Source organism: Anabrus simplex, chromosome 1 (genome assembly GCF_040414725.1).
Source record: "Anabrus simplex isolate iqAnaSimp1 chromosome 1, ASM4041472v1, whole genome shotgun sequence".
In the NCBI taxonomy this organism is placed as follows: Eukaryota; Metazoa; Arthropoda; class Insecta; order Orthoptera; family Tettigoniidae; genus Anabrus; species Anabrus simplex.
This window is the reverse complement of record NC_090265.1, coordinates 1,775,002,323-1,775,266,948: the sequence shown is the minus strand read 5'-3', so window position 1 is coordinate 1,775,266,948 and position 264,626 is coordinate 1,775,002,323. Positions and strand designations below refer to the sequence as shown.

Below are 264,626 nucleotides of genomic sequence, written 5' to 3'. Positions count from 1 at the left end.
ATTTTTACTCTTTGATTAGTGGTATATAGAAGATGGTTGCTTAGCTGTACTTCCTCTTAAAACAATAATCACCACCACCACCACCACCACCACCACCACCACCACCACCACCACCACCTCTCTACTTGAGGTATTTTCCAGGTAATCACAACTTGCAAGTATGGGGTGGCAACCATGGCCTCATAGTTAAGTCTAGCATTGCTTCCACTATCGTAGGTCGATCAAATATAAAAAGGATTTTTGTTTCTGAACATCAACAGTTGGTAGAACTGGCCCCGTGCTTCTGCTATGCTTAGGCGGGATCGTTAGGAGTGGGGAGAATGTGCTGCTAGATATTTCCCGTCGTTTTGTCAGTAACAGTCATGATGTCAGAGCAACAGGTGCACCCCTCCACTGCGCAACGCATAATTATAAATTTTCTTGCTCATGAAGGAGTTACAGCAGCGGAAATTTGCCAGAGACTGACTGCACAGTTCAGTGATCATACATTGTCAAGGACGCATGTGTTTGCCTGACATAAAATGTTCAAGAAAGGATGAGAATGTGTGGAAAATCAGCAACACGATCACCATCCTCGGACCAGCATTACAGATGAAAACATTTGTGCGGTTAAAGATGTTATTGATGACAATCAACAGGCAAGAGTATCAGAAATTGCAGAACAAGTCGGAATCAGTTATGGGAGTTGACAAGCAATCATCACAAATGACCTACAGTACTGTAAAGTGTGTTCCAGATGGGTCTCTCACCTTTTGACCGAAAATCTGAAGTTGAGACATTTGGAGGTCTGTCAGAGGCTTACAGCAAGGTTTGATCATCCTCCTTACAGCCCGGACTTATCGCCCTGCGATTTCCATTTGATCGGACGACTTAAAGAAGCTATATGAGGGCAACGATTTGAAGATGACGAGAGTGTGGAAGACTTCGTGTGCAACTGGCTGGTGTCACGACCTTGTTCTTTTTATGATGAGGGCATCAAAAAGCAGTCCATACACTGGGAAAAATGCATTTCCAAAGCATGAAACTATGTGGAAAAATAAATTGTAATTGCCTTGTTTTTTTCAATAAATTAATTTAAATAAAAAATAAAATCCCGTTTATGTTTGATCCCCCCTTGTACCTGTGCCAGGTTTAATTTCATATCCTCTTTAATTACTCTCATTTCTAGGGAGTCTGTCATTTTTCTCCTATGGATGGGGGTGGTAGAATAACATCCATGGTATCCCAATCAATCAATCAATCAATCAATCAATCAATCAATCAATCAATCAATCAACCAATCAATCCTGATCTGCATTTAGGGCAGTCGCCCAGGTGGTAGATTTCCTATCTGTTGTTTTGGAAATTTATTCAACATCTCCCTTGGTAAGTTATTCCGATCCCTAACTCCCCTTCCTATAAATGAATATTTGCCCCAGTTTGTCCTCTTGGTTTCAGAAACGGGATAGCCACAAGATAACAAGATACAGTTGGGACGGTCAGTATAGATCAGTGATAGACCTTATCATCACAGATAGGTCAAGTGGAGAAAAGGTGCATGATGTAAAAGTGATACCTAGTGAGAGCCTTGATAGTGACCATAGACTCCTCATTGCAGACCTAAAAGTCACCAAACCTATCATTAAAGTAGACAAGCAGAAAAAACCACGAATTAAAGACTGGAAATTGAAAGATGTGGAAGTCAAACAGCAGTTTCAAGAGGAAATCAGAGCTAAAATACCAATAACAGACACAAAGAAAGGTAATGAAGAATGGAATGATTTTAAGGAAAGTCTGGTTGGTAGTGCAGATAAAATATGTGGAAGAACAAGCAGAAGAGTGAGAGAGAAAAGAACATCTTGGTGGAATGATAAAGTGAAAGAAGCCATAAGGAAAAGGAATAAAGCCAAAAACTTCTTGATGTGGCTAAGTCTGACAGAAGAATCAACAGTGACCAAATAGACAATAATAAATTGGAAGAGATAGCAAAGGAATACAGATACAGAAAGCTGGAAGTCAAGAGAATTGTACGGGAAGAAAAAGAGAAAAGTTGGAAAGAATTTACAACTAAACTGGAAGAAGACAGTAAAGGGAATATGAAAATGATATATGAATAGTTAAAAGTAAAAGATCAGATAAAGAAGCAATTACAGCTCTGGAGACAGCAGATGGGAATATAGTTCGCAATATGAAAGATATCACGGATACAATGGGGCAGTATTTTGACAAGCTCCTAAATGGCCCTAAAGAGATCTCTGTTGAGGATGTAGGACAGAAAACAATTGAGGAAGATATCCCAATTACATGGACAGAAGTAGAACAAGCTCTCCACAGGATGAGAAGTGGTAAGTCAGCAGGAGCTGATGAAATTACAGCTGACATGATTAAAGCTGCTGGTCCACCAGGAATACAGTGGCTGTATAGAGTTCTCAGAACAATATGGAAGGATAATGAAATACCTGAAGATTGGACAAAAGGGGTGATAGTTCCTATCTTTAAGAAAGGGAGTAGAAGGAAAAGTGAAAATTACAGAGGCATTACCCTCCTATCACACGGCCTTAAAATGATGGAGAAGATCATTGAAGCCAGAGTAAGGGATATACTAGAGCCTATCTTAGAAGAGGAACAACATGGTTTTAGGACTGGAAGAAGCACAACAGATCTGATATTTGCTTTGAGGATGTTGGCAGAGAAACAATGGGAAAGAGGAAAAGACCTAATTATTGTGTTTATGGACCTTGAAAAGGCGTATGATAATGTTCCTAGATCAACTATTTGGAAAAGTCTTAGAAAACTTGGTGTACCTTATTAGGAAGATCCAAATGCTATATAGTAATTGTAAAAGCTGTGTCAGAATTGGAGATGGTCACTCTGAATGGTTCAATACAACCAAAGGAGTACAACAGGGAAGTGCCTTGTCACCACTTCTATTCATAGCAGTTATGGATGCCATTTTAAAGGAACTAAAAGGAAAAGGTAATAAAGATCTTCAGGCTCTGGTGTTTGCAGACGATGTGGCAATATCGGATGAAACAGAGGAGGGAGTGCAAAATAATCTGAATGCATGGTGTAAGAAGTTTGATGATTATGGAATGAAATTGAACCCATCAAAAACAGTAGCATTAAAAATCAGCAGACATTATACAGAATGCAACATAAAAATACAGGACCACCAAGTTGAAGTAGTACACCAATTCAGTTATTTAGGAAGCGTAATCGCTAGTAATAACAGAGCTGAGATAGAAATAACAAACAAAGTAACCAAAGGCTCTAACTTTTACAGCATCGTTAGACACCTACTATGGGATCAGAAAGTCCCACAAAGAACAAAAATGACCCTGTACAAGTCATATTTCATTCCTATCCTTACATATTCTCTGGAAACCTGCACACTAACATCAAAGGATCATAGTAGGATTCAAGCCTGTGAAATGAAATTTCTTAGAACTGCCCTCCAAAAGACCCGACTTGATCATGTGAAAAATGATGAGATCCGATCTAACCTAGGTCTAAATGAATCGATGGAGGAAAGACTTAGGTCATCTAGACTTAAATGGTTTGGGCATGTTAAACGAATGAATAGCACAAGGTTACCATGTGCTTATTTGGAAAAGAGAATAACAGGTAGAAGACCAGCTGGAAGACCAAGAAGAAGATGGATGGACCAACTGAGGGAAGACGTGGAGAGAAGAGGATGGAATTGGGAATCTGTCTTGGACAACGAAATGTTTTTGAATAGGCAACTTTGGAAGACGCTCGTTTTCAAACACCCTACCCGGCTCGCTGGAAGGGCAAACCGATGATGATGATGATGTCCTCTTGAATTCCAGCTTTATCTTCATATTGTGATCTTTCCTAATTTTATAAATGCCACTCAAACTTATTCGTCTACTAATGTCATTCCACGCAAGCTCTCCGCTGACAGCTCGGAACATACCACTTACAGAGAGTTACAATAATTGAAAATCTTCCACCTTTATGATACTTAGTCGAGCAGCTCTTCTTCTTTCTCTCCGTCGCCATAAGACCTATCTGAGTCGGTGTGACGTAAAGCAACTAGCAAAAAAAAAAAAAAAAAAAAATCTTTCTCTCAATTCTTTCCAACCCAAACTTAACAAATTGAGCTGCTTTTCTTTGAATTTTTTCCAGTTCCTGAATCAGGTAATCCTGGTGAGGGTCCCATACACTGGAACCATACTTGAGTTGGGGTCTTACCAGAGACTTATATGCCCTCTCCTTTACATCCTTACTTCAACCCCTAAACACCCCCATGACCATGTGCAGAGATCTGTACCCTTTATTTACAATACCATTTATGTGATTACCCCAATGAAGATCTTTCCTTATATTAACACCTAGATACTTACAATGATCCCCAAAAGGAACTTTCACCCCATCAACGGAGTAATTAAAACTAAGAGGACTTTTCCTATTTGTGAAACTCACAACCTGACTTTTAACCCCGTTTATCAACATAGCATTGCCTGCTGTCCATCTCACAACATTTTCGAGGTCACGTTGCAGTTGCTCACAGTCTTGTAACTTATTTATTACTCTATGGAGAATAAAATCATCCACAAAAAGCCTTACCTCTGATTCCACTCCTTTACTCATATCATTTATATATATAAGAAAACTAATACTGCCTTGAGGAATTTCCCTCTTAATTATTACAGGGTCAGATAAAAGCTTCACCTACTCTAATTCTCTGAAATCTATTTTCTAGAAATATAGCAACCCATTCAGTCACTCTTTTGTCTAGTCCAATTGCACTCATTTTTGCCAGTAGTCTCGCATGATCCACCCTATCAAATGCTTTGGACAGGTCAATCGCGATACAGTCCATTTGACCTCCTGAATCCAAGATATCTGCTATATCTTGACGGAATCCTACAAGTTGAGCTTCAGTGGAATAACCTTTCCTAAAACCGAACTGCCTTCTATTGAACCAGTTATTAATTTCACAAACGTGTCTAATATAATCAGATAGCATGCCTTCCCAAAGCTTACATGCAATGAATGTCAAACTTACTGGCCTGTAATTTTCAGCTATATGTCTATCACCCTTTCCTTTATACACAGCTCCTCCGACCAAACAATAATCAAATTACTTCAGATATGGTACTATATCCCATCCCCTGCCCGTGGTAAGAGGTGACTAAAAGGGGCCCCAGGGGCTCTTAATTTGGGAGCGCAGGTTGACTGGCACAAGTAAGTGGCATTGTGGCAATGCTTCCACTTATCAATCAATCAATCAATCAATCAATCAATCAATCAATCAATCAATCAATCAATCAATCAATCAATCAATCAATCAATCAATCAATCAATCAATCAATCCTGATCTGCATTTAGGGCAGTCGCCCAGGTGGCAGATTCCCTATCTGTTGTTGTCCTAGCCTTTTCCTAAATGATTTCAAAGAAATTGGAAATTTATTGAACGTCTCCCTTGGTAAGTTATTCCAATCCCTAACTCCCTTTCCTATAAATGAATATTTGCCCCAATTTGTCCTCTTGAATTCCAACTTTATCTTCATATTGTGATCTTTCCTACTTTTATAAACACCACTCAAACTTATTCGTATTGAACAGGTGGACTTATAATATTGTAATAATACTTGAGACATACCACTTAGTCGAGCAGCTCTTCTTCTTTCTCTCAATTCCTCCCAACCCAAACTTTGCAACATTTTCGTAACGCTACTCTTTTGTCGGAAATCACCCAGAACAAATCGAGCTGCTTTTCTTTGGATTTTTTCCAGTTCTTGAATCAGGTAATCCTGGTGAGGGTCCCATACACTGGAACCATACTCTAGTTGGGGTCTTACCAGAGACTTATATGCCCTCTCCTTTACATTTTACTAGAACCCCTAAACACCCTCATAACCATGTGCAGAGATCTGTACCCTGTATTTACAATCCCATTTATGTGATTACCCCAATGAAGATCTTTCCTTATATTAACACCTAGATACTTACAATGATCCCCAAAAGGAACTTTCACCCCATCAATGCAGTAATTAAAACTGAGAGGACTTTTCCTATTTGTGAAACTCACAACCTGACTTTTAACCCCGTTTATCAACATACCATTGCCTGCTGTCCATCTCACAACATTTTCGAGGTCACGCTGCAGTTGCTCACAATCTTGTAACTTATTTATTACTATATAGAGAATAACATCATCCGCAAAAAGCCTTACCTCCGATTCCACTCTTTTACTCATATCATTTATATATATAAGAAAACATAAAGGTCCAATAATACTGCCTTGAGGAATTCCCCTCTTAATTATTACAGGGTCAGATAAAGCTTCACCTACTCTAATTCTCTGAGATCTATTTTCTAGAAATATAGCAACCCATTCAGTCACTCTTTTGTCTAGTCCAATTGCACTCATTTTTGCCAGTAGTCTCCCATGATCCACCCTATCAAATGCTTTAGACAGATCAATCGCGATACAGTCCATTTGGCCTCCTGAATCCAGGATATCTGCTATATCTTGCTGGAATCCTACAAGTTGAGCTTCAGTGGAATAACCTTTCCTAAAACCGAACTGCCTTCTATCGAACCAGTTATTAATTTCATAAACATGTCTAATATAATCAGAAAGAATGCCTTACCAAAGCTTACATACAATGCATGTCAAACTTACTGGCCTGTAATTTTCAGCTTTATGTCTATCACCCTTTCCTTTATACATAGGGGCTACTATAGCAACTCTCCATTCATCGGGTAATAGCTCCTCTGACCAAACAATAATCAAATAAGTACTTCAGATATGGTACTATATCCCAACCCATTGTCTTTAGTACATCCCCAGAAATCTTGTGCCAGGATACTCTATCAATTCTATCCGACTTTCCTTGGTCAACTCTTGTTTATTTTTAGACCCTGATGGTATTAGGTTCCCGAGGCTTAGGGAGTCTTGCATATACACACTCTTCATGGCCCTTATCTTTCTTTTGCCGAAACTATTTCCCTTTTTCTTGTGATCCGTGTTAATAGAGGATGGTTGTCCAGTTAGACTTCCTCTTAAAACCGTTATCACCACCACCTCACCATAGTTATAGCACAATTATGCCTTCTATCTGTCTCACATTTCCTGATGTCCTACTACTTAATTTTTCTGCACTGCTGTTAAAAACTCTCTTAAAATTCCTTGATTCCACTTCAACATTCCCTATCTCCATTCTTGGTATTAACTGTGTTAGTTAGTTTACCCTCCTGTCTTTAATTTTCCACTTGTGCTTTCATGTCTCCCAATATCAATATTTTCTCATCTTGTATTCATTCCTCCACTGCTTCAGCTCCCCTTCTGTATTACCAGTTTGTTGAATATAATACTTGAAGTAAATCCCTTATTCCCTATCTCCAAACGTATTGACAGAATGATGATCCTTCTTCACCTCTTTTATATGTTCTTGTCTGTCTTCATCAAGGTCTTACCTACCCAAGGATGTATTTAAGGGGAGGTTCCAGGGCTTCTAGAACCCTCCCCCATAAAAATATTGGTGTTTGGCTTTTTAATAAATAACATACATACATCATCATAATAGACCATTATGCCTTTCAGCGTTCAGTCTGCAAACCTCTGTGAATTTACTAAACATCGCCACAATCCTCTAATAGAAACTAGTGCTGTAGCCTCATTTAGTTCTATACCGCTTATCTTTATATTGTTAGAAACTGAGTCTAACCATCGTTGTCTTGGTCTCCCTCTACTTTTCTTACCCTCCATAACAGAGTTCATTATACTCCTAGGTAACTTATCCTCCTCCATTCACCACACATGACCTCACCACTAAAGCCAGTTTATGCACACAGCTTCACCTATCGAGTTCATTTCTAATTTAGCCTTTATCTCCTCATTCCAGGTATCCTCCTGCCATTGTTCCCACCTGTTTGTACCAGCAATCATTCTCGCTACTTTCATGTCTGTTACTTCTAACTTATGAATAAGATATCCTGAGTCCACCCAGCTTTCACTCCCGTAAAGCAAAGTTGGTCTGAAAACAGACCGATGTAAAGATAGGTTTGTCCAGGAGCTGACTTTCTTCTTAGAGAATATTGTTGATAACAACTGCGAGGTCACCACATTAGCTTTATTGCACCTTGATTCAATCTCACTTACTATATTACCAACCTGGCAGAATTCACATCCCAAATACTTTAAATTATCTACCTGTTCCAGCTTTGCATCACCAATCTGACATTCAGTTCTCTTGGATTTCTTACCTACTGACATCAATTTAGTCTTTGAAAGGTTAATTTTCATACCATACTCATTGAACCTATTTTTTAAGCAAGCTTTCGGCACAATCTGCCATTAAGATCAAATCGTTAGCATAGGCCAGATTGCTTACTACATTTCCACTTAACTGAATCCCTCCCTGCCACTTAATACCTTTCAGGAGATGATCCATGTAAACTACGAACAACAAAGGTGAAAGATTACAGCCTTGTCTAACCGCTGTAAGTGCCCTGAACAAACAATTCATTCTAATTAAATAAATAAATAAATAAATAAATAAATAAATAAATAAATAAATAAATAAATAATCATCATCATAATCATTTTACAGTTCCAGTTTCCCGGGTACTGCTGGCGAGCCTCTTTGATTCTATCTTATTGAGCACGTTCTGTTGTTAATGACGTCCTCCAGTGTCCTTCCCTGATCTGCAATGTCCATTTTTACGATGTCCATCCAGTGGGTTCTTGGTCTTTCCACCATCCATTTCTCTGCCACATGTCTCTCCAAGTGATCATATGCTGTCCTTGTTGGCTCCATCCTCATTACATGCCCAAACCACCTCAGTCTGGACATGCTGACCCGATCTAACAATGATGTAACAACTCCAGCTTCCTTCCTAACCACACATTTCCTTAACTTGTCCAGTTTGGTTTTTTGAATTGTGGACCTAAGGAACTTCATCTCGGATGCCTGCAACCTTGATTAGTCTTAGTGAGGGTGCTGGTTTCAATACCATAGATTAAGATTGGTATGAAGTCGTGACTGAACATCAACAGCTTAGATTTTGTTGGTACTTTCGAGTGTTTGTACTTGCTGGTAAAACTGAGAGCTCTTTTGCGACCGACCAACCGACCGACCGACCAACCGACTACTACTGATCTGCATTTAGGGCAGTCGCCCAGCTGGCAGATTCCCTATCTGTTGTTTTCCTAGACTTTTCTTCTATTTGCCATCTCCTTTGTGACTAGTGTATCTTGAGATATTACACTGTCAAGTTATGTAAAGCTTTCCACACTTTCTAGTGGATTATTTCCTAGCATAATGTTCGCTGGTCGTCCCTCTCTGTTTATTGCCATCAGTACTATTCTGAGTTTGCTTATCTTGTGATTGAACTCCTGGAACTTAACCTTCCATTCACTGAGTCTCGAGTGTACTTGTTCCTTAGTTTCTCCCCAGATCATAACATCATCAGCAAAGGCTGAAGTTCACCAGAGGTTTACTTGATGTTCTTAATTATGTCATCCATGATGGTGATAAACAATAATGGAGATGTGCACTGCCTTGCTGGACTCCACTTTCGGTCTTGAACCAGGATGAATGTCTGTCACCCAATCGCACACAGCTGGTACAGTTCTCATACAGCATCTGAATTTTCCTCATCAGTCCCTCTTGCACATTTCTTTTTCTCAGGCATTCCCCCATCTTCTTTCTAGCAATGCTGTCATATGCCTTCTCAACGTCAATGTTAAATTAATGTAGTAATGGTCCACCTTTCAATACTATAATATGTAATATTCTAAATTACATTAATTAGGAACTAGTTTCGGCCTGGGCTGGCCATCTTCAGCCTTAATGTAAAACACCTAATAACTAAACAAATGTACATGCACACAATTGACATAAAAACAAATGAAAACAAATATATACAAAGTGACATTAAAAACTGGGATGGAATATGAATAAATTTGAAAATGAACTAGGTTCTAACACCTTGAGTATGTTCATCATTGAGAATAATTTCAAGTATTAAGTATTAATTTATATACACAGAACTGTTAGTTCTAATACTGCTGATCATTTCAATAGGAACTGGTAAATGTTGATCCTGTAGTTTGTCATCAAATCTATATGTGTGGTGTTAGCTATATGTAATCCATTGGACACTGCTGTAAATAACCACTAGCTGACAGGGAACTGTTAGATGTTGTTTCATCTTCAATCAAAATAATAAATGAAATGCTCTCATGGTGCTTGTTAAATCTTGCTGAAATGTTGTTGGACATTGTCAGGACAGCACATGAAGATGTGGTTAACACAGATATTGAGTATATCAGCACAGGAATTGAAACCAGCTCAATTTCAATAAAAAGAAAGAACCCCAAAGACATTCCCCTGAAACCTTGGGTTACCCAAGAATTACTAACACTGATTCACATCAAAGACTCACTGTTTTCAAAAACTAAAGTAAAAAACCCCTCTGCAGAAGTAATTGAAGAATACAAAAGAATCAGTAATAAAATAACCAAATTGAAGAGAGAGTTACAAAAAAGTTATTATGAACACAGATTACAGAATTGCAAAAACCAAAAAGAAACATGGTATGTAGTCAATGAAGTGTTAAATAGGAAGCTTGGACATAAACATGAAATCAGCCATCTGGTGGTAAATGATGTCAGCATTACAAACACAGAGGACATATGCAATAACCTAAATGAACTATACGTTAATGTAGCTGAAAATATAAGAAAAGGTCTTCCTGAAGACGAGCAAGTTCATGGCAGCACAACAGCTGAAAGTCAAACTAACAGTATTTTCATGTCTCCTACTGATGAATGTGAAGTGCTCAAAATTATCACTTCTCTAAAAAATAAAAATAATTTAACTGAAGATAAAATAACCAATGTCATATTAAAAACCTGTGTTGAAAGTTTAGTACCATATATTGTGGAAATTATTAACCGTTCAATTCTCAGTGGAGAAATACCCCAATTACTCAAATGTGCCAGAATTGTACCTATCTTTAAATCAGGAGATAACACAGATCCATCCAATTACAGACCAATTAGTATATTATCTGCAATTGGAAAACTCATAGAAATGGTAGTAAAAATTAGATTGGTAAATTTTCTGTGTAAAACTAATTACTTCTCCAATAATCAATATGGGTTTCTCCCAAATAGAGGAACTGATAATGCTGTATTTGATACAGTAATAGATGTTCAAAAGACCTTAGATGAAAATAAATTAGCAGCAGGGCTACTCATAGATCTTCAAAAAGCATTTGACCTGGTTGACCACAAAATACTTCTGAACAAGTTAAAATTAGCAGGAATTAGAGGTTTAGCACACAAATGGTTCCAAAATTATTTATCAAATCGAACACAATATGTGATGATTAACGATACTAAAAGTTTTAAGCAGCAGACAAAAACGGGAATACCGCAGGGCTCAGTACTAGGTCCAATTCTATTTCTGATTTATATTAATGACATACAATCTCTAACACTAAAGGGGAAATGTAAAGTATTTGCTGATGATATCTTAATAACTTACAAAGGACTATGTGAAACGCGAATTATGGAAGACATAAATTGTGACTTGGACAAGTTATCGGAATGGGCTTTATCTAAAAAAATGATCATAAATGTGACTAAAACAAAATACCTAATCTTTCATAAAACAGCCCATAAGATAACAGCGGCTAACACTGTTATCCTAAAGGACCAAGTAATAGAGCGAGTCAACTCAGCTAAGTATCTTGGTATAATATTAGACTCAACACTTTCCTGGAAAAGCCATATTGATTATGTAATCAGCAAAATTACCCCTTTGATAGGAATAATGCACAGATTAAGATACAGTAATTTTTCTCATCAACAATTGAAGTGTATATATTATGCAATGATCCACCCACATCTAACATACGCAAGCTTTATTTGGGGAAGATGTAGGAAAGATTACATTAATAATTTGGAAATCCTACAAAAAAGAGCCATCAAAATCATGTATGGATTCCCCTTCCTCAAACCATCACATGAAGTTTTTTCAGAGTCAAATATTCTGCCATTCCATAAACAAATTGCATTTTCATCAGCAGTCTTTATGTATAAGCTAGACAGGAAATTAACCCATTCTACTGTTAACTTCTCCCACTTTAGTGAAATTCATGGATATGAAACTAGAGGATCATTAAGGATATATCCCTCTCATTCTAATTCAGTAAAGTACGGAGTGAAAGGCATAGAATCATCAATGTTTAGGGAATATAATGTGTTGCCTCCTGTTATAAAGAACTCTAAATCGGTTATATGTTTTAAGAAAAAACTGAAGGAATATTACTCTTTTACAGATATCTTAATATAATCTCTATATAACTTGCTTTAATTAATACAATAATATATATATTGTCCATTTTTAGTATATTACAGCCATGCAATATCTGAATATACTTCTGAAAAATTATGATCCTAACATGTAAAAAGAAAAAAAAAAAAAAGTACTTGTCACTTTACAGAAAAGCCATTGTATATGAAATGTAATTATTGTGTTGCCTTAAAAAAGTATGTACTGTATTGTCCCTATCACGAGCCAGAGGCTCATGGGACCTTTTGTCACCAATAAATAAATAAAATACATTGTGTCTGGTATAAAATTTTTGCGATTCATTGCGGTGCCCATGAAGTTAACCTCTCAATACAGCATGAGGTGTGTGGTCCAGCCCAGACACAATGTATCTGTGCTGTCCTGACAATGTCCAACAACATTTCAGCAAGATTTAACAAGCACCATGAGAGCACCTCATTTATTATTTTGATTGAAGATGAAACAACATCTAACAGTTCCCTGTCAGCTAGTGGTTATTTACAGCAGTGTCCAATGGATTACATATAGCTAACACCACACATATAGATTTGATGACAAACTACAGGATCAACATTTACCAGTTCCTATTGAAATGATCAGCAGTATTAGAACTAATAGTTCTGTGTATATAAATTAATACTTAATACTTGAAATTATTCTCAATGACGAACATACTCAAGATGTTAGAACCTAGTTCATTTTCAAATTTATTCATATTCCATCCCAGTTTTTAATGTCACTTTGTATATATTTGTTTTCATTTGTTTTTATGTCAATTGTGTGCATGTACATTTGTTTAGTTATTAGGTGTTTTACATTAAGGCTGAAGATGGCCAGCCCAGGCCGAAACTAGTTCCTAATTAATGTAATTTAGAATATTACATATTATAGTATTGAAAGGTGGACCATTACTACATTAATTTAATAATTACATTGTACTTGCAATTAAATACGGATCAGAACCATGAAGTTTATAACCTATGATTCTCAACGTCAAGGAAAACCATACACAGATCTTTGCCTTTTTCCCAATACTTTTCCATTAACATATGGACACTTAAGATTAGGTCTGTTGTGGACCTGTCAGGCCTGAAGCCATACTGTTCCTCTTCAAACTGTAGCTCTAAGACAACTTGCAATCTGCTCTCTAAGATTTTCTCAAGTGTCTTAAGCCCATGAGAAAGGAGTGTTATTCCCCGGTGGTTGGAGCATTTTCAGCAATCTCCTTTCTTAAACAGGGGGATAATGACACCCTTGCTCCAATCAGTAGGTATCTTGCCATCTTTCCAAACTGCATTGAACACTCTGTGTAGCCATTATAAACCCTGGATTCCTGCTGCTTTAATCATGTCCGCGCTGACTTCATCAATTCCTAGGGATTTCCCTTGCGGCATCTTCTTAAGGGCTCCTTCTGTTTCTGCCCATGTTATGGGAGGTTCCTCTGTGCAGGTTTCAACATCTGGTTCCTTTCTTCTCTGATCTGCTTCTGTCCTGTTCAACAGGTGATCAAAATGATTCCTCAGAACCTCTCTGATGTCCTCTTCTTTCCTGGCCAGGTTTCCATTAGGATCCTCAATTGTTTGATGGTTTCAACTGAATTCCTTTTGTTTTTGATCACTCTGAACAATAGTTTCATATTTTCTCTGCTGTCTTACTTCATTTTTTGAGTAAATTTCTCTCAGATTTTTATGTTCTCTTCTACTACTCTTTTAACCCTCAGTTTTTTGTCCCGGTAAACTTGCTCAAGGTCTCTGATCTTCCCCTTGTCCCTTACCTGTTCTGACTTGAATTTCTCTCTGTCTCATTCTTTTTGTGCAATGTTCCTTTCCTTTATTGAGGATCTGTCTGGCTCCATGGCTAAATGGTTAGCGTGCTGGCCTTTGGTCACAAGGGTCCCAGGTTCGATTCCCGGCAAGGTCGGGAATTTTAACCATAATTTGTTAATTCCGCTGGCTCAGGGGTTGGGTGTATGTGTCATCTTTTTCATCATTTCATCCTCATCACGATGCGCGGGTCATCTACGGGAGTCAAATCAAAAGACCGGCATCTGATGAGCCGAACTTGTCCTCGGACACTCCTGGCACTAAAAACCATACGCTATTTCCTTTCATCTTTTTCATTGAGGATCTTACTCTTTCATTCCACCAGGGTGTCTCTTTTCCCCTTAATCTCGCACTTGTCTTCCTGAAAAAGTCTATAACCAAATAAATAGATAGATAGATAGATAGATAGATAGATAGATAGATAGATAGATAGATAGATAGATAGATAGATAGATACCTTATGATAAACGTTCTAACTTCCCAAATAGCATGTGCACTGTAGATACTTTAATGGAGTCCACTTATTGTGTCTGCTTCAAAACTGGATGTCAGTTACTTTTGAAATTGATTCATACTTTTATTTTGTCAGTTTTACTAGATACCAATTTCAGGCCTATAAATTAATTATTCCTGTATTTTCAATCACTATATTTCCAATAATTATCCTTTGTTAATATTTTATCTTTTCATGTAGCCAGCACATGTTTTGATTATTTGGCTACAAATTATCTCTGTATTTAATATACTGGTACTTGCAGTCAGCAATAATAGGAGATATTTTAAAAGTTATCTTCTCTTAGACAAAATACATCCTCACATCGGTCAGTCATGCAATTTCAAAGGCTGCACGCAGAATAAAACAACAATAAAAGAGCAAGTTAGCAGGTTCATCAGTTTTAAGATTTTGCATCAATAATAACACCTCTACACAACGTACAGAGTTTTTTCTTCAGTTACCTGCCATTCTAATAGAGTGAACTGTCGGTAAGCAAATATTTCTCGTAGTGTGTAGTTCTTGAGTTGCTTTAGTTAATAATGGTCATTTCAAAGGTGGTTTGAAAATATCAAAAGGAATGTGAAAATGTGTCATTACTACCAAATGGGGGTGAATTTGACCACCGGGGTGACATTGGTTAAAAACTGAAAACTGCTTTTGCATAATTTAAGTATATTTTTGTATTTTATCCAACCAATCAATTATTAAGTAATGGTAATTAATACATTCCATAAATGTTGATATTGTGTTTAAATAATAAGCTTATTTTGCAAACGTGATTTGCTAGATTTTTAAAATGTTGTTTGCTTTTTATATGGATCAGTGATATAAGAGAGTACACAAACTTCGGAATTGTGTATGTTATTCCTTGCTTGCTCAAGATTGTGTCTCATCTGAGTCAGAGAGAAATCATTCATGTTTATTATGTATATTTATAAACAGTAATGATGATTAGGGGGGAGGGGCCGAGGGGGGCAAGGGGGGCAGTCGCCCCCAAATTTGTGGAGAAAAATAAAAATGTTTATTCCATTTTAACTGCCTGAAACGGGGTATTATTAAAAAAAGCAATTTGTACAAACCCTGTTGTTTTTTCAGCTAATTATTTCCATTAATGTCTTTAATTCTTAAGAAAAATACTTGGCGGAAATATGCACAAAATGTTGTTCGTCGCGGCTAACCGAATCGCACAGTGCCATATCAAGTGGTGAAGACCCATGGAGCATCTGTAGCATATTTCTGCGATGAAGGGTAGCAGTGGTGTATTTTTGCCAAGGTCACTCGTTTGACGCGCACATTTGTCAGTCTGGCCTAGTCAATGTGTCTGTGTAGTTCTATCTAGTGTCTATTACTTTGTTACTGTCTAGCCGAATACTAAATGACTTTTCAATTGTATAATCATGCCGTACTTCTGTATAGTTGTAATACATGTGAAATTATTGTTCCTTTGGTGAAACTTTTATTGTACAGTACTATTATTACTGCACTTAAGTTGGTACACTGTCAGCCTCTATTGAATTTCACTCAAAGAACATAAAAAAACATTTCATAGCAATTTCTTTCAATATTGACGTCTATCCAACCCCTCGCAATATCCCTTGGACCCGGGGACATTTTGTTGTCTATAAATTATTCTGCCCCCCCCCCCACACACACACACTTCTACATTAACTCCCAGTCACTGCTAGTATATATAAAAATACACAAAATATAAATTAAATTGGGGTGAAGTTGACTCTACCAGTAATTAAATCCCTTCCTTGGGCTACTTGTTTTTAGACAATGCTTCAACATGGTAATTTCATTGCTGTTGCAAACATAGTCTGACAAATTTTTAGTGAGAAATACTGATGCGAATCACAATTAAGAGTTTGGTTCCAGTGTATGTAACCGTCATCAAGAATATTTGATTTGAGAACTGGAAAACCATCCAAATAAAAACACCTCGATTTGTTCTGGGTGATTTTGGGCTGGGTAAACTTGGGAGAAAGGAGACAAGCTACACTACTAAGCAGTATGTTCTGAGCTGTCAGTGGAGAGATGGCACAGGATGATACTAGTAGAAAAATAAGTTTGAGTGGTGTTTTTGAAAGTAGGAAAGATCACAATATGAAGATAAAGTTAGAATTCAAGAGGAAAAATTGGGGCAAATATTTGTTTATAGGAAGAGGAGTTAAGGAGGTGTTCGATAAATTTCCAAATTCTTTGAAATTATGTAAGGAAAGACTAGGTAAACTACTAACAGGTAATCTGCTACCTGGGGGACTGCCCTAAATGCAGATCAGTGGTGATTTATTGAACCAAAGGTTGTGGAGGCAGCAATTGCACAATTTCTTCAATGGATCACAGTTACAGTATATAGCAAATGGATCCGGGAGCTCTTAATTTGGAAGTGTGGGTTGGAGACCATGGGGCCTTTATCAGAGTCCTGGCATTGCTTCCACTTACTTGTGCTAGGCTGCTCACTTTCATCTCTCCTATCGGACCTCCCTTAGTCAACTCTTGTTTTTTCCCAGTGATCGTTATTGTATTAGGTTCACAAGGCTTTCATTTTCTCCCTGTGGGCAGGGGCGGTAGAATAACATCCACAGTATCCCCTGCCTGTCGTAAAAGGCGACTAAAAGGGGCACAGGAGCTCCTAACTTGGAAGCATGGGTTGGAACCAAAGGGCTCTTAGCAGAATCCTGGCATTGCTTCCACTTATACCAGTTTCCTCACTTACATCTATCCTCTCCAACCTCCCTTGACCAACTGTGTTCTTTTCCGACCCTGAGGGTATTACCTTTAGGTGTTGAGTCCTAGGGAGTCTTTTTCATTCTCTTCATGGCTCTTGCCTTCCTTTGGCTGATACCTTCATTTTTCCAAGTGTCAGATCCCTTCCAATTCTTTCTGCTGATTCATGTTAATAATGGATGGTTGCCCAGTTGTACTTCCTCTTAAAACTGTAATCACCAAACACCACCATGTATTGCAAAAATATTTCTTGACAGAAAATATGTTCAATCAAAATTTAAGAATAATTTTCTGGGTCCCCATTAGGGATTTATTTTTTAAAATCAATTTGTCCAAATTCAGTGTGCAGTAAATACAGTATATGATATGAGAGTTTGATTTCTTGTAGGCCTATTTAAGAAAGGTTGTGATCATAAGTGTGAGTTCTTTAATTTTTCAAGATACTGTTGGATAGCTGGATATAAAACTTGTTTTTCTTTCAATTTATATGTCTTCCATCCAATAGAAGTAGTTTAGGACTAGTCACATTCACCCCAAACTTGATAACGTAAAACCAACAACTGGTCAAATTCACTCCTTTGTCCTCAAGTGTTACGCATGACACTTTCAAAGACATTCATTTAGACACACGTTATAAAATAAAAATCAAGTTCATATCTTTTTCATTTCAGAAACATTTACATTTGAAATATAAAATTGATCGGTCAACTTCACCCTACTCGACGGTATTGAGTTCTCTTCTGTAAGCAAGGCACAGTCGTCTGAACTTAGGATGTTTGTTAACACCACCACTCCACAAGCAGTAAGATGGTGTAGAAGTATTTAATAATTGCCAGGCAGCTACTCATTCCAAAAAGTGCATATTGTCTGCTGAGCGGTTTATGCTAATTGCAAATCGCCAAGAGAAGAATGTGATGTCAAGTCAAAAGTAAAAGGCAACAGGAAATTGAAGAAAACAGAGAAGAACTTCTTTAATTAGAACAATATTTTGTGGACAACAACAAGATATTTTCTTTTTAAAAGGATTTATTATCCACCTAAGTTAATAGTCATTAATTCATTTAGGACTAGTTTTGACTGCTGAACCGGTCATCTTCAGCTACGTTTTTACAAGATAGAATCTAAGAAGGACATAGCAATCTTGATGTCAAAATAAAATGTCATATTAAAAGGTCAACTTCAAAAGTTATAAACACACTTAGGCAAAAGGGACATGTATGCAGTGGAATCATTCAGTACTATGTGTAGTCTATGTATGGATCCAAAATCTTGATACACAATTATTAAAATGAAAGTCAACACTATTACTTCACTGGTCTGTATATAAGAAATAGAATAAAATCTGTACATGCACATGAAATTGATGATATTTATAGATACAGTCCTTCAAGAAAAAACACTATGCTGCTATGTTAAAATGATCTCTTCCTTAGTCCAGTAAACAAATATAAAGTATGAAGTGGAACACGTGAAGTTCGACTTGGAAACAGATAACCAAGCCTTAAGTTGGGTCTTAGCTAGGCCGCGTCGTACTGCTCGTATAGCCCGATGGGCCATCAGAATTTCTGCCTTCCAGTTTGATGTTAGGCATATAAGAGGGTCTGAAAATGTTGTGGCAGACGGACTAAGCCGTATGTTTTCTAATGACGTAGAGACCTCTGAACAGGAAGATAGTTCTTCACTTCCTGAGTCCATACCTCCTGGGGTCAATGCCATTCTAACTGATGCTCCCATGTTGTTTAGGGATATTGAAAAATATCAACGTGAAGATCCGACGCTGGCCCCTACCATGGAAACCCTTTCTTCTGGGGAACATGTCGTCCCTTATGTGTTGAGGAATGGGGTTTTATGTTGCCCGTCGAGGCATGATCAGAAGATGAAAGTTGTGGTTCCAGCTGTTCTTGTACCTATGATCTTCAAGTACTACCACGAGACCCCATTAGGGGGGCATTTAGGCATCTTCAAAACCCAAGAAAAGATCCAAGAGATGTTCAATTGGAAAGGTATGGACGGTGAAATTCGTGAATTGGTAAAGGCTTGTCAATCTTGTTGGCTTAGTAAACCCACCATGTCCACTAAGCTAGGTCTTCTATCTTCTCATCAAGCGTCGCGCCCCATGGAACGTCTCTACATCGACTACGTAGGACTCTTCCCCCAATCAAAGGGGAATGTCAACAAATTCATCCTTGTGTGTGTAGATGGATTCACAAGATTTTCCTGGTTATTTCCGACTAAGCTGGCTACCGCTCAGTCCACCATTTCTTGTTTAAATACCATCTTTGCTTCCTTTGGTCCATGTCAATATATAGTTTCTGATAATGCTAAAGCCTTTACCTCCAATCTCTTCCGTAAATTTTGTTTTGATCTGTCTATCTCTCATGTAACTACCTCAGCATATTATCCTCAACAATCTCTGGCTGAACGGGTCAATCGTAATCTGAGGTCGGCTCTAATTGCCTATCACCATGATGATCATTCTAGGTGGGATACGTCCCTGAATTGGTTAGCCTTCGCTTTGAATTCGGCGGTTCATGAATCTCATAAGTTCACTCCAGCTTCGTTGATGTTTAAGTTTGTACCCAACACGCTGCTCTCTAACCTTTGGTCTCTTAGTGATATTCTACCTGAGACAATAGATCCCAATAATATTAGAGATCTTTGGAAGAAGGCTAAGGCCAATCTTAAAGTTTCTCATGAAACGGTTAGGGAAAGATATGATCATGGACGGAGGCCCACCAGTCTAAAGGTAGGAGATCAAGTCATGGTTAAGAACTTTGTTCCCGCGGGCAAGCTTGCCCCCAGATTTCATGGGCCGTGCATCATTTTAGATTTCCTAACTCTGGTTACGTTGTTGGTGAGCAATCCAGCCACAGAGAGGATATTTATAGTTCACCTATCGCAGGTGAAACCTGTGTAATATCCTTGTTAACTTAGTCATTAATATCTTTGTAAGAACTTAGAGGGTTATATATATATATATATATATATATTTTTAAGGCCTTCTGCCCTTGGATTACTTTCACTGTGACTATGTGTTAATTGTACGATCTTTCCCTCCGGTTTTTCTGCTGTCCCATTACCTTGCGGCCATTACCAAGCCCCCGCCTCCTGCCAAACAACTCCTGTGGCAAAAATTTTCCACGCCGCTGGCCCCTCTGCCTCTCCAACAAAGATTGTACCCTAAAATAAAAAGGCACCAACAAATTCTGCCGCCGAGACCTGACTGTTTCAGTGCCCCACAGCCGTTCGTCGCAGTACAGCCACCGAAGTGGGGTAAGGGCCCACTCCACTCCCGTGATGTCTTCCTGTATACGACGCACCGGAGTCCATCTCCCGGCAAAGGCTGAAGTGCGGCGCACCTACCGCCAACTCATCTGAGGACTGTACATATCTCCTTGATCTGCGGCGTCCTTCACCATGACTACCCCTCTCATAGTAGCGGGAGAGGTGTATCTCAGGGTAGTTGAGGGGTCCGGGCGACCTCGACTGGATACCGACAGCGGCGGCAGGACTTGCCGTCAAAATGAACAGCATGTATACAGCAACTAAGACACTCTCAAGCCAGAGTTCAACTAACAACCACCTATCTACTTCTAAAACAATAAATGAAACTTTTTTTTCCGTTCTTCAAAATTCTTCTACCAATCAACGTTAAAAGACTTGGGCAATTCTTAATGTCTCTTCCATGTTCTTCCACAAATCTATTTGCAAGGAAGCAGGAATTTTCTTCAATTGATGATTAATTTTTGTTAAAAAACTTCTTCTGTGTCCCCCTGGGAAGGACATTTGGGGTGGGGGGGGGGAGGAGGTCTGTACCGGCCGGTAGACCTCTACGCCGCACATTTGAATTTTCCGCCTTAAAGTACTCCTCTACTGGAGAAACACTGAACTTAAAACTGGACCTACTTAAACCTTTCCTCTGAAGATGTCACTGTGTGTATTTCGACGTGTTTTTGTTTACTATTTATCAAGAAGTTTGGACATTCTCTCATAGATGTCTCTACTAAAAAACTATGATCATGCACCCTGGTGCAAAGTGAGGGAACCTTCTTGAAGATATTTGGTACTCATAAGTTTTCTTATTACTAAATTTCGTTCTTTCATTTGTGGGTTGGCAATATTAATCTTTTCTTTCCGCCAGTTTTGAAGTTAGTCAATCAATTATTTCTGTAATTAATTTTCAGCCAATCCCGTATGTCTTCTTTGATTTTGTGTGTAACTGTGTACTGTAATCAATAAAAGCCTGTGGGTGTGTCTTAATTATTCATGAAAGGTCTCGAATCTTCCCCGAGGGTATAAAAACTCCTGATTTTCTTGTCTCTCGGCCACTTCATCAACATCTAACTTAGTGTATGGACGTGTAGCAGGAAGCGGGAAGCGCATCTTTCTTCAGGCAGCAGTTCTTCAGTAAGGTAATGGCCGCTTAACATCTTTATTTCTTGCTAGCTCAGCAGTTTAACCCGTGGGGAAGGTCCGAAAACCTTTACCATGTAACCTATCTCTATAAACATGTAAATTTCTTCCAGTTTATGTAAAAACATAAATCTTTAACTGTAAATCGGGGATAGAGAGTGCTTTTCCCTCTCGAGCTCCCCTTCATTTTGATTTGAGGTGACTACGTTTTCGTAACCGATTTTCTACTCTTCCTTCATGTGTTAAATTTATTCAGTATACGAGTCACCTCCATAGTTTGGGTATAGCCCCTGTTTCATCGGCCTAGTGCCTCTTAGGTTTTAAGAAGTTTCATGTAGGAGTGCAAATTCACGCCTCCATTCATTTTTGCATTTTGGGCCATTTACTTAACCTATTATTTTTCTTACTAAGGCCCAGTAGGCTGGGTACAAGATACTCCCGTTTCATTTTGTGTAAGTTGTGCCTTGATGGCAATTTAGGGTAAAGCCTGATATTGCCTTTAATAGGCTTGGAAAACTGAGAGCGGGTCAGCTCTTTTAAGTATTGGAAATGTGCCTCTAGGAGGCTTGACATTGCTAGGTGAGAGCAAGTGCTCCATATTATTAGGGGATTTCTGCCCTGTGGTAAATATTTGTTTGTGAGCTGAGAGCTCAGAAATTATAAAACTTGGGGCTTGAAGCCCAGATTGTTAAATTGTCTCTAAATCTTGACTTTTCCTGGTCTTGTACCTGATTGTCTGTTATTTGTTGACTTCTTGTTATTTGTTAAACTTTGAAATTCTATGTGAAAATTGTTGTTTTGCTATTTTCAAAAATATAACCTTTAATGCAATTTTAATTCATATCTCGGCCTTGTAGTTAGACTCATTCACCCCAGCACCTTCTTTCACCTCTGCTGTTCCACACATACCTTGGAACAATAATAATAATAATAATAATAATAATAATAATAATAATAATAATAATAATAATAATAATAATAATTTGTGTTTGTATATGAGATTACTTAATTTTTTTTTTTTTTGTCTTGCAGGATTTCTTCATTATTATGCTTTTGCTGTGCTTCTTTTTGCATTCCTCCGTCCATCCTGTAGCTTGTCTTTTATGTTGATCAGCAAATTTGTGTTTGTATATGAGATTACTGAATTTTGTTTTTTTGTCTTGCAGGATTTCTTCATTTATAGGTAGGAACCAATTTCCTGAAGATCTTTGTTTATTTCTGTAAGCCAGTTGTGATTTTTTTAGAGATACAGCGAGATAAAGTTTTTTTTTTTTGTTAGGCTACTGTTATCCATCCTGATCAGGTGATCATAGAATTTTAATCTTCTTTTTGTAATGGTGTCTGTGATTTTTTCTGTTACTTGATAGATTTCCTGTGATTTCCTTTTCATCCAAATACCATTTTTGCATTTAGGTCCTAGAATTTTCCTCTCTTGCTTTTTGATGATTTTTATTTGTGATCTGCCACCAATTATCAGTTTCTGATGCATAAAGGGCTTCTGGTTTGACAACTGTGTTGAAGTGTCATAATTTTGCATTTTGGGATATAGATTTTTTGTTGTATCTGCTCCAGACAATTTTGTATGCTTTTTGTAATTTTGTAATTCTTTCTTTGTTTGCTTGCTGATTTATTCTGTTTGGTTGTATAATTTTGCCTAGGTATCTGAATTTATCTACTTGGAAGATTTTCCAATATCTAGTGATTAGAGGATGGTTGTTAAATCCTGACTTTGTACCTTCCATATACTTTCTTTGTCTTTTCATATGAAATTTGTTCATGAAGTTTTTCTACGGAATGAAGTGCTTCTTATTTGTTGTTGGAGAGGATTGCCAAATCATTTGCAAACGTGGGGCAATCAAGGTGAATTTTGTTTTTGAAAAGTCTAGCAATATTGATCCCTTTAGTTTCATTTTTACATTCTTGAACCACTTTTTCCAGAACTAGATTGAATAGTAGTTGTGATAATCCATCGCCTTGTCTGACCCCTGCTGTAATTTTCAATGGCTCTGAAATTTCTTCTAAAAATTTAACTTTGGCTGTTGTGTTGTTGTTATTATTATTATTATTATTATTATTATTATTATTATTATTATTATTATTAATAATAATAATAATAATACTGAAACAAGAGATGGAAACAGAAAATTGGAAACATTTGTTGCAAAGCAGGCCAAATTATTAAATTTTCTGAAACTTTGAGGGTAGTTGAGTTTCACCATTACAGACATAGGGCAACTGTACAGAGGTACAGTATCTTTCCCAAGAACTGATTGCGTAAATGTGCAAGATGTACAATGTCTATTGATCTTGAATTTAGAGTAAAGTAGTGTTACTTTTGAGAAGTTATCAGGAGAACTTTGATTTTGGTTTTGGATTTCCTAAAAGTGGCCCTTACTCAGCTTGTTTGCATCTAGAACAGCTTATAAAAGAAGATAAAGATGCCAATGAAAGGAATGAATTGGAAACTCAGAAATGAGTGCACAAAGTATAGGCTCTAGCATTTTACTCTCTTCCGAAACCTGACTAGCTGTCAAACAAATTTACTTTTGCCAAGATTGCCTGATCAGTCTGCTTACTTCAGCAGGCTGATCTCCTTTCATAATTTCACAATAGTTACAGGAAATTCATCAAGAAAACTGAGGAAGGTAAATGTTGTCTGCTACATACAGTGTGAAAGTGACTTTCCTAAAAATGAAAACAAATTTCATCTTGGATCTATCATCACTTAACACCTTCGCTCCTGTAGAGGAGCAAAGTCGTTTAACACTCGTTCAGTGTAGTGTGCTCAGATACGCTTGTGTTTCCAGAAACCAGAAGGGTTCTACCTAGAAGTTTCTTTTTCTTCCTTTGTGTTCTTTTACTCATTAATTACAAGCCAATTTTGGCCAATACAGGTTAATTAAAAAAAACCTGAAAAAGTAAAGAAAGGTACCACCATATTCTTCAGATGGAAAAATACGAAGAAATTATTGGAAGATATGAAACAGTACTCAAAGTAGGAACAACTACCGTACCTGTTAATCAGTGGAAATCTGCAGCTGAAAAAATGTGAAAGAAACCTGACCAATGGCATTTTAAGTTTAACCCAGCAAAAAGAAACAGTTTTAAAAAAGAACACCAACCACAACAATGTTTTGGTCCAAGGTGAAATGTTTTATCAAAATGAAGCTTGTAGGGCTAAGCTTGTAACTAAGCCCAATCCAAACATGATGCACTCTAGACCACACACTTTAAATAGAGGTGTTCTGAAACTTGTCAAAGTACAAGATATGACAAAATTACTATACATTTTGGTGAGGGTAATAATATTATTGGTTTTACATCCCAGTAACTACATTGTTATAGTTTTTGGGGATCCCAAAGTGCCTAATTTTTTTTGCCAATAAATCCTTCAAATACCACAGAACTGAGCCAGGATTGAACCTGCCAAGTTAGGCTCAGAAGACTAGCACTCTACCACCTGAGATATTCTATTTGGCTTTTGGAGAAGAATGGAGAAATAATGAACTACTTCAGTTTTATTCTGCTTTAGAAAAACACGAAGATTGAAGAGTTCAGGTTGAAGAAAATGAAGAATACATAGTAATTTAATTTATAAAGAAGAAATACAGATGTAGTTTAAATTCAAGAAAAATGTAAAAGAATTATTTTGATAATGCTTCATGGACTATTTTGTAATCCTTTATAAGGATGTAATGAAACTCACTTTTTGCACAGCTGAATTAATAGAAACTAGTAACCACTAATTATGAAAAATGAAATGTCGTATGGCTTTTAGTGCCGGGATATCGCAGGACGGGTTTGGCTCGCCAGGTGCAGGTCTTTCTATTTGTCACCCGTAGGCGACCTGCGCGTTGTGATGAGGATGAAATGAGGATGAAGACAACACATACACCCAGCCCCCGTGTCATTGGAATTAACCAATTAAGGTTAAAATCCCTGACCCGGCCAGGAATCGAACCCGGGACCCTCTGAACCGAAGGCCAGTAGGCTAACCGTTCAGCCAACGAGTCGGACACCACTAATTATTAAAAGCGACTATTGTAATAGCACATCTTACAGTATTACTCGTATTTTCAAATCTTTCACTCCATTTCAGAACCCATTAAATCCCAATTTATGTTATGAACCCCATCACATCCAAATTTAAAATTTTAGTGTTAAAACTATATTACTCATTTAAAAAAATCTCTGATCAGTGTTAACAGAGGATGGTTGCTGAGTTGTACTTCCTCTTAAAACAGTCAACACCACTGGATAATGGTTTATTCCGGATGGTTACGTGGTGGCTTTTGATACTAGGTGCCTCATGTACAGTACAGTACAGTATATTGAAGATTTGAGACCAAAAGTGTTTTCTACAGGCTTCAGTTGTGGTTCTTGAAGATGCTACACGAGCTTGTTATTGGCAACAGAACAACGTCGGATATTAGATCCTTCACCCCAAAAAAATAGACTAAGAAGTAAGGAACTGTTCCTTTTGCTCCGATCGGAAGACTGATGATGTTAATGGTCCTGAATGAGCCTTCGTACATCCATTTCTTTTCCTTGTTCCCCTTTTCAGGTCAACTTGAATCGGACGGTTGGGTGTCTTACACATTACACATCCCTCCAAAGAGCCAGGCTTGAAAGCTAGCATGTTGTCCACAGATTACTTTCAGTTGCTACACCAAACACTTCCCCATAGACTGTGTGTCATTGGCTGTATGGCAATCTGAATTTCTCAGAAATTTGCCATGTGTGTGCAGGTTACCAAGACATTGGCACTAGTTTCAAACACACTGCGGAAGTGCCTACGGAGGTTACTTCTTGTGGTCTACCAGGTACACTAAATACAGCTAATACGTTAGTTGTCATCAATCAATATCAATACTGATCTGCATTTAGGGCAGTCGCCCAAGTGCCTCATGCCATTTGTTACAAGAAAAGTCTTTGTGCACTCTAATGCAAGTACATATTTGCAGCAGGGTATTGCTGAAATAAGATGACGCCTTTCCCTTTCTAAGGCCTCCCACTCCATTTGTTGAAAGATTTGCACCTCAAACCTAGTCACCTTCTGTAAAGCTGCATATCCATAGAGTTTATTATGAACTGCTGTGGTATCAGACACCTCCAAAGGTGATAAACTGGTGGAAACTTTCTCCAGGAAGTTTCCAATGGTATTTGAGTAAGAGTTGTCAGATGACTTCAGTAACCTAGAAACACTGATTTGCTGTAAGTGCAAAACTTTATCTCTGTAAATGATACCATTAGGAACGCCTATGGGTAATTATAGAAGTTCTTTGTAAACAACGCCTCTTATGGTATCCATGTCTTGAAGGAAGGTTTATGGAATTTAATTAGATGGAAGTGTTTGCAAGGGAACACCAAAGTTGGACAGATAGACATATTTGAAATAGTATTAGAAAATAAAAGGCACCATATCTGTTTTATCTATATAGGCTATTGTTACGATGCACTCGCCACACCCAAAGGCATTTTATACCTACTGCCAGGTTCAAAATTAGGCCACCACTAACATGAAGACAGACACCTTTCATAGCCGCCCCTCTGGAGTACAGAGGCTATGGGTGTCCACCTTCTCTGCTGTAGATGACGTTGAGGTCTTCACTCGTAACCCTGAGCTGGGACCCATACCAGATGTTATACACCGGGTCAGAGTGCTCTGGGACTCACATAGGCAGGGGCACCACTCCCTGGGTAGGGCTATCTCCGAAGAGGGCCCCTACCTCCTACCTATGAGACAACTAATGGAAAAGCAATGGGAGTATGGGAATAATTTGGTGATGCCAATCATTGACATTGAAAAGGCATATGACAGTGTCCCCAGGACTAAAGTTTGGGACAGTATGGTGCAAAAATGAAGTGGACAGGGATTAATAAAAATGGTCATGGCAATGTACAAGGAATGTTGTAGTTGCGTGCAAACACAAGTTAGCAGAACAAGTCGGTTCAAAATAACTAGTGGACTGAGACAGGGAAGTGTTTTATTGCCAATCCTGTTACAATAGTAATGAATGGCATGAGAACAGCAAAAGCAACATATAGAGGAAGAGAAATGAACATCATGTTATTTGCAGATGATATTGTGATTTGGGGAGAAGAGGACATGAAGGTTCAAGAACAGTTGGATGTGGTGAGTGGAGAGATCAAAGAATGTGGATTAAAAATAAGTGTAGAAAAGAGTAAAACTCTTGTTATGGCTAGAGGGGAGAAAGAAGGGAAAAGGTCAGATTAGACTTGCAGACAAGTCCCTGGAAGTAGTGGAAACGTTTAAATACCTGGGGAGTGAATTAATGGAGAATGCTTGACTGGATGCTGAGATTAGTAAGAGGATTCAAGCTGGAAGCTGTTTCTATCATAGTGTAAGAAACATGTTATGGGACAAAGATGTGCCAATGGAAGCAAAGGTAACAATGTACAAGGTGTATTACGTACCCATAACAACTTACGGAGCAGAAGCTTGGACAAGGACAAAGAAGGATGAGAGTCGAATACAGGCAGCCGAAATGAAGGTCTTGAGGAGTATGACACAGAAGAGTAGAAGAGACAAAATAAGGACTGAGAAAATCCGGGAAGAAATTGGAGTGGAAAAATGAATGATAGAATAGAGAAGAGCCGACTAAGATGGTTTGGGCACATAAAGCAAATGAATGATGAAAAAAAAAAAAAAGTGATGGAAATGCAAATGCAAGGAAGGAGAGGCTGTGGACGACCACGATTGAGATGGAACGACACATTCCAATGCAGCATTATAGAAAAAAACCTGGACTGGGCACAGTGTTGGAGGAGGACTGGTGGAAAGACCAAAGAAAGTGGAGAGGAACCGTATTTGCCCCTACCTGGCTACAGCTGGATAAAGGGAAATGATGATGATGAAGAAAATAAAAGGTCCACCATAGTCAATACACAATATGTCTGGAGGAAACTTTTAATAACTTGTCTTGAAAAAACTTTTAATAACTAAGACCCTTAGGAAAACAAATAATGAAGTTAAAAGCAAGCATATGGCATTAAAACTAAAAAAATTTACATGAAAAGGATTTTTTATGAAGAGTTATTCTTGAAGTTCCTATCATCAAAACATAACCAAAAAGAAAGACTAATACTCTCATTCTTGAAGCCTCCACGTACAGATTTTCTCGACTAGTATGTGGCCATATGACACTGGTTATATATGTTATATCTATGGTGTGTTACATCAGAAAAATAATTGTTGTGTAGAACTACAATTTTTTAAAATGGATAATTAGAAAAATGTTGGTTGAAATATACTGTACTGTCTATACGGAAACAAAATCTTGATCAATCGGTCACCACTGATCTGCATTTATGGCAGTCGCCCAGGTGACAGATTCCCTATCTGTTGTTTATGTAGTCATTTCTTAAATAATTGTGAAGAATTTGGAAATTTATTGAACAACTCCCTTGGTAAATTATTCTAATCCGTAACTCCTCTTCCTATAAACTAATATTTACCCCAATTTGTCCTCTTGAATTCCAACTATCTTCATATTGTGATCTTTCCTACTTTTAAAGACACCACTCAAACTTATTCGTCTACTAATGTCATTCCACACCAACTCTCCAATGACAGCTCGGAACATACTACTTATTACAAGTAATAAGGAGGAAAGCAGAGCCAAGTGCAGTGGGAGGCCCAGTGTGAGTCAGACTTGAAGGGTGTCAGGTGATTTGGATGCAACCAAACAAGAAGAGCTACTTTCTATCTTGAACACAATTAGGCCCAGTCCATTTCATCTGGCAAAAATCTTCCCCTTTCCATCACATCAAGGCTGAATGTTACAAGAACTTGCATAACTACACCCTACTGTTTTAACTATTTATCAAGAAAAAAATAAATTTAAGATCCCTTTACTTCAGGATAGTTTGGGTTAAGCGGCTTTTCATGAATATGTTTTTTTACATCAAGCTAAACAGTGACAAGAGCCGGCCTTTCACTGCTGGGTTCTGTAGTTCAAATCCCGGTCATTTCATGTGAGATTTGTGCTGGACAAAGCGGAGGCAGGACAGGTCTCTTTCCAGATACTCTGGTTTTCCCTGTCAATTCATTCCAGCAACTCTCTCCAATATCATTTCATTTCATCTGTCATTCATTAATCATTGCCCCAGAGGAGCACGACATGCTTCGGCAGCTGGCACAGTTCCTATCCTCGCTGCTAGAAGGGGGCCAAATTGTAGGATTCCAGCAAGATATAGCAGATATCCTGGATTAAATCAATCAATCAATCAATCAATCAATCAATCAATCAATCAATACTGATCTGCATTTAGGGCAGTCGCCCAGGTGGCAGATTCCCTATCTGTTGCTTTCCTAGCCTTTTCCTAAATGATTTCAAAGAAATTGGAAATTTATTGAACGTCTCCCTTGGTAAGTTATTCCAATCCCTAACTCCCCTTCCTATAAATGAATATTTGCCCCAGTTTGTCCTCTTGAAATCCAACTTTATCTTCATATTGTGATCTTTCCTACTTTTATAAACGCCATTCAAACTTATTCGTCTACTAATGTCATTCCATGCCATCTCTCCGCTGACAGCTCGGAACATACCACTTACATGTAACTAATCTCATTATTAGACCTGTATTGAACTATGCTATGATATACTAACAATTTGTAGGTTGTTTTGATCCACCTTTTCAATACAAATTACAGTTTGTGTTGCTAAGTTGTAATGTTACAACACTAATTTACCGGGACATGTTTCGCTTTTATTCACAAGCATCATCAGCCTATACAATTGCCTCAAGGTTTTTTTTTTTTTTCTAGGGGCTTTACGTCGCACCGACACAGATAGGTCTTATGGCGACGATGGGATAGGAAAAGACGGAGTTGGAAGGAAGTGGCCGTGGCCTTAATTAAGGTACAGCCCCAGCATTTGCCTGGTGTGAAAATGGGAAACCACGGAAAACCATTTTCAGGGCTACCGATAGTGGGATTCGAACCTACTATCTCCCGGATGCAAGCTCACAGCCGCGCACCTCTACGCGCACGGCCAACTCGCCCGGTGCCTCAAGGTTTGTTGTTACAAATTTCATTACATTGAATGTAAATCTAATTTCAGTGATAACAATATTTAAAACATAAGAATAATATACACATTAAAAATTATGACAATATAATTTGCAATGTTAAAATGGAGTTAATCTTAATTCTAAAACACATTGACATCCAAAACACAGTTTTTACAATTTGAAAAAATTTGGCTAAAAATTGTTTGCAATGTTAAAATAAAATTGATTCAACTATAATTTGGCATTAAAATTTGAGTCATAAATATAAATATTGGATGTTAATATATAGGAGGCATAGTTTCTGAAGTGCGTTAGTTTCTAGAATACAGTAACATTTCAGTATTGAGAATTTTAGTTAAGAATTGTGCTCTCTAAATAATGTTATTTAAAAAGACTGTAATTTTGCATCATGTGTGATTAGAGTCATGATGATAATCTAGAAATGAAGTCTTGGGTTCGTTGGAAAATGGCTTCTAGATTTGATGAGGCTTGCTGCTGCAGTTTGGCAATTTGATCAGAGGGAGTATTGACATATTTAATTCTTGTTTGTAGCTACAAACGAACCCAAGACTTCAATTCTAGATTATCATCATGACTCTAATCACGCATGATGCAAAATTACAGTCTTTTTAAATAACATTATTTAGAGAACACAATTCTTAACTAAAATTCTCAATACTGAAATGTTACTGTATTCTAGAAACCAACGCACTTCAGAAACTATGGCTCCTGTATATTAACATCCAATATTTATATTTATGACTCAAATTTTAATGCCAAATTATTGTTGAATCAATTTTATTTTAACATTGCAAACAATTTTTAGCCAAATTGTCAAATTGTAAAAACTGTGTTTTGGACGTCAATGCGTTTTAGAATTAAGATTAACTCCATTTTAACATTGCAAATGATATTGTCATAATTTTTAATGTGTATATTATTCTTATGTTTTAAATATTGTTATCACTGAAATTAGATTTACATTCAATGTAATGAAATTTGTAACAACAATCCAAATATGACAAACCTTGAGGCAATTGTATAGGCTGATGATGCTTGTGAATAAAAGTGAAACATGTCCCGGTAAATTAGTGTTGTAACATTACAACTTAGCAATACAAACTGTAATTTGTATTGAAAAGGTGGATCAAAACAACCAACAAATTGTTAGTATATCACATACCACTTAGTCGAGCAGCTCTTCTTTCTCTCAATTCTTCCCAACCCAAACTTGGGAACATTTTGTAACGCTACTCTTTTGTCGGAAATCACCCAGAACAAATCGAGCTGCTTTTCTTTGTATTTTTTGCAGTTCTTGAATCAGGTAATCCTGGTGAGGGTCCCATACCCTGGAACCATGCTCTAAGTTAGGGTCTTACCAGAGACTTATATGCCCTCTCCTTTACATCCTTACTACAACCCCTAAACACCTTCATAACCATGTGCAGAGAACTGTACCCTTTATTTACAATCACATTTATGTGATTACACCAATGAAGATCTTTCCTTATATTAACACCTAGATACTTACAATGATCCCCAAAAGGAACTTTCACCCCATCAACGCAGTAATTAAAACTGAGAGGACTTTTCCTATTTGTGAAACTCACAACCTGACTTTTAACCCTGTTTATCAACATACCATTGCCTGCTGTCCATCTCACAACATTTTCGATGTCACGTTGCAGTTGCTCACAATCTTGTAACTTATTTATCACTCTATAGAGAATAACATCATCCGCAAAAAGACTTACCTCCAATTCCACTCCTTCAGGAGGTCAATGGGACTGTATCGCGATGGGGGCAGGTTGGAAAGAAATATAGTTAGAAATGGCTGTGGAAGTAAGGAGAAATTGAAGGAACTTACTAGGAATTTGAATCTAGCAAAGAAGTCAGCTAAGGATAACATGATGGCAAGCATAATTGGCAGCCATATGGAAGAGTATGTATAGGTACTTTAAGGCAGAAACAGGTTCCAAGAAGGACATTCCAGGAATCATTAATGAACAAGGGGAGTGTGTATGCGAGGATCTTCAAAAGACAGAAGTATTCAGTCAGCAGTATGTAAAGATTGTTGGTTACAAGGATAATGTCCAGATAGAGGAGGTGACTAATACTAAAGAAGTATTAAAATTTACCTATGACAGCAATGACATTTACAGTAAGATACAAAAGTTGAAAACTAGAAAAGCAGCTGGAATTGATAAGGTTTTGTGGGATATACTAAAGACAATGGGTTAGGATAGAGTACCATATCTGAAGTACTTGTTTGATTATTGTTTGCATGAAGGAAATTTACCAAATGAATGGAGAGTTGCTATAGTAGCCCCTGTATATAAAGGAAAGGGTGACAGACATAAAACTGAAAGTTACAGGCCAATCAGTTTGACATGCATTGCATGTAAGCTTTGGGAAGGCATTCTTTCTGATTATATTAGACATGTTTGCCAAATTAATAACTGGTCTGATAGAAGGCAGTTTGGGAAAAGTTATTCCACTGAAGCCCAACTTGTAGGATTCTAGCAAGATATAGTAGATATCCTGGATTCAGGAGGTCAAATGGACTGTATCGCGATTGATCTGTCTAAGGCATTTGATAGGGTAGATCATGGGAGACTACTGGCAAAACTGAGTGCAATTGGACTTAACAAAAGAGTGACTGAATGGGTGGCTCTGTTTCTAGAAAACAAAACTCAGAAAATTAGAATAGGTGAAGCTTTATCTGTCCTTGTAATAATTAAGAGGGGAATTCGTCAATGCAGTATATTGGACCTTTATGTTTCCTTATATATATCAATGATACGTGTAAAGAAGTGGACTCAGAGGTAAGGCTTTTTGCAGATGATGTTATTCTGTACAGAGTAATAAATAAGTTACAAGATTGTGAGCATCTGCAAAATGACCTTGATAATGTTGGACAGCAGGCAATGGTATGATGATAAACAGGGTTAAAAATCAGGTTGCGAGTTTCACTAATAAGGAAAGTCCTCTCAGTTTTAATTACTGCATTGATGGAGTGGAAGTTCCTTATGGGGATCTCTGCAAGTACCTAAAAGGTTTAAATATCTAAGGAGTCAATATTGTTTTCTTTGTTACTGTTTGGCACCTTTTGATGTCAGAGATTTGTTCATGAAAAGCCATTTAAAAACTATCCTAAAATAAGAGATCTTAAAATTTCTAAATAAATAATTAACCAAGCTCGATAGCTGCAGTCGCTTAAGTGCGGCCAGTATCCAGTAATCAGGAAATAGTGGGTTTGAGCCCCACTGTCGGCAGCCCCCTGGTTTTCCGTGGTTTCCCATTTTCACACCAGGCAATGCCGGGGCTGTACCTTAATTAAGGCCATGGGCGCTTCCTTCCACTTCCTAGGCCTTTCCTATCCCATCATCTCCATAACGCCTATCTGTGTCAGTGCGACGTAAAGCAAATAACAAAAAAGGAAAAAAACATTAAAACAGTAGTGTGTAGTTATGCAAGTTCTTGTAGCATTCTACCTTGATGTGATGGAAAGGGAAATTTTCTTGCAAGATGAATTGATCCAGGCCTTATTGTGTTCAAGATAGAAAGCAACTCTGTATGTTGTGGTTGCGTCCAAACCTTTTATTTAATCAAGGACACATTTTTCATCCTGTGTTTTACCTATGTTACTGTCCAACTCTTTGGCTGAATGGTCAGTGTACTGGCTTTCGGTCCAGAGGGTCCCGGGTTCGATTTCCGGCCAGGTCGGGGATTTTAACCTTCATTGGTTGATTCCAATGGCTCGGGGCCTGCAACTCTCACACCTCACATAACACTATCCTCCACCACAATAATACCCAGTTACCTATACATGGCAGATGCCGCCCACCCTCATCAGATGGTCTGCCTTACAAGGGCTGCACCTGGCTAGAATTAGCCATACAAAATTATAAATTATTATACCTATGTTACTTGTGTTTTTGTGTTTATTTTAACTATCATTCAAGATCACGGCTGAAGATGTTTTCCATGGAAAACAAAACATATACCGACAAAAAAATTAATGTTATTGTAATCAAAGAAAATCGTAAGATTTTAAAGTGTTGGAAAGGTGGAACTTCTCAAACTTTCAAGTTGAAATTTGTTATATATAATAACTCCACCACAGATCAAGATGGAATGTATTACTTTTAATAAGTGGTATGTTCCAAGCTGTCAGTGGAGAGATGGCAAGGAATGACATTAGTAGACGAATAAGTTTGAGTGCTGTTTTTAAAAGTAGGAAAGATCACAATTCTGCTGCAGACTATTTTGGGAAATCCTGACTCTACTTCACACAGAGTCCACTACATTTAGGTTGTAATAATAATAATTCTATTTTGCTTTACGTCCCACTAACTACTTTTTAAGGTCTTCAGAGACGCCGAGGTACCGGAATTTAGTCCCGCAGGAGTTCTTTTACGTGCCAGTAAATCTACCGACACGGGGCTGTCGTATTTGAGCACCTTCAAATACCACCGGACTGAGCCAGGATCGAACCTGCCAAGTTGGGGTTAGAAGGCCAGCGCCTTAACCGTCTGAGCCATTCAGCCCGGCACATTTAGGTTGTTTTCTTCTAAGGCCAATTTCTCTGAATTGTTCAATTGCGGTATTTACATGCACTAATCCAGAGTTTAAGTCTCTGCTAATAATAACCATGTCCATCTATTCAAGTTTCCTGTAACACCCACTGGTGAAACAGAACCTTCTAGCCAGGTTTTGCAATGCTGACACCAGAATCACCTTTGCATGGCTTCCAAGTCATGTGGGGATTGCAGGCAAAGTACTTATAGATCAGGCTGCAAAGAAGCCATATTTTTAACACAGACCTATGAACGTACCTGCTAAAGATATTTCTCAGCTACGCCGAACAATCTTGCCATCCTGGAAGGCGCAGATATCCCAGAAACAGAGTCAAGTCAATTTGCCTATGCTGATCTCATCATAACCACACAACACAAAATTTAACAACACTGAGGTCAAATGATCTCTGTTTACTGAAGAATTTCTTTCAAAAGTAGCATCCAACACCAACAGAACCAAAACAGAAATGTCTGACTTTCACCTGAGTAAAAGAGACTCTCCACAGCATTTTACTATATAACATAACTCAAAATATCTTTGTGTAACATTGGACCAGACACAGTCATACAGTAAACATCTCTCCATATTTGTGCCGAAACTAAATACAGAAACAACATCCTATCTAAGCTCTCTGGCACCATATGGGGATCCAGAGAGACAAATTAATAAATTTCTGTACTAAGTCTGGTGAATATAAGAGTTGAATACTGCTCTTCTATGTGGCTGAACAGCACCCACACCATCCTGATCCAGACACTGTGGATAATCAGCAATTTCATAAAAAACAACCCCCCCTGCACTGGATTTCAGTCCTTAGCGACATCCTTCCACCGGGTCTACGCCACATGAACAATCTTGTTCGAGAAACACACAAAATATGGCCCAATGAATCACTTCTGACTCACCAAGACATCCACAGAATTGCATCAATCTGAAAAAATCCAGATACCCTCACATGCTCCTGGCTAGAAAACCGAAGCTTCAACTGCGGAGAAGAATTCCAGACAGTGCGACTCATCACCTTCAGGTGCCCGCACAGAGATTTTTCTGGGACTATTGAACTTCCGACAGCAATGCTGATGGCTATTCAATAGCTGCAAGAACTAGACATTCTAATTTAGTTCAAGTTTTCCCAACTGCTCATATATTTCTGATTCATTTCTGTTTTTGTATTTTTCTCTTTTCTGTATTGTACATCTCTCTCCAATTCTATGTTTTGTTCACATTTTAGTTTGTTTTGTAAATTATTCATTGTTTTCATAGTGTTCTTCCTCAGTTTGTGCTTGGCTTAACTAATAAATAAATAAAATAAACATACTGATGCAGGCTAGCATATCTGAGCAAATTCAAATCAGGGTTGTAGTGGAAACAAAGGTTTCAGACTCACTCGTAAAATGACAACTATGTAATTTTGTTTTCTTGTAATTGGCTTTACGTTGCACCAACACAGATAGGTCTTATGGCGACGAAGAGATAGGAAAGGTCTAGGATTGGGAAGGAAGCGGCCGTGGCCTTAATTAAGGTACAGCTCCAGCATTTGCCTAGTGTGAAAATGGGAAACCACGGAAAACAATCTTCACGGCTGCCGACAGTGGGGTTCAAACCCACTATCTCCCGGATGCAAGCTCACAGCCACGGACTCCTAACCGCACGGCCAACTCGCCCGGTACAATTAAATATGAACATCCGTTTTAACTGCTTGCTTAGAAGAGCTTTGGACCAATTAAGACAGGAAGATAATTGTATTAAATTAGTTTTAGGTATTTGTATGTCTCAATACTTCTGTTTATTTGAAGAAAATGCAAAATCAGAAGGACAAGAAAACTGCACACTACAGCTACAGTAAAACATTAATGAAGATGATGTGCTTTGTTAGCTCTCAATGGTTTTTGTAAGTTGTAACTAGTTTCTATACAAGGTGAACCGAAATTCATGCACTCGGGCGTCACAGCTATAAAAAAAAAAAGTCACTCACAAAAGTTCGTCCTGCGAGTATATCCAGCAGAAAAAGGACATTGAAGAGTGGCAATCTACCAACACTGTAACCACATGTAGGGTAACTACCTCTGTCAACACATGTTAGTCATGCTGTACAGTTGGTGCAGTGGATAGTGTTTTGGGTTAGCATGTAGGAGGTCGAGGGGTCGATTCTGGGTTGAGGCGTATGTTCTTTATTTCGCAAATGTAGTCCAGGTGGTATGGTATCTGCAGATACATTTACAAAATATAAAACATACGCCTAAACCCAGGATCGACCCCTCGACCTCCTGCATGCTAACCCAAAACTCTATCCACTGCACCAACTGTACAGCACGACTAATGTGTGCTGACAGAGGTAGTTACCCTACATGTGGTTACAGCATTGCCAGATTTCCACTCTTCAACGTCCTTTTTCTGCAGGGTATACTCGCAGGACGAACTTTTGTGAGAGACATTTTTTTTATTGCTGGCATGTGAGGAGTCTTGCTGCGACGCCCGAGTGCGCGAATTTCGGTTCACCCTGTATAGTGACATTTACTACTAGCACTATCAATTAGTTATTATACGTCTTAATAATTTTCTAAGAGTATCTGGTAAATAACAAATTAATGAAGGCGTTTTAAAATTTTTCCATTAATTTAAAAATAAAAGTTTTGTCACACTTGGAAATTTGAAGTAATAATTAGTATCATACATTCCAGAAATTTATGAAGCAGTGTAAGTAAAAATACAATTGGCAGTACTGATCAGATATGGAAGTTGTTCTCTATAGGCCTTTAAAATAATGTGGGAGGTTTAAAACATTAACATATTATAAAACAAAGAAACTTCAGCCAAGTAAAAGGGAAACTGGTTTCAGACTTGAGCTTCCCCTTTCCAGATAAGTTTTGGACTCCGTTTCGGTGCGTTCCGGCACCACTGCATCCCTGATTCAAGTACAGAGAACCTCCTTACCGCGTTCCTTGCTAACAATTTTTCCCGTTTAGCTCATCGTAAATTCAAAGTCCCGATTCTCATTGTATTGAATCTTTATAAAAAAAATGCCTCACTTATCACATCATGAAGTTTCGTTATTACCAGTAAGTACAATTACATTTTACATGGCCCTGGAAATGTTCATTGTCATCCCTAGTGAAAAGCATGTGATATTCAACTCAGGTAAGAGCCCTCACTGCAGGTGGCAGATCTGGGAAAGTTTCAAGATAACTGGGAAAGATCCTGAATTCCTGACCTTCATAGAGTAAGTTGCACCTTCGGGGAGCAAGCCGTTAGCCTGAGGAATGTTCAGTTTTGCTCTCCGGTTAGCAGCAAAATTGCTTAATAACCCAACGAGACCTTTTGCTTTCCATTCAGAAGTTAGAAATTTATAAAGTTTTTGGCTTTATGTCTCACTTTTTTATGGTTTTCGGAGAGTTACAGATGCCAGAATTTAGTCCTGCAGGAGTTTTTACATGCCAGTAAATCTACAGACATGAGGCCAACGTATTTGAGCAGCTTCAAATGCAACCAGACTGAACCAGGATCAAACCTGCCAATTTGCGGTCAGAAGACCAGCACCTGAACAGTCTGAAATTTATTTTGTGTTGTACAGTGAAGCTTTACTGATACAGGAAAAGAAGTCTTGAAATTCCTCACTAATGAAAACAGAATGTGGACTGGCATTCACATCTCAAAGCGCACCAAAGTGGCGCAAATGTTGAAACTCACACCTTCGAGTTTTGAATCTCGTCACTTGAGTTGGTCGAAGTTTTTTTGGATTCAAAATGGTGGCCAAAGTCTCTCACTGGTAGTTGCACATGGCTGAGTGTGCCTTCCAATTCAATATCAAAAAGTGTGACCAGAAAATAATATTTAATAACCCTCTGGTCCAAATAATAAGGCTTCTATTAAATGCTGGAGCTGTACCTTAAGGCCACGGCCGCTTCCTTCCCACTCCTAGCCCCTTCCTGTCCCATCGTCGCCATAAGACCTACCTGTGTTGGTGCGACGTAAAGCAACTTGCAAAAAAGTTATTTTAGAAAGAGAAAAGATAGAAAGATCTATAATAACAAGTTTAAATTTTTATGGGCCCTAGTGAATATTTTTTCATATTTGTGTGATGGTACATATATCACACCCTCGCATTGAATTCAGAAGCAAGAGATATTAGTGTCATTCGTATTACTGGTATTAATATTATCATTATTTAATTTGTATATTTATTAATATTTTAAACTGGAAGGTCTTCATGAGTGATTAGTAATTTGTTTTGTACAAGTAGATGGAAAAACTGCTATTTACATCTCTGAAACATTCTGCGAGTCATGTGGAACAGCCCAGAGTCTGATGAGGTGGCCTTGTTACTGTCTTGGGACCCGGAAGAAGTTTGGGGCATGGTCTTGGTATGGCAAGAGGATCTTCCACTCGTGATTGGTCCTGGCCATCCAATCTAGATGTATGTGATAGTAGGGGGAAGCTGAGACCTACTTAAGCATGTGAGAAAACTGTAGACAGGACTTCACCTCAAATTTTGGCAAAACTTGACTTGCCTTAAAACTTTTGTGGAACGTGGTTGATGTGAAATTTTGTGGAATGAGATGTGTGGTACTGACCTACAAACTGTGGAGTGCTTAGGCACTTGATATTTTATCACTTGTGGCAGCTTTGTGTCTTATATGTTGGCGAGAGCTATAAGATGCTGTATCTCAGACTTTCCATAATTTATGTTCTGGAACAACAAGCATGTGTTGCTTGAGTGAATGTATCTTTAAACCAATATATATATATAAAACTTGTCCCGACTGTGATTCATCGCCGAGCCAAAACTACTGGACATAACGGAAAGAAATTTTGGGGATATATACATATTAAGATGTAGGTGCTTGCCAAGAGGATTTTTGGATATTCCATCACTAAGGGGGTGAAAATGGGGGTGAAATTTTAAAATGAGTATCTCAAAACTTTTAAAAGTTTACAGGTGTAAAAATTGGTATTTAGAATCTTCATTAAAAGTAAAGAAACATATTTTTTTTGTTTTAGGAAAATCCCAATAGGAGGGGTGAATAGTGGTGAAAAATGGGTTGAATGCCTTTAATGAGGGTACTTATATCTCAAACTGAAGATATTACAGACCTGAAAATTGGTGTTTGGGATCTCCTTTAAAAATAAAGAAATGCATATTTTTTGTTTTTGGAAAATCCAATTAATGGCGGTTAAACAGGAGTGGCAAATTGGGGTGAATTTTTCGAAAGACTACATCTACAGAATATCTGAGAAACTTAAAATGTTACAGACGTAAAAAGTGGGTATTTGGAATTTCCTGTAAATGTAAAGAAACATAGGTGATTTGTTTTTTTGGGAACTCCACTTAAGGGGAAATAAAAAGGGGTGAAATTTTAAAATGAGAATTTCTACAGTATATCTCAAAAACTTAACATGTTACAGAAGTGAAAAATGGTATTTTTATCTCTATTAAAAATAAAGAAACGTGTATTTTTAGTTTTCAGAAATACCACTTGGGCAGAGGAGGGGGGGTAAAAGTGACTGAAAATGGTGTTTATTTCTTTTAATTAGGCTACTGATATCTCAAAAATGAAGATTTTACAGACGTGAAATTTGATATTTGGAATCTGTTTTAAAAGTAGAGAAACGCTTATTCTCGGAAAATCCTATGGGGGGGAGAAAGAATTGAAAATATATTGACTTAATTGTATGAGAATACATACATCTAATAAAAACTAAAGTTGTTACAGACGTGAAAATTGGTATTTGGATCTCCTTTAAAACACTATGCACAACCCTTCACCTACTAGCTGACTGTCTATACTGGCTGTGTGCCGCCCTGTGCTGGAGTGTTCTGTGTTCCATCACATGGTCACATCCTCTTTGTTCTGAGAGTTCCGTTGCACCGGTAACTGTCCTTCAGTACGTGTGAATAACGTAATGTGTCCTGTTTCGTTTTCATCTGTTTTGTGTTTTCATTTAAGCCTAGCAATATAAATATACACATGTCGCATCAGAGTCCTGTTCAGGACTTTTACTAGATAAAACCAGACAGAGTGAAATGCAATTTATGTTCTATTTTGTCTGCAAAGGGGTCTTCAACTGGCACAATGACAAGACATTTCAAACTTAACCATCCCACAGGTTTTATTTTAGTGTTCTACTAGTATATTGTGTACGTAAATAGAGTACTGACGAATGTTTTTTCAACTGAGCGAGTACATTTTTAGTTGGTGAAAATAACATTGTGTCATTTCTGAACACCTGTACTGCCATTTTAACCGTGTTGTGTATTTCATATTGACTGAAAAAATCTTAACCCAAAAGCAGTCCTTAAACATGATTATCGGGCGCAAATTTCAATGTTCTGACTGTTCCTTCACGTTCCGACAAAAGAGTAGCGTTACAAAAATGTTGCAAAGTTTGGGTTGGGAAGAAATGAGAGAAAAAAGAGCTGCTCGACTAAGTGATATGTTACATGTTATAAACCTCATTTTAGGTCCGTATTGAAAATTTACAGTACAACAACAATAACTAAACTTTTAGCTTCCACTTTTAATATTAGTTTTATTCTTGATGATTGTTTTTAGGCTGAAGATGCCCTTAATTGAGGGCGAAACATGTCCCATATAACTAAGAGTCTATTTATGTAACCACTAAAAGTGAAAATAAAAGTACTGATTAGGTGGAACAAATTAAAACACCTTTATTGTTGTTGTAAGTGGTATTTCAGAGCTGTCAGTGGAGAGATGGCGTGGAATGACATTAGTAGATGAATAAGTTTGAATGGCGTTTATAAAAGTAGGAAAGATCACAATATGAAGATAAAGTTAGAATTCAAGAGGACAAACTGGGGCAAATATTCATTTATAGGAAGGGGAGTTAGGGATTGGAATAACTTACCAAGGGAGATGTTCAATAAAATTCTAATTTCTTTGAAATCATTTAGGAAAAGGCTAGGAAACCAACAGATAGGGAATCTGCTACCTGGGCGACTGCCCTAAATGCAGATCAGTATTGATTCAGTGCAGCTTTATGCGGGCTGTAACTACACGCAGCACGTCCGGTACAGGAACACTTTCCCAATGACGCGGAGCATGTCGTGTTGCCTCACGGAGTTCCCTCTACTGCACAGTTACAGTCCCGTGTGCTGGCACACTGCTACCAAAACACTCGACCTCAAGCTCCTAATGTTCTGGAACAACTGACTGTTCTGGTCTGCCCAACCTATTTAGTCGTTTTCAGAAGGTTAGGTAAGGCCTGAAGCAGATGTGCCAGTTTTCAGCTTTATGTACACACCCTGGTAGAGAGAATTATCATGCTTTATTAAAATATGAGGGGTCAGTTCTGGTGAACTCTGGTGCCCATACTACGGACATTTCGATAAATTATTTTCATTTATTTCAGTTAATTTATCCAAATATAAAATCATTAAATTTCATTTCTTGTCTGATGTTTTTCACACCTTTCTATGCACTTAATGTATAACCCCCAGCAGAAAAGGTTTTCTTATTTTCTCTCCCATTTTTCTCACCTTTGAATACTCTCACCTTTAGAAACTGTACATATAGCTTTAATTATACTCTGATACAAAATGTAGAAAGCCATCATATCTAAAAAAATAAAATTGTATCTAGTGTTTGCATATCCCTTTTTTTAAATTTGTGTATTCAGCTGCATGTTTTCTTGCTTAATTTTTTTTCTTGTCCTCTGCAGGAACATCTTAAGGTTTTATTGTGTAACCAGACTGAGCTGGGATCGAACCCACCAACTTGAGCTCAGATGGCCAGCCTGAGATAAGCAGGCAACAGATTGGTATTCACTTCGTATTGCTCAATTTCTCTCCATTGTTTCACGGGGCTACTTCGTCTTTACCCTCTCGCCTGGAGTTCAAGTATTTACTTTGGGATCCTCATTTTTCCCATTCTTTTCACATGCTTACACTATGTTCAGTCTACTCTCGGGAATTTCATGCCACTTGCACGGAGTTTACATTGTTCTGCTTTGGTCATCACCTAAGAGCTCTCTTTTCTTTCAAAATTAGTTCTTGTATCAGAATCCCTTATATTGTTACTGGCACCTCGTTACTCCCCAAAACAGTCCTCTCACACACTGATAAAACCCCTCCAGCAATAGGAAAAATGTGACAAATGATTCAGTTGAAATGCTCTCACTGTCTAACAAACATTCAAAGACATTTTGAACAGTATTTAACATCATCTCACTCCTTTCTCTTTTATCAAGGTCATTACACTTATTAGATTTTTCATTTCTCCTGCACACATGCTATATCAAAGATCTGAATTGGTAGGAAGATTTAGACTACAGAATGTAGTTAATCAACATTTATTCTGAATATTTAGAACAATAATTACAATAAAAATGCACAATTAGATACACATCACTTGTAAGTTTCATATTAGTCAGGAATAATAGTCTGGCAGCAGATAGCTATTCACTTCCTTGGTATTGCTCAATTTGTTCTCTCCATTATTTTCCGGGTCCATTAGTAACACCAAACATTAAGCTTTTTCAGCATCAGATGTAGGAGGCCCAATCCTTAAAAGTACTTTTCCAATATTCTTGCGTTCTGACAGGTGTTTTGATGCATCGACAATCTGAAACAGACAACGTGAAAAAATAAAACTATCTTATAGAGATGAAAAAATTAGGTAACTATCTGAGTACACCTGAAAAGAAATAAGCAAAATGTATAACATCATTCCAAGACAGTTATGTCAACAGAAAATGCAGGGTTATTCAAAATGATTGCCAGGATTTCACGATTTTGTTTTGGAAACAATGGAAAACATAATATTATTCTTGCAGCAATGGTTAGACAACCTCAAAGTTTTATTCTGCAACAGCTATCGTGACATCAGTTACCATCAGATGGCAGTCAAAAGTACTTTACAAAATGGCAGTCAGCAGTAAGAAGAAAGTTTTATGCTCTTGAATATCATCAATATTCGTCTGTTACCATAGTCCAGTGCAATTTTCGAAAGAAATATGGGAAGGACCCTCCCTCTGACAACTCTATTCACAGATGGTATGCTCTATTTGTGGTCACAGGTTGTTTGTGTAAAGGGAAAAGCAGTGGGTGTCCCATAGTGTCGGAAGCAGGAGTGAATTGGATCAGGAGTGCTCATCTCCGTAGCCCTAAGAAATAGACTATAAGAGGCAGCAGAGAACTGAATGTACCTCAAACCACATTATGAGGCGTGTTGGGAAGACACGCGAAGATAAGTCATATCACAGAAGCATCAAGCTTTAATAGGTAATGACGAAGTCCTACTTTTGAATTTTTGTATCATACTGCAAGAATGTTGTGAAAATGATTGTTTTTGTAACAGACTAGTTTTCAGCAATGAAACAACTTTTTATGTGAGTGGAAAGGTGAAAAAACAAAATGCTCAAATTTGGGGAGCAACAAATCCGCGCTATTATGTGGAATGTGCGCGACTCCCCAAGGGGAATGTGTTCTGTGCCGTTTTGAAGACCAAGGTCTACGGTCCGTTTTTCTTCAATGAACAGACAATGTCAGGGCTGACTAGCTGGACACGCTTACAGAATGGCTGTTACCCCAGTTGAATGCCTGGGACGATTACATGCAGCAACAGGATGGTGCACCACCTCATTTCCAAAAGGAGGTTAGAGTGTTTTTAAACCAGGAACTACCACAACGATGGATATGGTACAGAATGGATTGTGATTGGATGCTAAGGTCTGGCCACCACGTTCACCAGATTTACCACAATTTGATTTCTTCCTGTGGGGATACGTTGAAGTGTTTGTTCCTCTCCTATCGGTGAATATTCTGGAAATGGAGCAGTGCATCTGAGCCACCTTCTTAAACATCACTGCTGACATGTTGGGGTGTATGTGGGAAGAGATGGACTGGATGGAGTAGATGTGTGTAGACTGACAAAAGGCACACATCGAGCATTTGTAATGTATGTAAAAAAAAACTTTACAAGTTACAGTACAAGGCATTCATACAGCACCAACTCAAGGCCTTATGGTGTGGGGTGCTATTGGGTACAACCACAAATCACAGGTGGTGCATGTCCAGGGCACTGTGACCAGTTTGACCTACGTGAATGACATCTTGCAACCCCAGACGCCAAATTTCAGCAGGACAATGAGCAACCGCATGTTGGTGCATGAACACGTGCCTTCTTGTTGTCACAGGATGTCAGACTGTTGCCCTGGCCCTCCCGATCACCGGACTTGTCGCCAATTGAAAACGTGTGGGATAGGGTGAAACTACGGGTGTGGCACTGTGACCCAATGCCAACCACCAAAGATGAACTATGGAATTCAGTGAATGCAGCATGGAGGACCCAGTGTCTATTGAGCAACAGGACACTTGCTGAACCTAGGTGACAAATTCTAATTGTTTCTGATGCCGTGGCGACAAGTATACAGTTTAGTTAAATTACATAAACTTCAGAACAAATTTAAATTTCTGTTCTGAGCTGACAAATTCCATTCAGAGTGCCCGCTGGTAACCTAAATCTGTTTTCCCTGCATTTTCCCTGTTTTCCCTAGGATATTCCAGTTTCCCCTGCATTAAATTTAGTGGCACTTGACGCATAATGTTTATCATACTCCGGAATAATCACTTTGAAATATATTTTGCACTAACACTTATAATGGCATAAAAAACTTTAAATAAATTTATTGTAAGTCAAACAAGGTACATTTTATCATGGAGTGCCAATCTGTGAAGTGGATTATCAGTACAGCCTGGACTTCCATGCACTATCAAATCTCAAAATATGCATGCATTCATACACTATCACATGGCAAAACATGCACAATAAACTAGAAAATATGCACAATGAAAATTCAGTTCGTTTTGAAACTTTGTACAAAAACTGATTTCTCCAAATTGTCTTGATTTAATCTCATCCGTTTATCTGACAGCACATTCTTAAGCACAAAATACGACCTTTCTACACAAGTGGCAGGTGCTTGCTTAAGAAGACATTTGGGACAAAGCGAGGTCAAATTGTATGTATTTTGCATTTTCACCACAATACAACTTTTATAAGCTTGAATTCAAAATGAGGTTTTGAACACATTTTGTTACGCTTATCTGTAGCTGCCGCAGCTACTTCTCCATGCGATGATTGCAGATGGTCTTCAATAACTGCTAAAGATTGAAGCTGCAATAAAGACGCGTGAGAGTTTCGGGTAGGAAATTCTAGGATAACAACTTAAGGTTCAGTGCAAAACCAAGGATTGTAACCTGCTATCTCAGTAATACAGGGTGTGGATCCATGGCTAAATGGTTAGCGTGCTGGCCTTTGGTCACAGGGGTCTCGGGTTCGATTCCCGTCAGGGTCGGGAATTTTAACCATCATCGGTTAATTTCCCTGGCACGGGGGCTGGGTGTATGTGTTGTCTTCATTTCATCCTCGTCACAACATGCAGGTTGCCGACGGCGTCAAATCAAAAGACCTGCACCTGGCGAGCCGAACCCATCCTGGGATCTCCCGGCACTAAAAGCCATACGCCATTTCATTTCAGTAAGGCAGTGTCACAGAAGTGTAATACAAGTTTTGTTTGGTTTTGTTTGTCTGACATAGAAAAAATGAGCCATCATTTAGTAATGCAATTTATAACTGGGACACCTTATTCCTAAGAATTAGAGATCTATGTGGGGCTTTCCGGCTTACATCAATGTTTACTCAAGCAACATATATGAAGTGCTTGGTTAATTGGTTTATAGAATCTCTACCGTATGTACTAACTTTGGTTGTCAGATAGGATGCCAGGAGTACATTCTATCCATCTCAATAACAGACATACTGTATAATGCAGAAAAAAGTCCCAAATTCTGCAAACCAACATTCATAAAAGGCACTGTCATGCAAGTTAATACAGTAGAGTCTTGCTCATCCGACCTTCGCTTATCCGACATTCCGTGTTATCCGACACTGGTAGACTTAATTTGAACTTTTGGAGGAGACTAAATTCAGGCACACCCGCTGTGGAGGGTGCGACCGTGGGACAAGCACTGGCCTGACCGCTGGCGGTAGGACAGTTTTTTTTCTCAAGGACAGGTGCAGTGAGTCTTGTCATTGTTCACTGTAGTATTGGTTGGGTGCGGATGTTATAGTTTTCATATCCTCTGTGAGTATAGCGAGTAAATGGAAGAAAGTGATTGTTTCTATAGAAGACAACTTGAGTGCATTAAAGAGACTGGACAAAGGGGAAATTCTTCAAACTGTGGCTTCAGATTATGGATGTTGGATGTGTTACAGTGGGAGACTGGAAAAAAACAGAGGGAAGAAATTTAAACGTGGTGCTCTACCAGAGCAGAGAAAAAATGAAAAATGTGAGTACGAAAAAGTAAGTGAAGCACTATTTCTTTGGTTATCTCAACACCGGGAGAAGGACCTGCCAATATCTGGCCCCATTCTACAGGAAAAGGCTGCGTATTTCCAGAAGGAGTTTAATGAAGGGGACCCTAAATTTCCTGCCAGTGCTGGGTGGCTTGATCGGTGGAAAAAACGGTAGGGCATTAGGCAGCTTAATATCTGTAGAGAAAAGTTTCCTTTCGTAAGACATCTGGAATGTTTTCGTTCAATACTGCATGTACTGTACAATTGAATTGATAATTCAATAAACAGAGTACCGGAAAACATGTCATTGTTTTAGTACTAGAGTATAGCCTTCCTGTTTGTTTCAGTTCATTTTCAAAGTTATTCTGTATTATCCGACATATTCGGTGATCCGACCTACTCCAGGTCCCGTTTAGGTCGGATAATCGAGACTCTACTGTAATATATATGTGTCAAAGTCAAAAGTAAAGTCATATTATGCAATATGAACGTCCAAATATTCGCTATTAAATGCAAAATATTCAAAATATGGTTTAAGCATAGGGTTGCCACCTGTCCCGTACTGTACACAACATCCTGTATTTGAAGTGAACATTTTTTGTCCTATATTATGAACTGTTATATTATGAAACGCGACTTCGGATTTTAAAATATTTAGAGACGAAGAAAAGACAAAGGGCCATTCAAGTTCAAAGTAGCTCCATTATTATTTTTTCTTCGGAGCATCAGAAGAAGGAAATCTCGTGATATTTCACCATTTGCCGTTAAAACTGAGCAGGCTGGGTAATTTACCTCGTCTTCCACCGTGTACTTCCGTAGGTCTACCATTCCAATTTTGAACATGATTGTTTGTACTGAACATGTCTCGTATAGAGTTCCATGGCATGATACAGTTAGAAAGTGGAATTTTAAAGTCAGCTAAGTCAAATGTGAAGTACAGATGGAGAAAATAATTTAGTTCTGGTGTTTTTTCTGCATGTTTTGTCATATGTAATGTATTGTACTGTATGTATTAAGAGTGTGCAAGTTTCTTTTATGAATTTCAATAATTATCTGATTCTGTTAATGAAACTAATTTTAATCTAATTGAAATTCCTACCTAAAGTTTGATTTTTAAATATTTTTTGAACTGTCTCTTATTTTTGTGAAAAATTTGGCATAGATAAATGTCCTTTATTTCTTATATCAAAAAGTGGCAACCCTAATTAAGCATGTATTTTCCCCTAAAAAGGCCAAAACATGCAAACATGCAGGAAAAAAGAATGGTTATTAGTAATCATTAAGTCATAAAACTAATATCTGCAAAGTAACTAGCTTATTTAAAATAAAAAAAACATGCACTTCCATGGAAATCTGGGCTCTAGTTATCAGTAATCAGCCATTATATGAAACACTACAACCAATGAAAATGAAATATCATCATCATCATCATCATCATCAATGTCCCACTCCAATCAGCCAGGTGTGGTTAACAAGCCGCCTCCACTTCTTTCTGTCCTTCCACTTTTCCTGCTCCATTACTTCCGCCACATTCAATTCAGCTTCTCTACCGGCACATTCAATTCAGCTTCTCTAATGTCCTTCCAAATCTGATCCATCCACCTTCTTCTCGGTCTTCCAACTGGTCTCTTTCTCTTAACTTCCCTTTCTAATTCCCTTCTTGCTACCCATTCCTTTCCCATTCTTTTTACATGTCCGAACCATTTCAGTATTGCTTTCTGTATGTTCTGTACTAACAGTTGTATATTTAGCTCTTCTCTGATTTTAATATTTTGAATTCTATCTCTTGTCTACTTTGCTCATAGTAAGCCATCAGTCAATCCCTCTTCAAACTAATGCCTTGGCGTGACTGAGTGTGCCAGTTTCTAAACAGAACAAACGTATCGGTTAGTGTTCAGAAACTCTGAAATAAGATGCAAGGTTCCGGTAGCAAATGGAATTGTCATTTGAATACATATGCTGGTCAACTATTGTGCAAAGAAACAAGCACCAGTGATACAATCTTTCTTTGTAGAATTGTTTTGTGATAATTTTGCTTTTCTGCAATAATTTCACGTTAATAGTGAGGAGAAATCCTTAATTATGGGGGATCCATAATAGTTAACCCATCTACATTATGTAAATTACATAGTTAGCCTTAGAAATGCTGTACATTTTAAGAAGAACATTAAGATAAGAGTTACTGTATTTTTGATTTATAATATTATAATTCAAGTATTGGGTTTAATCAGAACAAGGCAATTACAAATTAATGGGGGAAAAGTTATCTACAAACATTTAATTTTACTATCGAAGAGAAGACCTGGAATTACAATTCACTCTTAATGATAATGTAAGCTACCCCATACAAACTAATGCAATACTAGATACATTGCACGCTTTTATACTGCCATCTTTTAACAGTTAGCATATCTATCTCCCTCTCTCTCTCTCTCTCTCTCTCAAAAAGTACTACTCGCTGCATATGAACGAGTCTGTTCTACATATTATTGTGTGTCTGCCAATTACTTCACCTGGTCAAGAGGCCACACCGAGTCAATGCGTGGAGCGATCTTGCCATCCTTGTAGAAGCGAAATAACTCTTCCATAGCTTGACGAATACGTTCTGGTTCCTCATCCATCAACTTTCCAAGATGTAGACCAGCAACTACACGATTCCCGTTCACGAGGTCCAAGGTAGACACATTCTTCATGCTCCAAGCAATCTTCAGCATTTCTATCATACCCACTTTATGATGTCCTGACAGCATACTGTTAATACCTGCAAGAATGTAAAAAATCATCAAGATCAACAATTCTGTTCAGGATAATCAGCAACACTAAAAAAACTCATACTGTACATGCCAAAAACCACAAATATATTTTAAAAATTGCACAAATAGGGAAACCAAAACTTACTGTAAAAATAACATACTTTTGCAAACAGTTGCATGAATCTGTTTGTTTAGCTAGAATTGTTGTCATATGTACCGTTATAAAGAAGTGGAATCTGAGATAAGGCTTTTTGCAGATGGTATTCTGTTTAGAGTAGTAAGTTACAAGATTGTGAGCAACTGCAAAATGACCTCTAATGTTGCGAGATGGACAGTACACAATGGCACAATTATAAATGGGGTTAAAAGTCAGGTTGTGAGTTTCACAAATACAAAAAGTCCTCTCAATTTTAATTACTGCGTTGAAGAGGTGCAAGTTCCTTTTGGGAATCATTGCAAGTTCCTTTTGGGAATCATTGCAAGTTCCTAGGTGTTAATGTAAGGAAAGACCTTCATTGGTCGTAATCACATAAATGTGACAGTAAATAAAGAGTACAGATCTCTGCACATGATTATGGTATTTATCAATCAATCAATCAATCAATCAAGATCTGCATTTAGGGCAGTCACCCAGGTGGCAGATTCCCTATCTGTTGTTTTCCTAGCCTTTTCTTAAATGATTTCAAAGAAATTTGAAATTTATTGAACATCTCCCTTGGTAAGTTATTGCAATCCCTCCCTTCCTATATAGGAATATTTGCCCCAATTTGTGCTCTTGAATTCCAACTTTATCTTCATATTGTGATCTTTCCTACTTTTAAAGATGCCACTCAAACTTATTCGTCTACTAATGTCATTCCAGGCCATCTCTCCGCTAAAAGCTTGGAACATACCACTTATTACATGTGATAAAATTAATTTTTGGGTCCGTATTGAAAGTATTTGTATTAAATAACTAGTATGTTTTTACTGTTCACCCACCTATTCAATACAATACAATCTTAAAAATTCAGACTTTATACTTATCAAAATTGTTAACATAAAATTAATACATTGGATGGTACATGTTTCGCCTATCAATAGTACGCAGCCATATTTTTTACCTTAGGAATAGATCAGGTACCCAACTGGAAATGACTTATGAATACTGTTAAGAACTATGTCTTGTAAAATGGATCAGAGATTGTTAAACAACTATTACAATATAAAATGTAGTATACTATTACTTAACAACATAACCATGTGCAGAGATCTGGGTTGCAATAACAATGTAAAGGGGAGGGCAATTCAGTCCCTGGTAAGACCCCAACTAGAATATGGTTCCAGTGTATGGGACCCTCACCAGGGTTACTTGATTTAAGAACTGGAAAAAATCCACAGAAAAGCAGCTCGATTTGTTCTGGGTAATTTCCGAAAAGAAGAGTAGCGTTACAAAATTGTTGCAAAGTTTGGACTGGGAAGACTTGGGCGAAAGGAGACGAGCTGCTTGACTTAGTGGTATGTTACAAGTGATAATTCTCATGTTTGGTCCGTACTGAATTTGATGTTTTTCAATAGTATTACAAAAATGTTTATTAGGACCACAGCTGTGTTCCGAGCGGTCAGTGGAGAGATGGCATGGAATGATATCAGTAGACTAATAAGTTTGAGTAGTGTTTTAAAAAGTAGGAGAGATGACAATATGAAGATAAAGTTGGAATTTTAAGAGTACAGATTGGGGTAAATATTAGTTTATAGGAAGGGGGTTAGAGATTGGAACCAAGGGAGATGTTCAATAAATTTCCAGTTTCTTTGCAATCATTTCAAAGGCTAGGAAAACAAGATAGGGAATCTGCCAACTGGTCGACTGCTCTAAATGCAGATGGATTTTTTTCCAGTTCTTGAATGAAGAAATTCTAGTGAGGGTCCCATACACTGGAACCATACTCTAGTTGGGGTCTTACCAGAGACATATGCCCTCTCCTTTACATTCTTACTACAACCCCTAAACACAAGAAGCGAGGTTGGATAAGGAGATCAGCAGAAGGGTACAAGCGGGAAATATGTTCTACCAGAATGTAACAGAGAAGTTCCTATGAAATGTGAAGAAATAATGCACAAGATGTACTATACTGGTATATTAACATATGCATCAGACTGACAGCAAGAAATTAGTAAAAGTCAGGGGAGACAAGGAGAGAGAGTTATAAATATTGAGGTCAGAAAAGAGATAGGGGGAGACAAACTGAATGATAGGATGGAGAAGAATAAATTGAGATGGTTTGGACATGTTTTGAGGATGGAGGAGGGAAGGATACCAAAACAAATGTTGGAGGCTAAGATGGAAAGGGGAAGGGCAAGAGGGAGGCCCAGAGCAAGATGAATGAACTGTCAAGAATAGTATATGAAAAAGAACACTGGACTGGAAAACAATTACTGAAGAGGAGTGGTGGAAAGAGAGGCAGCAGAGGAGAAGCCATCAACACTCCGACCTGGCAAGAACTGGGTAAGGGGAAATGAAAATGGTGAATAGGATAAATTTAATGACAGGTCAGAGAGGAAAAGGAAACCTTGTAGGTTTGTCAGGCATTGCTTAGACTTGCTGCTACCAATCTTCGAAAGATGAACCGTACAAAGTTTGTAACTAAATTACTACTTTCTACATTCATAAAATTCTTAATATTCCTCTGTGCAAAAATTACTATTTATCTGAACAAGTTGAAGATGTTAGTGCTAGAAAAATTGAACTGTATCTAGTATGAACTCAAAGCCTGGCTGCAATATAGACTTACAGTTAGGTGGTAACATCACAAATTCCATCTGGCTTGGAAAACTATGTGAAGAGCAATTGTCTATCAGAAGTAGAATTTTTCATTTGAGGCGGCTTTCATTTTACTTTCCAGCCACGAGTGAAAAATTTCATGAGTCATCCACACTCTGGTTATGGCTGTACTCAAATGGTAGGAAATTTACTCCTTTAAAACACCTTGGCCGGGCTGAGTGGCTCAGACGGTTAAGGCACTGGCCTTCTAACCCCAACTTGGTAGGTTCGATCCTGGCTCAGTCCGGTGGTATTTGAAGGGGCTCAAATATGACAGCCTCATGTCGGTAGATTTACTGGCACGTAAAAGAACTCCTGCAGGACTAAATTCCGGCATCTCTGCGTCTCTGAAGACCGTAAAAATAGTTAGTGGGACGTAAAGCAAGTAACATTATTAAAACACCTTGGACATCCGTATTTTCCAATAATCAAGGGGCTGGGGTGAGGTGGGGTGGGGGAGTGGGGGGCAATTTTTCTGTGCCTGCGGAGATAATGCAGAGCACTGCTGTTCTCTCTTTCAACTTCAGGACGATCCACTGTTTGCCTTTCAATGCCAATGTATCATTAAGAGTCATTTTATAAAATAAGGCTGTTTCATCAGCATTAAATATAAGGGGTGATCAAAAAGTTTCTGTATGATTGCCGTGCAGTCCTGAAAATGGATGCCAATCAGGCAAAATTGCCATGGGCATTTAGGCACTCATCTCACCGACACACCAGGTTGAAGGTCCCTGCATGGTAAAAGACAATGTAAGAAATTATTATGTTAATAAAAACCACCTTTCCAATACTCTATGTCCTTTATATTTAGGATAAAACCATTTAATTACATGTTTAGCTCAATCATAGTGAGCATCATCAGCTATAGATAACAAACCATGGTGGGTCAGGGCCCTGATCCTGGTATATATAACGAAAAAATGTCTAATATACATTGATAAAATATGAATTTTAACAATTTAAAAATAATCAATGAGATTATATTATGTCTATTAAAACAAATTGATCATTAAAATTGCTTAAAATGTAAACTGTAATGAATGACTTAAAATATTATAGTATGTAGTGATTAGATGTTGGTATGAATTGTTGACCATTATATCTTCGCTCAATTGCATTAGACTGTTTATGGTAAAAATAGTTATTCACGTAAGGGTGAGCTCTTGTAATAAACTATGATGTTGGTTTTTTTAAATAAACATGATGAAGAATACTAAAATCAATATCAATCAATACTGATACTGATCTGCATTTAGGGCAGTCGCCCAGGTGGCAGATTCCCTATCTGTTGCTTTCCTAGCCTTTTCCGAAATGATTTCAAAGAAATTGGAAATTTATTGAACATCTCCCTTGGTAAGTTATTCCAATCCCTAACTCCCCTTCCTATAAATGAATATTTGCCCCAGTTTGTCCTCTTGAATTCCAACTTTATCTTCATATTGTGATCTTTCCTACTTTTATAGACGCCATTCAAACCTATTCGTCTACTAATGTCATTCCACGCCATCTCTCCGCTGACAGCTCGGAACATACCACTTAGTCGAGCAGCTCTTCTTCTTTCTCTCAATTCTTCCCAACCCAAACATTGCAACATTTTTGTAACGCTACTCTTTTGTCGGAAATCACCCAGAACAAATCGAGCTGCTTTTCTTTGGATTTTTTCCAGTTCTTGAATCAGGTAATCCTGGTGAGGGTCCCATACACTGGAACCATACTCTAGTTGGGGTCTTACCAGAGACTTATATGCACTCTCCTTTACATCCTTACTACAACCCCTAAACACCCTCATAACCATGTGCAGAGATCGGTACCCTTTATTTACAATCCCATTTATGTGATTACCCCAGTGAAGATCTTTCCTTATATTAACACCTAGATACTTACAATGATCCCCAAAAGGAACTTTCACCCCATCAACGCAGTAATTAAAACTGAGAGGACTTTTCCTATTTGTAAAACTCACAACCTGACTTAGCCCCATTTATCAACATACCATTGCCTGCTGTCCATCTCACAATATTTTCGAGGTCACGTTGCAGTTGCTCACAATCTTGTAACTTATTTATCACTCTATAGAGAATAACATCATCCGCAAAAAGCCTTAGCTCCGATTCCACTCCTTTACTCATATCATTTATATATATAAGAAAACAAAGGTCCGATAACACTGCCCTGAGGAACTCCCCTCTCAACTATTACAGGGTCAGACAAAGCTTCACCTACTCTAACTCTGAGATCTATTTTCTAGAAATATAGCAACCCATTCAGTCACTCTTTTGTCTAGTCCAATTGCACTCATTTTTGCCAGTAGTCTCCCATGATCCACCCTATCAAATGCTTTAGACATGTCAATCGCGATACAGTCCATTTGACCTCCAGAATCCAAGATATCTGCTATATCTTGCTGGAATCCTACTAGTTGAGCTTCAGTGGAATAACCTTTCCTAAAACCGAATTGCCTTCTATCGAACCAGTTATTAATTTCACAAACATGTCTAATATAATCAGAAAGAATGCCTTCCCAAAGCTTACATACAATGCATGTCAAACTTACTGGCCTGTAATTTTCAGCTTTATGTCTATCACCCTTTCCTTTATACACAGGGGCTACTATAGCAACTCTCCATTCATCTGGTATAGCTCCTTCGGCCAAACAATAATCAAATAAGTACTTCAGATATGGTATTATATCCCAACCCATTGTCTTTAGTATATCCCCAGAAATCTGATCAATTCCAGCCGCTTTTTTAGTTTTAAACTTTTGTATCTTATTGTAAATGACATTGTTATCATACGTAAATTTTATTACTTCTTTGGCCTTAGTCTCTTCCTCTATCTCGACATTATCCTTGTAACCAACAATCTTTACATACTGCTGACTGAATACTTCTGCCTTTTGAAGATCATCACATACACACTCCCCTTGTTCATTAATTATTCCTGGAATGTCCTTCTTGGAACCTGTTTCTGCCTTAAAATACCTATACATACCCTTCCATTTTTCACTAAAATTTGTATGACTGCCAATTATGCTTGCCATCATGTTATCCTTAGCTGCCTTCTTTGCTAGATTCAATTTTCTAGTAAGTTCCTTCAATTTCTCCTTACTTCCACAGCCATTTCTAACTCTATTTCTTTCCAGTCTGCACCTCCTTCTTAGTCTCTTTATTTCTCTATTATAATAAGGTGGGTCTTTACCATTCCTTACCACCCTTAAAGGTACAAACCTGTTTTCGCATTCCTCAACAATTTCTTTAAACCCATCCCAGAGTCTGTTTACATTTTTATTTACCGTTTTCCACCGATCATAGTTACTTTTTAGAAACTGCCTCATACCTGCTTTATCAGCCATATGGTACTGCCTAATAGTCCTACTTTTAAGACCTTCCTTTCTATCACATTTATTTTTAACTACCACAAAAACAGCTTCATGATCACTAATACCATCTATTACTTCAGTTTCCCTATAGAGCTCATCTGGTTTTATCAGAACCACATCCAAAATATTTTTCCCTCTGGTTGGTTCCATCACTTTCTGAATCAGCTGTCCTTCCCATATTAACTTATTTGCCATTTGTTGGTCATGCTTCCTGTCGTTCGCATTTCCTTCCCAATTGACATCTGGCAAATTCAGATCTCCCGCTACAATCACATTTCTTTCCATGTCGTTTCCCACATAGCTGACTATCCTATCAAATAATTCCGAATCCGCATCAGTGCTACCCTTTCCCGATCTGTACACTCCAAATATATCAAGTTGCCTATTATCTTTAGAAATGAGCCTTACACCTAGAATTTCATGTGTCTCATCTTTAACTTTTTCGTAGCTTACAAATTCTTCTTTCACCAGAATGAAAACTCCCCCTCCCACCTTTCCTATCCTATCTCTACGATACACACTCCAGTGCCGTGAGAAAATTTCTGCATCCATTATATCATTTCTCAGCCATGATTCAACTCCTATTACAATATCTGGTAAATATATATCTATTAAATTACTTAATTCTATTCCTTTCTTTACAATACTTCTACAGTTCAACACTAACAATTTTATGTCATCCCTACTTGATTTCCAGTTCCCTGTTCCCTTATCACCGCTCCCTAGGCCATCCCGTTTCCCTGAATGTACCTCCCTATTACCCTTCCAAACAAATTTCCTAACTTATACGTACCACTGCGGTTTAAATGAAGGCCATCCGAGCGCAGATCCCTTTCTCCTACCCACCCATTAGGATCTAGAAATTTCACTCCCAGTTTCCCACATACCCACTCCATAGTCTCATTTAAATCCCCAATCCCCAATCAATCGCATATAATGGTTGAAAAACAAACTTCACTGATGATAAAACGTTGTCTGGATCAGCGTAAATTAACCTTTATGGGACTTCCTCGCGTTGTGTTTCAAACATTATTTTGTGTAGTAATGTGTTAATATTGGTCATACCAATATAATGGTCCGTTATTGGACATTATAAATTTTCCAGCTAACTCATTCTTGGTTGCCTGCGTTTCGCCCTCGTGTGCTAAGTTAGGCTTGTCAGTTGGGACTTGGTATTATAAATTTACTCATTCAGGACAAATATTTTAGGTTCCCTATGGGAATCAACATCTATATCAATTAATATTGGTCTCCTAATGGAGAACTACTGATCTCGTAGGTGAAATTTAAATCAGGTGTATCCTGTAAAAGAAGAAAAAGGGAGAATAGTATGTGTGTCAGCTGTTTGAATTTAAAGGCTGTACCACTGTAAGGAAATAACAGAAAGCGCTTACCCATGTGTGATTGATGGGAGATTAGTCCCTTGGTTGTTTACTGAGGTTTGATGGTCACCGACTTGCTGCTACGTGTGTTGTACGAATGCGGTCGTGGAGGCGGGGAAGGTAGCGGGAAGGGGAAGGGAGGCGGGGCGTAACGCGAGTTGTCGGCCAATGGAGGGGATGCAGTGTTAGGAGGCATTGTAGGAGTGGCTACTGTTGCTGTTACTACAGGAGGATTGAAAGCATGTTTATAATGAAAAATCTTCATGAACATCTAATCACTACATACTATAATAACATTTTGTCATTTTAATGATCAATTTGTTTTAATAGACATAATATAATCTTATTGATTATTTTTAAATTGTTAAAAATTCATATTTTATCAATGTATATTAGACATTTTTTCGTTATATATAGCTGATGATGCTCACTACGATTGAGCGAAACATGTCCTTTTAATTAAATTGTTTTATCCCAAATATAAAGGACATTGAGTATTGGAAAGGTGGTTTTTATTAACATAATTTCTTATTCTGAAATCAAATACGGTTGTAAAATGAGATTTATAACTTGTAATAAAAGACAATGTTCCGCTGTGTGAAGAGTTTGTAACCGCCCGCTGCACATCCTCATCTGACAGGAACCGTCGATCCTTCAAGGCCTCTTTGAGGGGATCGAAGGTTATGGCCGGTCCGCCTTAATCGCCTCATCCACCGCCTGCTTGTTGCTGTTGTCCGTACTAGATGAGGCTGGCCTCCCAGATAGACTGGCGTTGACGTGCACCATTCCACAATGGTGGTTTTCGACAAATGTGTTTCCCAATACATTCTTCATTCTCTGATGGATGTCCACCAGTGTTTGTCCTTTGGCAGCCAAAAACAGAATAACAGCACGTTGGTCCTGTTTGAAAGCATTTGGTAATAACGTCACCATAGTTTTCATGGCCGCATTTAACGCACCTCGGCACAACATAACTGCCATACTAATCTCTTTGCCTACATGTCCATTCTTATATACCTGCATCGGAGTCATGCTAGGTTGCATGTCCGCTGCAGCAGCAATGCCCTCGAAAGGAAACTTTCTGATCACACCTTGTACATCATCTGCAGTATAATCTTTCATAACTTCCCTCAACTGCTGCTCCTTCCAAGTCTCGACCAACTTCATAGGTGCATTGTTTGCTTCCCCTCTTGCAGTGTACTGGATGATTCTATCTATTTACACTGATGTAAACATCCAGTGCCAACTTTGAAGTTTGTGACATTTCAAGATTATGTCAGAGATATAGCTTGGGCACACAGCATTGGTCCATCAACTTGCACACTTTTTACATGTAGCCACAAACCATGAATAAACAGCTTTGTCCATTTCCTCAGTCTGTTGCTCTCATTCTCTTGTTGGAGACCGAGTGCACCAGATTAAACATTCTCCTGTATTTTATTTCGTTCCTTAAGGAATTTTTAAAATGTTTATCTGCTGACATTTCTTTGCAACATTGATTTCTTGTGACCATCTATTCTAAAATTCTTAATGTCTCCTTTTTCTTTCCTGTTGAATTAGTTAACATACTTCACCCGAGTTTTACATCCGAGGCTCATATTATTCTTGAAAGCAACTTCTTCAGTAATCCATCTGTTGACCTGCTGAGCCCAACAGAGACAGATTTTCTTTCAGGGTTTTCTCCCTTAGCCTTTAGTGTCCATTCACCTCAACCTACAAGGCAGCAGGTTGTACTCAATCCCTGAATACAGGGCTGCCTCTTTCGCCATCTCCACCGTACCGAAGTCTACCTTCTTCGCTGTAGAAGTCCTTGAGGTCTTCACTCGTAACCTTGAGCTAGGACCCTTACCAGGCATTACACACTGGGTCAGTGTGCTCTGGGACTCACATGGGCAGGGGCGCCACTCCCTAGCTAGGACTGCCTTCAAAAAGGGTCCCTACCTGCTACCTAATTGGAGAATTGGAGATGAGGAGATACTTATAGACAACTTCCAGTATTTAGGTAGTGTTCTGTCATCAGACAATACCATACATCAAGAGATTAGCAACAGAATAAAGAAAGCTTCCAAATTCTATCACGCTGTATGCCAAATACTTTGGGATGAAACGTATCAGTTAGTTTCCAAGATCAGCTTGTATTAAATATATCTAGTACCTATACTGACGTACAGCCTGGAAGCAGCAACACTTACTGGGCAAACAAAGAGTTGTCTGCAAGCAACAGAAATGAAGTTCCTCCGTTCTTGTCTACAAAAAATGGAAATGGATAAAATAAGGAATGTGGTTATCTGGCAACAGCTTGGATTCAAAAGAAGCTTGCTGGAGACTCTAGAAGTGAAGAGACTGCAATGGTATGGTCCCATGAAAAGAACGGACCTTCACAGGACTCCTTGTACATACTTTGACCACAATGTTCCTGGGAAGAGACCAAGAGGAAGACCTTGTGATGTTTGGGAAAAACAGATATTGAAGGACCTTGAAATTAGAAATGTGAACTGGCGTCGCATATATGAGCAGCATCTGTGGATGGAAAGGACAAACTGGAGGAGGCTTGTATACCACCGCACCCGTCTTGCTGGAGCGAAGAAATAATGACGACAACGACTTCACGTGACAATATAAATTGTACTGCATGCACAGAACATACACTCTGCACACTGAAATTAGCAATGAAGGACCTGCAATTCATGGTACACTGATACTAATCCTTGTTTACTGTACATAAGGCGACAACATTCCAGTTTTTCATTAAAGGATCAACCAAATTAGTCCCTACAAATGTTAACTACAAAACTGTTTTGCTAATTGTGCAGAACAAGAAACTCCTAACTAGAAATACAGTATTGTACACATTCACTTTAAGGTAATTCCATGGTGCAACTCTCGCTTGTCACATTTGGTACCCTGGAGGAGATCTTCACCTACAGCAAGATTATTCACTCTTATTGCACTGGATATTGTGGTCAACTGCTTTGATTAACACTCCACTGACGAGGATGCTTGCCTAGCACCCCACAAGGTCATCTGAACTCTATCCTATTGAGCACATCTGGCATGCTGTCAAGACCACCCTGGATATTCTTCAAATAAATGTCCATGTATTAGGGGAAGCTGTGATGCTGTCAAGGATCAGGACGGCTTCCCAATGCTTCCAGCAACAAGACAAACACTATCAAGTCAGTGAGGGAGAGGAAGATGATTAAAAACAAAGCAGTGACATGAACTCCACACCTTCATACTCCTCTATCCTGCTTCATTAATATCTCTCTTCTTGCTCAATTTCTTAATCTTTTGACACATAAGAAGAATGGGGACTGACATGGCAAATCTTTCTACAAAGATATTTATCCTTGAGATAGCTCCTACATTTTCTACATGTATTTGCCAACACTGTTCTAATCTTATTTTTTTTACGCATCCATCTCCTTAGATTAAAAGGAACCCTATAACTCTCGCCTTTACTGCATTATTTTAATACAAGCCTAACTGGATGGGAGTACCTTGCATTTCAGTCCAAGATGTGCAAACATGCCAGTAAGGTGCTAACAGTAGAAGAGGGAAAATCTAGCACCTATGTCTAACCCAGTATCAGTAAGGTGTTCGATCACCATCTGTTCCAGTAACGTCTGGAGTAATACAATGTTCTCACTGTCTGTTCTCAAACTCGCAGATTGTCTCTCATCCTCAATGGCCCAATATACCACTGACACTGCTGTACAGGTGTATAAGGAAGGTGTATAGGAAGATGTCCTTGCTCAACAATCTGATGTAGAGAATTTGTCAATATGGTGGGGAGTAAATATATGAGGATGAGTAGGTCCAGAAATCCCGTCATGAATAGTTATAAACTAGGGGAACATATTTTGCAATGCACTAGAGTCAAACTACTTGGCATAACTATCTGATAATTTGAAGTGTGTGAAGAGGCAAGGTGCAAGGCAACAAAAATCCTGGGGTTTCTATATAGGAATTTAAGAGGGCTCAGTCACGAGCAATAAGGTCAGCTTACCATTGCATGGTTTGGCCTGTACTGATGTACGGTCTACCTGCTTGGCATTCCACAACAGCGGAAAACACTAGTAATCTGCAGCGAGTACAACGCTGCGCCGAAAGGCTAATTAACAGTCACTCCCCCTCCCATCCAATAAGGTTACCTTCCATTGAGATCATAGCCAAACTGACCTGATCTTTCTCCAGAAATCCCTCTTTGGCAGATTTCTTATCACTAGTTGTTGTAAAATCTTGTTTTCTGGTAATCTTAAGATGTGAAAGAAATATTCTTTTCTTCATTCTGCTGGTAACAGTCAATCTCTTGATAGACAGTTTTATTGGGAAGGATTCTCAAGACTCCTTCAACCTGTTACTTTTTATTTATGCAAGTTCTGATAATTCTTCCAGTTTTGAGTTTTCATTTTTAATTTGGAACAAGGTTTTGTTTTGGGCACAGAGTGAACCATATAATGCAAGTTACACAACAAGTGTTAAGTAGCAAGTAGTGCCATATCAGAGAAAAGAAACCCCTTATTCTCATTCCTAATGACATAATGAAGAAACCATGAGAAAATGATGAAACATTGAAAACAAGTAGATGAATTACCGATGGCATTAAATATTTACTTACCTATTAGAATAACTCGTCCTAAAGGCTTGAGCAGTTTCTGGCTAACTGCAAAGTTTGGTCCAGACAGACTGTCTATAACAACATCTACACCTTTTGGACTTAATTTCAATAGTTCGGCTTCATACGTGTCTGGATTAAGAACGTGCGTGACTCCATTTTCACGAGCAGCATCATGCTTGCAAGGAGAAGCAGTACCAAAAATGGTGACTGAGCCAACTGAGCGTGCAAGCTGTGTAGCAGCCCAACCAACACCACCTAGAAGTAGAAAGGTAATTACAAATTTAACAACAACTTTATCTTAATATGTAGACTTTCATGACCACTAAATGAATTACTGTATTTGGGGATATTAGGTCGTGTAATATTAATTATCATTTGACTCATTTCGATCCTGCGACCAGGATACAGTAGTCTTCAGAGTAGTAACGAAGCATAATGGCAACCGTCATTCCATAGTAACCAGACTCTAGATAGAGAGACCCTGCTAGAAAGTTCATTCCAGGGCCTCCAGAGTTACGGAGAAAGGAGAAAGATGTTGAGTTAACTATGGAGGGTAGCCATGATCTACTCAGTAGATAACAAAGGTGACGGCTATATACTAAGTAGATCATGGCTACCCTCCATAGTTAACTCAACATATTTTTCCATGACTCTGGAGGCCCTGGAATGAACTATATTTCTAACAGGGTCTCTACCTTGAGTCTGGTTACTATGGAGTGAGTTGCCATTAAGCTTTGTTACTGCTCTGAAGACTATCCTGGTCATAGGATCGAAACGAATCAGCTGATATTACATGGCCTAATATTCTCAAATTATTATAACTATATTTCATGAAGATATACCTTACTTCCTCAGAAGCTAACCAGTACTGTTTTAATGGTTGGAACATGTTAACTCAAAAGACATAGATAATTCTGAGTCATTAAAAATAGAAATGATATTGGCAACCTAGGCAGTGCCTCCAACTAGGCCAATATCCACTGACCAGGCGTACTGATCCTGACTTTACTTGCAGTAGGGTGGCTAGTTCCCTTCCACTCCCCCTGTAGCCAACAGCACATTCAAACAATCAATACTGATTTGCATTTAGGCCAGTCACCCAGGTGGCCGATTCCCTATCTGTTGTTTTCCAACCCTTTTCTTAAACGATTTCAAAGAAATTGGTAAATTATTCCAATCCATAACTCACCTTCCTATAAACCAATATTTGCCCCAATTTGTCTTCGAATTCCAACTTTATCTTCATATTGTGATCTTTCCTACTTTTAAAGACACCACTCAAACCTTGATACCCATTGAAGTGCAGACCAAGCCCAATGTTTCATAACTTTAGAGATATCATGGAATCCGGTGTTTTAATGTGGCTGTCTTGCCACAGTCACCACCCCTCAAGATCATGCAAGTCTTTGATGACGATTGTTTTAAGGGGCCTAACATCGAAGGTCATCGGCCCCTAATGCAAGTCTTGAATGTCGCCTTTATCCAGTATTAAAAGGAATTTTTTCAGATACCTTCTCTCTTACACTTGCTTGTAGTTCTACCGTATGCGTATTTTTTTCAAGATGGGAAGTACACATTGTCTCAGTGCATGCATTTAGTGAAAAAAATTAATGGATAATGAAGTCCATCGTAGCCAAGCAAAGGGCATTCTTGCTTGTTTTAAGGGGCCTAACATCGAAGGTCATCGGCCCAGAAGGGACATTCAGGAGCGAGTATGATGTGCTCAGTTCTGAGAGAGACAATACTATATATAGTGAAAAAGTTTGAGGCAACTGGACCTTTACTGAGAGTGTCTAGCAAACCTCGCCCATCTGATTTGGCAGCCATGCTAGATCACTCATTTTGCTTCAGTCTCCTAAGAAATAGTTATGTCATTTGTCTCAGGAGACTGGTTATTCATAGTTTGCATATTAGAGTGACTAAGGTAAATAAGTTCTGGCCATACAAGGAGACTACCATTCATAAGTTACAGAGCAGGATAAGGAAAAAGTAAGTTTGTTGCTGTGCTTGGGTCCTGGATTTTATCATATTGCTACTGTGAATTCTAAAAATCACATGGTTTACAAATTAGGCCTGGTTCCATCTGACTGGCTCCATGAATCTGGGCCACACACAACCCATACCATATTCATGAAAGACTCCGACACCTATAGAAGGTTGGAGTTTGGTGTGCAGTGTCTGCAAACTGAACAGTACATCCATTCTTCTCAGATATGAACACAGACATACAAGGATATTTTTGTGTAATTTGTCAGGCAACTGGACAACACTGAGCTAACCCAGAGTTATTTTCAGCAAGAGTTGCCACAAGTCAGCTGACTCTTGCTCTGATCAGCAGCTTCTTTGAAGATAGAGTAACCTCTAAGAATTTGTGGTTGCCAAGATCACCAGCCTTTTAAAAAAAAAAAAAAAAAAAAGCAGATTATTTCCTGTGGGGTTATCTGAAGAATAAGGTGTATTGAAATAGACCATGAACAATTAAAGATTTGAAGACCAACTTCACAACTGGAATCAACTGAATAGACTAGGAAATGTTACAGCAAACTGCCACAAACATGGAGAAATAGGTACAGCAGTGTCTGCTCTGATGGTAAGTGTATCTCCCACAGTTTCTTCATATTTAGAATGTAGCTATATCTTCCTATCTGCAAGCAGACAAATGTGAGTTTTCAAAACCACCTGATTTTTATAAGTTGATAAATTTAAAAAATAAGTCTCCTAGAAAAGAAAACTTCATTCCCCAGTCCTGTACTGTTTACTTTTTGCTGTCAGCTGGTACACTTATTTCACCTTAACTTCATATAAACATACACATAACCTAATCAATTGTTGTCACAAACAAAATACACACGTCAACAAACCGCTATATTTGACAATGCCTACCACCAAGCACATGCCACAGAGATCACAACCGTAAAACAATTGACTGCTGACTAGCATTTCTGCCTAAACACACCACAAGGTCACAAGTATACTCCTGTTAAACCACAACTCTTACTAAACAACAACATCTCATCTCTACCATCAAGACCACCTCTTTATATATGTGCCTAGCCAGGCTTCTAGAAAGATATATTTCTTGTAAATTCTAGAGTGCTTAAGGCCTAGATATAATTTAAAGAATATTCTACAGAGTTCTCGTTACCGAGTGCCATTCTGGATGTTACAATGTGTTTCACAATTCTGTAGTGGATTACAAATCATATATACAGGTAATAACATATACAGCAGGGGTGTATTTTCCTTGCATGCAAGGCATTCATTGCATGCATTATAACAAAGAACTGTCTTAAGTATGATTTTAGGCAGTTTCAAGTCGAGTGTTATTGATTTCATCCCTCAGAAGTTAAAAATTTCCACGCAACTGTACTAGTTCCGTCTCTTGACTAAGTGTGATGCTTGTGTAGTCTAGCTATCTGTTCCACTCTAGAAAGAAAGACACCAAATGGAGAAATTAAAGATGTAAGGCATCCAATCTTAGAATTGCATTTGGTGGCAGACATAGTTCTGAAACCCTCCGAATGATGATGATGCTGCTGCAATTGAAACTTGGTCAGACTTTGCCACCCCATATACGTGCTATCCTCTGCCATTGTTAGCAACTTTGAGAAAGTCGGCTTGTCCAAGTTTACAGCGAATGGGACCCATGGATTACCCCCTAGCGAGAACCCAACATGATGAACGTGACCAATGCCACTGGGGTGACTTACCTGCAGTGCTTGAGTTGTGGCTAACTAGTGAGTTCATTCATTGTGCATTTTGCTGATTAGAGAGTTCATTCTTTGTGTGTTGTTCCCGTGCTATTCGTCATTTTCAGCGTTTTATTATGTTGTGTACATGTGGTATTAACGATGGAAGAGTCTAAAATGGATGCAATTGTAAATCTGTTTGAAAAACTATTCACTGCCCATTCATTTGATAAAGATTCAAATAGTTAAAGCCGGGAGACTTCTCCCTTCCCTTGCAAATTTAAAAACAGAAAACAAGAATTGTGTTTGCATGTTCAATCCAGAAACTTACAGTAAAACTGCTTGTCTCTGCGGCTCTGAGTCACTAAAATTGTTCTGTTGGCCTTGCTTATTGTTTGTTTTTGAAAATTCCCCTTGGAACAGCAAGAAACTTTGATACGCAGTCTAAATCTGTACACTGCTATTGGAGGCACGAGAAATCAGATTGTCATATTCACGCATGTATATCCTTAGGTAGTTTTGGTAAAACTAGGATAGATTTGCAATTTGATAAGTAGAAGCAGGAAAATGTTTGAAGGCACAATGAAGCCATTAAGAAAAATTGGGAAATTCTGAAACGGCTAACCGCAGTGACATGCCTTTTGGGAAACCAAGAGTTACCATTCTGTGGGCACAATGAGGCTAGTGAATCCGACAACAGAGGGAATTACAAAGAACTAATTAAATTGTAAGCCAAGTTTGATGAAAAATTAGACAGTCACTTCATAACAGCGAGTGTATTTACAGGACGCTCTCCACTCATTCAGAACAATTTAATTCAAAGCACCTGCACTGTAATGACTGCTGAAATAAGGTTGGGGAAACTAAATTCATAGGAATTAAGATCGATGAAACTGCCAATGTTTTGAACTTTTAAGTTATCTATTGTCAGATACGTTCATAATGGTGATGTTGAAAGATTTGTTGGTTTGTATAATTTGTGTTCTGATAAGACAGCGAATGCATTGGTGAGACTTTCGACTGAGTGTTTGGATAACTGACTACTGCGAAAAATTAATTGCACAGATTTTTGATGGAGTGGTACTGCTTGCAGGTCAGCTGAATGGTGTGCAAGCTAAATTAAAAGAAGTAGTTCCTGAGGTAGAAGTAAGTTACTAGTCCTCTCTCATGCCATATCATGCAGAAAAGAATGCCTTGCATTCTTCACAACGATGAGTGGTTTTGCAAAATTTTTTAGCAATTCTTCTATGAGAAGTGTTATTTTAACTGTGCTAGAATTCTCAAGAAAAGGTTTCCCAAACTTGCTCCAAAAAGGTGGAACTATTCCAGCCGTTTACTACAGACCATCGCAGAATTTCGTGCTCCTCTCCAAGAGCTTTTCGAAAGTATTTTGGAGGAACCTGGGAACTGGGATAACAATACAATTAATGAGGCAAGCGGGTTTCTCGCGAAGTTAATGGAATTTTAGTTCAATTTTCTTCTGCATGTTTTTAATGAAATATTTTCATTGACTGATGTTACATATAACATCCTTCAATCTAAGGCCATAGACATGGCATATTGCACCAGAGAAGTGAATTCTTTTGAAACTTAAGTATCTATAATGCGAAACAGTGGATTTGCTAACATCTGGGACAAAAGACGATATTTGATACACCAAGGAAGAGAAGAATGGAAGAAACATTTTTGGTTAAAGGCTAGTATAGGACGGTTTACCGGAAATACATGATATTCTAGCACAGTTAAAATAACACTTCTGTTTGTTAGGAGATCTGTCCTTCATCGAAATGCTCGATTGTAAGAAGTTTTCATATTTTCTGGCGAAGTTTATGGAAAATATTTTGGTATAGTATGACAAATCCAAATTGAGGGCAATGTTCACTTCTGAACACTTCAAAGATAAGACTGAGGCTCAAATCCAGAAATTCCTACCAACCAGTGATCTCGACAGCGCTCTTCCTGAGCTGTATAAGTTGTGCACATTGATTACAAAACGCTCTCTCTCGGCCCTAAAGCGAATAAAATCTTTCATTCGCAATTCTCAAAGTCGTCTCTCTGCATTAGGAATGATGTCTATAGAAAAGGATCTTGTCGAGATGAAAACACCTGAGAATTTCAGCGGTGTCGTTGCCAAGGAATTCTGTAAAAAGAATCACAAAGTCTAGTTCCCCTACATGTAATTAGGGTGAGTAAAATTGAAATTTACTTAATACATTGTGTTACTGCATGGTTACTAGTCTCATGCCTCAGTGGAGATTCCAAGGTACGTCACTGATACAGTAAAAAATATATACAACAAATATTTCACGACCTCACAAATAATGTGATTGTAAATTAATGATACTTATAAGTGGATGTACATCACAAGTAATAATAATAATAATAATAATAATAATAATAATAATAATAATAATAATAATAATAATAATAATAATTCAAGCTTGATACTTGCATTATTTACCCTTGGGTGAGAGAATATTGTTTTCAAGTTATCAGTTTATCACACTTGCGTCAACCAAGAACAAGAACTCTGAATATGAAGAACTACTATATTTCAATTACTGTACCTTAAAATTAATCTTACAATATCACAAAATCAAAATCACAAAAACACAAGTCCTAAACCATTATTTATCTTCCCTTTTCCTACATTATTTTTCCTAATTGGTTAATGTAAAAGTGTTGTGTTTGAGTCATCAGTCCATAGACTTGTTTGATGCAGTCCTCCATGCCACCCTATCCTGTGCTAAACTTTTCATTTCTACGTAACTACTGCATCCTACATCTGCTCTAATCTGCTGGTTATATTCATACCTTGGTCAACCCCTACCGTTCTTACCACCTAAACTTCCTTCAAAAACCAACTGAACAAGTCCTGGGTGTCTTAAGATGTGTCCTATCATTCTATCTCTTCTCAAATTTAGCCAAATCGATCTCACACCAATTCGATTCAGTATCTCTTCATTCGTGATTCGATCTATCCATCTCACCTTCAGCATTCTTCTTCTTCTTCTTCTTCTTCTTCTTTTATGACCACATAGGATCACTTTAGTCAGTCCGTCGTTCAGGTCTCTTTGAAGGGATTGTTCGGGCTTTGCGGTCCTCCCAGTACTTCTTCAGACGCTCCGATCTTCGTGCCCTTTCCTCAGTTGAAAATGTGCGTGTTGTTGGTTTGTTTTGTGTAAGGGTAAAGCGGAGGTTTTATTCTTGAGTTTTGTATTCAATTTTATCTTATTTTTGGTGTCTTCTGTTGTAAGGCCTATTTCCTTCAGATCCTCTCTTACTTCTCTGATCCATTTACATCCTGTTGTGGTATTTTTTGAGACGAGATTGTGTTGTACTAGTTGTTTCAGAAGTCTTGAGTCCTGCATCCTCATGATATGTCCAAAGAATCCCAGTCTCCTCTTACGCATAGTATCTGTAATGGGTTCTAGCTCTTTGTACACGACTTTGTTAGGTATTAACCGCCACTGTCCATCTTTCTGATATTTTTTGTTGATACAGGTTCTTCCAATCCTCCTTTCAATTTTCTGAAGTCTGTCAGTCTTTGATTGTTTATTCAGGTAAAAGAGTGTTTCTGCTGCATATGTAGCTTCCGGTTTTATAACTGTGTTGTAGTGTTTTATTTTTGAATTTATTGATAGACATTTCTTTTTGTAGATATCCCATGTTAATTTTTTTTTTCTATAACACCACATTTCAAAAGCTTCTATTCTCTTTCTTTCTGAGCTAGTTATCATCCATGTTTCACTTCCATACAATGCCACACTCCACAAAAGTCTTCAAACATTGATATAGGAATTAGAAAGATGTTTTTGAAGTGAGCAAGTTTCTTTTCTTAAGAAAGCTCTTCCTTGCTTGTGCTAGTCTGCATTTTATATCCTCCTTACTTCTGCCATCGTTAGTTATTTTACTACCCAAGTAACAATATTCATCTACTTCCTTTAAGACTGTTTCCTAATCTTATATTTCCTACATCACCTGCCTTCGTTTGACTGCACTCCATTACTTTTGTTTTGGACTTATTTATTTTCATCTTGTACTCCTTACCCAAGACTTCATCCATACGATTCAGCAACTTCGAGATCTTCTGCAGTCTCAGATAAAATATCATCGGCAAATCTCAAGGTTTTGATTTCCTCTCCTTGGAGTGGGATTCCCTTTCCAAATTTCTCTTTGATTTCCTTTACTGCCTGATCTATGTAAACATTGAAAAGGAGAGGGGAAAAACTGCAGCCTTGCCTCACTCCTTTCTGGATTGCTGCTTCTTTTTCAAAGCCCTCGATTCTTATCACTGCAGACTGAATCTATACAGATTGTAGATAATTCTTCGTTCTCGGTATCTGATCCCTATCATCTTCAGAATCATAAATAGCTTGGTCCAATCAACATTATCGAATGCCTTATGTAGATATACGAATGCCACGTACGTGGGCTTGTCATCCTTGATTCAATCCTCTAAGATCAGACGTAAAGTCAGGATTGCTTCACGTGTACCTACATTTCTTCTGAAGCCAAATTGATCTTCTCCCAACTCAGCTTCAACTTGTTTTTCCATTCTTCTGTAAATAATACGTGTTAAAATTTTGCAGGCATGAGATACTAATCTAATGGTGTGGTAGTTTTCACACCTGTCAGCACCGGCTTTCTGGGAAATAGGTATAACAACATTCTGCCAAAAATCAGATGGAACTTCTGTCTCATACATCTTGCACACTAAATGAAATAACCTTGCCATGCTGGTTTCTCCTAAGGCAGTCAGTAATTCAGAGGGAATATCATCAATTCCAGGTGCCTTGTTCCTATTTAGGTCACTCACAGCTCTGTCAAACTGACCTCAAAATTGGGTCTCCCATTTTATCAGCATCAACAGCCTCTTTATGTTCCAGAACCAAATTATCTACATCTTTACCTTGATACAACCATTAGATATGCTCCTGCCGTCTTTCTGCTTTGTCTTCTTTCCCTAGAAGTGGCTTTCCATCTGAGCTCTTAATATTCATACACCTAGATTTCCTTTCTCCGAAGATTTCCTTGATTTTCCTGTATGCAGCATCTACCTTTCCCAGGACCATACAGCCTTCGACATCCTTGCACTTCTCCTTCAGCCATTCTTCCTTAGCTACCTAGCAATTTCTATCCACTTCATTCTTTAATCGCCTATATTCTTTTCTGCCCTCTATTTCTAGCATTCTTGTATTTTCATCGTTCATCAATCAGGTTTAGTATCTCCTGAGTTCTCCACTGATTCTTAGTTGATCTTTTCTTCCTTCCTTCCTTCCTAACATTTCTTCAGCAGCCCTACTGCATTTTTCTCCACTCTTCCTCTGCAGTGTTCCCTTCAGCCTTTTCATTTAGTCCTTGTGCAACATGTTCCTTGAAACAATCCCTCAAACTCTTTTCTTTCAACTTGCTAGATCCCATCTTTTTGCATTCTTTCCTTTCTTCCATTTCTTCTACTTCAGATGGCATTTCATGACCAACAAGTTGTGGTCAGAGACCACGTCTGCTCCTGGGAAAGTTTTGCAATCCAACACCTGGTTTCTGAATCTCTGCCTAATCATAATGAAGTCTATTTGATACCTTGTAGTGTCTCCAGGTCTCGTCCACGTATACAGCCGTCGTTTGTGGTGTTTGAACCAAGTATTGGCAAGGACTAAATTATGATCAGTGCAGAATTCAACCAGCCGACTTCCTCTTTCGTTCCTTTGTCCCAATCCAAATTTGCTACTGTACTACCTTCTCTTCCTTGGCTTACCACTGCATTCCTGTCTCCCATCACAATTAGATTCTCGTCACCTTTTACATATTTTATTAAATCTTCTGTCTCCTCATATATTCTTTCAATTTCTTAATCATCTGCTGAACTAGTAGGCATATAGACCTGCACTATTGTGGTGGGCATTGGTTTGGTGTCTATGTTGACGACAATTCTTTCACTATGCTGGTTGTAGTAGCTTACCCGCTGCCTTATTTTCTTATTCATTATTAAACCAATTCCTGCATTTCCTCCGTTTGATTTTGTGTTGATAATTCGGTAGTCACCTGACCAAAAATCTTGTTCTTCCTGCCAACGTACTTCACTTATACCAACTACATCTAACTTTAGCCTATCCATCTCCCTTTTCAGATTCTCTAACCTACCACAATGATTCAAACTAACATTCCACGCTCCGACTCGCAGAATGTCGGAATCCATCTTCCTGATGATCGCCCCCTCTGGTGTAGTCCCCACCTGGAGATCCGAATGGGGGACTAGTTTACCTCCGGAGTATTTTACCCGGGATGAAGCCATCAGTACATCATTCATACAGAGAGAGCTGCATGTCCTCGGGAGGTAGTTACGGGTGTAGTTTCTCGTTGCTTTCAGCCGTGTAGCAGTATCAACACAGCTAAGCCATGTTGAGTATTATTACAAGGCCGTATCAGTCAATCATCTAGACTGCCACCCTTACAACTACCGAAAGGCTGCTACCCCCCCTTTCGATATGCTGAGATTGTAATATAATTACAAGTAAAGAAAGACTTTCTGCTGTGTCAAAATTGTAACTGTAGAAGGTAGTCATATTTCGAGACAAGGTAAACTGGTTGAAGTACACAAATTGAAATGTGCAAGTTGTACCACATATCAGGGCAGACTGGAAGCAACTTAATTACAAGATAACAGGAACATGCCAGGGCTAGGAAATATAGATACTCTGCCATGAGTGATCATATGACAGACTTAAACCATGTGTTCACGAATTTAGACAATGACCTTAATCTTTAAAACTTACGAAGGCCATTCATTGAACATGTACAAAGAATTTTACATTTATCTGGACCACAGGAACAATCCAACGGGTAATATAAACAAAACAAAAGTTAAAAAGGAAGTTCGAACTTTAACATGTCACATGCTTGTGACTCTCAGGTCATTCCTCTGCCCAGAACGCTCCCACTTCCCCTGCACACTCCCCACTCAATGTAGCTATGACTTTTATGAATTCATACACCTCAACAGAGGTGAGTCCTCTTCTGCGCATCAGGGCCAATAAGTAAGTAACTCAATTTAAATCGTATATTACTATATCTTCCATCTGTTCACTTATACTTAGTTTTCTTTTAATTTCAGACAACATTATTCAGTTCTAAAAATAATTCAGAATTTAAGGATCATTGATCAAGAAATACTATATGTCAGAGGTATTTATTCACATCAATGTTCATCTTACAATTTTATGAACAGAACTGTTAGTTTCCACGAATTTTGTCATCAAGAATTTTAATGAAAAATTCACCTCAATTTTAAAATTGAGAGTTTCCTCCAGTCATCAAAGCCCTTGAAAGGACCACCAGATAAGACAAGACTTTCCTTGTGGAAATCTAAGCAGCAAGAATGGATGGAGCCGCATGAACATCTTCCAGCTGGCTACAATGAAGACTGGAGTGTTTCGAGGTCCCTTAAACGATTAAGAACTGGTGTCAGCAGGGCCAAGTCCTCACTTAAGTTATGGGGCTTCACATCAGAGGACAGCAAGTTTGACTTCAGTAAAGAACAGTGAATGTTTGTATTTATGTTCTCTCTGCCCATTTTCATGCTCCGAGCAAGATTTAATGCTTGCTGATGACAATGCCCTAGGTGTGGCTCAGTTTTGTTAAAACACCATCTAGATGTACAGTAAATTTGGTCAATTTCCTTTGTTAATTTTTGTAATTTTGTAAATAGTTTATTTTATTTTAACTGTATGATTAAGTACACTTCTTACACGAGTAAATAAACAAACTTGAAACTTTAATGAAGTCCTTAATTTGTCTTACCAATCTAGTAATGTCATTTTTGTATCTGATTTATTGAAGTCAAATAAATAATAAAGTTTAATTATTCCACCTATTCAATACATAAAAAGAGATGTTAATAAAGAATTAAATTGTGCAATTTATTCCAGCTGATTATGTCCCTTAGAAGAAAGATGTACTAGATTTAATGAATTATATATGTACTGAATAGGCTTTTGCTAGACGGACTGCTTTAATACAATATGCAAGGTACATACATTATCATTATAGACCGTTATGCCTTTCAGTGTTCAGTCTGCAAGCCTTTGTGAATGTACCAAACATCGCCACAAACCTCTATTTGCAACTAGTGCTGTGGCCTCATTTAGTTCTATACCTCTTATCCTTAAATTGTTAGAAACTGAGTAACCATCATCGTCTTTGTCTACCTCTACTCTTAACCATCATAACAGAGTCCATTATTCTCCTAGGTAACCTATCCTCCTCCATTCGCCACACATGACCCCACCACCAAAGCCGGTTTATGCGTACAGCTTCATCGAATTCATTCCTAAATTAAACTATCTCCTCATTCCGAATACCCTCCTGCTATGTTTCCCACTTGTTTGTACCAGCAATCATTCTTGCTACTTTCATGTCTGTTACTCCTAACTTATAAATAAGATATCCCAATTCCACCCAGCTTTCACTCCCGTAAAGCAAAGTCGGTCAAAAAACAGACCGATGTACAGATAGTTTCGTCTGGGAGCCGACTTCCTTCTTACAGAATAATGTTGATCACAACTGCGAGCTCACGGCTCACTATATTACCATCCTGGGAGAACGCACAACCTAAATCCTTTAAATTATCAACCTGTCCTAGTTCTGTATCATCAATCTGACATTCAATTCTGTTAAATTTCTTACCCACTGACATCAATTTAGTGTTCGAAAGGCTAATTTTCATACCATACTCATTGCACCTATTTCCTATTTCCAGGATATTAGATTGCAGGATTTCAGCACAATCTGCCATTACGATCAGGTCGTCGGCATAGGCCGGACTACTTACTACATTTCCACCTAACTGAATCCCTCCCTGCCACTTTATCCATGTAAACTACGAACAGCAAAGGTGAAAGATTACAGCCTTGTATAACCCCTGTAAGTACCCTGAACCAAAAACTCATTCTACCATCAATTCTCACTGAAGCCCAATTGTCAACATAAATGCCTTTGATTGATTTGAATAATCTACCCTTCATACCATAATTCCATAGTCCCCCAATATGGCGAACATCTTTTCCCTCAGTACCCTGCCATGTGCTTTCTCTAGATCTATGAAACAAACTATGGTCTATTCCTCTCATAACATTTTTCAATTACCTGGAGCATATTGAAAATCTGATCCTGACAGCCCCTCTGTGGTCTGAAACCACACTGGTTTTCATTCAACTTCATCTCAACGACTGATTGCACCCTCCTTTCCAAAATGCCAGTGAATACTTTGCCTGGTACACTAATCAATGAGATACCTGGATAGTTGTTGCAATCCTTCCTGTTCCTTGCTTATAGGTAGGTGCAATTACTGCTTTTGTCCAATCTGAAGGTATCTTACGAACACTCCATGCTTATCTTACTACTCTATGAAGCCATTTCATCCCTGCCTTCCCACCATACTTCACTATTTCAGGTCTAATTTCATCTATTCCTGCTGCTTTATGACAGTGGAGTTTATTTACCATCCTTTCCACTTCCTCAAGCGTAATTTCACTAACATCATTTTCCTCCTCCCCATGAGCTTGGCTGTTCACAACACCACCAGGATGATTTCCTTTTACATTGAGAAGATGTAAAAAATATTCCCTCCACCTGTCCAGTGATTCCCTGGGATCTATTATGAGTTCACCTGAATTACTCAAAACACTGTTCATTTCCTTTTTTCCTTCCTTCCTTCCTAGGATTCTTTAATACTGTCCAGAAAGGTTTCCCTGCTGCTTGATCTAGCCTTTCCAGGTTATTACCAGAGTCTTCCCAAGACTTCCTTTCGGATTCAACAACTATTTGTTTCGCTCTGTTTCATCTACCTACAAATTCCTGTCTGCCTCGGCCCTGGTTTGAAGCCATTTCTGGTAACCCTTCTTTTTACGTTTACAAGCTGCTCTCGCTTCAATCATTCCACCAACATGTTCACCTTTTCCCATCTTTACACACAGTTGTTCCTAGGCATTCACTTTCTGTTTCTACTACAGCATCCCTGTTAGCTACCCATTCTCTTTCTGTATCCTGAACCTGCTTACCGTCTACTGCTCGAAACTTCTCACTAATCATATCCATGTACTTCAGTCTAATTTCCTCGCCCTGGAGATTTTCTCCCCTTATTCGTTTGCAGACAGATTTCACTTTCTCTACCCTAGGCCTAGAGATACTTAGTTCACTACAGATCAGTCTGTATCATCGAAAAATCCCCGAAAATTCGTATATTCCTAACAGATTTCCTGAATTCGATGTTGGTTAAGATATAGTCTATTATGGATCTGGTACCCCTAGCTTCCCATGTGTAGCAGTGAATAGCCTTATGCTTGAAGAATGTATTCGTAACTGTTAAACCCATACTTGCACAGAAGTCCAGTAAATGCTTCCTATTCCCATTAGCTTCCATATCTTCCCCATATTTACCAATCACCCTTTCGTAACTTTCAGTTCTATTTCCAACCCTCACATTGAAATCGCCCATTAGCACTATTCTATCCTTGCTGTTGTCCCTGACCACGATGTCACTCAATGCTTCATAAAATATGTCAACTTCATCCTCATTTGCACCCTCACATGGTGAATACACGGAGACAATTCTAGTCCTAATTCCTCCAACTGACAAATCTACCCACATCATTCGCTCATTTAAGTGCCTAACAGAAACTATGTTGCATGCAATGGTTTTCCTGATAAACAGCCCTACTCCGGACTGCCGTTTTTTTTTACACCCGTCAAGGATACTTTATAATCTCTCTTCCTCGTTATCTCCCCTTACCCGAATATCACTTACTCCTAGCACATCGAGATGCATCCTCTTAGCTGACTCAGCCAGTTCTACTTTCTGCCATAAGCCCCATTAATATTGATAGTTCCTCACCGAATTCCATTTAGTTTGCTAAGTTGTTTCCAAGGAGTCCCTCACCTGTCAAATGTGAGCGGGACTTCGTTACTCCCATAGGTCCGAGGCTTGCTTAAAATGTTGTGAGCTCAGTAAATTCGTGAAGCAGGATGCTACCCACTTGCACATAGTCTAAGTGAGGATCTCTCCTCTAACAGGTTATGGTCCACCGGTGGATTTTATAGTCCTAGCCGCCTGAGCACAAGGAGAGCCATGGTGATGGTGGTGGTGGTGGTGTTGGCGGCGATTGTTTTAAGAGGAAGTACAACTAGGGCCATGGCTCACAATATGTCCGAGATGCCCATTCCCATTCCATAGCAACTGGTATCCCGAATCTCAAGACCACTTACTGAGCCACTTGCCCATGATTCACGGAGTAGGACGTGACTACAGTAACCCACACCATGAACCATATGCAAGTTATTCTTAAATATTCGCTACTTAATTTTACTCCCGGCTTGTCATTAAAATATCGAAACTGTTCGAAAGATGCAGGGGTGAAGGTCTGTATTTTTAATCATTCATTTTGTTTTTGAGACGTCTTATAACAGACGTCACGAAAAGCATAGAACACAGCTCGAGCACTAATGATTTATCCCTGGTGTGTTCATTGTGGATTGAGACAGCAGCATTTGCATGCAATCTTGGAAAGAGCTGGACATAGAAGTGCAGCCACCCTATAGAGAAATTATGTAACTACAGCACTGAAAGCAAGGTAATCAGCGACATACTTTTGTCCTTTGTATGCTCAGTAATGAACAATGATTTCTAGTACAAGGAGATGGCTGACATAATTCCACTCTCCACCATCCTATGTGGCTGTCTTAAACCTTGCATGATTGGAGAAAGAAAAAAAACCCAGAGTATTTTGACGATTCCTTTTAGCTCAGACCAATTTAATTATAAAAACTGCTTTGACTACATGCTTACCTGCACATGAATGTATGAGAATACTCTGTCCAGGCCTCAGGTGACCGATATCCAAAACACTGAAGTAAGCTGTTAGATAATTAGCTGCCAATGCTGCCCCATGTTCAAAGGGAATATTAGCAGGAAGAAGAAAACAATTTGCAGCTGGAAGTATTACAGTCTCCCTGTAAAGGTCTCCTGTATACTGGTAACAAATAACTCTGTCACCAACCTGCAACATTCAGTAAATTAGGTTTTATAAAAGCTGGGGTCTGAAACAAACCACAACTTTCCACTATGAATACTTCAACTCATAAAAAAATGAAGGATTTATAGAAGCTTCTTAAATTGAACAAAATTATTTACAAATATGCTAGCATTTAACAGAGGCATATGCCGACTCCAATGTTTGGGGAAACTGCTTATGTTTGTGAAGCAACAAGCTGAAAATGAAAATACACAGTCTGTTTCCAGTCATTTGACCGGGTCAGGAATGGAATGAAGACCCCATCTAGCGACGAGGATAGCCAGCTGCAGAAGACTTTTGCACTCTTCTGGGGCAATGATAAATGACCAACAGATGAAATGTTAATGGAGTGTGTTGCTGGATGAAAGACAGGGGAAACCGGACTACCCGGAAAAAACCCATCCCACCTCCGCTTTGTCCAACACATCTCACATGGAGTGACCGAGACTTCAACCACGGTATGCAGCGGTGAGAGGCCGTGCTAGTACCTCAGCCACGGAGAAGCAACCACCTACAAAATAGAAAAACACGTTTCCCTTTGTGAAAATCGAGCAATTCTCTTTCCTGGTCATGGCCATCCATCAATGGCTGATGATTTGAGTTGGCAATCAGCCATAAAAGACAGCCTGCACATTTTGTCACGTCATGTTACAAATTTTTGGATGATTCCCAGCTCTAAGACATGGTTATATCAAAACCTCTATATAGTCAGATCGGCAACCAGTAACTATTACTGGCAATAGTCAAGATGAGGAGAGGGCAGTCTAAACTGAAGTTTTTCTTTTCCCCATAGAAATTTTCTATAAAACTTTAATACATTTACATTAAATTTTACAGAATGAGATGTAAAAAAACATGGCACTTCTCAGGATATTTTAAAATCCAGATACTTCAGCCCGCAACACAAACTTAAATCCATGTTTTCTACAGAAAGAACAGGGGAAAACTTGAGATGCATTTGTTTCAATTTTATTACCAAATAATACCAGTAATCCCTTTATCTATACACTTACTGAATAGCCAATGCGAGGATTGTTGTGAAGGACTAGTTTTATTTGTCTTTTACTGAAAATTCTTACACACATCAATTGCCATGGTTTCTTGTCAGAGTTGGGAATAAATTAAGTAGAAGCAATCAAATTACAGTACTTGTAACATATACTTTTGTGGGTTGCTCTTCAGTGCACAATGTCTATCAATGACAAAATTTTCATGTTCATCTCTTCCTTCGTTTTGGTATTGCAGTTTCATATCACATTTAAAATATTTGTTTAGATGTTTTATATGATTCTCTGTCAATAGTAAATAACAGAGGATATTTCAAAATTTTTAAAAAACTATGCAAGTTCCTTTTATCCTAAAATAGTGTGAAAACTGGAATGGCATTAAATAACATTACTATCAGTTTTATTCTGTTACTGAACATCACTCCTTGTTCTAGGGCAGCTAACCCTTGTGATTTTCACTCTTTACAAAATGTTATTCTTAATTTACATGTCTTGAGATAAAATTGTAATTGCTACACTGTAGTAATCTGTGTATGTACATTGTATGGAAGCAGAAATGGGAAAAGAAGTGATGAAGATAGCTACATCAGTTCTACTATTGCAGCACGATATGAAGTCCCGGGTTCGATTCCTGGCAGGGTCTGGAATTTTAACCTTAATTGGTTAATTTCGCTGGCACAGGGGCTGGTTGTATGTGTCGTCTTCATCATCATTTCATCCTCATGACGCACAGGTCACCTACGGACGTCAATTCAAAAGACCTGCACCTGGCGAGCCGAACTTGTCCTTGGACACTCCCGGCACTAAAAGCTGTACGCCATTTCATTAGAACGTCAAATGAAAGAGTGAATATTGCTTGAAAACGGCTATCTTCACGTGGTTAGTATTTCATGTGTACCTGTAGGAATGTATCGGATCACCAGTAGCAGCGATTTCAGCCAGATAAAACTAGAAATTATTTTTAAAAAAGCAATATGTACAACCCCTGTTGTCTTATCAGCTAATTCTTTCCTTTATTTCAACATTAAAAACTTATCTGGTCTGTATTGATTTTTTTTTTGCTAGGGGCTTTACGTCGCACCGTCACAGATAGGTCTTATGGCGACGATGGGATAGGAAAGGCCTAGGAGTTGGAAGGAAGCGGCCGTGGCCTTAATTAAGGTACAGCCCCAGCGGTCTGTATTGAAAGGAGATAATATACAATAGAAGGAAATTTGATTAATCTACCTTTTTTCAATACATAATATGTTGTTAATATTATAACTGTTTATTCAGTACCGGTTATGGTGCCTATGGACACCATCAGCTTAAACAGGTCATACGAAAAAATATATACAAGTATGTAGTACACATAACAGACCCTTAATAATAAGTGACATTAATAGGATTGATTAAAAATACGATGCTTAAAAAAAAATACAAACAAGTTTTGTGCTCCATCACCCCTCCTCTCCCCCTTCCTGACCCACCCCTTTGCCCCCCCTTGATGTTCTACGCTTCCAGCAAACTCTAGCACTAGCTATTTGCCACTCTCCATGCATACATCAGGCCATTCAAGACGAGTCTCCTACTTAACTTTAGTGTTTTGCCTTATTTCCAATATTTCATTTTAACTCTTGACTTTCTTTTCATACTTCAGGTTCCGAAATGCATCGAGTACTTTCTGGCTACGTATCTACTTTCTTTTTGCCTGCAATATGATCCACTTCTTTGAGTACCTCATAATTGATGGCTTCTTTTTATGAGTTGATATTACAAGCCACCATCCAACTTATGTTACATTATTATCAATACTCTGTGGAAGGACTGCATATGTCAGTTTTTGGATGTCCACATTTTACTTTCACCCAGTGTTTAGCAGTGCTATGCTTGAGAGTTTTTAACCTTTCCAAAGTGATCAAGTCTTTGAACATTGTTAATATCTTCACTTTCATTTTATACTTTGACCATCAAACACATAACTTGTTTATATTCTTTTAAGCATTGTATTTTTACTTCATCCTATTAATGTCACTTATTACTAAGGGTCTGTTATATGTACTACATATTTTTATATCTTTGTTTATACGACCTGTTTCAGCTGATGATTGTGTCCATAGACATCAAAACCGGTACTGAATAAAAAAAAGGTTGCGATCGTATATTGAAAAAAGGTGGATCAATCAAATTTTCCTCTATTGTTTATTTAGCGGAAATATGCACAAAACGTCGCTCGTCACAGCTAACTGATTTGTATAGCACCACAGCAAGTAGTGCCGAGACTTGCTATGTGCTGTGAAAAAGGGTAGCGGGGGGCGGGGGGATATATTTTTTTACCAAGGTCATGGACACGATAAGATTCACCCACTTGCCATGCGCATTCGTTAGTGTGGCAGTCTCTTTAGCGTCTTAGTTTCTTACTGTGTGGTCAAATACTGAATGATTTTTAATAGTATAATTATGCTGTCTTATTTAATTGTAATACATGTGTAATTACTATTCATTTGGTGCAAGTTTTGTTGTATAGTATCTAATCTAAATCTCAAAAACTATTATTACCCTACTTCAGTTTGTAAACTGTGAACCTTAACCCCTCTGTCAAAATTTGCACATATCACATCAAAAACATTTGGAACTTTTAAAAAGATGTATATACCTCCTCCCATACCTGCTATATCCCACAAACCCAGGTACTTAATTGTCTGCACATTTTTTTGCCACCCCCAACTTCTAATTCTCAATCGCCGCTATTCTCCATCATAGCTGCCTTTTCAATAAACTCAAAGATGCAGCTTTCTCTAAAGAGGTTGAGGCTTAGTGATTAGATTTTTAAGAACTACCATTTTGTGAAGTAAACGGCAAATTATATTAAACTAATAAAAGTCACTAACTGAAGTAAAAATTATGGGAAAATTTCAAAAGTTCCAAGGTACCATGTTCAGTCTCCCTGGAGGCCTAATGTATCTACTTTAAAATAAAACTACACAAAATAAAGTATTTTTGTTTGCAAACTTTTGTATCATTCCACCTTCATACATAAAAACTGTCAGCAAGTTCTGTGAAATTATTTTAATTTCACTTATTACTTGCAGAAAAAGTAATGATGTTATTGGCTTTACATCCCACCAACTACTTTTATGATTTTCGGAGATGCCGATGTGCCGGAATTTTGTCCTGCAGGAGTTCTTTTATGTACCAGTAAATCTACCAACACGAGGCTGTCTTATCTGAGCACCTTCAAATACCACTGGAGTGAGCCAGGATCGAACCTGCCAAGTTGGGGTCAGAAGGCTAGTGCCTTAACCGTCTGTCAGTCAGACCTGTTATTGAAAAAGTAATTTAGTAAAGAAACCATTTCTCAGGTCACCGTAATCACCTTTTCCTTGTACTTTCAGAACGTGGCTCTATTGAAGGTAATTATTTCTGCCCTTTTCAACAATATCTTCATAAATTCAGATTCCTTGGCTTTGTTCAGAGAGACCAAGTTCAATTCCTGGCTGGGCTGAGGATTTTAACAGCATGTTATTTCTCTAGCTGGGAGATTGGGTATTTGTGTTTGTCCAATATAATACTTCATCTCCATACAATACACTTCACTACCAACCAGTACAAAATCACACAATAGTGAATACTTTTCCCCACGTAGGGTTGGCATCAGGAATAGTATCTGGCCGTAAAACTTAGCCAAACCCCATCAAGTGCTGACCCCAATAAATTGGGGAAAAGACCTGGGAGATTACGGGTCATGAATATTTAAGTCCTTATCCTACACCCAGAGAGGGCAAACTTTGAAGTGGGTGATCCCACACCCACCTCAAAACTTTTAGCCAAAATCCAAAGCACTCTCCTTCCTTCTTGTTAACAACGCCCCTTTGCCCTTCCCAACAGCAATCAATTTTTTTTTTAATATACACAGTTTATGCGACCATTGGAGCACTTTAATCAGTCTTACACATTAAAGTCTAATAGTATTAAATTAAGTCAGCTTTTCAGCTTCATCCTGTTGGACCTGGCTGCCCTTTGGTTGTCGGTAATAGTGTACTTCCTTTGCTCAAATGTTAAGAGATTGAACCACAAGTGTTAATTCCTTAGAATCATCTTCTCTGCCTTCAATTTGGAACATTGAGAAATTTAATTCTTCTGAATCATTCATGATCTCTGTGAACTAAGTGCGTTTTATTTTTCCAGAAGTAACTAAATAATTGCTTCATTAGTCTGGTTTCTGGCAGTCTGAATACATGACAAAAAAAAAAAAAGAAAAAGGCAATTCTACTTTTCCGCACTGTGTTATTATTGATTCGCTTTCACAATATACCACTTCATTAGTGAATCTCCATTGGCCATTAACTTGGCCTTTCTTATTGACGATTGTTATGATTCTTTCAGCTTTCTGCAATTTATCAGTTGTTTATTTAGTGTTGAAATCAATTCTTTATATCCTATTACACAATAAAATTTGTACATTACCTGTTACTTCTGTGATAAAAAAAGAAATCCTTGCACCCAGCAACTGTTTTACAGTGTAGGTTTCCTTGAAGCATCCTTCCCCCTCTGGTGACATTTTCATCTTCTGAACCACAAATGATTCCAGTGTAGCTGTGTTTAACATAAGCCTGAATTCTGCCTGATTTTTCTTATCAACACTGAAAAACTTTCTGCATGAGAATTACTGTTAGGTAATTTTGTATTTGCATTATTAGGTGTACCTAAGGTTATATAGAGGTGATCAACAGCAAATTAGAGCTCCTTCATTCACAATGAATTTCTCAATGCTCATGGGTAGCAAAAGGAAGTGACTTATCAATACTGGAGTTTCAGTGTTACTAGGACAAACAGAAATGACACCACTGATTAACTCAAAACTTCTATGGCAGATTGTTTAGTCAACAGCATTTAGGACTTTCACTATTCCTCAGTATAAAATATATTTGATACACGTTTAATTTAGTCTGATTTCTTATAATGTACAGAATTAGAAATGTTAGTTCAACAGAAGCCCTGAAATCTATACTTTGCGTTAGTTCAATTGCAACTGCAATATGAAATTAACAGTTGGGATGGAATACTCTATTCACACTTGGTTGAAGTAAATAAATGCAAGAACTACATACTGAAAGTCATGTTCAAAGAGACAGCGACGTTTAATATGAACTGCTCCTGCAAAGCATGGTACTAACATACGGCAGCTATTTGTGCAGTCACTGACCCTATACATTCATAAAAATTTGAAGCTCTTCTGCAAAGAATACAAGTCACAAATTTACACTAGGCTTCAAGACAGAACCGGAATAAGTATTCCACGTTAAAACATTACTTGGGGGATTTCCAACGAAAGAGTAGCCTTATGAAAATGTTGCAAAGTTTGGGCTGAGAAGACTTGGGAGAAAGGAGAAGAGCTACTCAAGTAAGTTGTTCCGAGCTGTCAGTGGAGAGATGGTGTGGAATGACATTAGTAGACGAGTGAGTGAGTGGTGTCTTTAAAAGTAGGTAGGATCACAATATGATGATAAAGTTTCAATTCAAGAGGAAACAATGGGGCAAATATTCGTTTATAGGAAGGGGAGTGAGGGACTGGAATAATTTACCAAGGGAGATGTTCAATTAATTTCCAATTTCTTTGCTATCATTTTAGAAAAGGCTAGGAAACCAACAGATAGGAAATCTACCACCTGGTCAAATGCCCTAAATGCAAATCAGTAGATACTGATTGATTGATTGATTGATTGATTGATAGAGATCTAATTTGTCTAGGCCCATGGATATACAATGCAGATCTGATCAGTGGCAATCAGCATACCCTGTAGAAAGGACTATTCACATGGCTCCTAAGAACTATTACAAACTTGTAAATTTCCACCATGATATTTAAATCAACTCACACCATTCCTTTTTACTACGAAACCCACCTTCTTTAATCTATGCCTCTCGCTTCAGGCTTCCTCATTCCATATGCAGGAAAACAGATCGTAAAATTATTATAGTATCACTAAAATACTATAGGAGTAATTGCTATTCACTATACGCCATGCTGTATATAATCTAGCTACTGCATTCATGTTGCCCACATGCAAGTTCGTCTTGTGTGGAATTCACATTGTATCCCTTACCACTTTTGTAAGTGTATGTATGATATCCTGAATAAAAATGTTTTAAAAGAGTCTCTAAGTCAGGAAAAAAGACAACTGTTGCAGGGTGCAAACCTCCTCAATTACAGCCTTGGCCTAACACAGATAGGAACTTCAATTGTTTACAAGTACAAGTCAGAAGTAGAGGAAAGTAGACAGACTAGGAGCTCGAATAACTTAATCAAAATATAAAAGCAAGTCCTGTATGAAATGAAAGTCAACAAATTTCATTCTGAAAGTTGGGAGGATAAATATTTCACTTATCTGACATAGTTTACCTTAATAGATGTGACTTCCTCTCCAATGGCAGATACTGTTCCGGCACATTCTAAGCCAAGGACGAAAGGGGGATGGCGATCTTTGATAAGTCCTCTGCGTACACAAATATCAGCAAAATTTACACCACAAGTGTCGACTGCAACTTCTACTTGGCCTGCTCCAGGACTGGAAGGAATAGGCCACGCCTGTACCTGAAATGGAAGGAGAATGTATAGGCATGAAGATAAATATTATCAGCTGAAAAATCTTTGCAGAAATTGCTTCTAATAGTGAGTACCTACGTAATACCCTTCAGCTCTAGTTACAACTGTACAATCACACTAAATTACATTTGTGCCTCTTAGTTATCACTATTCTATAGGCTACAATTACATAAAAACCGTAAAACGCTGAGAAAATCTGTGAAAGAACAAAATTTTGATCTCACTATCTCCTTACAGTGACAAAAGTAACAATGAAATAATATCCGTCCATCCACCACCTTCCAAAACATGACTTCTAAACCACCGGGCAGAACTTCCTGAAATTTTGTACTGGGTTGGGAAAATAAAACTGGCCCGTAAAATATTCGACCGACTCTGAATTGATCCTTGTTAATGAATAGAAGGACTGCCTATCTCAAGAAATGCTGAAAATGGCGATTTTGATGCGCCAATCGGTTGCTGTCACATGTCAGAGTTCAAACACCAGCAAACATTGTTCCAGTGAAAAAGGCTGGAACGAAGTCCAAGGAAACCTCAAGGCCATTTATCTGAGCAAGTGGGAATTAAGGGGTACAAGTCCAACATCAAAAAAGACTTCCATATTGTGCCATTTCATTGTTATAAGAAGTTCCGTCAGTAAGAAGAACAAAGATGGAACCCAGGTATCTTAGAATAATCAACGTCAAAAGGACTGATCATACCGCAAGCGAAGGCGAAAGTATTCACCTCAGGCGGGAGAGAAAAAGAATTTAGATCCAGAAGGCAGTGAAAAGGATCGAACGGGAAGATTGTTACTAACAATTATTTTTAAAAAAATATTAGAAAACGAGATTGGATTGCTACTTGAAAAATACGAGTCGAAGACGGAAGTAACTACATCAGAATTTTAAGGACGGTACAACAAGAAATCAGCTCAGCGGGAACAAAGACGGAATTTTAGAAGCTACGTTGCGAATTAAGTGGAAGACGAATAATTTCATTCCGCGAACTCCAAGATACGTGGAAAGTTGAAAATAAACGGCAACAAGCTTACGTCACCGCAGTCTCTGCTGACGTATTACACGATATTACCAAGTTAAAGAGTTACAGAAAGGGAATCCTACAATAACCCGGAATAGATTGAAGAAAGAAGTTGTTCATTTCAAATCAGAAAATTACATTACCCCAAGAAGAATATTTGACAAGTAGATCAACTCTTTCAAAGGGAAACAATCTTCGCTTTAGACAGTTTCTCACAGCTGTTCACAATGGAAATGCTAATTAATCTTATTTGCTATTCCATTCCAACTAGTCCAGAGATGAGCAAGATGTTCTAAGAAGATAAGCCAGACTGCCCAAATGGGTGCCGCCGGATGACGTTGCCTACCGAGAGATGACTAAGCCCAGAGGAGAATTATGCCAATATTATTTCCCGTTCACCTAGGGAAATAAGAGGCGATGTTTCAAAATGTCCTGTCAGCTGGACATATGCCGACGACTGGAGCTGCTGAATTCAGATAAGTCTTACTTTTAAATTAGTGTAATAATGTTTATATTCAAATGTAAATGTAATATGACTTGTTAATTTGTTCCGTGCGAAATAATTAAGCGACAAGAGTGGTGTGATGAGTTAGAGCAAAGGTGGATAGGTTATCTTCAGATACGTATGACAAATCCTTAGATAGGTAGTCAATCAGTGATGAAAGCCTACGTTCGAGACGTGATCCATGTAGTGTGAAATACTGAGTTCGTTAAGGTGACAGTGAGTTGTATGATATGTCAAAGAGCGATGTAGGTACGCGTGTACATTGGTTATGACCAATGAATGTCAAGTTAGGAACCAGCAGTAGGATATGCTTGCTAAATAGACAAATGTGTTTATGATAATTGGAGGTTATGACGGAATGAAGGTCATAGTATCTTGAAATATGTCCATGAACCGTGATTAAAATAATAAGGGCCACAATTGAAGGAAGTGAACCCGCATTTAGTAAAGAAGACTGAATATATGTTTGAAAGTATAATAATGATATTTTAAGAGAAGTTAATACGTGATTGATAATTTAGAATAGTGGTAGTTATTGATTCTTCGCGAGGATGAGCACGGTGATGTAGTAGTGGACTTAATGGTTTTTCATGTTGAGTTTTGCTAATAAGGAAATGAGTATGTAGCAGTTTCATGTACTGTTTATCTTACGAGCAAGCATAAAGAAATTCAAATAAGATCAGAGTGACATCTGTTGGTTAACGTGCACACTTGGTAGTGTCAACGAAATCTCAGGAGGATGCACTAAACACATGTACTGTCACAAATGTTTTCTAATTCTAATCTATTCTCAGATGAGAGGAAATGTAACTTCTTAGGCAACATCCTATCACTGATGACTGAATGATAATGTAGGAATTATATTCGACGGTCAAGTCTTCACACCATGCACCACTTTAGATAGTATATTTCAGATGAGACTAGTAGAGTAGTCGTTAGCAGGTATAATATCGCACGTATGTTCAACTTAAAATAAGAGGATTCGGATCTTAAAATGGTATGTGTATCTTATTGGTACTTATTGAACCTTTTATGAAAATTACATTGATTTAAAAAGAGGACTTATCAATCTTCATGCAGAAAAACAACATAAAGAAGAAGCATGAATATTCAACATTGTAACTCGTTATGTGTAAATGTGTCAGGGAACTATCCTCCCAGGTTAATATCCATAGGTATTTATTAGTATGTTGAGAAAGATAGGAATGATTATATGTCAGTAAATGAATATGAGCTCCGAGGGAGAGCTAATAATTAATTCAAAACCTGATATGCAATAGAGGAGAATTCCAATTCATGAGTTATGTTTCTAAACCTCAAAACGCGTCCTGGATACCATGAAAAAGACACCCTCAGTCTATATTTTAACTTTTTAGGACTCGTGTTGTAAATATTTTCTTTTTCTTTTCTAGGGTGCACCCAGATAAGTTTCTTGTTATCAGTTAAGCTTTTCTTTAGTTACCCAAGTAAGTTTTTAGTTACTTATACGAATTTTAATTAATAACCTATGTTATAAACTATTTCACTAGTTTAAGTATCCAAACATATTTGACTTCGTCGTTTCAATCCATTAATTTTACACGTTGTTCCGACTTGATCATTTTTTTAAGGGCCTAAGAGGATGAATTTGATATTTTTTTGGACTCATGATTTTTAATTTGATAATTATGAGCTGGATCATAATAATATTCAGCTGAATAATGGCTTATGCGGAATTCAGTAATTTGCCGCATGTTATATTCTGTCCCTGATTTGGGCAACCAAGATCTGAGCACTTAGTGCAATAGATTTCAGTAGATTTATTGTAAAGAAGACAAAATCAAGCAACATTTCCTTTAGAATGCATAGTGGGTGCCGGACGTATCAAATACCGGCAGATTGTCGATAAACTTTGCTTGCAGATATTTTTGCCCGATACCGTCATTTCTTCGTTTCTTTCTTTTACTCAGAAATGTGGAAGTGCTGAATGAAAGAGTGATATGGAGCAGTTAGAAGAAGAAAGGAAATGATTAATTATATAATCGAATGAAGAAATAGGTAGACTTATGAGGTTAACTCCATGTTCACTAGAAATAGGCCAAGTAATCAGATGATTATGCAGTTTCCTCTACCAGATTTTCTTGAGGGAGGATAGCTTAACATTCGAATTCTGGATTGAAACATTTATATAATAAACAAATATGTAAAATTTTAAACAATTCTTTCAATGTGTTTCGTAGCGTAGAGACTTAGACTTAAGTGGATGAATGCGGTAACAACTTGATAGCATAAGAAATAGAATAAGCAACATATGAGAGTGGTTTCTATATGTGATTTAAGTTTTTCTTTGGCTCCGTATGGTATGTCTTTCTCTTATTCGGAACTCATAGCCCAAATGATAGAATTATATTAGTCGGAAAGGTCATAATTAAGCTAGCCTGGATATTATGCGTCCTCTCAGGGAGCCGGGAACGGCGCAATATGTATCCTTACGAATTTACTGTTGTGTGTGCAGACGAACCTTCGCGAGTTCTGCCAGTGGTTTCCGAGTGAAGTGGAGTCAGGACTTTTGTATCCTCAGTGTTTCATTTCTTCAGATGAGGCCTGGTACAGCCTGACAGGGTATGTGAATTCTCAGAACACACATCATTAGGCATCAGAAATCCCGATCAGTACATTGAAAAGCCGTTGCATAATCTCAAGACAAGTGTGTGGTGCGCAATGTCTGGAGTCCACATCATAATAAAATTCTTTCACCTAACTATTAATGCTGACTGGTATGTCCAGACACTGTTTAAATCCATATGTGGATCAACTCACCAAAGATGAACGACTGTTTGGATATTTTCAACAAGACTGAGCAACAGCACAGACTACATTGACAACCTTGTAACCAACCCATGAGGTGTTCAGTGAGGAGAGGACAATCAGCAGAGGGCCAGAGGCAGCGCAATCAACTGGCCACCTCAATCACCTGAACTCTGTCCCTGTGAAATTTACCTGTGGGGTCAAATTGGAGGGTCAGGTGAACTCCAATAATTCTCACACACTGGAAGAGCTATATCAGAACACTGAAAACACTAGTGCTGGTATCCTTCAGGCAGAGCTGCTACAAGTGTCTCGCAGTTTGATAAATCAAGCTATTTCCAGCATCATCTGCTATGTTCATTAACAGGAATCAATCTTGTGTCAGTCCTATTGTGAATATTTTCTGGGCCAGTATTATCTTTCCCTCCCTGTATAAACGAACATTCTCGAAGGGAACTATTGTATGACTATAATATTGATCTAAAAATATATTTGTGCAATTATTTGCAAAACAGGATGAAGCAAGTTTAAGTTTGGTGTGGGTATATATCAAATATTCAATTCAAACAAAGGACTTTTCTAATTTTGCAGTAATTAACAGTTTGAAAATGGCGTCTTAGTATGTAGGCATTTACTTAACGTGCTTAGGTCTTATCTACAAAAGACAAAAATAATGTGCCGATTAGAAGTCCTATTACAAAATAAAGCCCAGTATGTTAACTTTCAAATTCAGTTTTTTTTTTTACACAAACTACCATACAGTATGCATTTTTTCAGTACAGTAAGTCTAACGGTTCTATGTTTTTACGTGTTAAAGCACTAGCAAAAAAAAAAAAAAAAAAAAAATTATCAATCTCTATTTGCAAATGAGGTGTCAGTGGCAAATGGTACACAAAAATACACTGACTGACAGAGCAAATGCAACACCAAGAAGGAGTGGTCAGAACTTTATGCCAATTGCAGGGTAGACTGACGTCACTGAGGTATGCTCATGATGTGAAATGCGCCGCTGTGCTGCGCACGTAGCGAACGATAAATGGGACACGGCGTTGGCGAATGGCCCACTTCGTACCGTGATTTTTCAGCCGACAGTCATTGTAGAACGTGTTGTCGTGTGCCACAGGACACGTGTATAGCTAAGAATGCCAGGCCGCCGTAAACGGAGGCATTTCCAGCAGACATACGACTTTACGAGGGGTATGGTGATCGGGCTGAGAAGGGCAGGTTGGTCGCTTCGTCAAATCGTAGCCGATACCCATAGGGATGTGTCCACGGTGCAGCGCCTGTGGCGAAGATGGTTGGCGCAGGGACATGTGGCACGTGCGAGGGGTCCAGGCGCAGCCCGAGTGACGTCAGCACGCGAGGATCGGCGCATCCGCCGCCAAGCGGTGGCAGCCCCGCACGCCACGTCAACCGCCATTCTTCAGCATGTGCAAGACACCCTGGCTGTTCCAATATCGACCAGAACAATTTCCCGTCGATTGGTTGAAGGAGGCCTGCACTCCCGGCGTCCGCTCAGAAGACTACCATTGACTCCACAGCATAGACGTGCACGCCTGGCATGGTGTCGGGCTAGAGCGACTTGGATGAGGGAATGGCGGAACGTCGTGTTCTCCGATGAGTCACGCTTCTGTTCTGTCAGTGATAGTCACCGCAGACGAGTGTGGCGTCGGCGTGGAGAAAGGTCAAATCCGGCAGTAACTGTGGAGCGCCCTACCGCTAGACAACGCGGCATCATGGTTTGGGGCGCTATTGCGTATGATTCCACGTCACCTCTAGTGCGTATTCAAGGCACGTTAAATGCCCACCGCTACGTGCAGCATGTGCTGCGGCCGGTGGCACTCCCGTACCTTCAGGGGCTGCCCAATGCTCTGTTTCAGCAGGATAATGCCCGCCCACACACTGCTCGCATCTACCAACAGGCTCTACGAGGTGTACAGATGCTTCCGTGGCCAGCGTACTCTCCGGATCTCTCACCAATCGAACACGTGCGGGATCTCATTGGACGCCGTTTGCAAACTCTGCCCCAACCTCGTACGGACGACCAACTGTGGCAAATGGTTGACAGAATGGAGAACCATCTTTCAGGACACCATCCGCACTCTTATTGACTCTGTACCTCGACGTGTTTCTGCGTGCATCGCCGCTCGCGGTGGTCCTACATCCTACCGAGTCGATGCCGTGCGCATTGTGTAACCTGCATATCGGTTTGAAATAAACATCAATTATTCGTCCGTGCCGTCTGTTTTTCCCCAACTTTCATCCCTTTCGAACCACTCCTCCTTGGTGTTGCATTTGCTCTGTCAGTCAGTGTACACTATCAAGCACTAGGTTTGAAATTAAAAACGGAAGACATTTTCCTAAAACACAGTATTATACAATTTACACAAACAATTGCTTTATTAAACACACAGCTCATCCTTAATAAGTTTATATTATTTACAAAATTTTACTCAAAATATCTCTCATTCTTACAATCAGCTCATATACAGTATGTGGAATTACTTCAAATAATACTACGTAACTGCTATAAGACTTAAATTTACATTTTAAAAAAACCCTTTTTGGTACCTAACATGCATAACGACCTGCTGTCTTAACCAAAGACCCTTTTGCCACTGCTTTTCAGAGTTCACGAAGGGCCTTCACAGCTACTGTAGCGATTTCAGGGCCTTCGAAGTTCCCACTGTACTTCACCCTACAGCCAGTCCCCTACTTCGGCTGTCCAATCCCCATAGACCAGGGGATGGAATTAATTTATTCACAAAAGTTCTTTATTTACAATAACCTGCGTAGGTCGAATGCCCTCTAACATTTTTCTCTGTTTATTCTTTCCTTGAATATCTAAATATCCTTCACACTCTTCCCAATTAATGAAAATTTACCCTAATCGCTTCTGCTAAAATCCCTTCTAATTTTATACTTGTGGTCAGCCCTGCTGGTGTAATTATTTTCCAACTGAATCCTTTCAGTTATTGTTAACTGAGGTGTAGGCCCTACTTTGTATCTTCTGATATTTATCTTCACTAGATTGAATTTCTGCTGCAGTTATACAAAAAACCCTCAACGACAGCAAAACAGCTAGTTATATATAATTTTATACTGGAAGGTGGAAGAACATTCAATCCTTTATGTACCAGTACGTTACTTTTCCAGCAAAAATTTGCGGCAATTGGATATAGTCCTAGATGTCTATACTCTGGACCACCTTTTGAGCAGACTGAAGTGAAAGAGGGAATTGGTTAGAAGACACGGATGAGAGGGGCTGCGGGTACGGTGTTGTCACATGGGAGAGGGGCAAAGGGGTGGGCGTTTCAAGCCTACCGCCAGCACGAGTTATGGCAATAGTGTCGCCAATGCGGAGCTGCCATCCCTACTCAGTAGATATCTTGACCATGTAGGTGCAGTCTGTTATGTTATCCTAGTCCATATAAAACACTAGTGAGGAAATTTTACCAGAGTCCTTCACTATCAAAAAGCAGTGTGGTGTGCTAATATTAATTCTTCAAGCCTCTTGTACATTTGTTGGTATATTCTTCCTCCTACTATTTCTCCTTATTGAATATTATTGTGTGAACACAGACCTTTGTGCAACTTATTCAAGCAAAAACTCTAGACTTATCAGCAGGAACCCCCCCTCACAAGATTTCTACGTCTGCGCGAGAGAAGTATCTTTATAAACATTTCCAAGCAAATACTGTTGCCTGGGGGATTACTACTGGGGGTTCTCCAGCCGGCACAATTCAAATATTTGAAGTATCCTTCCATTCCTGGCCCGGTCTTTGACTGGAATCAGGGCATATATTCAGGTAATATTAGAGATTGATAAATAGTAAAATAATGTGGGCCTAATATATTACGATAATTCAATTAATGTAATGTGTATTGTGCATGAAAAAAGAATTCGTCCACAATGCTTTAAGCATGATATTGTGGTTAATTGATTTTAAGATGTAGCCGGTAAGTGGAAGTATATCACTCCAGCAATACGTTAATGCATCAATTATTTTAAATGTGTTCAAAGTACGATCTGTGAGCTGTGCTGTGTTATAGTACTGTTTTCAATTGTGTGCTAGTTTACTTGGAAACCAAGGCGAGTATACTAAGGCAATGATATTACTTCCGCTGTAGTATGTTCAAAAGGTAGTCCGGAGAACAGTAATGACTTAAAAAAGAACATTATAAACCACAAGAAATAGTTTTCTGAATACTATTTTAGTACTTAATCTTTAAAGGCCGTTGTACAGATTTACATATACTAAAAAATTATATATATATATATATATGCTATAAGACATAGGCTTGCTAATCTAAAATCCAATGTTTCATCCTCAGTGTGTCAATGGACTCTGCAGTCTCTGTATGGTGCACCTTAAACATGATGGCTATATACAGTACGGTTTATCAAATGCAGAACAGTGGCAGAGAGAGAGAGAGAGAGAGAGAATATCGTCACTTACTAAAGACTTTGGCACTTGAAATAAAAAATGAAGCCCCCCATTTACACAGTTGAAAAAATTAGGGGAACATGGTTTTGAATCTATGCCACGCTCCACAAAACAATACCTCACACCCAAGTATATTACCAACTAAACCATTATTCTTTACCATTTAAGTATACAAAGGACATCGATGGGTTAGAGTTCATTTTCAGAACACAAATGGGAATGTCCAAATAGGGGCAAAAACAAAGTGATAACAGTCCTCCAGGGTGGATTTTTATCACAGTCGGAGAGCTTCAGTATGGTTTATGTCCTTCACGAGCATTTATCGCAGCTTGGCACCTACGTGGCATGCTTCGTATAAGTCGCCGGAGGTCACGTTGCGGTATGAGGTCCCATTCTTCAATGAGTCTGTTCGAGGTCTTTGAGAGTCTGGGGTGGAACAGGATGCCCAGGATGCCTATCCCACATATGCTCGATGGGATTATGGTCGGGACTCACTGCTGGCCATTCCATCTGTTGAATGCCCAGTTCTCCTAAGACAGCTGTGGCGATGCACGCTACATGAGCCCTGGCATTGTCGTGCACGAGTACGAATTCAGAGCCTACACCGTATGCAGCAACCAACACCTGCTGTAGCAGTATCTGCTCGATGTACCTCGGAGCGGTAAGATTACCACGGACGATGACAAGATGCGTATGACCATCAATACTGATGCCAAACACAGCATCACTGAACCTTGTCCGAATTGGTCGCCTTCCTGAACATTTGGCATGCACTGCTCACCACGGCGTCTCCATACACGTTGACTTCCAACACGCTGTCTCAGGAGAAATTTAGACTCTTCTGTGAACAACCCAGGTCTTCGTTGGCGAAGTTGCCAGTTGAGGTGGGTACGGGGAAACAGAAGGCGAGCTGTGCGATGTTGCTGCGTTAAACGGGGCACTAACAGGACGTCTGGGTCGTAAGGATACTTCTCTTAACCTGTCCCTTACTGTCTGGTCAGACACCGTGATTCCACTGACCCCCCTGAGGTCTTGTTGCAGTTCTCTGGCAGTTGCTGATCGACGCCGCAACGCACAGATGGTCAGATATCAGTCATCCCGTAGGGTTATCATGCGTCCACGACCTTTTCCAACCCTCCATGGGATCTCTCCTGCCTCACTGTAGCGATTCCACAAGGATTGAATAACTGTCGGAGACTAATGAGATCCACAGCAACACTAAGAAAAGTCCATCCTTCCTGGACCAAAGTGACGGCCCTTGCGACTTGAACCTTGTTAAGATGTCGCATGGGATGTGTTGGTTTACGTACAACATGCTCAAATGACCGCAATAGTCTGTACTTCACAATGACACACGGAGGCACAGCTATTCACTTTGTTTTGAAGGGTTACCTGACAGTTTAATGCAAGGATACGCCTACAAATGGAGTATAACTTCAAAGTATGCTGTAGAACCATTGGAACCCCATGTACCAAATTAACGTTCACATACCAGACGTTACAAAACAAGTTCCCCTAAATTTTTGAACTGTGTAGAATAGAGGTTATCTTTGATGTCTGCATTCTCAAATAGTGAAAAAAAAAAAAAAAAAATGTTCGTTTCACCGTCCCGTCCTGACTCTCGTGGAAGAAACAAATTCGTAAGGCACTTCGTACGAATAAGACTAATTTTTTTAATGTTCTACAATTTGGAGGCATCTTCCCCTCCGTCAAGGAAGAGCATTCAATTTTATTTTCTTATCCTGTCTTATTGTGGAAACACCACCATCTTATCCTTACCAGGCTTGTGAAAAACTTCATTTAATGCACTTAACACGCAACGCGTTTTTGTTTCTTTGTTTTGTTTTGTTGTCTCCTTTGTAATGTATTACAGTAATTGATTAAAAATAAAAAGAACACATTTTAAAGTAAGACAGGCACAAATGCGACTACTTAAGTTTCCAGCAAACAATCAGCCGCCAGCTACCTGTTGTAATAAGCGACACACAAACAGCGGAGACTCAGACTACAGCGTTTCCGTAACACAGCAACAGCAAGAACACTTTCCGGTAAGTTGGATGTTAAGAATTTCATCAGTACCTCAATGGGATGCGACCGAAATGATCATGAATTCCAAATAATTTGAAACAGCCTTTATAGTACAGCGGTGATAAACAATAAACCGACCATAAGAAGAAAATCTAGGAAACTGACTCAACATTAAACAAGCCAGGTGAATTATCTGATAAAATTACAAAAGTAAAATCTGAAGAAAATCACGAAAAGTACAAGTCATTAGATTATGCAGGATTCTTAGACTCCTTTATTACACCGATTTTGGTGCCTTACGCATTCCTTCTAGAAGTTCCAAGTATATTTAATCATATCACCTCTACCACCTAACAACAATATTCTCTGATCGTATCGTATGTCGCGTCCTAGTTGAGGTAGATGCACTGTTCTTATACAGGATCTCCCAAGCGGCGTTTTAACTCTCCGATACGTAAGCGGCAGTATTGGAGGCGCGCTCATAATTGTTGACCTTCCAAGCAGCGTGCACTTGTTCGATCTCCCAAGCGTCAGTCTAGTCAATCTCTGCTGTTAACATGGTGAGATGGCTATCATTGCAACACCGTATTTTCGTATGTAAAAGTTTTTGCAAGTACGAGTCTGCTCGACGGGTACGCGATGCATTTGTTCAGCAATTTCCTGGTGAAGTGGCACCTTCACGAGCACAGATCCATAGAGTTAGTATACTATACACTAGAGGTAGCATTGGCGCTGCAGTCGCGTGCGAAATTGAACGAGCGCGCTGTTTGGCAAAAGCTGTATTGTTTGGCACTGTCATTACTGGAGCTTCCCGATAAATTGAAGTATATACGTCTGTGAAGGAAAATGCCAGTCTCCTGTGCAACTTATGACTGCATAGAGAGGTTCAAAAAGGGCAGTGGTGTATCATTTCACAGGTATGTTTCCTTGAAATTCATTTCCGCGCGTATACAATAATACTTTAGCCTACTTGGGCTGACTTCGCGACTGATTCCCCCTGTCGGCGTGAATGAGTTTCTTTGGATCTTTCCTTGAAGACTGAAATTAAAGTTATAAGAAATAAAAGGGATGGCATTTTCCTTTCACTGAATGGCCATGCTTTTGAAAGCAAATATGCAGAAAAATCATGTGCATGATACCGAGCGAGTGGTTGCAGGCTTTAGGTCACGTAGCTGTCAGCTTGATCCCTACTGTCGGCAGCAATGAAGATGGTTTCCAATTGTTACACCTTAATTAAGCCTACAGTCGTTTCCTTCCCACTCCTAGCCCTTTCCTGTCCCATAATCTCCGTAAGACCTATGTGTGTCGGTGCAACGTAAAGGAAATTGGTACAAAAAAGAAAATAAGAAAAGTTGTGCATGATAGCCTGGAACTGTGCTCCGTTTTTAAGTTTCTGTGTGTATTTATAGTATTAAAACCTAATGAATATATTTTCTGCATATACAGTTTGTTGCTTTCCCTTCGTATAGTACGTGTACTGTAGCAGTCCCCATTCATACCTTACCAAACTTTAAAATTTAGAGCCTAAATGTGCAACACCGTGTGAACATCTGAGACCTTTACTTTCGTGAATATTATTCACTTAAATGGTATATAGGCCTGTAGTCCTATACAAGCATAATACGTAAATTAATGACCGAGCGAGTTGGCAATGCGGTTAGAGCCACGCAGCTGTAAGTTTGCTTTCGAGAAATAGTGGGTTAAAACCCCACTGTAGGCAGCACTGAAGATGGTTTTCCGTGGTTTCCCATTTTCACACCAGGTAAATGCTGAGGATGAACCTCATTTAAGCCCACGTGCGCTTCCTTCCCACTCCTAGTCCTTTCCTATCCCATCGTCGCTATAAGACCCATCTGTGTCGGTGCGATGTAAAGCAAATTGTAAAAATTACTGTATTTTTCAGTTCTCTTCAATCATATGATTTACCACTTTCCCTTTCCGTTAACAGAAATCATTTTACAAGTTAAAATGTTAAAGCAAATCATACGGTACATTTCACGAAAAGCTGAATAAAAAACTTCATAATAGGCTAAAACCATAAGCGAGTGTCATATTTCCACTTGTAATCGCATTTAGAAAACATCGATGATAATAATAATGGATTTACGTCCCACTAACTACTTATGCGGTTTTCAGAGACGCTGAGGTGTCGGAATTTTTTCCTACGGGAGTTTTTTCATGTGCCGGTAAATTTATCTACAAGAGGTTGATATATTTGAGCATCTTCAAGTATAACCGTACTGAGTTAGGCTCGAACCTGCCAACTTGGGCTCAGAAAGCCAGCGTCTAAACCGGCGATGACAATATTTTGTCTAATTTACCCCAGAATCTCGCCAACGTTTTTAGGCCTAAAAACTCTCTCATCCGCTTCGTACGAGAGAGAACATTTTCGGTCACTGGGCAGAATTATAGCAAATTCCTGGCCATTTACACAAAAGGTAGCAAAATATACGTACCCTCCTTCTAAACGTATTTTGTTAGAAGCCTTAATATGAACAGCAAATTGATTTTGTGTTACTTAACTGCACCTAAACACCGTCCTCTTTTATCACGCATTTCTCCTGCATTTTTGCTTTTAGGGCTCTCGTTTTTACTGGAGAGAAGCATCGCAAGTATACTGTAGTATCTGAGAATGTTTACATGTATGAAATTTAAATCGTATCTACATCCACACAGTTTTGAAAGTCCCCAATTTACATTGATGAGTACGGCGGAGTGAGCTTTTTGCCAAACAGCTGCGATTTCAACATGCTCCGCTCGCTACAGTGATTCTCTCGTAGACGGTGGCGCCAATGCTACCTCTAGTGTGTTATTTACTAACTCTATGCACAGATCCACGTAACTGTAAATAAATTTGAAACTACTGGCTCAATGCTCAAAAAGCATGCGCGTGCACGAATAGTTGTAACAGGGGAAAAACTTGAACGGTTACCGAATGAATAACTGACAAAATTATCGTAACAAGTAGGGGTTTCGGTTTCTTCTGCACACAGAGCTACAAAGCTGTTACACATCAAACCGTACAGGTTTACATTGTTCAAAACCTGCTGATCCAGCCACAAGAGTGAGATCACATCAATTAATCACTACTGATCTGCATTTAGGGCAGTCGCCCAGATGGCAGATTCCCCGTGTTTTCCTAGCCTTTTCTTAAACGATTGCTAATAAATTGGAAATTTATTTAACATCTCCCTTGGAAAGTTATTCCAATCCTAACTCCCCTTCCTATAAACGAATATTTGCTCCAATGTGTCCTCCTTTGAGTGGTATCTTGCATCGTTGAATGATCGTTTATTCGACCCACAGCTTGTGTTCTTTGCAGATGAGGCTTGGTTTTGAACCATCCTGTTCATTGGGACAATTTTATTAATTTTAGTATTGGATATCAGTATCACACAAGGCCACCCACGAAGCCATTGTCTTACAGTATATGTCATAAAGGAGTCCAGAAGTAGCGTTCTTGTGTGAAGTGAGCGCGAGCGTCATTATGAGAAATCTCCAGAAACTCATTAAAAGGAGTTATGTCCCAAGCCAAGCCTCTTGATGAAGATTGGGGACGCTTCCCAGATCCCGGCAAAACTTATATTAGGAGGGAAGAAAGAATTAAATTAATATCTTTGGTTACGGAAGAGTTGCATTGGATTTGAGACAAGAATTGCAACCTGTATAAGTTCTGCTTTATTTTGATATGCATTAGGGCTGCATTCATAAATACATTCGTTAATTAGAGCTCATGATATACTTAATGCGGGAAAAACTTCGCGGGCGCGCGCAGATTGCACGCGATCAAGCGGCGTGATGACGCTATACGGGATTATAAAATAAGGCCGCCTGGCATATCAGGCTCATTCTTGGACCAGAAGGCCGCTTGAACGAGTCGTCATACTGCGTGTTGGTACTGAGAACAACGCTTTGTCTTCGAGGTGCACAGACGACTGGTACTGCTATATCTGCGAGGAAGTAAGTAATCTACTTGAATATTCAGCTGAATTTAAGATTTTACCTGTGAGAATATGCTATGGGGAGATGAGGTACTGCTTATAAGAGACTAATGAACTAGTAGCTTCATATTTCTGTGAGGTCAAGTTATGACTGACGAACTGCTAGAATTAGGATTGGCTCAGGATAGGAATTCTGAAACGACATGTCCGAGTGAAGGGATGAAGTAACAATGACCTAAAGTAGTGAAGAAACTGTGTACCAGGTTTAAAACTCTGAACGAGACTTGGTCAATGTGACGTGTGAGACACGATAGTAGTGGAAACAGGCATCGAGTTTGGACAGTCTGTAATATATGAATTTATTTTCAGTAACCCCAGCATCAAGTCAGAACGAGTGGTTGACATCATCATTGCAAGGAAGCCACAACCAGGAGCAGAAGCCAACACGACAACGGGCATCGATCCAGGAACGTTGGGAGCACCTGATCAGCGCGACGTCGAAGGGGACACCTTCCAACTACAGAGGGAGCAGTACGAAGACGCCACACAAGAAAGAATGTCTCCAAGTGGTCAACAGTATCTGATGCCAGCGCCGCAGTCTATCATGATGTGGTAGATTCAGTGGTCCACAGGGAGGGCCGCTCCGTAATGTCATCGATAACATAAGGTCAGAGCTTTCCAATTCTGTTTCAAGCATGTCATTTAAATTTAGATAGGAATATGGGGGCCGTCAGTCAACAGATTAGTTATGGTAGGAAAATTTTCCTTGTAATTTAGAGCTAGGCCTCAAGCTCGAACCCCGTACGTTAAGGTAGATGATATTTGTAGATTCTTTGTTGGCGTGTGTATTTTATTTCGATGGTATTATTTTACGTATGTGTGATGTTATGGGTCTGATCGAACTCCTTTTGGTCATAGGTTAGTCTTACAGACAGGTACTTTTTATATCGCATTTAGGCATTTGTTTCTGCAGACGTAGATACGTATCGTTGAGACCAGCATGAACCCGTAAATTCACCCAGATTCACTAATAGAGCGAGAGAGTCCGAATATTTGAGAGATATGAGCCCAGGAGAGGCAGAAGTAAGATTTGCAATTGATATGAGAGAGCCCAGCACAGCTGAGAGTATGTATTGGAGATGCCTAGTATGGCCATGTGACTATCGCTTAATGATTAGTGTTTTTGTAGCACCAAGGTTGAGCCCATGAGAGGCGAAAGTAAGATTTGCGATACTGCTGGTGATATTGAGACGAGGGCAGAGAGCCCAGGTGTATTTAAAAGAGGGCTTTTAGCAGCAGATTACGTGAGGTGTTTCTTTTGAAAGGCGAGATTTTTTAGCCTGCCGCCCCAGATGAGCTCATAAATTAGGGGGACTGCCGCGAGTGAAGTGGTGAGGGTGAAGGTCGTTGAACTTGACGTCACAGGCTTGAGAATTGGTTTTTGTCGTCTGCAGCTTGTCAAGAGTGCGAAGGGGAGGAGGACCGTGATGTTTGAAAGCAGGAAGAGATCTCTTTTATGTCCTATTTGTTTTACGTAAATTTTTAACACTGGCCCGTTTGATACTGACACCCATGTATATGTTGATTGTGTCCTATTTATATTGTTTGCATAGGTATCTTTGACGCCTTACTCGTCATGGGACTAGGGTTCGTGACCGAGTCAGGTCATTGTACATTTTGTGGTGATTTTTGTTTGCACCGGGGTTCGACGGTACGAGGCATAGTAAATTTTAATGGGTGTCATTCAGTTATGTGTATTTCAGCAGATATCCATTCTCCTAGAGTTCGTTACTTACACTATTGTAACATGCTTGTTACAGAACAGCGGTTTTCGTGAAGGCAGCGAACTGGTTGTCATCGGCTCAGCGTTATGTTACCCTATCATATTGAAAGCTCTTTCATTTGTAAATAATTCAATTTTATGTAATAAATCCCTATTTGTTAAACTTTGAATGCAGCGATGTTTTCTGTTAGATATTTTATTTTATTTTGACTTAGCGAATTCTTACCTGAGTAGGCACATGTCCTAGTGCTTTATCTTTATGTTGCCCCGTTATCCCCATGTTATCCCTGAGAAGAGCGCTTATCCGGCTGAGTGAAGAGGACTGTGTTCAGGTAAGACTATGTGCACCAGCTCACGTCTGTGAGAGTTCTTTCACTACTGTACTCTGGGTTCGAGACCGGCTTTCGCCTGACCGGAACTTTAGAGTCCAGTAGGGCACAGTTTCACCTGAATAGTCGTGGTAACAGTCCTAACTCTCGCTATGGGCGTGCAGAAAATCCTAATTGTGTTTATGAAGTCCCTCATTATGACAGGAAGATTGGTGTTTGGTGTGCTGTTAGTGCAAGACGAATAACCGGGCCTATCGGAATCGGAGGTAAGGCTTTTTGCGGATGATATTTATCACTCTATAGAGAATAACAAGTTACAAGATTGTGAGCAACTGCAACGTGACCTCGAAAATGTTGTGAGATGGACAGCAGGCAATGGTATATTGATAAACGGGGTTAAAAGTCAGGTTGTGAGTTTTACAAGTAGGAAAAGTCCTCAGTTTTAATTACTGCGTTGATGGGGTGAAAGTTCCTTTTGGGGATCATTGTAAGTATCTAGGTGTTAATATAAGGAAAGATCTTCATTGGGGTAATCACATAAATGGGATTGTAAATAAAGGGTACAGATCTCTGCACATGGTTATAAGGGTGTTTAGGGGTTGTAGTAAGGATGTAAAGGAGAGGGCATATAAGTCTCTGGTAAGACCCCAACTAGAGTATGGTTCCAGTGTATGGGACCCTCACCAGGATTACCTGATTCAAGAACTGGAAAAAATCCAAAGAAAAGCAGCTCGATTTGTTCTGGGCGATTTCCGACAAAAGAGTAGCGTTACAAAAATGTTGCAATGTTTGGGTTGGGAAGAATTGAGAGAAAGAAGAAGAGCTGCTCGACTAAGTGGTATGTTCCGGGCTGTCAGCGGAGAGATGGCGTGGAATGACATTAGTAGACGAGTAAGTTTGAATGGCGTTTATAAAAGTAGGAAAGATCACAATATGAAGATAAAGTTGGAATTCAAGAGGACAAACTGGGGCAAATATTCATTTATAGGAAGGGGAGTTAGGGATTGGAATAACTTACCAAGGGAGATATTCAAGAAATTTCCAATTTCTTTGAAATCATTTAGGAAAAGGCTAGGAAAACAACAAATAGGGAATCTGCCACCTGGGCGACTGCTCTAAATGCAGATCAGTATTGATTGATTGATGATTGATATTTTATTCGAGACTACAGTTAATACAGAGGGGTACCAAGATGACATTTTGACACCGTTCTCCCGTCAATTAACTGAAAAAGAAAAATCGCGTGCGTCATTTCCACAAGATTCAATCCCTGCTCATACAGCAGAAGATTCCCTTCTCACAATCTCGAAGTGTTTGCAGATAGTGTGATCAGTACTGCGGTATTTCCCCCTCGTTCTCCAGATCTAACAGCGTGTGATTTTCACTTGTGGGGTAAACAGAGAGAAAGTGTATCTAACAAATCCTCACATTGAAGGAACTGAAAGAAGACATTCAATGAAATCGGAAACATTACAGTGGCATGACTCGCGTCAGCCAGAATGTGGTTACCAGATGCAATCCTTTATAACCCAGAAAGGACGACACTTCCAGCATCTTTTAAAAGGTAAGATATAAGATTGTATACACGCTTAAAAGCAGGGCGGTCGCGCGCGACGTAACTTCGGCTAAGGCAACTGCCGTAGTACAGAGTACTAAAACCGTTCTGTGATCGTTTATATGGGAGACCCCTGTATGTATCTTTTTTTTCGGTCTCACTTTCTGCACCCTGATCTATCCTCCTCGGAAGGTGTACCGTAGCGGCTAGCACCGTAACTGTGACTGTGCAGCCCTCGGACCGATATCCAGCTCGTGAGGACGAGTTTCGGTCTCTCTACGGGCAGGATGACTGCAGCAGGTTGTGCTTTACCACCTGTCGGAGACTGCACGAACTGCTGAGATGTTGGTCGACATTTTGACGAGGAAAGGCCTCTGTGATCGTTGAGTATTCCACCGAAAGGCTGGCCCACGACGACTAGGCTATGAACGTGGACATTCTCATGGTTTTAAACAAACAAACAAACAAACAAACACACAAATAAATGCTCCATCAACTGCCACAGATGGTCTAGGAGTCACTGAAGAGGCACAGGCTACTAGGAAAATGAGCAGAGACTGCGATTACTTATACATCAGGGTGACTAGGCGTCCCGTTTTTCGCAAATTGTTCCGAGAAAGTTTTTCGGGACGCTTTTAAGTGTCCTAGTATATGGTCACTATCTTGAAAATAATTCTTGTGAAGCTTTAAGGTTTCATCGTCCAACAGGGACACTATCATGAGCAACTCGCGAGTCAATAATATTGTTAATCTGCGACACTAGATCGTAGCCTTCGAGACCCTTAAATGTCAATCTCGACACCCAGGAACGTCTCTTGGCGTTCTGCAACTTTCGCTTCTTCGTTCCTCGTCGCCAGATTCCGATCGCATTTCTGATTTCAGCTTCGTACCTAATTAATATTGTAGTTACTTTTTGAATCACAGGAGTACATTCCTAAAGGGAAAATGTAGAATATCTCACATGAACGTTGCTAATATTTCCAAAATCTTAAGAGTTCGTGTTCCAGGGACAACTGCATCTATTCACTGCATCTTCAGTCTAATGAAAATAATAAAGTAATTTAATGTAGATATTTGAAATCTTAACTTAAAAAACTCACTTCAGTCGGTTGTCCCGAGATTGTTTTTCCGTGATTTTCTATTCTCCTGCACTAAGGTGAATAATGGGACAGTTCCTAGTACAGACTCCGGCCGCCAACCCTCTCACCTCGGAACATCAAAAACCATATTAAAATTCGCTGGCCTAAGAGACTGCGTTAGCGTCTGGGAGGCCCGCAGTTCTCTTAAGGGACGGAATGAAAGGTTGTGGTAATTAGAACAGGTGGGTGTGGGAGAGTAATGTTTGAGTAGTGAGTGGCGAGAGTGGGTCTCGTGGCGGGATGTTGGAGCAGCTGGTAGTTTGTGGTTTGTGTTTAGCTGTATTGTGTAACTGTTTTGCCGAGTGATATGTTTAGTTCAGTGTGTTTAGGAGTCTTGTAAGTTGATTGTGCGACCTATCGGCCTTGTCTGGAGTCTAGCCAAGGGTACATTCTTCGTGAGAGCCAACGCTCGTGTGTTCGAACTCAATTACATGGAAGCTAATGTGTGAAGTAACTGCTTCGTACAAAGGCAAGCGAAAATGAGAGATCTGTCAAGATTACGGAGGAATCGCCCGTTCCAGGTAAAAATCAGCAAGCCGGAAACCTGCTGTGAGGACAAGAGGGATTTGTAAATAGTCACTAGTTAGTTAAATGTCGTTCACTGTCAAGTAAAATTGTGTGCGATAATCATCCAAGATTAAATTCGTCCAATAAAACTGTTTTCATTTGTAACAGTAAGAATATTGTTATCCACTGACGTTAATCATAAGCTGTACCTTAACCTGCAAAAATTCAATAAAATTCTTCGTTCTTTCGAACTAAAATGTTCTTTATATAAAAACAAAGCAGGCTTGTCTTAGGCTGGTCTGAACTCAGATTTCGAAGGTAACAGGTTCGGTCTCTGCTAAGATCGGTAACATATGATGCTGTCTAAATGGTGCAACTCTGGTTGTATCGTTGGATTTAAACACACTGAATAACTCCCATAGGCACTAGCCGGGATTTTTATTCATAAGAGTTCTTCAGTGTGCTGGGATTCGAACCACGGTCGCCTTAATGAGACGGCAGTGGCTATGCCACTCTGCTAACACGCTCCATGAACATTAATATCAGAAAAAATAGAGTTCTTTCTTATTGCTAGTCTCATTCAAAAGGATGGAACTTACCTTTAGTTTGTCGAAAGCCCCGTAGCCTGTAAGGACAACTGACTTAACTGTGCGAGGTGGTGCTGGTTTTGGTGGCGCCTGCGGTTCGGGTGGTGGCTCTACAGCTTCTGTCACTTCAGCAGCCACCTCACTCACTACTTGGCTCTCCGGCTGTGGGGACGCCATGATGAACACCTGTTGGAAGCACAGTATGTGTTAATCCACCATTCAACATCTGAGCACACAATCCACATACAATGCCACTCTCACTATCTGAATTAACACACTACCGTGACTGCATGGCTTGCATTCTGGCCTCGAAACGAGCAGTCCTGTCCATTTTTGCTTTGACGTCTGTGCGCTGGACACAGACCATTCTCATACACCTGTACGCCTAAATAGACTACGTCGAACAGTCAATGATACGCATTCAGGGTCATCACCCAGGTGGCAGATCCCCTATCAGTTATATTTTGAAAGCACTTAGTAATTTATCGAACATTTCTCGTAATTATTCCAATTTCTTGCTCCTCGTCCTGGAAATGAATATTTGCCTCAATTTGTCTTCTTAATTCAGATTAGGATCTTTTCTACTTTTAAAAGGCTCGCTGAAGCATATTCGTCTACTACGTCATTCCACGCCATCTCTCCACTGAAATGAAATGCCGAATAGCTTGTCCGAGGACATGTTCGGCTCGTCAGGTGAAGGTCTTTCCGACTTGACTCCCGTAGGCGACCTGCGCGTCGTGACGAGGATGAAATGATCATGAAGACAACACATACACCCATCCCCATTCCAGCGATTTAACCAATGATGGTTAAAATTCCCGACCCTGTCGGGAATCGAACCCGGGACCCCTGTCCCAAAGGGAACATAGCCCACCGCTTATTCGCGCATTAACCCCACACTAGTTTTCGATATATTAAGTCATGTGTACCAACTTTGGTTGACCGGGCGAGTTGGCCGTGCGGTTAGGGAGGCGCAGCTGTGTGCTTGCATACGGGAGATAGTGGGTTCGATCCCTACTGTCTGTAGCCCTGAAGATTGTTTTCCGTGGTTTCCCATTTTCAAACCAGGCAAATGCTGAGGCTGTACTAAATAAGGCCACCGTCGCCCTTCCCACTCCTAGGCCTTCCCTATCGCATCGTCGTTGTAAGACTTATCTAACGGTTCGACGTAAAGCAAACTGAACAAGAAAACTTTGAGAGCTGTACTGTAAAGTACACACATTCATCCATAATGTGGGTCTTTTAGGACATTTTCTTTTTACACCGCTTCTCACCCCAATGCTGCTGGGGACAAACTGGACTGTCATTGGAGTGTCAGTATTCATCTTAACGACTCCAAAAACTGAGGTTTTTACGTTAATACTGTAATTTTTTGCAGATATTAAGTCCTGTGTACATAGTTTGGTTTAGAGCTATGCTAGAACACACACACACACACACACACACACACACACACACACACACACATCCATAATCTCTATTTCAGAACATTCTTTTTCATCCCTTCTAATCCCTATTCCGATCGAGGCTCATCTTTGACTTAACGGCATCCGGAGAACAACAGTTCATCTCAGCGATCCCGAAAACTATGGATTCGACACAAATAGCTATAGTTTTCGATTTCTTTACATTGCACCCCTACCCTGAAGGTGTTAGGGGTCTCTTATCCCCCCCCCCCAGTACTTTTCCAGATAGTAATTGAAACTAATCAGTTTTGGTTGAGAAATGTGAACACACACGGACGTCCATTATATCTGTCAGTCTGGACATTTTCTTTTTCACTCTTTCTCACCCATTACGCCAAACGAGTTAACAAAGATCCGGAGTGAGATTATTCATCTTAGTGCCTTCGAAAAACTATGCATTCGACACTCCTTTCCATCTCATCCCCTCTCACCCCCAACCCTAAGGGTGCTAGGGGTGTCTTACTCCAACGCCGTTAGTCTCCTGATAGCCATTAAGTGTACAAAGTTGGGTTGCAATCGCTCCAGTAGTCCCGATAACTATGGATTCTTCAACACTAATATCGGTCGTTTTTATTTATATTTCCCCCCCCCCATTCCTAGGTGTTTTGGCGTGTCTTGCTCCCCACAGTATTTTTTTTTCAGATAGTAATATTTGTACTGTGTTTAGTTTGCAGCTATGCTGAAACACACACACACGCCCATCATCTTACTCTGTAAGAAATTAAGATTATAAGTAGTCGAAATGAGGTGAAGGTGGCCCTCGGAATGAAACTTGTAGCTTTTACACAAACTGCACACTGGAATATTTGAACAATGCTGAAGTAGAAGAGTGACAAAAGCAATAATGGAGTCCAAAGGAGGTAAAATCCGAGCAGCAAGGAAAAATCCGGAAAGAGGCCAAAGTACTGGTACAGAACAGAGTTCTTGAGGCAAGCTTTCATGAAGGCTCTATGCTACCCAGGAGTGTAAGTACTACTAATATGAAACAGTAGCTTTAGAAACAACGCAAAATCAGATAAAAGCATATTTGCGAAGAATATATTCATTAACCTGTTCAGAGAGCTTTCCTTAAATCGAGCTATTACTTCATCCTCTTTCGCAGATGTGCAGTGATTTGAAAAGAGAACATTCTTTACATTTAATATCCCTCCTCCAATATAGAGCTCCTGTAAAAATAAAAAAGCTTACATTTTACGTAGTTCATTGTTTTGCAGCCACAGTCCATGGCATCGCATCTCATTATGAAATAAATATTATACAGCAATATTCAAAGCCTGTGTTACGGAGAGGGAGAGAGAAGACCGTGACAGCGGTGTTGAATTTTAGATAAGGTTTTGTGTAGTTAATGGTATATAAAACACTGCATTTCAAGCTCATAAAACAGAATAACAAATTATACAGCACTTACTGCGACTGAAACTGAAGAACAGGTTGGGTTCTACGTTTATTAATTCATAAACACACATGAGCGTGCTGTTGTGATTGACGAGTTTATCAAAACTTTAAGGGAATGGACTAGGATAGTTGTTTCTAACCTTGTCCCACTTATTTACCCTTTTAAAATCCAGTTCTATGAATAATATCACATCTTGTGATACTGACACTTCAGTGCCCATTTCTGCGTAACACAGATAAATAAGGTCATTATTTACCGGGCGAGTTGGCCGTGTGGTTAGAGGCGCACGGCTGTGAGCTTGCGTCCGGGAGAAAGTGGGTTCGAATCCCACTGTCGGCAGTCCTGAAGATGGTTTTCCGTGGTTTCTCATTTTCACACCAGGCAAATGTACCTTAAGGCCACGGCCGCCTCCTTTTAACTCCTAGGCCTTTCCTACCCCATCGTCGCCATAAGACCTATCTGTGTCGGTGCGACGTAAAGCCACTAGAAAGTCATTATTTTGGAAAGAAAAATTAGGTCTACTGCACTAAAGTACAAACCAATAAAGGCGGCAACTCGCCAACAGAAGGGGCGGACTGCAAAGTGACTAAGATACATGTTGGGAAGGAGGTTATATAAACGCGGAGTAGTGTAGCAGTGTCAACATCTGCATACAGCACTCTTTAGCTCCTTTTTCGGTACTGAAATGGTCTTCAATACTACCCCTTTAATCCCTTTCTCCTTTTCAGTACTGGAGTTGGGCAGTGTTTATTATGTCGGGATACCATTTCTGTGCATGCGATGAACTCTAGGCGATATTTACTGTGTCAGGAAAAAAAAAAAAATCCACCTTGTGACAGGCAGCGACGTAGGCCCAATGAGCGTTCAGAGCCAATGTGAATTGTAAATGCATTGATAGTTAAATGAAGTATTCCTGGAAATCGGTGGATTCTAGAGAATTAAATGTTCAATAATTACGTATCAAGGTCCACCGGCTACAACGAAACTGAACTGCAAATGTTTCTGCAGTCTTTTTGTAGAAATACAAAAGAAGTTTCATATTTTGGAAATAAATTAAAGCAAAGGTAGAGCTAACCTAATAGGGAGAAGAGAACTGTTTTATTTTACGTTGACTGAACAGTTATCTGTCGTCAGATATACTAAAAGTCGCAGTGAATATATGACGAAGGTTTTAAAGGCTGAAGAATTCTTATTTGCTAATCGACTGCGTCGGAATTTGTACTTTACTTCGAACATGCGAGGGGTATGCTGAAGATAATCCTGTGTAATCTGTTCTGGGCGATTTCCGACAAAAGAGTAGCGTTACAGAAATGTTGCAATGTTTGGGATGGGAAGAATTGAGAGAAAGGAAAGCTGCTCGTCTAAGTGGTATGTTCCGAGCTGTCAGCGGAGAGATGGCGTGGAATGACATTAGTAGACGAATAAGTTTGAATGGCATTTATAAAAGTAGGAAAGATCACAATATGAAGATAAAGTTGGAATTCAAGAGGACAAACTGGGGCAAATATTCATTTATAGGAAGGGGGGTTAGGGATTGGAATAACTTACCAAAGGAGATGTTCAATAAATTTCGAATTTCTTTGAAATCATTTAGGAAAAGGCTAGGAAAGCAACAGATAGGGAATCTGCCACCTGCGCGACTGCCCTAAATGCAGATCAGTATCGACTGACTAAGTAAATGATTCAAGAGTAACATTCTTAATAACATTCTGTTAGTAACCGAGTTTCTTTTCAATTAAATTGAATTTAAGGCCACGATTTCTTCCTTCCCACTCCTAGCCTTTTCATATCCCATCGTTACCGTTAGACCTATCTGTGTCAGTGCGACGTAAAAATAATTGTAAATATATATAGGTACATTTTCTTATTTTTACAGCCTTCCTACAGCTGCGCAACACACCAAATGAAATCACATGAAATTTAAATTTCACCGTTAGGTATATTAGTAAGTTCCGAAAACAGTGGAGAACTTCCAGAAGCAGCCACAAATGTTTTATTTTAATTTTTCCTTCTGTTTTTCAAATGTTGTCATGTCCAAATCTAGATGCTCCCAAATGGAGATAGAGTTCGCTTCCTATTTCATAGCTTGTGGCTTCATCTTTCAAGCCTGTACAAGAGAGTCTTCTTTGGAACGAGCAATAACTCACGGTATTACCTGGTCACCACAGAAGATGACAGCGGGACAACAGCACTATCAATCCGCAGAGTAAAATATCACTTTGAAGAAAACACTGACGGGAAGGTATAGGAATGAGAAGGCAGATTTCGATGATACGTTATTTTTATCCTGGTCTCTTATTGCAAACTTAAAACATATGTAGCTTTTGTGAATACGATGGCAATTTTAATTGATAACTTGCATACTTAACCTCAGAGGAGTTAACGAGATGAAATTGATGTGATATATATCAGGAAGGGAGAGGGTGAAAACCCGGTGCCGGCACATAGCCTACTCCTGTTGAATAGCACGAAGGGGTCTGAATAAGGCTTAACGTCACATCAGATGGACGAATCACTAACAGCGTCATATGCCCTCACTCCATATAAGCACAGCGGACAGGTTTCAAATTTAACTCAGGCTTTTGGCACGCAATCTAGTGATTACAAATTGTATAACACCATCGCCGCTACCCTGCCGGCCAACATTCTGATGGTGATCTGTCATCCTCAGTAATGCGATTGTATGCAGCCATGTTTTGATTACTACTTGTCAAGCCTTCCTCTGATCATGGAATACAGTTTCCTCCTTGATACTCCCATTTTCTGACCTTCCCCAGCTTCTAATGATGTTTAAAGGGGCCTACCATCTAGGTCATCGCCCCTTAATGGTACGAAATGAGACGAAATGTAATGAAAAATTATAAGTCCAAAATCCTCCACTGAGCAGAATTCAAAACGTGAGGAAGAATGAATGGATGGATATGAATTTAAAACAATCAGTGGATCCGACCCGCAATGCTTCACAGTTACAGAAACTGACCGTAATAGTATTACTGACCAAGGAACTGCTTCTATAGCAGAATATTGAGTCGATGATGCTTGTCTAAAGGAGTCCAAAATCCAAGTCATCGGCCCCTCGTAATGGTACCTATCGCTAGGAAAGTAGAACCATGCATTTGTCATGTTGCAGTACTATTCAAAAGTAGCGTAGACTCGCGGTATTCCACACATGGTACTACTCACAGGTAATGAAATTCGCACACGTAATACAGACCTACTTGTTTCACACATTGCGGCGCCATTTACAGGCAACGCAAACCTATGGTGTTCATCACATACGTGTACTACCCACAGGGACTATCCCGTGATGTTCCTCATACAGTGGATACTAATCATAGGCAAGCCAGAACCATGGTGTCACTCTTGAAGTGGTACTAATCACAGGTACTGTAAAAGCCGGCAACGCACTCTGTAGCTACTAATCACAAGCCTATTTTAAGCGACCCATGGTGTTCCCCGCGTGGTGGTACTAATCACAAGTAGTTTCATAGTTAGTCGCCTCTCACGACAGGCAGGGGATATCGTGGGTTTATTCGTCTGCGTCCCCCACCGACAGGGGGTCCGCAGCTTCTAAATTAGATCAACAGATGCCAGAACGTTTCGTCTAACACGCTGGTAAGAGAAAACAGTCGACATACGCACAGTGTTTGAAAATGTTAAGAACCAGATACGCCCAAATGGTCGAGGCACAGTAAATACTGCATGGAAGGAAGTGTTTTAAACTACATTACGAATGAATTAATTATTATGTACCTGTATTATTACTGCGTTAGATGGGGTATGGGGATCACTAAGCACCTAGGCATTAATATAAGGAAAGATCATTGTGGTAATCCCGCGAACGGTATTGTAAATAAAGGTACAGACCTCTGCACATGGTTATGAGGGTACTGCATTTATGCCGGAAGTGATTTTCCAAAATCCAGGTCACCTGCCCCTCCTAATGGTATTAATCACTGGTAATGCAGAACCATGGTGTTCCTCGTGTACTGTATGTTGGGTATTCAGCCCGAAGGCTGGTTTGATCCTCTGCAACTCCGCCAACAGCTGTCAAATAGCCTAGGCGTCACTGAAGAGGCGTACTAGGGAAATGAGGAGTGAGGTAGTTTCCCGTTGCTTTCCTCACCGAGCCAGCCGCTGTTGTTGTTACATATCAGTCTGCCAAGCCCACTGAAATACATGCACCAACCGACTCTATGAGCGATATTTTCACACCGTTCATAACAGGGACTGGCTGCATAAGGAATGGTATTACTAGCATCACTCATACCTCAGTCACTTTCATATTGTCAAAGCAAAGGATGAGACAGATCAATGAAAGTAACAGATTTGATATAGCCCATAACAGAAAACATAGTGCACTGTAAACACTACTTCCGCCAGCAAAGTCATGTGTTCCTCATAGCGGTATACACTGGTGAAGCAGAACCATGGTGTTCCTCCTATAGTGGTAATAATCACTGGTAAAGGAGAACCATGGTGTTCCTCCTATAGTGGTAATAATCACTGGTAAAGGAGAACCATGGTGTTCCTCATAGTGGTACTAAACGCAGGTAATGCACCACTCACAGGTAACAAACCTATGGTAAGGGTACAACTGCTCACAAGCAACGCAGACCCATAGTGCTCCTCACAGTGGGATTAATCACTCTGCTACGAGATGTTTCCAACATTAAAGTTGAAAAACAAATACAGTACAGATGAATACATTGCGATCTGTATTTTACCAGACGAACGAACTAATTTGCTTTACTCCTTGTAACGAGCTATTCTTTTCTCGTTATAGTATCACGTTAGAACTCTGTCAACCAACCAGCCACTGTAGTGTCTCCTTCACGAACACTGCTGATCAGCTGTCGGCGCGGAAAATAAGCCCTGCTAATTACTAGTTCGACAGTGAGTAGCCGGATGGATCTGAATGACGACCGATGCTGAAGAACTTGGGATAATGGGCATGTTACATATGAACTGAAATACCAACTCTAAACGAATTAGTAACCATTGTTCTTTCGTTTTGGGCTACTATGGATCACCTTAATTCGAATTCAGCTTTATCTGTTTGTGGGCTTTAATCCTCGGCCAGTACTCCTCCATACTGCCACTCTGCAATCTCCTCTTCTGTCCACGGCGCTTGGGTACGGTATCTAACTTTTTCCTGAGACCCTGATACAAGGGACCGAAATTTTCCTGATCTCAAAAATTCTGATCTGATTGATCAATCTTCCCGGGTTAATTCTGTAGAGATGTCTGAATGGCTCTCCTCTTCCGGATGGTATCCGATATCTTTTCCATCTTGGGATTGTATAATAACTGTACCGGAGTTACATCTCCGTCCCGTTGAACTGCGCTCCTTCTAGAAGGCCATCTGTGCTGTGAATCCTAAATTATGTATCACAAGATACTTTGACCTTTAATCTTTAGATGTCTACTATCAGCGTGTGTGTCCCCTCTGGCGGGATTACGGACAATTACCCCTTAACGGAATTTCCTACTTTCAATGTACGTCGTTTGTGTTTTCCTGCATTTATTTCCATCACGTAACATCTTACAATATCGCAGTAGCGTGAATAGCGTACAATTTTATTTCACTGAACAGGTATTTTACGCAGTCCGATGTCAAGCACGCTAACTCCAGTCTGAGGCTACCGTAATAAAACGAGCAGATCTCGTTTACTGCCAATAATCTGAGGTTGTTCCTTTTTAACAAGTTTCATAAAGAAGATATGATAGAATTTCTTTAGAGCTTGTTCTATCCCACACCATCATCCTGCAAGTCATAAAATAAGTGGATTTTATTACGACCACTCATATCCTCAATAACCGAGAACGTTAAATCTCTGCTCAAGGTTCTGTAACAAATAAGTACCTAGGTATGAGTTTCCTTCGACAAGTATCGTCTCTCAGAACTCGTTCGAAGGACAGGTTTGTAATTCGGAGTTTTGAATTTAGATGTCTCCTGAAACAGTCATAAAGTACTTATATAATGAATGCCATTAGTAGGATAATTCCACCACAGCAAGTCTTAAGCCCAGTTTAGGGGGGGGGGGGCGAGGCGAACGATCGGCTGGCTTGTAAAGGGATCTGCTCGGGTAAGGTATAGTAACCTTACAGAAGAGTACCCGATCCTCCAGGCTGAGGACTGTGCTTGTGCAGATTGCCTATAAACCACTTATGAAAAAACCCAGCTAATTACTAGATGTCGACAGTAGCCGGATGTATCTTAACTTGGGTTAATGGGCATGTTACATTCGAACCTAAATATCACTACTACAGCATTGTAACAAATCGGTAACCATCAGCCAAATAAAATTTAAGATGGAGCAGGTTTTATGCCTAATTTCCGAGAATAAAAGAACGACACGTATAGGTCTCATCGCGACGATGGGATAGGAAAGGGCCAGGAGTGGGAAGGAAGCTGCGGTGGCCTATAGGTACATCCCCAGCATTTGCCTGGTGTGAAAATGGGAAACCATGGAAAACTATATTCAGGGCTTCCGATAGTGGGGCACGAACCCACTACCTCCCGGATACAAGCTCACAGCTGCGCGCCCCCAACCGCACGGCCAATTCGCCCGGTCACTGGATAACTAGGAGGACTTAACCCATTTTCCCCAATTTATTAGCGTCGGCACTTGAGTGGGGCTCAGTTTTACAGCTTTCCTGTTACCTGTGTGGACGGGTGTATTTACTGCTGTGTGTTTCTGTGGTGGTTATTAGTGTGATGCTTTTTATGTAGATGAAGAGAAGTATTGAGACTAACGCGAACTCCTAGCCCCCAAGCGAGAGGAATTAAACGTGCGAAGTTTAAAATCCCAGGTCCGTGTGGGAATGTAACCCAATGTCTATGAACTGAAGGCCAGTCCGCTGACCGATCAGTCCAGAAGCCAGACTCAAGCGAACTAATTTGGGAATTATTCTACCTACAAGGAGCCTCCGTGGCTCAGACGGCAGCGCGTCGGCCTCTCACCGCTGGATACCGTGGTTCAAATCCCGGTCATTCCATGTAAGATTTGTACTGGACAAAGCGGAGGCGGGACAGGTTTTTCTCCGGGTACTCCGGTTTTCCCTGTCATCTTTCATTCCAGCAACACTCTCCATTCTCATTTCGTAGCATCTATCATTCATTAATATATCACTTTGGGAGTGGCGACCCCATCGTAATAACAGCCTACATATGATTCAATCATTACATCCCTGACCCGGTCTCAAAGACTGGAAAACAGGTTGTAGGTTTTCATTTTTTCATTTTCTACCTACAAATGACGTGGTGGCAATTACACTGCTTTCGTCTCAACTACCTATCTTGAAATGATAGAAATCTCATTTTTTCATTATATTATTACAATTTTCATAACTGAGTGTGCTAATTCTGTTACGGTAACGTGCCTGCCTCTTATCCCGAGACCCCGCGTTAGATTCCCGACCAGGTCAAGGATTTTCATCTTGATTTGATGGCTGGTTCGAGCTCCACTCAGCCTACGTGATTACAATTGAAGATCTGACAGAGTGGGCACTGTCATGATAGCCCAGAGAAGATTTGTCGTGCCTGCCAACCACACGACACCTCGTAATCTGCAGGCCTTCGGGCTGAGCAGCTGTCGCTTGGTAGGCAATGACCCTTCGAGGCGGTTATGGTTTAGAATTCTGTGAATAAATTTTGCCACTTGATGCTTCCACGTCTGCTATATTGAAATCAAATGTAACAAAAACTTTCCAGTCTGTCAAACACACAATTTCAATATAAACGATAACACTATAAACATGCTTGTAAAAAAATTACACTATTATACACAGAATGACCTGCTTCGTTCTAAAAAGAACATCCTCAGATTCAATCAAATCACATAAAACATTCGTATACATGTACTGTACAGTCCTGAAATAGTGTTTGGTGACAACAGACTTAGTATCGGTGGTCTAGATAAGTACAGATAATACTTGTGAATTTATTATTTGTCAATACTGGTTTATATTATCACTAAACTATCATTGACAAGTTTACGCAACGCAAACACGAAACTACGATCTCCTGAACGAGAACTCTCAGCTACACGACGCGAAGCACGAAGTCAATTCGTTCGGCAAATAACCATTATCGCGGCCACTAAATTAGTCTGGTCAGAAATTACCCTGCTGTCAAGGTCATGTAGCAACTGGCGAAGAAATTTCTTAACTGCACACATTTCGAACCGCGAGGCAGTTTGCTCTTTCCCAAGCACCTGATATTACCTCCTAAATTATACTACAAACTTCAGCAAAGACAGACATTTCAGGGGTATAATCATTTTCCATGTCTCAGATCAACAGGCCAGAGTTGGATCCTCAAATAGCACCAAATGTTATGCGGTTATGAAAAAAAAATCCAAAACCAATGGTAGCGCCAAAATCAAGCGTACTACGCAAAATAAGGAGTGAGGTAGTTGGATTATTTTCCATATAAACAAATTTAATTATTGAGATTAAAAACCTGATCAAGTAAATTTAAATATGTACAAATCGTGTATTGACATTTTCAGTAAGCGGTCACGTTTGTTTCTTCAGCCAATAAAATGTCAGCGGGAAAAAGGTAGAAAATTTAACACTATCTGAAACATGTTTCCACGGGCCTTAGTTTTCTTGGAAAATGACCGGAAAAACTGCCATATAAATGTCGCTAGCTGAGGTCGTTCGTGTAGGGAGAGACTGACGATTTCAGGGTACAATAATTTTCCATGTCTGTCAAGTAAACAGGCCAGAGCTCAGAACACTTCAAATACTTTCGAATTACGTATTAATGCACAGCAGTTTTATTAACATTTTTATTTGTTTATGGTTTGCAATATAAATACTTTAATACTACAGGGTCTTTTTTTTTTTTTTTAATCTATTCAGGGGATTGTCGCTCGCCCGGTCGCCCGCGCTGCGAGCCTGTCTCCCGCTAAGCACTTTACCGCAACGCGCTTCTCGGCGCCACAAGTTCCCTCTGCTGCAGTCTACTGAGAGCTTTATCAGGGTAAGGTTCAGTTAAGTTTTCACGTGTTTAGCGCTCAGTGTGTTCCAACGCCATTTTCATTACGTCACCGAGTATGTATACATAATATCTTTATAAATTACAGGAAATTGTGTGCGGAAACACTGACTCAGTGCTGGGTGAGCGCTGTCAGCACTACGACAAAGTGCTTGGTGGGAGACGGGTTAGCAGCCCAGGTGACCGGGGGAGGCAATCCCCTGAATACATAAAAAAAAAAAAAGACCCAGTATATGCTGGACTGAGTAATACAGGAAAGATAACTACTTGAAAGAATATGTGGACTTAAGAGCGGACCGGCTTCGAGTAGACAGCACTGCGATCAGCGTTGCCAATGCGTGCTCGGATGTAAGAGACACCAACATCTGTCGCTTCGCGGTTCCCGTTGAAAGTCAGGTTGTGAGTTTCACAAATAGGAAAAGTCCTCTCAGTTTTAACTACTGCGTTGATGGGGTGAAAATTCCTTTTGGGGATCATGTAAGTAATTAGGTGTTAATATAAGGAAAGATCATTGGGGTAATCACATAAATGGGATTGTAAATAAAGGGTACAGATCTCTGCGCATGGTTATGAGGGTGTTTAGGGGTTGCTGTAAGGATGTAAAGGAGAGGGCATATTAGTCTCTGGTAAGACCCCAAATAGAGTATGGTTCCAGTGTATGGAACCCTCACCAGTATTACCCCATTCAAGAACTGGAAAAAATCCAAAGAAAAGCAGTTCGATTTGTTCTGGGTGATTTCCGACAAGAGAGTTGCGTTACAAAAATGCTGCAAAGTTTGGACTCTGAAGAACTGAAAGAAAGACGATGAGCTGCTCGACTAAGTGGTATGTTCCGAGCTCTCAGCGGAGAGATGGCGTAGAATGACATTAGTAGACGAGTAAGTTTGAGTGGCGTCTTTAAAAGTAGGAAAGATCACAATATGAAGATGAAGTTGGAATTAAAGAGGACAAATTGGGGAAAATATTCATTTATAGGAAGCGGAGTTAAGGACTGGAATAACTTACCAAGGGAGATGTTCAATAAATTTCCAATTTCTTTGAAATCATTTAAGAAAAGGCTAGGAAAACAAAGGGAATCTGCCACCTGGACGACTGCCCTAAACGCAGATCAACATTGATTGATTACAACCGCGTAGTTTTCCTCACCCGCCTAATTCAGTGGCAGTGGGTTTAGTTAGGTCGCACGACCACCATGCTGAAATGGCGATTACAAAGATAAAGTTTTGTGTCATGTTAACCATCCAGAGAAGTATTCACTTAATTTCGGCATGTCCGGTCAGTAGGTCAATAGGTCACGAGAGCGATCACGACTGTGGATATTATACTACCGTTATTGTTTACATATCCTGTTTTTCGCTTTTTTCACTATATCACAGTCATCACTACCATGCAATGTCCGGCTCCATGGCTGAAGTCGCGGGTCCGATTCCCGGCCGGATGAGATTTTAACCTTAAATGGCTCAATTCCTTGGCTCGGGGACTGGGTGTTTGTGCTGTCCCCAACATCCCTGCAACTCATACCACACACCACAATCCTTCACCACAATAACACGCATTTACCTACACATGCCAGATGCCCTCATCGGAGGGTCTGCCTTACAAGGGCTGCACCCGGCTAGAAATAGTCACACGAAATTGTTACTGGCATGCAGTAACAGGCAGTCACAGGAAAAATACGACTAATGTACCTGTAGTGAACGCGGACATTGCACATACAAGAGGGGAGCTAATTGTCGAGTGTGCTATAATACAGTAATAGGTCTCACAATCCGTGGTGTTCACAAAACACTGCTGGCCGCTGTACCCTGGGTCGATAGCAGTCAACAGTGAGCTCCACGTGTCTTGTTACACCCTGCGGTAGTAGGCCAATGTCCTCGCGCATTCTGCATTCAAATATAATCAACGCTCTGGAGAATAAAACTAATAAGTCATCGCATGTCTCATACGAATCTGCAACAAATAAGACCACATTAGCCTCTGCAAAGCGCAGCCCATACATTATATTTGAGACCTGAAAAATCTAGCGAAATGAAGGGAACCTAGACGTAAGAACCTACTCAAACCTAAATTACTTTTAAGTGGATTTTCGCAAGAACTTTTCATTTAATTTTCACAAAATTTGGCACACTTATTGCAAAATTTGTTTATAACCTACGTTTTTTTCACTGACCTTCAGTAAAAACTGAATTTTTCGGATAAAACAATATTAACGTTGTTTCACAATATCTAGAAGTCATTTCAGGCACATTTTTTTTTTGGAAAGTATTCCATGAAATATTCCACAATTTCACTAGATAATTTTTAACGATTTAGAACTATAATTCACAGAAAATATAGAACATTTATATTGCATCTTCCTGAAAAATATTTACAGTGTGATACATTATCGACTACATCAATTTTATGGCGACGATGGGAAAGGAAAGGGCTAGGACTGGGAAGGAAGCGGCCGTGGCCGTAGTTTAGGTACAGCCGCATCATTCGCCTGGTGTGAAAATGGGAAAGTACGGAAAATCCATAATCAGGGCGGATGACAATGGGGTTCAAACACTAGCTCCCAAAAGCAACCTCACAGTTTCCTACGGCCAACTTGTTCGGTGCGTTACTTTATTAGCAATATTTTGGAAGCTAAATGCACTTTAGTTTGCAGCAAGCTCAATTTGACAGGAAACCATAAATAGAACATATGGCAGTGACTTGTCAGGAGGAGTGGTGATTTTCCGTAACAGAAATATCACGGGAAATGCTTGTAAAGGCTTGTACTTACGTAGGCTACATTAAATTTTCACGACCTATGTCACATTTTAGTGTGTTTTGAAAACTTTATAGAAGGCGGAATTTATACTAAAATGAGAAATGCGAAAGTCTCTTTTCAAAAAAGATGTCACTGACGTCTTATTCTTCTGGAAACTTAAAACAAGGAGTTTGTGCCCCCTTCGACTGCTGCAAATTACGTTGCTGTTAAGTTCAGATACTGAAGTGGTTTTTTCTGTTTTTTACAATTTGTTTTTACGTCTCAGAGACAGATAGGTCTTATGGCAACGATGGGATCGGAAAGGACTAGAAGTGGGCAGGAAGCGGTCATGGCCTTAATTAAGATACAGCCCCAGCGTTTTCCTGGTGTGGAAATTGGGAAACTACGGAAAACCATCTTCAGGGCTGTCAACTGTAGGGTTCGAACCCACTATCTCCCGGATGCAAACTCAGAGCTGCGCGCTCCTAACCGCACGGCCAACACCCGGTAGATAGTTTGCACAAGTAGTTTCGTAATGTATTTGCGGTGCCACAAAAGTTTATATATATATATATATATATATTGATATTTCATAAAGTAACATTTAACTGCAAGTGCTAGAACACGAAGAACATTTTCAGGTGTGTTTAATGATTTCCTTCAAGAGTGTCATTGATTCATACTCATAATTTAAATTCATTTTGTGTATTTTTCTTTTATATAATTCGATTTTGTATCAATGTATCTTTTCGCTGTTATGCTTTAGCCCATACCAATCTAAAGCGAATATAAAATGTTATACTTTATGCGTTTATTTTACCGCTAACAGTATACAAATGAGATTTTTATTTCACATTAATAGCCTATTACCCGTTTGCCAGAATTGATGCGCATTCTACTCTTTGATACAAAACAAACTGCAAGTGTATACACGCTACAAAATGTTAAATGTACAAATGAGAATGTTATATTTCTGATTACAAAAAGTTAATCACCACCCTCACTCATCAGTTGTTGACATAAAACAGAACACTTTAAACGGACTTCGGAGGAAGATACCATGTGCCCATATACTAAATACTTCATTCAGGAAAGTTCTCTTCACGTTTGTGATGAACTTTAAAAATGTAAATTTTGGTGATTTTCTGATGTCCGCGAGTTCTTTAAACACGGGTATGATATAAAGAAACCAGGGAGAAACCATTCTGCACAGGCTAGAAACTTTTATGCGAAGTTTTCGAACATTCCATCACTTCACTTTTTTTTTTCAATCGTGAAATTCCGTTTCGGCCGCGAGTGGCAGTGGGTTAGTCAGTTGAACTGCCACACCCTTTTAAGACTGATGACAAGTGCAGTGTTGCCAACCCCCTTTGAGAAAATCCATAGAAGCATAAAAATTCCATAGATCGGGTATGAAAATCCGTTTATTTTGCTAAATAATCTTTTAGTAAGGGACGCAAAAACTGAAAAAGTAGAACTGTGGTTACCAATGCCGCATTCTAGCGGCAGGGCAAAACCAATTTTAAATATAAAAATAAGAGCAACGATAGTAATTTCGCCGATATGGTGTTAACAAATTGCAGTTGTCAGTATCTAGCATGGTAATCAAATTCAGAAAAACTTACGCGGAACTCAATTACATTATCTAGGATTTTTAGACTAACACTTTAACGAGAATTAAAATCAAACTGCACAAAAATGCATCCGATTGTTATTGAAATAAAATTAACAAATACTAATGCATAAACTTGCTAAAAGAGCTTTCAAAGATGAACATGAATTGTAGCAGCGGGTAGAAAATTTAAGTCTTGAGCTTGGATTGGAAGTTAATCGCAGCAAAATCAAGGTGATAGTTGTTGATGGAGGAAAGCAGCTCCAATTTTGTGGTAGTCCTGTACGCCTAGATATTAATGAATTGTTTCTTGGCTCCGCAGCTGCGAGAAAGATCCGAAGAGAAAATGCTCTTGGAAAAATTGCTATGGACAAGCTACAAACGATCTAGCGTGACCTAGCAATCGGTAAAAACTCAAAGAAACGTCTGGTTCGTGTCTGTTTTCATATTCTGCTATGGCTGTGAATCATGGACAGTGAAGTCTAAGGTCGAAAAGGGCATGGCGCATTTAATGTGTGGTGCTGGCGGAGGATGCCACGAATATCTTGGACGGAAGAAAGATGAACTTGACAATCGAAGAGCTTTGTATCCCGAATAGACTTTTCACTATTGTTAGACGGAAAATCCTGCAGTTATTTGGACATTTAAGGACAGAAAATAGCCTCGAAAAACTAGTTGTTCAAGAAAAAGTAAACTATCAGGCACCCCCTGTGGGTGGAGGCAGTAGAATAACACCCACGGCATCCCCTGTCTGTCGTAAGAGGCGACTAAAAGGGGCCTCAGGGGCTCTGAACTTTGGAGTGTGGGTTGGCGACCACGGGGCCTTAGCTGAGTCCTGGCATTGCTTCCACTTGTGCGAGTCTCCTCACTTTCATCTATCCTATCAGATCTTCCTTGATCAACTCTTGTTCTTTTCCGACCCCGACGCTATTAGGTTTGCGATGGCTAGGGAGGCTTTCATTTTCAAGCCCTTCGTGGCCCTTGTCTTCCTTTGGCCGATATCTTCATTTTTCGAAGTGTCGGATCCCTTCGATTTTTCCCTCTGATTAGTGTTATATGGAGGATGGTTGCCTAGTTGTACTTCCTCTTAAAACAATCACCACCACTGTATCAGGCGGCGAGGAAGAGCTCCCAGAAGATGGATAGACCAGATGAAAGACAACTCTTCGAGTAACGATCCAGAAACCAGAAGACAATGGCGACTGCTGGTGGACACCGTCAAATAGTAAAAGCAAGCATCAGATCTGGATAGACATGAGTTATACGACTGAGAAGAATTCTTAATTTGGAGATCACGTAAGTGTATTTGGTGAATCTAAATCTACATAGTCGAACCAGTAGCAGAGACGTAGTTATCGCACCAGATTTCTGTACTTATTGAAACGCGCAACCTTAAGAAATGTACGCTGAAGAAAAGTATTAAATTAACATCTTATTGAATATAGCACAATAATGCACAATTTTAAAGAACATTCGTAGATCGTTACGTGCCAACCCTGTGGTAGCCCCTTTCTGTACTTCCTGGAACGGGCTAGCGAGTCAGACGACCGGGGAACTCCCAGCCGGCCTTTCCATGTGTTCTCGTCGGCTGTTTACCAGCGAGTTTCTGGAACATGCAACGAGAATGTTCCGTCTCTAGCTACGTCACAAATATTCTGGCACACATTATCCGAGCTATAAAAAGGGAGGCTAGCCGCAGACGGCCGTTCAATGTTAGACTCCGTAATTGAGTCAGAGAGATTGTGTTTAGGGGTTCGGTGGCTGGGCTCTGAGGGCGACAGATGTTTGCTGTCGTTATTGTCCCACGGAGGTCTAAACGAGGAGCTGTGATTGTTGTGTAGTTTTGTCCAGTGAGTAGCCGGACTGAAAGTGCGTACGGGACAATATTGTCCTGGCTTAAGAGTATGTGGACTGAGATTGCTGTGAGTCAGGATTGAAACAGCTTTCGTGAGTGTAATTGGATCTGTATTAACATTAGCTGTTATGAGTATTATCCTGCTGTTGAATACTGTTGAGGCGTTGCTGTTTAGTTCACTGCATGCGACTAGGACAGTCCTCGTAAGTTGTGTAGCCAGTAGCACTGTTCAAAACTAGCGGTCTACACGCAGCTGTATTATGGGGTGGCTGGACTTTGAGAAGTGAAAGTAAGGCGAGCGAGTGAATACGATTATAGAAGTCCCCAGGTAATACCAACGGGCCGGAACACCTACTGTGCTAAAAGAGAGACTTGTAAACAGACAGCAATTGGTGAGTGTTGCCGTTCATGGTTATATAGAATTATATACAGGGTTATTCATCTAACGTGATACACGGAAATAACTTCGAAACGATTAAAGATTCTGTTTTCATATTCGTAAATGGTACCCAGGGTCTTTTAAAATGACGTGCTACTTAGTCTCATGCGGTGATTATTTTTTTTTTCAATTTGCTTTACGTCGCACCGACACAGATATGTCTTACGGCGACGATCGGATAGGAAAGGCCTGGGAATTGGAAGGAAGCGGCCGTGGCCTTAATTAAGGTACAGCCCCGGCATTTGCCTGGTGTGAAAATGGGAAACCACGGAAAACCATCTTCAGGGCTGCCGACAGTGGGGCTCGAACCCACTATCTCCCGATTACTGGATAGCGGTGATTATTAACCGAGATATTAACTCCATGTTTTTATATGAAACGGCACAAATTCATACAGCTGGCCTAAAAGTTCAACTACGTACAAGTTCAAATATGCAAGTATTGTCAAAACAGGACAATTACTTTTTGAGATATAAATAACAGCATGCGCTTTTTTGCATGCCGCATGTGACGGCGTGAAGTCTGGCAAGGACATATTGACGCGCAAGCAGTTTCCTGGGAATGAGTTCAGCCTCAGAATGGAGACCAGGCACGTAAGCTCCTCGTACACATGTGATGGGTTTGCAAAGTGTGTATGACAGGCGAACTCATGACAGGACAGGTAGGGTTGATGTGTTTAAAAGGAATAAAGTAAGTACTTTGCCTTGAAAGGAACATAACGAAAGACAATTAAGGCCACGGCCGCTTCCTTCCAACTCCTAGGCCTTTCCTATCCCATCATCGCTATAAGACCTGTGTCGAAGTGACGTAAATCAAGTAGCAAAAAAGTAGCGATTGCATGACAACATCCACATTTGCAAACACTAAGTTTACTCCAGAACAGTAATGCTTATACGGTCGCACTTCCAGTAATGCATCTTATTCGGGTTCCTCTTCAGACGTTCGTGTTTAAGACACTCGAAGGGGTACAGAGAATTGTAGTTATTTCATTTCCGGGGCTTGGGCATCGTGGTCGTGTAGCCCCGTGTGTGTGTGTGTGTGTGTGTGTGTGTGTGTGTGTTAGAATGTGTCTGATAACCTGTGTCATTGTGATTTAGTACTGGATTTGTAATTCCGGTGAGGAATTGGGACGGAGGTGGCCGTTGTCGTAAGTAAGCAACCATCCCGACATTTGCCTGGAGTAGCGGTGGGAAACCACGGAAACACTTCCAGGATAGCTGAAATGGGTACCGAACCCACCTCTTCCCCGTTTTGCCTCACGAGGCTGAGTAAACCCCGTTCCAGCTCTCCAACCAGATTTAAATTGCTTATCAGAGCCGGGAATTGAGCCCGGACCACCGCGGCGATAGCTAAGAATGTTAGTCGCTACAAGTGATTAAGAAACTCGACAGGCTGCGGAGAAGAGTGGCTGTTTGTTGTTGTTTCTTTTCCGGGCTTTGACAGCGTGGTCATGGTAGCCCCGTTTGCATCGGTGTGTGTGTGTGTGTGTGTGTGTGTGTGTAGTTACAAAGCGCACCTGGTTCTATCTAATGGCGCTGAGAGCTAGACGCGTGTAAGTGTGCTCCGCAACTCACCTGCCTAAATCGGAAGACAGCTAGCAAGTCGTAATCGCGAGTGAGTGTAATTCGAAAGTTTAGGATACCATCTCATCGTGTGTGCAACTATGACCCTCAAAGAAGTGAAGGAAAGAATTACAGGCTTCGAAAAGCAAATGGCTCAATTCCAAGCCCGCCGGGAGGAAGCCATGTCTGCTCCCATCGGCAGTGCTACCAACCCCAGCGATGTTCTGACTGTGCTTCAAGCGGACTTCCGAACTTTTAGAAATTCCATCTGTGCTGAACTCTCTGTTCTGAAAGACAATGTCGTAGATATCGAGAAACGACTGGAAATTCAGGAGGCTCGGAGTGACGAAGCGGAACAGTACAGTAGGCGTAATTGTCTCCTTCTGCATGGAGTGAGTGAGACGCCTAATGAGGATATCTATGGAAAGGTCATTGAAACTTTCCGTGATAATCTGAAAATCTAACTGTCCATGGACTCCATCGATCGCTGTCATCGACTGGGACGCCAGCGTAGATCGACTGCAGACGTAGTGACCGAGGGTAATCGTCCTATCATAATCAAATTCCTCCGCTACCACCAGCGGGATCAAGTTTGGCGCGCTAAGCGACAGCTGAAAGGCTCCAAACTACTTATAACTGAATCCCTTACTATGCTGAGAAAGGACATCTTGAATAAGGCACGAGACACTTTTGGACTGCGCAACACATACCGCCAAGACGGAAGGATAATCATTCACGTATCCGGCAAGAAATTCCAAGTGAACTCACCCGCGGAATTACAATCACTAATCAGGCAATATGGTGAAAGCAACATATGAACAATGTACATTCTGTGTAGTTTATTTTTAATTTAGTGCATAGTTGTGAATGTGTGTGTGTGTGTGTGTTTGTGTGAATCAGCTGGCCACTGTATGTACGAGGAAATTAAGATAAACCGCATGTTTTACATTCCGTTAGCATGTTTGAGTTGAGAAGTGCTATTGAAAGTCCCCCTCTTTGCTCCCTCCCTCACGCCTCAGCATTCCACTGCAGGACAGACCCCCAACACTCTCCCTCCACAGCCCTTTCACCGGAACATACGTCTGGAAGGACACGACCTGCCACTGACCGTTCCTCAACACTTTCTACTTCCTATTCTACCCATACCATTTTAGAGAAGGAACTGATGTCATTTAATCGCGCCCTGTTGTGTGCGTATGTCAACAGCCAATCCATCGTTGCTCACCTCGAACTGAAGATGATATTTGAAGACAGTCCAATTCATATCGCTGCTGTAAGCGAGAGTTGGCTCCGTAGTTCGATTCCCGCAAGCATGGCTGACATATCGGACTATGATATTCACAGACATGATCGGACGAACAGACGAGGTGGTGGGGTTGCCCTATATTGTAAATCAATGCTCAAGAGCAAAGTTGTTCACACGTCTACTCCTGTAAAAACGGCTCCTGAATATATGTTTGTAGAGGTGCTTGTCAATTCTGTAAAGTACTTGTAGGTGTAGTATATAGGCCTCCTGACGCAGTGCGAGACTTCCATGACTTAGAAGACAGCTTACTGAGAGTGCTACCATCATAAGAGCACGTGATACTTTTTGGAGACTAACACCAATTTGGTAACTCTGAACGACGACGCCTCCTGTGACATGACTATATTACCCCTTAAACCCACCCACTACGTCCATACTTCCACTATTTCCGCTGATACATTCATAGACCTAGTAATAACAAATAACCCTCAAAAAATCCTTCACTACGGTCAAGTATCTGTTCCTGATATATCTAAACAAGACCTCATATACTTGGCATACTCTCTTCGCGTGCCGAAGTACCGACCGAAATATGTAACGTTTAGAGACTTTAAAAGGATGAATTTAATACAACTGAGACAAGATGCACAACTCTCCCCCTGGTATGACAATGATGAAGAGTCACATTGACGAGAAAGTGGAAATATTTAATTCCCATTTACATGAATTGTACAACAAACATGCACCAAAGCGTTCTGTGAGAGTAACACGTCCACCCTGCCCTTGGCTGACTGCTGACGTTAAGACTATGATGAAAGAACGAGATGCACTACACCGACGCTATAAGCAGACTCAACTAGCTGACGTACATGAGCAGTACCGTGTTCTTCGAAACCGAATTAAGCTTGTAATTCGTAATAAGAAATTTAATTACTTCCAGCATTAAAACAAAAACATTAACATTAACACTGGTTCCACATGGCGACAACTTCGGTCACTGGGTATTGGCAAACCACTTGCGAAACATACCGATCCCGAGGTGTCCCTTGATGAGTTAAATACATATTTCTCCACGGAACGTCTCACTCCTGACGACAGTACAAAACACCATTGACAATATATTAAGGCAACAATCCTCAGTCCGTCCTGTATTTGAATTTGATACAGTTACAGAACATGAAGTAAGAAGGGAAGTTAATTCAATAAAATCTCACGCAACAGGAGCTAATGAAATTCCCATTTCATTTGTGACTTACATAATCGACATAATACTGCCCATTTTTACGCATTTACTTAATACAAAATAAAAAATCAAAATCAAAATCTCTTTATTTGCAAATGAGGTGTTTACCTCGGTGGCAAATGGTACACTAAAATACATTATTGTCAAGCACTAAACATTAAATTAACAAGAGAATAAAATTTTCCTATAATACAATATTATATAATTTACGCTAACAATTTTTTTCTATTAAACACACAGCTCATCCTTAATAAATTTACATTGTTTACAAAATTCTACTTCTAATATCTCCTGTACTACTTACGAACATAGTCATCTGATATACAGTATGTGGAATTACTTCAAATGATACTGTACAACTGGTATAAGATTAAAATTTACATTGCATTTATTTACTTTTTCTTTTCTTTACCTATTCTGGAACCTAAGTAGCATAACGACCTGCTGCGTCTTAACCAGAGCCCCTTTTACCACCACTTTTCAGAGTTCCTGAAGGGCCTTCACAGCTACCGTAGCGGTCCCAGGGCCCTCGAAGTCCCCACTGTACTTCACCCCTACAGGCAGTCCCCTACTTGGGCTGTCCAAACTCCTTAGACCAGGGGATGGAATTAATTTATTCACACACATTTTTTTTATTTACAATAACCTGCACTGGTCGAATGCCCTGTAACAGTTCATTTATTTTCTCTGTTGCTGTTTATTCTCTTCTTGAATATCTGTACAGATTTTGGAAAAGGATCAAACACTACCCCTGGTAAACGGTTCCACTCCTTCACAGCCTTCCCAATGAATGAACATTTACCCCAATCGCTTCTGCTAAAATTCCTTTTAATTTTATATTTGTGGTCAGTCCTGCCGATATAATTATTTTCCAACTGAAGCCTCTCACGGATATCTCCCCATGCTGCTTCTCCTGTATAGGCTCTATATAAACCTATAAGTCTAGTTTTCTCCCTTCTCTTACTTAGTTTCCCACCCTAGTTTCTTTAACATTTCTAACACTACTCTTTCTCCTGAAATCCCCTGTTACAAATCTTGCTGCTTTCCTCTGCACACTATTTCTTTTATTAGGTATTCTTGGTGAGGATCCCAAACACTGTTTGCATATTCCAATAATGGACGCACCATACTTAAGTAACTTTTCTCTTTTAATTCTTTGTTGCATCCTTTAAGTAGCCTCATTATGACATGTAACGATCTGTATGCTTTCCCAACAATGTCATCCACATGACCCTTCCAGTGCAAATTACTTTCAAATCTTACACCTAAGTATTTGCACTTGCCATCTTTTGGCATAACTACCCCATCCAAAGTATATTCAAATTCAGTTTTAAAACTCCTGTTTGTAAATGTTGTAACAGTTGATTTGCCTCCATTAACCTTCATGTTATTCTCTTCAACCCATTGTTGGATACTCTCAAGGTCCCTTTGTAATTCTGAACAATCCTCAATGGTATTTATTTCCCTATAAACAATTGTCATCTGCATACAATCTCATTTTTGATGTTATATTGTTCCCTAAATCATTTACGTATATTAAGAAAAGTAACGGACCGATTATACTACCCTGTGCAATTCCCTTCCAAACTTTCTCTTCCTGCGATACGTTAATTCCTACTTTGACTTTCTGAACCCTTGAATTTAGAAATGTTTTTACAAACGTGTAACCCTTATGTCCAATCCTATTCCCTCCAATTTCTTTAATAATATTCCATGACCCACTATCAAACGCTTTGGAAAGATCTATGGCTATGCAATCTAACTGGCCTCCTGAATCCAATTGATCTGATATGTCCTGCTGAAATCCCACCAGTTCTGCCTCACAAGAAAATTTCTTTCTAAATCCATACTGGCTCCTCATGAACCAATTTTTATCATCACATATCCCTCTGATGTACTTTGATATTAAACTCTCCAGTATTTTACAAACTATACTGGTCAGGCTGATTGGTCTGTAGTTCTCTGGTTTCTTTTTATCACCCTTTCCTTTATAAATTGGTATTATTATAGATTCCTTCCATTCCTTTGGTATTACACTATTATTTATGACAGTCAAAGAGAAATCTTAAATAAGGCACTATGTACCACCCCATTGTCTTTATCACCTTCCCAGTAATTTGATCACTTCCTGCTGCTTTTCCTTGCTGAAGCAGTTGGATTTCTCTGAAAATATCTTCATTTGTGAACGAGAAGCTTCTTGTTTCCCTCTGTGTGTCCCTCTGTAACTTCTGTTTCGCTTTCCAACTCCTGACAATCATCTACTGAATCTCTAAATTCCCTACTAAAGAGGTTTGCTTTCTCAGTATCTGTTAAATAGTGTTCACCCCCTTCTCCCACCATTGTAGGAATTTGGATTCCTTTTCCTTTTTGATTCCTGATATATGAATACAGCTTTTTCCATTTCCCTTTGTGGTCATTACCCTCTTGAAGTATGCCATTCATGTAATTCTCTTTTGCTTCATTTTTCACTCTATTCAGTTCCCTAATTAGCTGTTTTCTACTTTCTCTACTCTCCCTACCTTCTTTGATTTTCCTGTTTACTATTCTACTTTTTTTTTTAATTTTCTTATTTCCCTTGTATAATAAACAGGGTCTGAGGTCATTTTACCCTTCTTAACAGGTACAAATCTCTTCTCTCCTTCCCAAATGATTTCTTTGAATTTAGCCCGAAGTGTATCCACATTACTCCCTTCACTTATCCAACAACTGAATTGTGATTTAAGGTAAGTCCCAAATTCATCAACTTTAGTTTTTCTGTACAATTTGTCTTGTGTGACCCTCTTATTAAGCCTTTTTGGTACCAGTCCTACATCCATTATTACAGCCTTATGGTCACCTATTCCTTCAATTACCTCAGTTTTATCAACAATTTCCCATGGTTTAACGAAGAATACATCTAGTAAGTTATTGAGACGAGTCGGTTCTCGTACTACTTGTGTAAATCCTCCCTCCCAAATTAACTTATTTGCCAGTTTCTGTTCAAGGGCTTCACTTGCAGCTCCATTCCATTCAACCTCAGGCAAGTTTAGATCTCCCCCAATTATTACCACATCATTATTATTGTTCTTAGGAGTATAATCTATTATTTTCTCAAATATTTCCATGTCTCTTTCCTCTCTTCCAGGCCTGTATGTTCCTATAATTCCCACCTTCATATTATCACAAATTAATTTTATCCCTAATATGTCATCCCGTTCATCAGTAAACCATTCATGTGAACAATATGTTTCCTTCACCAGAATAAACACCCCCCTCCCTTTTTATCTCCTCGGTCTCTACGATAGACTGTGTACCCTTCTGGAAATACTTCTGTATTATCCACCCCTTCTCTCAACCACGATTCCACTCTTATCACCACACCAGTCTCATAAGATTCCATCAATGTACTGAATTTTAATTGTTTATTTACTACACTCTGACAGTTTACCAAGAGCAATCTCAGACCCCCTTCCTCCCTAAAAATTGACTGTTGCAATTGGGTAACTGTCTTACTTCAGGCAAAATCCCAATTAAATGGAAAGATGCACTCATTGTCCCTGTCCCAAAAATCTCTCCTGCAAGCAACACATCTGACTACCGACCTGTCTGCATCCTCACAGCACTTTCTAAGGTTCTGGAGAAGATGATGCATAAACAAATTGTTAAATACTTGGAAAAACATTCTGTACTTGATCCCTTACAGTCTGGTTTTAAGAAAGGACACAGTACTGCAACTACACTAATCAAAATCACGGATGACATTAGACGGGCTATGGACGAACGAAAACTGACTATACTTATCCTTCTAGACTTTAGCAGTGCGTTTGACACTGTAAATATAGACATATTGTTAGCTAAGTTACAAAAACTTCACATGGCTCATTCTGCTATTCAGCTCTTCGGCTCATACCTCAAAAACAGACGACAGCGAGTTGTATCAAACATGAAGACTGCAGAATGGAGTACTAAGCTATCTGGCGTTCCCCAAGGGTCTATTCTTGGACCTCTTTTATTCTTAATCTATATTAATGACATTTCTTCTCATCTGAACGACTGCAACTATCATCTTCATGCCGACGATCTTCAGATATACTCACACTTTAAGGTCCCCGACATTGACAAAGCAATCCACCATATGAACTCAACTTTAAATTCAATTAGCTCGTATGCTAAAGAGAACTGCCTATTAATTAACCCGAAGAAAACGCAAGCAATCATAATAGGACAATCTAGACTTAAATACGCTAAACATCATACAACAGCCTAACCTCATGCTCTGTGGTGAAGTTATACCTTTTCAGAAGTCTTAAAAACCTAGGCGTTGTCATGAATGACACATTAAACTGGAATGGCCATATAACAAGTGTCTGCAGAAAAGTATATGCATCTCTTCACCCTTTAAAAATGAAACTATCCATTCTTCCACACAGCATGAAAATAAAACTTATTCAAACCCTCATTTTCCCAATAATTTATTACTGTGATGTCGTATTAACCGATGCAACTGCAGAACAAACTATGAAACTTCAAAGGGCAATGACTCTTACATACGATTTATATTTTCTTTGAACTTCAGGACACATATTTCCCCTTATTATGAGAAGCTATCCTGGCTCAAAATTGATCAACTAAGGAATTTACATAATGCGACACTAACTTTTCAACTTCTGAACGAATCTACACCTGAATACCTATCCTCACATTTTAACTTCCTCTCATCTTTCCATGGACATAATACCAGAACGACTTCTACCATTATGATACCGGTTAATCATTCATCTGTATACAGCCACTGTTTCCAAGTGTCTGGGGCAAGGCTATGGAGCACACTCCCTGTCAGTATACGTAATAGCACTTCAGCAGTCTCATTTAAACGGTCTTGTCGAGATTTCCTCTTAAATACGTGACCAGCTTGTATGAATGTTAGTGTGTATGATTGCAAGCGTGATTTAGAACTATTGTTAGGTGATTTAGATAGGCTAGATAATATTAATCATTAACAATAACAATTATAATCTGTTATAATATTACTCCATAAATTTAAGTAGCTCCTAGGGTCTGCTAATGTTATTTTACCAAAGTACGTGATTATGTACTGTACGTAGTGGTTAAGTGTAAGAGAGGGCCGTGAGCCCTAACTTCGCCACATACAAAGGCATAAAATAAATAAATAAATTTTGTGCTGGGTTATTACAGGCGAAGGAGCAATATTACCAATGCTGGATTATTTGGGTTGGGATATGTTCGACATTAGGAGAAACAGCTCGACTTATGTGGGATGTTCTGAGCTGATCGTGGTGAGATGACAGCAACATTTATTTATTTATTTATTTATTTATTTATTTAATTTTTTATTTATTTATTTATTTATTTATTTATTTATTTATTCTACACGCATTAATCTCCGCGGAGCTCAAGCGCGACTGTAGTAGCGTGCATTCGGGAGAGCACAGGTTCGAATCCTGCCTCGCCCAACCTGAAAGTGATTTTCATGGTGTCCCATGTTCAACACCAGGAAAATGCCAGGATAGGCCACGCCGACGTCCTTTCCAAATCCTTCCCATTCACATCTGTGGGAAAAGACGCTTAACTGAGCGCAACCTATTACACATGGATGTCAAAATAAAACAAAGCAGAACAACTTTAATCTCTCTTCCCCAGTGTGTGTTTGCCAGTCATATAATAACTTTACACACCCACGGTATGTTACGGTACATCACATATTTACAGTACATGCCTGGTATCCGTGCTGTGGCTGAACTCACTCCCAGGAAACTATTTGCGCGTCAACATGTCCTTGCCCGACTTCACGCCGTCAGATGCGGCATGCAAACCCGCGCATGTCATTTATATCTCAAAAAGTAATTATCCGATTTTGAAAATACTTACATATTTGAACTTCTACGCAGTTGAACTTTTAGGCCAGGTTTATGAATTTATGCCATTCCATTAATATTTTGTTAGTATCAATATCTGCGGTATTAATCACCCCACGAGACTAAGTAGCACGTTATTTTACGAGATCCTGGATACCATTTAAGAATATGAAATCAGAATGCCGATATCTTTAATGGTTTAGAAGTTATTTCCGTGCAACATCTTAGGTGAATAACCCTGCAAATATAGAGGAAAGCAGCTCCAATTTTATGGTAGTCCAGTAGGCCTAGGTATTGTTAATGAATGTGTTATCTTAACTCCTTATTCAACACTGGCAGCTGCGAGAAAGATCCGAAGAAAAATTGCTCCTGGAAAAATTGCTATGGATAAGCTCCAAACGATCTGGCGTGACCTAGCAATCGGTAAAAACTCAAAGAAACGTCCGGTTTGTATCTTAGTGATTTCATCATTGGTTAAGTTCACAACGCTGGCTAGGGCGCCGTTGAGGTGGTGGTCGTAATTGTTCTAAGAGGAAGTGCAAGCAGGCAACCATCCTCTATCCTGCTCAGTCCGTATGTAGCATATGCTCTACATGTGGTTTTGTTTACTTACAGTAATACAAAACAATTTAAAACAAAAATAATGATGGTAGGACAGTCACCTCCGAGTCCTTATGTAGCATATATGCTACGTCATGAAACAACTTAGTGAAACATACGAATTTTCTTTAGTGAATTTTTTAAAGTCATGTGAGCAAAATAGAACACAAATACAAAACAGGTTCGGGACTGATGAGGCTATATAACACTAATCAGAAATAATGGAAGGGATCCGACACTTCGAAAAATAAAATCGGCCAAAGGAAGACAAGAGCCACGAAGAGCGTGAAAATGAACTTCCTAGGCCTCGAGTACTCTACTACCGTCGGGGTCCGGAGATAAGATTTGGCTAAGAGAGCTCTGATAGGATATATGCAAGTGAGGAGTCTGACAAGTGGAAGTAATGCCAGGACTCTGCTAAGGACCCCGTGGTCGCCAACCCACGCTCCGAAGTTCAGAGCCCCTGGGGCCCCTTTTAGTCGCCTCTTACGGCAGGCAGGTGATACTGTGGGTGTTATTCTACAGCGGGTGGGCGCCGTTGAGACAGCACTGCAAGCGTCCTTTGCAGAACAACGCAGAGACCGTGCACTATGGGTAGCCTTTGGCTTTTACAGCCAAAGTTCCCATAAGGAAACTATAATTTGATTTCACGGACGGCGAATCCGAAAACGTTCAAACTGTTTTTAAGACTTTCTTATCGTGAATATTTAAATATTTGCAACCGGGAAGCTTAGTAATGACCATTTCCTAGTAATAAAGAGACTATCGCGATCATCACCCGTTTTCTTTTTTCTCTCCTTTCAAAACATTGACTAATAACATTTTGATACATAAAAGGCTTATATTCGATTCCGTGTGCATTTAAAAAGAGACCCAGCACATTTGAGTTCTGTTCAATCCCAGTTCTGCTCGACGAAAGGAATCTAATAGAATCCCAATTATGATAGACGATGTTTTAAGTACAGTCAAACGTGTTCAAAGCGAAAATGTGTCTACTACGGAATATTTTCTCGGTCCCGGCGAAGATTACGGCGTTATAATCTTCTGTATAACGTGGAATCTCCTCAACGTGGAAACGGAAACGAAAAATGAAAGAACTCTAAAATCTGCTTGTACAATGTGGAACATATAAGGAACGGATGTAGTCCTACGCACCATATTCCTGCTACGGTTGGTGGAACGAATGAAGTGCAATCTCCAACTTGTGTCTAGCAAGAAACGTTCCCTATAGGGCAGAACGTCATTCGAAGTGACGAACAACTTATGACACGAGATTTTCGAATCAGCTACAGCCTTTCTAGCAGTGAAAGGCCGAGGAGGAGGAGACGAGTAAAAATATGATCAAAAAAAGATTCGAACCCACGAACAGGTCCACAGTGCCTTTGTAACGTAAAGCATTAAGACATAGTACAGACCGCAAGCATAGCTCAGTTGGTTAAGTACTCTCCTCCTTCGCCCAGGAAAGTTTAAATCAATTGCAGCACAGTCCACAGGCTATTTTTAAATTTTTAGTGTAAAGATTTTAGTGCCGGGAGTGTCCGAGGTCATTTTCAGCTTTTCAGTTCTGCAGCTGCTTCTCCCTGTACACCCATGAGATGAGCTACATGTACCGCTGTGTGAGGGTGTTGTAGGTAATTGTACGAGCTAGGACACGGCCAACTCGAAGTTCAAGATGGCCGTGGCTAGGAATGGGAAGGAAGCTGGCGTTACTTTCTCAACATTTGCCTGGCGCTGAATGTCAAATGCTCGGAAAACCTGGTTGCTTGTTGTTTTAAGGGGCCTAACATCTAAGGTCATCGGCCCAACTCGGAAAACCATTTCGAGGATGTCTGATGGGGGATTTGAGAACCTAGCCGTCTCCTGAGTACAGCGCTATGTAGCAGCCGTAACTAACCGTACCGCAACGCATCGAGTGAAGCTGTTTGGTATTGGCAGTTAGAGGGGTTAAGAGAGACCTTTCCGGTATGTTCAAAACAACTTACTGGGGCAAATTTCCAGCACTTAGTGTTCCTTAAAATCGTAGCTGTTGAGGGGGCTTTAACCCTCCGTTCGTCGAGCCTTATTTCGTAACGCCAGCGTGGTCCAGTGCGAGCGAAGGGTTCAGTTTAACGGCACAGTTCCCACAAACAAGTTCAGACTACAGCTTTTCCACTCCACAGCCTTACCCAACTCTTGAAACCACAACAAGTAGTTGTCAGTACTCAACAATTTCAATCTTATTTTACACAGAATAATAATTTAGCGCTAGACTGAGTCCTCGACCAACGGAAGTGTTACTACTTCATGTGTTGGCAACAGTGCGTATGTCGCACTTGATAAACTTGGACATTGTACAGTTGGCAACGTGCTGCAGCACCTGGGATACCAATAACACAGACATGATGGCTACCAGCAGCAGTGGACATGATTTTATGCATATATGGCTTGTACTTTTAAATTGATGTACATATGTACTGTGTGGAATAAATGCCTTGAATTTCGGCGAGTGATTTGTCTGTGTGTGTCCGCGTAGGACAGTCTCGTCCTATTTGCGCCTGCGGTATGTGCGTCCGGTATAGGCCTAGTTGGTTCAACGGTGGCAGCAGGAAGGCTAAATGCATACGCCTGCTTTTGTTCTTCGTGTCACAATTTAAGAGATTCCATCTGTACCTCACCTGAAGGCATTATTTGTAGTGGTACAAGTTTACTTTTTTGTGAAATTTGAGTAAATAACACTTTCGTGATCACGTGAGTATTCGCGTATATTCTTTATTTAAAAAGGAAATTATCCCAAACTGGGGAACAAGAGAGAAGCCTCCCCGCAGGATGTGTTAAGAATATTAATTAAATTCATCCGGGCGTTCCCTGGACATCGGAGGACATTTCCTAGACGGCTGATTCTCTCACACCAGAAACATCTTTGTAAATTTTTTCATTCAGGTGACCACCTAGAATTTAACATGACAGCAAAGAAATATCAAAGCAAGTCCTTTTCAGGACCGAAATTTACAATCATGTTTTAACACTGAAGGCATATCATCTTGTAAAGAAGAGTTGCTGAGCCGAGTTTGTAGAGAGCAAAACGTTGACGTTGCGTGCATCCAAGAATCCCACAGGTGCGATCCAGAATTCATGGCATGCGACTTATTGCTGAAATACCTCATAGCAAATATGGAAGTGCCATATTTACAAAACCTGAAACCTTGATTCTGTCAACGGCATTTACAATAGAGAATGAGATTGAAATTATAACAATTGAACTTTCCAACTGGACAGTTACATCGATCTACAAGCCTCCAGCCTCCAATTTCTCCTTCAAAGAACCAGTTAACTTTAGAAACCAGAAAGTGAATTTTGTGGTGGGAGATATTGTCACAGTACCGAATGGGGATATGAACACAGTGATGACAATGGCGAGCTACTACAACACTGGGCAGATGCTATGGAACTCTTATTGATGATAGTAAACTGCCACCTTCTTTTAACAGTGGCCGTTGGAGAAGAGGATATAATCCAGATTTGATCTTCGTCACTAATAACAGTGCAACAATGCAGCAAGGGAGTATGCAACCCAGTCCCCAAGTCTCAACACAGACCAATCCTATGTCAGTTTTACTCCGCTATCCGACCTCAGTATGTTCCCTTTCGTCGTAGATACAATTTCAAAAAAGCAGACTGGTCAAAATTCTCCGCTGTACTGGATGATATGGTCCAAAACATCAAACCAGTTCCTGAAGCATATGAACAGTTCACTGAGGCTCTTAAGAAAAGTTCTTGTAAATCTATTCCCCGTGGATGTCGCACCAGTTACATCGAAGGTCTTAATCTGGATGCAGTCTCGCAACTAGAGGACTACAAGCTATTCGAACAGAACCCAAAGGGCGAGGAAACTATTAAAGCAGCACACGCCCTAACTTCTTTAATAGCCTCATCGAAAAGAGAGATGGTCAAAATTAATGGAAGAATTGGATATGACGCAGAGCAGCCAGAAGGCTTGGAGACTCCTAAAGAACATACATTATAGACTGTTATGCCTTTCAGCGTTCAGTCTGCAAGCGTCTGAGAATTTACTAAACGCAGAAATCTAACCATGAGTAACGCACATTCTTCTGTTACAGCCAATCAGATTGCTCACCAACTTCTCATGAATGGCAAAATAAAACAAAAAGCTAAAACCCGGAGAGCTATGTTGAAGGTACCTGCAGGTAGGGATGAAATAACATCTGAGCTTATGCAACATTTCAATTTCACTGAGTTGGAAAATGCAATAATCAAGTGCAAATCAGGTAAACCTGCGGGTGTGGATGATATGCGAGTTGAGCAAATAAAGAATTTTGGAAGAAACACGAAAGAATGGTTGCTACAGTTTTATAATAACTGCCTAGAGAAGTCCAAGATTCCAAAATTGTGCAGCATAGCATGTGCAATTGCTCTTCTGAAGCCTGGAAAGGACAGCAGAGACCCCAGGAACTCCTAAACAAAACAAGAAGTTTCTCATATGCAGACGACCTTGCACTAGCCTGCCAGAGTGCAACTTTTGAAGAGGTAGAACTCTCTCTTGACAGTGCTCTGAAGGAATTAGGATATTACAAGGCTAACCACCTAAAGTCTAATCCATCAAAATCTCTGCTTTGTGCTTTCCACCTCAAGAACAGAGGCATCAAGGAAATTACATGTCTCCTGGAATGGAACCCCCTTGGAACATTCTTTCACCCCAGAGTACCTAGGGGTAACGCTGGACCGCTCCCTCACTTCCAGAAAACACTGTTCCATCAAATACAAAGTCAGTGCCAGAAACAACATCCTGATGAAGCTGAGAGGTACAAACTGGGGAGCAAAGCCACAAGTTCTTAGAACCACTGCATTGGCTCTGTGTTACTTTGCTGCAGAATACGTATCACCTGTGTGGTATAGATCATCCCACGCCAAGACTGTGGACCCTGCCCTAAATGAAGCTTGTAGATTAAGCACAGGATGCCTGAAACCTACTCCTGTTGAGAAGTTATACTGTCTTGCTGGCGTTGCACCTCCAAGTATTCGTCGAGAAGTTTCTGCTGATCAAGAACAACTGAAGGGTGAGAACGTTGAAGCTCACCCGCTGTTTGGTCACCAACAATCTCAATCTAGGCTGAAATCCATGAAGAGTTTCCTCCAGACATCAAAGACCTTGAAATGACCACCAGATAAGGTAAGACTTTCCTTGTGGAAATCTAAGCAACAAGAATGGATGGAGCCGCGTGAACAACTTTCGGCTGGCTACAATGAAGACTAGTGTTTGGAGGTCCCTTAACCGATTAAGAACTGGTGTCGGCAGGGTTAAGTCCTCACTTTAGTTATGGGGCTTTACATCAGAGGACAGCAAGTGCGACTGTGGTGAAGAACAAACAGTGAGCCATATGTATCAATATCCTCTGCCCATTTTCATGTTCACAGCAAGATTTAATGCCTGCTGATGACAACGCCCTAGGTGTGGCTCAGTTTTGGCAAAACATCTAGATGTACAGTAAATTAGGTCTATTTTCTTTTGTCTGTCAATTTTTGTAAATAGTTTAGTTATTTATTTTTAACTGTATGATTAAGTACGCTTCTGACACGAGTAAATAAATAAATTAATCACCAACTTCCTTCTACCACCACCACCACCACCACCACCACCACCAGAGCGCATCAAAATTTAGGCCAGCTGGATAACCGTAAGAGATTTTATTAACTGGACAACTTAACTATATTCCACACTAATATAACATGGATTTTAAAGAGATTTCGAGCGACTCACATGATACAGGTGATCAAGATTTTCAGTAGCATTATTAAATAAAGATTGAACGGATGCTTTTTGAAAGCATAGTCTACTTTTGAAAATATCAATTAGTCTGCTGACTAACATTTTAATTTCAAGGCACCATACCTCAAAACGAATTAAAATAGAACTGTACCCTTATTAAAATAACACCTTCATATAGCAGTTCAAGTTCGGTCCAACTTTTTGTATTTTGGGGTACTTTCACATTCTGATGGACTCACGGTAAAAGACTTTAAAGCACGGGAGATACTGGGTAACGCTTTGTGCTACAATATCTGACACGCACTGTGGTGTGAGCAGCTGATCGTAAATTCCGATGTTCTCTCTCGAAGGAAGAGAGCATCCGTATCACCTCTTGAACTCCTTGTGGCCGCCAGATTACAAGCAGCAGCGCACTTTGATTGACGGCTGGGCCAACAAGACGCTACGCCAGATGTCGGTCGGTCTGAAGACAAGCGAGCACATTAATGTAACAGTCAGCTAAGCTAGCTACAAATTGTTCGGAGTTCCCATTCCCGGATCTTCTACATTTGGTACGGTTTCAGACACCAATACCATCGCTTTAAGGCACCGAGCGGGCTACGGCTATGGAGATAGTGGGTTCGAATCCCGACCGTCGCCGGTCCTGACAATCTTTTGTCGTTTCGCATTTTTAGTTATTAACAAATACATCGCAGCTGGGAAATATGCCGGTGGCAATGGCCGCTTATCAACCAATCAATCCTGATCTGCATTTAGGGCAGTCGCCCAGGTCGCAGATTCCCCATCTGTTTTCCTAGCATTTTCTTAAATGATTGCGAAGAAATTTGATATTTATTGAACATCTCCATTGTTAATTTATTCCAATCCCACCGGGCGAATTGGCCATGTGTTTAGGGACGCGTGGCTGTGAGCTTGCATCCGGGAGATAGTGGGTTCGAATCCCACTGTCGGCAGCCCTGAAGATTGTTTTCCGTGGTTTCCCCATTTTCACACCAGACAAATGCTGGGGCTGTACCTTAATTAAGGCCACGGTCGCTTCTTTCCAACTCCTAGGCCTTTCCTATCCCATCGTCGTTATAAGACCTGTCTGTGTCGATGCGAAGTTATGCCATTACCAAAAACAAATCAAATCCTTAACTCCTCTTCCTATAAACGAATATTTGCCCTAATTTGTCCTCTTGATTCTAACTTTTATCTTCATATTGTTATCTGTCCTATTTTTAAAAGACACCACTCAAACTAGTTCGCCTGCTGATGTCATTCCACGCAATATCTCCGATGACAGCTCGGAACCACTTAGTCGAGGAGTTAGTCTCCTTTCTCCCAAGTCTTCCCAGCCCAAACTTCGCAAGATTTTTGTAACGCTACTCTTGTCGGAAATCACCCAGAACAAATCGAACTGCTTTTCATTGAACATTTCCAGTTCTTGAATCAAGTAATCCTGGTGAGGGTCCCAACAACTGGAACCACACTAGTTTGGGTCTTACCAGAGATTTACATGCCCTCTCCGTTACATCATTACTACAACCCCTAAATACCCTCATAACCATGTGCAAGAGTTCTGTACCCTTTATTTACAATCCCATTTGTTAGATTGCCCCAATGAAGGTCTTCTCTTATATTAACACCTATGTACTTAGTGATCCCCATAAGGAACTTTTATCCCATCAACGCAGTTATTGACACAGGCGACTTTTCCAATTTTCGAATCTCACAATCTGACTTTACCACAATTATCACACCATTTCGTACTGTCCATCTGAAAACATTATCAGGTCATTTTCCAGTTGCTCATAATCTTGTAACTCATTTATTACCGTATACAGAATAACATCCTCCGGAAAAACCCTTCTGATTCAACTTCTTTACTCATATCTTTTAAAGCATAACTTATCACTTCATTATCACACTATTCTAAAATTAAAAAATAATAACAGTACAACAAGCAAATACTGGGACAGTTCCTATTCATTGGCCACAACCGATTCCTTCCCCCTCCGTACCCACTCCATTCACTTAGACATTAACTGTTCAAATGAGGTTTGCGTCAGGAAGTGCAGCCGTGCGTAAAACATGCCGTACACTTCATGTCGCATAATCCCCGGCCTCGTATCAGGGAACATACATCATCGCTTTAGGAAAAGAAAGACCTGGCACCGACATGTACAATTTGTTACTCAGTTCGTTTTTCCAAATGTGGAGACTGATTGCATATTAACTTCCAAACGCTGGCTGATTAACGGATGTATCAGTCCATTGCAATTCTATGAGTCGCCAATAAGAATGTACCACAACACAGTACGTATCGGAGTATCGAAGAGTTTGCATCAGGAAATTTGAGCGGGATCAATTTTCACAGGCATCCTCGTTGCTGACTGAGGCAGTTCTACATCCCTTCTTCCGGAAACCCCATTCATACCGACAGTACCGCACCGAATTCTATTCCCATCCCTTCTTGAATCATTTCAGAGGTTTCAAGTGACTAAAGCCCGATAACTATCAAAACTGGGCTGAAAAAAAAAAAAAAAGAAAACCGTGGCTATCACAACAGCGGACACACAATACTAAACTCGCTTGCTCTAAACTACTCTTCCATATTCTAGAAGAAGACCAGAAGGACAACTGTATCCAGGAATTGAGTGGCAAGCCGCGAAACTATTACATTTCTAATGAGATGGGAAATTGTGAACAGACAAATGTAAAATAGATAAATTTCACAATGTTAGGACTTTTGAAACGAGTTCCTGAAATTAATATGTAAGTAGTAGGTAGGAAGAACCTCAATTTCAGTTTGCTTCGCGGAAGTAGCATATGTATTGCAAAACTGTTACAATTTTCTAAGGGTCACCCTTCAACAGATCACACAAAATTCTCCCCAAAATTCTACTAAATCGTGCAGACCACCAAATCGGTGAATACCAAGGTGGATTCAGAAAGGGGAAATCATGTGCAAAGCAAATTTTGACTCAAAAACATTAGATCATATTTTAACACATTTAACAATGACTCATCACATTTGTAGATTTCAAAAAAGCGTATGATAGAATAGATAGCGTTTCACTACTTGAAGTTTTAACAGAATTTGGATTTGACCAATAAAACAAGAAATAATACACTGACAAACGAAAGCTAAAGTAGTTTATGGGTGGATGTAGTGATAAGTTAAAAAATTCAGGTGTACTTCAAGGCTCTCCCCTTTACTGTTTAACTGCGCTCTTGAAAAAGTTGTTAGATTGTGGAGAAAAGCAGGTGCACCATGTCACCGACTAGGACAAAAAATGAATGGTACTGATATACTGTCTCGCGTCTGCTGATTATAACTACCAAAAACATCTGATGCAAAGAAACAGATTGCTATACTGGAAGAGCGAGCAGCAAAAATAGGACGAAATCTCGTATGAAAAAATATGACAAATATGAAAACTGCTCCACCTGAAGTTACCACTGATATGAATAAAATTACAGGAGTACAGAAATTTAATTACTTATGTGAATGGATGTCTGAAAATGGCAATGGAAATAAATCAGAAGCTCGAAGAATTCAGAAAATGGAAAGTGCTTTTCAACACGCAAAGAAGGTTTGGGGCCTATAACCAAAAAGTTCTTGTCCTGGAACAGTAAAATTGGTCATTACTTAACAGTGAACAAACCTGAAGCTATTTATACTTCAGCAACGCTGAATTTACATCATAAAAATGTAAAGGAACGATATTAGAGATTAAAAAAGGAAAACTGAGAAAATTCTTAGGGCCAAGAATTAAAAATTTAATACATTACCCCCAACTCAACTACGGAATATATTTAAAAATACCTAAATTACTGAGAATGAGACTGCGACAAATTCAATTTAAAAGCCATTTGTAAAGAATGCTTATCAAATTCACACATTTTTACTACTCAAACGTTTGAGATCAAAATGGCATCAGCAAGTAGAGAAAGATTTCGCTGAATTAGGATCACCAAATCTGCAGAATACAAATGTAATCAGGAAAATTGTTCACACAGGGGATTTGAGGAAGACGAGATTATGATGATGCTTGTTTAATGGGGCCTAACATCGAGGTCATCGGCCCCTAATGGTACGAAATGAAATAACAAAAAAATCAGATTCATCCACTGAGCAAAATGAAATAAAAAATGTCAAGAATGAATGGATGGATGGATATGAATCCTACAAAAAACAAACAAACAAACAAACAAACAAACAAACAAAAACAGTCGATCAGACACAAAAAAAGATCGTGAATAATAGTATTACTGACCAAGGGACCACTTATAAAGCACAATGATGCTAGATGTCAATAGGGGTGCGAAATCCACGACTAAGGCCCCACAGAATGGTACATGTCGCGAGTAAAGTAGAACCATGGTATTTGTAATTTTGGGGTACTAATCAAAAGTAGCGAAGACTCACGGTGTTTCACATAAGATGGTACTACTCAAGTATTCTACTTCGTACAGGTAACGCAGACCTATGGTGTTTCGCACACAATGGCGCCACATACAGCCAACGCAAACCGATGAGTTTCCTCACCTAGGTGTACTAATCACGGGTGCCGGTCCCAAGGGCCCCGTGGTGTTCCTCACATAGTGAGTACTAATCACAGGCAACGCTGACTCACGGTGCCGCTCATATAGCGGTACAAGTCACAGGCTACGCCCAGACCCGCGGTGTTGCTCACATGGGTACAACGCACGGGTACTGGAATCCACCAGGCCAGGCTTTTTACTGCAACTAATCACAAACCTATTTCGTACCAAGTTAGTGATACTACTCGCAAGTACATGCAACCCATGGTGTTCCCCGCGTGATGGTACGAATCAAAAGTAGTTTCATGGTTCTAATTCAATCATTCCTTGGTCGCCCCTTGTAGTCGCCTCTTACGACAGGCAGGGGATACCGCGGGTGTATTCTACATGTGCGTCCCCCACCCGCAGGGGGTAGTGTGTTTGGTACGCGAGAGGTATTTTATTTCCCTCAAGTCCGCCGGCAAGCCGGTTAGGACCCCCCTATCCGCCACCTGGGATGCGCTACGTGGGAGTATCACCTCTCCCCCCTGCTACGCCTGCGCAGCAGGTTCGTGGAAGACGAGAAGAAACCAACAAGACGTAATTGGTCGTAGGAACAGAAATTACAACAATATGACAATGAACTACTGGTCAAGGCGGAAACTTCAACAAGTGTTTATTCCGCGTGGTCTTAGGTGAACCATTCGCGCAGAAGTATTGATGAACAGATTTTTTTCAAACGAAGCATACGAAGCATATTCATCCTCAGACTTCTGCCTTTCATCGTTAACATGTAGCATACTTTTTTTTTTTTTTTTTGCAAGTTGCTTTTACCTCGCTCTGACACAGATAGGTCTTATGGCGACTATGAGACAGGAAGGGGGAGTGGGAAGGAAGTGGCCGTGGCCTTACGGTACAGCCCAAGCATCTGACTGGTGTGAAAATGGGAAACCACGGAAAACTATCTTCAGGGCTACCAACAGTGGGGTTCGAACCCACTCTCCCGAATACTGGATACTGGCCGCTCTTACGCGACTGCAGCTATCGAGCTCTCTATAAAATTTAAATTCAATTTTAGAAACTTCTGCTCTCGAAAATCAATGTTTCGGTCTCCAAAAGAACACGTCTGTGGCCGAAGAAATGGCGCACGATGTTTGTACATGGTAGTCGTTCCTTTTCATTCAGCTTCGTCAGTTTAATTCCGGAAATTAGACTTCACCGGAACTTCAATATCCTGAAAAGCAACCTACGCGAGTTCAGTACTAAAAAAGCACATTACTTTGCGATGACGTGTTCGGAAAAAAAGAATAACATGGAATAGAAACTCGGTGGTCAGAATACTGTAGTTCCTGAAGTTATAGATTATTAAATTCCTATGCGATAGACGAACTTTACCTCTTACTTGCTTCCAGTAGCTGCCTAGATAATCAGACTGACAGACCAACACTTTGAAATATGAAGATATCGGCCAAAGAAAGACAAGGTCTATGAAGGACCTCAGAACCTAATACCGTCGGGGTCGGAAAAGAACAGGTGACCAATGGAGGTCGGATAGGATAGATGAAAGTGAGGAGCCCGTAACAAGTGAAAACAAAATCAATGCCAGGACTCAGTTCAGGGGGCCATGGTCGCCAACGCACGCTCCCTAGTTACTTAAATATTGCTACCCGTTACGGTAAATTAAAAAAATACAGTATAGCAATGGTATTATACTCTTATTAAACAAGAGCCAAGACTAGGACAGAATTCCCTTACTGAATTGGTATTTTGCTGATGTGGTGTAATATTTTAGTTAAAATTCTTAATAGTGAGGAAGAGAAGGGTCGTGCGCACACAGGGTACTCGTCCCCCCACCCCCACCCCTTGACGGCATCTTAAGTTTCCGCAGTATATTCAAGGAGTCTTACAGGATTAATTTAAAAATTCAATTTTTCACCTGCTGCAATAATGAGTCCGAGAACCAAACAGTTCGTTACCTTAATGCACTTACAGGTTCTGCGCGCAGAGTGCGGCAGGCAATTAAATCACAGGCGGAACGAACTAGTGAGCGTAATCAACGTTATGGCCAACAACTAAGAAAGTTTTCACCACACTTACGTGCCAATCTAGTAAGCAGTTAAAATACCCTCCGCACAGCCACAAATACGATATACGAAGAATTACGAGATTTGACAAGCATCTCTATGAGAATGAGTTTTCGAGCGCACAGTTGGAATCGTTGAAACCATCGAGGACATCACTGGTAATAGAACTACAGCACTTTGTATCAAACTCACGAACTTCACCTTACGATAGCCCCAAATTTAAAAAAATGATTATTAATATTATAATATGAATTTTCGTGGTCCATAGAGGGAAAGAAGCGTAAAGGATAACTGGCTAGACAAGGCTTGAACCTAAGATTAAATTTTGAAAACAAAATTTACCCATTTTTCTTTAGTGAAGAAAAATATTTCGAGACAATAACAGATAAATGGACAAACTTAAAGCCTTAGTTCATTCACAACCAGGGGAGAAATGACTGGTTTTCACACAATACAGTCGAAATCAGACGTACAGGTCTTATAAATGTACAAATCTTTGTCATTAATAATGAGGCCCTAGCTTCTACAAATGAAGTCCTCCAGCAGAGGGAACACAAACTTTTTTTTTAGACCTTCCTTCACGGCGTACCGACACAGGTCTTATGGCAACGATTGTATAGGAAAAGCCTAGGTGTGGGAAGGAAGCGGCCATGGCCTTATTTAAATTACAGCCCCAGCATTTGCCTGTTGTGAAAATGGGAAACCACGGAATATCTCCAGGACTGCCGACAGTAGGGTTCGAAGCCACTATCTCCCGGATGCAAGCTCACAGGTGCGCGCCCCTAACCGCACGGCAAACTCGCCCAGTTTGTTCAAAGAGGAAGGAGCCGAAGCTTCTAGAGCAAAGTTACTAAGAGGAGAATCGAACCCTCAAGTTCAAGTTCTTTATCCGGACCTCTAACCCTGAACCACACTTTACAAATTATAATGGCCTAATGAGTTTCCAATTCATACTAGATTAATGAACTTACATTAATGACTTCAAGTCAATACACCTCTAATTACATTTCGCAGAACTCTACTTTCGGCAGTTAAAAGCTTAAACAATTTTCACACTCGATAATCTTATTTTACAGGGAAGCCACACCCGAAAACATGGATCGAAAGATCCAGAAAATACAGGAACCGAGGCTCATACTACGCGGCCAAGTAATGGACAACGAAGACTAATGAAAAGAATTACATGGGCGCCCGCAGGATCTTTTCCGGGGGGGGGGGTACATTAACAATTTTCTTGAATATAAAAACCAATATAACGTCAGCAACATTAAATTGTTTACAGAAATGTCTGCTTATAACAGTTCCTAGATGACTGTCAGTAAGTTCAGTTTATGAAATAATCTGGCATATTAAACAATTGAATATCAACCATTTTAGGATTCCAGGGGGGCAAGCGCCCCCCCTTGCCCCCCCCCCTTGCGGGCGCCCATGAAAGGATACGAACAAAATGAAATTGAGGCTCAACCCACACAAGCACTCCCAGTACGAGACGGGTTATAAAATCTAATACGCCTTAAGACCCACTGACAGGATAAGATAGAATATTTTAGAGTTAGAAAACAGTTTCCAGAAAACGAAGTGAATAATGGAAACTCTAGTACACACTCCAGCGTTCGTAAATTTGACAGTCCCCGAGAGGCGTATATCTTAGCATCTTACTCTATTTTCTCCTGATTTCACAGTGTTTAAACCTTAATCTCTACGGAGAAAATAGAAACAAAACCAAATGGAGACAATCAAAACTAGAAAATATAAGAACCCTATTAAACAAAATCCCTACTAAGCAAAACTCACCGGCAAAACAGCAAACACAAACAAGACGGAAACAAAAGAATAGCCTGCCTGCCAAACCCTGGTTAAATCAGCAAGTCTTAATCTCTTTTCTAACTCTACACTCGCCGGCCATGACCTAGAACACTGCATAGCCTCGTCCTTTCAATCATATTTCACCGATTCTCGACAAGGCTGCATGCTTCAGGCCGCGATCTGCCTCACCGTAATCTAAGACCTTTGCAGATTCACCCCTCTTCCCTCCCGTATCCTGCAGAGCCGTGTGCCCTACATTCCACATTTCTTCTTACCTGCCTACCTACCTAGAACTCCAATATCAACAAATTATTGAATCATAAAACCACTATATCAAATTCCTACATACACTGTCATACCTATTGAATTTCATGTCCAATTGTCTCATTAGCACTTGCTTGAATTTCTTTACACAATTTTTTTCACTGCACTTAAATACTGATTTAGACACGTTACCCTACTTCATTCTTTTATCGTCCTATCAATTTTCTGATAATTACCTTCCTGTTTTAATAGTTCCTGCTGACTTTCACTCAATATTTTCACTTCCACTTGAATTTCTTTACAACTTCCTAACAAATACAGGTCTTCATTTACTTCTCCACACAAACATAATTATCCTTTTTCTAATCCACCCCTTTTTATATAAGCACAAAACCCACCATAGTAAACCTTTTCTCACAGCTCTAGCTACATTACCAATACTTATCGGTATTACATTATGTCCATAGACCGCCTAGAAAACCTACATTAAAATTTGAGGAAAAATACATCGACCTAACACTTACATGCTGAAGGGGAACGCTGTTATCTCCCCTTTGCTACAAGTAGATATAATTCACATAGATGAGTTTTCCTTTACCTCATGCCATCTCTACGCCATCATCTGGCCTCCAGAGGGGAGACCTCAATTAGCATAGCACTCGCAAAGTCCCGATGAAGACACACTTTAAGGTTAAGGGGGATGGGTGATTATCCTAGAAAATGACAAACTGGTTGGTGGAACAAGACATAAGGCACTAATCTGATTGGTTGCTTGATAAACTCGAAAACGACTGACATGGAATCTGAAGTGCAGTAACGTTAAATGTTCGCTTGTGAAAGCGAAGAGTAAGACAGAATATTAACAACCGTCACTCTTCGATTGGGCCGAGGTAATGATCGTTGCGTCCTGTAAGGTTCGTAGTTGCACGTGCTGACCAAAACTTATCTACGGTACATCAACGAAGAAATTAAGGTACAAATTAAGGACAACATTCAGTCCAGTGGTATTTGAAGGTGACGTATTTGAGCACCTTCAAATACCACCGGACTGAGCCAGGATCAAACCTGCCAGTTTGGGGTTAGGCCATCGCCTCAACCGTCTGAGCCACTCAGCCCAGCCAGCCTCGTGTCGGCAGATTTACTGGCTAGTGATAGAACTCTTGCGGAACTAAATTCCAGTTACTCGGCATCTTCGAAAACCATAAAAGTAGTTAGTGGGACGTAAAGGCAATAACATAAAGGACAACAGTGTGGGAGGATCACCGCACCATTTGAATGTCCCGGACAGACCCTCTAACAACAGGGGTAAAAATTCGAACTACTGAGCCACCACATATTACACAAACAAGTGGTAAGCTTTTGAACTCAGCAGCAAGTGTGGTGGTGGTTGTAATAAGAGGAAGTACAACTGGACAACCATCTAACACCAAGAGAGGAAAAATGGACGGGATCCGACACTTCGAAAAAATGAAAGTATCTGCCAAAGAATGACGAGGACTCGAAGGGCGTAAAAATGAGATTTCCTAAACTTTGAATGCCCAAACACGGTCAGTTTGGCCAAAGGAGGTTGGAGAGGATAGATGAAAGTGAGGAGCTTGCACAAGCAAGCAATGTCAGGACTCAGCAAACCACACTCCCAAGAGTCCCTGGGACCCTTTTGGTCGCCCTTACGACAGGCAGGGATACTATGGGGATGTATTCTACCGTCCCCACCCACAAGGTTGCAGCAAGTTTTCCACTATTCCAGCAACATCGACGTGCGATTGAGTCCTGGTGCTGAGGACAGTCGCGGTTTGCCGACGAATGGCATAGTGTCGTATTCAGTGAAGACTCGCGCTTTCTTGGACACAATCCTTGTCCGACGACGTACCCAGTGGAAGGACTCACGGATATTATTGTGGACAGGCACATGGGGGCAAACCCCATATTACAGTCTGGAGAGCTATTGCCTTTCATATGAAATTGGTATTAGCGATTGCAGAGAGTACAACGACTGCTCGACAGTATGTGGACAGGGTTGTCAACTGAGCGCTTATCCCCTGGACAATGCCCACCCTCACACTGCCGGCATCTTCAGAGACGTTCTCCGAGACATCACGATGTTATAATGGGCCTAAGGCCTATTGAATGAATGACAGACGCCTGCGCAATCCCTCAACCTGCAACCCCTTCGATCTGTGGACGGACTCTCCGCAATTGCACAGGACCTTGTTGAATACATAACGCACAGGATTCGGTAATACTGCAGCTTGGAGACGGCCGCAGCCTGTACTGACGTGTGTACACAGGCAATTGAACGTGAACATCGTATCATTGCTCCGCACGAGGGTGCGAAATCAGAATTTCCGAAAAAGGAGTAGCGTTACAAAAATGTTGCAAAGTTTGGGCTGGGAAGAAGTGGGAGAAAGAAGACGAGCTGCTCGACTAAGTGGTATGTTCCGAGCTCTCAGCGGAGAGATGGCGCGGAATGACATTAGTAGATGAGTAAGTTTGAGAGGCGTCTTTAAAAGTAGGAAAGATCACAATATGAAGGTAAAGTTGGAATTCAATAGGACAAATTGGGGTAAATATTCATTTATAGGGAGCGGAGTTAGGGATTGGAATAACTTACCAAAGGAGATATTCAATGAATTTCCAATCTCATCGAAATCATTTAAGATCTTTTTGCTAGCGGCTTTACGTCGCACCGACACAGATAGGTCTTATGGCGCCGATGGGTTAGGAAAGGCCTAGGTGTCGGAAGGAGACGGTAGTGGCCTTAAGGTACAGCCCCAGCATTTGCCTGGTGTGAAAATGGGAAACCACGGAAAACAATCTTCAGTGCTGCGGACAGTGGGATTCGAACCCACTACCTCCCGGATGCAAGCTCACAGCCGCACGCCTCTAACCGCACGGCCAACTCGCCCGGTAATCATTTAAGAAAAGGTTAGGAAAATAACAGATAGGGAATCTGTCATCTGGGAGACTGCCCTAAATGCAGATGAGTATTGATTGATTATATTGTGACGGGAGGGGGGGGGGGGAGAAGGATCATACGGTTTAACTAGTGATGTTTATTTCAGGCAGTATCCACCGGTAGAGTGGGTATGTAATTCCCCAGGAAGTAAATTACCCCCTCCCCACATCACTGAATTCCGTTACGAAAAGTATGATAAACATTGGGAAGTTATTCCGTGAGTACACTCGTGAAGTGAATATTGTCCTATTGGAAACACGTCCTCTCCAAGAAGTACAGGAGTGGTGTAACCTCGAGCTACTTAGAGCTATTACAAGGAAGGAGGGCTTCAAGTAATAGATATTTTTTCCCGGGTTTCGGATGTTCTTGCCAGAGTGAAACCTACATAGGCAGGAGGTGGGAGTTGTCACCGCTACGTCGTTTTAATGCGTAAGGTCTGTATTATTAAGGATATTGTTATGAAAATAGGTACAGTAATATATAATGCATATGTCCTCTAATTTTCCTTATTTTATAATAAAAGTCTCCCCCTCGAGCAATTTTAGTTAGAGGGGGGGGGGGAGTTTCGAGATAAAATCTTTGGTAGTGGGAAAAATAAAATCCTTCCCTCCGTCCCCGATTTCGTACCCTACTTCGCACAGGTCCGTATGTTTCAATTTATTTTCCGTACTGTATTTGCCATGGTTCGTCTTGTGCGACCTTACCTTTATCCTACGTGAATAATTAGTCGTAACAATGTAACAGGGCCTACAGTAGTGAGCTATTGAACTCTCCCCATTACTACCTTGTTCGTATGAGCGTAATACACGACACGTTGAGCTGTTTTCATTCTAGCCTCCAGCGGTTGTATACAAGTACCTGTATCATCTTCCTCACACTACTTCCAGCACTGACATAATGAAGCACGAACCTCTCCTTTTATATGTTGTACGAAGTATGGTTCACGGAAAGGCTTTTTTTTTTTTTTTACAAGTCCTATACAGCAAATCCATATTCTATGCATGATGGTCTGAAACAAATGGAACCGGGTATATGAGCGTTAGAGGGTTGGCCATACTGATACAGTAGAACCCCGTTTGTATCCGAAATAAAGGGGGCGAAGCCACTTCGGTTGACGCGTGTTTTCGGATGACTCATGGTAAATATTTTCGTAAGTTAAATGTCGAAATAAAAACGCATAAACTTTGTTAAACAAAGGTGCACACACTATATTAACATTAGAATGTTTACATAATGTCACATTGTATAAAATCAGTGATTTTATTCTGAATTTTCTTGGTGCAGCGCTGTCGTGCAGCTATGTCACACCACCGTTCATTGCTTTGTTCAACAAAGCGCAAAGCAATCCGAAATAAAACATTTTGTTACTACTGAACTGAATACTGTATACAGTAATTTTATTACAATACTCTAATTAGAGCGTGCGGTACTGTATTTTAATAAAATACAAATCAATCTTACCTCCACTGCATTAAATCCATCATCCAACGTAACTCGATTCTCAGAACTGCTATTGTCAAGGTCGGAGAAGTCTGCATAATCTCCATGGTGAATAAATAATAATAATAATAATAATAATAATAATCGCTGCATTCTGGCATGTCAATATAAAAATAGGGTTCGCTCAGTAGCTGTCAGCACATATAGCAAGGGAATTACTAATATCGACGGCTAAGAACTAGAGGGCAAAAACAAAATATTAAAATATTATTTTGCCAGAGCATTTCGGTTAAGAGAAGTTCGGTTAGGCGGGGTTTTACTGTAATTGAAATAAAAATAATTAGATATCTCTCGCCAGTTAGCCAATCACATCGTTCCACGGAAGACTTCAGATGGGCTATGCGAGGCGGTGTATGTAATCTACACGTGGCTTATGACAGTCTTGAGAACGCCAAAAGAAGAAATAAACTTCTCCAGGAGAGGGATTTGAATCCTGTAATAAATAAATATTTATTTATTTATTTATTTATTTATTTATTTATTTATTTATTTATTTATTTATTTATTTATTTATTTATTATAATTTGCTTTACATCGTACCGACGCAAATCTTATGGCGACGATTGTAAAAACGGGGAAACTACGGAAATCCACCTTTAGGGCTGCCTACAATGGAGTTCCACCCTATTATCTCCCGAATACAAGCTCACACAGCTGCGCGACCCTAACTGAACGGCCACCTCACTCTCATCGTTTTACGTCCTGGCGTGTTTGCTTGTCCAATTCTGACAACTCTTAGATGTATTGGCAAACAGGAACTGCAATTACTGTGCCATGGAACGTTTGATATTGTTGATAGGACGGCTAAAGCTCGCTTCCAGATGAAGTAAGTGGCGATGACATAAACCCTATTGATCTCGACTAATTGGCGGCGGGAAGGCAGTGTCTAGCTAATTCTCTTCATTAAGTTGTTTGCAACTAACTGGTACACCCGTTACTGATTACACCCGCAGTGCTCGCCACCAGAAATGTAGAATCTATTCTTCGTTTCAAGTCTTCTCTCCCTTCCCGCACAGACTGACCAGTTGAGGGACGCGCGTAGCAACCGTAAGGCTACAGTTCAGTCTGCCTTCCTGTTCAAGCATCCCCATGCCTCACAGAACGTTAAGCTATTTTTGTTGTAAGCGCCGAAAGTAATGTTTTTCGAAATTTTGACATTTAAAAAAAACAAGATCAAATTCACTTACATTGCTTGGGATTCGCCGACGACTTAAAGAGTTACTAGCTAATAGCATTCAAGAAGCCACAAATCAAGTAAGTACAAAATATAGGGCAGAAAATAGGACTCGACCCGAAACACACAATGGCAGCATATCCCCTATAGCACATTCCACGTTAAGGAAACAGTACGCCTCTTATGGACCTACAAGGAGTGAACACACCCCCTCAGACGCCCGTAATTCCTCGTGATTAAGGGATATTATACTGTACTTAGTAATGTATTATGTGAGACAGTTTTGCCTGTGAGTTATTCAGATAACTACATAACATTTTCTTTTTCATAAATAGATTTGTAGGGAGGAAGCACAGTGGTGGGAACAGCCATCGCTTTGTTGCCTCCCTTCATTTTCCTCCTGTGTTGCTCTGGTACAAACCGCTTGTAGTTCCTCACTCTTAACAGCCGGCAGCTCACTTCTGCAGAAGTTATCTACGGTATTATTTGTTGCCTGTGTGATTTTAGGCTTTATATCAGTATGTAATTTTCCTGTGCTGAGAGTTATGCGAGGAGCCTACGTGTTATTTCTTTCTTGAACAGTAATACCGTTATGTTTTGTATAGTCATCTAGCGTATTTATTCGTTGCGTCTGTTTTCTAGCCTTTATTGCCTGAAGAAATTTATTAAATGCAATTAAATGCATCCCTCACCCCTCCAGCCCACAAAATGTGTCCATTTTCTACCCCAATTTGCTTTACACTTCAATGCTGAGGTTTTTATGTGCCGTAGTTTACCTCTGATTCTGTACGAACGAGCGAATAAATCAGCGGATACTTAATTGACGAACGGCGGAAGTACAAGGAAAAAAAAAGTAAAGGGTAGAAAGGAAAGCAGGGCAGGTAAGGAAGAATGGCTGAAAGAGAAATGCAAGAATGTTGAAGGATGTATGGTTATAGGAAAGGTAGGTGCTGCATGCAGGCAAATCAAGGAAACTTGGAGAAAGGAAAAATTGATGTGTGCATATTAAGAGCTCGGCTGGAAAAATACTGCTAGGGAGAGAAGACAAGGCAGAAAGGTGGCAGAAACATTCAACAATTTTATCAAGGGAATGAAGTAGATACGGTTCTGGAACAAGAAGAGACTGTTGATGCTGATGGAATGGGAGATCCACTTTTGAGGTTAGAATTCGACGAGCTGATTAGGGACAAAGCACGTGAAAATAACTTCAGAATTAGACTGCCTCAGGAGAAACCGGCATGGTGAGGTTCTTACAGTTAGTGTACATGATGTATAATACAGGGAAAGCGCCATCCGATTTTAGACAATGCACCACGGATGCATTCACAACGACTGCTAACCAACTGAGCACGCGAGTCAACACAGCGCCATCTTGTAACAGAGCATGCGTGTGACGTTCACACACTTAACACACATTTTGCCATAACTTGAAGCGGTATTTCGCGAAAATAACGTTTCAGGTTTTTCTTGCAATCGGTAGCCTCCTCTTATCTGTCAGTCGAGACAAACATAATCGTAAGTTAAATACTCTCTGGGATATACACGTTCTACCGGAACACTAAAAAGGGTTAACATTTTTCTTTCCATGTACCCGACGTTGAGAAAGGTAAGTCTACGTTAAAAGAAGCAACAATCCAGAAATGAGTGAAACAAGGCTGCGGTTTGTGCCCTCTCCTTTTCGAGGTTTATATACAACAGGCAGAAAAAAAATTAAGGATAAATTTGGAAAGGGAATCAGAATCCAAAGAGAGGAAATAACTTTCAGATTTGCCGAGGACGTAATTATTTTATCTTAGTCTTCAGAAGATCTAGAGAAATTGCTGAACGTCATGGACTCATTCATGGAGGTGTAAAACAATATGAAAAATACATTAAAAACAGAAGGAACTGACTCGTCACCACCGATTTCCCTCAAATTTATAGAACATGCAGGGCTTGGCTAGAAATGAAAGTACCCGAAGTGGGAAGTCCAGATGGCCAAGCGTACAGAAAATAAAAATGAAAATAAAAATGTTGATGCGGCTCTCGCACCGTATAAGCCACTTACGTTAGTGCACACGCAGAGCAGTAGTTGGCGTAGGGGTAAGAGCTTGGACTGCTAGTTCGATGGTCGTGGGTTCGACTCACCGTGTGGGGACTCTTCAACTTTTATATTATTCATTTTCCAATTACGCAAAGAGGTGAATAATTCATTTTATTTATTTATACGCAAAAGGCATACAAAAGTTAAAATTGGCATTTCATTGTCCGACTTTTTTCTGCCTGTGCCAAGATTCTATTGTTTGTGTACAGCCGCCAGGAGCAACCTTCACTTGTCAGGTGAAAGCGAATCTTACAGCGAAACGACTTCACGTTTATGGCACATTCCCCAAGGAGGGGGGATAGCCAATAAAGGAGAAAACAATCATTTCTGTTTGAACACGTCGAGAAAGTTCACAACTCCAAATTTTGTACAATTGTGCGCTCATTAAAAAAAAAAAAACATCCTATATGCCTTTTGGATATAAATAAGAAAATCCAAATAAAGGAATATAAAAAATTGAGAAAAATGTTCTCCACACGGTGAGTCGAACCCACGACCATCGAACTAGCAGTCCAAGCTATTATCGCTACGCCAACAACTGCTCTGCGTGCGCACAAACGTAAGTGGCTTATACGGTGCGAGAGCCGCGTCAACATTTTTATTTTCTATACGCTTGGCCATCTGGAGTTCCCACTTCGGGTACTTTCATTTCTAGCCAAGCCCTGCATGTTCTATAAATTTGAGGGAAATCGGTGGTGACGACTAGGGAATGCCCCATTGTGAGTACAGACTAACAAAATCAGGTGATGCAGGAAATATTAGGCTTGGAAAGAAAGTCTTGAAGTAGATGAATATTGATACTTGGGTAGTGTGGAATAACGATGGCAGAAGGACGACAAAATGCAGACTAGCACAAGCACGGCGTTAAAAAAAAAAAAAAAAAAAACAACGCTCACTTCGAACACTGATATGGGACCCTCACCAGGATTACTTGATTCAACAACTGGAAAAATCCAAAGAAAAGCATCTCGATTTGTTCTGGGTGATTTACGACAAAAGAGTAGCGTTACCAAAAAAATGTTGCAAAGTTTGGGCTAGGAAGACTCAGGAGAAAGGAGACGAACTGGTCGACTACGTGGTATGTTCCGAGCTGTCGGTGGAGAAATTGCGTGGAATGACAGTTGACGATTAAGTTTGAGTGATGTCTTTAAAAGTAGGAAAGATCACAATATGAAGATAAAGTTGGAATTCAAGAGGACAAATTGGGGCAAATATTCGTTTATAGGAAGGGGAGTTAGGGATTGGAATAACTTACTACGGGAGATGTTTTAATAAATTTCCAATTTCTTTGCAATCATTTAAGAATAGGTTAGGAAAACGACAGGGAATCTGCCACCTGGGCGACTGTCCTAAATGCAGATCAGTAGCGATTGATTGATTGATTGATTGATATAGGAATTACGGAGAGGTTTTTGAAGACTTGTCTGGAGCGTGGCACTTAATGGCACTGAAACATTGACACGCAGCTAAGAAAACATTTTCCCCTATGCGAAAATGAAATTGTCCAACCGTTCTCCCATTTTTCTACGGGGGTCGCGTACGGAGAGAGAAATTTCGTAGCGGGTTTTTATAACCGGATGCCCTTTTTGACGTCAACCTTCGATGAGAATCAATCCTGATCTGCATTTAAGGCAGTACCCAGGTGGCAGATTCCCTATCTGTTTTCCTAGCCTTAAGATAGACATGAATAACGTGACGTATGATAGTAGGAAGAAAGAGGGTGAAATCCGGTGGCGGCACATAGCCTACTCCTGTCGAATAGTACCAAGGACTCTGCTCAAGGATTAACGTCCCCAACCGACGGACGAATCGCCATGAACAGCGTCATATGCCCTCACTCCCTATGAGCACTGCGGAGAAGTTTGGAATTTAATCCAGGCTTTTGGCACGCATTCTAGTGATTAGACATTTTATATCCACCACCTCCCCTGCCCTGCCCGATAACATTCTGATGGTGAAAATGTTTTCGACCAAGCTTTACGAAAATCAAATGATCGTGTCTCCCGGCCATGGCCCTCCCATCAACGGCTGATTTCAGATGGCAACCAGCCATAAGACATACCCTGCACGGTTGCTAGGTAACACTGACCTTACATCATCACTGCCTGCACGGTTGCTATGGTTACACTTCCGTCACACATTCTGTCGCGTCACGTTACACAAATTTTCGGATGACTCTCAGCATAAGACATTTACGTCAAAAGAATAGAAGCAGTGGCGTTTCGTGACTTTACTCTGGCAGGGCTGTGCCGCCATCTCTTTCCCCTCCCCAATCGGTCGAGTTTTCACTGACCAGCACCACGATACTTTGAGACAAATAATAATAATAATAATAATAATAATAATAATAATAATAATAATAATAATAATAAAGACACTGAGTAATTCATGTGAACTCATAACAGATCCCAGGGAATCACTGGAGAGGTGGAGGGAATATTTTGAACATCATCTCAATGTAAAAGGAAATCATCATGGTGGTGTTGCAAACAGCCAAGCTCATGGGGAGGAGGAAAATGATGTTGGTGAAATTATGCTTGAGGAAGTGGAAAGGATAGTAAATAAACTCCATTGTCATAAGGCAGCAGGAATAGATGAAATTAGACCTGAAATGGTGAAGTATAGTGGGAAGGCAGGGATGAAATGGCTTCATAGAGTAGTAAAATTAGCGTGGAGTGTTGGTAAGGTACCTTCAGATTGGACAAAAACAGTAATTGCACCTATCTATAAGCAAGGGAACAGGAAGGATTGCAATAACTATCGAGGTATCTCATTGATTAGTATACCAGGCAAAGTATTCACTGGCATCTTGGAAGGGAGGGTGCGATCAGTCGTTGAGAGGAAGTTTGATGAAAACCAGTGTGGTTTCAGACCACAGAGAGGCTGTCAGGATCAGATTTTCAGTATGCGCCAGGTAATTGAAAAATGCTACGAGAGGAATAGGCGGTTGTGTTTATGTTTCGTAAATCAAGAGAAAGCATATGACAGGGTACCGAGGGAAAAGATGTTCGCTATACTGGGGGACTATGGAATTAAAGGTAGATTATTAAAGTCAATCAAAGGCATTTATATTGACAATTGGGCTTCAGTGAGAATTGATGGTAGAATGAGTTCTTGGTTCAGGGTACTTACAGGAGTTAGACAAGGCTGTAATATTTCACCTTTGCTGTTTGTAGTTTACATGGATCATATGCTGAAAGGTATAAAATGGCAGGGAGGGATTCAGTTAGGTGGAAATGTAGTAAATAGTTTGGCCTATGCTGACGACTTGGTCTTAATGGCAGACTGTGCCGAAAGCCTGCAGTCTAACATCTTAAAATTGAAAATAGGTGCAATGAGTATGGTATGAAAATTAGCCTCTCGAAGACTAAATTGATGTCAGTAGGTAAGAAATTCAACAGAATTGAATGTCAGATTGGTGATACAAAGCTAGAACAGGTCGATAATTTCAAGTATTTAGGTTGTGTTTTTTCCCAGGATGGTAATATAGTAAGCGAGATTGAATCAAGGTGTAGTAAAGCTAATGCAGTGAGCTCGCAGTTGCGATCAGCAGTATTATGTAAGAAGAAAGTCAGCTCCCAGACGAAACTATCTTTACATCGGTCTGTTTTCAGACCAACTTTGCTTTACGGGAGCGAAAGCTGGGTGGACTCAGGATATCTTATTCATAAGTTAGAAGTAACAGACATGAAAGTAGCAAGAATGATTGCTGGTACAAACAGGTGGGAACAATGGCAGGATGGTACTCGGAATGAGGAGATAAAGGCTAATTTAGGAATGAACTCGATGGATGAAGCTGTACGCATAAACCGGCTTCGGTGGTGGGGTCATGTGAGGCGAATGGAGGAGGATAGGTTACCTAGGAGAATAATGGACTCTGCTATGGAGGGTAACAAGTAGAGGGAGACCAAGACGACAATGGTTAGATTCGGTTTCTAACGATTTAAAGATAAGAGGTATAGAAATAAATGAGGCCACAACACTAGTTGCAAATCGAGGATTGTGGCGACATTTAGTAAATTCTCAGAGGCTTGCAGACTGAACGCTGAAAGGCATAACAGTCTATAATGATAATTATGTATGTATGTATGTATGTATGTATGTATGTATGTATGTATAAAGACACTGGATGAATAGAAATCTGCTTGCACTACAATATTAACTACACTACACTGGCATTTATGCACACATTAACAGGTTAACAGCTAATACAATCCCGACTACTATGACACTGCACTGTTACACTCATCAGTCTCATCACTATCACAAGTGATAACATTCACTAAAACAATTACGGTAGTGCAATCCCGAATTTTGTCTATGCTCCTCCAAATTTCAAAGCATGAGAACGTATTTAACTATTTGACCACCTTAGAAATAGTGCCGTCACGTTATTGTTACATTTTGAATCTTTATTTTAGCTTCTTTATAGAACTGAATCCTTTAAATAGTCGGTATAATGGAATTGTTTTGTAAAATGTTTTGGAATTAATCTCTAACAAGTAATATAAGACATGGGGGCGGGAAGGGGAGCCTAGGTACTTTGCAAAGTGGTTGGCGATGAGCTGAGGGCTCCGCCGTTCAGCGCTTACACCCGCCTGCACTCTTCCTTCCCCTGACAAGCCAGCAGCATACATTCAGGCTCCTCCCGCACCGCGCACGCTTGCAAAGTGTCGGACCTACTCAGGGCTCTGCTGCCACAGTCCGAGCGCCTCAAGACTAAAGAGAAAACAGAAAACTTCAAGCGTGCTGGACGGCAGCTACAGTGTGAAATGTTGACAGCGGAAATAAAGATAACATTGTATAACTGAATATCAAACCACATATGTTCGACTTCGCTACATTTATCCTTTTCATGTAATTAATTACAGAGTGAAATAACGTTAAATATTTTGGAAAAGGCGGCGGGGCGGCGCCCAAAACCCCTTCATGCACGAATTGCCACTGAATAGAAGCTTTTGAAATGTGGTGTTATAGAAGAGTGCTGAAGGTCAAATTGGTAGGTCTAATCGCAAATGAAGAGCTACTGAATAAGAATGGTGAAAAGAGACTTTTTGCCAGTGGTTTAACGTCGTGCTAACACAGCGAAGGTTTTCGGCAAGGCAAGGAAGGGAAAGGGCTGGAATCGGGAAGGAAGCGGCCGTACAGCCCCAGCATCTGTATGGTGTGAAAATGGGAAACCGTGGATGAAAATCTTCAGCGCTGCTAACGGTGTAGTTAGAACCCACCAGGGGAATCATTGGCGAAATTTGATCAGAAGGGATAGGCCGATAGGACATATCATACCCAGAACTTGTTCAGTTTGTTTGAGGGTTCAGTTTGTTTGAGGTAAGTGTACAGGTACGCAAAAAGAACAGTAGGGGTTGAACAAGGCATGAGCACGACCAAGAGATTACAGTAGAAGTAATAGTTACGTAGAAATGGACACGTTTCACAGGATAGGGCGACATGGAAGCTGTATCAAACCAGTCCATGGACTGATGGCCGGAACGACAACACGCTGGAAGTGGATATACTCATGTTCATAAAAACGAGAACACCTTGAAAGAAGGGGTGAGATAGGTTCATGTTCACAGGACATGTGCATTATTATGTTCTGAAGAAATGATTAGCATTTGAACCACGCTGGCCCTCAGGTTCAGGTTCAAGGTCCGCACAGATATATCTGCACACCACCAGACTGGTAAAATGTGCCTGCGGCTCTCGTCGCTATAAACCGAGGTGATGGATCGGTGTGACTTGAGTAGACGTGCAGGATGCCTCGCAGACGTATGCGAGAACTGTGCCGTCAAGCGAGTTTGAAAGAGGGCGCATTATTGAAATGAACGTTATGCATGCAACCATACGGGAAATTGCTGCTCGTGTGGGATGAAGTGTGTCAGCAGTGGAACGGGTGTATACAGAATGGCCCACAGAAGGCCGCAGAAGACGAGATGGTTCTGGTCGCACCGAGAACATCGAAACCGCGTCCGAATGGCATTGCAGAACAGATTTGAGTCCTCCGGCTTTGGCGCAAAAACTGAACAGTTTAACACACTGTACATTATCAGCCGTGACAGTCCGTCGCCGTTTATTACGGTCTGGATTACCGGCACGTTGTCCACTTCGCCTACCTTAGACTAACGTGCATAAGCATGCTAGACTAGAATGGTGTGGAATGACGTCATTGGGGACATGCGTGGCAGCAGGTGTTTTCCGACGACTCCAGGTTCTGTTTGAAAATGACTGCCACATTTTGGTTCGCCACAGACAGGCATCACATTGACTGCATTCGCACAAGACATACTCAAGGCCTTATGATGTGGGGTGTTATTAGATACAATTACACCTCACAGTTGATGCGTGTCCAGGGCACTGACCAGTTTGATCTACGTGAATGCCATTCTGCGACCTGTAGCCATGCCCTTTCTGCACGACACCCCATACGCCATATTTCAGCTATACGAACACGTGTCTTCTTGTCACACGATGTCTGACTTATCCTGGTCCGCCCGATCACCGGACTTTTCACCAATCGAAAATGTGTGGGGTATGGTGAAACCACGGCGGCGGCGCTGTGACCCAATGCCAACCACCACAGATGAACTGTGGAACCAGGCGACTGCAGTATGGATGGCTATACTTCAGGACGCCATTGACGCCTTATACGCGTCGATGGCATCACGCATGGAACAAGTTATCATGCCCATGGAGGACCCAGTGCGTACTAGGCAACAGGACACATTCTGAACCTAGGTGACAAATGGTAATCGTATCTTCAGGACATACCAATAAACATGTCCTGTGAATATGAACTTCCTGTTTAGTATTTCAAGGTGTTCTGTTTTTTTATGAGCATGAGTGCACAACCGTACACTTCAATGTAACCTCACAGACTGAACCTGGGAACGATTTCATTCACCTCTGGTGTCTCGCTCCCGCTTAATGTTCAGCAACATAATATGCTCCCAGTGCCACCTTGTTGCTATGTCTCCTTGCTACTGCATGTTCGTACCTTTACTCATAATACTTGAGAGGGGAGTCGCGCTCGAGAGACACTGGCACCTCAAAGTAACCGCGAGGTTTCTAGGTAGTGGGCCAACTGGCTTCCTAGTTCCCAACTTTTCACTGGAATAGAGTCATTTTAAATAACCCACACTCTCCAGTGGAATCAGCCAACATTCTCAATAGAATCGCGACGTGTATTAGAGCCCTGCGACCTGAAGAGCCCTTACGTGGTTTCATGACTTGTTTAACAATTTCAATTTGTTTAACAAATTTAACAGATAGGTCTTATGGCGACGATGGGATAGGAAAGGACTAGGAGTGGGAAGGAAGCAGCCGTGGCCTCAAGGTACACCTCCAGCATTTGCCTGATGTGAAAATGAGAAACCACGGAAAACCCACTACCTCCCGAATTCAAGCTCACTGCTTCGTGACCTTAACCGCATGGCCAACTCGTTCGGTATTTTGTTTAACTATAACTTCATTAATATGCATAAGTGGTCGACCTTTTGTCAATCGAGCTGGCCAGGATATGACCTGCAGTGAACTGAAGCTACGCATTTCCAAACATTCCGTATGTTAATCGTGGCGCTGACCGTGGAAGTCAATCCCGGCGAATGCACGGCAGATTGGAATTTTGAAATGAAACATGACCCCATGGTCGCTATTCCACGTATAACACCAGGCCCCACGCCTAAGACCACCGTATCAGCAGTCATGAAACTCTACAAGCTTGGTCGATTTTTAATCACAAGAGAAAAGAAAAGTTCACTCCCTGTAAGAAAAAAATGAAAATCCTCAGCCTGTTTCCAGTCGTTCGGGCGGGTTGGGGATGGAATGAATGAAACCCCATCTAGCGGCGAGGATACGAATTCTGCCGATTGCCGAAGCCTGTCGCATTCTTTAGGGGCGATGATTAATGACTGATTGATGAAATGATATTGGAGTGTGTTGCTGGAATGACAGGGAATACCTGAGTACCTGGAAAAGACCTGTCCCGCCTCCGCTTTGTCCAGAATCCTTGTGAAAAACAAAAGGAAAAAATTACCATGAAAGGAATGGCAACGAAAGACCAGCTAGGCGTCTGAAAGTCTGGCTCGCTTTCTTTACGCTGAAAACATCTCAAAGTAGGGGTCCCCATATGTTAGGAACCTGCATGTAGAGTGTTGAATGTGGGGAAAGTAATGTTAAGGACGATACAAACACCCAGTGTCATCAAATTTACAATCAAAAACCCCTGACCCGGGCGGGAATCGAACCCGGGGCCGCCGGGTGATAGGTGGACGCATTGGCCCTTACACCGCGGGGCCGGACAAGGGTCTCCATACTACGAAAAGAGTAAAATTAGGCTATTTCCTCAATAGTGCCAGAAGTTGAGGGGTTAAAGGACCCGGAAACGTTCCAAATTTGAGTCTTTGATAGCTGTATCAAACTAAAAAAATTCGAAAATCACTTCCGACCTAAATGCAGTTCTGAAAGACAGTAAAATCGCTCGTTTCTTTCCTCCTTTTTTTCTTGATTCAAATCCTAGGAAAAATAATGTGTTCCTTGGTTCAATACGTCAGATGTCTTATAATTTTTGAAAAATGTCGACACCGAATGCAGTTATAAGAGCTTAAGTGAAACTCTGCAATGACTCGCATTTTTAGCGCTCTGAGAGATAGAAAGAGGCAAAGTGCTCATATCAATCGCTACTGATCGGGCAGTCGCCCAGGTGGCAGATTCCCTATCTGTTGTTTTCCTAGCCTTTTCTTAAATGAAATTTATTGAACATCTCCCTTGGTAAGTTATTCCAATCCCTAATTCCCCTTCCTATAAACGAATATTTGCCCCAGTTTGTCCTCTTGAATTCCAACGTTATCTTCATATTGTGATCTTTCCTACTTTTATAAACGCCACTCAAACTTATTCGTCTACTAATGTCATTCCATGCCAACTCTCCACTGACAGCTCGGAACATACCACTTAGTCGAGCAGCTCTTCACCTTTCTCCCAAATCTTCCCAGCCCGAATTTTGCAATTCTTTTGTAACGCTACTCTTTTGTCGGAAATCGCCCAGACCGAATAACGATGATTATGAAAAGGATTGTAAATTTTATTAATGAATATATTCTCATACGTTATATTTTATTTTCCTAAATTTCGTAACTCATCCCTAGGATGTTGAAAATATTGAGTTCCTTGCCTGAAGGGCTAGAACTGTGGATTTTTCTTGTTCTTTTTACAATATGCTTTACGTTGCACCCACTCAGTTATAGCGATGATAGGATAGGGACGGTCTAGGACTGGAAAGGAAGCGGCCGTGGCCTTAAGGTACAGTCCCCAGCATTTGCCTGGTGTGAAAATGGGAAACTACGGAAAACTATCTTTAGGGCTACCGACAGTGGGGCATCGAACCCACTATCTCCCGAATGCAGGCTCACAGCTAACCGCACGGCCCGTTAGCTCGGTAGTGGCTCAGAAGAGAGCAGGTTACATAGCAACGATGCTGACAAGTGGAAGATACGCCAGACTCAGATAGGGCCTAATTACGAGGAGTGTATCTGGAGGTCCTGGGTGGTGTAGCAATCTATGGTCTTGCTAAGGATCAGTACCAAGCATTGTATGCGCGATTCAAGGACTACAGTCTAAATCCTGAGGAACTATAAAAATACGGAACGTGTTGTGAATTGGAACATTTTGTTCACACGACACAGGAAGCCTTATGAATCATTCATTCGCCAAATACAAGACCGTATACATTCCTACACAAACTGTTAAGTACTGGATATAGACATGTGACTCACCTCTATGCCATCCGTATTGTTAACTGCGTATGGACGATCTGCGCCATTACTTGCAATTCCATTAGGATTAATTGCCATTACATAATACGTTAGGAATGACAATGTAGTCAGCTATTTCAGGATCTAGAGTGGAGAGGTAGTGCCATGCACGGAAGTAACGTCTGCCCATTAAGAATATTCAGGGTCACATTTATGCACCACACTGATCCTAAACTACAATAATTTACTGTCCCCACACCATTGTCGTTGCTTCTTGGGTCATCAGTTTGATGTAGCTCTCCATGCCACCCTATCCTACGCTAACCTTTATGTTTCTACGTTATTCACTATTCTAATTTGTTATATTCATACGTTGGTCTACCCCTGCCGTTTTTGCAGCCTACACTTTCCTCAAAAACTGAGCAAGCCCTGGGGGTCGTAAGATGTGCTATATCATTCTGTCCCTTCTCGTCAAATTTAGCGAAATTGTTCTCTCACCAATTCGATTGGTATCTATTTGATTCCATCTACCCATCTCACCTTAAGCATTCCTCTGTAACACCACATTTGAAAAGCTTCAGTTTTCCTTTTTTCTGAGCTAGTTATCGTCCATGTTTCACTTCCATACAATGCCACGCTCCACGCAGAAGTCTTCAAAACATCTAATTTCAATATCGATGTTCGAAGTGAGCATATTTATCTTAAAAAAGGCCTTCCTTGCTTGTTCTAGTCTGCATATTATATCCTACCATCATTCGTAATTCTAGTAGGCAAGTAAAAATATTCATCTACTTTAAGACATTTCCTAATATAATATTAGGACTTAGGATATCTTATTCATAAGTTAGAAGTAACAGACATGAAAGTAACGGGAATGATTGTTGGTACAAACAGGTGGGAACAATGGCAGTAGGGTATTCAGAATGAGTAGATGAAGGCTAAGTTAGGAATGAACACTATGAATGAAGCTGTACGCATAAACTGGGTTCAGTGGTAGGGGGCATGTGAGGCGAATGGAGGAGGATAGGATGCTTAGGAGAATAATGGACTTATGGAGGGTAAGAAATAGATTGAGACCAAGAGACTATGGTTAGACTGTTTATAACGATATAAATATAAGAGTTATAGAACTTAGGTTCCAAAATGGGTAAAAAATAAAGTAAATAAATGCAATGTAAACTTTAATCTTATACCAGTTGCATAGTATTATTTGAAGTAATTCCACATACTGCATATGAGTTGACTATGTAAGTATAGGAGATATAAGTAGAATTTTGTAAACAATATAAATGTATTAAGGATGATCTGTTCGTTTCATAGAAAAAAATTAGCATAAATTATATATTATTATATTCTAGAAAGAAAAAAAATTCTCTTGTTAATTTAAAATTTAGTGCTTGACAATGTATTTTAGTGTACCATTTGCTACCGAGGTAGACACCTCATTTGCAAATAAAGAGATTTTGATTTGATTTGAACTAAATGATGCCACAGCACTAGTTGCAAATAGAGGATTGTGGCAACGTTTAGTAAAATCACAGGCTTGCAGACTGAACGCTGAAAGGCATAACGGACTATGATGTATGTACGGATTTTATTCTTTCCCTTTCTACGGAATTTTTTAGTACTAAACCTTTGTCTTGACAGTACAAATGTTAACATGAGGGACCAGCGGCGCTCAAATCTGGAACGTGGCTTGGCGAACTTAGTTCCCCTAGCCGAGAATGGAATTTCTTTCACTTATGTCAAGCTCCTCACTTTCACCTTCCCTATACGACATCCCTTTGTCAACTGCTCTTTTCCAACCCCGACGGTTAGGGGAAAGCATTCCACTCTTGTTTGTTATTTTAAAGGATTACTTGTATATTTGTTAGAAGAGTCTGATGAAGCTAATCTCCGTGAATTGTATAATTTTAGAATATGGCTAGTTTATTCTAAGTCACTGTGGAGGTTTCATTGGAGGTAGATAAACTTCGCCCAGTTACCACCGTCAATCGTTTTAAGAGGGTTCGGTGAGCCCATAGTGAATGCACCAGTTCACAGTCCGAAGGAGGGAAATTTTACCATTTAATTCGAGAGATTATTTTGAACTCAGGCGCCCAAATTAGATATATATATTTGTAATTGTTTAATTTAGTTTAAGTAGAACTAATATTTAAAATGGCGACCAAAGTGGAAAAACTAAATCAACTTAATTTCCTCATTTTCGTGCATTCATTCGACCTCCTATAAATTAAGATGTTATTTTTCCTGGAAACATCTACATTAGACCACTTGCAGCACAAATGATAGAAGACTACTATTTTTTTGCTAGGGGCTTTACGTCGCACAGACACAGATAGGTCTTATGGCGACGATGGGATAGGAAAAGCCTAGGAATTGGAAGGAAGCGGCCGCGGCCTTAAGGTACAGCCCCAGCATTTGCCTGGTGTGAAAATGGGAAACCACGGAAAATCATCTTCAGGGCTGCCGATAGTGGGATTCGAACCTACTATCTCCCGGATGCAAGCTCACAGCCGCGCGACTCTACGCGCACGGCCAACTCGCCCGGTAAAGAAGACTACTTCAATGGCTTCAAAGTAATACTGCTGATTTACATATAATGCTTGTTTTTTTATATTTAAGCTGTCCTCGAATATATTTCACTCTTGTTGAGTCACTTCGCCGGATACCGGCGGCTCCTTTGCTCTTGGCATAGCTGCCCGGAAGATGGATGCTGCATTTAATGAAGACTACATTTGTCCGGCTCTATGGCTAAATGGTTAGCGTGCTGGCCTTTGGTCACTGCAGTCTCGGGTTCGATTCCCGTCAGGGTCGGGGATTTTAACTTCGTCTGGTTAATTTAACCGGCTCGGGGGCTGGGTGTTTGTGTTCGTCTTAAATGTACAAGTTCAATTCATCAAGTCAATTCATAGTTAATCAGAAACGTACAAAACTGTAAGCTGGCTAAATAGTCGTTAAGACCGAAAGGTCAAATTTTATAAAAACGAAAATAGAGAAGGACTACATTTTGTGAGCATTTGTATCTTTGTTATATGAAAAAACAGCACAACCTACAATAACGTTTTCTTTCATTCAGCGGCTGCGGTATGCAACAAATGACTGAAAATATTTGACTTTTATAATACGAGTTGTGTCTGTACTTTGAATAGAATTTTAAAAATTTGTAATGTCTGTAATAATAATAATTATTTTTTACGTCCCACTAACTATTTTGACCGTTTTCGGAGACGCCGAGGTGCCGCAAGTTCGTTTCGCAGGAGTTCCTTTAAGTGCCAGTAAATCTACCGAAACGAGGTTGACGTATTTGATCACCATCAAATACCACTGGACGGAGGCAGGAGCGAACCTTGCCAATTTGGGGGCAGAAGGCCAGCGCCTCAACCATCTGAGCCACTCAGCCTGGCTGTCCAGGATAAGGAGGAAACGCAGTTTTTAAATTTGCCATGTGCGTATCATTGTATGTATGTTTGATTACATGGCCATTTGACTGCTATACTTCTGCAAGCTCCGTTCGGTACTTCCTGGATGGAGTCAGGCTGGAGACCTCCTGGACGGCATGAGAGCATGTGATGACCTCTCGTTTCACTGTGCTTTTCGTCTGGCGTCTCCGTGGATTTTCTGGAAAGTAAATCTAGAATTTTAGTATTCTGGCCTCACTCAGAAGATAGCAGAACGTCATCACCAGATACATATATAAAAGCAGGCTCAACGTGAACAAGTTTATGGATAACGGTGGCGTAGTGAATGAGAGTGCCGTCACAGTGCGTTCGAGCAGCTGTCGTCGTTTAGTGTATTCTTCTTGCTGAGTGATGTGCTCAGTTCAGCGCGTGGAGCAGTCACGTGAATTGACAGTTAGCGGCCTTGTCTGGAGTCGAGCCAAGTGTACATTCATCGTGCGTCGTGGTGGGCAACGCTCAAGTGTTCTAACAGAACTACAAGGAAGCTGCTATATGAAGTGACCGGTACGTGCGTGCGCAGCCAAGTGTAAACGGAGATTTTTCAATCCAGGATAAGAAGGAAATCCGGTACATTTAATTTCCGCCATACACATACGAACACACACGCACGCGCGAGAAAACAATGGTAATCTGTATTTAAGGACAGGTGGAGAAGATAGAACAGTCCAGGCTATAAATAATGTTGACACTGGATGAAATGGTCGTTTAGGGGAGATTTACAAAACAATTCTCAAATATATCCGTTTATACTGGTCCAACCGATAAATTCTATACAACGGAATTTTCAGAATACAAAATTTCCGAACTTATGTGCAGTACAACTTCCCACGACGAAGGGAAATATTTACGATTTTTTAAATGTAAAAATTTCGTGTGCTCTACCGTCCTTAATGTTAACCTTATCGAAGAATCCTTGTTACATGTTAGTAAATTCTGATCTTTCATGCCTCATTTTTATCGTAGCAGAAAAATTAACGGTCCGGATACTCTGATGTATTGTCCCAAAGACTACTTCGGTAACTACTGGTATTTAACACACTGGTCCATCATAGCATTCGATTTGAACTATGGAACCACTAATAAGAATTCATTTCATCTTTATGTGAAGATTCCACCCTGAAGATGTCAACGGTGGCCTTCATATCCTATTTTATGAGGGGCACCAAGTTTCGTGGTATAGGACAGAACTACATGAAGAGAAAAACTAATTCATAAAATATTCCCTTTGAGTCTTAGTGCTCATAGCTGTCCCAGAGAGCCTCGAAAGGATGCTATCATTTGGAGTAGTGTCAGAGCTTTTGTTTACTGCTCTAAAAGACCTAGAGCGGTGGAACAAGAAAGGCAATGCAAGCTCCGTAGAAGGAGCGATTTCCTTTTTTCCATGAGCTGATGGATGACACTGTTTGGGAGGAGTCTCTAGACAGTGCGTGACGTCGCAATCTTGTTTGTGGAAAACTTCTGCAGGAAGCGAAGACAAATTAATTTAGTCCACGGAGCATCCGACACGAAGATGCTCTGGGTTTCGAAGAGCTCTTCACGGACAATGCCAAGTAATTAGAACACGTATTGCGCATTCGACCCTTCGTAATAAACTAAAATTATTACCACCATACTCTGGAATACTACTAGTTTCAGAGGTATTTCGTATGACCAATGATTTTCTTCAGGTGAGAAGGCATTTGCTAAGAAATTGCCATGATGTTTAAAGGGGACTAACATCTAGGTCATCGGCGCCAATGGTACGAGATGAGACGAAATGTAATGCCAATTAAAATTACAAAATTCAACTACTAACTTGAATTTAAAAATACGACGACGAACAATGATAATGAACTTAATCAGTGGATCCGGCCCGTAATGCCATACGTTCGCATGAAATAATGGTATAAACAGAACAAGGGACTGCTAAAGCAAAATCGTAAATTGATTATGCTTGCATCAAGGAGTACAAAATCCAGGTCACCGGTTCCTTATAATGGTACAAATCGGAGGTAAAGTAGAACCATGGTGTTCCTTGAGTTATGGTACTTATCACAGGTAATCTCATGGTTCAAGATCCATCATCCCTTCGTCGCCCCTTTTGGCCGCCTCGTGAGTCAGGCAAGGGATACTGTAGGTGTGCTCGTCTGCGTCCCCCATCCACAAGGGGGTAACAAATTTCTATCGTAGGAAGAACTTTTTAAGGAAAAACTCTTAAAATATCAATTCACCCCGCTAATACGCAACCACATTATACTGGACTGAGATGTGATCTAATTTAGTACGACAGTCGAAATTACAATGTGAGAAGTTATTGGAAATTTGACATTGTACCTTGTTCTAGTCTGTATGGAAATAATTGCTGTAATGGCAAACGGAGTGTAACATTTGTTAAGTATTTTTAATCGCGGTACTTCGTTACTGCTTAAACGTAGATGATTAATTCTGGAAACGAAACTATCTAATCGAAATTCGAATAAAATACTGTTCTGCCACACAAATGTTCTCGCTTTCTCGTGTCCATAGAAGGCGACAGACGTAGTTCGAACTCTCGCCAATAGATGGAGCTGTGCGCGTCCATATGGCGAAAATGAAAAATCACTTCGCTGAAAAGTGTGTTATTCTTTTAAAAGTTCTAAAGTCGTTCGTAAGAGGTTAGTTGTATTTTTCTTGTAGAGTGGAGATGAAAAACCTATATCTGGTGCCAAGTAGTTTTCAAATTTGTAAATGTTAGCGCGCATTAGCAATTAATGATACGTTCCTTTAATCTGATATTGACTTTTGTACCGACCTGTGTAGTGCATTTACTTACTGGTACTAGATTTACTGTAATGAAGTTTACCATTCTGTGATTAATTATGTTTAAAACAGCAAATAATTTGTAAACAGAACAGTATTTTATTCGAATTTCGATTAGATAGTTTCGTTTCCAGAATTAATCCTCTACACTTAAGCAGTAACGAAGTGCCGCAAATTAAAATACTTAACGAATGTTACATTCCTTTTCCCAATACAGTAATTATAATTTTTGTCCCTTTAAGCTTACTGGTATTACATTAACGATGAGTTCTGAAAGTTAACTCATTTTCTGAATATTACCTTGTGCAAATGTATGAACTTAAAGCAACTCCATGAATTATCTTTCTTACATTGTACCATTGCAATTTAGAATTTAAAACAAATTATGTCCGACTATTAGAAGTATTCATTGTATTTCAATACATTGGACATAACGCTCAGAAAATGAAAGTGATAAATGGTAGGGATTTCTTACTTATTTAGCTCATCGCTCCAAGACATTCTTTTGCATTTAATTTACTTGTAGGTTGCATTATCTAGAATTTATAGAAGTTTTTCTGTTCTCAGGTTCTCTTACCTTGTATCTTTTTTAGACTTTCGGCATTCGCCGGTAAAAACTGACCAATACTGTAAGTGAACCAAAGTAATAGGGATGTCTGGTTTTAAGTCCTAAGAAAACTGGCATTTCTCAACTCTAAATACTTATCACAAAATCTGAAGCCATATTAAAAAACACGACCCAAACATTAAACGCGCCCTGGCGTCTTTCCCAATTTACTGCGGTCAGCACTGTATGAGGATTTAGCCTTGTTTTACGGCGTAATTGTTCTAGCACAGGAGTGTTGCACACAGTAGGCTCGACACCAGACAAGGCCGATAACTCTCACAATCAACCCAACTTGACTGTTGCACACACTGTACTATATAATATCACTCGGCTAGACAACTACACAACACAGCTGAACAACTGTTAGACAACGACAGCTGTTTCAACGCACCATCACGACACACCCTCACATCCACGACTCCAACATTACTCTGCAACACACATCTCTTCGCGGCGAGCCTGCTTTTATATACCTGGTGATGAGGTTCAAGTATCTTCGAGGTGCGGCCAGAATACTAGCACTCGATTCACCTTCCAGAAAATCCATGGAAACAGACGAAAAGCACAATACAAGGAGAGGCCGTCACTACTCTGGCCTGACTCATTCCATCCAGGAAATGCAGAGCTCCCAGAGGGCTGGCAGTCACGTGAGCATGTAACCACACATACATGATATTTAAAATTTCTACTTCCTCTTCCCTCTCCTCCTATTCGGGACATGACCGACAATACCAATTTTTAAAATCGTGTTCGTCGAATGTCGTTCTGAGTTTGTTTCTTTCTCATTCCTTCTGATGCGTTAAAGCGATGCGCACTGATTCATTATAGCCTACTGCACCCACCCGATCTAGTAAGCACAAGACTACACATTGAATTCGTTCGAACAGAACTGTCCAAATAATAATAATAATAATAATCATCTATGATAAGAAAATAACGCGCGCGCGCGTGTGTGTGTGTGTGTGTGTGTGTGTGTGTGTGTGTGTGTGCGCGCGCGCAACTCCAGCCAAATATTCGGCACGAAGAAATCCGACTTTTTTTTACATACGCAGGCACAACATTTCACCGATCACTCATGCCTGTGCTAACGAGCAATTTTTGTTCCAAGAAATTAACTGCCAGCGTCATCAACAAGGAACTTTTACAAGAATTGCCCGGTGTTACACACGACATGTGTTACAGATGAGCCTGGCAACTACACGATAGAGCTTTTGAAGAACTGAGTCAAGTCATCTGGAGCACCCACCTGCGGACGATTGTGCACCGATTGTCCTCAGGTACAGTATATGGATCCTCCTTCCCTCTGCAAAGGACACGACCCTCAGTAAAGAACCTGATGCCGAATATTGTTGAAGCTATCATCAAACGTGGTTGAATTAATCAACGCGGGCGAAGCCGCGGGCTCATGCTAATAAGAATATAATAATAACTAACAAATTATCTAGAACAAGTATGTATCTAATAACCTCAAAATACAACTCTTACACAACAGTCAAACCGCAATGCCTGAACGCTTGTTAATGTCGAGTACTAAGTCGTAATACTGAAAGAAGCATTCTGACAGTTCAGTTCTTAGAGGAAGGTCCGTTTACTGCCTGCCTGGATGGGTGGGGAAAAAGGGGTGGCGGTATGGCTGTCATGGAAACAGATGGGCTCACTGCGGTTGCCATGAAGATAAGCCTCCTGGCCGGCTCGTGTTGCTTGGAGTTGGCAGACCTCTCACTTGTTAATTAGATCGTGTCGCAAAAGGTTCAGTTTGAATTCTATTTGTGTTTTGTGGCCGTTATCTCAAATACTAATTCCGTAATGGTGCATTATTCAACAAGCCTATAATGGCAATAATTAATACACGACTGTGTTTATAAAACGACCGAAACGAGTTTAATTTCCATAAGAGTGTCAAATACCATTATACGCGAACTGCATACGACTGTTTATGCTCTACCATAATTATAACTATTTTGTAAATATTCATAAATTTCTCTGGAGAAGTCGTTTGACAGTTTACTGAACAAAGCGCAGAGCGCATGCGCTATATTATTGATTTTCCGTGAGTGGATCAGAGACAATGTTACGTGTTTTCAAAGCTTTAATAGGTTATCATAACCTGGCTTTATTTCAAATACAAATTGTTTATTGTACAGTTGAAGTGAATTTGCGGGAATGTGCCGTGTGGTTGTGGAATATTGGAAGTAGAAGGTGCATTGATGGGGAAGGGAGTTAGGGATTGGAACAACTTACCAAGGGAGATTTTCAATAAATCTCCTAATTTCTTTGAAATCATTTAAAGACTAGGAAAGCAACACATAGGGATTCTGCCACCTGGACGACTGTCCTAAATGCAGATCAGTATTGAGTGATTGAAACAGTTTTATCATAATGAAAATCTGAACTCTTGATTGGGGGAGAACCTTTATCATAATGAAACTATGAGCCTCATTAAGATTGTTTTCAGGCATATAATCATTTCGGCATCGTCGAGCACAAAATTATTGTATTTCTACACATATTTCGCGCCAGGTCCTCTACTACTGGGTGGTGTGGATACGACTACATATGATATATGCTCTCCTCCCCGCCCACATTCCCCCTCTCCCTTGAACTCTTCAATTTCTTATTTGTTTTACGTCCTATATTTATGCTGCTACGGTGTAGAGAGAGAAAGGACGGATATGTTGAATTCTTCAAGAGTGTTACGTCCTGTCAACTACTTTTACAGTTTTCGGAGACAACGAGGTGCCAAGATTTAGTCCTGTAGGAGTTATTTTTACGTGCCGGTAAGTGTATTGACACGAGGCTGACGTATTTCAGCACCTTCAAATACCACCGGACTAAGCTACGATGGAACTTGCTAAGTTGAGCTCAGAAGGCCAGCGCTCTGTCTGAGCTTATCAACCGGTCCCTGTTAACGATTACCGAACATGAGACTAAGTCTGTTATAGTATGGCCAAGTAATACAAAACACAATGGCTTGAACGAGTAAGTGAGCCGCAAGCGAAGCGAAGAAGAAAGGAATGCGGGAATGCTGCAATACCGTGCAATGGTACGTACACTCGAAATCTTTAACTCGTGGCTAAAAGTATTAATTTTAGGCAAGAAATCAGCACAGCCCTCAGAACCACCCAGTAGCTGCTTACACAGTCATTGATCAACCATTAGACGCGTTAACACATGCACACATGTGAAGAGTGAGGGGAGGTTGAGAAAACGAAGTACGAGGATATCTAGCATGAACGAAACACACGCGGAGGGGAATGTACTTACTTCCCCGCCTGCCCAACGTCCCACTGGCTCGACAGTGAAGGGAGATGGGAGGAACCGCACGCCCCCTTCAAGGCAACAGACGTAATGTGTGTGTCAAGTCATTGAGGGTCAAATTCTCCAGTTTCTTCAATTATTGTGTGCGAAGTCCGTCTGATATGTTAGCGGTCTCGACTATGACTTCCCTATCAAATGGCATCGTGCTCAACCACTAAGAAAGAGTGACCATTATTTTTGTCAATATAGGCCCTGTTAAATAATAATTTTTATCTTCATAAACCAAAGTAAAAATAACCTAGTATTAAATAATTTTGATTATCATTGACGCAAAGGCGTTTGGAAAACCGTTCATATGATGCGTTGATGAAAGAATTAAATGCCATATACTGGAGTGGGATTACATCGTACACACTTCATCGCAATTAAATTGCAGTTAATCATTTTCCTTGATTAGGAAAAGCTAGTATATCCAGAATAAACAATCAGTTCCCGAAAAAAGTTGGAGTGACCTCTGAGTGCGCAACGTCGCAAGCCACACCTCCTGGAAGACCAACACATGTGACGTTGCCTTCCTTACTTTTTCATCCTCAGGGTTGGACAAAATCTTCGTCCAAACGTTACAAATTTCCTTTTCCACCCAGAATTCTTGTGATCGCGATTGTACAATGCACCTCCCTCCAGTTGTTAGAATGCTTCTTTCGACATTACAGGTATCGTAAATCATTCTGGAGCGTTTCAAATCATTTGCTTCATACTTTACGAATAAAATAATTGATTCTTAAAATTCTCATCGCTAAGCCCCTATTTCTTCGGGAGTGGGGAGTACCATCTTCGAATTTACTGTAAAGGAATACCTGCATTTAATTTTAAGAATATCGTTGGGACAAGTATGATGTCTTTGGAAGTATACTTGGGGACAAAACATGACAGCCTCAGTTCCTGGCTCTCAATCACACCCTGCTGAGTTAACGAGTTCTAAGTGGTCCTTGTTTGGTGTGGAAAGGTTGCCAAAACCACTTTCTTTCATACTCACTTCCGCCTTTACCCTTCCTCCGTACCGTGTGCAGTAGACGATTTAGCAACAACTGCGGCTGAAGTAGACGTGGTCAATCCTATAAGCCGCTAATAGACACGGCTGCCACCGTAGAATATTAATTGAGACAATTTCAAACAATCTGGAAAAATTCCTTCAGTCGGTATCCAATTGGTAAGCCGAGTTAAAGGAACTAATGTCAATTTCTTTTAGAATATAGTTACTTAAGCCACAATAATCTTCGCAATTTGAGGAATTTAATTCTGAAACTATGTAAAGGACTTTCAGGCTTTATCCCCTGTCACCTAAATAAAGGTCTAAGTTTCAGGAATTCCGTTATTTTTTAACATGCTACTGTACATTGTTTCCTTATCACGAGAGATGTTACTGTGGTTCATATACAGTCGAACCTGCCCTAACGGACACCCTTATTCAGCGGACACCTCGCTATACGGACAATTTTCCTAGGAACCGATTTTATTTTACATTTATTTATTTATTTATTTATTATGGCTTCTTTCATGTGGCGAAGTTAGGGCACACGGCCCTCTCTTACACTTAACCACAATACAATAACTAATATTAAGGTTACCTATTACTGATTATACTAATTACACTACTTATACTATTTCCTAAATTAAGCTTAAGTTACACATCCACACAATATGCAGCTTATTAGCTTATTAGCTCGTTACTTCAGTCCTCTTTTCTATCTCACACAGACACTTGCACATACACTTACAATGTACACACTTATCAACTACCCTTACGTTTATATTATATAAAACTAACAGAAACAATTTTTAATTTTACAATTACCAATCACACGCACACGATACACACCAATACACACTTTAATCGGTATCTCTCAACAGGAAGTCTCGGCAAGATATTTTAAATTTGAGGAAGGAGTCAATGCTCCTGTCACTTACTGGCAGGGAATTCCAAAGCCTGGATCCGGTTACAATGAAAGATTTATTATACACAGAAGAGTGGTGAAGAGGAATAGCTAAAGTGGAGCCCGAGCGAGTGTTACGATTATGGAAGGAAGAGAGGAAGTGAAGTTTAGATGAAATATACCGGGGGGAGTTACTATGCAGGAGTTTGTGTATTAAGACAAGTATATGATATTCACGTCTGTTATCAGGTTTTAACCAGTGCAGTGCCTGATAAGGAGTAATATGCACATCATACCTTAGGTTAAAAATGAATCTAAGGCAACAATTCATAATACGCTGCAGTTTCCTAGTTTGTTCTTTAGTAGCGTCTACCAAGATAACATCACAGTAGTCAAGGATAGGAAGAATTAGGGTCTGTGTTAATCTTTGCCGCATGTTTAGTGGTATAATATCTTTGTTTAATTTCAGTGGGTGTAGAGTAGCAAACACCTTATGACTTATGTTTTTGATATGTTCTGTCCAATTTAGAGTTTCAGTCATAGTCACCAAGATTTCTCACTGTTTTACTGTACGGAATTGTGCTATTATTTATTTGTAAAGGAGGAATGATCGAATCATTGATCTTGTGTAGGAGCTTCTGGGAACCGACAATGATAGCTTGCAATTTTGATGGATTTATGAGAAGTCTGTTTGCGAGAGCATATTCACTGAGTTTTTTCATGTCATCATTTATGCATTTTACTGCGTTTGGTAATTCGCTTAAGCTGCAATGGTAGTAAATTTGGAGATCATCAGCATATAGGTGATAATTACACGTTTTTAGAGAAGATGAAATGTCATTGATATACAATGTAAAAAGCAACGGTCCTAAAGTACTACCTTGTGGCGTGCCAACTTTCCTTGTACGCCATTCTGGATTTCTTTCGCGAGTTATCACCCGCTGCCTCCGATCTTTCAAATATGACGTAAAAAACTTCAGTACTAAAGGGTCAAACAAGTAAGATTCCATTTTCTTAATTAGTAGCTGTACGTCTATTGTATCAAATGCACCACTGAAATCCAGTAGCGTTAGCACTGTAAGTTATCGTTGTTCCATAGCTAGTCTGATGTCTTCTGTCACTTTAAGGAGAGCCGTGGCAGTGCTGTACCCTTTCTTAAAGCCCGATTGTAATGGGTCAAGGAGAGAATAGTTATTTAAATATTTCAATACTTGCTCGTACACCAGTCTTTCCAAAGCCTTAGAAAGCGCTGGAAGAATAGAAACTGGGCGATAGTCAGGTCAGTTTAGGATCGTTTATCTGGGACACTGGGATGACATTAGCTTGTTTCCAGAGTGCAGGGAAAGTTCCATTTCTGAGACAGTAATTGAATATATGTGTGATAATCGGGAGGATAGCGCCTATTATATTATGTATGAAATGTATAGGGATGTCATCTACTCCTACTGCTTTAGATTTAATAGAGTACAGTACTTTTTTAATTTGGTTGCTAGTGACCTCTTGGAACGAAAATTGAGGACGGTTAAGTGGAGGGACGGCTGGTTGATTCGTATTTAATTCTGCCTGATTAGTTTAAACGCGATTCGTTCTTCAGAGAAATATGTAATAAGCTCATCTAGCGGAACAGTTGGTTCACGTTGCTGTTGTTGGCCTTTTACAATACCAAGAGAGCGTAGTTCTTTCCAGGAATTCCTGGCATTCAGTTTACCTGAAAGACAGTTTAAATACTTAAATTTCTGATTTCTTGCTTAATTCTGTTCCTAAGTACCCGATAGTTTTCAAAATCGGATTCGTTACGGGTACGTTTGTACCGTCGGAACCATGAATCACGGCGAGCCATCAAATTCTTAATTTCGTCATTTAGCCATGGGCAGGGGGGGGCGACTCACTTTCACTTGTTTGGGAGCGTGTTTGTCGTATAGACTAGTAATGAGGGAATTTAGTTTGTCTATTTTTGCGTCAATATCGTCTAGTAGTAGAATATCGTTCCATGGTAGGTTGTAGGCGTCATACTTCAGTTGATCTAAATTAATATCTCTTATATTCCTACAGGTGGTGAACTTAGGTTTGTATTTGGGTATGCGAAGAGAATAGGATAAATAAACTAGGTCGTGTGTTGAGATCGATGGAACAGGAATTTGGCCGTGATTTAAGGCTTTTTGGGGATTGTTTGTTATGATTAGATCGATTAGTGAGTGTGAAGTGTGATTATTGCTATATATATGGTTGGTAGGATTTAATGGGAGAATCGTAAGGTTACAGGAAAATAGTATATGAAGTAGTTTGTCCTTCTGAGCTGATTCTTTCAGTAAGTTTATATTTAAGTCTCCTAATAGTACGATATGTTCGTAAGTTGGTACTAGGTTGAATAAACAAGCTTCCAACTCCGTCATGTTCACTATATCTGAAGGTTTATAAACTACGGCGAAGAGGACTTGCGTCCCTTTAACGGTGATCTCCACGACCATGAACTCTGGTCCCGGTTGAGTGGCATTTTGTGATGTGCATATTACTCTACCTCAAGTCATTTCTGAAATATAGGGCTACACCGCCACCTTTCCTACCATCCGTTCTATCCCAGCGGACGAGTTCGTAATTATTAATATTTACCACAGCGGAAGGGATAGTAGGCCTTAGCCAAGTTTCACTAATACAAAAAACATGTACGTCATTGTCGTTAACAATTGTACGTATTTCATCTATGTGAGCAGGGAGAGAGAGAGCGTTCACATGGCAACATTGCAAACCATGTGGCGTAGAGGAGAGAGCCTGTCTCAACAAGACACTTGTTGCAACAGGGGGTTGCGGACCGGAGCCAGACTCAGGTAGCGGGCGTTGAGCTAACATTACAAGGGGATTATGTTTAACTTAGATTGACAGAAACAATGGGTACTCACCTCTGCCTCCCGTTGAATGAGACCGTTGACTGTTGCACACACATTCACACTCACATTTCAAAGAAATATACACATAACTAACACTATTTGAGGCAAATTTGAAACTCATGGTAAACAAGAGTACATATTTTAAAACTAGCCCTATTATAACACATTCACTCATTGTCACTGATTCTGTGCTCCGCTACGCTGCCTGATAACGTTTAGGTCCCTAGGAGTGATCAGAGTGGTTTTCTTGCCGTCTGGTGTAATTACAGTCACACGTCCATCCTGAGTATACACATTTCGCAGTCCAAATGCGTCGCGTGCCTTATTCAAAATCCCTTTTCTTTTTGCCGTGAGGGATTCCGTGACCATGATGTTTGTGCCCTTCAGTAGTCGCTTCGCCCGCCAGACTTGGTCCCGCTGATGGTATCGCAGAAACTTCACAATTATTGGCCTGTTCCCAGTGGCCACTACGTTGGCAGTCGTCCTGCGCTGGCCACCCAATCTGTGACATCTATCGATACTGTCCATGCCAATATCTACCTTGAGTCTGTTCTTAATGACGTCTATAACAGCCCCATAGGTGTCCTCTTCAGGTGATTCCTTAACCCCATGTATCAGTAGGCAATTTCGCCTACTGTACTGGGCTGCTTCATCAGCCATCTCCTCTTGTTTATCCATCCTTTGATGGATCTCCGCAATGGCCTGCTTCATGTCAGCTATCTCAGCACCCATGGAATCTCTGAAGTTCTTAAAGTCGGAGCTTAGGCTGGTGAGCAGCTCCTGGGGGTTGGCGGCACTGCTGTCTGCACTGCGGTCGGAAGCCGTCATGGCTTCCTCCAAGCGAGCTTGAAATTCAGCCATTCAGTGTTAAATTGGCTTCATTTTAGCGGACACCTCGAACTCTGGACAGCGGACATCGTAATTTGTCCGGTCCACTTGACTTAAGCGGACACGTTCACATGTTGCCGGACAATTTATTACGCCGGACCACATGTCATCCTTTCTTTTAGAACCATTCTTCAGACTATTTCGCGAGCAAGGGGTGAGGAGGTACATCGGAATGCAGTTCTACTTAGTGGTGTACAGACCTATTCCGAGAATTCTAATTGCCCAGAAATGCTGCCAGAGACTGTTGACTCACAAGTTACCTGGGGATTTTCTTCCCTTCATGCATCATTCTATTCATAACTCGGATTGCCGCTGATAAGGTCGAGCTCAGGTAGTCAACTTGAGAAGGAAAAGACAGTACGGGCGCTAATTAGTGAGACAGAGATACCGTAGCATTTCAGTTGTCTGTTAAACATGAACAACAATGGATTACTTCACGAAGCTGTAATGTTTGTAAATGATGTAAAATCACTTACAATAACTCTATAAAATACTAACACAGAAATGACTTGGAATAATAAAAATAAAGATATGTATGCTTATATTTAAGGTGGATGTTCTTTTCCGTTAAAATGTCGGATTATTTTTACAAACTTGTTTTAGCGGACACCTCTCGTAACGGACATTTTTCATCGGAACCGACGGTGTCCGCAGAAGGGAGGCTAGACTGTATTTATACACTTTACAAAATATTCATTCAATACACAAGGTTCTACTGGCACCGACACTTTGTGCTAACAATTTTATCATTTATAGCATACCAAGCTGTTTTACATTTATTTTCTGAGTAGGTAATACAAATATCTTGCTTTCTCACAGCTTTCATTTCTGCGCGATAACACTAATAAAAAGTTAACTTTATTAATGAACATAGGTTTTCGTGACCCATTGTATTTAAAATGAAATAAATATGCTAACTGGGTTAAAACCACATTTTGACAAAGCCGAGGTTTCCGCCAAATTACCGTTTTTTTGCTTTGATGTAATAAATCATTAGGTTCCTAAGAATTGCAAGGCGGGGAGTGTACCATTTTCCTCTCCTTTTACATTTATATTTACCTTATATGTCAATTATTGTTCCAGGACAATCTCAGGGGACGCTAAACTTTGCAAAAACAAAGTTCAGTTGCTTCTGAAACGTAACTGGAATCTGTCAGTCACTATCACTACTGATCTGCATTTAGGGCAGTCGTCCAGGTGGCAGATTCCCTATCCGTTTTCCTAGCCTTTTCTTAAATGGAAATTTATTGAACATCTCCCTTGGTAAGTTATTCCAATCTCTAACTCCCCTTCCTACAAATGAATATTTGCCCCAATTTGTCCTCTTGTATTCCAACTTTATCTTCATATTGTGATCTTTCCTACTTTTAAAGACGCCACTCAAACTCACTCGTCTACTAATGTCATTCTACGCCATCTCTCCGCTGAGAGCTCGGAACATACCACTTAGTCGAGCAGCTCGTCTCCTTTCTCCCAAGACTTCCCAGCCCAAACTTGGGAACATTTTTGTAACGCTACTCTTTTGTCGGAAATCACACAGAAAAAATCGAGCTGCTTTTCTTTGGATTTTTTTCCAGTTCTTGAATCAAGTAATCCTGGTGAGGGTCCCACACACTGGAACCATACTCTATTTGGGGTCCTACCAGAGACTAATATGCCCTCTCCTTTACATTTTACTACAACCCCTAAACACCCTCATAACCATGTGCAGAGATCTGTATCCTTTATTCACAATCCCATTTATGCGTGTACCCCAATGGAAATCTTTCCTTATATTAAGACCCAGATACTTACAATGATCCCTAAAAGGATCTTTCACCCCATCAACGCAGTAATTAAAACTCAGGACTTTTCCAATTTGTGAAACTCACAACCTGGCTTAACCCCGTTTATAATCATACCATTGCCTACCGTCCATCTCACAGCATTATCGAGGTCATTTTACAGTTGCTCACGATCTTTTAATTTATTACTCTATAGAGAACAACATCATCCGCAAAAACTCACTACCTCTGATTCTACTCCTTTTACTCAAATAATTTATATATATATATATATATATATATATATATATATATAAGAAAACAACGGTCCAATAATACTGCCTTGAGGAATTCCCCTCTTAATTATTACAGGATCAGATAAAGCTTCGCCTACTGTAATTCTGATATATATTTTCTAGAAATATAGCAACCCATTCAGTCACCCTTGTCTAGTCCAGTTGCACTCTTTTTGCCAGTAATCCCCCATGATCCAGCCTATCAAATGCTTTAGACAGGTCAATCGCGATACAGTCCATTTGACCTCCAGAATCCAAAATATATGCTATATCTTGCTGGAAGCCTACAAGTTGAGCTTCAGTGGAAGAAGCTTTCCTAAAACCGAACTGCCTTCTATCGAACGAGTTATTAATTTCGCAAACATGTCTAATGTAATCAGAAAGAACGCCTTCCCAAAGTTTACATGCAACGCATGTCAAACTCACTGGCCTGTAATTTTCAGCTTCATGTCTATCACCCTTTCCTTTATATACAGGGGCTACTATAGCAACTCTCCCTTCATTTGGTAAAGCTCCTTCAACCAAACAATCAAATAAGTGCTTCAGATATGGTACTATATCCCAACCCATAATCTTCAGTTATGTCCCCAGAAATCTTATCAATTCCAGCCGCTTTTCTAGTTTTCAACTTTTGTATCTTATTGTAAATATCATTGTTATCATATGTACATTGTAATACTTCTTTAGGGTTAGTCACCTCTATCTGGACATTTCCCTTGAAACCGACAATCTTTACATACAGATGATTGAATACTTCTGCCTTTTGAAGATCCTCACATACACACTCCTTGTTCATTAATTATTCCTGGAATGTCCTCCTTGGAACCTGTTTTTGCCTTAAAATACCTATACATATACTTCCATTTTTCAGTAAAATTTGTATGACTGCCAATTTTGCTTGCAATCATGTTATCCTTAGCTGCCTTCTTTGCCAGATTCAATTTTCTAGTAAGTTCCTTCAATTTTTCCTTACTTCCACAGCCCTTTCTAACTATTTCTTTCCAGTCTGCACCCCCTTCTTAGTCTCTTTATTTCTCTATTATAATAAGGTGGGTCTTTACCATTCCTTACCACCCTTAAATGTACAAACTTGCTTTCGCATTCCTCAATAACTGCTTTAAACCCATCCCAGAGTCTGTTTACATTCTTATTTACCGTTTGCCACTGATTATAATTACTTTTAAAAACTGCCTCATGCCTGCTTTATCAGCCATATGGTACTGCCTAATAGTCCCCCTTTTAAAACCTTCCTTTCTATCACATTTATTTTAACTACCACAACAGCTTCGTGATCAGTAATACCATCTGTTACTTCGGTTTCTCTATAGAGCTCATCTTTTTTATCAGCACCACATCCAGGATATTTTTCTTCTAGTTGTTTCCGTCACTTTCTTAATCAGCTGTCCTTCCCATATTAGCTTATTTGCCATTTGTTGGTCATGCTTCCTGTCGTTCGCATTTCTTTTACATTTGATAAATTAAGATCTCCCGCTACAATCACATCCCGTTCCATGCCGTTTCCCCACATAGCTGATTATCTTATCAAATAATTCTGAACCCGTGTCAGCACTACCCTTTCCCAGTCTATACACTCCCAAAGACATCAAGTTGCCTATTATCTTTAGAAATAAGCCTTACACCTAGAATTTCATGTTTCTCATCTATAACTTTTTCGTAGCTTACAAATTCTTGTTTCACCAGAATGAATACTCCCCCTCCCACCATTCCTATCCTATTTCTACGATACACAGTTCAGTTCCGTGAGAAAATTTCTGCATCCATTATATCATTTCTCAGCCATGATTCAACTCCTATTACAATATGTGGTAAATATATATCTATTAAGTTACTTAATTATATTCCTTTCTTTACAACACTTCTACAGTTCAACACTAACATTTTTATACCATCCCTACTTGACTTCCAGATCTCAGTACCCTCATCATCGCTCATTAGACAACACCGTTTCCCTATTACCCTTCTAAACAAATTTTCTAACTTATACGTACCACTGAGATTTAAGTGAAGGCCATCCGAGCTCAGATCCCTATCTCCTACCCACCCATTAGGATCTAGAAATTTCACTCCCAGTTTCCCCACATACCCACTCCATAGTCTCATTTAAATCCCAGTCAGTATCTCTCCTACACAGTATTCCACTGATAATCTCCGCTTTCTTAAAACTTCACCCATGGTGCATTTACCAGATCCCACACATCCCAACTATCTGTACTTGCATTAGCTTGCCTTACGTTGTTCGTACCAACGTAAAAAACTACCACCTCCTTCCCCTCTACTACTTTTCTCAGCATCTGTCTCAACCTAATTCCTGGGCTACACTCTACCCTGGTTCCCTTTCCTCCACACACTTTCCCCACATGTCTAACGATGGAATCCCTCATGTCTAGAGCCCCTCCCCTCCTGGTCAGCCCTATCTTTCCTGATAGCTGCAGAAGCTACTTCCTCCTCCCTTATTTCCCTTCCTTGATACTGTTCCACCTGTCTTTTCCTGTACTCTACTCTGCATTTTCCTTTCCTATCTTTTCCCTTCCTCCTACTTCCCCACATCTGAACAGTTCCTTGTTCGTCATCTTTCCGCGGTTGCTTTACCTGGGGTGGCTCGTACAGATTTCTCACAGATACCCGTCATAAATTCTGATCCTGAATGGAGCCCTTAGCCTGCAATCTCCTTCCCCTTAGAACATTAGACCACCTGTCTTCTACAGTTCCCCTTTCCTTCTCCCTCTTGTACACCTATTGTAACCTGTACATTGTTTGAGAGAGTCCTATCTTTCTGTCTTCTGTGAGAATCCTAATTATCTCCCTCAAACTCTTCCCTCATGCCCCTCAATGCCTCGCCACACCCACAGTTCCTACACTTGCACTCTTTAACCATTCTTTACGGAAAACATGAAAAGAAAAGGATAAATAAAATAATTTGTTTTGTGCAAAAAATGAACGAAAAGAAATATTGTGTAGGTTAGTACCGTACTTAAAGATCACATGACAATCAGGTAATTAATATACTACTACACTATAATACTACTTAGTCGTATTCTATCTTTATCCTGCAACACCCTAACAGATGAAAACTTAATTACTGAACACCGAAAGGAATACACAAAAATTACACAATTCTATACTGCAGTTAAGCCTGTCCTAATTGCAACAGAATTTTAGTGACAGTTTCTACAGATACCTCTACTTTACTACACAAATTTTACAATAAACTAAGCACGCCTATTTCTAATAAGATATTACTGGTCTACTATTGTACAGTACACTACAATAATTTTAAACTACGTTCAGACGTATCCTAATTACAATAGCGGTACCGTATGTTACTACTAAGCACAAACAGAAATTGAAATTGCAAGTTTGAAATTTGCACTAACTACTGTACTCAAAGATTACCAACAAAGCTAAATGCTTAGGCAGATTGTTATTAGTACTATGCTCTATGTACTATCTAAATATACCGTATCTGCACTACAATTCTAAACTGAAATGTGTTTATGAATTTTACCGCTGATTGATTACTGTTTTTCCTACTATGCGGGACGGAGAATATAAGCGTCCTTAAATGCCCCCCCCCCCAAGAGGTTGTCTACAATAATTTCTGTCAAAACTACGCCGGGGGCTTAACTGCAATATTATTACGATAGGCCCTATAGGAATTTCATTATTAACTTTTAATCGATGTATGAACGAAGGTGCAAAGTACAGTACAAAGTATGCCGGGACCTTAGGCTACAAATTATCGGAATAAAGTAGTCGGCTATCTGCTATCATGTTTCCAAAATTGATGTATAGTAATTCATTTCTCAGCTTTAAAATATCTGCCAACATCCTACAGTGTTTAAGTTGTCTGGTTGATGTTTTTGGAAGACATCGTTGAATTTTAACTAGAGATCGCAGTGATCTGACAAAAGAGGCTCTGTGACACCACATGTAAGATCACTTATGAACATTAGTAATGATATTGTCTAAAGAGGATTTTTTTTCTAGTAGTTGGTTATTGGCAAGATAGAAGTCACAAGATCTTAGATCACAAAAATGGATTTTGTCAGATTGAACTAAAGTGTTAATATTTATGTCTCCAATGTAAGATTTTATAATTTCGATACCTTTCCTAGCACTCAGCCAAATTATCCCACTAGTTCATAAAGATGTTAATGTCGGAATCAGGTGTTCGACATAGAGAAATTATCAGTTTAATATGAGAAATATCACCCCGACTATTTCAAAAAGCTTTTCTACACAGAACTGATCTAAGTTTAAAATCGTGCATTTCATGCTGTTATGTTTTCCTATGTACTGCAACTACCCCCCCATTTGAAAACCTACTCCTACAGACATAGGAAATTACTTCGTATCCTGAGGGAATATAGTAGTGTGAAGCGAGTTAGTCATGTCCCCAGTGACTGGGGAAGCTACTCGTTCTGTTGCAGCAGAAAAGTTAAGTTCATTTTTTCGCCCCTTCCTGCTTCTGTGCGATGTGTATCAATTATTAGAATTTAATGTTTTCATTTCAAGACAAAAAATACTTTGTTAAAAGTAGCGATCACCGGTTTAAAAAAATACTAAGAATGTAAGTTTTACAAGTAATCTGATTGATTACTTTTACTTATTTACTTCTCAACTCTGAATAGGATGGCGTATGATAATGCGGTTGAGGGTTTGGATTTCTTGGCTCCGTGATGCGTCTGAAATCCTCTTATTTTGGGTAGACAACTTTGCTGGATGCGCCTCGCGGTTCTATCCGTACAATATTTAGTTGCTAAAAACATCCAAAGAACGGTGAAATATTCTACGTCGTCAGTCATACCTGTTCCAGAGTTTAACATAACCGGATAAATGAGAAGATAGGGGTGTGTGCAGGAGTGTGACGTCGTGGTCTTGTTCTGCTTGATGGCAGCAGTGGGTGGCCTTGAGCATTCAACATCTGGCGTCACCATGCTGCCTGTATGCAATTTGTCAGAATACTGATAGTTCCGTTGCATCGTTCATGAATGCCGCGAAACTATCACAAGAATGTTGTAGCGGCGCTAAGAAGCTCCCCTCTTCCCTCCCCCCCAATAATTGAAAACGGGCCCTTCGTTCCATAATAAGGAAAGTTACAAGTTTATTTCGTAGTAGAAGGTTGTATATTACAATTAACAGCAACGATGATAACTTACACAATTTAGTCTTTAAATCCCAAGGAATGAAAATAATATACTTCATATGGTACGAACGAACACACACACACACACACACACACACACACACACACACACACACACACACACACACACGAAATGTGTATTCCAATTATTATAGTAACTGAAACACTGACCGTCACAATACTAAGAAATAATCTCGTTCCTTGGACCAAATAATTTACTACCGTTTAATAGTCAAGCCGGCCATCGTAGGCCTACTTAACTACACTGACTGCCGAGAGTTATTAACAGGCTCGAAATTTCAGTATTCACAGTTTAGATACGGAGGTTGTCAGTATCGTGTATTCGCCGACTACTGGGGTTGTCAGAACTGGTTAATACCTTCTTTGTTTTTCGTATGGGCTTTACGTCGCACCGACACAGACAGGTCTTATGGCGACGATGGGATAGGGAAGGCCTAGGAGTTGGAAGGAAGCGGCCGTGGCCTTAATTAAGGTACAGCCCCAGCATTTGCCTGGTGTGAAAATGGGAAACCACGGAAAACCATCTTCAGGGCTGCCGATAGTGGGATTCGAACCTACTATCTCCCGGATGCAAGCTCACAGCCGCGCGCCTCTACGCGCACGGCCAACTCGCCCGGTGGTTAATACCTTCAAAACCCTTGTTTACTGTGAGTGGTAGCAAGGGATGGTTATTATTGGAACAGGTAGGAAAACTCGCGTTCTTTCTGAAATAACTACCGTACTCCTATTGACGAAAGCAGCTCTGCACTGCGACGGCCTAAGTTTGGAATAACCCTTTGTAAAGAAATAATACTGTGTTGTGTGCTGTAGCTTTATCAATATGTAAAATCACTCTTCAGCTACTGAATTAAGAAACAGTCATGGGCCCATCACAAGCCATGGGCCCTCCCACCTCGCGGGAGTCGTTATCGCCGCCACTACAAGAATGATTAGTACAGCCCAGATTTCCATGCAAATGCATGTTCCTAAATAAGCTGGTTACACTTCTGAAACTTTGCAAATATTCGTTTTATGACTAATCCATTCCAAACAACCGTACTCTTTCCGTGCATGTTTGCATGTTTTGGCCTTTTTGGGGAGAAAATTCAAGCATAATGCAAATTTTGACAATTTTGGATTTAATAGCGAACAATTGGAGATTTATATTGGATTATATGACTTCTTCTGACGATTATGTTAACATGCATGGTAGTGCCATTTTTGAACAATGGTTTGCAGAATTTGGGACCGTACGTCCACATTTTTCTATTATTGAGAGAGAAAGAAAATGTACTGACATACTACCTGACAACCAAAGTTACATGCATAAGAGGTCCTATAATTCAGTTAGTCAAACAATTTCTTATATTTTGCTTGAGTAAACATGGATATAAGTGGGAAGACCTCAACGTCGCGTGCCGTCCCAAAACTCACGAGTCCCAGAACTCACGAATTCCAGGAAGAGGATTAGTAAGAACAGGTTTCTATACCTGGGCCAGTCTCAAAACTCGCGAGCAGAGCCAGTCCTCCTTTGAATGGATAAATGTCCACCCTATTAGTGATTGGATAATGGAATACTTTTAATAATCGAAACACTTCCATCCCATTATTTAAATTATCGAATGAGTTTCAAATATAATTAAGTTATATCGCACAGAATAATCGGACGCGTCATGAATATATTTTTTTTTCGGTTTAAGTGTATCAGGTAGACAGTATATTGAAATAAGCGAATAGATGAACTCTTACGAAAACCAGGAGTGCGCCATTTTTCCAATGAATCTCCAAATGTTGAAACTAAATGAGTGGATTAACTTTCTTGATTTTTAATATCTCTAAATAAAATTCCTTATTCAAGTAAATGCCGCCTTCTGGCCGCATAATGGAACTAAACCACAGTACTACCAACTGACAGTTTCTTTTAAGTAGCAGCGGGCAATATACCTACTTTAATTTTATGTTGTCCGGCTGCATGCATAAATTGTTAGCATGCAGGCCTTTGGTCCAAGGAATCTAGGGAGTCTCGGGTTAGATTTCTGGTCGAGTCGGAGATTTTAACTTGCATTAGTTATTTCTTATGGCTCGGAGACTGGGTGTTCGTGCCGTCTTCAGCATTAGACTTTATCTTCAGTAGGGCCTCATCCTCACAGACGTGCAGGTCGTCCATACGGCGTCAACTCTAAAGACCTGCACCAGACCTCCCCGGAGGCCACACGTCATTATAAATTTGTGTGAAAGGTAAACAGCGCATTACTGTATATTAGCTTTAAGACAGCAAAATAATAATAATAATAATAATAATAATAATAATAATAATAATAATAATAATAATAATAATAATAATACACCTCGGTCTCGATCACTCATCACCCATTATTTTTCCCCTGTGTGTTAGGGTGGCAGAATAACATCCACAGTATCCCCTGCCTGTCGTAAGGGAAGCGTGAGTCACGGCGCACCTCATCCCTCCTGCTGTCATCCCAAGCACCTGCTGTCCGGAGTCGTGAATTTTGAGACTCATTAGAACGTTTACTTCAGCTACCAATTTGTAGTCGTGAGTTTTCGAACTCACGAGTTATGAGACTTAACCCTCAGGTCGACGGCCCTTATCTTTAGAAATAAGGTGTCCCATTAAAAACTGAAACCTACATTTTGCATTACTAAATGCCGTTTTTTTTCCCCGGTCTATGTTAGACGAAGAAATCAAAACTTGAATCACATTACTGCGAAGCCGCGTTACTGAGGTAGCAGCGTACAAACCTTGGTTTTGCACCGAATCCTGTTTTGTTTTCCTGGAATTTCCCACCCCGAACTCAAAACTGTTCACACGTCTGAGGCCAAAATAATTGAGAAAAGTGAGTTCAAAAGCAGGACGCTAACACGCTTCAAATTGTAAATTAGTGTTGGACTGTGTTGAGAAGTGTTGGCGTCATGCTGTCTGTTAAAAGTTTGCGAAGAGACATCGTGTCTATATGGATCGAGGAAAGGAATTTCTAAGCTAATTTTTTCAAAATAAATAACTTCAGGTGTATTTTGCTTTAAATGTATTCATTTAAGTATGAACCTGTCACTTCTTGTGACGTAGAAAGATCAATTCCTGTGTTCAGGAATGTTCTGTCACATAAACGAATTAACTTAAATGAAGAAAATTTGGAGAAATTAGTTATACAATGTTTCAAAAGGAATTTAAAATATGACAGTGTTGAAGTGAATTTTGACAGTGCATATTTTCCAGTTTACTGTGCATGTTCCGTCATTTGACAGTGCCTGAATGCACGCATATTTTGACATTTGATAGTGCATGGAAATCCGGGCTCTAATGATTAGGAAAACATTCCACTCCATGGCAGTGTCTTGGCCGTTTTAAGTTCTTGGGGTCCCAGGTTAGATTCCCAGCCGGATATATTAATCCTTGGAAACAAATTATTTTCCCATGGATAGAAATAACTTTCCGTTTGAAAAATGCCTCTGAATTAATTCCATATTTTGGAACAATTAAATAGTTATTTCCGGCATGTCCCTTTACGTATACAAGCTACATGAAGTTTACATATCTGAACATGTCTTCGTTGTAAATAGGTCATAACTCGTGTTGGTATGCCTGCCATAGTCATTGTTTTAAGCTTGCCCTTTTCATCAATTTTTAAAAGATTTCATACACGTAATTTGTTCATTTGTAATATAGTTTATAATAATTCTTTCCATACAATATTCTGTGCTTCGACCATTCGAGCGATCTTTCCCGAGATAGTGCAACATACAATTGGCCGTGGCTGGATACTGGTTCGGTTAAGTGGACATCCACGATTTTTTAAAACTGACCCTGCGCTTTACTAATGGCCGTAGAGAAGGCTACTCCACTCGATACCTTCCCATCTATGGGTACGTCGACTGTTTTCTCTTAGCAGCATGTAACTTATTAGAAACGGTTTTGCCACCTGTTTGCGTATATTTAGAAGCTGGGGAATGTCACGAAGTATCTATGACAGAGAACAGCAATCTTCGATGATCAGAGGAAGTGTATACTCTGGCTTGACGGGAAGCAATCAAACATGGTTGCATGCAATCACATTACTAAGGATGAAAAATCGCATATATCAGAATATTAATGAAAGTATTAAACGATTAGCAACCCGCGAAGTATAGAATGTATTGTGAGCTAGGGTAAACCTTCGCCAGCAAATTCTGAGTGGCCATTAGCAATTAGATTTTAGGATTATTCAAAGTTAACTGAATTTAGAGACCTATCAGTGTCTGATTCACCTGAAAGCGATTCCGGAGAGAAAAAATCTACATTTCTAGCTCTTCACGTAAGCAACTCAATGTTGAAAACATCCTAGAGATATGAGCTACGAATTTTAGGTAAACAAAATATGATGAAGTATGAGAATATATTCTGTATTCCTAAAAATTGCAAATTATTTTCGATATCATCGTTATCCGGTCGATTACATTCACAGTTTGTCTTCTACCACTACAAACTCTAATGCGAGTCAATACAGAGTTTCACTTAAGCCGTTGTAACTACATTCGGTGTAGCCATTTTTCAAAAAATTAAAAATACTGAAACAAGGAACACATTACAGAAAGAATTATGTAAGCAAGTTAACTTGGCTAGGATTTGAAAAAGAAAGAAAATGAGTAAAAGAAGTTTGATAAAGCTATCCAAGAACCACAATTTGAAACCCTTCCGGGATAAATGCACAACTTTCGGCACAACTGAGGAAATTTCTAAACGTTACGTTTTTCGTAATATGGGGATATTTGTCTGCTAAGAAATGTTTCCAAAATTAAGAAAGAATGCAGCCAATTGGTCCAGTAGAACGGCCGAACTGACACGACAAAAGCTGTTTTTAGTATACTTCAATGTAAGTTTATACATGTACAAGGGGTGTACAATTATACACGATGAATATCTCCATCAGTACAGTTTAATTTACAGATAATATCCGACTAAGTGATATCTGGTATGCAAATATTCAGCGATATTTACAAGCTACTATTCATTTATTGTCATTCCGCGACATCCTGACAGGTGGTACTATATTACCAAAAGAAGTAAAGAACTCCATGAACACTTGCCCAACATTTGAAAAATTACAAACTTACGGTGAAACAATACAACTAAAAACTTATGTTTTGTACAAGGTATAATGGATATTGGACCTGGATAAATTACTTCTTCAAACTGTTTATTACCTTCGCTCGGTGACTAATAATAGGTATTTACGCTGTCCCCAGTATTCCTGCAACTTATCATACACACTGCCATCCTCGATCACTAAACAAGCCGTTTTCTCCATTAAGGGCACCCGGAAAGTGCTATGTCTGCAATGTTAAAATGGGCGTTTTTAAGGAACATTTTCTCATAAAGTTATGAACCAAGGAAATTCATTTTTGTACACATTTATTAGAACCTCGCACGTAGATAGACGACATCATTTTTAATACCTTCTGTTTTTTTGAAAATATACATTTTTAAGTGAACATCAAAATTTTAGGTTTTAAAATGAGACATTTTGTTCCATAATTCAGATATTGTACCTTTGATTTTAAAAATCTCGTGTTAAAATACGTAGAATGATTAGTTACATACCACCTACAAGTTTGGTTAATGTGCGTTCAATGGTATCCGAATAAATGTTCCTTAGATACAAAAAAAAACTACTTTTAAGAAAACGAGCCTCCAAGTTTCTTAAGCATTGCACATTCATACAGAGGATCATCTGGGTTCTCTTCCATCTTATCTTGTAATCTTCTATTTACACTTTTTTTCTGTCTTCCAAGCTTCACCAGCTCCCTTTCTGCTGCATCTGCTTTCCTTTTTCTTTCCTTATCTGTAATTGACATTTGTTTCAGTGTTGTGCCCTGGAGGTATATATAGTCTTTGCAGAACTTCGCTCTTCGAGATATTCCCCCCATTGTACGTTGCCATGGCATCATAAACACCAAATTGGAGTGTTTTTATACTCACAAATACTCTCTTGGGTATGCGAGTCCAGATCAAGTTATTGAAGCATTCGTTAGGGTTTTGGGTTTTACCGAGAAGGCATTTCTGGAGGAGATTTTCATAGGATAAGTCTCTGAAGACTGGCCTTATGGATTCCACGACTGCATACCGAAGACTGTGCTTGTGGTCGTGGTCGCAGTTTCCTTCATTTTTATGGTATTTTCACCACGTGTCCTCTCCTTTTGGACACAAACCGTGCTGTGGTTGTTCATTCTGCATCCTTTTTGTAGTCAACTGGGGAACACACATTTGCACACTCACTTGTAATGTTCGGAATAATAAGTGATTTTCCTCTTTCCCACATTCTTTCACAGCTAGAAAATCCTATTACTATGTCTAGGCTTCTTGTTCCATGTATGAAACCAACCGAAGAAAAAAGCAGCTGAACACTGTTGTAAAAGAAGCCGCCAAAACAATAAATAAATGCAGTTATGTTCTCAATCTTTTTGCCGTCCAGGTTGGCCAGCAACTGAAAGTTGTACTTTCCTGCAGCACAGGTAATATCCTCTCGCAGAAAATGACCACGTTCTGAAACATGAACACCTTCAACAGAGTCTTTGTCACCGCTGACAAGTGGAAAGTAATGTTATGTCACATCAGTTCGAGGACATGTCATATCCGACATCTGCAGCACTTCAGATAATATAAAAATTAACACCCTTTCAAACGTCGCAGAGGTCCGAAACAAAGTATTCGAAAGAAGAAATTCACAGGTATATAAAACTGCAAAAAAATAAATATTTTTTTTTCGATTTTACCCCTTCCGGGTGCCCTTAAGCTATCAGCGCAATAGTGGTCCAATCATTTTTGGATAAAGAGCGGTATCGGCCTTAAATGGCTGCAAAAAACAAACTTTTTTAATCTGTTTTTATACAATTTGCTTTACGTCGCACCGACACAGCTAGACCTCATGCGACGATGGGATAGGAGAGGGAGCGATCGTGGTCTTAAGGTATAGCAGCAGCATTTGCCTGGTGTGAAATGGGGAAACGACGGAAAATCATCTTCAGGGCTGCCGACAGTGGGCTTCAAACCCACTATCTTCCGAATGCAAACTGACAGCTATGTGACCCAAACCGCGTGCCCAAATTGCTCGATAACTAAACTCAGTGTCTATAATGGTCAAAGCCAACAACATTCACGATGTTTCAGCATAACAAGCGTGTGCATCGGATTCGGGTGCCATGAAGTGTTCTAGGCCGATCTCTCTTCATTTAGCCTCCATGACTCAGGCAGCAGCGCGCCGGACTCTCACTGGCGAGTTCCGTGGTTCAAATCCCGATCACTCCATGCGAGGAGTGCGACAGGCACAATTGCTATCCTCGCCGCAAGATGGGGTCTTCATTCATTCCATTCCTGGGTCGGTGGAATGACTGGAAACAGGCTGAGGATTTTCATTTTCATCTCGCCTCATCCGAAAAAAAAAAAAAAAAAAGAATGGTTAAGGCATTACTATTTCCCATAGCTACACATGGTTGTGAAAGCTGGACCATAAGGAAGAAATAGGAAGCATACTGATGCATTTGAGCTCTGGTGTTTGAGAAGGATATTGCGTATCCCTTGGACGACAAATGCATTCAAAAGATCGAACCAGATTTGTCTCGAGGTATTCGTAAGGAGTTTACAGCTGTCGTATTTTGAACACATGAGACTGGTTCAATGGAAACGATCGTGCTTTGGAAGATCTCGGAGAAGATGGTGGCCAGCATAGCGATGGATCGACTCGATCAAATCCTACATGAACATGTCATTGAAGGATCTGAAGTATATGGTTTAAGACAGGGTGCGAAATCAGAAAAGTGATGGGGGTGGGGTGGGGGAAGAAGGAACCTAGGGCTGAACTACTGGTGTATTTTAGGCAGTATCCGGCGGGGGGGTGGGGGTATAAAATTCTCTGCAATTTAATTACCCCCTCCCCCAGAGAAGTGTAATTTTTAGGTCTTTTTGCCCGAATTTCGTTTTTATAACGAGAATGATAAACATTAAAACGTTATTCCAGTCAGCTGAGAAGTTTAATGTGAGACTGTCGCTTTCTTAATAAAGGCCAGACGAGGCGCGATTTGTCCTGATATATTGCTTTGTTAGTGGAACTTACCTCTATCAGAGCTAAAGTAGGGCCCACGAGAGTTGAAGTCTGACGTTTAGCGCCACCGGCGAGAAAAAGTTGACTAACGCTGCTCGAAAATGGCCTGTTGCTATGGCAACGATAACAGAGTTGCTACATTTTAGGATGCTATCACCACGTGGGTTGGCTTGCTCTCAGTCACTTTTGTCATTCATATTCTGACTGATTTCTTTTCTCGATGAAGTATCGTCTTCCTATTGTGTTTATTATACCGTAGATTATTTTTGAATTGTAGAGGTATCGTTAACAATCTGAGTTAAATAATAAAAATCTATCAATGTGGGCAGTGTTGTTCTATTCTGTGATTAACATGTGCATTTGTTGAGGTTATTGTCAGAAACTGATGATTTTGTTAGTGATTATGAAATCTTATATATATATATCGATAATGTCGTGTTCTGTCTTAAATGCTGGAATTATTAACACGAGCTTAGGAACCGGTCAAGGTAAACGAATTGTATTAGGCCTAGGCCTACATGTTTTATTAAACACTCATCCTGTCTGAAAGGGTGGTAGGCTGCAAATGGAGGTAACTATGACAACGCAGCGTACTTCGTAGTTACAGCTTTCGCCGCTCACCTGTCAGACTTCAACTCTCGTGGGCCCTACTATAAGTGTTGACTGAACAAATTTGTTGGTTTGTACACTACTGAAGTGAATATTGTTCTGCTGATACCTATCGGAAACACTGTATCCAAGAAGTACAGGAGTAGCGGAGCTCCTTAGAGCAATGACAAAGGAGGAGAGCTTAAAGTAATTTACATTTTTTCCCGGGTTTCAGATGGACTTGTCAGAGTGAAACGTGAACAATAGGCTGCAGGTCCGGATTTCTACTGCTGCGTTGTTTTATTGCTCAAGGTCTGGCTGAGGTTTTTATGAAAATATGCACAGAAAAATAATTTCAGCAGTAAATTAAGATACGTGTTCTATACTTTCCTCATTTTCTAATGAAAGAATACCCCCGGGCAATTTTAGTGTGGGGGGAACCTTTGAGATAAAATCGTCGGTGGGGGGACCCTCCCTCCCCCCCCCCCTCCGCGATTTTAATAGCGAAAGATCTGGAGGCAGTCCATTCTAGCAGTCGCCATGGATCGACGTCAACTTGATGCCGTCTGATCATCCAAAAATGTTTGTTAGGCCTCTATTGCGCAAATAGACGTCGCTCACCCTCGACGGGAGTCCTGCCTAAGAGGCTGCATCAGACCAGCAACAGCGTAAAAAAATTAACTAGGAAAACTATTGCCAAATATATTTTTTCTGGAAATTAAGCCAGCGCAATGGATGAATTGCCCTAGGTGGTAGTGGGGTCATGCCCGGTGGACGGAGGACAAATGTAAGTATTTCTGCTACAAGTGGATTACAACCGGTGGCAGCATAAAATACAATACAAAAAAGAACCAAATAAAATGAAATGAATAAACACTGTAATGATTTTGGATGGCAAGCGAAGATAAAAGTAATAATAGTCTAGTGATCTCTTAGTGAAATTATTGAAAAATCTTTAACATTAATTTCATATAAACTGATACCCCGGTATTTCCATGCCTGTGAGATATGTTGATTAAAATATCATCCTCATACAACCAAACTGTTAGTAGGCCTACAGGAAAATTCAATTCTTCAAGATGGCGGCTGCTGTGTATACGTGATGGCTGATGTCTAACGTTACTGCCTCTTTTCAGACCAGACATGCCTAGGGGACGTGCAGGGGTCGGATCATTGGCATGAGGAGAGATGGGATCAGGACACCAGTGTGGCAGGAAGAGTAGGCATGGGTCCTTCCAGAAGGACTATACCGTCCATAGATGACCTGATGAAAAGTCACAGGAAGCAGCGATTATCGAGGCGCATACCTCTCCAACTCCTGGCATCATGGTGCGGGGAGCTATTGGATATAACAGGGACGATTTCGTAGCTTTTGAAAGGAGACTAAATACTCTCCAGTATGTGGCAAAAATGCTGAACCTTGTCATACCCTTCAGTACGAGGGTACCAAATGGTATTTTTCTGTAGAATAATGCAAGAGTTCACACTGCAATTCACACCAAAAACGCCTTTATGAATATATGGATCCCAGGCTGGCCTGCTCGGTCCCCTGATTTTTCACCCATAGAGCATGTCTGGGATGTGATGGGAAAGCGTGAACGGTCACACCAGCCTCCAGCCAGCAATCTTCACGAACTACCACAGCGTGTGTTTCGGGCATGGTAAGAAATCCCTCAAGATGACATTCGGAGGCTGTATGCTTCCATACCACACCGAAATAATTTTAACATTTTATAAGGATGTATTAAGAAGGAAAAGTGATGCATCAAAAACTTGCTATTCGGAAAAATTATATGCGAGAACGTCCGGCCTTTGATCACAGGAGTCCCGGGTTCGATTTCCGGCAGGGTTGGAAATTTTAACCACAATTTATTAATTCCATTGGCACGATCCGGAGTCACATACGGGTGACTAATCAAAAGACTTTCATCTGGTGAGCCGAACTTACCCTCTGCCGCTCCCGGCACTAAAAGCAATACGCATTTTCATATGTAAGAATAAAAGCACTGGTTACAGACTGAAAGGGACTCATTGTCCGTATTACCTAACGAAGTGTACCGTAACAACAAAAGTTATGTAAAAATCAAAGAACTGCAGACGTTTTCTGTATCAGTATCTCACTATAACAAGAGAAGGCTCCTGCGCTCCCTCCACCTCCCTTCAATTTTAAGGCGCCGAAATCGAAGCTGGAATCTCTCGTGGCCAGATAACGCGGTGCAGCTGGACATCCCTGTGTCACTGGCTAGCAGTCCGCTTGTATTACCGACTTTTCTGCTCACCGTTCCACTGCTACCATGTCCACAGTGAAGGCTGTACAATCTAATCAGTAGCGACTAACATCACATATCAGGGGTTTATTTCAAGGCCTTGCAGTGGAAGCAAGCATGGGGTATTTACATCACGACAGTTTCAAGGCAGGTTTCGGCATCAAGGGCGTGACACTACCCTTGTCGCATCTAAACAGCTGTATTTTCCTCTCGCCCCTTACTCTTCACTGAACTAGTACCCTTCGTTCAATAATGAGTTTTCTCGCAAAATTTACAGCGTCTCAACCTCTCGAGAATAATTACATAGTATAAACCCGAAAGACTTATGTCTAGAAATTTTCTTGATCCCCGGGAAGAGAATGTTGGTAGTGAGGCCATTAATCAATCCACAGTTTTGTCTGGAGCAGCGAGCACGCGTTTATTGCTCCATCCTTCCGCGTCGTTCAACGGGCGAGAGAAGGGAAGCACATGAAAATAGAGAAAGAAAATGATACAGTGTGATGCAGTGTCGCGAAAAAGCTTTCACCCTATCGAGCTACACTTCTTTCAGAACAACTTCCGACAAAGGATATACATTTACTATCATGAGATACACAACTTCGTACCAGACATAATGAGCATACACGATTTAAAAAAAAGAAAAGTACAAGTGAAGGAAGGCACTGTCATTTGAACTTTTCTTTAATTACTGTATTAAACTCTCCAGAAAACAGAAAAGACAGTAAGTTAAATTAAAACGAAAGAGCCCTAACACAAACTGTGAATGGACAGAATTCCTGTGACTGTGTATCGGAATGGAGATTCTTTGGGGTGACGCGGATAGCCTGATGGGTACCTTCCCTAAAGTTTGTTGTAAACGATCAAACTGAAGTCTTTACAAGAATTGTCAATACTTCAAGTTTACTTGTGAAATCACTTGCAAGACTTGCAGTCTTGAAACGCGTCCTCTCAAAACTCACGAATTCCAGGAAGAGGATTAGTAAGAACAGGTTTCTCTACATGGGCCAGTCTCAAAACTCAAGACCAGGGCCAGTTCTTCTTTGAATGGATAAATGTCCACCCCTTTTAGCGATGGGATAATGGAATACTTTTCATAATCTAAGAACTTCCATCCGATTATTTGAATAATGGAATGAATGATCAATTTAAATAATCGAATGAGTTTCAAATATTGTTATATCGCACAGAATAATCGGATGGGTCATTAATATTTGTTTCCGTTTAAGTGTGTGTGGTAGACAATCCATTGAAATAAGCGAATAGATGAACTCTTACGAAAAATAGAAATACGCCTTTTTTTTAAAAAAATGAATCTCCACGTGTTGAAATTAAATGAATGAATTAACTGACTTTATCTTTAATATCTCTAAATAAAATTCTCAGGGCTAGTTAACCGTGCGATTAGGGGCGCGCGGCTGTGAGCTTGCATACGGGATATAGTCTGTTCGAATCCCACTGTCGGCAGGCCTGAAGATGATTCTCCGTGGTTTCCCATTTAAACACCAGGCGAATGCTGCGGATGTACCTTCATTAAGGCCACAGCCGCTTCCTTCAAACTTAGACCTTTCCTATCCCGTCGTCGCCATAAGACCTGCGTGTGTCGATGCGACGGTAAATAAATAAATAAATAACGTCCAGAGTATCCCCTGCCTGTCTTAAGGGGCGACTAAAAAGGGAAGCGTGAGTCTTCCCTCCTTCGGTCATCGCAAGCTCCTGCTGTCCGGAGTCGTGAATTTTGAGACTCATTAGCTGTTTACTTTAGATACCAGTTTGTAGTCGTGAGTTTTGAAACTCGTGAGTTTGGAGACATAACCTCTTGAAATGCCTTCTGAAATCTTGAAAGTGAATTAGAACATGTTCTAATCGATCAAAAAATTGTTAAAATTGACAGAATTGACCACTGGAATTCGAGTATTAACTGTGCGCGTTAGGTTGCTAGGCATGCTGGGATTGCCGGGACGGGAATCAAAATAACATGACAGGGAGGTGCGTTTGTTAATTCTCTAGTATGAGGCACATCACTGCCTATGTTCAGTGGACTATAGAGTACCAAAAGAGAATGAATAAAACGGCAGCTACGAGGAGATAGCAAGATAAATCTCAAGTGGACAACTTGTGTGTATTATCGTACAGTAACCTATAAGTAAATACTGTCACCAATGATCTATTTATGGTATTAATAATAATAATAATAATAATAATAATGAATTCCTAATATGATTTCATGTAATACGATATGAATTTCCGTTGCACTGCTGTCGTTTTTATTCAGTCAATGTGTGTAAATGCAACATAACCTCCGCTGAAAATAACCACATTAATATTTTCGTGTAAATTTCAGTTTGAGACTTTTTACGAAAGTATCCCTTTGCTAGTCGAAGAACCACAACTGCTGTTTGCCTTTCCTTCATATTGAAACAAAATGCTATCAAACCTTGCCAGAGTTTTTCAAACCCTCAGCAATGTAGGAACGATCTTTGACAAGATTTGACAACTTTTCTTGTAAGTACTGAACTGAAAGGTAAGTTTGATTGTGAACAGGTATAATACCGTTCCGCCGAGTAGATTATTGTATTTCCTTTGATTTCGTACTCAAATTATTTAGCAACAGTATTTGTAGATAAACATAGAAATACGTTATTTTTCGGGCTTTGAGGCCATGTTCTAATTGAGTGATGATATGCTTGTTTAAAGAGGCACAACATGTAATGGTATGAGATAGAGGACATGATTAATATTTCTTAATGTATCCACTGATTAGAATTTAAAACAAATGGAGATGAACAACGATTGTGAATTTAAAATAATCACTGGATCTAATTCGCAATGCCTTATTTTCGGTAAAATGATAGATGATAGATTATGGCAGATTAAGACATTACCTTAAAATGCAATAATATATCATGCAAATTACTATTTAAAAACACGTTAAAATAAACAAACTAATTGAGTTTGTACCTCCCCAGATTTCACTGGATTTAAGTGCTGTCATTCGGGTTCCAGGAACGGGAACGGATACGAGTGGCGATCAGCGTGAGAAGGTAATTCGCGAAAAGAAGAATGACTTTTCTTACAATCGGAACAGTACTTTAAAGAAGGGTGTGGCTTTAAAATGGACGAACAGGCAACACAAGTTGATAGTTTATTTAGGGTCTTGGCTAAAAATATTTAAGAACACTTGCTACATACAATAAAAGACGACGATGATCGAGAAGGCAGTGACTGATTATGTTCGCGAGTAAATACCTTGCTCAAGTTTTGGTATTTAATAGATGTTCATAATCGTTACATTAGTGTAAGAGTGATCAGAAGTAAATATTTAGATCACCTACTACATTCTTGTAAGATACCTGACATTTCCGTGGTCTTTGTGTGAAGTGACGAACTACAGAGATAAGCTAAAACCCTTTGTTGACCCACTCAAAATGGCCACCTCTCTTGATAGAGTTCGGCATTTATCGAATTCAATGAATGAAAAAAATCAATGATATTTTTCCTCAACAGACACCATGCAAGCCAACAAATAATAATAACACCGTAAATAACCCTCCACATCCTAACAGTGCATCAGGTAACCAAATGACAACCGTCACAAGTAGGCCTAGTAACGAACGTAATTCAAGGTTAAGCTATTCTGCTGCAATACAGTCGTACCCCTCCAAAGAACAAGCTATTGTAATCGAATCTCATGACGGGATCAGTATCAAGGATTATGTGCTAGCTATAGGTAAACTTACAACCCCTAGCAACATTCGGTTTGTTTCACGTATATCGAACGGAAGGATATGCATCTTTCTCTCTAGTAAGAAAAATGTCGAAGATCTGATATTGACAAACCCTAAGATCTTAATAAACAATGTATCACTGGAAATACGACCCCTTCTAACAAAAAACAAGCGTATTATATTATCCAACGTCTGTCCTGTGATCCCAAACTATGTTATTGAAGAGGAATTGTTAAATCTCGGTGTGAAAATCATGTCTAGGATTACCCCAATCAGAGCAGGTTTGTCAATTCCTGGATTCTCCCACATTTTAAGCGTTCGAAGACAAATGTACATTCAGAATGAAGACTTTGATAAACTCCCCGAATCCCTTCATCTCGAATACGATGGTACAAACTACTGGATTTACCTATCGTCCGACTCACCCACTTGTTTTCTTTGCCATACCGAAGGACATCTGGCCAAAGATTGTCCTAACAACGTATCACTTCCAAAAGATGAATCCTCTTCCAATAATTTTCCTCAGCTCCAAGAGATTTCACAAAAGTCACAGGTCGAAAACCCCAAAACAGACATCGGTACTTCTAGCTCTTCTAGCTCACTCCCAAAAGATAGGCCTACTCAAGAAGCCACTTCAATGACCAACCCTGACTTAGCACTTAGCCAAGTCTGTAATGATCCTCCCTCCTCCAGAATTCAAACTGAGAGAGAAACTGCAGCACCTATGGAAACACACGCCACCCCTACAACAGTGAATTTTCCTGGATGTAAAAGGCCAATTTCACTAGCTAGCAGTGAAACAACTAATCCAAATCCTCCTGATGGCAACAAGTCCATACTGGCCTCTCCTGAACAAATAGAAAACCGTAAGACAAATCACACTTCCAAGAAACCCAAGACAGACACGCAAAAATCAATAAGTGATATGCTCCTGCCAGTAAAACAAGTTTTGGAAGCCGACCCATCAATATTCCCCCTCAGCTACCTACAGCTCCAGTCCTTTGAAAATACAGTTGGTGCCAAGGACATATCAGAAATTGCTTCAAACTACACACAAGACTTAGAAGGTCTTGCTAAAGCCCTTCAAAAACTCTATCCTTACTATACCGATAAAAGCATAAAAAACAAAAGCACTCGAATAGTAAAAAAACTACTGAAATCCGCCAGTCAAAGTGAAGACCCAACGCATATCAATGTAACGCCAGACTATTCCAGCGACGACAATTCCTTCCCAGTATAACAATGGAGATAAACCTCGTTCTGCTTTTGATCATTATTATGGCAACATTACTCCAATGGAATCTTAACAGTTATCGATCACAGTTAGAATATCTACAACTCCTAATAAACAAACACCAACCATCTGTTATCTGTCTCCAAGAAACAAACTTTCAGAACGACTTTGCTGCCAATCTAAGACTCTACAGTGTCTACCACAAAAATAGAACTAATGTGAATCATGCGAGTGGAGGAGTAGCTACTTATATCAAAAACAATATCTATGCCAAAGAAATTACTGTTAACACTAATTTGGAAGCTGTAGCAATTTCAGTCCATCTACCACCTTCTCTATGTATCTGCAATGTTTATATTCCAAACAGTTATTTGTTTCAAGGTGACGATCTACGAAACCTTATCCACCAACTACCTAAACCATTCATCCTAGTAGGCGACTTCAACAGCCACAACACGTTATGGGGTAGCCATAGTTCTGATGCAAGAGGAAAAGAGGAAAGATACTTGATGAATTTGATTTAATTCTAATGAACTCTACTGCTCCAACTCGCTTTGACATAGCCCACGGCACCTGTAGTAGTATAGACCTAACCATCTGCACACCGGACGTAGCAACCCTTTTCAACTGGTCTGTTTATTCAACACTCCAAGGAAATAGTGACCACTTCCCGATACTAATCAATAATGAAAATTCTTCTGTCAACTCCTCATTTATTAACAACTCCAAATGGAACTTAAATAAGGCAGATTGGACAAAATTTAGGCAGACAGTCAATAATCACTTAAAAGACTTAACCCCTCCAAATGATTTCCCTTCTAAGCATATAAATATCATTGTTCAAGATTTCACAGAAGTTCTTGTTAAATCTGCAGACATGAGTGTTCCAAAAGTAACCTCAAACTCCTTTAAGAAAACAGTACCTTGGTGGAATGACACTTGTAAGGAGGCTATTAAGAATAAGAATCATGCTTTCTACCTCTACAAAAGAAAACCCACACCTGAAAATAAAGCCCAATTTCAGAAATATAGAGCAATCGCTCGAAAAGAAATTAAACTCAGCAAAAAGAATTCATGGCTATCATTTGTCTCCTCGCTAAGTTCCCAAACCCCACAAAAGGAAATGTGGAATAAACTTCAAAGAATAAATGGCAAATATAATCACTTCTACATTACTTCCCTCAGAAACTCTTGATGGAACCTTCATAAACAAACCTCAAAACATCGCTGATAAATTAGCTGACACATTTGCCGAGATCTCTAGTGACAAAAATTATGATCCTGAATTTCTCCATACAAAGAAATCCAGTGAATCCGTTGATCTAAGGAAAGCTATCTCTGACCCTAACTATAATCTAAACGATACTTTTCAACTGCAGGAAATAATTACTGAACTTGACAAATGTGGCAAATCTAGTCCTGGCCCAGATACGGTCCCTTACGAATTTCTAAAACAGCTTCCACTAAGTGCAATAAATTATCTTCTGGCCATTTTCAACCACATATGGAGCTCTAAGACATTTCCTGACCAATGGCGAAATGCCATTGTAGTTCCAATACCCAAACCAGGGAAAGACAACTCAATTGCAGAAAATTATCGCCCTATTGCTTTAACTAATGCGATGTGTAAACTCATGGAGAAAATAGTCAACAAAAGATTACGCTGGTATCTCGAGCACATAAATTTCTTCAGTAATGTGCAAAACGGGTTCCGTAAAGCACACTCCACAACAGACACTTTGATAAGTCTGGAATCTGAAATACAGGAAGCGTTTCTCAATAACCAACACCTAATAGCAGTCAGTTTAAATATTAATAAGGCATATGACATGGTATGGAAAGACTATGTAATCAAAGTTCCAATGACACATAATATATCTGGAAATATCCTATATTTCATTTATAATTTTCTCCAAATGCGCCGAATTCAAGTTAGAGTAAATGGAATGCTGTCAAAGGAAGTAGTAATCAACAATGGAGTCCCACAAGGATCAGTTATCAGTGTAACACTGTTTCTTGTGGCAATTAATGGTATAGTCTCTAACATCCACTCACCAGTTAAGTGTTGCCTTTTTGCTCACGATTTGATAATCTTCTGCCCAGGGAAAAACATTACAACGACTGAACTCCTATTACAAGAATCAATTGTAAATATTCAAAACTGGACTAAAACCACAGGATTCAAATTTTCTAAAACTAAAACCAAATGTATTCTCTTCTCCAAAAATAAACATACTATCGCTAACCCTGAATTATATATGGAAGACCATAAAATTGAATCAGTTAAAACTATTAAAATTCTAGGACTTCTATTTGATAACAAGCTCACCTGGACCCCATACCTTAAAAATCTTAAAGACGAGTGTCAAAGAAGAATGAATATCATGAAAATTCTCTCAGCAAAAAACTGGGGAGCAGACTACCATGTCCTAATGAACACATACAGAGCCACAATCAGAGCCAAACTGGATTATGGCAGTATAGTATATTGTTCTGCCAGACCATCTACTCTTAAGATCCTTGATACCATCCAATCTTCAGCTCTTCGAATTGCCCTAGGAGCCCACCGCACCAGCCCCATAGCTAGTATAGAGATTGAAGCCAACGAACCACCACTTGAAATCAGACGTAAACAGCTGAGTTTGACATACGCACTCAAGATAGCTGGTACAAGTAACCAACACTTAAAAAAACACCTAATTTCAAGGAGACATAAAGGAAAACTAACTGGATCTCAACCCCAACCCTTTAACATCAGAATATCCAAACTTCTCAAAGAAATAAACCTCAGCCTTCCACCCATTTTATTTCCACACAACTCACTAGATACCCCTCCATGTGTAACGGTTCAAATCCCGTTACAAGATGATATCTGTATTTTTATTATTGTATGATTTTATCTGTATTTTATTATTATCATTATTATTATTATTATTATTATTATTATGTCAGTATTATTATTATGTTATCTGTGATATTGTACTATTATTGTAATTATCCGTTGTATTCAATTTTGCAATTGCCTGTTGCTTGCAAGATTGCACTTTGATGTATACATATATACGTATGTGTAGTATAACACTCAATACCTGTACAGTGAGAATTGTTGTATATATCAGAGATCGGATGTGACGTTGGTGCATTGTGCAATATTGTTGGCGATTCTGCCAAGTCATCGCCGAGCCATGGCTACGTCATTGTATTTATTTAGAATATGCGCGCACGGACTCATCGCCGCGGGGCTATTTCACCACTGCGTGTAATATCTGTCGCGTAGGTGGGAGTATGTCATTGTTATTTTTGGAGATTACGTAGCTGTGTCAACCAAGTCTATATAAGGTGGATGCACATTGTAGCGTCAGTCATTACTTATACGGATGCAGTACAGTGAAGTAGTCTACTAGATCAAGAGGTCTTAAGTGGTCAGCCAACCAGTGTGAACGAGAGATGGTGAAGACTCAGTGAGCCATTATTGGTCATTGATAGAGTGAGACCAAATGGTTGGTCCGTCACTTAGTGGAAGACGCGGACGCAAGGCTTACCAAGGAGTCAGAGAGGGCAACCCTGGACCTGCCAAGAGGTCATACCATATAGACTTACAAAGAAGTCAGATGATATGGAGAAGAAGCAGTCGCAAGGATGTATCACCACGTTAGGCGTGACACATCTACAGTAAACACCAGAGCAATGGATTACATCGTAATTACACTCAAAGTGTTGAAGGTACAGTCAAGTGAATCAGTGAGGGAAATATTTCGTATAAATTGTTAAATGTCCGGTCAAGAAGAATTCAAATTCATGCCTAGTTTCTTTCAGTTGCAATGTCATAATTTCATATTCTCATCTGTTTTATCGCAACAAGACTCACTATTTTTTGATATATTATTTAAAGAATATATATTGTTCTATCAAACGAATTCAGAGTTTCATTTCATTGACAGTAAAATATCTTAACCTCAAAATTAATGGGGAAACCGAACGCCAATCTCGTTTTCCCAGAACTTATATGGTATGTTGTCAAAAGTAAGCTTATTACCCCACACCCTGTTAGTTTAGTTAGTGATAAATGCTCTCATAGTGTCGACGCAACGTGGGACTCGAATAAATTCAGAATTTGTTCTGAATGACAGCATATCATAGGTTCATTTTGGGAGGAGCATGCGCATTTAAGCCAACGGAAATTATTACCGGTAAATGTCAGGAGTGTAACTGTGTGATATATATTTGTATTTTGGGGATATGTCAAGGGATTTAAAGAGGGAAATTAATTTGAGATCGCGTACTATCACTAGTGAACCAAAGATGCACAAGGAAGACAATAACAAGTCATGTGACGACGAGGTCATTGCTTCTGAGGACATCCAAGGTGAAATTCAGAGTAGGGAGCAGGTGAATACGATGGAAGCTTCTGTGGTAATTCAGGAAAGTGCAGAAATTGAGAAGCACACTGAAACTCAAAAGGAAATCGCGGGGGGAATGAACCAAGATTTTTTTAATTTGCTGATGGCCAGATTTACCGAGTTCAGTAATGAAAATAAGAAGCTCAGTGAAAATAATCAGAAACGTATGGAGGAAATGATTGGTATTAGTAATAAAAATAATAAGAAACAAATGGAAGAATTAATTGGCAGAAATAAAGAACATTTTAATGCGATTAGTGATAAATTAGATAGGTTAAGTAAATCACTAGATTCTAAAATAGATACTAAGATAGTAGAGGTAACTGGTCAAATATACAAGTTAGAAAATAAGTTTAATAAAGTGTGTGTTGACCTTAGAGGAGAAAGGGAGTTGAGTCGGAGCGGTTTTCATACTCAAATTGAGCATGTCAAAGGAACATGTACAAACAAGATCGTACTGTTAAGTAATAAAATTTCGAGTAATAGGGAAGAAATTCATGAGGTAGTCGAGAAGAGATTGGACAAGATTTGCAATGCAGTTGGGGAAGAGATGGGGGAACAGATTAGTAGAATTGAACAAACTGAAAGCAAACTTGTGGAGGTCACTGAACTACGGAACGAACAGGAAACGCTATCACAGCAGGTAAGAGAAAGAGAGGAAGAATTGAAGGAAGAAGTGAGAATAGTGGAAGAGAATTCTGAGAGAGCAGCGGAAGAAGAAGAAGTTGTAAACTGTCAGGGAGTGATACGGCATGAAGTTACAGGTAAAGCGGCGGTAGAGGTGCTAGTAGTGAGTGGTTTGTTCAGTAGGGATCGTGATTTAACCGAGTTTTCTGGAAGACAGTTCAGTACTATAGAATTTGTAAAAGTAGTTGAGAAAAGATTTGCAAGTAAGTTGAGGAATAATGTTATTGAATGCGAATACGTGCTGGAAATTTTGTCTAATGTTTTTATCGGTGAAAGTAGAATATGGTTTCGAGTATACTGGAATAATATGTCTAATTTAGGAGAATTTAAAGTGTTCATTGATAGGCTTTGGAAAGAATGTGTGCAAGGGCGCGAGAGAGAGAGAGAGAGAGAGAGAGAGAGAGAGAGAGAGAGAGAGAGAGAGCGCATGATAGCTGAGGAAAGTAGTATAGTAGAGGGAGGGGGAAAAATGTTAGCCGTGTATCAGAGAAGGGGTAATCATGATCCGCAGAGGATTAATAGGTGTGTTGATGGTGAGAGAGAGGATCAGAAGAGTAATCAGAGAGAATCGGAAGATGGGAGGCGTATGTATTTGAGTTATGAGAGAAAAGGTCAGAAGAGTAATCAGAGAGAATCGGGAGATGGGAGGCGTACGGATTTGAGTTATCAGCGGGATTATGATAGTCTTAATATGAAGGTTATCAAGGTGTCGTTATCGAGTCAGAGTATTTCAGATTCACAGGGAATCGGGTAAGTTACCGGTAAGTGGACAGGCTGAAGGTAGAAGATGAATAGGTATGTAGTATAAGTAGTTATGTAGTGAAAGTAGATTTAAGGGTATAGTGTGATTGTGACCTAAGTAATGTTAAGTAAGATATTTAAGTAATGACGTAGTCGTAGATAATGATGTAATTAATGGTAGCAGTAAGTTAGACGTAAAAAGTGTTGTGGTAAGTGATGTAAGTACTTATAATACTGAAAATATGATGTAAGTAGTGAGATAGTAACTCCGATGATGGAAATTGTGATGTGAAGAAGGTACTATTTTATAACAGCCGTTGGGTGAGTCAAAGTGAGTAAATAAAATGATAGCGGTACCGATCATAAGTAAAGATAATTGTAAGTTTCAGACTTGCCTTGTTGTACCAGAACTTGTGTATTCAGTTGTTTTAGGAGCTGACTTGGTTGCAAATCATGGAAGTAGAATAGACTTTAATTTAGGTAGTGTGTGTTTGTTCTGGGAGGAAAACTAGCAAAGAAGTACGTGTTAATTATGATGGTCTGAGGTAAGTGTGTTGGTGACGTGTGTTCTTTGAAATATATGGGAGGTAAGTGAAGTTGTTCCTAGTGAGAGGAAATGTTTTGTTGGGTGTGTTACGTGCCTGTACGACCAGTATCCGAGGGATAGTCGGTATGAGGCAGTGACGTGAGGTAATTTGAGTGAATTACAGGAGGAGTAATTGTGCTCGATGTTAGGTAAGCATCGAGATGTATTTAGTGGTAAGTGAGGAAGAACACGTATTTGAACATAAATTTGTAGTACATGACCATTCATCGTTTGTGGGAGGTAAGTACCCCATTCAACTTAAAAATGCTAGTGAAGTCTAAGAACAAATAAACATTATGCTGGATTACGGAATAATTGAACCATCTTGTAGCCATAGTATTGATTCTTTAATTATTGTTGCCAAGGAGGATGTGATCTATTGAGAGATGTAAGTTTACAAGGGCAAAATTGGACGAATTCAGTTTGGGTGACAGAGTGCTACTCAGAGTTCCATTTTCATCATCTGCAGAGGCGGGAAATATGTTGAAGTTATTATTTTGTATCAGGGGTATTTCACTATTGTGAACCGTATCGGGAAGTGTGCATATTCCTTAAAAGATCAGGAAGGGGATATTGTCGGTATTTGTAGTATTATATATGTAAAGGAGTATTTCACGTGAGATTTGTTGAAATAAGAGTAAGATGATTAAATTTTTGTAAGAAACTGGCAAAATAAAATTAACATACATGAATTAGCGTGTGAACCAAGTGTCGTATTGGTGCATTGGAAGAATAAGTGCTACATTGTCATGTTCTGTGTGACAAAACTGAGAACAGGACATTGGACAGTTATCTGCGATAACCATATGCGAGTAAAGTTCTCATATAAGTGATATTTCACAAAATATTTTGATATGTTAAAAAAAAAAGGAGAAGAATGTTGTATATTGATTGAAAATTATTTGTGTGTGTTAAATCAAGTGCTATACTCTTGTGATTTGTATGAGAGAAAGAGAGAGAATGGGACACTGGACAGTTATCTACGATGGCAATGTGCGAGAAGAATTCTCATATTTGTGATATTTTATAAAATGTATGGATGTTGAAAAAGAAAATTATTGTTGTATACTCATTTAAAGTGTTTATCTGTGTCAGTGTTATATATATAATTTTGTTCATAAATCAATCGATTCTTTGTTCTTCGATTTATTTATGAGGGAGGCGAATTGTAACGGTTCAAATCCCGTTACAAGATGATATCTGTATTTTTATTATTGTATGATTTTATCTGTATTTTATTATTATTATTATTATTATTATTATTATTATTATTATTATTATTATTATGTCAGTATTATTATTATGTTATCTGTGATATTGTACTATTATTGTAATTATCCGTTTTATTCAATTTTGCAATTGCCTGTTGCTTGCAAGATTGCACTTTGATGTATACATATATACGTATGTGTAGTATAACACTCAATACCTGTACAGTGAGAATTGTTGTATATATCAGAGATCGGATGTGACGTTGGTGCATTGTGCAATATTGTTGGCGATTCTGCCAAGTCATCGCCGAGCCATGGCTACGTCATTGTATTTATTTAGAATATGCGCGCACGGACTCATCGCCGCGGGGCTATTTCACCACTGCGTGTAATATCTGTCGCGTAGGTGGGAGTATGTCATTGTTATTTTTGGAGATTACGTAGCTGTGTCAACCAAGTCTATATAAGGTGGATGCACATTGTAGCGTCAGTCATTACTTATACGGATGCAGTACAGTGAAGTAGTCTACTAGATCAAGAGGCCTTAAGTGGTCAGCCAACCAGTGTGAACGAGAGATGGTGAAGACTCTGAGCCATTATTGGTCATTGATAGAGTGAGACCAAATGGTTGGTCCGTCACTTAGTGGAAGACGCGGACGCAAGGCTTACCAAGGAGTCAGAGAGGGCAACCCTGGACCTGCCAAGAGGTCATACCATATAGACTTACAAAGAAGTCAGATGATATGGAGAAGAAGCAGTCGCAAGGATGTATCACCACGTTAGGCGTGACACATCTACAGTAAACACCAGAGCAATGGATTACGTCGTAATTACACTCAAAGTGTTGAAGGTACAGTCAAGTGAATCAGTGAGGGAAATATTTCGTATAAATTGTTAAATGTCCGGTCAAGAAGAATTCAAATTCATGCCTAGTTTCTTTCAGTTGCAATGTCATAATTTCATATTCTCATCTGTTTTATCGCAACAAGACTCACTATTTTTTGATATATTATTTAAAGAATATATATTGTTCTATCAAACGAATTCAGAGTTTCATTTCATTGACAGTAAAATATCTTAACCTCAAAATTAATGGGGAAACCGAACGCCAATCTCGTTTTCCCAGAACTTATATGGTATGTTGTCAAAAGTAAGCTTATTACCCCACACCCTGTTAGTTTTTAGTAATAAATATTTTACACATGGAAAACTCATTTGCCTCCAGTCAACTGGGAATTGAACAACAATCTTAAAGCTCAAACTGACACAGCAAAATTCCAACAGTTATTTAATGAAATTTGTAATAGATACTCATCATATAGTGCAATTTATACTGATGGATCAAAATTCAATGAGAGAAATGGTTGTGCAGTGAAATATAAAGACTATAGTAAGCTATACAGATTACCAGATCTTTTCACAGTGTTTACAAGTGAACTGTATGCTCTTAAACAGGCCACGATTCATATTTCAAAAGCAAGCTACAATAACTCATTCATAATATTCTCTGATTCCAAAAGTGCATTAACTTCAATACAAAATCCATCAACAACACACCTACTTGTTAAAGAAATTCAAATGCTGTACCACAAGATCAAGATCGCAGGAAAAAATGTTATTTTTATGTGGATACCATCTCACAGAGGAATACCAGGCAATGAATGAGCTGATCAAGCAGCAAAAGAAGCTACTAGTCTCCCAATCAACGACCGTCAAATTGCCACGCCACATTCTGATATCATCGCTTATATCAAAATCAAACTACACTAACAATGGAAAATGAACTGGCTTAAAACTTCCACTAGCAACCTCCAAAAAATTAACATGATATCTACAAGAACATATCCTCTCCAAAACCTCACCAGACATGAACAAGTCTTAATCTCCCGACTAAGGATAGGACATACGAAGATCACCCACAACTATCTCCTAGAAAAGAAACAACCTCCCACCTGTAGCAAATGTAACTGCTCTCTCACTGTCAAGCATATCATCTCAGAATGTCAACTGTATGACCATTGGCGCCAACACCACAACATACCTAAAGGAATGGAACTGACACTGTCTTCTCCAGCACTGAGTCATCAAGTCATCAACTTCCTCAAAGACACTGGCTTGCACTCCAAAATGTAATTACATTATACTTATTTTTTTCTTTACATTTTTATAATTACAATATTATTATTATTACCATTATTCTGTAATCATATGTAAGAGTCGCGATAAGACCTTGGAGTTAAAGCGACTATAAACAACCCTAATAACAAAAAAAGACGAAGGGAAATGTTTATAAATGAAAATAATCACAGTTTGGAGGCTAAAAAGAACACCATGGGCGAGAAAAGCAACCGAGCTAAATTTTAACCCAACACACTCAACATCTTCAGTACAGGTAGTCGGGGGTGCGAACTGTAGGCTGTTAAGGCCAGATCACCTTCCTGACGTAATGTAATCACTATTACGTGTTTCTGTGGTGGTTGGTAGTGTGGTGTGTGAATATGAAGAGGATAGTGTTGGGACGGACACTAAAACCCAGTCCCCCAGCCAGAAGAATTAATAACACGCGATTGGAATCCCCTGACCTTGCTAGGAATCGAACCCGGGAACATCTCAACCGAAGGCTGATCATTCAGCCAGGAGTCAGTCTCCTCACTACACCAACAGTATTAGTCCTATGTTTAACTTGCTTTTCAGAGAATCCTTTTCTCCGACATTTGATCATTACTAATCCATGTTCATCTATGAAAGTGGACGGCTGGCGAACACCCCCACCCCATTTAATAAATCATTTTCAGAAAAGGCGCAAACCCAAACTTTAATATATGATGCAAGTGTAATGGACTAGTGTAACTTGGAAATAATTCTCCAACCTATGGGTATATAATGGAAATATCCAGCTCGATTATTATTATTATTATTATTATTATTATTATTATTAGTTATGGGACGTGGCTATGAAGTAGTTTACCTCTGTGTTATTTATGTAGTTACGTACGGACTTGATTTGGTATAAATCATTTGTGAGGTTATGTTATGAAACATTTGCCGTTTGTATATTAAGAGTTTATTTGATGTAAGAACACGTAATTAATAGTATATCATTTCAAAAATAAGGTTCCCAGGAGGAAACCATTATTTAATTTCATCGATTTTAAATGATAAAACATTCAAACTAGACTTTTTCAATAGTGAAATTCCCTGCGTTTCGCCCCAGTGTAGCAGTGGGCTCATCAGGTTCGATTGTAGCGAAACGCTAATAATTTCATTGAGAAATCCTAAAGAGCTTAAATGTTTTTAGTATATAATTTATTATTACCTGTATATATGACGTGTAAAACCAATGCAATGCTGTGCAACACGCAGTAATATCACTACTGATCTGCATTTAGGGCAGTCGCCCAGGTGGCAGATTCCCTATCTGTTTTCCTAGCTTTTTCTTAAATGATTTCAAAGAAATTGGAAATGTACTGAACATCTTCCTTGGTAAGTTATTCCAATCCCTAACTCCCCTTCCTAAAAATGAATATTTGCCCCAATTTGTCCTCTTGAATTCCAACTTTATCTTAATATTGTGCTCTTTCCTACTTTTAAAGACACCACTCAAACTTATTCGTCTACTAATGTCATTCCACGCCATCTCTCCGCTGACAGCTCGGAACATACAGCTTAGTCGAACAGCTCATCTTCCTTCTCCCAGTTCTTCCAAGCCCAAACTTCGCAACATTTTTGTAACGCTACTCTTTTGTCGAAAATCACCCACAACAAATCGAGCTGCTTTTCTTTGGATTTTTTCCAGTTCTTGAATCAAGTAATCCTGGTGAGGGTCCCATACACTGGAACCATACTCTAGTTGGGGTCTTACCGAGCTCGATAGCTGCAGTCGCTTAAGTGCGGCCAGTATCCAGTATTCGGGAGACAGTGTGTTCGAACCCTACTGTCGGCAGCCCTGAAGATGGTTTTCCTTGGTTTCCCATTTTCACACCAAGCAAATGCTGGGGCTGTATCTTAACGCCACGGACGCGTCCTTCCCATTACTAGCCCTTTCCTGTCCCATCGTCGCCATAAGACCTGTGTGTCAGTGCGACGTAAAGCAACTTGCAAGAAAAACAGTTGGAGTCTTACTAGAGACTTATATGCCCTCTCCTTTACATCCTTACTACAACGCCTAAACACCCTCATAACCATGTGCAGAGATTTGTACCCTTTATTTACAATCATATTTATGTGATTACCCCAATGAAGATCTTTCCTTATATTAACACCTAGATACTTACTATTATCCCCAAAAGGAACTTTCACCCCATCAAGCCAGTAATTAAAACTGAGAGGACTTTTTCTATTTGTGAAACATACAACCTGGCTTAACCCCGTTCATCATACCATTGCCTGCTGTCCATCTCACAACATTATCGAGGTCATGTTGCAGTTGCTCACAATCTTTTAAATTATTACTCTATAATGAATAACATCATCCGCAAAAAGCCTTACCTCTGATTCCATTTCTTTACTCATATCATAATATGAGTCCAGAACAACTTTTCTTTGGAACTAGAGTTACAGAAAATTCCAGTCATAAATACGTTATTGGAGACTCAATTTATAAATTAAACTGACAGCAAGCACAAATAGAACACTGAAAAGTTTAGCGACATGAAAATTACGCTGTACCTGACTAGTTTTCATAAAGCAAGTGTCTAAATATTAAAGCCAAGTATTCGTATGCATATATTTGACAAGCTGTTGTAGCCGTCATTGACGGGTTAGCTTTTGTAAAACTATTGCAGTAATGTCATCTAGCGGAGGTGAGTGGCAGCTGAAAAGCAGTTTGGGTCACGTAGTTGTGAGCTTGCACTCTGGAGATGTTGGGCTCGAATTCTACCATCGACAGCTCTCAAAATAGTTTTCCGTGGTTTTCCATTTTCATATCAGGCAAACTCTGGTCTGTACCTTAACGCCACGACTGCTAACATCCCAATACTATCGGTTCCCATCCTTGAGTTGCCGATCTTCGATGCGACGTTAAACCATTCGACATGTATCTGTACTTCACTATAGAATGTTATGCCTTTCAGCGTTCAGTCTGCAAGCCTCTGAATTTACTAATCGCCACTACAATCCTCTATTTGTAACTAGTGCTGTGTCCTCGTTTAGTTCTGTATCTCTTAAATCGTTAGAAACCGATTCTAACCATCGTTGTCTTGGTCTCCCTCTACAAGAGAGTCCATCATTCTCCTAGGTAACCTATCCTCCATTCGCCTCACGATTACCTCACTACCGAAGTCTGTTTATACGTGCAGCTTCATCCATAGTGTTCATTCCTAACATATCCTCTCTCTCTCTCTCTCTCTCTCTCTCCCCCCCCCCTCTCCAGAGTACTCTCCTGCCATTGTTCCCACATGTTTGTACCAGCAATCATTCTCGCTACTTTCACGTCTTACTTATGAATAATATACCCTGAGTCCACCCAGCTTTCACTCCCGTAAAGCGAAGTTGGTCTGAAAACAGACCGATGTAAAGAAAGTTTCGTCCAGGAGACGACTTCCTCCTTACAGAATGATAACCGCAAGTGCGAGCTCACTGCATGTAAACGATTGGAAACAAGAGAGCCCGAGCGTACGTCAACGAACAGCAGCCAGCCACTGTAATGTTATGTTTTACGGGCTTTCAGCATAGATCTTCACACATTTTCTCACGGTATTGGAGCATCAGAGGGATCGAGGAGAGTCCCCCCCACCCCCACCCACGTAATTACCCTCCACCCAGTTCTCTTCGATTACGCGTTCCTTCAGGAGTTTCTACTCATTCGCTAATGATCTTCATGGTTGAACGGGACAAATGAACTAAGACTGATGGCCGCAACAATCGCTATACCTATGACGACGTAACAATATTTGTATGTCCGCAAAGCTCACGGCTGATGAGCACGACAAAAAAATTTAATTGCCATGGCACAAAATTTAAAACAGTAAAGGTTTGGTTGAAACATGTTTACACAAAGTGGTCGGTTTTCGAAATATCAGAAACAAAACATTTGAACCCCGTCTCCAACGTAGCCTCTTCTCGGTGTAGATATGAACATCCACAGCCTGTGTCCAGTCATCTGACCGGGTCAGAACTGGAATGAATGAAGCCCCAATCTAGCGGGGAGGATAAGAACTGTGCCGGCTGCCGAAGCCTGTCGCACTCCTCTAGGGTAATGATTAATGACATATGAAATGGTATTAGAGTGTGTTGCTGGAATGAAACATGACAGGGTAAACCGGAGTACCCGGAGAAAAACCTGTCCTGTCTCCGCTTTGTCCAACACAAATCCCACATGGAGTGACCGGGATTTTAACCACGAAACCAGGAGGTGAGGCCGGCGCGCTGCCGCCTGAGCCACTGAGGCTTTGCTCTCATAGATTACCAATTAGCATTTCTTTTTTTCACAAATTTCCTTACGTCGCACCGACACAGAATACATTTGAGCTCCGTCTCCAACTTAGACTTAGGCAACAATGGGATAGGAAAGGGCTAGGAGTAGAAAGGAAGCGTTCGTGGCCATGATTAAGGTACAGCCTCTGTATTTGCCTGGTGTAAAAATGGTAAACCGCGGAAAACCATCTTCAGAGCTGCTAACAGTAGGGTTGGAAGCCACTATCTCCCGATTGCAGGTTAAAATTAGAAAATATATGCTAAGTTTTCAGGTGATATTTGAACAAGCAAGGTCTTTATACGACACGCAAAGGTTTCTAAATCAAACCAAATTATAATTTTCATAATGAACAAAACGTCAATTGTATTTGTAGAATTGGGCCTCGCAAGGTTATAGCTAACAAAAGAATGCAATAAAATAAAAGTGACTAGGAACGATGTAATCTTAAAGTGATTCATTGCTATAAAGCACCACCAGTTTAATCTACGTGTTGAGTCATCGAAATCCCGTGAACAGGATAGAACAAAAAAGCATTATGTGTGCGTTTTCTTCATCACTTATTTCACATTCAAATTTTCATCCCGTGTTTTCTTGAATGCATGTATGTTTTGCACACAGTACAAACTTGAGTTTGCAAGCAAATCACGTTAAATAAAAATTCCTAAGTCTGAGAGAAACAGCTGTGAAAGTGTTCAGTTTCTCTGCTCTCAGAATAACAGAACTACCTTTTGGGTGGTTAGGCCGTGTGAGTTTGCAGAGTGTTGCCCAGACGTGCTATTTAGGCTCAATTGGATTGCCACGCAGCATGCCCAAAGACTCTGCTTAGCTGTGGCAGACCGACTGTTTAACAGTTTTCATTATCGCCCTTAAGCGGTAAGGCGGGCCACCTAAAAGGTTTACACCCTTTTTCTGGCCAGGAAATGAGGACTGGTGAGGGAAGATGTGTGGATAGGAAGAGTCTGATGACGAGGTGAAGAGGGTTTGTTGATTGTACATATTTGATTCTTCTTTTCTATGGAGTGGTATGTTACATTGAATTTTATAACTTCGTTACATTGTTTATTCATTCTAAGAGGGGCGTGCGAATCGATGTGACAGAACCCACTAGGCATGCCTGGGCAAAACAGCACAACCTAATTTCACTTCCGATGGCATTCCTCCTCAATGTTTCAATCTCCCAGAACATTTTCACGAGGACACTCGTGGTTAATGTTAAAAGTTAATTTGATGTTTCAGCCCACGAAAACAGTAATTTTAATTGTTTCGCATTAGACAAAATAACTTGCGTACTTTTCCCGGCATTGGGGTTTAGGGATAGTGCGCCTGCATATTACCCGGAGGCCCCGTGTTCGATGGGATGGGAAGATTGGAAGGGACAGGTAAGGAAGAGGTAGGGAACTGGCCGTGGCCTTAAGTTAGGTAAAATCCCGGCATTTACCTGGAGAAGTGAGAAACGGAAAACGCTTCAAGTATGTCTTAGGTGGGAATTGACACCCCCCATCTTTCCACTCAGTTGACCTGATGCTGAGTAGACAGCGTTACAGCCCTCGTTTCAATTTTCGAATTTCGTCGCAGAGCCGGGAATCGAACCCGGGTCTTCGGGGGGGGGGGGTAATCTAATTACTACGCCACGAACTCAGACGTATTAACTAACTAGCTGATGTACCCGTGCTTCGCTACGGAATTCTACATTGTATACAGAATTATAGGTTAGGTAGTGTACACGCAGTGAGCAAGATTGTATTAAATTGCATAGCTTTTAACGTTACCCTAGAAACGCGACGGGGAAGTCACCAAACGTCTTCTCATTTGAAGACTGGGTTAGGGAATATTCATTTTAACGGTAGGCCCCATTGCCTACCACCAGTCACAACCAGGTTGGGGAGTTTTCATTATAATGGCAGACACTCTCCACCTGCCTTTTTACATCCTCAGAACGACTTGATGCTTTTTCTCAACTGACTAGACTGTAGTTCTTATTCCTCGACTCTATATACTGATTTTCATTAAATTCTCCTTAGCCGTTTTCTCGTGAAAGCGTGTACATACAGATAGAAATTATGGAAAAATAAAAAGTGCATTTCCTTGTTACTGTGGACATGACCGATACCGAAATACCATTATTTTCAAATTCTGACCAATGGACGGGCAATATAAGAGCTAATGTAAGTTTTATATCACAAAAAATACAGCTAATGTTCAGCTCTCAAAACTTGCCCGGCAGATGAAGTCTTATCTGACCTTCGAAGTGGTCAACAATTTACAGCCCGGGTTAACTACGATTTATGCTTCTGATAGCGCTATCCGGGAGTGGTCGAACGGAAATAACCTGCGTGCCAGTAAATCTACGACAGGAGGCTGACGTATTTGTGCATCTTCAAATACCACGGACTGAGCCAGGATCGAACCTTCCAAGTTGGGGTCAGAAGGCCAGCGCCTGAACCGTCTGAGCCCGCGGAGGGATCAAGTTAAGCGTTACTTCACCCGTAGCTGGATGTAAGCGGCAATCAGCCCGCTCGACCGTTATGTAGGCGAACGGCATAAATTAATATGGGTTCAAACAGACTATCCTTAATATTTATGCAAATTTCATTGCACAACCGTTGTGCGGGCTCCGAGACCTTGCTACTTAAAAAGTGTTTGCTCTAACCTATTAGCACTCAAACTCCAATTCCAGCTCCCTTAAAATAGCTGTATGGACAGGATACGTACTGTTAAAGTGTGTCTCACTTCAGAATTCATTCCTTCCTCCAGAACTGTAAATAAAGTACTTTTGAAGGAAATATATGCCCCGAATATTGAGAATAGGCACGTTTGTGTTTTGAACATTAACATAGCCTCGTGCACATCCGAACGTACTTGTACAATTATAACGTAGATGGTAAGTTTTTCGGAGCATCTACAGTACTTGATAAAAGGAAAGTGACAGCGCATACGCCGAGGTCACAGTTACTATATTGGAATTTACGGCGAAACATAGTAACCAATTCATCTTCCAATGCGTGGATACGCGGAACATTTATTCCTTTTCCTTTGCTAGTTTCTTTACGTCCCACCGACACAGATAGGTCTTATGGCGACAATGGGATAGGAAAGGCCTAGGAGTTGGAAGGAAGCGGCCGTGGCCTTACGATACAGTCCCAATATTTGCCTGGTGTGAAAATGGGAAAACATGGAAAACCATGTTCAGGGCTGCCGACAGCGGGATTCGAACCCACTATCTCCCGGATGCAAGCTCACAGCCGCGTGCCCCTGACCGCACGGCCAACTCGCCCGGTATGTTCCAAGTTCTTATAAAACGCAAGGTGACCGTCTGAAATATTACACTGCCTCTTTCAAAATTGCATTACATTGAAGCCGTATCTGTTCTCTTTAAAAATGCGTCTGGCGCCTGTTAAAAATTGACAGAAAAAATCAAGGATATATTATTCAGGCGATATGTCTTCCATAATTTGAGAAAACTGTCAAATTATTTTTAAGGCTTCTGAACAATTGAAGTCCCATTTGAAAAGTATAAAGTCTGTCCCACACAGTGGTAGCGATAAGGGGGCGTAGGGGGTGAGTCGTCCCCCCCCCCCCACTTTGTAGAGAAGAAAGTCCAGTTTAGCCAGCTGAAACTTTAAATTCGGCTGACTGGAGAATAAGTTATTCAAAAAAATATTAGGGGGTAACGGGGGCAGTCGCCTAAGAACCAAGAGCTAAGCCTTAAAGCTTTCAAGCCCCGGAACCAAGAGAATGTTCTGCGAAACGTAGGTGCTATTGGGAAGGACAAGTTCAAGGTCATGGACACGTTACGCAACGTAACAAGTTCCTGAACTTGCTGGCCGAGAAGTACAGGTTTCATCTTTCTGGAGAAAGATTACATTTCCTTTCTAGTCTTTTTTTCTAGAAGCAACTCTACTTATCTTCTGAAATGACTTGCGGCGTGCTCTGTACGATTCATTCTATCTGCTGACACTTTGAAATTCGTTCAGCTGAATCCACAGAAAAGCTACTCCAGTAAGACAATGCTTGGCCATGGGGAATTATAAACAAAGCAAGCAGCTGTTCTTTTGTTACTCAGACCATCTTAAGCTAGTTTGTATTGATTGTCAATATCAATCATAGCTGGGGGGGGGGGGACTACCAGTGTGGCGCGGAAACCAAACCATAACGACATTACTATTCGCCACAGAAATACCAGATGCATTAGAAAACCAGTAAAGATATGACCCAACTCTTACGACACAGTACTCTCATAATGATTCCGCACGTACTTATCGCAACAGCCGCGTGGAATCGCACTTAGCTTATCACGGCGGCCATATTTAGAATCCCGGCTGGGGCATGTAGGATTTTGAAATTAGAATCACGTCCCTGTGGTTCAGCTTCAATGCAAAACAGGTCTTCATATAGATCCGATCACGATATCAAGTCCCGTAAAACGACAAGCGTCCGTTTCATAACCGCTGTTTCCGTAAGCTCTGAACTTGCTGATACAGTCCACGTAGCCTCTTTGGTGATGCGACTATCTTCATTCAACCTCACATTAGCTTCATCGAGCATGTTATAGCTAGAGCCCTGCACGGATGCAGATAACCGCGGATTTATCCGATGTTAATGTCTTTGCGGATACAAACTGTAGGCCCGTGCGGATAATTTTCCTGATAATTTCTAAATAATGACGTTTATTGTTTTTCAGTCAGGTATACTCTTGTTTTTGCTTGCGGTTAGGCGACCCTTGACATTCGTATGGGAGAACAGTGATATATAAAGAGCCTTGAGACCATAAAGCCGTAAATCTGCCCTAAGCCTAACTGGCTCCCGTCCGCAATTAATGGAAGGAAAAACGTTGGTAGTTGTGGCAAGAGAAAATCCCTCACACCTGCGACTGTACGGGTTCTGGTGTCAGTCCTATTGTATTAACAGATGTATACGTTTCAATACCTTGGGTGTAATATACTGCAGTTAAACATTGAAATTATCCGCGGATAACCATTTTGCGGAGTCAGATAACCATTCGCTGATACGGGAGCTACTCTTACGGATCGGCGGTACGATATCCGCTTCCATATCTTAACCTTGTTTATGAAGGTCGGAAAAGAAAATATACAGAATTCTTACGATGTATGTTATTAAGACATATCTTGTGACTGCTCGCCTGATAAAGCTAATTATTTTAAACTCAGCAATGGGGTGCCCTCTGCCTGCTGTCATTTCTTGATGGATACAGTACTTCTGCATCCATCTCTTGGCACACGCCAGAGTAAAGTGTAGCTTCCACCCAAGTCTCAGTCAACATCCATGGCTGTGACAATATGGAAGTTGCTGTGGTATGGGTAGTGCTGAGTAATGACATTCAGAGCATGACTAGTGCATCTGAGTGTTATGGAAGGTGATGCTCATAGGGTCAGTCGTGCTGCAATAGAACTTTGACCCAGTGAGGAAAGCAATGGCAAACTACCTCACGCCTCATCTTGCCTAGTACGCCTCATTTTGGTGCTGCCATTGGTTTTTGGGGTTTCCTTATAACCGCATATCCTTTGGTGGTGCTATTTGAGGATCCAACCAACCTCTGGGCTGATGACCTAACAGACATGGGGCGTCCAGTGTAGTTCTGGTTTTCCTGTCGTCTGGTAGGCTAAAACTCAACTCCAGAATTGAGGCGCAGACGGCCTAAATGCCTACGCAAGATCCAAACCAAACCCCATGGAGCAACAGCCCCAGCCCCGAAGGGCCATGGCCTACCAAGCGACCGTTGCTCAGCCCGAAGGCCTGCAGAATACGAGGTGGTGTGGTCAGCACGACGAATCCTCTCCGCCGTTATTCTTTGCTTTCTAGATCGGTGCAGCTATCTCAGTCAGTTACTCGATTGTAATCACGTAGGCTGAGTGGACCTGCGACTAGTCTTCAGATAAAGGTAAAAATCTCTAACATGGCCGGGAATCGAACCCGTGGGGGGGGGGCGGGGTTAGAGGCAGACATGCTACCCCGACACGGAGGGCCCGGCTTACGCATGATAGCTTACAATTTTATTATTGGTTTTACGTCCCCGTAACTATATGGTTTTCTGAGATGCCCAATTGTCGGAATTTTGTCCCATAGGAGTTTTACGTGGCAGTAAATCTACCGACAGGAGACTGACATATCTGAGCATCTTCAAACATCACACCAGACTGAACCTGCCAAAAACCCAGCACTCTACCGTCTCAGCCACTCAGGGTATTGTAGGTAGACCTTATATCAGGAATTATGTATCAAAATTAGCGAGATCAATTATAAGTGAAATACTAATCGATGAGGTAAATTCTACCTTCACCGCTTTGTAATGATCTTACGCGATTTCCGGTTCTGAACAAACGCAAGTGCTGAGGTTTGTAGTTTGCCCGAGGGTAACATCGGTTCCTTCACGTCCCTACTTACCGAATTGAAAACAGCATCACACAATGCATATTTGCTGCAGTAAACACACAGGCGCATTGATCTTGATACATCAAACCTATACAATACAAATTGCATGCCCAGCTGAAAAATCCTTTGTTAAAAATAGTTCTAAACTATTTTTTTGCTAGTGGCTTTACGTCGCACCGATACAGGTAGTCTTATGGCAATGATGGGATAGGAAATGCCTAGGAGTTTGAAGGAAGCGGCCGTGGCCTTAACGTACAGCCCCAGCATTTGCCTGGTGTGAAAATAGGGAACCACGGAAAACAATGGGATTCGAACCCACTATCTCCCGGATGCAAGCTCACATCTGCGCGCCCCTAACCGCAAGGCCAACTCACCCGGTTTTAGACTTATTGTTTTGTCAGAGTCAACAGTATTAGATTTTGCGAATGGCTGATTACGTGGCAGGCGTATAGTGCTTCTCGTGCACCGTAAACATTCCTGTTAGGTAGCCAGGTGCGTATAATCAAGGTCACAGAAGCGGGACTGCACCTCTTAGTATGTGGCTCTGATCACGAGAACTTTTTATAAATGTGATTATCCTAGTTTGCATTTCATATGAATGAATCATTCCAGAAATCAAAAGCGATCTCCTTCGGTGCAATCACTAAGAAATCATACTAAATCGTCAGAAAGCAAAGCCACCTTAGCATAGACCTTTAAGCCATTGACGCACTTTGAGGGATGTGTCCGTCCTCACGCCTGTGTTTCAGTGTATTGTCAATTCGTTACTATACCGACACTTATTGTAGTTTCTTGTTATCGATACATCGAAGATTTGTAATTTGTGCTCTTTGACATCTTATTCCATGGATGTATGTATGTTGGGTATTCAGCCCGGAGGCTGATTTGATCCTCTGCAGCTCCGCCAACAGCTGTCAAATAGTCTACTAGGGAAATGAGGAGAGAAGTGAGGTAGTTTCCCCGTTGCTTTTCTCACCGAGCCAGCCGTTGCTATTACATATCAGTCTGCCAAGCCCACTGAAATGCATGCACCAACCTACCCTATAAGCGATTCACAGTAGGGACTGGCTGCATAAGCAATTGTATTACTAGCATCACTCATACCTCAGTCACTTTCATATTGTCAAAGCCAATGATGAGACAGGTCAACGAAAGTAACAAATTTGATGTAGCCCATACAGAACACAGTGCACTGTAAACACTACATCTCGCCAGCGAAGGCATATTGCATGGATAGCTTGATAAAACCGAATGAAATTTGTAATGTTTTGACGATCCAGCAAAACAAACATTCCGGTGGTGAATGAAATATATATTCGATTCTGGCTCGACCAAAGTGAAGATGAAAGTGATCTTGTGGCTTCTAAAAGAGAAGCAAGTGATTTTAGTGAATCGGAAAGTTCCAGCGATGATTCTAATGATTCCAGCGCACATACACGAAAATCTACGGGGGCAGACTTCATCTCCAATGGCAGCTGCAGCAGGTAGGCCTAATTCAAATAGCGAGTGGATTTGGACTCATTCCAATAATCAGCCTCCTAAAAAGACTGGAAATGAAAAATCTGGTGTTTATATTGGTTTGTATTCCTCTACAATAAATCTCTACTAGAGTTAAGAATCACATGAAATAAGATGATCACAGGAAAAATTATTTCTAAAAATGGGGAGCAAAAATGTTTGGGAGGTAAAGTCTTCCCCCTACTCATAACCTCGGCACTAAATGCGATAAAGTGGTTAGCTCTGTGTCCGATCGCCTTTGCCCCTAAGAATGAACCTGGTCCTAGTACTCATGTTGGTGTTGGTTGCATGAACCTCAGGGCCATGCGTCTCTCCACAAGCGGAAATCTCGTTTCTGAATTTTTCATCTTCCTGACGAGGAATTGAACCCATGTCCTAGGTGAACCGAGCATGCCCTTAGGATGCCTTCACACGTACCACTTTGCGACCACACCACAGTGGTTGACTATGGGCGGTCTCAAGCTCTTATGGAAATGCAACCTTGCCTTCACACGCACGACACATTGCAGTCAAGTTCAACCACTGTCGCAATCTGTGGACGATATCACCAACAAAAACGTCGCTACGAATCTCGCGCACGCCCACTCAGTTCCCTTCGTTTCCAGCCGGTGATACGTATTTTTGCTCTAATAATAAATCATTAAATAATTAAAAACTTCGTCACCGTACATTCTCAAAGACTGATATAGTAAATGAAACTGACTTCCGCTCCTGTTTCCTATAATAGAATGAAACCAATAAACTATTCCGATGACGCAGTCTTCGTCGACGGAACAAAAACAGCAATACTTCCTCTTCGAAATTCATTAAAGCACTGTGCACTTACGGGTGTAGAGTGGCTGGAAAGAGTGCGGTCGATACGAACGTCAAAAAACCATGTAATTATGATTAAGAGTGGTCGATTGTAACCACAGCCGAACCACAGTTTGCAGTTGCAAAGTGGTACGTGTGAAGGCAGCCAAAGACTTTCACGGCTAGGCAGCAACTAATGAACCACTACGCTACAGAAATCAATATTAAGTAATTGTTAATCAAATAATGATCATCGTGACAGCCAAAAGCATTAAGTGAACAGGACTTGAGTGAACTAGAATTAGCAACTGCACTGGAGGATAAGAGTATGTCCTATTGATATAAGTTCGTACAAATTGCAGATTTCTGAAGGTCTGAAGATTCAGCACTCCATTTCATAACTGTTGGCATGTTACGACCTCTGGCAAATACCATTGCGTCAGTTCGACAATACTGTAGTAAATCAGACTTAAGAACAATCCAGGAGGAGTTTTGTTTCGCTGGAAAACGGATGAAGAATCAGAATGTATTAACTGATTCGTAGGATTGAAAACACCGCTCTGTCTATATCATCGTCTGACGTACCCGTGCTTTGCTACGGAATTGTATACGTAATTCTAGATGAAGCCGTATACACGTGAATAAGATTTTATTAAATTAATGTTTGATGATTATGTAGTTTAAAAGGGGCCTAACTGCTAGGTCATTAGCCTTTTATTAAATTGTATGACAAAATAGGCCTTTTGTAATTAAATTTCAGGCACATTCCCCTGAACTACCATTTCATTAACCGAGAATCAAGTTATTTATAGCCTATACTGCAGTGCTTTATTCACCGACTATACATTCTCATTTTAATTGCATTCTCTTCACCTGTTTTCTCGTGGTTTGACACTGATACGGACTTGCAAGAAAAACTAAATTCATGAATCTCTTATAGCCGGTACGGTAAAATGGATAAGATAAATGAACGGAAATTTAATTCTATATAACTAGTTATTGTACGCGCACTTTTTAGTGCTAGATTTTTGTACTGGGTTGAGGAGTAAGGAGGGAGTACTGCCGGTTCCGCTAATACTGCCAACTGAATGGAAATGAAATCTGAATCGAATCGATAATATGATCGATATGAATTTTCTAAACCTTTATTATCTTAAGCCAACAACTGTGTCATACACACTTTATATAACATTATATAACATTTCTCGATGCGAAACTTGTTCCTAGCATGAATTCTAGAGTTTGGCTTTGCTGTGTAAACAACAACAGTACGAGTACTTAAAGTGCACGCCAGATGTCACACAGGGATCATAACCGAATCTTAGTTTTTGTTTCAAGTGTTCAATCAATATCAATCAATGAATACTGATCTGCATTTAGGGCAGTCGCCCAGGTGGCAGATTCCCTATCTGTTGCTTTCCTAGCCTTTTCCTAAATGATTTCAAAGAAATTAGAAATTTATTGAACGTCTCCCTTGGTAAGTTATTCCAATCCCTAACTCCCCTTCCTATAAATGAATATTTGCCCCAGTTTGTCCTCTTGAATTCCAACTTTATCTCCATATTGTGATCTTTCCTACTTTTATAAACGCCACTCAAACGTATTCGTCTACTAATGTCATTCCACGCCATCTCTCCGCTGACAGCTCGGAACATACCACTTAGTCGAGCAGCTCCTCTTCTTTCTCTCAATTCTTCCCAACCCAAACTTTGCAACATTTTTGTAACGTTACTCTTTTGTCGGAAATCACCCAGAACAAATCGAGCTGCTTTTCTTTGGATTTTTTCCAGTTCTTGAATCAGGTAATCCTGGTGAGGGTCCCATACACTGGAACCATACTCTAGTTGGGGTCTTACCAGAGACGTATATGCCCTCTCCTTTACATCCTTACTACAACCCCTAAACACTCATAACCATGTGCAGAGATCTGTACCCTTTATTTACAATGCCAGTACGAATCTCTAAGATAACCGAAGTTGACCGATTCAGCTCTGGGGTGTCCATCTATCACTAAAAAGTGCGCATATAATATGTAGTACAGTGTTTATCGATAGGACCACTAATATATTTGTGAACTGAATTTTAGTTCTTCCCCTAAACTACCATTTCACTCAGCGTGAATAAAATTATAGTCTCGATTGTATTGGCGCATTCCCCGACTTAACACTGCGATTTTCATTAAATTCTCTTCAGCCATTTTCTCGTGATGCACGTACATACTATACATACAGGACAGAACAAGACAGGCATGACAAAATTAAAAGGTGCATTTCTTTGTTACTGTGGATACGACCGATACAGACATACCGTTCTTACATTCTGGGCAATGTACAATATTTTATTGAAATGCAGGGACGAATAAGCTCTCATCCTCTCTAGAGAAGTGTATTCCAGGTTCAGCCGGCATCCTTGACTCACACGTTCTTTACAAGTGCATCACACTCGATGACATGCGCACTATTTATAAATATGAAACGTAAGCCAAATCTGCTCAGGTTTGCAACGAATTGCAAAGGCAAGAACGATTCTTCCATACCACAACGATCATCATTTCTACTGTATCCCACGTGTCTAAGGTGTAGAAATTCGCAATAAGAGTCGCAGTTAAAAGAACTACTGTATTTTCCTATGGCGGAGGATTTACGGTTTACCATGATTGATGATGCTTGACAATTGTCATGAATCACTACTGATGTGTATTTAGGGCAGTCGCCCAGGTGGCAGATTCCTTATCTGTTTCCCTAGCCTTTTCTTAAATTACCGTGAGGAAATTGGAAATTTATTGAACATCTCCCTTTGTAAGTTATTGCAATCCCTAATTCCCCCACCTATAAACGAATATTGGCCCCAACTTGTCCTCTTGAATTCCAGCTTCATCTTCATATTGTGAACTTTCCTATTTTTAATGACATCACTCAAAAATATCCGTCTACTGATTTCATTCCACGCTATCTCTCCACTGACAACTCTGAACATATCGCTTAGTCGAGCAGCTCGTCTTTCTCCCACATCTTCCCAACCCAAACTTTAACATTTTTGTAACGCTACTCTTGTCGGAAATCACCCAGAACAAATCGAGCTGCTTTTCTTTGGATCTTTTCCAGTTCTTGAATCAAGTAATCCTGGTGAGGGTCATACATTGGAACCATACTCTGGTTGGGGTCTTACCAGACACATGCTCTCTCCTTTACATCCGTGTGCCATTGTAGGTCCTGTATTTTTAGAAACGGGGCATTACAGATACCTCCCGAGAAGCGTACAGCAGATTGGTTTTTAAAATCTACGACATATCGTATATATTTTCTACTACTGGATTTACTTCGCACAGACTCAGAAAAGTTTCACGCGACGATGAAACAAGACTGGCTTAGGTCTGCGAAGGAAGCGACGGTGACCTTAAGGTGCAGCCCCAACAAATGCATGATGTGAAAATGCGAAACCATGAAAAAACCACCACCTCGCGAATGCGGGTTCAGTTACACCATCCAAACTGTGCGGCCAACTTGTTCGATACGACGAGTTTGAATTAAAATGTAGATAGGACTACAATCATTATCCTGACAGAAGGGAATAGATCATTCAAGTGCCTTTAATAGTTATTAGTCTTAACGGATACTGAGATATCGGAATTTTGTTTTCACATTAATGGGAAGCTGAACCACCAAGGACGGAGTCGTCACACCCGAACACCCTCAAATGGCAGTGACAGTATCTGGGATCGAAACCTGTATGTTTGGAAACTGGTGGGGAGGTGTCTAGATAACGAGCCGTTTTGGTATGTTGGGTGTGGGAAGACAAGAAAAATATTAGTGTCAAAAATGACTTATCGTCAAGAATCCCTTATACGTGCAACAATGCTTGAAAATGATTTATTCCACGTTTAGAGGTTTCTTTTTTACAATTGGCTTTACGTCGCAGCGACACAGATAGGTTTTATGCCGATGATTGGATAGGAAAGGGCTAGGAGTGGGAAGGAATCGGCCGTGGCCTGATGTGCAAGTGGGAAACCACAAATCATCTTCAGGTCTGCCAACAGTGCGATTCGAACCATCTCCGGGATGCAAGCTCATGGCTGCACACCCCTAACCGCACGGCCAACTCGCCCGGTAGCGATGTTTTTAATACACAAAAATGTACGGTATTGTCTCATTTGGAAAAAGTGCAAAAATGAAATGGTACCAATCACGATTTGATAAACATTAAAGTGCCGTATCACTTTCGGTTACCGATCCCCTGTCGACGTAACATGTTTTACTTCACTATCTAGCCAGATGCAGGGTGTTACTTAAGGTATCCATACGCACGCACTTTAGACTTAGAATAAAATGTATGTTTCAAACGCAACCATCCTCAGGATGTAAAGGATAGGGCATATAAGTCTCTGGTAAAAAACCAAATGGAGTATGAAAGTTAATCAAGAGGACAAATTGGGGCAAATATTCGTTAGGGAGTTAGGGATTGGAATAATTTACCAAGGAAAATCTACAGAAATAAAGTTGTATGGGGTCCGCTGTCTAATTGAGTTTGTTTTGCCAATTTCAGATATGTATCCGTTTTAGGTCAACTGAAGATCGTATCTGGTTTTTAGCTTTCGTGTCTGTTCTACCATCACGGCGAAACGGCTGGATAGATCTCGACCAAACTTCATATTTAGAGTATGCTAATCATAGGGAAGGTTTTGATATGCATATGATTTGAGAATCTTTAGAGAGAAGGTGGGGGGGGGGGCAGGCTTATAGGAAAACTAGAAGTTTTCTTCCATTTTCTCTTATACTGTATTTTCTGTAAAATCCGTGAAACGTCCCTTCATTATAAACAATTTTTGCTATGTTGATAATTTCGCTTACTCTTCAAATGACGGAGAAATTTACTATTTTCTGCGGGTCTCATGCTCTGCACTGAGCGACCGACAAACCGACAACGAACCTACAAGTTACCATGGCAACGTCTCCGACTGCTTGCCAGAAGGGAAGTAACGTATTGCAATTTTCGTAGTCATTCCTGTAAACTCGTGATTGTTCCTTAGGTAGAAATCAAGAGAGTCGTCAATCGGTCATTCTGCGGGATATTGACGAAATACCGTTGGCGGTTACAATCGTCTTCGAATAGCACTAAGGGGCGTTATTAATATTTGAACAGTACCGCAGAGTGTAGCACATGATATCACACCGTAAGTTATCTGGCATTTTCTATATTGTTTACTGTACTTCTATTCTACTTCTGTTTACCGCTTTAATTTCTTGCCTCTGCCTTGCCTCTTTAGGCTTAAATAATAACACCGTAAGTCTTGTCTGTTTACTTAATACCTGCACCTAAATTTCTTCTGTTACCGCCTTCTTATATCCGTAACTAACACCATCACAATTTACAGAGGGACATTTTCTATTAGTTTCATCTTCCATAACTGTATTACCGTTTTCCTTAATTACTTCGTATGTACGAGTGCTAATCCCGAAACCTGGACACACTTTCCTCCGAAGAAAAATTCCAAGCTATTCAAATACAGTATATAACGTTTGGTCCCGGAAAATACCGAAATATGGATGCCAATTTAATGACAGTACAGATCTTTGTTTCTGGATAATTGGTGGCTAAACGGCAAGTCGTATCACAAAACAGATAGCACAATCGCCGTTCAATTTGGAGACATCTATATTTTTTGGTCATAACTTAGCCTATTGTGTCTATATTTTATACGTTAGATAGCATTGCATTTCTCGATTATCAAATCTCTCCAGCTAGATTGTGACTGGCTGTAGGAAGTATGGCCTGTCGTTATCAACAAAATTCCCCAATGCCTACCTTACGTCGGAAACAGCGTATGGTGTTTTCCCCGCTTTGTTTTTCAGATAGGGCAAAGAGACATGCAATTTAATATAATCGCACTTAACAGTAATTTACGGAGAAATCCGTATACAATGTAGAAAACCGTACCGAGGCGCGAGTACATTTGCTAGTGTTCAATAAATTTCCAATTTATTGGAAATCTTTTAAGAAAAAGACAGGTAAACAGCAGATAGGGAATCTGCCATCTGGGCAACTGCCCTTAATGCAGATCAGTAGTGATTGATGTTTAACACAACCACATTTATAGCGACAATGAGGGTTGCCAGGTTGAAGGAATTAGGTACTCTTAACGCAAACAGATTTATACCGAATTTCCAACCCGAAAACTTGTAAACAGGAAGCGAACTGCGCTACTGAACCGTTCTTCTGTAGAGGAATAATTCTGTGAAGCATTTTATATCCTTGTTAATTAATGACGTTACAGTCTGTTAGTTCTGAAGTCCACAGTACAATTTAATCTCCACGAGCTAACGTTTTCCTTCCTCCTAACGGTATCTATCTAGATACTGTTCCGGAATTAACAATTATATTCATTAAGCAGGTGCTGTAAACCCGAGATTATCTTCTACTGCTATGGATGTCCTGCAGTGCACCGGTGCATTTCTTGCACCAGAGCCCTCGATTGTCACATTCACAAGGAAAATTATTATTGGGATAGTTGTTTAAAGGGGCCTAACAACCATGTCATCGGCCCCTAATGGTACGAGGTGAAGGAAATGAAAATTTAACTTCAAAATGTATCCACTGACTAGAATCTAAAACGGATGAAAAAATGATCGTCAAACAAAAATCACAAGCCGATCCAATTCATAATGCCTTAATTACTGGCGATCAGGCAACGCAGACCTATGGTTTTCCCGTACGTAGTGGTACTTAATCACGGGCGCCACTCAAACCGGAGGTGTTTATCACGGTGGTACTACCCATCGGTAACAGATCCATTCTGAACACTTTGAACCGGCCGGTGGAATGAACACGATATCACGAGCAATACCCAGAACCGTAGTGTTCCTCGCATAATGGTATTTTTCCTGTGTAACGTAGACTCACGGTTTTCCTCGCAAGGTGGTACTATAGTCGCAAGGAACGTCGACACGTAATGGTACGAATAAGTAAGTAGTATCATAGTGCTAATGTCATCCCTTGGTCACCACTTTTAGTAGCCTCTTACGACAGGCAGGGGATACCGTGGGTGTATTCTTCGTCTGCGTCCCTTCCCCACAGGGTGTCAAAATATGATCGTCTTTCACATTTCTCGTAACACCTCGCAAGAAGACTACTTGTGTTAAGCAGAATCAACCGGAGAACTGAAAACAAAATTGTGAAATATGTACGTATGTTCAACTAACACGTGACATTACGTTGTGCTGGTAAAAATGTTATCAATACATTATGATGTTTGTTTAAAGTGGCTGGTATGTATTAACGTTCGAAATCGCCTTTTTTGCCCAAAAATGCCATTTTAATTTTTTCACTGGAAATGAAAGCCTGAAGTCTCTACTTCAAAATGGGATATAATTCATACATATATTCCAACTGTAAGTATCCGAAAATAAGATTTAAATAGCCACGTGCGCGCGTGATAAGGGGCGTGGCTGCAGTGTCCTGCTTACATGTAAACATCTTGTCAGATTTTCTTATTCAAATTTACCTCGTTGGTGCGGCTTGCCTCCTGAGTACATAGTTAATAGTTCTGACTAACAGATGTCAATACTTGTATATTCCAAAGACTTTTATTCCATTGATAGGCAACGGATATAAATAAACCTTCCTTGTGGCCAAGTGGTCTTTCACATTGTGACCAAAGAGTTTGTTTCTCTGTGAGTGTGTACAAAATGGGTTCTAAAAGCCGATGTAGAGCAAAGAAAAAGAGAAAATTTCATGGAAACAGACATAGCATGGTGAATGTCAGTGTTACTTGTGCTATCAGTATAAATAGTGAGACGGAAGGTAGGCCTAATGTAAGGGAATCATTTTCTAGTGATTCTCAGTCCAAACTTTCATCTGTAAATATTGAATCTGATAGTGTTAGTGACATTTACAATATCATTATTGACATAGAGTGCTTTACACATATATTATTTGCATTAGCTTTCCCTAGTTGCTTCAGCTGTAATACAGTTTTTTGTAAAAACCTAGAAATTCTGAGATTTGGTTAGGGAATGTCCCTTGCATTGTTTTGCAGCAACTGTGATTATGAATTCCCCAACTGACAGGAGCACTCATCGATAAGATGCAAAATTAATTGGAATTGCTTTACGTTCCAACACAAGCGGTATTCACGTCATGTCAAATGGCATATGGGCCACATTGTACCATTTGACAGCAACAAAGGACTGTCCCACCTACCATTGGTGTCCTGTAGGAACTCATATCAGTGAGCTAAAGCAAATAATAGAACAATTTTAATTCAAACCAGGCCTGCCCTTTGGCATTCTTCAAACAGTGAAGCCTATATATGAGCGACTCACCAATCCAGAAATGCTAACTCCTTGCATGGATTGACTCAAGATAATGAGTCATTCAATGCCATGGTATGGAGAAGGTGTCCTAAGGAGACATAAATGTGGGGCTTGATACCTTAAAAATTAGGAGTGATGGATGTTGTTTGCCATTTCAACTGGGAGAACGGAGTGGAAATAGAAATACTGAAGAGGATGGGAATTGCTCCTGGCAAGTATACATCATCTGGTGTACTTGAAGCTGCTGCAGTACCATTACACAAAGGTGCAAATCAAAGTACTGCAGAACAAAAGCAGAGGAGGCAGTACTTGAGAGGCAGAAGAAAACTAAAAGAAGACAAGCAACTTCTAAAAGAGGGTCCAACCTATGGAGCAGGCAAGCTTCTAGATGCCCAAATAAGTGGGTTATGTTCATAACTTAGTCCTAAAACTTCAGTGCTGTTTTTCTTGAATGTAACTTTTTGCACACCTTCCCATATTTCAAATAAATTTAAATATCCTTAAAATTGAGATAGAAAAATCAATGATAGATTAAATTAAAGCTAATGAATGTGGGAATGTTGTAAACTAGTACTTTGTTAATATTGTGAATATTGTTGTTGTTATTTTTATTTTTATATCCATTGTAACACAGGTGATTAATTATTTTTAAACTTTTGTCAAAAATTATGTCTAGCTCACTTTCTGTTTTTGATAATTAAAAGATCCTAGTTCACAACATTCTATGAATGAAATACTTCAACTTGGTGAAAACAATTTCAAGATTATAACAATTTTGGAATTTTTATGACATTTTGAAAATTTATGTGTTTTTTCATTAAACTAATTTTTTGGGTGAAGATAAGGCACAAAATTTTGATTGCATTATACAAAACTGTTAGTTTAATATTTTTTGTTTTATGGTATGAAACTCAAAAAAATCTGTTAAGAATTTTGGATTTTCCTTCGAAACGTTAAAACATACCTTAACAGCTAAGTCGCTGGCCCCTCAATGCATTATAATTGATTTCAACAGCCGGATAGGCCTACACAACTTGCAAGGCAGTACCTCCGACAAGAGACTTGGGATATAGCCATTCAGAACGAAGATAGAAAGTTAACTATTAGAGTGAAATCTATTCAGAAGCAGATGATTATGGCACATCTAAGACCAAAACCAAACCCCATGATGCAATATCTCCGAAGGGCATTGACCTACCAACCAACCACTGCTCAGCCCGAAGGCCTGCAGATTACGAGGTGTCGTGTGGTGAGCACGATGAATTCTCTCTGCCGTCATTTTTTCTAGGCTGGAGCCGCCATCTCATCGTCAAATAGCTCCTCAATTGCAATCACGTACGCTGAGTGGACCACGAACCAGCCCTCAGATCAAGGTAAAAATCTCTGATCTGGCCTGTGTTTAGAATATTAAACTAGTAATATTTCTTGTAATATTCTCCTTCCATTGAATTACTTGTTCTGTTGTTTGGTACGTACGTTTTAACTTTATTATCACACTTTTTTTTTTGCTAATGGCTTTACGTCGCACCGACACAGATAGGCCTAGTGGCGGCGATGGGGTAGGAAAGGCCTAGGAGTTGGAAGGAAGCGGCCGTGGCCCAGTGTGAAAATGGGAAACCACGGAAAACCACATTCAGGGCTACCAATAGTGGGATTCGAACCCATTATCTCCCGGGTGCAAGCTCACAGCCGGGCGCCCCCAACCGCACGGCCACTCGCCCGGTATTCACACCACTGCCACCGGGATATTTCCCAAATGCGATGCATTTGTTGTTTACGATAGTATTACTATTAATAATGGAGTTGAATCTAAGCCAGGGACCCAGATAAGAGCCAGGCATGCTATTCCTACACCACGGGGCCGGCTATAAGACCAAAGGCACATTCGAATTCTGCGAAATTATCTAAAGTTTGTCAATAAAGAGAAGTAAGCGGAATGGTGTGGGGGTTAATGGGTGTATATAGGCATAAAGGTTTAAAAGATGACATTACGAAAATCTTGTATTCTATGGAGAATCAGTGGAAGAGACGTCTATAGAAAGTAGGCATAGAGACGATTTAGGGCATGGGTGTCAAAGCTTGCCCTGTACACGCGAGTGCTTCGGCTTGTACCTCTCCACGTTGCTGACTCAGGACTGTGCAGTGACAGGCTTCAGTCACGTGTTTTTCTCTACAAGTAACAGTTGAAACACACAGCTACATCGGCAGTGGCATAAGGACTGACAGTCATTTCTTAGTGTGTTTATTCGAGTACTTTTGTACCAATACGGTTGCTTGAAGAGGTGCTACTTTTAATCATAAGCCTATTTTTGAGTAAGTTTATAAAAAATTACGTTCTTCTACAGAAGGGATATTGTAGTGTAACGGTTCAAATCCCGTTACAAGATGATATCTGTATTTTTATTATTGTATGATTTTATCTGTATTTTATTATTATTATTATTATTATTATGTCAGTATTATTATTATTATTTTATCTGTGATATTATTACTATTATTGTATTTATCCGTTTTATTCAATTCGATTTTGCAATTGCCTGTTGCTTGCAAGATTGTACTTAGATGTATACATATATACGTATGTGTAGAATAACACTCAATACCTGTACAGTGAGAATTGTATATATCAGAGATTGGAAGTGACGTCGTTATATTGCTATAACACTGGCGATTCTGCCAAGTCATCGCCACTCCATGGCTACGTCATCGTATTTATTTAGCAATGCGCGCACGGACTCAGTCGCCGCGGGGCTATTTCACCACTGTATGTAATATTTGTCGCGTAGGTGGGAGTATGTCATTGTTATTTCTGGAGATTACGTAGTTGTGTCAACCAACGTCTATATAAGGTGGATGCACATTGTAGCGTCAGTCATTACTTATACGGATGCAGTACAGTGAAGTAGTCTACTAGATCAAGAGGCCTTAGTTGGTCAGTCAACCAGTGTGAACGAGAGATGGTGAAGACTCAGTGAGCCATTATTGGTCATTGAGAGAGTGAGACCAAATGGTTGGTCCGTCACTTAGTGGAAGACGCGGACGCAAGGCTTACCAAGGAGTCAGAGAGGGCAAGCCTGGACCTGCCAAGAGGTCATACCATATTGACTTACAAAGAAGTCAAATGATATGGAGAAGAAGCAGTCTCAAGGATGTATCACCACGTTAGGCGTGACACATCTACAGTAAACACCAGATCAAAGGAATACGTCGTAATTACACTAAAAGTGTTAAAGGTACAGTCAAGTGAATCAGTGAGGGAAATATTTCGTATAAATTGTTACATGTCCGGTCAAGAAGAATTCAAATTCATGCCTAGTTTCTTTCAGTTGCAATGTCATAATTTCATATTCTCATCTGTTTTATCGCAACAAGACTCACTATTTTTTGATATATTATTCAAAGAATATATATTGTTCTATCAAACGAATTCAGAGTTTCATTTCATTGACAGTAAAATATCTTAACCTCAAAATTAATGGGGAAACCGAACGCCAATCTCCTTTTCCCAGAACTGATATGGTATGTTGTCAAAAGTAAGCTTATTACCCCACACCCTAGAGATGGTCAAGAGTCTCATTCTATTATTGCTGTACTGAGTGACAGCTGGCGCCCTTCAAATAACGTATGTGTAAGTAAGCAGGTAACAAGTAAGTGTGAGTACAAGGTTCAACAAGTGTTTATTTTATTTAATGAATGTTAATTTTCATAATTTCCATTTTAAATGCAGATATTCAGATTTTTCAATTTAAAGCCAGATTTATATATGTTTGTAAATTTAGTCAGACATTTAGGAAACTCTCAGTAGCAACATAATATTCGGTATTATTCTGCTTCATAATTGTTCGTAAGAGTTGAGTACGTTAAGCCCCTAATGCCTTTTATACTTCATTGCTTATGGCAACCTTTAAAGTTTTTTTTTCCTGGTACACCGACTATAAAGCATGTTATGATGCTGCTGCTGCTGCTTGTGGTTCAAGGGGCTAACATCTAGCTCATCGCCCCCTAATTGTACGAAATGAGAAGAAATGCAATGACAATTCTAAAGTCCAATTTTCATCCAATAACGAATTTAAAACGTGATTATGAAAGCAAGGATAAATATGAATTTAAAATAATCAGCGAACCCAAATCAAAATACTGAAAGTTAATTTAAATTAATAATTTTCCATTCACTGGCTAGAATTAAAAAATGAAGAATGATTGTGTACTTGATCAGTGGATCCGACCCGCAATGCCTCACCTTCCCAGAAACTGTACTGAAAAATTAGTATTACTAAGGGACTGCTTACAAATCAGTTTTGAATCTACGATTGTTGTCCAAAGGGGTCCAAAATCCAGGTAACCGGCCCCTCACAATGGTACTTATTTCTCAAGTTAAAGTACTACTCAAGAGTAGCGTAGACGCACAGTGTTCCAAACGTTATGGTACTACTCAGAAGCATTGTACGTCGCACAGGCAACACCTATAGAGTTTCTTACAAAATGGCAACGCAACGCAAATCCGTGGTGTTCCTTACATAGGTGTACTAATCACAGGCAACGCAAGCCCGTGGTGTTACGCATATAGTGGTACTAATCACACGTACTGTAAACCCACAGTGACCCGTCCATTATTGCTACTAATCACAAACCTATATTGTATACCTAACAGTGGTACTACTAGCAAGTAAAGGCGACCCATGGTTTTTCCCGCGTGATGTTACTAGAGTAGAACGCAGCCCGGAAGGCGGTTTCGTTGCGCAGAGAGAAGTATGAGATGAGGTGATGACAATTTGGCTACTCATAACAGCATGAACGTGTGAACATTTTTTCATCCAGTTGTATCTTGAATTCCAAAGCGATGACCTATATTTTTCGTGGGCTTAAACGTTTCCTAAAAGTCCAAATTAATTTTTAACATCAAACCCCGCGAAAGTGTTGAGGAAAAATTTCGAGATATTAAGGAAGGCAAATGGACTGGCCAGGTTCAATGCCGTAGGATATTCACCGTTTTTATACATAACATTTTTATTGAAATCGAGGTCCGTCACTGGCTTCTTCCTCTTAGGGCCGTTTTCCCCAAATGAGTTTAAACTAGGTTTATTTTAATCTGGTTTAAGTCTGAGTTTAAACTAACATTCATTTTCCCCATATTGGTCTAAACTTTGTATCAAGTTTAAGCCTGGCTCAGAGTTAAACCTTCTATATTGTTGGTTTAAACTGCTGTTTATATTCAACCTTCTTGACATTTTATTAACGTATCTGTGATTTTCCTAATAGAAGGGTTAGTTTTGACTACCAGTACTGCAGCTCTTTAATGAAAAACGTACTAAAATTATAACCTAGTATTAGCATTAGAAAAATGGGAGAATTGATTGAAGTCTTTGGTTAAATAGGAAAATTTTGATGTGCAAGAGAGGTTAAGAAGCCGCGTTCCAACAAAAGTTTACAATCTTGGAAAATCGGATGTAACGGAGTTCTTTGATGGATTTATAATTCATAAGCGAACAGCAAGGATTGTCTAGTATCGAAGAAGGATTCATTTAAAACGTCAACTGCACGAAATAATGCTATTTCGCTAGAAGCAATGATTCTGGTTGCTTTAAGATATGATGCAGCAGGCATTTTTTTCATTAACTGGGACCACAGACCTTAAATTGCAGTCTCCTTATAATATTATATACTGTAAAATACTGTTGGTGGTATGAATACTGTAATGTGAAACATAAAAATATTCCTACATAAATCGTGTAATACGTCCGCGCTTCATGCGGTACCTGGTGGCTGTGGTCGCTAAAGCGTTAAGTCAGCATCGTCCGAATTCGTGACAAAACGGTTCGAATCCAATTTGTCGAAAATATTTTTACCATCAGAATGTTGACCGGCGCGGTAGGAGAGGTGGTGGTATACAATTTCTTAAGTGTAAGAAGGGGCCAAGAGCCCTAACTTCGCCACAGAAAATAAAGGCTTTATCTATCTATCTATCTATATTTATAGGATCAAAAAAACAATAAAGTGTTTCATGCTTGCTAGTAAATTTGTAATAGAATAAATTATAGTTAAGAATGTTTCATCGTATCTATTGCCAGCATACCAGCAATAGAAATATTAATGCTATAGGGAGAAGAGTATTATGCATACAGTACGACATATCGCGAACTTAATGTTATAAACGAATATGGAATCAAGTAATACATCTCCAAATAATACATCCTCAGTGGTCTGTCTGCTGGATCCAAGGTTTGTGAGATTGATCCCGGCCGAGGGCGATGGATTTTGATAGGAGATAGATCCCGAGCATGCTTGGAATTTGTTTACTTGAAATTCACATAAATGTTGATTTTCTGAGGAAAGGAATACCGTAGGCCTATTGCTGAAAGACCAGGATTTTAATATTTCAACGTTCCCGTGTGTTCCGTAAGACAATACAGACATCAAAAGACACGTATTAGGCGCACGGTACTTGTTTATGGTAAAGCATGACAGAAAAATAAGAAATAAAAGTACGTTCCAAGAAATTGTAGACAGCAATAGGTAAAATTATATGACAACACTTCGCACAAATGTAAACAATTTATTTATCAGTAAAGCTAATATCCCGCCGAATTTGTTCATTATTCACTACGTACGATAGCATTAATTCGCCACAAACAGCTGATATTATTACAAAAATGTCGGTCATTGAATTACTTGGCTGTGATTGGCCAATTCCAATCGACCATGCCTTCGACTATTCCTTCAGTGCAGCCAACGTTAGCGCCAACGACAGCTCGCCCGTTTAAACTAAACGAGTGTCAGAAATTGGTGGAGAAAATGGACGCAACTTTAAACTAGGTACTACAGTTAAACGGGTTTAATTTATACCAGGTTTAACTCGATTTGGAGAAAATGGCCCTTAGGGTTCCTCTCTGGCGACCTGAACACTGCATCATTTTTATTTCCGTAGCTTGTTTTATCCTCTGTACTGTTCGCAGGCCGATACCACACGCGAGTGCTGTCTTTTGAGGCGTGGCAACATGGCGTTCCTCACATCCGCCTATGAACGCCTGCTGCTGCATGCTTACAAAATACACACTTTAAATACTACTTCCCTCGCCTGTCGACGGAATACTTGTCTTTTTGCTCCTTCTGGATCTATCGTACACACGCAAATAGTTCCCTAAATTCGTTGATTATGATATTTACAAATAAAACTCAAAACATTCACTCGTGACCCGCACAAACAGGCACCTCTTACTGAAATGATTCTATTGGCTCAGCGAAAAACACGTCATACTACAAAGCGCGCGAATGTTACTGCGCCACTCTCTTCAAACCGCCTTCGCGGCTACGTTCTACTCTAGTAACAAGTAGTTTCATGGTTCTAATTCAATCACCCCTTTGGTCAGCCCTTTTAGTCGCCTGACGACTGGCAGGGGATACCATGGGTGTATTCATCTGCATCCCGCACCCACAGGGGGTACAATGTATGTTTTTCGGCAAATATGATGCAAACGCCGTGTTTAACACGTTTAAGTATGTATGTCATATGAAAGAATATATGAATGTATTGCACGGAGTACCTTGACACGCCTGACTTAAGAGTTAAATATCTGGGCGGTGAATATAAAGCAGAAACTTAGGAAGAATTCCATGCAAGTGTAAAATTATTAAATTAAGAATGGCTTGAACCGGAAGGAACAACAAGTAAGCTGACTTTGCAGAGTATTTCGACAGTACGTGCAGTGGATATCATAACCTTCTATAGCAAACTGTGAGTACCATTTTAACACACTTCTTCCTACTCTTACTACTGTGTGAACTTCCAATTATGTCTCCATTGTAATTTTCAGTATAGGTAATGACTAGGGATCAGAAGTTTAAGACTTATAAATTGCCTCAAAGACCTAAAAATATAAAAAGGGACCTGAAACTGGGAAAAAATACGCTCCAAATCCATTCATAATTTAGGTGTTAATGACATATTTAATAAGGTAATGTAATGAAAAATGAAAACTTCTGATCGTTTACAACACACAGTGCAAACATATGAAGTTATATATTTTTGAATTAGCATATGGTAAATTAAAAAAAAAAAAAAAAAAAAAGAATTGCGTGCGTCGAAAAGGTACTTTCAGAATTTAAAGTGAAATATTTTTGCCGCCTAGAATGAATTCAGCAAACCCGCAATGGGCATCCTGGAGAAAGAAATTTAAATTAGTATAACTGGAATCGTATTTGGCTTAACCACACTAGGATTACAGAAACTAATTCGGAAACCTTATCTCAGATGACTTTCCAGTATTTGTGATACATGTCTAACAGAATTGCACTCTGATCACAGACATTACAAAATATAGCATTATGATAAAATGCAAAACAGAAAGAGATCACGAAAAATTAACAGATTTTGAAGAACTAACACATTTAGAAAAAAGTAACAAACAATATGTTTAATAGTAGTTATATAAATATCAGGATTAGATAGAGCTGCAATTACTGGTTCCTGATTACTTAAGTAGGAAGAACTAAATAGTTTGTGCAGGCACACGTGAGAACAAGTCAGGTGCATGATTAACAGTGTAAAAATAATATCCCGAAGTTTATAGACAATTTAATTCCATTTGGATTATTGACAAAGAGATGAATTCTATTTTCTTTTTATGAGATGCTATTTGTGAAGGTAGTTTAAGTATATTCACTAACGAAAATCAAGACATTTGTTGAAGTCTGTTAGGGACATTGAGAGATCTTTGTCGTGGTTTTTAAATTATTTCAAAATAGTCATCTCCACTTCTTAACTGTAAAGGCTCGTCGCTTTTCAGACAGCACGTTGAGAAACATCTCATCACGTCAACGGATGTTAGGGGCTCATACTTGAAGCAAAAGACCTTTTTTCAATATTTCACTTATCTTGCATATAATTTGATACCCCTGTTTTTTTCAGGCATTAGTTTAATTTTTCATTTCATTTTCTCTTTTCAGATATGGTTCAAATACATGTACGAGTATTTACTAGAGAAAAGAAGTTTTAAGAGGTAATGGACGAACAAATGTAAAAAAGTAGTGTAAAGATGCAATTGCAGAAAAGGCCGTTAAGACTAAAAAAGGGCTAAAGTAAAAAAACCGGACGAGTTGGCCGTGCGGTTAGGGGCGCGCAGCTGTGAGCTCGCATCTGGGAAATAGTGGGTTCGAATCCCACTGTCGACAGCCCTGCAGATGGTTTTCCGTCATTTCCCATTTTCACACCAGGCAAATGATGGGGCTGTACCTTAAGACCACGGCCGCTTCCTACCTATTCCTAGTCCTTTTCTGTCCCATCGTCACCATAAGCCCTGTGTCGGTACGACGTAAAGCAAAAAGCCATAAAACGCCGGAAAAGGCAATAAAGGACAAAAACCCCCCCACCATTTTCTGGCCTACAATGACCCAGAATGAACGTCCTCTGACACTAGAGAGAGAAAATAGATTTTTCCTCAACTTCCAAGCCCTAGTAATAGGATTTCTTAGTGTGGGTCCCTCGCAAGCATAAAGGAAGAATATCTCCTCACTGCTCCATCAACATGTACCCGCTTTCGTAAATTTCCCCCTAATAATCGGGACGCTCAAGCGGTATCGAAGTGATCTCATGTTTTGTTTGCTTTGTTTTTAATTTCTAGTACAGTGGAACCTCGATATCTCTTAATCACCTCGGGAACTAAATTATTTCGAGTTATCGAAATTTCAAGGTATAGAGAACATTGTTTTTGAGCATGTTTAGCACATAATTGAATCATATGTACCTACGGGCTTATACTCAATACATTATTTTTAACAGTATTAAAAATATACAAACTAATTTATGGCATCACATTAAACACTTATAGTAACTATTTAGAAGACAGGATACAGTAGTGAAACATACCTCCGTATACATCTTTGAAAAAATAAAGCCGAATATAGGAGAAGGGTTGGCTTAAAGCTGTAAAATAACAGCCAGGAAACATCCTGAGGTAACCTCCAAGGCCCAATACCTTAGTTGTATCCCTGAGACAGACTTCGATCTCCCCAATATCTTCAACTTGTTAGCATGATGGAAATGTCAGTTGACAAAACAGTTACCCCAGGTCCTAGTACACGTACTAGTTTATCTCGGTCATCGGATTCTGGGGGACCGAGAACATCATGCGGGAATGTATCTGAGCTTCCCAAATCTCTTCCACCGAAGCCAAAACACCTTATAGCTACTTTAAACATTAACACATCACTTAAAACTGGCAAATTGATGCAATTAACAGACATATTGGACAAATTTTACATTCAAATTCTTGCAAAACAAGAAACTATACGCAGACTAAAATCACATGGAATCGGGGAACTACAGAATTTATGAAGGGAAGTCAGCAATATCTTTCCTGAAAATGTTATTGCAGTTCGGCACAGCCTTTGCAGTCAAGAAAAGCCTCACCAATTGCGTATTCAATTTCACGTCTCCTTCCGAAAGAATCTCGCTCCTTTTCGAGCAAATCGGGAAACAAAGCGTACAGATTAATCAATGTCCATGCTCCCACAAATATTCAGTTGGAAAGATCCACGTAAAGCAGATTAATTCTGGGAACTGCTGGAGGAAGTTTCAAATAAGATACCGAAACACCATGTCAATATACTGTTACCAGACTTCAGCGCACAAATTGGTAAACAAAAGAAATTTAAGAGCATAGTAGATTATATCCGGCACATAACAGAACAAAAAGAAATGGAGAAAGATTAAGACTTGAAAAATCTTTAATTTAAAACTAATGTCAACACATTTCTTGGCCCTATTCAGAAAGAAAATGACCTGGAGATCCCCCAATCAATATCTAGGGGAATTTCAAATTATGTGGCAATCACCAGGCAAAACCAAAAAGTCTGAATGTTAAAGTAAATATAGATTCAGATCATTACTTATCCTTAGTAAAAGTGAAGTTTCAGTGTAACAGGTCCAAAATGAGAACACAAAACGCCAAAATTGACCCAGAATTTTTCTAATTCTATTTTACCTTGAAAATTTACCACAAATGTCCCCTCAGACTGGAATAATCTAAAAATATAGTATGCAAGTCATCCCAGAAGGCACACGTCTAGAAAATGGTAACACATGGTGGAATGACATGTGACAAAGGAATAGAACTAAGAATTAGAACATGACAAATACGTAGCTCGCATAAATGCGAAATCAAATGGCAAGAATTCCTTAAGTACAGAAAGAAACATCCAAAATTATTAGATCAGAAAAACGAAAACAAGACCAAACCAGTCGGAAGGAAATAGGACAAAACTTCCAGAAAAACTCTGGAAAGAATAAGAATTTTAAAGAAGAACTCCAAAATTACCAAGCGCTCAGTCCTTGCTGCAAACGTCCAGACGGATCATTAGAAACGAATAACAAAAAACTGCAAACTTCTTGCAGACTACTTTAAAAGTATTAAATTGAGAAAGTCTATAAAACCCATTACCCTTTGAGAAACCTACACCAATACAAACTCAACCTCCTACCCTAGAAGAAATCAAGCTAATAATGCAAGAATTGAAAGATAATGCAGCACCAGAAGATGGGATAATTGCTGAAATGCTGAAAACAGGTGGTGAGAAAATGTCTTACGCAATTCAAGAAATACAGAACATTTGGAATACTGAGAAAATTCCAGAAGAATAGAAATATGCACTGATTCACCCACTCCACAAGAAAGGGGATAATCGCCATAAGACCTGTTTGTGTCGGTGCGACGTGAGCCAACTTGTAAAATAAAAAAGAGGGATAAATCAGATATAAACAAATAGATTTCCTTACTATTAGTCGTCTACAAAATCTTTTCTAAAGCCCTACTGAATAGACTAGAAAAACAAACCGGCCAATATCAGGCAGGATTCAAGAAGGAAATCATGCCCAGAACAAATCTTAAACCTAAAAACTATTTTACAAATTCGTAAAGCAAAACAAGCAATAGTTACCTCTGTTGACTTAAAAAAAATGTTATGATTCAACAGACCGACAGACTATTCAACATACTTGAATTTCAAATCGACAGAGAGAATTGATCAAGGAAACTTAACAGGCACAACAGCGAAAGTTAATTTTTAGGAGAAATTTCAGCGCCATTTGAAATTCCAACAGGGGTCAGAGAAGGCGATGGATTATCACTACTATTCGATCTAGTTCTGGAAAAAGTGGTTCGAGAATGGAAAAATAAAGTAAAGTAAAGGGATCAATATTGGTAGATTTATAAAAAAAAATCCCCTTGATTGCCTCGCCTTTGCAATCTTCAACAACAAACAAGAAGCACTCCAGTCCGCAGAAAAACTTCATGAAATAGCGGCAAGAACAGGTCAGCAAATTTCATATGAAAAGACGAAGTATATGGAAGGTACAAAATCAGGATTTAACCATCCTGTAATCACTAGATATGGGAAAATCTCCCAAGTAGATAAATTCAAATACCTAGGCGAAATTATACAACCAAACGGAATAAATTTGATATTCAGTAACGTCCAAATGGAACTTCATGACAGCCAGTGAAACACTGTATTGAAAAAGAAGTTCAAGAAAATTGATATCCCTAAATTTTATTTTTATTTGCCAAGCCAATACTCTTGAAATGCGCCAGTTCGCAGCGAGAATAGTAGCAATGTTTGGGTCCACCCATCTGTCAGTTATTTTCACTAATGAAGTCAAAATAAATTGCTCACACATGAAGACTGACAGCACAACATTTACCCTCCATTCTGAAAGTGGCATCACAAAGTCAAATGGATGATAGAAACTCTGGTTTCTAAGAAAAAGGTGTCAAGTCTCAAGTAAACAGTGACATTAAGCGTTTACTCCGTCCTCCAGACAATACTTACATAAATAAGCAGTTTGTTATAGAATCCCGCCTGGTGGCCTTGGTCAAGGCGTCAAGTCTGTATGGTTTGACAGAGGTTAGCCGGTTCGAGTTCCGTTGGTCGAAAAAAAAAATCACGATCAGAATGTTCGCTGGCAGTGTAAGAGAGGTCGTGGTACACAAATTATCACTAGATAGCGTACCAAAAGCCTGGATTCAATTCAAAACTCCTCTGCAGTGCTCTTATAGAGTGAGGGCATATGACGCTGTTGATGGCGATTCGCCTGTCGGATCGCGACGTAAAGCCTTAAGGAGACCCCTTGGCGATATTGGACAGAAGTAGGCTATGTGCCGGCACCGGCTTTCATCCTCTCCTTTTATACAGTCATAACACGCCATTCATTTCATCTCATCTGACTCCTCTGATGAGGTTGACGTCAGGAAGGGCATCTGGCCGTAAAAATCTACCAAGGTTCATCTGAATTCGTACCCGACCCAGTAGAGAAACGGGACAAGGTCTCGTCACATGCATGTAGTTTGTTATAGATAGTAAAAATGTAATAATGTTTGTCTTAATTCCACGTTATGGGATTCTTTGACCAGATAATATTTGTCAAATGTTAACATCCTTTAAAATAAATATGGAAAACCCTAATATTGCGTTTTTTCACTTTGCTGTTGGAAGTAAATTTGTCGGTCGAATTTGTCCTATAGGGGAAGCCGGGGCAATTAGAACAAGGGTTAAACAGATGATACAAATAAATACCATATGTAGGAAAATAAAATACAAAACTGATAGGGTAATTAGAAAACTCATGCACAAATTGAGTAACTCTGGTGTATGGCAATGCAGAAATATGGTTAGTTACCATTTGGTATTTATATGATAATGTTTTGATTACCCCGGGTTCCCCTACACATGAGTTTGACGTACCTGATCTACACGTTTCCAGAAAGTATCATTCGAACAAAATGAATGTCGTCGAGTACAAGCTATAGTCTATAACAAATACATTTCACAATTATTTTCTATGTTTAGTTATCCTGCTGACGCTGCTTACCAATCAACCTTAATGAGAGCATTGCTCTAAAACTCGTGTTTCCTTGGCTGGCACTGCAACATATATGGCATTCCTATTTGACAGTTGTTCAAATAGAACTTGTCCTACTGCACGGTTCTCGCCAACTGCGTAGCTTTGGAAGTGACAGCTGCGAACAGCAAGCATCGCAAATTTTGCAAGTGTATCCTACTCTTATAAAAGCAGGCGTCCCAAACCTTTTATTTTCATTTAGAGGTAATGTGATGGGCAATCTTACGAATTTATGAACATCACGCTGTAATTCTACTAGCACACTTTTAAACTTACTTGCGAACTCAGTTTCACAGTCACAAAAAAAAAAAAAAGTACCGGTTCGGAACACATTTTTGTCACCACCTACGAAGTTCAGACAGCTACATTTCATATTCCATATCGCGAAAGAATGGGGAAATTCTCAATGTTCAATAAAGTATTGCGTAAGTAGGAAACTAATTTTGCAGCAATGTGAACAAAAGCGTACTGAAAGACCAGTAAAAGCGGCGTTAAACAATTCGCATTTGTTTAAGTGAATAGTAGGCGAAACCCCTATGTGGTACTGTAGACAAATAAGAACTAAGCAGTTTTTCCTAGTCGAACAATTTAGTAACTCCCAATCATACTCGTCATAGGCGTACGAAGCATAAAGGTAAAGATGTCGATTACGTAATGCTGTTTAATGGGCCCGGCCGACCGTATTCAAGTTTCCAACCCATGTGTGAGCAAGTACAACAATAATACCTGGAAGTATATAAATACCAGCTTTTATTTTACTTGAAACTTAAAATCTTAAAATATGTCAGTCTGTTGAACTTTGTAAATTATTGGAGTTAAAAGGAGGAAATTTTGCAGTGACAAAATGTAAAGAGCGACCGTCGAATGCTTCAATAAAACGTGGCAAAGAACAAAGTCTGCATTAAATTGACGTGTACTCCAAGCAGGTAAGTCATATAAAATCTTAACTGACTTCACAAAGCAATTTCCGGCCTACAGATCAAATTGTGACACGAACATATTACTTACCAACCGTCTTAGCTCTAGATGAAGGTATCACCAACGTGCTTTGTTTGACTGACACTTCACTGCTGTCACAACAAGATCCCTGGTGTGTTGGTTTTAATCACGTGGTGATGCGACGTTGTCTGTCTGCGAGCGACTGAGGTTTGTGGGTCTACCAGCCCAACGCACTAAACCTGACCTTGGTCTTTGTGGAGAAATGCACTATACTCCATGATCGCGACAGGTGCGATCTCTGGCGGTACGTCTTCAGTACTAAGTGTTGCTCTATGTGAATGTTTTAAATTCACTGACCCTCAGAGGTCATACTTTTCGGGATTGATTACATTGTGGATATGCACCGTCACAAGACATGCTAAGTCAGGTATTGAAGGAGCGTGTGTTTCGGTAACCATTGTAAGTCACTAACAAGAAAAGGCCATGCGGTTAGGGGCGCGCAGCTGTGAACTTGCAGCCGGGAGATAGTGGGTTCGAAACCCATTGTTGGCAGCCCTGAAAATGCTTTTCCGTGGTTTGCTCGCCTAGAAAAACCCACACAAAATGTGTTTCCTTTTTTTGTTCATAAAATGTAACAACTCATCTTTAAAAGGACAAATTTACAAGTTTACTTAGTGTTGTTGTTTGAGAAATCTATCCATACACTACTTTGATGCAGCTCTCCATGCCACCCTATCCAGTGCGAACCTTTTCATTTCTACGTAAATACTGCATCCTACAACTGCACTAATCTGTTTGTCATATTCATACCTCGGTCTACCACTACCGTTCCTACCACCTACACTTCTCTCAAAAAACCAACTGAAACACTCTTGGGTGTCTTAAGATGTGTTTCTATCATTCTACCTCTTCTTCTCGTCAAATTTAGCCAAATAGATCCCCTCTCACCAATTCGACTGAGTATCTCTTCATTCGTGATTCGATCTATCAATCAATCACCACTGATCTGCAATTAGGCAATCGCCCAGGTAGCAGATTCCCTGTCTGTTGCTTTCTAGCCTTTTCTTAAATGATTGCAAAGAAATTGGAAATTTATTGAACATCTCCCTTGGTAAGTTATTCCAATCCCTAACTCCTCTTCCTATGTATAAAATAATATTTGCCCCATCTGTACTCTTGAATTCCAACTTTATCTTCATATTGTGATCTTTCCTACTTTTAAAAATGCTACTCAAACTTATTCGTCTACTGTCATTCCACCCTGAAGATGGTTTTCCGTGGTTTCCCATTTTCACACTAGGTAAATGCTGGGGCTGTACCTTAATTAAGGCCACGGTCGCTTCATTCCAACTCCTAGGTCTTTCCTATCCCATCGTCGCCATAAGACCTGGTCGGTGCGACGTAAAACAACTAGCAATAAATAAATAAATAAATAAATAAATAAATAAATAAATAAATAAATAAATAAATAAAATCATTCCACGCCATCTTTCCACTGACAGCTCGGAATATACCACTTAGTCGTGCAACTCGTCTCCTTTCTCCCAAGTCTTCCCAGCCCAAACTTTGCAACATTTTTGTAACGCTACTCTTTTTTCGGAAATCACCCAAAACAAATCAGGCTGCTTTTCTTTGGATTTTTTCCAGATCTTGAATCAAGTAATCCCGGTGTGGGTCCCATACACTGGAACCATGCTCTAGTTGGGGTCTTGCCAGAGACTAATATTCCCTCTCCTTTACATCCTTACTATAGCCCCTAAATACCGTCATAACCTATCTGTACCCTTTATTTACAATCCCATTTAAGTGAGTACTCCAATGAAGATCTTTCCTTATATTAACATCTAGGTACTTACAGTGGTCCCCATAAGGAGCTTTCACTCCATCAACGCAGTAATTAAAACTAGGAGAATCTTTCCTGTTTGTGAAACTCACAATCTGACTTTTAACCCTGTTTATAATCATACCATTGTCTACTGTCCATCTCACAACATTCTCCAGGTCATTTTGCAGTTGCTCACAATCTTGCAACTTATTTATTACTCTGTACAGAATAACATCATGTGCAAAAAGCCTTATCTCTGATTCCACTTCTTTACACATATCATTGATATGTCCAGAATTACTACCTTAAGGAATTCCCCTCTTAATTGTTACAGGGTCAGATAAAGCTTCGCCTACTCTAAATCTCTGAGTTCTATTTTCTAGAAATATAGCCAATCAATCAATACTGATCTGCATTTAGGGCAGATGGCCAGGTGGAAGATTCCCTATCTGTTGTTTTCCTAGCCTTTTCTTAAATGATTGCAATGAAATTGGAAATTTATTGAACATCGCCCTTGGTAAGTTATTCCAATCCCTAACTCCCCTTTTTATAAACTAATATTTGCCCCAATTTGTCGTCTTGAATTCCAACTTTCCAAGTGTTGAATTCCATCTCACCTTCAGCATTCTTCCGTAACACCACAATTCAAAAGCTTCCAGGGGCGTAGCCAAGACGGGTTACTCGGGGTTTGAATCACCCCCTCCCATGGAAATTTTACAAAAATAAACAGAAACCGACATTAAACAATTAACTAAATACACATACAAAGATATAATAAAATTCTAGAACCAAGAGATCTGTTTAATCTATTTTCTAGGAAGCCTTGGAATTTGGATTTTAGATTAAAAACTGAACATGCCATTCGCTGTAAAACTGTTGACGTTGATCGTATTGTTCTCGATCTGTATGTTAATATAAGATTGTGCAGTGTACTGCAATTTGAATATCAACATCATTCACTTGTATCCAAAAACAAACCAAACCCCATGGCACTACAGCCCTTGAAGGGCCTTGGCCTACCAAGCGACTGCTGCTCAGCCCAACGGCCTGCAGATTACGAGGTATCGTGTGGTCAGCACGACGAATCCTCTCGGCCGTTATTCCCGACTTTCCAGACCGGTGCCGCCATCTCACTGTCAGATAGCTCCTCAATGCTAATCACGTAGGCTGAGTGGATCTCGAACCAGCCCTCAGGTCCAGGTAAAAATCCCTGGCCTGTCCGGGAATCGAACCCGGGGCCTCCGGGTTAGATGTACACACCACGGGGCCAGCTATTCAGTTGTATGAGTGCCCTTATAATGACAAGGCTTGCATGCGCGCACCACACATGCACAAGTACTTTCATTGTGTTCTATCATTATTTCGTAACTATAACCCCCGCCCAATCGGCCGATCCTGGCTACGTTACTGAAAGCTTCTATTTGGTTTCTTCTTGAGCTATTTATCGTCCATGTTTCACTTCCACGCAATGCCACGCTCCACACGAAAGTCTTCAAAAGGATCTTTCTAATTCCTAATCAATGTTCGAAGTGAGTAAATTTCTTAAGAAGGGCTTTCCTTGCTTGTGCTAGTCTGCATTTTATGTGCTCATTACTTTTGCCATCGTTAGTTATTTTACTACCCAAGTAACAATATTCATCTTCTTCCTTTAAGATTTCATTTCCTAATTTAATATTTCCTGCATCAGCTCGCCGACCTCTCACCGCTGGGTTCCGCGGTTCAAATCCCTGTCACTCCATGTGAGATTTGTGCTAGACAAAGCGGAGGCGGGACAGGTTTTTCTCCGGTTAGTCCGGTCTCCCCTGTCATCTTTCATTCCACCAACACTATCCAATATAATTTCATTTCATTTGTCAGTCATTAATCATTGCCTATCCTCGCCGCTGGATGGGGCTTCACTCATTCTATTCCTGACCCGGTCGAACCAGTTAGCAAGCAAGGACTCTTAGATCCCAAAATACGCTTCGAGTCGCACATTGGCCAGGCCGAAGAGGTGGACGCCGAGATGAAGGCGATGTACCAGCCAACCGCGAACTACTGTAAAGACAGATGTCATCTAGACAATATTTCTGTCCATCGACTCATGATCGGCGCTCGACGCACAATCCCTAAATTTCTTGTACAGCTATGAGATTCTCTCGATCTCAACCGGACACGACCTTACAACATCGCTATCGCCGCAATACGAGGTTCAGTAACCGTACTCCGCAATCATCTACAACATCTGAAGAACCATACATCATACCACATTCCAAATTTATTCCCGAGAGCTGTGATGGTTATTTCTATCTGGCACACTAGCCACTTCACCAATCACTTAGAAGACCAAATACTGTGTAGTCGACATACTTTGTTCTCGTGGCAGCCTCCTTATGGGGGAAGTTGTATTAATCAATAATCAATGCACTAAATTTACAATATTTTTGGTATATTCCTTTTCTTATTTCCCGTTGCCCTCATGCCCTGAAACTGAAAGAAAGAAATTTTACTAAATAAAGTTAATATAGAATTTATCTTTAAAACTCTATTAAGTAAATGCTGTAAACTGTTTATCGTCCGCCTCTGTGGTGTAGTGGTTAGTGTGATTAGCTGCCACCCCCCCCCCTCCCGGAGACCGGGTTCAATTCCCGACTCTGATTCCAAATTTTAAAAGTGGCAGAATGGCTAGAACAGGGTCCACTCAGCCTCAGGTCAACTGAGTAGATGGGGGTTCGATTCCCATCTCAGCGATCCTCGAAGTGGTTTTCCGTGGTTTCCCACTTCTCCTCCAGGAAAATACCGGGATGGTACCTAACTTAAGGCCACGAACGATTCATTCCCTCTTTCTTGTCTATCCCTTCTGATTTTATCATTCCCTCACAAGGCTCCTGTTCAGCATAGCAGGTGAGGCCGCTTGGGCGAGATACTGGTCCCTTTTCTTTCTTTCTTAATCTGTTTACCCTCCAGGGCTGGTTTTTCCCTCGGACTCAGCGAGGGACCCCACATCTACCGCCTCAAGGGCAGTGTCCTGGAGCGTGAGACATTGGGTCGGGGATACAACTGGGGAGAATGACCAGTACTTCGCCCAGGTGGCCTCACCTGCTATGCTGAACAGGGGCCTTGGTGGAGAAGGAGAAGTGGGAAACTAAGGAAAACAACTTCCAGGATGGCTGAGGTGGGAATCGAATCCACCTCTACTCAGTTGACCTCCGGAGGCTGAGTGGACCCCGTTCCAGCCCTCGTACCACTTTTCAAATTTCGTGGCAGAGCCGGGAATCGAACCCGGGCCTCCAGGGGTGGCAGCTAATCACACTAAGCACTACACCACAGAGGCGTACTACTGGTCCTTTTTCCTCAGTTGTATCCCCGACCCAATGTCTCACGCTCCAGGACACTGCCCTTGAGGCGGTAGAGGTGGGATCCCTCGCTGAGTCCGAGGGAAGAACCAACGCTGGAGGGTAAGCCGATTATGAAAGAAAGATTTTTTAAAAATCGTGATGCTTAGTGTCAGGAAGTCCTCCATGTTTTCCATTGTGTTCACGCTGGTCCGATAAAATTCTTTTATTCTCGGAGACTTAAGCAGCTGTACGGGAGGTGCGCGCATAGATCTTGACCTTGAAAATGCGTGCGTGTGTTCGACCTAGTATCAATACCTAGTCTGAATCTCAGCTGTTAACATTGAGAGACAGTGATCATTACAACACCGTATTTTTGTATGTAAAAAATATTTTAAGTACGAGTCTACTCGACGGGTACATGCATTTGTTCAGCATTTCCTGGTGGAGTGCCACCTTCATGAACACTGATTCACATAACTGTAAATACATTTCAAACTATTGCCTCAGTGCTCAATTAAAAAAAAAAAAAAGATATGCGCGCACACGAACAGTTTTAACAGAGGGAACGCTAGATGACATTGGTGCGAATCTTGAAAGGTCACCGAATAAATCACTCATAAAATTAGCACAACAAGTAGGGGTTTCGGTTTCTTCTGCACACAGAGCTACAAAGCTGTTATACATTAAACCGTACAGGTTTACACGGGGCCATTGTTTAAAACCTGCTGATCCAGCCACAAGAGTGAGATATTGTGAGTGGTATCTTGCATCACTGAATGATCGTTTTTCGACCTACAGCTTGTGTTCTTTTCATCTTAATGGTCGTCTGAACAGTCATAACTCATGCTGTTGGTGTGCAGAAAATCCTAATGGTGTTTATGAAGCTCCTCATTATAAAGCATGACACTTCCAGCATCTTTTATTTAAAGCAGGGCGGCCGCGCGCGACATAATTTGGGCTGAGGCAGCTTCTGTACCGTAGAGTACAAATACCGTACGTTTGGTCTGGGTTTATAAGAGATACTCTAATGAACATACAAAAAGAATAAGCCAGATTTTGTTTCAAGACTGCATGGAGATTGTCAGAAACTTTGCTCAATGAAAGGCACCTAGCCATTCCAGATTCTAAGAAAGGATTAGTGCTGTTGTATGCAGTGGATGTACTCAGACCTGATGTATTTCACTTTACGTCGCACCGACACACATAGGTCTTGTGGCGACGATGGGATACGAAAGGCCTAGGAATGGGAAGGAAGCGGCCATGGCCTTAATTAAGGTACAGCCCCAGCATTTGCCTGGTATGGAAATGGGAAACCACGGAAAACCATATTCAGGGCTACTGACAGTGGGGTTCGAACCCACTATCCCCGGATGGAAACACACAGCTGCGCGCCCCTAACCGCACGGTCAACTCGCCCGGTGCTGTATTTCACAGACAAAGGGTTGGAAATCCCAATTGTAAAGCAATTTTAAAGTCAACTTTAGCAACTGAAATATATTCTATACGAGATGAAATTCGCCAATTATTTTACTATACTGTAGGTGCTTTGCTGCCACCTCCGGAGGCCCGGGTTCGATTCCAGGCTCTGCCACGAAATTTGAAATGTGGTACGAGGGTCCTCCTCCCCGGCTGTATCCCCCAGATCCAATGTCTCAAGCTCCAGGACAGTGCCCTCGAGGCGGTAGAGGTGGGATCGCTCTCTGAGTCGGACGGTAAAACCAACCCTGGAGGGTAAACAGACTAAGAAAGAAAGAAAGAAAGAAAGAAAGAAAGAAAGAAAGAAAGAAAGAAAGAAAGAAAGAAAGATTCTACTATAGTCTGAAATTATTTTTTTAAAAGCTGACTCCTTTTTAAATAATTACCTAGATACGTGCAAAAATGTTACATTCTTCACATAATAGGCTATATAAAAATATGTAATATTACATAGAACATGTAAAAATATATTTTTTTTTTGCTAGGGGCTTTACGTCGCATCGACACAGATAGGTCTTATGGCGACGATGGGATGGGAAAGGCCTAGGAGTTGGAAGGAAGCGGCCGTGGCCTTAATTAAGGTACAGCCCCAGCATTTGCCTGGTGTGAAAATGGGAAACCACGGAAAACCATTTTCAGGGCTGCCGATAGTGGGATTCGAACCTACTATCTCCCGGATGCAAGCTCACAGCCGCGCGCCTCTACGCGCACGGCCAACTCGCCCGGTGTAAAAATATTTAAAATGTAACACAGGTATAACCTTCTTCTTCTTTTCCTACCGCTTTTTCCCACACCTGTGGAGTCGCGGGTGCGAAATGCGTCGCACATGTGGATTTGGCCCTGTTTAACGGCCGGATGCCCTTCCTGACGCCAACCCTATATGGGGGATGTAATCATTATTGCGTGATTCTGTGGTGATTGGTAGTGTGGTATGTTGTCTGAATAGGGTGTGGAGAGTGTTGGGACGGACACATGCACCCAGTTGCCGAGCCGTAAGAATTAATCAGAAGCGATTAAAATCCCCAATCCGGCCAGGAATCGAAACCGGGACCCTCTGAACCGAAGGCTAGTGCACTGAACAAGTCAGACGTAACACAGGTATCTTCAATTGTCTACAAGTAAAGGAATGGAATATGTGATTATATAAGGATCAGGTAGGCTGAGTGGACCTCGAACCAGCCGTCAGACCCCTGACCTGGCTGGGAATCGAACCCGATGCCTCTCAGCAAGAGACATGCTCGCTAGCCCTACACCACGGGGCCGGCGGGTCCATTAAACAATATTACGTATTCGACATATTCACCTCTATACTTCATAATTCCATGACAAATTTGTTACAGTACTTCGACTGAGTGTTGCAAAACTCAAAACTTAGCCTATTACCAGGGTCTGGATTTTGATGAAACATCACCTTTTAACTGGTGCACCATCATATCTCTAACTTACTGAATATACAGGATCGTTGGAAACAATATAAAACGGATAGGTATATGAGCTTTAGAGGATTGGACATAATAATAAATAACACTAGCTTGCAGAACCACATTTCTTTCCTCCGATAAAAGGTTTAATAGGCAATCTTACCTAACTTAGTTATGCTTAGTTCAAAAATGCTTTCCATTTTCTCCCGTATCACGTAAAGGTTTTTGACAGCAGCCTCATCATTTCCTTTAAGCCTGGAGTGAAGGAGATGTGTTGTCGCTGCTAGCACGAAAGGTTACCGGATGCAACTATTTAGCAGGCTAGAGTCTCGTTCGTTATCGGAATTAACCAGACAAATCCCTCCAACAACTAAAAACCACCCACCGAATCAAGAAAGACCTCTCAGTCTGTCAATACTTTCAGTGTCCGGGCTTGGTGAGGTTTCCGGTGTTGAGTCAAATGAAGCCGCAGGCTCCACTCCTGGTGCCCTTCCGTCAATTCCTTTAAGTTTCAACTTTGGTTTCCAGGATCGCTAGCTGGCATCCTTTATGGTTAGAGCTAGGGCGGTATCTGATCGCCTGATCGCGGGTCCATTAAACAATATTACGTATTCGACATATTTACCTCTATACTTCATAATTCCATGACAAATTTCCTTTCGTTCTTGATTAATGAAAGCATACTTGATAATGCTTTTGCTTCGGTCCGTCCAAGAATTTCACCTCTAACATCGCAATACGAAAGCCCCCGTCTGTCCCTATTAATCATTACGTCGGATTCCGAAAACCAACAACATAGAACCGAGGTCCTTTTCCATTATTCCATGCACACAATATTCAGGCGCAACACGGCCTGCTTTAAGCACTCTAATTTGTTCAAAGTAAACGTGCCGGCCCACCTCTACACTCGACGAAGAGCACCGCGGTAGGATTTCATCTGGGTCCGTCTACGGCGCGCAGGAACCACACGCGGAATAACCACGGCGGCCGCGCGCTTTCGACTCGCCACCACCGGCAGGACGTCCCACGAACCGTGCCACTTAGACATCGACGAGCGGTGAACCGATCAGTCACTACTGATCTGCATTTAGGGCAGTCGCCCATGTGGCAGATTCCCTATCTGTTGTTTTCCTAGCCTTTTCTTAAATGATTGCAAAGAAATTGGAAATTTATTGAACATCCCCCTTGGTAAGTTATTCCTATCCCTAACTCCCCTTCCTATAAACAAATATTTGCCCCAATTTGTCCTCTTCAATTCCAACTTTATCTTCATATTGTGATCCTTCCTACTTTTAAAGACACCATCCAAACTTACTCGTCTACTGATGTCCTCCCACGCTATCTCTCCACTGACAGCTCGGAAAATACCACTTAGTCGAGCAGGTCGTCTCCTTTCTCCCAAGTCTTCCCAGACCAAACTTTGCAACATTTTTGTAACGCTACTCTTTGGTTGGAAATCGGCCAGAACAAATTGAGCTGCTTTTCTTTGGATTTTTCCAGTTCCTGCATCAAGTATTCTTGGTAAGGGTCCCACACACTGGAACCATACTCTAGTTGGGGTCTCACCAGAGACTTATATGCCCTCTCCTTTACATCCTTACTCTACAACCCCTAAATACTCTCATAACCATGTGCAGAGATCTGTACCCTTTATTTACAATTCAATTTATGTGATTACCCCAATGAAGATCGTTCCTAATATTAATACCTAGATACTTACAATGATCCCCAAAGGGAACTTTCACCCCATCAACGCAGTAATTAAAACTGAGAGGACTTTTCCGATTTGGAAACTCACAACCTGACTTTTAACCCCGTTTATCATCATACCATTGCCTACTGTCCATTTCACAACATTATCGAGGTCATTTTGCAGTTGCTCACAATCTTGTAACTTATTTATTACTCTGTACAGAATAACATCATCTGCGAAAAGCCTTATCTCTGATTCAACTTCTTTACACATATCATTGATATATATAAGAAAACATAAAGGTCCAATAATACTGCTGTCGCGGATTGACATTGGTTACGTCAACATCGAAATATCTATGTATTCTTTGTATTTGTATAGTTGCCCTTTTTACTCTGTGACGTATATGTATTGTTGTTGAATAATAAACGTGATATTGTGAACACGACGGTGAAGTCCTCTTATAATTCAGTAGTTACGATTTATAACACAAAATCTTGGTGCCGAAACCTCCGGGAATATTACGAGTTCAACGCGACACGAGAGAAGAGGATTTTCACACCACGGACACGTATGTTGAGCGACTTAAATCTCGACATAGGTTATCTACGCATCTCTGAGGAGGAGAAAGGATCACCAACGCAGAACTAGCTACAACTTCAAACCAACAGATAAGACGAAACACAATTGCAGTATACGTAGTGTTGACCGTAGATTGGTAATTTTTTCTGAACATTTAATGCATAGAAGTTCGAAGGAATTTCAATATTACTCGTAACAAGAAATATAACCCCACCTACGTCAAAATATCCGTAATGGCTTCCATTCCAAAGATATCTATGCATGCAACACTCGAGTAAAACACTAGCGCCGTCTGTTGTAAAAAGGGAGTAACTAAGTATGATCTTTAACTTTTAATAAGACATCTCTGGCAACCATTCATTGACAATAGTGTATGACGTAACGTTGAGCCGCGAAATCATTTCACATGTTTATTTTTTGTCTGAATATTTCAAGGAGTAATACTTTTCAGATCAGTGAAGAATTACTTTACTAGTAGGAGACATTATGGAAGGCAGTACAGCGAATCAGCTCACGAAATTGAAACGTAGACGAGTAACTCAACGTTCCAACACTACGCGTTTTATTAATCAGATTCATTCGTTCAATCAATCCACGGACTTAGATGAAATAGAGCATATCCGCGAGCGTCTACAGGAAACGTTAGCGTCCTTAAATGCGTTAAATGACAGTATCCAAGATTTACTCGATGACGCGGAGTACGAAGACGACGTGGCAGCCTGTGAAGAATATTTGGACAACTCCAAACGGGCGATTAGAAAGGCCACGGGCCTCATACAACAGAAAAGCGCGAGGAATGAGGCCGACTCTACCACTACGTATCCGAGTGTCCTTGTTCAACCCACGACTACAGCGGAGATAAAGCTTCCTACCATTAAACTGCAGTCATTCTCAGGGAACGTAGAAGAATGGCCGGGATTCTGGGAGCAGTTCGAGTCCTCCATTGACAAACATTCGTCGGTGTCCGTCGTAAACAAACACGTATTTCTCCGTGGGTACTTAGAGGGAGAACCAAGGCGTCTTGTAGACGGTATATCTATAACGGCAGACACATATGAACAAACTAAACAAATTCTGATAGCACGATATGGTGATAAGAACAGGATTATTCAGTCTCACCTCGATTACTTGGAAAATCTCGAAGTTGCAGTCTCGGAGGCCCCCGAAGTATTAAACACGACCTACATTGAATGCCATCGCCGGATACAAGCATTGAGAGCACTAGGGGAAGACGTCGACGCATATGGTCGAATTTTAGCACCCAAACTATTACGAGCCTTTCCAGAGGACATCTGTCGCCGTTGGCTCGTCCACTCTAAAAGACTAGGCATACAAGAAGGGGACACTACCCGACTAATGGCGTTCCTTAACGAAGAAGTGGAAGGAGCTCTTAACGCTCAAAAGATACGGGGTGACGCCCCATTAACGACCTCTTCATTACCCACAGCAGCCACTCTTCACGTAAACACAAAACCAAACAAACAAAAGGGGAAGCAGACACCTCCACCAGACCCGTTTTGTGTGTACTGCGAAAACCGTGGTCACTGGGGTCAGGACTGTCAACAGATGAAGGATCCCCAGGTGAGAGTTGAGAGACTGAAAGCCACAAACCGGTGCTTTCTTTGCCTACGCCGTGGGCACAACAAGACACAGTGTTTTAAGAAGGGGAAGGCATCCTGCAACAAATGTCGAGGGTCACACCATGTATCCATTTGTACCGAGGGCAGCAGTCAACACACTTCCGTGGGCAAGATAGGGGTCATCACGTCCGATTTCACACATCTGCAAACGGCCCGTGTATGGATCAAGGGGCCGACAGGGCGAAAAAGACTAACTCGTTGTATCCTGGATGCAGGGAGTCAATCGAGCTTCATCCACAATTCTCTGATTGATGCGTTGCAGCTTAATGTTACGGATCGCAAGACTCTTGAGATAAGCACGTTTGAATCACCCTCCAATAT

The 264,626-nt window shown here is 40.0% G+C and overlaps 1 protein-coding gene across 2 annotated transcripts; it reads right to left on the bottom strand.

Moving 5' to 3' along the window:
- Nucleotides 1-43,687: 43,687 nt before the first annotated feature.
- On the bottom strand, nucleotides 43,688-252,593 carry LOC136858802 (synaptic vesicle membrane protein VAT-1 homolog). Of its 2 annotated transcripts, none has more exons than XM_067138619.2 (7): nucleotides 252,421-252,593; nucleotides 106,637-106,810; nucleotides 85,792-85,983; nucleotides 78,177-78,387; nucleotides 62,646-62,900; nucleotides 50,224-50,471; nucleotides 43,688-43,975 (listed from the first exon to the last, which is right to left on the bottom strand). In XM_067138619.2, the coding sequence occupies exons 2-7, from the start codon at nucleotides 106,799-106,801 to the stop codon at nucleotides 43,880-43,882; spliced, it is 1,167 nt and encodes a 388-aa protein (XP_066994720.2). In that variant the 5' UTR covers nucleotides 106,802-106,810; nucleotides 252,421-252,593; the 3' UTR covers nucleotides 43,688-43,879. The 2 variants fall into 2 exon arrangements, with proteins under 2 accessions (XP_066994720.2, XP_066994721.2); XM_067138620.2 differs by lacking the exon at nucleotides 252,421-252,593 and adding an exon at nucleotides 251,383-251,505.
- Between the last annotated feature and the right edge of the window lie 12,033 nt (nucleotides 252,594-264,626).

Excerpts from the sequence above, each read along its gene's own strand:
- LOC136858802 (XM_067138619.2), bottom strand. The coding sequence starts at position 106,801 with ATGGCGTCCCCACAGCCGGAGAGCCAAGTAGTGAGTGAGGTGGCTGCT. Across the intron at positions 85,984-106,636 it reads GGGCTTTCGACAAACTAAAG|GTACAGGCGTGGCCTATTCC; the intron begins GTAAGTTCCATC and ends CTTCCATTTCAG. Across the intron at positions 62,901-78,176 it reads TCTCATACATTCATGTGCAG|GTGGTGTTGGTTGGGCTGCT; the intron begins GTAAGCATGTAG and ends TTCTACTTCTAG.